At 32.3% G+C, this 229795-nt stretch overlaps 1 protein-coding gene across 6 annotated transcripts; it reads right to left on the reverse strand.

Annotated features, from left to right (window-relative positions):
* Positions 1-24330: 24330 nt before the first annotated feature.
* Positions 24331-218642, reverse strand: LOC148280905 (tensin-2-like). 6 transcript variants are annotated; one of them, XM_088227613.1, is made up of 18 exons: positions 218333-218642; positions 216103-216385; positions 149943-150122; positions 112426-112500; positions 105883-106059; positions 105018-105193; positions 101654-101797; positions 100430-100581; positions 98037-98261; positions 96265-96516; positions 67047-67719; positions 35770-35967; positions 34458-34586; positions 33363-33489; positions 31114-31298; positions 29759-29925; positions 28245-28863; positions 24331-26391 (listed from the first exon to the last, which is right to left on the reverse strand). In XM_088227613.1, exons 2-18 carry the CDS (start codon positions 216208-216210, stop codon positions 26235-26237), a joined length of 3744 nt encoding a protein of 1247 aa, XP_088083739.1. In that variant the 5' UTR covers positions 216211-216385; positions 218333-218642; the 3' UTR covers positions 24331-26234. The 6 variants fall into 6 exon arrangements, with proteins under 6 accessions (XP_088083739.1, XP_088083737.1, XP_088083738.1 ...); XM_088227611.1 differs by having other exon boundaries at positions 98031-98261; XM_088227612.1 differs by lacking the exon at positions 218333-218642 and having other exon boundaries at positions 98031-98261; positions 216103-217915.
* Positions 218643-229795: the final 11153 nt, after the last annotated feature.

Consider the following 229795-nt stretch of genomic DNA (forward strand, 5'->3'; position numbering starts at 1 on the left):
CAGATTGTACATTAGAGTGGGCCGATGATGTATGAAGTTTTTTTTTTAGATATCAAAGTGAAAGGGGTCTAAAAAGTTGCCTTTTGGATCGCATTGAACGTAAAAATTATTAAAAAAAATATTCCATACTACTTTTGGCCCTCAACAGAAGTTTGAAGTTTATAACTGTCTGAGCATTTTTTAATTATCTATATTGATATTTTTTTTTTTTGTTCGTAAAGATATAACTTAATCACATCACAAGTTCAAACAAGTTTTAAAACTACCGAAATGCAAAAAGTTTACACTCCGCGGAACTGATTCCGTTGAGCGCCTGACGAATATTGACGAAAACAATGGCACATTAAAACAATGCTACCCATTTATTACAAAACAAAGTGCAACTCACGCCCTTGGATGCTTATATAATAAGATTTAATGCAGATTATACAATTTGATTAGACTGATTTTCTTACTTAAATACGAAATGACAGCCGGTTTAGGGCAAAAAATGGACTTTTTTGAAAACTTCGAGCTCTGGTTGAGAGCCAAAAGTAATATCAAATATTTTTTTGTATATTTTTTGCATCCCGAGTAATCCAAAAGGCAACTTTTTAGACGCCTTTCATTTCGAAATTCGGAAAAAAAAATATCGGCCCACATATACATTATTATTTTTTGTGTTTTGGTTTACATAAACTATGACGACAAAGAATTTTGATAAATAGGTATTTGAACATTGTTTTCCTGTCACTGTCTCGCAGATGCCTCCCCGATACTGTGCGAAAAAGACAACTGCGTGTCAGACCTTTTGTTAGAATAGATAAAATCAACGTTTCGTTGTCCTGTTCCCGGCACCTCGAAACTAAACCGATGTTGTTATTTTATTTACACAGAGTATCAGAATAAAATTTTCTGTAACAGTACGTTTTGAGTTTTTTATAAATAGTTATATTTGTAGTACTGTGCGCCCGAAGACAGCAGATTAAACTGTGCTTTTTACGGGTTACGATGGTTCTAGTTCCTATAATAAAACATTTTTCAAAAAACAAAACAATACCGACACGCCAATGGTAAATATGTATTGTGTGTAAAAAAATCACTGCTTTAGTGTTATAATCCAGAGAGAAAATACGGGTATACGTTTGTGTGAAGAAGGGCCGGACCGCGTTTCCTCTTAAGATTAAACATTATTAAGTATACTTACAAATCTTTCCTTCATAATGCTTTTATGTAACCATAAAAAGAGGTTTGGTGTTCTTAAATAAAAGCATTGACCTGTTAGAACACATAGACTCACCCCAAGCCCTCTAAAATTATGACACTTAACGCTTGCCCAAACGCTCAGTCATCGTCAACGCATATTTAGTCATTCTTTATAGCTTGATATGTCATTTGAAACTCAAATGCCTGTTTGTGCATGAAAGTTGTAAAAACTGTTCGGATAAAAGGAAAAAATATGGTGTAACTTTTCATTTGTAAGTAGGTGCCTAGGTACTTGTTTATGATTGAATTCCAAATCTATAAACAATTAATATTAAAATATTGAATTTAACTAGGTACCTAAGTACTGTTTACGTTTGAATTCCAAAACACGAAATACTTCATTTTCAAATATATATATTTTTTTGCAAATGTCAAACTCTGCTTTCCTCACCAACAAGGGTGCACTCTAAATGGGAAAGCGATTTTCAAAAATGTATTAATGTCAGTTAATATTATTTTGGTAATACCAAAAATCCAGTAAAAAGAAATAAATGGGTGGAAATTATAAGGAATTTAAGGAAATAATCTGATTGGGATCCATAAAATAACGAATGTCGTTTGTAAACATTCATAACCATTTTTTTTTGGTCACGAAAAAGTAACATCTTTCTAATTTTTTGCATGTGCATTCTCGACGAATGCAACACTGGTGAGCGATGCAAAAAACATTTACGTTCCTAGCTTTTTTCTACTAAATAAATTGCAGATTTTAAAAGACATAAGTATGCACGTGGCAAAGATCTACATTTCGTTGAAAACCGGACGTAAATCGGTCGCATAAATCAGCCCATCGAGGACACTCACACGAACATTGCCTTTTGTATATATCGATAAGATAATCGAATTTAGAAACTAAAGACATATAAAACAAAAATACAAAGTAATTGTCCGTCAAAAGTAAACGTGGAGATTTCTTTGCAGGTTTGACGAATGCTGCGTAGTATCACGTCTGATCATGATGAAAGTCCTAATAATAAATAAAGTCACGGAAGGCAACCCAAGAAATGAAATGCCATTTTCTGTGTACTAGTAACGTGTCTATTTAATTATACGTCATTGACCTACCCACCAAATTGTTTAGTAAATAAAACGTGTATGTAATTATTCCAGCCAATACAAAGTCACCTTTTAATTTCAATATACAATGTCACGATAATTGTCGACTATTTGATCAGCTTGCAATAAAAATATTTTGCCCTAACAAGGCCAGTATTTTGTATTTATAATTTTCAGAACGCGTGTTATCAAAATAGAGCAGTGTCTACTAATATTTTCATTGCTTTTTGTTTGTGGAAATATCTTTCATAATGGAGAAATTCCAACTATTTAAACGTGTGAACATTTTTTATTTCTTTGCTTAGTTTCATAATATTTATGAATACTGCATACGTTTATATAAGCGAAAATGGTTTATTTATAACGAATAAAATTGAAATAATATGCAATCATACACAAAGCTTATAAATAGTAGGTACCTACGTAAGTAGTAAAACTTTAATTTATTTTTAATATTATTAGATTAGAATCATAAAGATTCAAATACATTCTAGTAATGGGTTACTTTTAAAACTGCGCATTTAAAAAAGTCAAAATAGTCACTTTACAGTAAGTATTTTGATGTTTGTTCGGAGATATTTGGGAAGAAAAAAAACAGTTTATTTATCGACAGAATCAAGAAAGGGGTGCTGCGTTGGTTTGGACATGTAAAGCGAATGGACAGCGAAAGAACGGCTAAAAGGATCTACAATGCGAATGTAGATGGATGCAGAAAACGAGGAAGACCGAAAAAGACATGGCACGATCAAGTCCATAAAATACTTGAAGATGGACATGTCAAAAGTAGGAATAATCGACGTGCGTGCATGAGAAGATATATGAATGTAGAGGAAGCGAGGTCTGTATGCCAAGAGTGATATTTTTTATTATTTATTTATTTCTTTTATTTATAAATCATATAACACAAAGTATTTTACAAGTATAATACGTTGAATTACATTTCTAGGAGTTACATTGAAGGTTTTGTTTAGGCTGTCCTACTGTGGTTTTACTATGTTATATATTTGGTTTTGTTAATATTTAAAGTTAAGAGATTGTTATCCAGCCAGATTTTTATTATATTGACACCGTTTTGAGCCGTAGAATAAGTTTCATCCTATTTGTCACTAGGAAAAATTCAAGCAGTGTCATCTGCAAATGCAATTATATATTTTTTTATGTGTTGACACACTATAATTTTTTATGTCTGACGACATAAATCATTAATACACAAAATAAACAAAATCGGTCCCAAAATACTACCTTGCGGTACACCAAAATCAATAGTTTTTTCTTCGCTAGTAATATTATCTATTTTTATAATAATTATAATATTTCTAGAAATTAGCGAGTGAAGGCGTATAAAAAAAAAAAAAAAATCATATGTATTTTTGTAACAATACCCAATAAGTAAATATTCATCATACTAAATACTTAAATACTCAATTTTTATTTCCGACTTACTTTTTAAAATCTTTTAATCGCGTTGAAAGTTTGACATTAAGGCTGATCACATTACGATCATGAACAGATGATCGAGGCATTTGGTGTCGCAATTTAGTGACCTATGCACCATCCGTTAGGGATAGGGGCAAGATGATGGCGCTGATATTATTTAGAAATAATGGTATTCTAAAATTTGTGGGTTTGTGATGAAATGAAACTGTAATTTTTATATGTTTTTTCATATTTGAAGCGCTAACTTTGGGGTTATTCATTAGTAAAAGATTTACTCTAATATTAAAGTTTACTTAACTTAAGATGCATAAATAATAATAACTTTTCTGAATTCGCAAACCGCCTATCAAAATATTTTTAATTTTAATAAAAACACTGGATTTAAAGTTCTTCATGCTGAAAATTATGTATTAAAATTAGACAACTTGGAAATCCTAGAAATTAAAAAGCTATTCATAATAAGAAAATAATAATAAATAACCAAATAAACAATATTTCCTTTAGTTCTCTCCCGTCTAGTTTAAAAGATCGTATCCATCTCACCTTACACTTCCCATCTTTACAAGAACAACATGAAAGCCTAGCGGCCTCCGTGGTGTAATGGTCAAGACGCTTGACTCACACTAACTTTCCTTCTTTTTCTTGTTTTCTTCGTATTTCTTTTAATTTAATTTACATGAATAATACTGTTTCAATTACTTATCATTTTATTTTTTATATGGTTTAAACTTTTAACCATCGTCGCTTTATTTTATTACAATGAGGAACTTCAGCCTTGCGGGAAATCGGATACAATATATGTTTTCTCGTGCGCGGTAAAAATTGGAGCATTAAATTGTACGGCAAAGTTTCCTGAAAATGCACGAAAAAAATCATATAAACAAACTACTTTGAACGACGTCACTGGTTCATATAAATCAACCAATGGTAATACAGTTATAGAAGATTTTCGGTTTGTTCGCCTTAAATGGACCAATGGGCAGAACCGATCAAGAATAAGCGGAAGAGAACCTCTGACGTTGCACGCGGTAAATTACGCGGTTCAGAAATACAAAACTTTAAAAAATCATAGCGCTGATAATACGATATTTAAAAATTGAAAAAAAATATTGTTTGGCTTAGTTTAAAAGTCTTTAAACAAATATATAAAAAAATACCACTGAACTTCTTCATTAAATGAATACATGTTATTGGATGGTAGGCCCTACAATTTTTATGTGTATATTTTTTATCGTCTCTATTGATAATAACTGTTTGTATTCTAAATAAATAAAATAAAATATCAATTTTATTGAAATTTCATAGCAACAGCTTTAGGACATTGCGTGTTACATTCCAGCAAATTTATAGGATGAAGGCGTACATAATATGACGTCACTCCAGAAAAAATAACGCCAGCGCATTGGACCATCTACCCACTACAACTGAATAGACGAATAATGTACTAGATGGCATGGCCAAACTAAGCGTTGTATGTTTACTAACAAAACACACGCCGTAGGGTGGTTAACTTTACCGTCATATTTACAGCCTCGAGTAGAGCCTTCTTCAAACCCCAGTTCATTTTAAACGTTGATTTAACAACAGCATGTTCTGTTAACTACGTAACAAAGTCAACACTCCATATTTTCATAAAATTTCGCTTTCAAAACGCCTAACTGTCAAACCTTTGCGTGATTTGCATAACTTCATCACCGCAGATGTGTTTTTCAATTTTAGTTTTATCTCTGACGCAGATAAACATTTTCAGTAGATTTTCGGCTTTATTGGAAGTCGTAAATAAATGTATTTAGCATATAAATACATTATCATCAATATTTTGAGTTTGTCCAAATTTTTGTAGACAAGAACTGGATTCAACTCCCTGGGGAGCTGTTTATATTAACATATTACAACAGACATGAAGAACATTTAAGAGAAGGTAATATATAAGTCTAGGCATCTACAGGGCTTATGACCTGCCAATGCCTGGTTTAAGTGGCCACTTTACACACTGTGTAACATTCACCATTCTGCCTATATTTGAACATCTATATTCCTTCAATTCTTTCATCTGTTGATGTTTGTGAAGTTAAAGAGCTGAAACCTTTATTTATGCGGGTGAGATTCATCAAATTTAATTATTTCACCTACATACTAGGCAACGCCTGAAAATATTATTTTTTCAATTGCAACCTGCGAAGATTCTTGAAAATGTACGAAAAAAATAATAAACATGATTTTTATAAAAAAACTATTTTGAACGACGTCACTACCTTTTCCAAATCAAACAACCATAGTGCTGCGATAGAATTTCGGTTTACTGGAAGCCAATTCAGCAATCAGCAGAACTCACCGAAGAGAACTTATGACGTCACACTCGGAGTAATTTCAAAATTACAAAATTATTCAAAAACCACTGAACTTCCTTATTGTGTATAACCGCTTATCGACTTTGTGTCCAGTACATGACTGCTGGTTTCGTCAGGACACTAGTTGAACTAACATGCAAATCGCCATAGCGCTTGCACAAAAATATAAAACAATGAGCTGATAGGACACATGATGTTAATAGGTAGCACCAAGTGCACTGATTATACTATAAAAAAATTTAACTACCGCTCCGACAAGATCAAACTTTAAAAAAAAAATACTTCAACAATTTTTTGAGTTTGTCCAAATTTTTGTAGACAAGGACTGGATTCAACTCCCCGGGGAGTTGTTGATATTAACATTTTAGAGAAGTATAAAAATTTAAAAACAGACCTATTTTGGAATGTAGAAATTCCCTTTTCTAAAATGTTGTAATACGTTAAAATTAACAGCTCCCCAGGGAGTTGAATCCAGTCCTTGTCTATAAAAATTTGGACAAACTGAAAACATTGTTGAAAAATTCACCTGGTCCAAGAAGAAGTATAAAAATTAAAAAGCATTTTCAGGCGTTGCCTAGTTTGTGGGTGAAATAATTCAATCATACGAATCTCCTCCGCAACAATAGAGGTTTCAGCTCTTTAACTTCACAAACGTCAACAGATGGACGAATAGAAGGAATATAGATCTTCAAATATAGGCAGAATGGTAAATGTTACCGCAATTTGATTCCAATTTTCTAATAGTGAGTTATTTACTCGTTAAATATGCCCACCAAATTGAAATATTGGGATAAATCATAAGGACGGAAATATGTTCAAATAACAAAGTACACAAACACATTGACAAAATTGGTCTGTTTTCCAATGACGACATTCGTGTATAATAATTGTGGCTCTATTTTGAACAACGAGAGAAATTCTCACGTTAGCGTTATTTAAAGAGTTTTTTAAGGACAAAAAATGCTTTTGTTAGCACACACGTTCGACGCATAGTTTGCACAATGGAACAGTTCAAAGCGACCGTAGGCCGCTTAATATTTTATTTTAGCAAACAAATAGGTATATAGCACGTGCATAAATATAATGTAAAGTATTTATTTAGATAGTTGTATAAATAAAATTTAAACACCTAGTTATACCTTAACTAACTATTTTTATATTATTTATTGAGTCATAAACATTTGTGATTAAAATAAGTCGGAACTTCCCTTACACTAGGGTTAAAAAATAAGATATTACGCTTTATAAAAAAAGTGACGAACTAGAGAATTAACTTAGAGTAGAATAAATTATTGAAACATCGTAGTTTTTTTTTATTTCAGGTTAAATTTGATCGTAAAGTTTTTTTTAAGTATTTTTATTTTATTTTTTTATGTCGGCCACTAGGCGAAGTGGTCAGCGCATTTGCCTACCATTCAAGAGGTTGACATGAAATATTCATTCAAAAAGGTATTTTTACACTAGAATATTTCATAGTCCCTTCATAATCAAAGCCCCGGACCCCGATTATAATCGGAAGTTAACATTTATCTTATATTTTATCTACAAAATAAAATTGGGTTTTTTGTATGAAAAGCAGAATATGCATAAAATTTTTCTTCTAAATATGTTCAATTATAGGTTACCGACGAAAATACTTCAAATGTTCATGCAAATATACTCATTGTCGTACACAAATATCGGTTTTTCCTTTTAGACAGTCGAAGATAACTCTGTTAGCTTCCCATTGTAATCGGGGCCCAGGGACTATGAAATATTCTAGTGTTTACCTTTCACAGTAAAATACGGTTTTAGCGGCTTGTCATTTTTTTTTAATTCACTAGTAATTGCGTTTCATTGGGACTGAAATTGTCAGCCTGATAACGATAAATGTTTTTTTTAAACTTACCATAGAATCAGTGAGCTGGCCAACGTCTGAAACATAGTTATGACTTATTGTTTATTTACCCGCTTGTGTTAATGATCGATATACGCTGCATTTGATGTTAGATCGCAGTACCTAATGCATTATTAAGTGATGTTTAAATAATACACTTTTGCTAGTTACGTCAACATCTTTTCGAGGCAAGGTCAACATACCTAAAAAGGTGCTAAGTGTCTCACCGCTCCCACCTCGTGATGGTATGATGGCATAATTAACATTGTGAATTCACAATCGATTATTTACAACAGAAAAATTACGTTTATTTATGTGCTACGAGCTAAACCCGGCAATGCTTCGCTATTTATTTACTTATTATACAGGGTGTTCATTAAACCCTGCCACATCCGAAACCACGATGATCAGTAAGAGCAAGAAGACATATTGGCACAATAAAATAAATTTTTAGAACGAATAATTTATTTTTTTTAAATATTAAAAAAAAAACAAATGGTTGCTAACTTTTGCAGGACAGAAACGAGGAGGAGGGAGGGGGGAGTCTGAACCGCATGGCCGCGCCCCCTTCGCTTCTCCCCTGCAGAAGTAAGCAACCATTTGTTCTTTTTAATATTTTATTTTTACAAATTTTCTTGGTTATAAATAAATTTTAAAATATGCCAACATGTCTTCTTGCCCATACTGATCATCGTGGTTTTGGATGTGACAGGGTTTAAAGAACCCCTGTATTTACGGCCTAAGCAAATTACAACAGTTTCACGAAGAAACATAAATACAAGAAACTGAACAAAAATAACATAAAACTAGGCAGCAAGGACAAATGAGGGCAATAAAATAATGGTATACAATATATTCATAAAAACGAAAAACATAAGACTTCGAGTTAAACCATGCCAATCCAACCTCATCCCACACTGTTTTAGTCGCGAAGAGATCTACGAAAAGCTGGAAGATCTATTCCAAAGAATTCCAAATCGTGTAATGAATTGACTAATCTACACATTCTGGACATTGGGGCATAAAAACCAAAAGTTGCTCTTAGAAGATTTAATAAATAGCAGATTTCGACTTCTGGTGACATGTTTGGGAACATGAAAAGAAATTGATTGCAACAGAGATGGGGCATCACTTAAAGCATTAAGTAAATTGAAAATGCATATAAGGTCCATCTAAGTTCTACGTCTCTCCAATGAAGACGGATTAAGAGATTGCTCTATTTCAAAATAGGAATAATTACCCCTTTATAACCCGAGCAACCATGCCACTTTTCTTATAAAACGGTGCTGGACAGACTCGATATGAGTCAATATGAGTCCTGTAGAATAGAAACCAAATAGGAGAAGCGTATTCTAGTTGGATTCGAACTAGCAATAAAGAGTTTTGATGGTATTAATATTTTTGAAGTCCGTCGTCATTCTATTGATAAAACCGAGAAGTTTGAGAGATTTGTTATGATAGGAGATCAATGTGTTCATGATAGAAGAGTTTACTATCTAAATCTAATACTTCAGCATTACTATGTCAAGATTCTTTATTCACGAAACCATTGAAAGCTATTGCTTGATTTAAGTATATATATTTCCATATAGATTAAATAAACACAATTGAAAGTTTGATATCTTTTATTATATTTAGTTCAAATTGCAAATGAACATATACATTATTATTTTTGTGCTTCGGATTTTATAAATTGTAAGGATATGCGTGACAGGGAATTTTGAAAAATATATACATATTGATTGAACATTGTTTTTCTGTCTCTGTCTAGCAGATGCCTCCCCAATACTGTGCGAAAAAGACAACTGCATGTCTGGCCTTTTATGCCTAACTAATTTATTTACACTAGTGCCATAACCCAGGGAGATAATAAGGAAATACGTTTTTATGAAGAAAAATCAGACCGTGTTTCCTCTTAAGAATAAACATTATTGAGTATATTTACAAAGCTTTACTTCATAATGCTTTTACGCAACCATAGAATCAGATTTATCATCATCATCCCCTTTCCGCACCTAATGGTGCATAGGGCACTGCATTGGCACACCAATCGCAGCATATCTTGATCATTTTTGTTAAATGAAGGTAAGATGATCAGACTTACGCTTCAGGTACTAGTCCAGAGGCTATGAAATATTGAAGTGTGAAAACACCCTTTTCAATAAATATTTCATATCAACCATGTCGGGAATCGAACCCGAGACCTCTTGCATGGTAGGCAAACGCGCTGACCATTACATCACGAGGCCGACATAGAATCAGATTCGGTGTTCTTAAATAAAACCACCGACCTATTAATACACATGGACGCACCCTGAGCCCTCTAAAATGATGATACTGTTATCTCTCCCTACTGTTATGTGCCGATGTAGTGTAGCACACAGAGATTCAATATTCGAAGTCCAACAGATCAATTGAGAAGACACGAAGATGTTGTATATTAATTTATTTACTTGAAAGACATTACATAAACCATTTTACTATTACACTTGAAAGCTCCCGTGTACATTAAAACCAAGTACTACGTCAGAGGGACGTAGTAACCTCGAGAGATCACATTTCTAATTCTTCCTCAAAGGACTGTGTAGGAACTTATATAATACAATTTTGAGTCCTTGTGGAAGGGATAAGCAAAGATAAAAATATTTATTTTTATCTTCACGGTTATTTATGTCTACATGCCCCATTTGGCGATGCATGTGGTACTTTACTAATGGATTCTGTTAGTTGCCTTTTAAAATAGCAGCTGTAGATAACAGAATTTAAAATACATGGTTTTGGGATTACAAATAACGATATGTCATTCCATAGAGGAGACCCATTATTTTAGCCGATGGCTAAAATACTATATGCATCTGAGAGCTAGGTACCAACTTAACATCTTGGGTGGTACGTTATTATCTACCCCCAGCTGATAAAATGCAACATGTGCCCTATGTGAGTGGTAAAACCATAACAATACTTACCCCATGAAATTCCATACTGTCACTACCCAATTTCGTAAACATATGTACTTATTTTCTGATATTAAAATGTTGTAACAGCGAGTGGAAACACATCACATCTGATGGCACCGCAAGCGCTCCGCTGACTGATGTAATAACTTTCGAGGGTGCTAAAATACACTAAACGAACGAGTGCGACCAAAATAAACATATATATGTAACTTGCTTTCTTCCGACTTAAAATTGCTGTACGGAATTGACCGCTGTACGGTATTACCCTCCGCTACTCTATTCAAATTAATGATGGGGCACCTTACACTCGAACAAGTTTTCTTTAAAAATCATTGTTCAGTTCACCAAATGTAAAGGGTTCTTCATGAAATCATTAATTTACTGCGAGCAAGTTTGGTGACAACATTTCTTCCAGAAATGGACCTGTTAAATAACCAATGGAAAGAATTATACCTATCATCAAGGGACCACAAATTACGAATAATAAAAACCTTTTTTTTCAGTTTTATAAAATTATCTTTTTAATTTTTACATAACCAAAACAAAACAATTTTTGCGATTTAAAGATAAGTAAAAGTAAACTTAAATTAATAAAATACAAACTATTCCCTAAAGGTAAGTATTTAAAGTTTATACAGTTATTAAATTTAAGACGTAAACTCCTACGTGTTTCCATTATTTTGCTTCGCCAAAAGTTGTCCAATGGTAGCTGTAAAAAGAGTAATATTTTTAGCTATACATACCTACATAATTTGTAACATGTATTTAAAATTTGCTTTTTAATTCTAACATTTTTCTTTTATCCATATTTTTCTCTATTTTCACTTTTGATTTTGCATTGCAGCATGCTTTTTTTGTTTCTACATGTATACCTACAAAAAAAGAAAAAAAAAAGTAGTTGTTTATTTTTAAAATTTTTACTTACTATGTTTGTACTGAACTGTATTATGTTTGTAAATGCCCCTTGGGAGTATGTAAAATTAAATAAATGAATAAAAAAATATCTACATAACTTTAGAAATTGCCGCGTGCGGCTCGCGAGCCACGGTTTGCCGACCACTGTGCTAAGCTAACATGCTTCGCAAGCTAATGAAAAAAATAGTGGTCATGTCCGTCGGTAGGTTGTGCCTGGTAGTGCTCACCCGCCATTTCGGCCGCCTGCAGCTGCGCGGCGGCCAGCTGCGCGCGCAGCTCGTGCTCCAGCGCGGCTGCGCGCGCGCCCCCCTCCGCCCGCTGGTCGCGCGCCGCCAGCTCCGCTAGCATCTCTCCCTCCAGGCGCGCCACGCCGACCTCGGCGCGCTTCTGTCTCCTGCGCACACACCACATTACTGCAACCAGCGAGGAAGATCCCTTTCCACGTGAATGTACAAAGAAAAATATTTGGAAGCAGGTAAATTTACTAAAGGTTTTCCCAACGACAGCGAGTGCTATTAGATTCGGTCGTCATTACCAAACTACAGTTGATATGACTCAAAACTTTACCAGCCTAGGAGCTATGAGAAGTTACCTACATAGGTTTTAAATGAAGAATGATAATGACTTTTGTCCATGTAATCTCCTCGCAGAGCGTTGAAAATTTGTTATGTGGGACTCACCCGAAAACCAATACCCACTGTCATCTGACCTACTATCGTCTTAAGGACAACACATAAGGTGAATCATGTATTTCTTGTATACAAACAACAATTCTCAAAACATCCGAAATGCTGATTACCTAACATGGATGTCAAACTGCTGACAGCCAGAGAAATATAATATGACCTCAATTCCCCACTCGGAAGAAGAGAGGACAAAAACGACGACTATTGCAAAAGCCCTTCGTTCAGCCAGAAACTCTCCATCTCCATTTCCGATTCTGTATTATATTATTCAACACGTAATAAATACACATCGAAGCATAACGTCGTTTTCTTCTGTCGTCTTCAACTGGGGTAGGAACTTCCCTGTATCCACAAGCGAAATTCCTACAGTTTTTTTAATGTCCATTTTTCAGCTTGCAACGTCATAATCTTGGAGTAGGAAATATGGGATAGTCATTAAAAGTAGGTAGTTGTATCATGCACCACTGATCGTGGACTTGAAACAGTGGTGATAGGACCACTTTGTTAGAGAATAAGTTTTTCTGAAGGTTAAAGTAGAATTATTAAGGACGATATAAGGGTTTCAGGTCTTCAGTAATAAATCAGTAATGCAATTGTCGAGATATCACGGTGTGTAGGATAAAAGTCGGCCTCTGTCGGCCTCGTGGTGTAATGGTCAGCGCGTTTGCCTACCATGCTAGAGGTCTCGGGTTCGATTCCCGACATAGTTGACATGAAATATTTATTCAAAAGAGTGTTTTCACACCAGAATATTTCATTCATTTCATATTGAACTATTCTGGTCCTGAAGCGTAAGACAGATCATCTTACCTTCATGTAAAAAATATGATCAAGATACGCTGTGATTAGTGTACTAATGCAGTGCCCTATGCACCATTAGGTGCGGAAAGGGAATGTCGTTGTTGTTGTTGTAGGATAAATACAAGATAGTTGTTTTTAGTCGTAGATAGTTTTTTTTTTTTGATCTATTGTTTTTTTGTCTCCAGGGTGGATATCACTTTAGGACACAATATACCTTTATCCCACTTTTAATTTCTTTCAAACATATCTTAAAAACAAATTAACAAATAGGGTGTTTTCACACAAATACGAGTAGTAACTATAAGTCCAGTTTTAGGGCGGTATTCATGTCCAGTCAAAGCACACCATCTCTGGGCTGCCTAGCAAGTGATAAACCAAAAAGTATGTGCATAAAGATTAAGAACAGTATTGATGAAAGTTCACTGACTCTACGGTGTCCAGCAATGCCTTGTTGAAGTCGTCCACTCTTGCAATGACAGAGTTCTTCCAGGCCTCGTGTGTGGCCCGCTCTGCCTGCGCTGCCTTGTCCTTCCTTTCGCTTGTTCCCAGCTGCATCGTCAGCTCACGAACGCGCGCCTTTAGGATCTGATTCTCCTCCTGCTGTAAAGGGCGGCAGGCGTTAAACTTCGCCACTTATTGCAACTCTGGATGGACTCTCAACCATAAAAGTCAATGAAACATATAGGTAGATAATACATTAGTATTGTTGGGCTCGTAATATTCATTCAACATAATATGCTGTAGATAAAGGAATGTTTTTTAAAATTTAAAACCAAGCAAAGAAGAATTAGAAAAAATAGATAAATGGAGAGAGCTTTATTTTTTTGAAGTTTTCACAGCGTCTGCGTCTGCCTTGCTTATTATATTGGCTCTTTTTATTATATCATCTTCACTATGTGAAAAGGAAGCATATTATCTTAATTTTCATCTGGTTATTTATAAAAAAATAAGAAAAAAATTAGGCGCTTAATTAATATTGGAATAAAAGCTAATATGTTTTAGAGACGGATGCATAAAAAATTTCAAGACGAATAATTGTTGCCTTTTCGTCCAAATTGATAAAGTGGATTGCATAATATTAAAGATGAATCCAGTGATGTGGTAAAGTGTTGGTAATTACCACAATTTTCAAGAGCAGCAGCCCCTCGGCCGCCCGCTGGGCCTCCCGCTCGCCCTCTGCCGCCAGCGCGCGCGCCGCCGCCGCCGCGCAGCGCGCGCCCTCCTCCGCCATGGCCGCGCGCTGCGCCGCCTGCCGCGCGGTGCTCGCCCACCCGCCCTCGAGCGCCGAGCTCGCCGAGCGGATGCTGTTCTCTCTCTGGAAATGAACGAATGTTTTTTAATTATCAAACCTTTCACGATTCTCCATTGATAAACTGCGATGCAATAAAAACCAGAGAAACTATAATACCATTTTAAAAACATACACTAAAATACTAAATCGCATTTCGGCAATACAAGAATACTCGTAAATCAACACTTAATTACGTTTTCCACAACGCATTTAATAACATTTAAAGGGTTAATATTTATAGAATTAAGCATAACCGTAGATCTTTTGTACCTACTATTTATTTACCATGGCCCAAAATAGTAAAATTCTGAGTTTTGAGAATAGGTCTGGTGTCTCAGAAGAATCTTAGGTGTGCGGTGGTTTGTCTTTGTAAGGAAGGAAGTAAGAAGAGAACGGACGCAGCAAACTCCGGTGACAACTGTCATCAAGCGGAGGCGATACGGTTGGCTTGGCCATGTGGTGCGGATGCCTCCTGAGAGCCTTAACCACGCATGCCTCTTTTACAAGGCATCAGGTTCTCGACGTCCCGGACGCCCACTGTTGACTATTCGTCGGCAGTTCGTGTCAGAACTAGGGGACGCGAACCTGACTTGGGAGGATGCACATGAGCTGGCAGCCGACAGAGATGCTTGGAGAATCTTTGTGGACACCATATGCTCCAACAAGGGAGCGGACATGGAATGATGATAATGATGATTTATTCTAATATATTCGGATAACCGATTAATTGGTACAGTAAGGTATAATTAAATAGACACTTTACAAGCACGTAGTAAATTATATTTTAATTGGTTTTACCTTCCTAGCATATGAAGTCAGGAAATGATTTCTGACGAACTTTCGTCGAGACCAGACGAGAGGGTGAAAAACTGAAAAGCCGACGTGTGGGAAAGTCAATGGTTTAACTACACCGCAACAGAGAAAAATAAAACGTAAATATCTTTTCATTCGTAAATTTAATCCAATTTATTGAATATGTATCTTATACTTATTTTTTTGTATCCCAAAGTACATAAATAATAACTAATATCATACTGACTGTAATTAATATCTAACCAATATTTAAATCTGATAGTAAATTAGGATATTTCAAGTTTTTTTATATGAGGGTTGCTTTATTATTTACCTTGCTTATAATATACAAGGTTTATATTTAAAAAAAAGTGGATTTTTCCGCAATTAAATTTCTTTAAATTTAAGTAAACTGTTGGGATCAGGAGGGATATACTTATGTGGGCCAATCAGGAACTTCTCAGCATTTGCTCATGTGGAAATCTTCAGGAGAATCCGGCCTGTTGGCAGTAGTCAACAGGCCTTCCGTTCCACTAGAGGAGTGTTCGGCATTTTGATCCCTACTTTGGTTTATTTTACCAATTGCCTGCACTCTATGATACTGACCATGTATGATGCTACCTCTCGCGTGAGTTCTTTATTAGGTACCTAATTAAAATGTATATTTCAAGTTACCGACTAATATCTATTCTAAATATAATTTCGAAGGTTAAAAAAAAAATATTAAAAAAATAATATACTTACTACCTACCTAGCTGAAGTCAAATAGTATCCCGTCGAAAGATCAATATGGTGTTGGAGACCAACTTAGTACAGAAAATGCAGTTGTGGCTAAACTAAAACGTGTAGCTGTTTTTCTAGATTTGGAGAAGGTTTTTATAGTGTATCACAAAGTACTATTAGCATTAAAATCAAATTTCCTAGATGAGAGGACCCAAAGCGTGTGTATAAATGGTATCCGTAGTAAACAAGTATGCTGAGAATTCGGTGTACCTCAAGGAAGTGTTTTGGGTCCGTTATTGTTAAACATTTATGTTAATAAATTATGCAAAATAAATAATAAAATAGGCAAATAAATAATCGCTGATGCCGCAATATTCATATTTGACTCTGAATTTTGGATAAAAGCAAAACAGAAATGTGAAAAAGGTACCCGATGAGTTAAAGGTTGGTTAGAATTATCTATTAATATTAACTTTACTGACCTTAAATATATTTTTTTTTAAATTCATCTGCTTTAGTATCACAAAAAAAACAGAACCTCAACATTTCTCGCCCAAGAAACACTTTGCGCAAAAAATGTAAAAAAAATAGCAGAAGTAAATTCCTACCCTCTTTGCCTGCAGCTCGGAGAGCAGCTGCCTGGTGAGTTCCTCTGTGCTGGAGACGAAGTGCGCTACGTTGACAATGTTCCTCGGAGTCCCCATCCCCGCCCCCACCCCCGCCTCAAAAGGGGCGCAGGCTCCTGGACCGGGCTCCGACGACTCTTCCATCGGAGTTTCTTCGAAGCATGGAGGGCTTGCCATTATCCACTTACACTCCGTGAGGTCGTTTGTGTTCTAATGACTTTCCTCTTAAAGTAGCGCTTCAAAAAACAGCTGTAGGTACCTACTAAAATAAAATTGGATTTAATGAAAATAAACGTATAAAAACATGAATCGTTTATTTATTTTAAAATAATAAATATTATGTTTAAAAATTGTATAACTCTATAATAAATTAACTAGTAGGTAGTCATGTAATTGTTTATTTTTGCATAAAAATGTCTGCCTTAAAATAGAAATCTATTACCTAAGTATGTATGTAGTAGATAAAGAAATTGAATTTTTTTGTTAATAAACCATGATTGTTATTATTATTTTTAAAAATCCGTCTAAATGTTTTTTTTTTACATATTTCAGATGTCATTCAAATATTTTATTTATTTCTTCTATCCTATTTTTTTTCAGACAACTTTTGATTTCTATTTTGGAATATTTATAATAATAATAATAATATTTGGCAAGAATATTTTGCTAAGGAGCAAGTTCTGGCTAGCAGTTAGGGGAGGCAGAGCCTGCCCTGGCGTACCCCAGGCTACGGGCCTGGCCAGAGACAGCACATTATTATTATTTTAGAAGGGAATGTATCGTCCTACTCTGATTTGAGCAATAACTCAATCATACTAAAAAGGCATCCTATCAAGGCCATAGAAAATGGATAGTGGAGCTAGGTAGAAGTCAAATAGATTGTCTCATTCACCCAAACCAATATTGAATCACTTACTCCACAAACGTATAGTTTTTGTTTTATTTATTAGTAAATGTTTTTGTTCTTTAATTGTGCATTTTATAATACAAATAATATAGGTTTAATTACATAAATTAAATATAAGCATAAATACGTAGTGTTTAAAACTGTTTGAACATTTATCTGTATATTAGGTTGGGGAAAAAGTCATATCGTATTTTTCGCTTCATTTCAATGCTTTATAAAAAGTGTAACAATCATTCGATTTATATCAAATATGCACCGTTCTGTTTGATAACTTGTTGTTAACGAGAATCCAACTTTATAATAAAGTAGAAGCCCTTGTCCCTATTGACAAAAAACTCGGACAACCAATTGTCACAGGCCTCTATTGAGGCCAAATTTGTACCCCAAATCGCGTTGGCCATAGACAGGAACAGGTGTTAGTCACTTGGTGCCAGGTCCGGGCTATAGAGTGGATGCATAAGAACTTCCCATCCGAGCTCCCGGAGCTTAAGGCGCGTCATCAAAGATGTGTGCGCCCTGGCAGGCTACACGATTCCTCTCCTATTCACCAATGCTGGCCGCTTCTGTTCGGTCGCCAGCTTCAAACTGTTGAGTTGTTCACAGTAGAGGGTAGAATTGAGCGTTTGGCCCTAGGGAACCAGCTCATAGTAGAGTCTTCCTTGCCAATCCCACCAGACACACAGCAACACCTTCCTGGCCGTCAGTCCTGGCTTGGCCACGGTCTGGGCCGCTTCGTTGGCTTTTGACCACGATTTCTGTTACTTGACATTGTTGTAAGTGACCCACTTTTCATCACCAGTCACCATCCGCTTCAGAAATGGGTAGATTTTGTTGCGATTCAGCAGTGATTCGCAGATGGAAATTCGGTCCATTAGGTTTTTTTGCGTCAGCTCGTGTGGCACCCAAACATCGAGCCTTTTTTAAAAATCCAACCTTCTACAAATGGTTCAAAACGGTTTTCTGATCGATATTCAGCTCCTGGGCGATGCTACGACTGCTAACATGATGGTCTATTTCGATATTTTCCATGATTTTATCGACATTTTCGACGACAGGCCTGCCAGATTGTGGTGCATCATTCACCTCCACTACACCAGAGCGAAATTGCTCGAACCACTGTTGTGCAGCACGAACCGAAAGAGTATCGGCCCAGTATACATCGCAATTTTTATTTATCGCTTTCGACGCGTTTTTCCCTTTCAGGTAGTAAAAATGTAAAATATGGCGAATTTCTTCCTTTGAGACCTCCATACTCGACGCACGATAGTTCATGACTGAATCGACCAAGCGTAATACTTCCTATGAAACGTTTGTAGTATACAATCACACCTTTACAACGCCGTATCGTATAATCTGATTTAACCAATAATGAATGAGATATACTAAATTGAAAAAAAAGGGCGCGAAATACGAAATGACTTTTTCCCTAACCTGATATTCTTCTTCGTATATTCTCACATGGAAAAATACAGTATGTTGTTAAGTGTCCTCGGCACGGGGGAGAAAAAAATAATGGCACCCCAGAGAGGTCACATTATTTTTATTATAATTAATGTTTATGATGTGAAAAAAAAATAATAAAGAAAATTTAAAAAAAATCTTAAGTGTACCTATTTATAAAATTACACAGTGTAAATGACAGGTCATAATTTTCGTAAACGCCAAAAATTTTATATTGATGCTTCCATTTAACATTAAGAAGTAATTTTTCGCAAATATTAAAAACTTTCCTTGAATTCATAATTCACTTACTATATACTCGTATGTGCTAAGTTGCAGAAAGACAGTAAACAATTTCGAAAAAGGGCGGATTTTTCTTTGTAATCCACGTTGAAATAAATTTTCTCGGGATAAATGAAAAATTTAAGAGAATTCCTTCCTAGTTACCATAAACGTAATGATAATACAGAAATAAAATATTGAATACACGACAGGGTAAGTAATTATTATTCACGGCTTTGTGTTTTCCCCTCCCCTCCTATCAATATTATTTAGTCTTTCAAACGGAATTTTAAAAATGTGAGTAGGTAGCTTTATCACTGTATCTCAAACGTTTCTCTGGATAAAACATCATCACCATCAGAACCTAATTGTGTATAAGGCGCTAAATGAAGAAGTTCAGTGGTTTTTTTATATTTAATTAGCGCTACGATTTTTTTGAAGTTTTGTATTTCTGAAATAACTCCGCGTGTGACGTCAGAGGTTCTTTGCTTATACTCGATCAGTTCTGCCCATTGGTCCATTCACGGTTAGCAAACCGGAAATCTTTCATAACTCGCTCATCATTGGTTTATTCATATAAACCAGTGACGTCGTTCAAATTGGTTCGTAAAAACGATAAAAATTAAAATGTTTTTTATTATTTTTTTCGTACATTTTCAGGAAACTTTTCGGTACAATTTAAGGCTGAAATTTTTACTGCGCGCAATAAAACATTTATTGTATCCAATTTCCTGTAGGGCTGAAGTTCCTCATTGGTATAACAATCGCAGCGTATTAAGATAATACGCTGCGATTGTTAAGTAATATGATAAAATTTACTATATCAACTATGTTTTTTTTCTCTTTTTACTTCATATTATGTACTACGTTTTTTTTTTAAATATGTTTTTTTGCTCTACTGAAAAATATTTCTTCAACTATTTATTTTGTTTTTACTACGTATTTTAGTGGGTTTTTAAATATGTTTTTTACTACGTGTTTCCCATGTTTTTTTAATATGTGTTTTACCACGTTTTTCATTATATTTTCACTACGTTTACTACCTTTATGTATTTTTTCTATGTATTGATTATTGTTTTCCAAGAGAGACTTCAAAGGTACTGCCGACTTTAAAGAGCGTCGTCGCACGAGTCCGGTATCTGTATGAATGACAAAGACGACGCTCTGCAAAGCCGATTAGGCACTCTGAGGTATAATTAAATAGAGACGATACTTCATAGAACGATATTTTGAAATTATGTTCCGTAAAATGAGCGTTGTCGCGCGAATATTGCCGTGCAAAACGCGTAGAGTAAAAAAGACTAACTGTCTATGTCAGTTTACTATGAACTCAAAGCTGTACGTCGTGTCTTTTTGCGCAGCTTCACATTTACTAACTAGAAGTTAAGATCGGAAACTTAGGTTTTTTTTCCGGTTGGATGGAATACAAAATGTGTGTTTAGTACAGCAATCTAGTGTACATATATTATATCAATGATACGCCGACAGTCTCTTTCTAAAGCTCGATGTCATTTATTCAATGCCGGCTACTGTAGCAGATATTCATTTAATACTGTGTTTTGCCGACCCGTAAAATAATATAAAATCGCATTTCAATCGAGTCGAAATATGGCGAAATATCAATTGAAATTACGCGTAAATGAATAAACCTACAAGTACCTACACACACCTATGATCGCTACGGAATAAAATATTATTATCTAAATAAATTATTATGAATCTGATATTCTAATAATGAATCGTCAGATAATAATAATTATATTATGTCAAACACGAAGAGAATTATATTATTGCCCATGGGCATTACATGTAATTGGGATAAGGTTTCTAAATAACATACTTACGTTATGCACAATAGTAATATTTTTTATTATTAATTAGAAAAACACAAATGAAAACTTATTTGATTTTAAAGAGGTCGTTTATAATTCAACAAGCTTTTGTTTTTTAAATCCGTTTTTGAATTTAAACAGAAAACCTTTCTCTCAGAAAAAAAAACAAAAGCTATCTAGCGATTTAAAAACAGAGTTTTGTTAATTCCGTTGTAAAAGTTGGTACCTACCTGTGAATGGCATATTTATGTTTATGTAGGTATTGCTCCTGAGGAATAAAAAATGTATTGTTTTTTTTGCGTAATACGTATTTATCTAACAATAACATATTTTACACACGTTTTGTGACTAGCTTTTATAACGATTTTACAACAAATGTTTTCTTTTAAAATTTTATATTGATGACTATTCTTACTTCTATGATGTAGAATTTGTAATATTTTATGAAATATTCAGGGTTTTGTTTTAAAAATGCAACGCGAAGAATAACAATCAGCCAGTAAAATTCTGCTCTCTTATTATTTTTCTTGGAAAATGAAGAGCCGTTGCTCTTTGTGCGAACACTAATGATAACGTTCATAATTTGAAATCTGTCATGTCTTATTATTTGCGAGGGAAAATATTCGCAGTGAATACTTAAGACCTTGGGGATTTGTTATTCCCCAAGGCGTTTGCATATAAGCAGCAAATTTTCAAGAAGAAAATCACTCGGCAGAAGATCTTTCTAGTGGAAACCAGTTCGAGAAGTAAATTTGTTATTCATTGAAAAAATAAAACTTGAATTTGATCAAAATAAGTCGAAAATATTTTTTGTATAAAATGATTTGACAGTTGTGACAAGTGTTGCTATAAATCGAAAAACAAAATTTTCCTTGCAGTATTTAAAAGTTCTTACCCGTTTGACTGTACATTATTAAAAAAATGAATTTAAAAATATTTATTAACATAATGCTGATAGTGGCATTGTTTTCCTCCATCGAAGTAAAGGCTAGAGACATACAACCATCTGGAGGAAACGGGGCAATAAACAATATTGGAACACGGGGAGCAGGGCTAGTACTGGCTCCGAGAGTGCGATACAGGGCAAGATTGTCCCCAGGACCACCGGAAAGATTTGTTATCGAAGATGACGACATTATAGAGCTGAGCAAAAAACAAATGGACGATTATGGACATTTAAGATTTGGGAAAAGAGAAGATCAATTTGACGACTATGGGCACTTACGGTTTGGACGAGGGGATGTCGATTAATGCTTTAATGTGATTTTTAATGACCTCAAGAGACCGCGGCTAAGATTTGGAACATAATATCACACACTATTTTATATGCACCTTTGTATCTATTTAGAACTAATATAAAATGCATGTATAAAATTTCCAATGCAAAGCAATTTTGAATTAAGTAATAACTTAAAAAATATTTTTACGTTGGTAGATAAGATGATTTAAAGTAAAAATAATATTTAAAACCAATTTAACCAAAAAATTATTAGTTTACGCAACATAAATTTTATTATTAGTTCAATGGCTGGAACTTATAATATTATAAAACTATGCGAAAAGTACTATATTTTATTATTTCACTAACTTTTTATGGTATAATTCAACATGACATTGGCAAAAGCATACAATTTATTATGCAACGCCATTTTATAAAAAAAAAAACTTTTTATGGTTTTTATTTATTTATTTGATTTATTCTGATTTTGGAATATGTTAATATTTTATGTTTTATGTAGGTACTGTAAAAATACTACTAAGTAAATGTTACCTTCTTGTTACATAATAAAATATGTATCCAAAAGTAATAAGCATTTTCTGAATTAAAATTAATATAGTTTTGATTTATTTATGGAGATATATTTGGTTTGGAAGTTTTAACAAAAAAGCTGTAAGCTTTCTGCGGAAGATTTGTCGAGAACAATAAAAATCAATCAAAACAGGTTCAAGTAATCCTTTAAGTGTTAACAATAACATTGATAAAATTCAATGCTGCTTATGGTTGGCCATATTATATTTTTTTATTTTAATCTATATGATTATCATCTGGAAGATTGGCTTTACTACATCAATCTGGGATTTTCATATTTCATCGCAAAATTTTGTCATTTTTGACATTTTGGGTGTCGTGCATCATTAATGGGCGATCTTTGCCCAGGAATGAGCGATTCACCCCTTTTGTTTACTAGGCTTACTTCATTTCTCTTTCATTTTAGTAAATGGTGGGCTGCAAAAATTATTGATATTTTTTTTTAGGTATACCGTGTCATAACACGACACCCGAATCTAGCCAGGTTTTTTCAGAATTTTGACACGCCGAGCTAGAAAGGTGATCCATCACTGGCCTAAGCATTACAGCATTGGACAGTTTAAACCCATGCTGTACCTGCAGGTGTTCTCCAAAACATTCGATCATTCATTGGACCCTCAAACAATAGACACTGAGGTCTCAGAAAGGTGCTAACATAAACCAGTAAAAAAAAATATTTATTGAATTACTATGTTTTTATTTTACTGGTCTACCAGTAAAATAAACAATGATTTCAGAATTATTAAAATCTAACTAATAAAAAATTTACATGGAGTTCTAACTCCCCATGTTATTTACACAAAAAACACATATATTATTCTGCTTTTTACTACCATTCTTTCGAAATCATCATTTCCCTATCCACACCCAGTGGTACATATGGCACTGTGTTGTCTGTCCGATTGCAGTGTATATAGGATACTTTTTGTTACATGGAAAGCAAGGTAAACAGTCTTACACTTCAGGTGCCAGTCTAGAAAAAATAAAATATTGCCATGCAGAATATCTTTAAAACCAATATTCCACATCCACCCTGCCAGGAATCAAACACAGGACCTCGTGAATGGTAGGCGAATGCGCCAACTCCCACTCTACGAGGCAGACTTATCCTCACTCAATTCTCATTGTCAGGATGTTTTCATGAAAGTAGCCATCTAATTGAAAACGCTTATCCCGAGTTTTGGTTTTATTTCACACAGAGAACTTCACTCGTCATCCGGCTGGACACAGACAAAAAATGTTTTTTGTTTAATAATAATAAACCAACATACTTGGGAAAAGGTATTTATAATAAAACATCAGGTTTAATATTTGTTAAATAACATATTGTGGAATTTATTGAAAAACAACAAATACATTACAATACATGTATATGGTAAGTAGAATACATACACCTTAAACTTTTATTTTGTTAAGCACTAATTATTATTTAAATGTGCTGGTTAGGCCTAATTGTGTGAGTTAATATTAAGGGCACTTTTATTTAGGCAAACCAAAATAGTACAGGTTAGAGTACGAAGATATACTTTACATTCATATCTATTCGCTAGTTTCAATTATCTAAAATTTTAGATAATATATTATGTACTTTAAATATTGGCAATTTAAAATTATGCCAATATTATATACATTATTATTTTTAATCTTAGCTGATTTTTGTTTTAAATTTAATGAATTTAGTTTGTTTTTATTGACGAAATTGCCTCGTGCTTATTTGGAGTAAGTACCTATGGTTTGTTGTATTATTTTGTGCATGAGTTAATGTTTCATATTTTAATAACATGGATGTTTTTAAAATACATAGGCACAAACTAGCCAGTGTAAAACATAATCATAATGTTAGGAGACTCATTCTCTAAATAGTATAGTTGTGTTTTGACAATTCAAGCGTAAATATATTATTTACAATTTCAATGTAAATTTATTACAAACATAGATATTTATAAATATGTAGCTTTCATCCAAATACTGTTCACTGGTGTAATAATGTCCTCCAATCCTACATAATTAATTGACTTTACACTTAACTAGGCACTGGTTAGTTTCCATAGAATTTATGATCGCAAAATGACATAATTTGACTGCACATAGAAACATTACAATCAACACCGATCATTTCATACTCTAAAAAGGAGACTAGTGTTCATTCAATACAATAATAATTTATATAGAACAAATATAAAAATTGTTATTTTCATTTTCACAAGACTAGTTATTTCATACATACAACTAAAAACCTAGCACAATTTCTTCACGAAAATAATAACATCAATTTGAACCACAATATTACCAACTATTTATCATAAAAATGTACAAAGGTTTAGAATTTATTTCTACATTTGATTAAATTCATTAGGGTAAATAATGTTGATATAATAAATAAACATTTGAAGAGAAAAGGGGTAATTTTTAATGAAAAATAATCTTTCTCCGCATTTTAAAACTTCGACACAACGCTCAATAATACTTGTAATCTTACACCTCCTTAATGAAAAAGCGGTAAAGAATTTTTCACATCAAAATCGAAAAATATTTTTAAGGAATATTAACAAGAAAAAAAGAAATATAATAATAAAGTGACAATAACATGCATTTATAAAAATATTGTGGCTAAAATCAAAAGTATTAGTTTTTTATTTATTATACTTAGTTTCAACAATTATTATGCACAGTTTAAACTCAATACAAATTGTTTTAAAAATAAATAAAAATGTCTGTTTAATTCTAATCAATATTTTATTGATATTACTGGTGAATTTTGAATCTAATTTATAATTATTTGCCCTCTTAAAAAGAGATTTATAAATACATATTGAGTTTTCACTTGCAGATGTAATTATTTTAAATTAATATTATATTAAAACATGTTATGTTACACTTAATACATTTTAACATTTATAAATTCTATTACAAAACACATAAATTAATAAAACGAACCATAATTGAAGTAGTATTTGAAGGTAATGTTTATAAAACACGCACCACCGTCTCAAGATACAGCACCAATCATCGTGCAAACGAGAAGAACCAACATTGTCATAATTATATTTAATATGTGCAATAAAGATATTCTATACTTTACATGGATACTAATTGTTTATTTACTGGAAATTCGATCTGTGTGTTTAATCAATTTAGCTTAATGGTTGGTATTTTTCTCGAATGTTTTGGTGGTTTTGGTAGCACCAGCTATGGATTCTTCTTGTGTCAGATGATGTGGTTGGCGGAAGATTGACCAAGCATGACCTTAGATACAAAGTTTACAATGGCTGTGGCAGGTTGCTCCGGCTCTAGTTCGGCAAATATGTGGCATTCATTATCCGTGGTGCTTCCAGCTTTTCGAGCTATAAAGCCAAATATTCGACTGCAAAAGAAAAATGTTTTAAATTAGAAATGAAGGTTAAAGGCACTTTCTTACTATGTATATTATATCTATGAATATACTTAGATCTAAAAGGGCCAATGTCAGATTTCATATCTATCTTGTGAACATTTTGTATACAACAAGGGTCAATGTCTTTCGAACAATACAAATGATGAACTATTTTACAAACACATGCAAATGCGGAAATATTTTTTACTAATAATCCTTATAAAAAAGTCAGAGTTCATTACAAGGTTACAAAATGGTTGAATAATATTACTCTCCTGTAATATTGTGATTTATGACATTGCCCTTTTTAGATCCAAGCCACAGATTTATGCACAAGGAAATTAGTGAAATGTACATTTTTATTGTCTTTTTTATTTATTTCATTTATTTTTTTAAAAGGAATAACCCACGAAGCTTCTATGCAGAGGCTTGTCCGCAGGTGGGAAAGAGAGGATATGGAAAGAATTTATGAAGAATACACCACAACATCTAGACCAATGCAGAAGTTTAGCCCTATGGATAATTGGATATAAAAATGTATTCTTACCCGCGGTAAAATTTGAGCAATAAATTGTACAGCGAAGTTTCTTGAAAATATATAAAGAAAAAAATAATAATGAATTTAATAAAAACGAACTACTTTGTATGACGTCACTAGTACTTCAGAATCAACCAACGATGAGAGGGTTGTTATTGGTTTCCGTTTTACTGTGAGTCAACTGAAGAATTAGCAGAACTCATTGTAAAGAAAGTGAAGACGTCACACACGAAGTACTTTCAAAAATACAAAACTTTAAAAAATCAAATTAATAAAAAATTAAAAAAAAAGTTTGGCTTAGTTCCATAGTCTATTAACAAATAAAAAAAATCCACTGAACTTCCTTATCGAGTAAAAATCTTCCTTGGTTTATTTTTGTCGCGACTGATAGGAATTTAATCCGTGACATCAGTTTTGTTATTGGCCATCTAACCGACTGCGCCATGGCACCTGAAGACTGAATCATCGGGTTGTAAATAGAGATCATAACAATGTGATAAATTAAAAGGCCTTTCAATGTAACCCCGCTGTATGCAAACAATATGCAGGGGTGTATACATTTGTATATGGATATTGGTTGGTTGGAAGAAATCGTCATTTGGCAATAAGCCTGCCAATTATCATTATTATTATGGATAACTTATATAGCGCCATTTTCGTCATAAAATACCAAAAGGGCGCTTTACATAGTTATTCTATTGTTAAATTAATTTAATTGAAGCTTTTACATTTGTAATTCAATTAAAACAATTTATTTTGTTGTCACGTGGTACGGATTTATTCAAACGAATGAGCCAATGTACGATATTTATCTGTATGCGAGAGGTAAACAATGGTAACCCCATATATTATGAAATTGAGTTATTACTACATATGTCAAAATAATTTTTTTGGCCTCCATTACATGGTAAATAGCGTTAACTCCTAATTTATTCAATAACAAAGATAATTGATTTATTTTGTATTGGAACTCTGAACCAAAGTAGAGGTGCAAGACAGTAAGAAAACATACAGTACTCCCAAAGATTTTTAAAATGTGTATTTTTGTAATGTGTATTAATATATTTTAGAAAATATATTTACTTTGGAGCCTCTCATTGAAAAATACAAGATGTTTAAAGTATGAAAAGTAACTAGTTTTTCTCTTCTGAAAAGTTGGGTTTTCGGAGATACCTACTATAGTTTATTTCTCGCATACAGATATTGTGTACAACAAACTGCATGACTAGTTTTAATACATCTCTTATTCCAGTGGGAAAATATTTAAATTATTAAATTTCTCAATAACAACAGTGAAGGTACTTACTTAGAGCTAGGAATTCCATTAGCATCAGTTGTGTGACTCCATCGCTTATCACCCGGGTCCAATCCGCAGTAGGAAACAGAAGCAGTTGGGTAATGCCTTCTGAAGAATAATCTTCTCGCTGAATCTGTTAGAGTGATTCCTTGGGCGGACACTTTAAAGTGTACCATGGCTGGTTTTAATTCTGGCCTTTGAGGGAATAATTTCATCACTGTTCTCGAAATAGCTTCCGGTCCCGTTAAAGCCTCACATCCCGTTCCTCCGATGTACAGAACTGAGCAGGCAGCTCCGGCTGCCAGGAGTTCTCGAGCGGCTCCGCCTGGAATAGGAGGGGCCGGATCGGAACCCGGAAGTTTCAGCTTGGCTGGAAGCGCGAGAGGCGTGACTGAATGTTGATATACCAATGCAGACAGTGATGAGAAGACCGGTTCATCGGCGCATCCCTTCAGTCGAACACCTTTAGATGTCGGTTCTATGAGGAAGTGTCGGACAAGATCCGATGGCTGTACGGCACCTCCGGGCGGAGCAGATACTTTCAAAGCGAGACCGAAGGCGTTCGGGAAGGAGTTAGAGTCGCGAATAATGAAGGATCCAATTTCTTGTTTTTGTAATAATGCAATTGCTAAAATAGAAAACATATCAATATTAGTCAATAAGTAGTTCAAAAATATATAAAAAAGTACAATTTTAAAAAGAAATCATAAAATTTATAAAAATAAGAAAGTTTTATTTAGTTCAAATACATTTATATAAAACACTTTACATAAACATGCTAACCTACATGCATATAAATATAATAAAAAACAATGCAGATGACCAAACAATGTCTGACTAATAACTTCTTGGTTTTCTATTGAGGATTGTCAAACAAACAAACCATCACGCCGTTTCCCCGTAAGGGTAGGCAAAGAGGATAGAACGCCATATCACTATATCTTTGCATACATACCTCGCTTCCTCTACATTCATACATCTTCTCATGCACACACGCCGATTATTTCTATTTTTGACATGTCCATTTTCAAGTATTTGATGGACTTGATCGTGCCGTGTCTTTCTCCGCCTTCCTCGTTTTCTGCATCCATCAACATTTGCATCGTAGATCCTTTTAGCCATTCTTTCGTTGTCCATTCGCTCTACATGTCCAAACCATCGCAGCACCCCTTTCTTGATTCTGTCAATAATGCATATCTCAGCCTTAAACAGTTCAGGGATCTCGACATTTGTGAACCTATCATACATCATTTTACTACACATTCGCCTGAGGGATCGCATTTCAACAGCATTTAACTTACTCGGATTGTAACTAATCTAAATAAGTTTCCAGCTAAAATGACTTAAAAACAAACATATTTTGAGTTGACTTCGTAGTAAAAAAGATTTACAAAAAATACATAGATTGAAAATATGTATTATTTCAAATAATTTTCATATGAATTGAACGCCCTAAACAAAACATCGTCTTTTTGATGTGATACTTTGCCTAATTTATTTACATTTCTAAATGAGTGTATTACCTTCATCTCTGGAGATATGAGGCTTGTACCAGAACTTGGAAGTGTCTCTCACAAACTTGACATTGTCCGGTGACACGTCGAGCAACTCAGGTGACACGGGAGTCGTGGGGGAGGGGTGTGGGAGGGGCGAAGATGGACTTCTGCCCAGAAGTGTCGAGAAGTCCTTTCTGAAATTTAAAAATTAAGTATTATGTATTAATTTCTCGGTTTTAAAATTTAACTCAGACATGTTTTGCAGTCAAAATATTATAAAGATAGTATATTTTTTATGCCTGTTTTATTTTAGATTTTGGCAAAGAATCGTAATTAAGATTAATGACTCTTGGAACTACTTCTATTCTAAATTATTGTAAATGTTGTCGTGGAAAATTATGAAAATATGTGAAGTTAGGATACCAGATTACAATGAAAACAACTGTGCATGTTGATAACGTGGGTAGGATACATCAGATTAAATCAAGTTTTAAGTTAAATCAAAATAATGGTTTTACTGGGTAACTTTAAATCGAAAGATTTTTTTAAACAGATTGACATTTTAGTAGCGGATTTAAAGCTCATTTTTCGTAGATTTCTGAATAATTAAAAAAAAACCAACCGAAATGAAAGGTACAGTGTAGAATGTACACTGTAATTTTCACTCAAATAAAAAATTTGGTTGTGATTTTATAACTAGTGTTAAATGTGTCTGGGCCGATGAAGAGTACAATTCTTTCTGTGAAATTAAACCAGAATCAGAACGGATGAGTGTTTTTGACGGGATGACTTCTCAGGTAATCCGTTCGCGTAAATGAGATACTGCTCTACAATATTTCATTGGACTGGCATATGAAGCATGAGGCTGATTGACATAACAGATAATTGAGATACGCTGCGGTTCCAATGCTGCGGCCCTACGCACCAATGAGTGTGGAAAGGGAAATGATGGTGCATGTTAAATTTTCCGATAAACAAAGTTTTACACAGAGTAGTTAAAATTTTATATTAAAAATATTTATTAAGGTGATGCGCGCAGCCTGACTTTCCTTCATACAAACGTTGTTCCTTATTATCTTCCTGAATTATGGCACTTGAGCAATGAATTTTTCATGCATTATATGTATTCACTACTGGTGTGTCTCTATAGTTTGTTTTTTTTTAATTATAAACAGATTTTTATAGGAGCTGGGAAAATCCAAACACCCTCAAAAAGGCTTAGTTTTATCTGCCGTTTTTGAACTTAAGGTATACAAATAAAACTATTTTTGAAGTTATTCTTAAGTGACGGGGAGATAGATTTCATTAGATCCAGCACTGAGTTTTTCAAATATGAGTAACAAATTAATATCCCGTGTTTTTGTTTGTAAAATAGAACTCACCGCATAGTTAAAGGACTGCGTGGTGGGAGCCGCGAGTGCAGCGGAGGCGTCGCAGAGGGCGGGTACGGGGTGCGGGGGGTTGTGGGGAAGGCGGGAGTGGCCCCTCGGGACTCCTCCCCCTCCCCATTACCCTCCCATTCACTCACAGACACGCTGCGCCAGGAAGACAGAGACTCTTCACGGGTCTGAAAAATTATCAAATTTTTAATGTGCTTTGCCATAGATGCATGAAAACAGATTAAAGAGTACACGGCTAAAACAGGCTTGAATAATAATGCCATTTTTATTTCCTGAACGAGTACAATAAAATGGAATATTAAAAAATAACAACATATGGCTCCGTCTTATAAATTGTAGGAAATAAATGTGGGATTATGGCTGGTAAAAAATATTTAAAATGCTATGATTGTGCAATAAGCTCATTTCAAGAAAGGGGTTTTTTTTTAAAATATAAAGTAGACATTTGTGTGAATTTTTTTCTGTGATTGTATAAAAATATATATTTATATGACATTAATTGAAAACCTTACATTTTTACAAAAAGGTTTACATTTTTTTTGCTCTTTAGTAAAATTAGTTATCTGCTAATGACCCTGTAATTGCTTTGTACCCATCAATGTAATTAATTGGTCGGTGCATTTTTTAATTTTTCAGAGTCATTAAACATTTATAAAAATTTGAAGCTTACAATTGAAGCTCACACTTTGAAGCTTACAATTGTTCAACTGGTTAATATGTTTAAAAATGTAAGATGTATTTAAATAATAATAAATTAAACAATTAGATTTTTCTCATTATCTGTGGGCTAAATTAATATGTATTAAAATATTTACATACACAGAAATAAATATACCTGACATGCAACATTTTAACAAGGTCAAAAACAAGTATTGGAATAATCACAAGCTAACACCTACTAGAAATTAGTCAGTTTACAATACAAATGCAATGCACAATTGGTTATTCATAAAGCATGTTATATTTTGATAATCAATTAATTTTGTTAGCAAGTATGAATATAAGTTTGCCTAATTATCACCAAAATCTATGCACACTACAACAAATTAAGTGTATCATATAACTCGGCAATAACTGATTTTACACTTTGAACAATCAATAAGTATTCATCTGCATCATGGGTGGCCTAAGTTTTAACCACTACGGGCGACATGATTTTGAAATTTTTGGCGGCAGTCTACTAACACTGAAAGCAGTAACTTAATGCCAAAAATAAATTGAATTTGAAAATAAAAATAATATAACAATGCCAATTCGAAATCAAGTTATTTCAATAACACCATGATAACCACCTTGATAACCACATGATAAATTCACAAAAACCGAAAAGTAAAACGAGATGTTCCTTTATTTTATTTTAATGAACGCAATCCGTATACTCGATATTGGCTTTACAATTCGTATTTATAACATATTTATGTAGTATGAGATGGTGCGCTGGAAATATGGCATTGCATATTTCCGCAAGCTTGTCATAATTATTTGGTTCATAGCTACTTATAGCTATTCGTAAACATGCTTCCAAATGGTAATCTGTCAAACGAGAGCGATGTTTTATTTTGATTGCATTAATTGTAGAAAATGTTGATTTGGAGAGGAAAGTGGATGGGAAAAAAGTTGTCAAATACACTGCACATCTCCAAAAACATGGATATTTTGCATTACATAGTAAATTCCTTAAAAAAAAAGACAGGCGGGTGACTAGGAAAGGATACGAGGTCAGCCATGCTCTGTATGAATGCATATCCTGACACCTTATAGACAGTGCACTAAACTTGATTGCGTTTAAAAACCAAGTGTTTGGAAGTATGTAAGGCTTTGTCAAAATTTAGACTTCATAACAAATAAAGAAACGAAATAAACATTCCATAACGAGATCAGCAATGTTGCAGTAGTGAATTTCGCTAAAAATATAATGGTCGAATGACATAGTCAAACTAATTCTTCTTTCCATCTTGAAGAGTCATAGTTTATATCATGAGTACAAGAGTCTCTTCTGCTTCTCGGTAGGAGCAGAGCTGGAATAAACAAAGGTTCAGTTGGCACAGAGAATCAGTTACTTGCCTACGATTTAGGGGAGAATAATTAACTCGTTTTAATTTACAAATATATATTAATATTTCCACCCCTTCTCAGTAAGTAACGGGGCGCTAGATCCTGTAAGTCGCAATAAGGTCTGGTGTGTTCACAAGTGTAACAAAAAGAAGTTATGATGTATTGTGAGTATTTACCATGGTTCCATTTTGCGATAACAGCGCAATATCTCTAGGAGAATCCAGCATATCTTGACCACCCGGTGAGACACTCCTTTCCCGCATCACTCTCCTTTCCATACTCATGAACTTGCGTGATGATGTCCTGGAAAATACATTTATTTGTCAGTTGTGTAGTTATAAAATATTGCATAATTTAAGAAAATTCAATGTGGTATACCAGCCAAGGCTCAGCAACTAAATGAAGTATGGTCAGCATCTTACTAAATGTAAGTGGAGAGGTTAGACATTTAAATAGTCAACAATTTAGATGTCACTTGGTGACCTCTCTTACTCAAGAAATCTGGCAAAATACGTATTTATGGTCTTAAGATTAATTTATTGAAGATTGGAATATTATAATACATATTTTGAAAAAAGATAGTTGCCTGAGACTAACATAATAAGCATAAATTGAGTAAATGTAATTTCAAATCGAAAGCCACAATTTATTAAGCCTTTGATTTTTCAATCAAAGTATTTAGACCCAACAATAAATGATTCTGAGAGAACAATGGTATTTCTATTGAAAAGACACTTATTTTATTTCTGCAACCAAATTCTCATGTTCATGCTCTAGTATCAGATGTTTCCTTCTGAAACTACTTAGTGGTAATAAATTATGAGGACATAAGTAGTGTTTTTATTTGACTTGTTTTAATGAATTTACAAACTTAAAACAACAAAACTATAAATTCAAGTACTAAGTGGTGTAAAAAGATTAATAACTTTTATAAATAGACTCATAATAATGGGTTTATTTGTTATTTGTAAAGTGCTACATAATGAATATTGAATATTTAATATTGATTTTTTAAAATTGTATACCACATACTGACCTATTGAAAATTTTCACTGAAAGTTAGTGTAAATTTTACAATGAATTTATCTCTGTCTAGAAAGAACTTCTACATTAGTACTGTTTTTTTTTTTTTTTTTTTTTTTTTTTTATACGCCTCCACTCGTTTGCGAGTGATTTTGGATTAGTACTGTTATCACTTCAAAATTCAGTGACAGACTTTTACAATAGTTTTTACTTATTGTAATATTTCTTTAAACTAATCCTAGTTTTACCTGTTCGGTAGCAGTGGCTCCGTAGGGCTGATTCGAGTACGATTATTGATGGTTTGTATATGAAGGGGAACACTGAAGTCATCATCATCATCAGCAAAGGCTGTTGTGTCACTGGTATACCCGTCAAATCTGAAAATAAACAAGCCAACTCATTAATAATGATTTCATTCTGAATCTGAATAAGGACAGCCCCTGCAGTTCAATGGACAAAACACTGTCATTCATCGTGTTTCCTGTGTCTGTTCATAGTTAGGACATGCTTATGATTATCTACATAACCTCATTTTTTATAGTTAGTCAGCAGATACAGTACCTACCTAGGTCATTCCATATTTTTAAGTGTCTGCATCTGTCCCAAATTTGCAAAATTTGCTAGTTCATGGGTGGAAAACTGAGATGCCCTTCTAGGAATCGAAGTGCGCATAGTTTTTGGTTATTACAAGATCTTCATTGGATGATTTCATGACGGCAGTGCAAAACTCATGTATTTTCCATTTCCATAAAAGGAAAGAGGGTTTGGGTACTAATACACCAACGGGTAGGGATAGGAGGCTTGTATCGTCAGGGGGTCAGGCTGGGTGCTCCTTTATGTCAGCCGTGTGTTGTTAAGAACGTTGTCTCAAAATTTTGTGGTTAACAGGTTGGTTGATAGGTCTCTACTAGGATGATGCTAGGTTTTGAATATATATTGATGCTAGGTTTTTGTCTTGCATAGGGCGATTCTGGGAATATAATGCATTTTTAAACTATGATTTCCTTTCAGGCTTGATAGATTTGAAATTTTTGATGGATGTATAAATTAGGTGTTTTTGACAGAGACAAAATAACTTGGAAAGGTTGCTTTGTACGAACTGTTGCAGATGGTTGGTGGAGGATTGGTAACGGCTCTGGTTTTCCCGATCGAACCTGTTTCTCTTAGTTTACCAACAAGCTAATAAACTAACATATCCTATCTCCGTCAGAATTGGAAGATTTAGATTGAGGGTGACAGACAAATTAACTATATGCACAGAGATATACTGACGGCGATAAAGGCATTGAAAGCTGTAAATGTGAATTCTAAATAACGTAAATCTTTAATAAACATAAATAAAAAAAATAAAAACTTTTATTAAAGCTTAAATTTGTTTTTGTAATGTGCGGATCTGAAAAGAGGCCGTAAATGGTAAAGGCCTTCAGTGCCTGTTTTAGTGGCCGGCAAAGGTCCTCGCTGGCAGCTGTCTCTTGAGCTGAAGACGGGCATAGTGCATCTTGATGTCCTCATCTGCTGTCTAGGGATGGGTCATTCCACACTGTCATATTGTGACTGTACCTGTGGCTAGCAGAAGTCCTCGCTGGCAGCGGTCTCTCGAGCTGCAGCCGGGAAGCGCGCATCCTGACGTCCTTGTGTGCGCGTAGCCTCATCTGTTGGCGCTGGAGCCACGTCAGACCATCGCTATCTCCGTTGGTGATCGCCTCCACTCTGCTGCGCGGTGTTGTCCCATACTCCCGGCTAATAGGCGTGTCAACCCTGAAAAAAAATAAAAGGTTCGTTTATTAATATTGAAAACAAAATATTTCATTCAAATTTAAATGTGTCAATGTTTATTTATACAGGCGATGCCATAGTAACTAGGTAATAACTTCAGTCATACTGAGGCCGTACAAGAATGAACTTTAATTTAAAACTTATAACGTGAAAATAATATATGTTATAACCTAATATTATAGATATTAACTCTTTTTAACTCGAATTAGCTTTGTGATTTCATAAGAGCGCTATTCTTTTTTTTTAAATTCGTTTTCGGAATTATATAAATTGGCTATTATTTTAATAACTATTATTAGTTAACAATAATAGCACTACACAAATATTTTTAATATAATTTTTTTATTATTTAAATATAGCAATGATTTATTATGAACGAAATTCAGAAAGATTTTATAAATGAGAATTCAAAAAAACGGTTTTATAAAAATAAAACTATCAACGTCAAATACTTAGGAGTTATTATTGATATGAATACAAAGTGGAAACAGCAGATTGAAAATATTACTAATAAACTTAAAAGACTAACGTTCGTCAAAACAATTAGAAATATAATTAATGTACACTAACTTTTTAGGATTTATTTTGCATTGTGCCAATCAATTTTGGAGTACGGTATAATCGGTTGGGGTGGTGCGAGTGACACAGTTTTAAATAGTGTATTTGTTGCACAAAAATCCATAATTAAAATAATACTCAGAGTCCCGATACAGACATCTACTGAAGAAATATTCCACAAATCACAACTTATGACACCAAAACAATTATACGCTAAAACAATACTCACTTACAGATTCAAAAACTACTCTTACTCAAATGAAAGACATTACCCGTACAATACATCACATAAAAATAATATAATCACTAGATCCTCAACACAAAGCCAACTTAAACAAATACAAACTAATACCACTTTCGGACAAAGGGATTTTAAGTATTATTAAATTAAAATATATAAGCTACTTCCATTATCTATTAAAACAATTAGTAATGAGAAAATGTTTAAAAAGCTAAAAATTATGTTAATTTTAAAAAATATTTTTAAAAAACCAGCCAATGACAGGTCGTAAGCTTTGTAAATGCCTAGACTTCCATTTTACATTTCCATACATCTAAGTCAATAAATTTAAGAATAATATGAATATAAGTAAATAGTAACATATTACAACAGAGATAAAGAACATTTAAGAGAAGGTAATATAGAAGTCTAGGCATCTAACCTGGCTTATGACCTGTCAATGGCTGGTTCAAGTGGCCACTTTACACACTGTGTAACATTCACCATTCTATCTATATTTGAACATCTATATTCCTTCAATTCTTTTATCTGTTGATGTTTGTGAAGTTAAAGAGCTGAAACCTTTTTTTATGCGGGTGAGATTCATCTAATTGAATTATTTCACCTACATACTAGGCAACGCCTGAAAATGTTATTTTTTCAATTTCTATACTTCTTCATGGACCAGGTGGATTTATCAACAATATTTTGAGTTTTTCCAAATTTTTGTAGACAAGGACTGGACTTAGACTTATATATTACCTTCACTTAAATGTTCTTTATCTCTGTTGTAATATGTTAATGTAAACAGCTCCCCAGGGAGTCAAATCCAGTCCTTGTCTACAAAAATTTGGACAAACTCAAAATATTGTTGATAAGTATTTAGTATAGTAAATAACATCATAAATATTAATAATATGTGTAATATAGGTATGTTTGTATGTACTCTACAATACCTACCTAGAATTTCAGATATATATAATTTATACCACTCGTAATATCCCACGCAGCCCTTGAATATAACAAGATTATAAAGTTACACAGCGCCGTGATGTAGGCAGAGTATCAGATAACTTCATTTGGTAAAAAACACAAAAATATTTTTAAATTATTTTAATATTTTTACATCAATTTATGACAAATATTTCGACGGCTATAAAAAAACTTGAGAAGGGTAAAAGGGCTTGTGTTACCCATTATGAGGAATTAATTCATACATAAACTAAACTTCCTGTCTTCGCTGTCCATTCGCTGGACATGTAGAGCGAATGGACAGCGAAAGAATGGCTAAAAGGATCTACGATGCAAATGTTGATGGATGCAGAAAACGAGGAAGACCGAAAAAGACATGGCACGATCAAGACCATCAAATACTTGAAGATGGACATGTCAAAAGTAGGAACAGTCGGCGTGCGTGCATGAGAAGATGTATGAATGTAGAGGAAGCGAGGTCTGTATGCCAAGATAAATTGTTATGGCGTTCTATCCTCTCTGCCTACTCCTACGGAGAAACGGCGTGATGGTTTGTTTGTTTGTTTGTCGCTAGAGGCAAAATTAGCAATTCACAATGGAGTCCTGGTACCGACCCTGGAGTATGGGGGCCAAGTATGGGCTTGGAAAAACAACGATGAAAGTAGGCTGAAATAAGCACTACCGACAAAATCAAGAAAGGAGCTCTGCGCTGGTTCGGACATGTAGAGCGAATGGACAGCGAAAGAACGGCTAAGAAAATTTACAATGCGAATGTTGATGGATGCGGAAATAGAGGAAGACCGAGAAAGACATGGCATGACCAAATCAAACAGATACTTGAAGATGGACTTGTCAAAAGTCGAAATAATCGGCGCGCGTGCATGAGAAGATGTATGAATGTAGAGGAAGCGAGACATGTATGCAAAGATAGAGTGATGTGGCGTTCTATCCCCTCTGCCTACCCTGATGGTTTGTTTGGTTTGTTGTTGTTAAACTAAATTTTAATAATAGAATTATTGATTATAAGTCACATTATTTTTATTATTAATTGTAGTTTGTAAGAGAAAAATATGAATAAATAAATATAAAAACTAATTTTCTGATTCTAATGCCAGAATGAGGAAGTTCAGTGGTATTTTTTTTTTAATAGGCTATCAAACTAAGCCAAAATAAAAAAAATGTGTCGTCATCATTGCTATGATTTTTTAAAGTTTTGAAATTTCTATGCCCTTGACGTCACGAGGTCATGAGTTGTTGTCGGTGAGTTGTGCTGACAGAAAAAGAACCCCGTAGCGTCAAAACACACTAAAAGTTGACAAAATGGCTACTCTGAAACCGGAAATCGGAAATCTATTACGACACAAATACGCTGTAATCGATTGGTTAATTCATAAGAATAAGTGACGTAGTTTAAAGTAGACTTATATTATTTTTTTCATACATTTTTTAGAAACTTCACCGTACAATTAAATGCTCTTATTTTTACAGCGTGTAAAAAAACCCTTTTTTCATCTAATTTTCCGTACCACTAAAACTTTCTCATCATAAATAAAACACCTTTTTTTTTTAACATAATATTTTATGCACTGCAAGTTGTACTATACTGAATATTATTTGTTATGTATTTGCTATCATCTGTTTATTTTATGTGAGTCAAGGGAAAAGTCTCGGTATTGTAAATCGAAGACAAATTTGTAGCGCGCCACTCGATGTAATATTATGCAGGTAATCAAGCGACCTTAAATGAAGCGAAAAGGTTAAGTCCACCTGGCAGAGATCTTGAAAAGTCATAAATGGTTGCCACGTGGGACACGACTAGCAACCTTAAAGGTGGAATACATTAGATCTGTTTTTATTTACAATGTGTTCACCCACGCAGCTTCATTTGCTGACCCCAGGTATCCCGACTACGCTATTCAATCCTGCCTACTCTCAGACGTGCAAAAATACAAGGAAAATGAAAACACAGCTGATGACGTCACGTATTAAAAAAAAAAAGAAAATTCTTCGTTTTTATTTTTTTTTATTTCTTCGTTCAAAAACTGTTATGTTAATATGGTGGATTTTAAGTTGACAATATAAAATATTGATTGCTAAAATTTTTACACTATTTTAAACAAAATGTATGAAAAACCAAAAGACGTAAAAAGTTATTGACTGGCAGCAACTAAAGTAGGCCCTCTTTAGACTTTCGCACAGTAGGGAAATATCACTTTTTTAAAAACATTTTTAAAGTAATAAAAGTCTATGAAATACTGTACAGTAAAAAAATATTTTTTTGATAATTATTAGCTAAAAATATTTTTTAATTTGCGATTTTGAATTCCCGCAAAAACGGTCATTCCATTGGCCACGCCCCTAATACGTCACGATTCATGTTATAGAAATGTAATCTCTCGTGGTTACTACGTCACTCTGACGTAATACTTAGTTTTAATACACACGGTATCTTTTAAGTGTAACAGTATAATGGCTTTTAGATAATAAAATTAATATACAACATCTTCGTGTCTTCTCAATTGATTTGTTTTTTATAATTGATTTATAAAATATGTAAATTTTAACTATATATCGATTGTTTAATAAAATTCTGGCGGCGTGCACTATTCCCAAAGATTGGAAGACAAGCATAACAGTACCTATCTTTAAAAAGGAACAAAAGAACAATCTTGCAAACTATAGAGGTATTTTGCTACTTAGCTCGATGCTCAGACTCCTTACAAGTGTATTAAAAATAAAACTTGAGCAAAACATTGCTAACAGAGAAGAGCAGCAAGGAGCATTCAGGAGAAAGCGTTCCACCACCGATGCCATTTTCATCATGGGACAAATTCAAGAAAAGAAAAAGAAAAGAAGAGCCCTACCCTTTACGTTATTTTAAAAATATATTGAAGAATTATAATATATATAGCAAATAAAACAAAACAAAATATGTAGATACAAGCAGCTGTAATAAATGTATATTTTAAATAACATAAAGGATAAGATGTAATAACTTATATTTACATATAAGTTATTAATTTAAAAATACTTGATACACTTACACTTATTTATTTTGACCCATTAGCGCTTTCACCCTCTAATGGGCATCTTCAGACTGGTGAATATTATACAGTGTAAGGATAATTTATATAAAACTAAATATTATCCTAAGTGTAGGTACATTTAAAAATAAGTTATTTTTTATTTTGGCTTAGTTTGATAGCCTAAAAAATAACTTATTTTGTTTGTTTTGTTTGTAGTTGTTAAACTAAACTTTAGTAATATAATTATTAATTATAAGTCACAATAATTTTATTATTAATTATAGTTTGTAAAAGAAAAATATGAATAAATAAATAAAAAGAACTAATTTTCTGATTCTAATGACAGAATGAGGAAGTTCAGTGGTTGAAATTTTTTTGAATAGGCTATCAAACTAAGCCAAAATAAAAAAACTTATTTTTAAATGTATCTACACTTAAGATATTATTTAGTTTTATATAAATTATCCTTACACTGTATCATATTCACCAGTCTGGAGATGCCCATTAGAGGGTGAAAGCGCTAATCGGTCAAAATAAATAAGTGGAAGTGTACCAAGTATTTTTAAATTAATAACTTATATGTAAATATAAGTTATTACATCACTACAATGGAATTCCATCAAGAATTGTAAATAAATAATTTATATGAAGTAAAGGATAAGGTTTCATTCACGTAAATAATATAGGTACATGTTATGTAAGCGTATTTATTTATGCATTTTTACTTATGAACTCTCATTAAATAAAATATACTCCCACATTATTATTCAAGCGTAAACATAAATAATGTAGCTATGTATCGTGAATTTTGCTCGCAAAAACTTGGTCAAAATATTTTCGGCATTTCCAGTTATGTAACAAAAGAGTGATTTTCGTTTCGCGAGGCAGATCGGACCGGAAGTTCCACGTGATGTGGGCGCGTGGGTGAGCAGGAACGCCGTTCGCCGATTTTAGGTCGGAGACTCGATCTCCTGGTCCCCATAAGGGAATACAGCTTCGCAGCAGGCCACAGGTATGTGGGACCGTTACTAGTATAATGCCCGCCACTAGCGACCTACTAGTTGGCCACTTGGGTATATGCTGACTACTGTCTGCCTCTCTCTGTTGGTGAATCTCTTAGCCCGAAAAATCGCGAAAAGATAGTTAGGTACTGCGTTTCATTTGTTTATTTTATAATAAATATTTTCAGGTTTTTTTGTAGATATAAATCCACGGGACAGACACGGTAAAATCAGGGTGGATTGATTTTTTATTTTAGATTCTTTCCGTTTGTTTATTTAGTAGTATAAATGGAATTCGAGTGGAGATTAATCGGCCTCATAGTGAACCAGTTAGTGTATTAACTGAAATTGAACATGTTAAATACTTAGGACTAACAACAAACCGACAATTGACATGGACAATTCATATCAACAATTTAATTAGCAAAGTGGCGACTTTATGGAGTCTTTTTTTTTTAAATCAAAAACTTGGTTCCAATAAAGGAAAAAAAATAATGTATGAAGCCTATGTAAAAACTAAAATATGTTATACGCAACTACTATGGGGAGCAGGATATCAAAATGACATAAACAGACTACAAAGACAACAAAATAAAATATTAAACCTATCTAACTGCAACTAGAGAACTTTTTAAACAAACTAAGCAATTAAATATAACTGAACTCTTTCAACTAGAATCATTAAAATTTATCCACAAATTAGCCACTAATGTAATTATGGACGAAGAACTAAAATTTGTAAAAAAATTGTAGTCAACATGGACTAGAGAATATCAGACAAATACCATATACAACTTTCTAAAACAAGACAAGGACAATCAAGACTAATGAACCAGGGACTGAAATTATACAATAAACTACCAGACAAAACCAAAAAAAAGACTCAGACAAACCTTTCAAAAGATGTAAACAATATTATTTTGAACAACAGAGTATGAATGAAAAATGTTTATATATTTTTTTGTAAAATGAATGTAATAATCCGCAAGGGTTTATAAATAAACTTTCAAATAAAAAAAAACGATTACTTAAAAAATTGCATTGAAATTAGCTTAAAACCTATTAGATACAAAATATCTTGAGATTATGAATATTGATAGCATAGCTACCAATTACTGGAATGTAAAATGTCGTTTTGTAATAAAGTCGTTTAAAACCAACAAGAATAATCATTAATGAACCCAAGGCGATGCCGACGATACTAAATATCGCTTGAGCGGAACAACAGTGGATTTAACCAGTACAAATAAAGATGGTTATCATTCCGCCTATCGAAGCGGAAAATTATCCGACTATTCCTCCGGAGTTAACCAGGAGAGGTGCAACCGCCCACGGTCGACGCCCACTCAGCACTGGAGACTTACACTAGCCTTGTATAGGCGCCTGTCCAGGGTACTCGGGATTTGCGGGACAAGGGAATTATATTACGGAGGTGTACGCGAATATTTAATGCGAGTGATAAATATGATGTGTGGGAGGTTCGTATCACGCCATAAACTGTCTTAAGCAAACACTCTAAATTATTGACGAGTGTTTAAAAAATATTTACACATGTAAAACAAATTAACTGCTAAAAAAAAACATTTGCGGAAACGGTGTTGTAACGTCTTGTTATATTGAACAAAAGACGACATATTTTGAAATACTTAAAAAAAAAGTTGTCTTGGTGATTAAGTTATTTTCAGTCATTTTTGTTCCATTTTCCAACCGTGATTGTGTGAACCAAATATTTTATTTTTCACATAGAATTAAGAAAATTCCAGAAACAGCATACGAGCATCAAACAGAATGCGACTAAAGTACTAATAAATGAGTAGTTTTAGGTTTTGACCCATTAGTTTCTTTGTAGACGTCGCTCAGTACGCAACTCCTGATTTGAAATCAACTATGCCGTGTTGTGTCCTTTTAAAGTGTAGAAATACTGCTAGGATCTTACAGAAAAAGAGTGGGATCACATTTCATTGTAATTAGCAAATGAATGTGTAAGTAGCAAATACATTACTTAAAAATTGAATTATTTTTCCATCTGTCAGATTATCGAAGAAACGAAAATGGACATTTCGTTAGTGTTGCCAGGGTAGTCAAATTTTTTACACAATTTTGCTCATCTAATGAGAGTACTAATGAAAATTGGACCTCGGATTAAACAACTCTGTGGTGGACATTATATTTAAAACATAAAATATTATTTGACATGATATAAAAATATCCGTTTTTTGTCAAATAAAATTTGTTTTATATTTTAATTTCAATGTTCATTTATTCAATTACTCTTATTAAATGACCCTTTACTTATCTACTCTGGTGTGTCGATCAATATTTCCGCGTGCACAATAAAATTTTAGAGAAATTAACAGATTGCTTTTTTTAACCTTACGTTTGGATTATGATTATATTTTTCCCATCGTGCAACACTACGCGGCGACATCACGAATGCGCGCGGCGAAAGTGGAGCATAGTGGGGGAATATTTATTGTTGATTTTGTGAATAAATGGCGTGATTTGTTATTAACTTCCCCTTATTTATCCCTCTTTTCCCTACTACCCCATCCAAAGATTTAGCATAAACTAGGAAATTACGCAAATTATAAAAGAGGCAATTGAAATACACGGACGCCCAAATAACATAAACAAAGACGACGGGCTTAAATTAAACTCGGCATGGTTCCCGGCACTGCACACTACAAAAATGACACGGAATGTGCCCACTGCCAACTGTGACACGGTACAAATTACTAATACACAAACACGTATTTTTTCTACCAAAACACATTGTTTATCCTGAAGATGACGCCTGCAATGGTAGCCGAAATGTCGGAACGAATCCAACTTATACGGGTTCACCCTGAAAAGATACGTATTGATTAACAGTGACCGTGAAAATCTACGCACCTATTTTAAATAATAATATTCTTAATTCTATAATAATAAAGCGTAATACCAATGTTTTTTAGGGATTAAATATAATATTTAGATCTTCATACATGTTCACACATTCACATTCAAATATACACGAATTTTAAGTTTTTTTATTCCTGAAACTATCGAAATTAAAACGATTTTTTTTTATTACTGGTATCCCTGAGTATGCCTTCAGTTTTTCTGCTTATGTTATTAATTGACATTATACAGAATAATGATTTATAAGTTTGATAGATGTTTTTTTTTCTTTTGGAGCTAATTCCAACTAATTTAATAATATTGTACCATCTGTAATTATTAATTTATGAAAGTATTTAGTGTTTTATTTGTATTTAGACGGTTTTAAAAAAAAAATGTATTAAACTCGTAATTATTTTTATTTATTTTATAATGTGTTGTTGTTGATCACGATGGCTTAACACGGGGACAGCCTAAAGAGCCACAATATTTTAGTGAATATATATACAATTTGAAATGAATAAATACAAGATAACATAAATTTGAAAATACGAAGAATTTTTATATATTATTGGTGTCTAAAATAGTTCTTATATTTACAAGAAATAATTCAGGTCTAAAAGAGTTAAGTAAATAACAATTAAGATAATGCCGCACCCAAAATACTATAATTATACATATATGTGCGTTTATTTTTGTGACTGTTATTACATACGAGTAGTACCTACTCATTAAATAACTAAATAATAAAACTGAATGAAATAATTCATTTATCACTTAATCCGTATTTGATACACCTTTAAATGTCAAAGGCAACCGAAGACCCAGCAATTTGTCAACTCTGTACCTCAGATACCTATGCTATTATTAATCGAATTAACGATTAGAGATGGCTTCACATCCACACAGACAAAAGCTATCAGCAGATAGCAATGTCTCACCTTGATCTCATTCCAATCTGTCCTAATGTCTCCTGGACCAGAATCAGGCCACATAAACATGAGGTTTAATGTCTCTTCTAATGTCCGCTGCTCTTTTGTTTCGGCAATAATCACGCACTAAGAATCCCCAGCCCGTGATAATGATGCTAAATAAATCCTCGAAAATGGAAAACTGTACTCGAGTGTTTCCAGTAACGAATTGCAACACAGTGTGTTTTTCGAAAACCTCGAAGATTTTTGACCTCGAAAACAACACAATTTGCTTTGGTAGTTGTTATTTGAAAATTTCAAGAAATAAACGAATTTTATTGAGACGACATAGAAATAAATATAACGATGCGGCGTCGTCGTCGTTAAACTCAAGCTTTGAAATAGGTATAAAAGTATTTGTATCGCATAACTATTCTTTCGTGAAATATTTGGAAAGCGTAATGGTCAGAAGTGGACAAAATCTCATACCAATAGTGGTTAAAACGTTAGCCTCACGCATGGAACGTTCCGGGTTCGGCAAGATAACAAAAATTCAATGTGGTTTTTCTCAAGCCAGGATTTCCTGCGCTTTATACATATAACTAATCACAATTGGGCCTACTATTGATTGATTGAACAGGTGGTTGTATTGTGAAACTTTAGTTTGGTAAAAGATTCAAATTTCTCCGTAGAAATTCATTATGATTCATTAAGTAACTCTTTGTCAAAAGGTCTTTTCGTAAAAGTAAAACCAAAAGTACCTGTGTGTTTTCATTTTATAAATCAAAGTCACCTCGTTGGTATTGTATGGATTTGTATTTACATTTGAGAGCTTTTAAATTAACAGCACAAGTATCCGTTATACGCTTTAGTCTTAAGATCAATTTACAAGGAATATGGAGTCATTCATTGTCCGAACGAATATATGAGTGTTACTTGTTAGCTCGTAATGTTGCATTGAGAGAGCAATCAAACCATTATACATTTCTCGGTGTTAATTCCTTAATAAATCAGTGTTCCAGTTATGTTAACAGCAAGGAGAGTCAGTCAATTATATATATTGGTATTATGCTTTTGTAAAAAAGGCAAGTGACAGTCTTGTAAAACAACATTAACAATAATAATCACGGGTTATTAACAAAAAATACAATTTCTTTACCTACTACGGGCCTTACTCATAAACTTGGCATGAAGTTACACCTAGGTATAGCGGTAGAATACGGATGGGAATACCATTTCCATCCTTATTATACCACTATGCCTAGGCGTAATTTACACCAGGTTTATAAGTAAGGCCCTGTACATGTTTTAGGTAATAGATTTCTCTAGATTATGTCTAGTCTGCCTAACAAGGTACAACCTGTTTTAGGCATACAATAAACAATAACATGACTACAGTTTTACAATATTTATACTGTTTGTTGAGAAAAATCGTAAAACTTACTCAAAAGCATTCTAAAATAATAAATTATATATTTCAACATTGTAAAATTCTATAATACATTAACTAGTAGGTAGTCATATAATTGTTTATTTTTTCATAAAAATGTCTGCCTTAAAACGGGTTGTACCTAGTTAGGCAGACTAGACATAATCTAGAGAAATCTATTACCTAAGTATGTACCTAGTAGATAAAGACGTTGTAATTTTTTGTTAATAAACCGTGATTATTATTATTATTTAAGAATGTTTTAAAGTAAATTTTTCGATTTTTTTCTACCTAAACCCAATTATCATTTTTTTACAATTTTTAAAAATTTAATCCGGGTCATGGTTTTGTAATGTTCGGGTAACATATTGAAAATTTTGAGGCCCAGAAACCTGAAATTTCTTTGCCTAAATTCAGAGTTTGTGGCAGATCCCATGACTCATCCTCTAGTCTGACTTCCGGTGGTGTGGGAGTGTTCCTTTTGGAATTTGGTAGAATAATTTGCTTTCACAAACATTTTTACTCTAAGATATATAATTTATATCTAAGCCTTATATCTAAGAAAGATCTCGAATACAACTTGATGCTGGGATACCCGAAAGGCTTTTTAAAAATTATTTTAATGATCGATTTTTGAACAGATTCGAGAGGTTTTAATATTGATTTATTGATGCCTCCCCATCCTATTATGCCATAAGTTATAATTGAGTTACATAAAATATAAAGTAGTTATTTGAGTTTGATTAGGGATAAAATGTTACGTATCGACTGTTACGTATTACAAACACATGATATTTCGCTGTTTTTTTGCAAGTTTTATAATTTATTTGTTATGGAAATCATAAAGTCTGAATGTGATAATTTAAAGAAATTGGACCAATTTCAGATTTATATTTATTATGGATGCATATCAGAATCAGACCATTAAAGTAAAAAACAAATGTGAAAATTATACGTTATTCGAAAGAAATTTTTCTGTTTTACAAGCTTTTATTTATTTAACTTTTTGTACATAGTGTAAATTATGCATCGGCAGAATTATTATCAAATGGGAATTTCTTCCAACCAACCAATAAAATAAAAGTTTTAATTATGTAACTCAAGTTACCAAACATATTCAACAGAAAATAAAATAAAAAGCTAAAGATATACAAATATAGAAATAACTGCATTTTTATATCAATGACCTTAAAACAATACTATTACTATTTGGGAAAAGGGAGTAAAGAGGAAAGAGGGAGATATTAAGGAAGAGAAATATGTTTTTTTAGACGTTTCTTTTACGTTACATATTCTATTTTATTTGATTACGAGCCTTCAAAATGAAATATCAAGTAGATGAAAGTTAGCATTTTCTAAACATTCTATTCGCGTTCAATATAGAGATGGACATATTTAAATTTATTTCAATAAAGAGGGAAAACATTTTTGAGAAGGGAATATGGAAGTCTAGGCATTTACAGGGCTTATGACCTGTCATTGGCTGAGTAACATTCACCATTCTGCCCATGTTTGAACATCCACATTTCCTCAACCCTTCCATCTGTTGACTTTTGTGAAGTAAAGGAGCTGAAACCTTTATCACGTGGGTGAGATTCATCCGGCTGAACCAAATCACCTACTAGGCAACGCTTGAAAACAATTTTCCAATTTTTATACTTCTTCTTTTACCAGGTAGTTAATTCAACAATGTTTGAGTATGTCCAAATGCTTGCAGACTGGCTGGATTTCCTTCCTAGAGGTTGTTCATATTTAAATTTATTTCAACAGAGAGGGAAATCATTTTTGAGAAGGGAAAGAGGTTTTCTATTTTTTACGTTTACGTAGTTTTTACGATTTTCCTTAGGGAGGAAATCCAGCCAGTCTGCAAGCATTTGGACATACTCAAACATTGTTGAATAGAGTTGGACATTTTGTTTTTTTTTTTAAGACTAACAGTTACTGTTTCATAAATTGAGCTGTTTCGTGAAGACGTTTAAAAAATAACAGTTTGGTACAGTGAGCAACTCATTACAACAGAGATGAGAAAAAAGATTGGTTGTCCTCACTATAATTACTATCATGTCAATAAATTGGTAACACAATACATGTCTGATGATAGATATGATGGTACAGATATCCAGTCCTCACCACAAACTCATTCCATTTGCAAAGACATAAATTGTCATCATTAATTCAATGATAACTCGTTCCCCACCAACGCAATATATTGAATAATGTCGTGTTATTATTACGGCACAGGTGTTCTGAAATTATAATTATGTAGATTAAAAAATAATTTTAAATGTAGATCGAATTATTGTAACACTGAGTTTTGTATTGTATGCTGAAAAGGTATTTTTGCCCATCCTTACTAATTTTACAAATATTTAAATCGAAATGCATAGAAATTAGATATAACAGGTGTGTAGAATCAAGTTTGCACATATCGCTCTGTGTCCAAAAATTGCCAAATACCCCCCCCCCCTGCACAACATCCCACATGCATGCGTGAAGTGGCCGCGTAATGTTGCCAAACCGCGAACAATATGATATAATAAAATGAAAGATAATTTTTTGTTATGTTATTACCACAAAAAATATTTTACTACCTGGATTAAAAAAAGATTTATTTTTACTTAAACCCCTTCCTTGTTAATTTTTGTTTTCGATAATTTTTCTTTGATTTTAGGAGGGTGGATCTATTTTTGTAGAAAACTAAACGTGATATATTAAAACATCGCAAACAGAATAAATAAACGGTTCTTTTAATTATATTTCATTTCATATTTACTTCTCTATGCTCTTCGAAGTCAGATTGTATTAGTAAGTTCGTTTACAAACATGTATTGTTTAGCTCGAGTATTTTATGTCCTACGAGTTACGAGTAACCTTTCAGCAAAACCAAGAAAAATCTAAATTGGATCTTCCCAACCGCAAGCCATAAAGGGCGAGAGTATTGGCTGAGGGCAGATGACGTTTTATGTCCAATAAAGCGGTTTCCACAATATCAACACGGTGCTGTTTCATTTAAGAGCTGTAAAAAGCAGCAACTGCCTTAGCGATTGAAACATTCTATGGTAAAGTAAAGAAAAACAATACATGTCGATAGTTGAATTATTTAAGAAAATGGTGAGGAAAGTTCTCTAGTAATCTTCATAAATGTTTATTAATAATGATTCACTAGCGGAAGTATTCAAGAAAAATTCAAACAATAATTGTATAAATAATTCACAAAACTTGGAGCCCCTAGTCTAATGGGTAAGACGAGTGCCTTACAAACAGGCTTTTCGGGTTTAAATGAGATTTTTTACAATCTTAGTTGTTCTGTTCCGTAATTCAACATTGTTTCCGACAGTAGTGGTACAAAAATATGCGCTTTACTACAATGTATTATCTACTCTAAGGCTGTAGTCTGGTAAAACGAACGCAAAATGAGTAAATCACACGATTTTGCCTTTTTAAAACGAATGTTTTTTTTTAATCGCGCAATAATAAAAAAATTTAAAAAAACACAAATTAGATAAAAACAATATTTTTTAAAGGTATTTCTGTTAAAAAATATACCTTCTTAAAAGTTTTATGTAACTACAATATAATTACTTTCAGACTGGCAGATTACGCCATTTCAAATTTAGACTAAACTTAGGTATCTGGGATCTCAATAAAAACTGAGTATTGAACTAAAATTTGTTGTATTCATTTAAAAATAATAAATTGAACATGAAAGTGGCCGTAGCCAAATTTTAATTTTTTGCTTTTGAAAAGAAATACAAGCATTTTAAATCACATACATTTTTATGACATTTTCCTTTATTTCTACTTAAAATTATGCCTTTGGTAAAACTTTAAAAAAAAATTGAAATACTTTAGTTTAAACCTTTTTTTATAGAATTGTATTTTTTTTTATTTTTAAAAAGAAGATAATTGTGGTAATTTAAAACAATATCTTATTGACTTTTTTATGGCCTTCCGACCTGCCCTAATCGTTTTCGTCATTACTCTGTTTTATTGAAGTTCAAGATATTAATAAAACAAATAATATCAAGCGACAAATGTTTTTAAAGAAACATGCTTTCTAAAATTTTGTGATAAACTTTAGAAATAACGTGCAACATTGGATTATTTTTAAAAAGACGCGGATGTGCATTTTTGTAATATTAAGGCAAATATCTTCGCAAGGTTACTTTTGTATTAAGTAAGATAAACAATATTTTTTTAAATAATCATAAACATGATAACATTTTGCTACATACTTAAAATTTTGTAATCTTGTTCAAAGTTCATATTTTAATATTTATTTTTAAATCCATAAAACGAGTTTTTTCATATTAAAATGTAAATACATAATATTATAGATATGTGAATTTGTGGAATTTTTCACAACCTTGCATATCGAACGAGCCTGGGATATAACGCATTTCGTAAATCTTTTCACACATTATAAAAACGAAATTTACTTGATAGTGTAAAAACAGTTATATGCAAGTTATTTATGAAAGACATTGGCTATATTTCCGGTTACAAATAATAATGAATTAAATTTACATAAAAATAATTAATAATTATACCACAGTGTTAGCAATACTCACTATATTAAAAATGAACTCTTTAGAATACTTGACAGGTTAATTCTAAGAACGCTAACTTATTGTAACATGGTTGACAATAAAGTTGTTCTGTATCCGAACGTAATTATTATCATACAATTTTTAAATCTTACGAATATCTTTCAACAATAATGAATTAATAACCGAGTTACAAGTGCTTAATATCAATTCTTGAAATGGCATTTAAATTGGACGGTAATTGCCTACCTTGCTTTCATTCTGTAACGAGCTTTCGTCGTGATCAAACGTGACGCTACGAAGATAACTCCACCATGTGTGATGAACAAATAATTTGCCTTAAATTATACTGAAACTGTGAAAATCAGTACCTACATATACATATATATATATATATATATATATAGTACAGTATATAAATATCGTTCAATTCGTAAATACAATCCAATTAATTGAATAGATGATGATTACTTAGATTATTAAGTTATAGGGACTTAAATAAGTTCTAGCTGTTTCCCCATAGATTTTATCTTAGCCTTTTCACATCGTGCAATACTACAGCCAACGTCATCATGAAGCTCCACCATTAGGCTTAAAATGTCAGTATATGTTATTCCGCCGAAGTGTGAACAACATATTATTTCATGGCGTTAAACATGTCGAATTTCGTGAGAAAAGTTTTAGGGAATTTTAATGCGTTACCTTTTTTTTTTAAATGACTTGGCTTTCCTGGATTTGTGGATAACCTCAAAAGATAGGTCATTCTTTTGAGATGGTATTCTCATGCTGCCAGAAAGATGAGAGAAAGTTGTCGTTGGCAATGGACAATACTTTCAATGACGCGTAATTTACCATCTTTTTTTAAATAAAACATTAATTTGAAATAAAAACAGCGAGAACTTATGCATTTTTTAAAATTTAAAGTATCTACATAAATAATAACACTAACAATTGTTAAATAATGTCGTGTCTATGGCAAGAAGTTACACTGAAAAAATATGAACTAAGGACATGAGTATGAATTATCGTGATTTGCTATCTCTCTTTTTTTCAGATTGTCGAGGGCTATGCAATATTTGCATTTTAGATGTAGCTGTATACAAATAACTTCTTTGTAATATATATCTTGATAATGTCTTGGCATTACTAACCAAATAAAATGAATCATTTAACCCAACGACCCAAATGTTGCCGCCAATATTGTATCTAATAATTAATCCCCTTTTACCAATTAAGCTAATCTAACTTAAAAATGATTGAATGATGAATGGTCCATAGTTAACGATATTACACAAGAATTCATCTCAATGATCATGTAATTGATCTGATGACCGTGAAACTATCGGTGTTGGCGTCATCTCTCTCCCACGCATTGCACCGTAGCGTCCACGTGCCGAGACAAACACCTGAAATATATGGTCGCGCTCTTCACGCGGCAATATTAATGCCCGTGGTCTTCATTTGAAGGGAAACCACAAGATTGTGCTATCTGTCACATTCGTCTAGTTTCTTAACAGCACTACCATCTTTGTACATAGTATGTATGAGCCGAGATTACGCGAGGAATTTGCATGGATGGGATGGTAAAACTGTATTTGAATCCATAATGGCTGATTTCAATTTCATAATGAAAATTAACGATTGTATTATTTTGAGTTTGTCCGAATGTTAGTAGACAAAATACTGGATTTCACCTTCACAGCGGTTCCCAATTTTTTTCATCCAACTCCAAAATTTTCAAAAAGTAAGATATTGGTGTTATCAAGGTCAATTCTTTCGGTTTCTGGATTTCGACTAAAACTAATATTAAAATGATCCAGGGTTTACAGTACTCTATAGTTAAGAGAGTTGTACTTGCAGAGATTTACAGACAAACAAGTGATAATGTTCTCCTGTACAAAACACTTGAAACTCTGCCTGTTCGAGGATTACTGTGGCTTTGCATCATTTGAGAACAATTTAATAGTGATAATTTCAAAATTCCTATCAAACATAAACATAATACACGCTTCACGTATAATGATGGTTTAGTGGTACCAAAAGTATGTAATAAGTATGGTAATACTCGTAGAAATCTTAATTATTAAGTGCCTAGCATTTTTAATTTATTGCCGAAAGAACTTTAATTTAACACACAATGTAACAATATCAAAATAAGAGCGGCTACTCGATCAAAAGTTAATATTATATGAATAGTACGAGCTTATGTGTAAATATTTAATTTTTTCATATATTTTCTTGTATTTGAAAAAGAAGTATATTTGCACATACATAATATTACTGATCTTTCCGGCTGTTAATTATACGCGTAAATTCATTTTTTTTTATAGATTTAGGTAATATTTTATGAGTTAGTATTCATATAAATCTCCTAAGTTACCGAAAGTGTCTTGGTGGGATTTTAGCTTTAGTAAAAAATAAGAAAATCGAAAATTGGGTGAACGGCGCTCTGAAATATACTTTGGCAAACAAATGTTTATCGCAGGAGGCAAAACTAGCAGTTCACAACGGAGTTCTAGTGCCAACTCTAATGTATGGGAGCGAAGTATAGAATTAGAAAAATTATGATGAAAGTAGGTTAAATGCTGCCGAAATGCGATCTCTCAGGCGAATGTGTGGTAAAACGATGTATGATAGGTGCACAAATGTCGAGATCCGTGAAGCGTGTAAGGCTGAGACATGCATTATCGACAGAATCAAGAAGGGGGTGCTGCGTTGGTTTAGACATGTAGAGCGAATGGACAGCGAAAGAACGGCTTAAAGGATCTACGATGCGAATGTTGATGGATGCAGAAAACGAGGAAGACCGAGAAATACATGGGACGATCAAGTCCATCAAATACTTGAAGATGGACATGTCAAAAGTAGGAATAATCGGAGTGCGTGCATGAGAAGATGTATGAATGTAGAGGAAGCGAGGTATGTATGCCAAGATAAAGTGATATTGCGTTCTATTATCTCTGCCTACCCCTACGGAGAAACGGCATGATGGTTTGTTTGTTTGTTTTGTTTGAAATGTTAAAAGTGTAAAAATGAATATTAATATTATATTTTTTTTCTGCCAGGCCGCTTTCATACAAAAATCAGTAAAATACCATCTGAAAATAGTGGTGGTCACAAAAACGCCATTTCTCAACTTGCAGAAACTACCAACAGAACTTGGAAAATCTTACTTTGAAGATTAATGCCCCCGGAAATCTGATTCTCTTAATTATTTAGTTAAGAGAATGTATGTATAATGTAAATATAATGTATAAATATGCATATGTAATCCTCTTTAATTTTAAAAGAGGATGCATATGCAGGTACTTTGAATTAATAAATTAATTAATTAAAAAATACATGTAATCAAAAAATATGTTTTGATACATAATTTCATTTCATACATTCGAAGTTTGAATGAGGTATCATTCAAAATTAATAGATCTGGCTGTTTTCTGCAAAATGCATATTTCAGGAGTGTAGTCAGCCATTAGAGTATATAGAGATGTATATACTCTAAGGGTCAGCCAGACTTTGAAAAATCATCAAAACTCCTTTAACACATAATTAAACTATTGAAAAAACGATTGGAACAAATGAATGAAGTGATTATTTACAATTAAGTACCGCAATATATATAATAAAATAACATGTTCAATACATAATGACTCAACGTCCATCAGAGTTTTACTAGGACTGGCTGTTTACTGCAAAATGCACATCTTAGGTTGTGCGGTCAGTCAGACTATAAAAATCATCAAAAATGGTCAATGACATAATGAAATTATTTTTCGTATAATAAAGAAAATGAACGTATGCATCAAATATAATTTATTAAAGTAAAAAACATTCTAACTGTTACGACGATTTGATTTTTCACTTTTTTAACTCCAGTGCTGTTATTTCAGTTTCACTTTTCTATGGCTGTCTGTTTTCTGCATAACTTCGTCCATTCTGCCAACCACATATGTGGTAGATAACTATACAATTTTTTTTCAATCATCTATCAAAGAAATACCGTTTTAAAAAACCCTGTTAAAATGTCCTTATTTGTTTGAAGTAAAACCATACATCCGCAGATGCAACATGAATGTTTGCTTAGTAATTACCAAATAATGTTTTGTAAATAATAAAGAAATAGAACGTGTTGTGTAAAAACGGTTCATACTCGGTCTGGTTAATATGTGAAACCGTGAAAAAAAAAAAATAAAAAACAGTATAGTAGATATTAAGCGTGTAAGTTTTGTATCAAAGTTCGGATTTTTGAACCCACGATTACAAGTTTTTTTTACTGTAAAGTAACTTGAAAAGTAAACTCAAATTTTTGAGTTAATATGTAAAAGTGTGATAAATTAAAACTTGACATTAAAAAAAAAAACAATAAAGTATATTGTATTAGATATTGTGAGTCAAAGTTTGGGTTTTCGGACCCATCATTACAAGTCTTTTTAACTATCAAATAAACTCTTGTTTTTATTCACTGAGTAAATAAAACAAAGCATCTCTAACCTAAACCAATGTCATTCTTTAAACCTTTCTTTGACTTTTAAAGTTTTGCTTCGGTCAAAAAATAAACCAGTTTTATTCGTTCGGCAAGTTTGTGAACTAAAAAACATTATATTTATACAAATAATGTACCAAGTAGCTTAATATAAGATCCTTCCTTAAATACAAATAACAAACTTCGCTAAAATGTACGAAATTTTTTTCAAAATCTTTTATTTCACTTTACTGTGTTGCCACAATTTACGAAACAATTCGCCGAGTTTACTGCGGCTAAAAATTCATAGATTTCGTAAAACAACTAGGAGATAAATGTGACGTTACGAGTAAAATGCATATCTCTTAATGGACAAAAAACATGGACTTCTCATAAATCCAACAAAACCCAAATTGTACTTGTTGGTAGTAAACAAATGTATTAAAAAGTGAATTTTTCCACACTTTCTCTTTTCAAAATAGAGGGTACAGAAATTCCATTCGTGACTTCAGTCAAAAACTTAGGTTTTATCATTCATAAGCATTTAGGGTGGCACGATCAGGTACAATTTTTGTATAAAATTGTAAGATTCAATATATCCATGTATTTATAATTTTCTCAAACTGAACGGTTTTGGTAGGTAGGAAGAAATTGCCTTAAGGCAATATATATATATATATATATATATATTGTATATGTATATAAAGTGTCAAATAAATAAATAAAATGGAAGCGGGAATTCAACAATCTTTAAGAATCAAAGTAAAGTTTTAGCTTATTAAATTTATAGTACAGTATTTCTAAAAAAAGTACGACCTCACTTCCTCATCATGACTAAATCGTTGAATTGAACATAGAATAAATGTAAATAAGTTTTTAAAATAATGGAAAACATCCGACGTCACTTATTATTGCTACATATGGTCTTAAATGCGTGTACGCCATTTTAAATTAGCTCATAATTTGATTAGTGACTAAAGTTAATAAGAAATCGTATTGAATTATTGAATGTATTTATTAGAACACGTATAAGGAAAATAAATAAAAGGCATCTGTGCAATAATTATTCATTACATCCAAGGAAATATCGACCTCACCACAGGATCTCGAAGGATCAAAGATTTTATTTCTTGAAGATTGTAGTAAATGGAGATAGTTTGAAACAGGTCGAAGAATTTGTATATCTAAGGTTCGGATATTGAAAGGAGGGTTAGTGCCGGTAACAGAGTTAATGGTGCCTTAAAGTCTGTCGTAGCAAATAAGTGTCTATCGCAAGAGGCTAAATTAGCAGTTCATAATTGAGTTCTGGTACCAACCCTAATGTATGGAAGCGAAGCATGGAGTTGGAAAAAAAGGGACGAAAGTAGACTGAATGCTGTTGAAATGCGATCCCTCAGGCGAATGTGCGGAAAAACAATGTATGATAGGTGCCCTAATGTCGAAATTAGAGCAGAATGCAAGGCTGAGTTAAGCATTATCGACAAAATTAAGAAAGGTCTTTTGCGATGGTTCGGTCATGTGGAGCGAATGAATGATGAAAGAACGGCTAAAAAGATTTATGATGCAAATGTGTCTGGTTGTAGAAGTCGAGGAAGGCCGAGAAAGACATGGCATGATCAAGTACAACAAATTCTTGAAAGTGGTCATGTGAAAAGTCGGAATAATCGACGTGCGTGCATGAGAAGATGTATGAATGTGAAGGAAGCAAAGGAAGTGTGCCAGGAAAGAGTGGTGTGGCGTTCTATCCTCTCTGCCTACCCCTCTGGGGAAATGGCGTGATGGTTAGTTAGTTAGTTAGTTAGAATTGGCTTATTGACATATTAAAAATATATAATATGTACTCGTACAGGTTTATTATAAACAATAATTTACATAATTTTAAACGTTTATGAAAGTGTGTGTAAACGATGAAATCAGTCGAGAGTACTAGCCTAGGTCAGGTATAATTAATAAAATCAAGAAAAAATCGCTGAAATAATAATGATAAAACAGATATATGTGTGTGGCGAGAATTAATGGTAACGTAGGACGAGGACAACCAAGAAAGACGTGGCACGATCAGATAATCTAATATCTCAAGTCTGGTCATGTCAAAAGCAGACACAACCATAGAACATGTATGACAAGATGTATGAATTGTCCATCCTCTCTGCCTACCCCTACGAAGAAATTGCGTGATGGTAGTAGTAATGAGAGGGTACCTATGAGTATTGAAATAAATCACTTCCCTTTAAATTAAATCAAGCTCTTTTCAGTATTTAGAAATTGAGGCATCTTTTCACACATTTTTACCAGTATAAAAAATGTAGGATAAATATAGGTATTTTTAAATAGTTTCTAATGTCGAAACTCTTAGATTGAAAAGTAAATATTTATTTATATTATTGTGTTAACTGTAACAACTTATCTAATAAACATGAAATATTATATTTAGCTAACACCATTTTGAGAAATCGCAATTTGGAAGTTTGCGGACCAAGGAAAAAGGTTTATGTGCACAAAACTATTCCTTCGTATGTTTTTAATACATTCCATTGATAATTTGTACTTTTAGATACATTTTCATATATCTGGAAGGTTTATAATGGGGCAAAAAGGCTAAATTTTGGTTTAGTGATTTTTGCTTGGAATTGGAATGAGTTGGGCAGCTTTTGGAAAACTTAGACACATACTAGAAAATAAAGAGATTCTGATTTGTCTGAAAAAAAAAACATATGAATCATGTATACTACCAGTGACTACATATGCATTAGAGACCATGGCTCTTACAAAAAGAAATATAGAAAAGCTCAAATGCACACAGCGATCCATGGAAAGATCCATGCTTGGTATAAGCCTAAGAGACAGAACAAAAAATGAGGAAATTAGGAACAGAACCAGAATAGCGGATATCATGGATCGCGTAGCAAGACTGGAGTGGCAATGGGCGGGACATGTTGCGAAACAAGACTCCACAAGATGGACCCCTAAGATTTTAAGATGGAGACCCTAGGAGAAGAAGAGAGGCTTCAGACCCTAAAAAATATGGTCCGACGACATAGCTGCTGTGGATGGTAATAATTGGCTGCAAGCAGCAACCGACCGAAAGAAATTGAAGGATATGGAAGAAGCCAGTAGTGAAGGATAGAAGGCTGAAGAAGAAGAAGAACACTTTTACTTGTTTGTAATCTGGATAATGCAGCCCTAAAAATGTTAGTGGTAGGAAGGAAATATTACAAATTGTTATTAAATTTAGTGGTTAAAAACATGTTTTATACAAATAACTATTTTTTAACATCTTTTTTGTTTTTTGTTTTTTTATACAAATATTTAGATATTGTCTGTGTTTAGACACAGACAAATAGAAGAAAGTCGTCATACTTAAAAAAATATAAAAATCTGTTTCAACTGTCAATAAATTATATCCGCCCTCGGTGATTTTTATGATGGTTGAGATTTTATTGAAAATCACACGACTGTTTTGTACTAACAACAAAGATGTTTGATTTACGCAACTTTTTTCTAACTAAATGACCTTGGTGACTTTTGCCGCTTAAAGAACATAATTTTACCTCACAAAAAAACTAAGTTTTCGGTAAACACGATCATTAAAAATATAAGTAATGAGATAGTTTGGGACAAGTTTTGTAAACATATGTAGCACTCTTTAAAAAAATATTAAGAAATAGGTCCAAGTACCGAGTATCAACTAAGTACTCGTAAATAATTATATCTCAATGGAGTGCGATTAAAAAATACCTTTCCGATGGTTTCTTTTTTAACTATTACGATCATTGATAGAAAAAAAACTATTCTCTCTTCTGGTTCTGTAAATGGTATGACATTTGAAAGTGGATAATTGCGTCTTTAATTTGCCAATCATAATCTAAGTAATCAAATTAATCAAGCACCGGTACAAGATAAAAGGTAAGGAGTGTTTATTTTCGAGTATCAAGAGGATTTTTTCTCTAATTATTACAACCAATCAATTATATTATGCAGCATCAAGAGTTTACAAATCTGTGGTAATTATAATATTTAAATATCGTAAGTAATAGTTTTTGAATATATGAAATTACAGAAGGTATAAAAAACAGATTCACTTCCAATAAAATCTATTTATAAAATATCAATGTTACTTTCGTAAATAAAATAAAATTTTCAATTTTCGGGCGGCGCATAGCGATAAGTTTTTGAAAAAAAATAGTAAAAATTAGAAATGGTGGTTTCCAAATAGAAAAATAAACACCAAAAGTAAAACAAAATGGTAAAAGTTATACGTCATTCGAAAGAAAATTGTCTGTTCTACAAAATATTGTATATGCTTTTACGTTACATATATTATTTCATTTGATTACAAGCCTTCAAAATGGAATGTCAAGTGGACGAAAGTTAACATTTTAGACACCGTCTTTTGTTCGCGTTCAGTAGAGGGAGTAACAATAATTATGACCTGTAACTGGCTGGTTTTTAAGTGGCAACTTTACACACTGTAACATTCATTATTCTGCCTATGCTTGAACATCCGTATTTCAACTGTAAGTTTTGAGAGATGCAGAATATATTCATCTTCAAAAATCGAAAGCGATAGTTAGTTCTGTGATGACTTCAGTCTTTGAAGGGGAACGTTGAGCATTATTTGTTAACGATGGGATAAATAAATTAAAATTATGTCATCCCAAAAATTCGAGCAGTGTTTATGATAACCTAAATAAAGTTACTTATTCATTAAGTGGTCGAAATTGACCGCAGAGTGGCAATAAATGAATAAAGTTCTTGTGAGAAGTGCAAATTGGTAGTGACATTGGTGACTAGTTCAAGAGCGAATGTCACTGTAGCCGTGTTATGTGATATTAAGTATACTGTAGCCCCCCACGTTCCGCCCATGGATTTTACGATCCCACTTTATATTATATTGCATTATTATAGCGAACTACGCCCATGGCCTTTATTGACCAATTACAAAGTTAAGCGATCATCGACATCTACTATAAATAAACCAATAATATTTATTACAATAATCAGATAATATTTAGATACGTCTAGATTTTTATTCTGACCTATAACCTGATGCCGTGTGTTTGGAAATCTGATAAATTAACAGCATTGGAAAAGAGAATTACGATTTTGTTGACAGACATTGAAAGTAAGGAATCAGAAAATTTATTGAGGATAGTGATCTAAATATTATGCAATTCCATTGAATCATTTAAAAATCTATTATAATTTTTTAGGGTGTTCTTTAAACCCTGTCACATCCGAAACCACGATGATCAGTATGAGCAAGAAGACATATTGGCACATTAAAATATTTTTTTAAAACAAATAAAATTTACAAAAATAAAATATTTAAAAAAAGTTTCTTGGTTTTAAAATAAGTAATGATACGTTGGAATAATTCTAATAGGTTGGGTAAGAAACAACAATCAATAAATAAATAAAATAAATCAATAATTTTAATGGCCCAAGATTTGCAAATAACATAATATTTCGATTAAAGTAGGTTTCACACAGTACATTACTACTCTTACTACCATCACGCCATTTCGCCTTAGGGGTAGGCAGAGAGAATGGACCGCCACACACGTCTATCCTGGCATATATTCCTAGCTTCTTCCACATTCGTACATCTTGTCATACATGCCCTTTGGTTCTGTCTGCTTTTGACATGACCAGACTTAAGATTTTGGTTTATCTGATCATGCCACGTCTTCCTTGGTCGTCCTCGTCTCACGATATTGTTCATTTTCGCCATATATACTTGTTTTACCATTCTTTCGTCGTCCATTTGTTCAACGTGACCAAACCATCTCAGAGACCCTTTCTTAATCTTATCTATTATACTTGACTCAGATTTACACTCTCGCCAGATTTCATCATTCGTAACCCTGTCATACATTGATTTCCCACACATTCTTCAAAGAAATCGCATTTCAACCGCGTTTACTCGGATTTCATTTTCATCTGGCCTTCCTCTGCCAGTTCCATGTTTCACTTCCATACGCAAGTGTTGAGACTAAAACTTAATTGTGCACTGCCAGTTTGGCTTCGATTGACATATTTTTTTAGCAATTACTGTGCTTAGTAGTTTATTTTGTTGCCCGCATTCACTCTCCTTTCAATATCCTTTTCTACTCTTCCATATCTTGAAAACATACTTCCCAGATACACAAATTCTTCTACCTGTTCAAGACATTCGTTATTCGTCGCCACAGTACATTACTGTATGTATATTTGTATACGTATAATATAGAAGCACAGTAAAGTTGTGTCAGTATTCCTATCTTGGTTATGGCCGCTGATATTGGTACGGTGTGTGGTTGGGCGAATAACTGGTTGTGAAATGTGACATGAGAGTGGAAAAAGACCCATACTAGGAAGCTGGACATTTATAATGTACCCAAACAGCGGTAAAAGAACGAAACGTAAATGGCACGGTGAATTTATTTATTAAAAAAGGAAAATTCCTCTCTGTCCACCTTTCATTTATGAAGCGCCCGAAGCATAAAATATATGTGTAGTTTTACGCGAAAATTAATGTTATTTGAAGATGGAAGAATGGAAGAATTGAGTGTAAAGTAACCACTTAAATCAGCCAATGACAGGTCATAAGCCCTATATTTTTTTTATTTAAGTTTATTGTTGTACACACAGTGCTATATTGATATAATTACAGTGTTATTACAAAAAAAACTAAACCTAACACTGTACACAATATACAGGGTGTTCTTTAAACCCTGTCACATCCGAAACCACGATGATCAGCATGGGCAAGAAGACATATTAGCATATTTAAAAAAATATTTAGAACAAAGAAAATTTAAAAAAATGAAATATTAAAAAAAAAATAATAGTTAGCAGGGGAGAAGTGAGGGGAGCTTGGCGCAGTATCATACTCCCCCTTTCCCCTCCTCGTTTCTTCCCTGCAGAAGTAAGCAACCATTTGCTATTTTTCAAATTTTATTTGTTCTAAAAAAATATTTTAATGTGCCAATATGTCTTCTTGGTCATGCTGGTCATCGTGGTTTCGGATGTGACAGGGTTTAATGAACACTCTGTATAATAAAATTTCTGACAGGACAACAAAATGTGAAAATAAAGAGTCGGGTTGTGGTCCCGTGGCTAGCGTTACGGACTCATCGATCAGAGGTCTGAGGTTCAAGCCCAACCCTACCCCAACTTGATTTCCACTTTCTATAGTGAGTTATTTACAACTCGTTTAAAATGGCCACCAAAATTGAAAATTTTGGATAAATTATAAGAGCGCTAATATTTATTTTTCCTTTAAAAAAAAATTATATCTGAGTTATATATAATATATAAAACTATTAAGTACATTTTGTGTCAGAAATGACTGAGAAAATGTTTTTTTTTACTTAGCATAAGATTTCCTTAGTTCTTATCAAACTACAGTAAAAATTCTTTTTTTTTTAAATTATAAGATTCTAATGAGTAATTTGTACAAAACAGTGATATTAACTTATTCTTGATTTAATTATTGAAATGGTAAAATAACGCAAGAGACTGCTAAATCGCAAGAACAGCCATTGCTCATACTATAGAAACCTGGTTGAATCTGTAATCTGTACAAATATTGTGCTGAATCCCACTTGAGATGATAGTTATAGACGGCTTTTTGTACATTCATTTATGTACATATTATTTTTCAAATAAACATTGTTTTAATTACATATAATATATTTTTTATTTTGTTTAAAGCATCCCTTTATTTTATTAAAATTAAGTACATATAATTGGATGGCTGGCCCTACCATGTTTTCTGTTTTATTTATAAGTCTCTAAGTATCAGCATGATAACCTGTACATCTATTTGTATTCGAAATAAATAAAATAAAATATCAATTATTAATTAGTCCTAAAATATTCGTTCGTTATTTTTATTCCAAAATATTTAAGTAAAATTATGTATTTCACCATTTACCAAAATTAAAGAGCAAAGTTCAAGGAAGTATATTATTTATTTATTATTCTATGGATTTACAAATCCGCATCATTAGTTTTTTTTCCATATAACATACTTTCAAGCTCTTAAAATTACATTCATAAGGCAATAAAAATAGTTTCTCATAGCCATTAACAAAATAATAATAATTTATTGAACTTTTCTCACAAATGAACTTTGATAATAGTAAATATGTTTAGTAGACTCAAATCAGTGTTTGATTTCGTAAATTATAAGTTTTAATATGGAGTTCTACAAAATAAACACTAAATCAATATCATGATCATGAAAATAGTCCTGAAATCAAAATCTTTTAAATACGAGTATGCACGGACAAAACGATTTTTAAATAAATATTTGCGTTCGTATATTACCGTATGTATGTACCGACCAGTGGCGAGCCGTGATTTATTTTATAGGTAATCTATTAAAAATGTTCATTAATTTGTACTACATATAAGTACTTACATGACATGTAAGTAATGTAATTATAAATGACAATTTTTTTTGTGGTTCTGTGAAAATCAACTCAAACAACAATTATTATTAACCACGCAATAAACGTAGCTTTATTCTACAATATTTTAATACAATACGTGTACAAAAGTTTATTAACAAATACCACAATGACATTTCACAGATATTTTCATTGTGATCTGTCATCGACAGTACTGTCGAGACTTGAGCACTGGCCGATTTCTTTTAAAATTAATAATGCCTAAAACGGCCACTGCAAACGCCACCTGTCCTATGTGATACATAATATGTCAACGGTATCCCATCAAAGAAAAATAGTCCTTCGGAAATAATGTTCGAAATACTAGTTTCCAAATAGAGAATCTTCTAAAAATATTTGTAATCTGCAAGTTTGTTTTAGTACTAAAAAAGCCGACTTGGGTTAAAGACGAAAAATACAGTGTACTTTTTTGTATGGAAGAATAAGCTGAGGTAATCGGCTAGTTTCATCGTTTAGTAAGAATGGGCTGGGCGCACTTCATAGATATTTTTTATAGAAAGATATAAACGGTGATTTATAATAAATACCAATTACTTTATTTATTTTACCAATAAACATGGTTAATATAAATTATTATTATTAAAAGTCAAATATAATGGTAAGCTGTGCATAATCGCTTACTTTGACGATTCGCCTCTGGTACCGACCGTCTTGTATGTACTGACAAAACGATTTTTCCCAAATATTTCAATTTTGGCGGCCATTTTCAACGAGTTGTAAATAACTCACTATTAGAAAATGAAAATCAAGTTGGGGTAGAGTGGAGCTCAAACCCTGGACCTGATCCGAGAGTCCGCAACACTAGCCACGGGACCACAACCCGATTAAAAAATATTTTATTTATAAAATTTATATTTACAGCACTAACCTTCAGAATATTATTTAACTAATGCTCGAATATTTCGACACTCAACTTAAACCCCAGGGATGTGTTAAGTTTAAACTTCAAACAATACAAATAATACCACTAATAAATTATTTTTTTTATGCACTAACTTATTTACATAACACGGATTGTCTAGAATCTTCACTGTTTTATTGCATTACTTCGTATTCATTACTATAAAAGTATTGAATCTGAAAAAAAAAACTAAATAAACACACCTATAAGAGTTTCGACGCGAATGAAATAAAAATGTAAATATTAGGTGGTTGGAAACTTAAGAATTTTGCGTCCTAAAACATACTTTTATTTTAAACCAATCTACAGGTTTAGTTAATTAACCCTTATAGATTGATTAATAAATAGTAATGAAATAAGAAATACAAAATGTGTTTAAAAGAACACTAAACAATGAACAACACAAGATTCAAAATGCCTTAATATATTAAATTATTTTCCCAGAAAGACAAGGCATTTCATTGTATTAAAAAACAAAAAAAACTCAAATCAAATGCAATTTAACGCTCCTACTTTCCTTCACTCATCCTCTACTGTTTGTTGTTATTTATTTTCATTTAATTTTTATCAACAACCTTATTTTTTATAATTTATTATAGATTTTTTCCAATTGTTTGAACGATCGCTTTATTTTATTAAACTTAAGTGAATACATGCGAGTATAGATACATATATAGTATATATATTCGCGTGACAAGAAATAACTATTTATTCCACCTGCCAGTCTGTAGCTCTAACTTTGCACAACACTCTTTCCTCTATCGTTCTTGATCTAACCATAATGCTTTTTTTTCACCTGTTCATATATTTTACATGCCCCTTAATTTATTGAAAAATAAATTAAAATTCATTCTTTCTGGCTGCGATACGATCCCACTTGCTATTTAATGATGCTTACACTTACACACCTGAACACTTACTCGCACTCAAATACACACAAACACACCTCTACATTTACTCTCATACAAATACACATAAACACACCCTTTTGTTGTACCACAATTTAATGTATATGATTCTTATTTAGAAACTTCGCTGGTCTGTCTTTATACCGTATTTTTTTTAATGTTATTATATCATTGTCGACTGTTTGTTTCTTCAAAATAAATAAATAAATAGTTGGTTGGCAGGTTCCACTATGCGTTTTCTTTTCGGTTTTATTTATTTAAGTATAAGCATTAAAATCTGTGCATCTGTTTGTATTCTCAATCAAATAAAAAAGTTTTTTTAGTAACAAAGTATTGATTTAAAAAAAAAAACAATTAAAAACGCTTGTATAAGAGTTCCGACCCGAAAGAATGAAAAAAAAACGTTAGAATTCCGCTTTCTAAAATACAAATGAAAACAAACATCAAAATACACAAATATACAAATGCAATTTTCCACTCTCACTTTCCTTCAATCATCCTTTACCACTCCTTATCAATTTCCTTCTTTTCCTTCCCACTATCTCCTTGTTTTGTCCATATTTATCTTATTTTAATATACAGTATATTTATTATTTAAAAGTTTAAACTTTAAGCCGTCGTCGCTTTATTACAGTATTATTTAGTGAATACATATTAATTGGATGGCAGGCCCTACTATTTATTGTTTACACATTTTATATAATTTTTAAAAATATTAATTTAACCCGTACATCTGTTTGAATTCGAAATAAATAAAATAAAATAAAAATACACGTATTGCACTTACCCCGAGTAGTGGTTTTCGTAGGGCGGAATGGTTTTGGTGGTGACGGTGGTGATCTGCTCCTCCCGCTTCAGGCGCTGCTCCTTGCGCGGGACGACGGGGGACAGGGCGGGCGGCGCGGGCCCGCCGCCCCCGGGGCTGGCGGCGCGCGCGCGGGGGCCCGGGCTGCCGGCCCTGGCCAGCGCCTCGCGCCGCTCCCGCCGGCGGAAGGCCTCGTTGGCCTCGGGCGTGAAGAGGGTGTCGATGGGGTCGACGGGGTCGGCGGGGTCGAGCGGCCGGCCGGGGTCGGCGGCGGCGGGCGCGGGCCGGCCCAGCGCGCGGCGCACGAGGCTCGGGCTCGACAGGTGCGGCTGGCAGCGCAGCATGGCGGCGTCTGGCGCGGTGTAGGCGAACGGGCGCGAGTCGGGCCGCGCGTGGTACGGGATGTCGTCCGGCGCGGGGGGCAGGCGCTCCACGGTGCGCAGCATGTCGCGCAGCAGCGCGTCCAGCTCGCGCCGCCGCGCGCCCGGCGACGGCGAGCCCTGGCGGCGCCCGGCCGAGCTGATGCCCGAGTCCATGGAGGCGCTCAGCGGGCTGCCCGCGCCCCCGCCCGCGCCCGCGCCCCCGCTCTGCTCCTGCGTGGCCCCTCGCCGGGCCACCGTGGCGTAGATGGGGCCCTCGCCACTGCTACGTCCGGCTGCGAAACGAATGGTATTTTTAATAAAAATAAAATTACAGGTAAATTTGAATAATCAATTTTAATGTTTTCAAAAATGCAATGAACCCACGCGATGAAAATAATAGTAACGTATGTTCATTTTTCAAATTCTTCATTTGATAAATAGTGGTCTCATATTAGCAAAACTGCCCGATCGTGAGACGCTGTAAAGGTTTTAATTTTTTTATACGATATAAGAGAACAATAAAAAATTATGCATCATTTGTATTTCACTGCAAATCAATTTTTATTATTCTTTAATATTTTATTTACTTGTATTTCTTGGTGCCGTCTACTTACATTTTTTAACACTATTGTTTCTCTTTTGCATTGTTGTATTATTTAATACATTTAATTATTTATTTATATTATTTTGCCACTGTCAAATGTATGAACAGGATGTATTTGTTAAGTCAAAAATGAAAAAAAAAAATACCCGGCAAGATCAAACGTATACTAAGAGATATATATTATAACGTATTAAATCATGTATTATGTATTATACACATTTTTGTTAAATCTTGTTGTCCTGTTCAGAAAATTGTATTATACACGTTTTTCAGGGCCAGACCACTAAACTTCAGAGGAACATTCCCCATGGTAGGCTTTAAAAAAATCCTAATATTTTTTTTTCTAAAATGTCATTTAATTAATTAATTTATTTTTTGATCTCAAAATGGAGTAAATCTTGGACTAGCAACACTTTTCGCATACCCCTACCTCTCCCTGACAAAAATGCGACAAAAACGTATTTGACCAACGAAGCGATGCGCTCCAGACGTGGACGAGGGAAGCGGCTGGGTAGGAGAGGGGAAGGGGTTTGTAGAGGGACTGCTAGTCCAAGAAATTAAAGATTTTTTTCCGTTTTGAGGTCACATTTTTTTTTAAATGACTTGGAAAAAAATATTAGGATTTTTTTAAAGCTTACCATGGGGAACGTTCCTCTTAAGTTTTGCGGTCTGGGCCTGAAAAACCGTGTATATTGTGATGTGTACGTAATTGGTACTGTGTTAAGTTTATGTTTTTTTTAAATAATTTCATTGTGTTTTAGTAACATAGCGCTGTCTGCACAATGATAAAAAATAAACTCAAAAGTTACACAAGTTCTTAGTAGTATTGTCAAGATTTCATTATTTGTGAAGATTAATAAAAAGAAAGGCGAGCAGTGTACGCAGCACGTATGTATGCAAAAAAATAAATAAATTCATTTCCCTTTTCAATTTACGAAAATAAATCAATAAAATTCTTCATTTACAACATTAAAAACGACATCATAACTCAAGTACATTTAAATAATAAGTTTTTGTTTTAAAAATGATACCTTATAATATTAGGAAGGTTTTCTCTTGTTTTTGTACTTGCAAAGGTTGAATAAAAAATCTATGATAAATATAGATAAAGATATCAGTTGGTGGAATAGGTATACATCGTTACCTTGTTAGTAATGTATTAAAATGGGTAAGATCGAACATTCTGTGTCACAGTTCTCTGAATTTTTCGGATCACCGCGAAACGATTCTCAACTTCCGGCGGAAAGCTGAACAAGTACACAGCGGACAGATAATATAAGGTGCAGAAGACAATACTGGAGCCGTGGCGGCCTTGAACTATTACTAAATCCCCAAATACATCACTACTCCGAGCGTGAGTTCTGCGTTCTGTCCGATCCCCCCTAGCCCCGTGATCGCAGCCACCTGTCACGATGACAATTAATTGCCCCCAAACGTGACAAGTTTCGGGGAATCTGAAGCGTCCCACGTGTCGCAGACAGTGGGAAGTTCATTGTATAATTTTTCAGGGATTTAAAATTCCAAAATAAGAGCTGGGGCACGGGTTTTGCAAACAGATCGCCCCCCCTCCGGTGTTTCGCAAAGAGATCAGACAGCTACTTACTCTCTAGCGAAGTAAGTTTACGGAAGTTTGCCAAGGAATGAAGGAATTGAGCGCTCAGCTGCTTAGCTGTTTTGATCAAACTGCGTGTGATACTTTATCCCATATCTCGTATATCAACATCACGCGTACGTGAATTGTAAATACTGTATAATATACACGATTTGCGAATTCTCCGTGCATGTTTTGCATCGCGCAACTATACGTAATTTGTGGATAGCCGAAACAATTGGCATTCTATCGATGATTCCGATGATTTGTCGGGTAGCGGGTACATCGGTGAGATAGTCATCGCGCAGGAAAATAATATAAACGTATTTCTGTCTGCGATTTAATTTATTCCCGGGCCTAAAATGTTTGTGCAATAATGTATACGTGTTTCAACTACATACTGCTATAAATTTAAGATTTGAATTATTGTTTATTGTCTTGTCGAAGGATGCAAAACACGTAGAGAAAATATAGGTACGACTAGAAATTCAAATTCAATGTTGATAATGAAATTAATAAAGTCATTAAAGGAATAGTTCCGAGATATTTCCAAAACACTCACCCTGTCCATAAACCCACCCTCACACCCATATACACTCACACAGATATTCACATACCTACCAAAACCACACTCCACTCACTTACCCACGCATCCTCACACACAAAAACTCGCACACATGCACTTCTATGTATTAATATCTAACTGAACTGGATTTTTATAACTGTATTTATGTGGAAAACTGATTTGGCTTTATTTTATGTTTTTTTTTTTTATCTTGTGTGTATTTTTTTGTATCACTGTTGTTTTTCTGAATAAACAAAAATAAAATAAAAATACGTTTTTTTTTTAATGAGTTCTTTCATAACAATGCAACAAGAGGACCTTAAAATCATATAAGCCAAGCACTTACAGCCAATCTGCTAAACAAAATTGATTTTTTACCCTTGAAAATAGACGCACTATATCTGAAATATGTTATTTATATAAATTATTAAATAAAAAATAGAATCTTTTAACCAACTCTCCAAAATTAATATTTATGTCCCCTTTCGCGTGACAAGAAATAAGTATTTATTCCATCTGCCAGTCTGTAGCACTAACTTTGCACAACACTCTTTCCTCTATCGTTCTTGCTCTAACTATTATGCTTTTTTTCCATCTGTTGATATATTTTACATGCCCCTTAATTTATTTAAAAATAGATAAAGACTTATTCTTTCTGGCTGCAATACGATCCCACTTGCTATTTAATGATGCTCACACTTACACACACCTGAACACTTACTCCCACACAAATACACCTCTACACTTACTCTCATACAAATGCATATAAACACACCCTTCTGCTTTTTACTTAGAAACTTCGCTAGCCTGTCTTTAAACCGTATATTTTTATGTTATTATATCATTGTCGACTGTTTGCTTCTGTAAAATTAATAAATAAGACTGGAAAAGAAATCAAAAGCAATGTCCCAGAACTGCCTTATGTACAAGGGAAAACAGTTGTTTGTGAAAATGCCAAAAAAAAATGAATAAAGTATTAATATATTTCAAGTGAAATGTAAAGAGTATGTACTATGTGAAAAATACTAGGTTAAGTATATAATAAAAAGTGAATATATATAATTTAATAAACTATGTGTCGATTATGTCTAGATGTTTGCAGACAAGCTGGATTTCCTCCCTGGGCAGTTATTTAGATCTAAGTCAACAGATGGAAGAGTTGAGGAAATGTGGATGTTTAAACACAGACAGAATGGTAAATGTTACACAGTGTGTAAGTAAAGTGGCCACTTAAACCAGCCAATGATAGGTCATAGGCCCTGTAAATACCCAGACTTCCATATTCCCTTCTCATAATGTTTTTCCTCTCATTGAAACAAATTTAGTTATAAAATAAAGTTTGAATATTATTTACGTTTAAAGCATTAGCTTTGTAGTCAAACATTTTAATTAATGTTAGTAAATATTAGTAAATAACCACTTAGCGACATTTTAAGTCTACCGGTTTTGAGACGTACCCGTCTCTTCGTCAGTGGTAGTGAGTGTCCTGACGAAGAATGTCGCTAAGTGGTTATATACTAATATTTACTATCATTAGTTAACATAAAATAATAATCAATATAAAGTTTTGTTCCATATTAGCCATTTAATATTTTTTTATTATTGTTAACAGTTTTGTCAACATTTTTTTTTGAGATCAGCTTAGGAATCGTATTGAAAATTTTATTCATTGTATAATGTAGTGTTCTTTGTATAATAAAGTTAGAATAAGTAAAATAATACAAGTTAAGTTAATAGTTGTAAATTCCATACAAGTCATTGTCAAAATAGCTTTGTCTTCAAAGGTGTAAAAAATTATACTAATCTTCCTAATGAACTAAAAAGTATTAAAAATAATATATCAATAAATAAATTTAAAGTTAATCTAAAGAAATTTTTTGAACTCGTGTAAAAACAACATTAAATTTTAATTAGTATGAACGTATTATTGTTTGATGTTTTTTTCTTTATATATCCTATGTTTTCATTTTTCTTTTCATGTACTCGTATTTAAAATTAAATAAACTCTTATAAATAAACAACTAAAATAGTGTAAGTCACTCTCCAAGCACAAGAGTTAGTCTCTTTTTTGGCGAGTTACAGTGATAACATTTACTAGATGTGTAAAAGTAGTAACATATGTTTAGAATTTTACAAAAACTTGTACTCTTTATGAATAAAAAAAAGAAAAAAAAAGATGAAAATATTTTCTTGTAAATATTTTATTAGAATATGATTATCGTAGAACTAAATAAAATAGAATAAAAAATAATACATTTTAAAAATATTTATGTGAAAAGAAAAAGATTTTTCAAAAAACTGAACGGCAAGGTTATATTAGTAATAATAAATATCACGACTTTGATAGACATCACCTACGTTAGAAAACGATTAATTCTCATTAAAAATAGAGGTATTAAACAGCTGACATTTTCCCCAAAAATATGTGGAATAACCACGAAGCTCAAGAGTGTGACATCAACGCATTTTTCTTCAATAAGATCCTTAAGAATTATATCAAATGATATATATTGCGCCCGCCGCAGTCATGGTGAAATGATTTTAAATAATTAATTTATTTATTTTAATTCCCATAAAAAATAACAATGTGTTTTCATTGGGGGAAACCGTGGCGAGGACAATTAACTTTGACATATTTTTTACAAACAAGTATGCACATAGAAAACTTTACGAAAAAAAACTAAATTAACCACGCCGGTTTTCGGCCAAATAAATATAGTGTATGAAGTAGTATATAAATATGTAAGACAGGGTGATACAATATCCCCAAAATTATTTACACTAGCTCTGGAAGATGTCTTCAAAACTCTTGACTGGAACGACAAGGGTATTAACATCAACGGCGAACTCATTAGCAATCTCAGATTCACTGATGATATAGTCCTATTTGCTAAAGATGAAAAAGAACTGGTAAACATGATAAACGAAGTTAATACAGTATCCCTGAAAATAGGGTTGAAAATGAATGCTTCAAAAACTAAAGTTATGAGTGATGCAAACCAATCATGTAACATCTTAGTAAATGGACAAATCATTGAAAAGGTTGACAGTTATATATAGCTAGGACACGAAATAAAACTCGGGAAAGATAATCAAGAGGTAAATAGAAACAAGGCGAGGTTTAGCCTGGGCTGCCTTTGGTAAGCTCTCATATATCCTAAAATCTCCGAAATATTCACATTACTTAAAGAATTAACTTTTTGATGCTTGTGTTCTCCCTGTACTGACATATGGCTGCGAAACTTTTGTGTTCACGAAAATAAATTACACATACTATCAGTGACCTCTATGGAAAGGAGAATGCTGGGTATTTCGTTGAGAAACAGAAAAACCAATACATGGATTAGAGCGAGAACAAAGGTCACCGATGTGATTCATTGCCCTGCCAACCAGAAATGGAGCTGGGCTGGTCATATAGCCAGAATTGCAGACTCTAGATGGACCAAAAAAGTCCTGGAATGGCGACCCAGAACGGGTAGAAGAAGTGTCGGCAGGCCTCAGACAAGGTGGTCTGATGGCATAAGAGTTGCAGGAAGTGGTTGGTGCGGTTGGCTCAGGATAGGGAGATATGGAGACTAAAGCGGCAGGCCTATGTTCACCATTGGACAAGAGACGGCTGATGATGATGATAAATATATATACATATATCACTCTGTCTTTGGATATACATTTACCTCGTTTACTTCACATTTATACCTTTTCTCAACCACGCACGCCGATTATTCTGACTTTTGACATGTCCATTTTCAAGTATATGTTAAATTTGTCCCTGCCATGTTTTTTTGGTCTTCCTCGTTTTCTGCATCCATGCACATTTATATCGTAAATCCGTTTAGCCATTTTTGTGCCGTCCATTTGCGCTACATGTCAAAACCAACGCATGACTACTTTCTTGATTTTGTTTGGATTGACTGTTTTTACAATTTTAGTTTCAATATATTATTATTTTCTGGATGCAGTATAAGTAAAAACTGCCATTTTTTCCCAAATTAATAAATAAACACCATTACAACAATAAATAACGAGAAAATGTTTAAAAAGGCTATAAAAAAATATTGGTGAAGGTGAGAAGACGTAAAATGAAATGTGTCATTCGTTGAAATCTATTAAAAAAAACATCTGCTCCTTTGCAATATCAAAGTAAATGTATAGTTTTTAAAATATAGTCGGTCTCGCGGTGTAGTGGTCATCGCATTCACCTACAATAAGAGGTCTCAGGCTCGATTCCCGACATGGTTGACATGAAATATTTATTCAAAAATGTGTTTTTACACTAGAATATTTTATAGTCTTTGGACTAGCACCTGAAGCGTTAGACTTGTCATCTTACCTTCATGTAACAAAAATGATCAAGATACGCTGCGATCGGTGTAACAATGCAGTGCCCTATGCACCCTCAGGTGCGGAAAGGGAATGATGATGATGATATTGTTTTAGTGGAGAGTGGAAATATGTCAAAGATTTTAAATGCACAGTAAATTAAGTCCCTTTGACCGAAAGTTTTTTAAGTTTGTATTTGTTATGGTACTGATGATTTTTATAGTCTTATATCGACTCATGACTAAAATTACCTTTATACCGTTGCAGTTATTAAAAGATTAGGTGGATAAATGTGAAATTTACGAGAATAATCAAACATTACATATACATATGTATATATCTGTACCTCAGAGGCAGACGGATGCAAATCCAAAAGTCAAATGTTCAACAATAGCCTAAAGAATCTACTTTCTCTAAAGTGATTTCTGATCATTCAGAACATTAATTTGTATGTCCAGTAACTCAATACATTGGTTCTTTCATTATAAGACTTACATTTCTTCAAAATCAATTGACATGATCATAAACTGGATACGAAAATTAAAATGTCATTTCCTCAAATTCTGGATTTGCATCCGTCTGCCTCTGAGGTACAAATATTTCTACCGACATATTAAACCCATTGTATAAATTTTGTGTGTTTTGTTTTTATGAGAAAAATAAAAAATACTTATTTTGATTGAGCGATAAACAGAAAGTTCAGTGCAACGGGAAATCAGATACAAAAAAGGTTTTCTTTCGCGCGGTAAAAATAAGGGCTTTAATTTGTACGGCGAAGTTTTCCGAAAACGTATAAAAATGAACTACTTTGAACTACGTGACTAGTTCTCCGAAATCTATTAATAACGAAGTATTACGTTACGATACATTTTTGGTTACCGGGACGCCAACCCGCCAATCAGGACAACTCAGCGTAGAGAACATGAGGCGTCACAGGCGGAGTGATTTCGAAATCACAAAACTTTAAAGAATCATAGCGCTGATAATTCGGTACAAAAAAATATTTTTAAAAAAATATTGGCGTAGTTTGATAGTCTATCAACAAATATATAAAAAAACAATGTTTTGCTCGTTGATAAATATATTTTTTTCAATGACTTAATCACATTTCTGTATACCGAACATAACAATGTTTATATTGGCAATGGAACCAAACCAGTGTACTTGAACTAAAATATTACACAACACAACAGAACAAAACACATTTATTTATTGGTGTACTAAAAACATATGCCTTGAATAGTTTAATATATAAGTAGTTTAAAAAAAGCTCAAAATCAAGGCTACTATAATATTTAAAAACAATGTTCTTTGAAATACAAAACATGAAATCGTAATAACTAAAGTAACAGAAAAAACATTAATTTACCAAAACCTCGTCCAAAAAAGTTAGGTTTGAGTCTGCATAAAACACGCATATATTTATTATGTTATATGAAATATCTACTTTATGCCATCACTTATTAAAAATAATGGTTGTACGAGTACCTCATGTTTTTTTTTGCACTACAACAGGCCAGTAGGCCCAATTACAGTGGTGAATTACTCGTACATCACAGAACACCCAGGCTTGAGTAAAATTATATTTAATTTTTGTATTCTCACCGGGAATCAAACCCGGAACCTTCCGTGTGTGAGTCAAGCGTCTTGACCACCACACCACGGAGGCCACCTTTTTTTTCGTATGTTTTGATTATAATTTATTTATAATTTAATTGGCATGTTTTTAAAACCAATTATTTTTAATGTACCAAAAAGGACATCTCGGCAAACCCACCAATACTGTGGCAACAATACTTCGACTTCATATGGTAAAAATGCAGTCAACAATAGACTTCACACTCTAGGCAAAAAGTACCAAGACGTTGGTGACTCATTGCATGTTAAGTTTAGTACTAACAGGACGGCCATTCTCATTTCATGGGTAGGATAAGCTAGTACAGAATAGTTCTAGATAATTTTTTTTATCATTTAGTGTCGCTAAAAATTGTTGAAATTTCTTTATTAAGTACACCAAATTTCTCTTTATCATTTTTTTATATCAGTATGTATTTTTATGTATTTTTATGTATATTTATACTAGATGTGGTAAAAAAATGTAGCTGCTGTTTAATTGTAACTGTGTGAACAGTAATCCTTCCGAAACACCTAAAACAGTTTCACAAAAATAAATTAAATCGTTCAAAAAAAACAAACACTAAATTACCAAGCGCAGAAGAAAATAAAAAATACATGTATGTATTTTAATCCCGTATATTTCAATAAAATAAAATACCGAAGTTCCACTTATGGAAAAGAGTAATCAAAATATTTTATTAAGTTTTTTAATTTGAAACGTTAAATATATTAATAAACATACGTTTTTACAACATAATAATAAAAGAAGACGTAAAATGATTTTTTACAAGGGCTAATGGAGTTGTATGCTATTTTAAGATGATCATCAATTAAAAAATCGAGGCCAGTCTTCGCTTAATCTCTTGTTTTTTTTCTTCTAATATTCCATCTAAATCTCTCAACTTAATATAATCTAGCAAGATAGCGAAAACCTATGTATTTTCTCATCTCTGTGATAATATCATGTAACTTTTTAATAACAGGTGGAATACACAATAAAAAACAAGTCATATTTCGCTATTTTTAAAGTATGTTATGCTAATGTTGTAGAATAAATGTATTTAAAAAATCGGCTTAAAGGTGCTTAAAAAAAACCAAATTAATTGAAAATAACAGCTTCTTTTAACTGGGTGATAAGGCATGCACATTATTACTTTTTTTAAAAGTACATTATGTTATACGTATGAAATGATAAGGAATGTGGAATCAGATAATGAGTTTACAAAGAGAAAGAAAAAGGAACCACGGAAAGTAACAGGGATAAAAATATGTTTTTTAATTTAATCTTTAAACTACTTTCAGTTTTGTTTTTTTCCCCCTTATAATATTATTGTACTTGAAATAATCAAAATAGTTACTTGATAACCTTAAAAAGTAATTTAATATGGAAACTTCACCAGTCCATTAGAATGAAGTCTAATTTTGTATAATGATACAGAAAAAAATAAATTATCAATAAAACTTCTTGGTTTAGTTTCACTTTTGTTTATTTTTTTACCCACGTGCGCTTTCGCCTAAGAAGGCATCTTCAGGACTGATTTATAATTGACTTATTTATTACTGATTTATTTATATTTGAATCGGGTTGTGGTCCCGTGGCTAGTGTCTCGGACTCACGGCTCAAAGTCTGTGGTTAAAATCCCTCGGTGCCTCAACTTAATTCCCATTTTCTAATAGTGAGTTATTTACATCTCGTCGAAAATGGCCATCAAAAATAAATATTTGGGTAAATCATAAGAACGCAAATATTTCTTAAAAAAAAAAAAACTAAATCATAAACTATGGAGTTTTATCAAGATATATTTACAAAAAAACACAATTTTGGATTGTTTAAAACATTGTAATTGTACTGTGTGTATTTTTCCTGAACAAACGAAAATAATTTTAAAAAAATAGCGAATATGAACTTATAAAAACGATCAAATCATTCGTTAGTAATTGAGCAATTGAATTGCTTTAGTTCTGTTAGTAGGCTTTCTTGTATAATAGTTAAGATTATAGGCCAGTTTCACATAGTTAAAGGTAAGTTTTAAAAAATAAATTATTTCATTGTCACCTGTATTTTCGTAAAAAAGGTTGCTTCGTATTACCTTTTTCACACAACCTATATTGTGCATAAACAAACAATACAAATACGTAACAATTTACCATTTAATTTTATTTTAACCAAACTTTTTTTGGTGCAACTGACTGGCTGTTATTAATGAAATGAAATTAGATTTTCTGAAATCGGCTTTGTTCACCGAAATATATCGTAAGTAATTTCCCGTGTTGTTATTTGAACAAGTATAACACTGCCTTATAAATCCAAATTGGTCTTGAAGATCTCGTGACGAATAAATAAATACTCGAGGCCTAGAATAAATCTAGCTTTTACCATATATGTCACCAGTCCACAAACAATTTCTATTCTGTTCTTCTCGATATTTCACACGGTTCTTGTTATTTGAGTAATTATTAGTAATTTTGAACATACTTAAACAGATGTAATTTGCATAATATATCACGGTCGTGTGAAGGAAAACGTGACAGACTTGACTACGTATATTTCTGTTAATATAAAACTATACCTCTCATCACGAATAAAAAATTATCTATTGTATCATATTTGGTATCTTGATTTATTAATTCTTGATAGAAATTTGCCACGTGTAGGAGATAAATATAATGTGTTTAATACAGTTTTCGAAGATCTTCTAGGATCATTATTGCTTAAAAATACCCACCTCGTAACGAGTGCGAATCCTGGCACCTCACCAAAACTTAAAACACCAAACTTCTGAGTTTTGAGCTGAAATGCTTGAGAAGAATATTCGGTAAAAGGAGGTTCGATTTTAAAACTAACTCCTACAATGATTCAATAGACTTCATAACGAATGTTTTGAAGGTGCTGTGCCAGCGGTGGGTCTGGCTTGGACACGTGCTGTGGATGCGTCAGGGGAGCCTTAACCCAATTTATCTATATTCCACAACTGTGGCTTCCGCTGTTCTGGAAGGCAGTCGATGACGATTTTCCGGCTATATTTGTCTAAATCTTTAGACGCGGACTTGACATGAGAGGAGGCGAGAGTTCTGGCTGGCGATAGGGTCTCCTAAAAGCGTCTGGTGTGTCCAGATCCTCCACTTTGGAACGGACGTAGAAAAGAAGGAGAAGAAAAATACCCACGTGATTCATCATATAGTGCAATATTTTTTAAAGATTTGAATAATTTAATCATCAAAATAGCAACATTATTGAGTTTACTTTTTTAATATTAGACAACTTGGAAATCATGGAAATTAAAAAAGCGATTCATAAATAGGAAAAAAAAACAATATTTCTTTTATTCCGCTTCTGTCTAGTTTTGAAGATCGTTTCCATCTCACTCACTTCATATCTTTACAAAAACAACGTGAAAAAAACACTGGACTTCTTAGCTCCATATGTTTTGACATATTCGATTATATTTAGCAATCACTGTTAAAAATTAAATAAAATAAGATTCATTAGTTAATTATACCGTGATAAAGAAGCTGAATAACTGTTTAAAACAAAGTTGTTTATGTTTATTTTATTATAAAAAAAACGTTATTCCTATCTAATGTACGAAGCCTAGGTAAAATGTTAAATATGCTATTTACTATGAGGAGCAGGAAATCAAAATGACACAAACAGACTACAAAGACAGCAAAATAAACTCTTAAAGTTAGTTTGTGTTCTCCCTTATCTAACACTAACCAAAGAACTCTTTAAACAAACTAAACAATAACCATTGAGGTATAATATGTAGAGATACAACTCCATACAAATCTGAGCTAAAGGGTCGTCCCCCAAGGACAGGGATTGACCAGCGGAGATAGCAAATATCGTCACGTCGACTTTGACAAGCAAAACAAGTAGTACAGTAGAAAGCACAGACTGTTTAATTCGGCCTACTGTAAGTTCTATTCAGTATATCGCTCCCTTCCGCGTCATCTTTGTTTGTCGTTTTGCTTTACGCTCGACTAACTGAGCAGGACAGAGACAGGAGGTAATTCGCGAATAGTAACGTATTAATAAGACGTTTTTTGACATTAAAATAGTTATTTTAAACACATATTGATTAAGATAAGAACATTACTAGTCGGTGAAAGGTTATACCGTCGCGTTTTCAGATCAATTTGTGCAGTATCTTAGCGTATATTAAGGCATTTTAATAATTTTGAGGAGAAAAGTAGCTGGCAAACGCTCGCAACAGTCGCAACAGACTTAAATCCGTTCTATCAAACATAGACCGCAGGTTGAGGGAACATATTTCGCTTACGTTTACTCTAGTTTAATACCTCAATGACAATAACCTGTAATTGAAATTTTTAATAATAAGTAGTAAATAACTTTTTAATAATTGAATAAATTAGCCACTCATGTAATTGTACCCAAAGAACTAAAACTTCAAAACACGGTCACAATACGAGAACATCAGATCAATATCACAAACAAAATTCTTAAACGAAACAAGGACAGTCGAGACTTATAAAACCAGAGATTTAAATTATACATTGACGTATAATACACGACATGCCCTGAGCTCTAAAAATGATGACACTTAACTCATGCTCAAACGCTCAGTCATGCCCAACGAGTGTTCAGTCGTTATTCGACCACAAGCAAGGCGTGATGTTTAGAATTGAAAGAAAAATGCCAACTTGTGTCATGAAAATGTGTAAAAAAATTTTTCGGATAAACACGGTTGAAAAGATTGTCTAACTTTTCATTGGTAAATATTTGTTCACGAGTGATTAACAAAGCTTAAAACATTAATATTCAACTATAAATATTATTTTTTGGAAACGTCAAACTACGGTCGAAATTATAAGAAATTTGAGAAAATAATCTGATTGGGATCCAACAAAAACGAATGTTGATTGTTAGCGTTAAAATACAAACTTTTTTATCTACCTTAATGGGTATCCTTCAATTTTTGGTAGCATATGCATGCTCGTTGAATGCAGCCCTAGTATACAGTACTTACTAACTATGGATACGTCCTATTACTGCTTTTTAAAATATTTTACTCTAAAGGGGATATCCATGTCAATGAAATTATACAATAAACTATCAGACAAAACTAAACAGAAGATTCAGACAACCATTACAAAATATGTTAAATAAATAACAATAGAACATAAATAAAAAAGGAAAATTATTTTTGTTAAATGAATGCAATAATCCGCAAGGATTTTATTTCAAATAACAAAATTGAAAAAATAATATAAATATTTGAAAGACTAAATTTATGATTTTCCAAATTAAATAATTAAACCATCAATTTATTTTGCGTAAAAGCACTTTAATTAACAATTTGATATGATTTATACCGATTTTTCCAAAGCTTTTGACAAGATCGATCATCAAATACTGCTGACCAAACTGTCTTCGTTTGGAAGTCATAATCCATTTTAATCGTTATTTATGTCATATCTCAGTGAAAGGAAACGGTTTGTAAGGGTAAATAATTCCACTTCAAACACCATTAATATATTTTCAGGTGTACCTCAGGGTGCTCACCTTGCTCCTTTGCTATTCAATTTATTCATCAATGATCTGAAAAATATTTTTCTTCCTTCATCAATTTGGCTGTTCGCCGACGACACCTAAGATTCTCAAACTAATTGATAACCCTTCAAATTGTTCACTATTACAATTTGATTTACTGTCTTTTTACCACCTGGTGCTCATTCAATAATCTACATCTTAACTTAAGTAAGTGCAAGGTTATGAGGTTCTTTCGTCTGGAAAATCCAATCATATACGACTACTCCCTGAACGATGAAATATTATCATCTGTGTCTAGTGTATGATACTTGACACTAAACTTTCTTCTACAATTCATATCGAACATGTTATCAATAAATCAAGCAAGACTAACTTCAAAAATATTAATTCCTTCAAAACTCTCTTCTATTTCCTAGTTCGCCCGCACCTAGAGTATTCCTCTGTTATCGGGTCTCCATATTATGATGTTCAAGACCGTCGAAATAAAACCAACCTTCCAGTCCTATAAAAATTTAAAATTCTTAACTTACTCTTTGATGCGACTGAACTACTTGAGCTCAATAAAATTAAATATCCCAACTAGAAACCTCAGATAAAACTAACTCTATCATACCGATAACCATAGAACTAACCATGGCTTTCATTCCCCCATGCCCAGAATTTTTAGTTCTGCCAATAAATATATCAGTCTTTATTTCTTTGATAACAGCTTGCCCACCACATACCGCACACCGCATCTGAGGACATAAGTCTCCTCGACGGTGCCCACATTCACGGAAAATTTGCTCGTTGTCAAACGAGAAAAGCGGCCCGAAGGAGCTATCAGTAATCTGGTAACCTTAGCATCTTTGTGCTGAAAGAAAGTAATCCAGAAGTACATAATATGTACTTCATTGGATTAAGAAAAGAGGGAGGTGAATTCTCCACTGACTGGGATTAAATTGATTGGACATGATCAATTCGCCAAAATGATTACAAAACTTTTGAAAGGCTTGAAATTATTTTTGGAAGCCACCAAATAAAAAATATTTGAAAACAAGTTGTCTTCTTTCGTACGATTATTGAATCAAATCAAATTATAAACACCTCTCTCTACTTTACTCTGTGTCTTTCTTCTATATTTTATAATAATTTTCAATGTTTAAATATGTCCTTAAAAATGCCCGTTGGGCGTATATATAAATAACTAAAATTAAACATCAACCAGTTTCAAAACACGACGAACATAATTTGCATACGCCGATTGGCATATTAATAGTACCTCAGTGGTTTTACTCAAATTAAAGGGTATTTGCGTCGGTTCGATACTTTTAATTATAATTAGAAAAAACGTGAGAAATCTCACAAAAAAACTTATGACATGTCATCTCAATGCCTTAAAGTACATTTCTATATTTTTTTAAATAAAAAAAACACCACGAAACAGGCCCAAAAAGCGACTTTTTAAACTGGGTCTGAAAAGACCCACTCAGCCACTTGATTTTTTTTTCGAGCATCGGGCTTTACGTGTTAAATACGTTCATAGTTGAATTGTTTATCTGGAATTATTTTTAGGACAAAAAAATATGGCGAAGAGGGCGTTGTATCTATCTTAGTTTGGCAGGCTGTCAATGTAACAAAGTTAGAAATATGACACGAGTGAGATAGGAAGCCAAGTCTCTCTTTTAATTAACTCTGATACGAAACACCCCGCCAACATTACAAAATGTAGACTTAGCAGAGATAAGTAGTTTGTAAATCGACGTAAAAAGAAATAAATACTATAATTTATAAAAACATAAATTATAATGGAATCAATTTACAATTTTTAACAAACACTATCTCTTGATTTAAAATAATGAATTTTTAATTTTTTTTTTGCATACGAAATATTTGCGTTCTTATGACACCGCCTCATGGTATAGTGGGCAGTGCGTTTGTTTACCACGCAAGAGGTCAACGGTTCGATTCTCGTCATGGTTGACATGAAATGTCTATTTTAAAAGTGTTTTTACACTAGAATATTTCATAGTCCCTGCCTCTATGTAACAAATATGATCAAGAAATGCTGCGATTGGTGTACAGATGCAGTGCCCTATGAACCATTAGGTGCGTAAAAGGAATAATGATTTACAAAAAAAAATAATTTTTGGGGGGCATTTTCAACGAGTTGTAAATAACTGACTGTTGGAAAATGGGAATCAAGTTGTGGTTCAGTGGGGTTTGAACCTCAGATCTCTGATAGTTATGAGTGTGAAATAGCACCAGAACCCTGTAAGAGCATTTTCGACTCGATGGATACTCTCAGATAAAAATCATGAAAAAGGCAATCGAGCGAAGATAAGTCCCCCTCGTGGTTTAGTGTTTGGCGCGTTCGCCAACCAAGCTCGAGGTCCCGGGTTCGATTCTTGGATGGGTCAATGTGAAATATTTTAATGCAGTATATCATTGTCCCTGGACTGGGACGTAAAGCGATTGTCTTACCTAAATCTAGCAGATGATCGAAATACCTACGATGCATTTGGTGTACTAATACAGTGCGCTATGCACCATTGGGTTCAGATAGGGAAACGGTGATTACAACGATACGAAATTTTATTATTGTGTGTACTTATTTTGCAACATATTTAAAAAAATGCATTTAGTATTTATACGTTCATATTCTAATGTGATTGAATAATATTTTTAAATAATAAATTTATTAAGATTTTTTTTATTTTAGAGATATATTTTGACAAAAAACACTCCTTTCATTTTTAAGATGGAATCAAAATATTACATTCAAATAATAAAACTAAATAATTTGAAAATTCTTTAAAAAAAAAAACCGTCAAACAAAATTTGAACATTATAAATAATCAATTAAACTTAAGTCATAGCCCTGTTTTCAATATTGACACCATAGAATCTAACCCTACCTTAAACACAATAAGGGAATATCACATACTACGAATACCGATAAAAATATATGAAATGAATTTAGAATAATTTGTAGAACTTCTATTTTCAAAATCAGTATGGATATTGTGGAGAAATGTTTTCAAACATATTTTTTTTTAAAATACGTCACTAGAAAAACGCGACCTGTTTGACCTTGATAGTTGTGACATCAAGATTCGAGACAATGTTCCAAACAAATTTGAATGGTCAGGAACGAATAAATATGAATCGTGACGTTTAGGGGCGTGGCCAATGGAATTACCGTTTTTGGGGGAATTCAAAATTACAAATTTAAAAATATATTTTATGCTACTAATGAGCAGTAAAATTATTTTTTGCAGGACAGTATTTTATAGAATTTATTATTCAAAAAATGTAAACAAAAGTGATATTTCCCTATTACCCCCTCTTCTACCTCTACCCTACCATAAGCATAATTACCCCCACCTTTATCCTTATCGACACCCATTAATTTGTCCACTGTTTCTTTTACATATGTATGTTTAGTTATTATAATATAATAACTACACGTTGCCGAAACTAGTCGGTTGTGTCAATAAAAAGTGGTTTAAAAAAAAAACAATTTTATGTATCTCTAAAATATAACAATGATCCACAAAGTTAGTGCTACAAATATCCAAAATATGATTTAGTTTTTTTTGTATGTATTGTATATAAATAATTTACAATGCAGAATATTTAAATTTGAAAAAAAAAATCGTGTTAACGAGTATGTTTTATCTAGCAAATGGATAGTAATATTTAAGTTTGTAAGTGAAAATTCTTGATGGAAGTTCATTGTAATTTATTATATAAATAAAACACGAGTGATACTTTAATCCACAAATTTGGAATATCCAGTGACCGGTTTCATCGCTTTCGCGACATCTTCGAGACTGGTATTTTTATTAAAGAGTTAAATGTATTTGTACAAAACAGAGGTAAGGATAGATAATTCAAAGTTATATGTAAGTAAATTAAATAAACTAATTTTTATTTAAAGGATCATTGTCATAAAATTTTCTTTGGGTTAACTTCTGTTAATTTTCTTTAAAGTTAATTTCTGGATATTCCAAATTTGTGGATTAAAGTATCACTCGTGTTTTATTTATATAATAAAAAGATAGTAATATTGATGTTTTTATTAATTTTGATATAAGTAAAACACAAATTACAATTTATATCAAGAACTATTTAAAACTCAATAAAAATTTATACGTATTACAACAAGTTTATAATGCTCGCAGAATGTATCGATATTGAAAAATATTTATTATTATTAAACTTAGGTAACACTAAATTAATTCAAAGTAAATTTAAAAAAAAAATTGTACCTGAGTAAAAACGGCACACTATTTTAATTAGTATTACCGCAATATTATTTCCTTTTTTTTATTTTTATTTTGTATAATTTTTTATTTTTTCTCATGTATATTCGAAATTATACAACTTAAAATTGCTTAAAAACTATAACAGTGTAAGTCACTCTCCAAGCATAAGAGCTAGTCTCTTTTTGGAAAGTTAGTTATAACAATTGATAAATATTTGAAAGTAGATTTCAAAAATAAAAATCACCTGTGTCATTTAATGTAATTAATTAATTATATTAATTAATGAATAATAAAAAAAAATAGACAAAACGAGCTCATAGCGCTTTTAAATAATACACATTTATTATCAAAATGATAAAACAAAATAATTAATGAATGTTTCCATTCCGTTTCCGCATCTAACGGAGCATAAGGCACTGCAATCGCAGCGTATCTTGACCATTTTTTTATAACATGAATGCAAGATGATCAGTCTGGGCCAGTTCAGGGACTATGAAATATTCCCGTGTAAAAATACCCTTTTAAACCAATATTTCTCGTCAACCATTGTCCACCCCTCATGTAGTAGTCGACGCGTTTGCCTACCATGCGAGAGGTTTCGGGTTCGACAAAAAAACATAGTGGGCCTTACTTATGAACCCGGTATAAAGGTATGCCTAGGCATAGTGGTAAAATAAGGATGGGAATACGATCCATATTCTACTACTATAATAAAGATGGTTTTCCCATCTGTATTGTAGCACTATGTCTAGGCGTAACTTTAAACTAAGTTTTTAAGCAGGGCACATTGTATAGAATTGCCATTTTTATGATTTAGCTGTTTAAAAAATAATTCGATTAACAGGTGAAATATAGACCCTAAATTTACACAAAACTTTCAATGAAATACTATTGGATTTTCTTTACTTACTGTAGTAGTTAGTTAAGAAATATTTTCGTTATTATTGTGATTATGTATTTTAATATGTAGTATATAAATATTACGGATTGTACAAAATTCCATTTACAATAAACCATTTACGCAAGTACTAAACGAATATATATATTTTTGATAAAAACCTTTATTAGCATAAAAAAACAATAGATAAATTTAAAAAATGTAACACTTCAGGTTGAACTTGCCAAAAAAGAGTCTGGCTCTTGTGTTTGGCAAGTTTACAAAATATTATTTAAAAAAAAATAAAAAATGCAAAACAAAATAATACAATAAATAAGAAATTAAATAATTGTAAAAATTTAACACTTAAAAAAAAAAAAATAAAAAAAAACAGAAAATTTATAAATTCATATACACATATATATTTTTATATATTTTTTAACCAGGCTTATGAGCCTATTGAATGGCATTAATAATATATAATACAATGAACTTATATGCTTAACCTAAATTATATGATCTTGGTTGACATGGCGATTGTGTCATTTCAAGACAGGAGTGATAACACCGCTTGCTTCTTGAATGCTTGCCCTTGCTATAGAAACACATCGACAGTACTGTTTAGCGAGATTTTGTTATCTGTTATAAATTAGTTATGCACATTTAATGACAGAAGCACTGATGAAACATAGATTTTTTTTAAAATTTAGATTAAAATTGAATACAAAAACTCACCCAAAAGAGATATTCAACAGAGCAAATAATCCACAGTTTTTTCACAGCTGTTTTATGTCAGTCCAGACTCCATAAAACTATTTACTTGAGAGTTTTAGTAGTACATACAAGAAAATTGTACGATTTGTGGTGTTCACAGACAAAAAGTTTTAAGTTGACCCCGAAAATCGATTTGGATACAAAATTAAAACTGAAATTCAGATCATAGCAATACAAGTCATACCAGATCGAATATCTTTGATGAATACGCGTATAATTAGAAGGTGTAATAAATATTGTATGTTAACACTATAACCGTTCGGTTAATAACACCACTGTCCAGTTGCTCGGTGTTTGGTCACAGTTGGAATACACGGTTTTTTTTACACGATTACTGTTTGATTTAACTTTGCTTCAAAGAGCTTTTCTGGCGAGTCGATTAGCCGCCCGGAGCCACGGAGCACGTTGCCGCCGTTCGGTCGGGCGCCCACTGGTTCGGCGATAGGCCGCGATGGGCGGCGGCCGCCCGCGGGATGGGCGGGCGGTCGGAAGGTGCCCGAAATAGCACCCTCAGGTGGAGACCGACAAACAGGCCGGCCATGGTGCAGAGTGAATGAGCATACACCTGTATTCTTCAGGCTGGTCAATGGGAGTAGGAGAAACAGAGGATAGTTGTGAAGCGTCAGAGTGTAGTGCCGTCGTATTAATTTATTGCCATCTATAAGTCACGTCAACAAACCCATGTATCATAAACCTCGCACAGATTTATTCATTAAATAGGGTTTTATCAAGAAACGGCGTATACAATTCGGTAAAGTATCCGAAATAAAATACTTTTATTGGACAATATTTAGAGTATGTCCAAATGCTTGCAGACTGGCTGGATTTTCTCCGCCGGATGAATCTCACCCACATGATAAAGGTTTCATCTCTTTTACTTCACAAAGTCAACATACGGAATATTTGAGGAAATGTGGATGTTCAAACATAGACAGAATGGTGAATGTTACACGGTGTGTTAAGTAAAACGACAGGTCATAAGTCCTGTAAATGCCTAGACCTCCATATTCCCTTATCAGAAATGTTTTCTCTCTCCCTAGAAAGAAAATCTAGCCAGTCTGCAAGCATTTGGACATACTAAAAACACTGTTGAATTAACTACCCGGTAAAAGAAGAAGTATAAAAAATTGGAAAATTGTTTTCAGGCGTTGCCTAGTAGGTGAATTGGTTCGGCCGGATGAATCTCACCCACATGATAAAGGTTTCAGCTCTTTTATTTCACAAAAGTCAACAGATGAAAGAGTTGAGAAAATGTGGATGTTCAAACATAGGCAGAATGGTGAATGTTACGCGGTAGTAAAGTGGCCGCTTAAACCAGCCAATGACAGGTCATAAGACCTGTAAATGCCTAGACTCCCATATTCCCTTCTCAAAAATGTTGTCCCTCTCTGTTGCAACAAATTTAAATACTGAATTGGATTTGATTATACTTTTATTTATTAAATGTACAAGAGTGTATAATGTGACGCGTTTCGTCTTGTTAGGACACTATCAAACTAACTTAAATATTTTCAAAATTTCCTTATAAACTAACAATAATTGCCGTTTAATGATATGACCCAGTTGCACTATAGTTTATGGGGGGGGGGGGGGGTATTTATTCTCTGAATGACGGCAGAGTGACGATTCCATCACTTTCCTCTAATATTGATATTTATTTATTTATTTATTTATTTAATATTAGTACTGATTACGTACTAGAACAATAATCATCGGATGTAAATGTGAAAAGTTGAAATAGCATATTACTATTTACCGCTATCGGAGTTTAGGAGGCGGGAGATGTCTTTGAAGATATTTTAAGACGATTGTGTGTTTGCCGCTTTAAGAACTAAACATAGTAAAAATAACAAAACGTACACAGCATGTTAGGAGAATACAATGTATTGGGTGTGAAATGTAATATTATACATTTTGAATCTAGAAAAAAAGGCTATGAAATAGATGCTTATATAAACGAGAAACGCCTTATAAGGAAGTTACGTGGACTTTTCCAAATATATTTTTTGTTAACAAACTATTAAACTAAGCCAAAAATGTATTATTATTTTTTTTATGTATCGTATTATCAGCGCTATGATTTTTTAAGGCTTTGTATTTCTGAAATTACTCCGCGTGCGACGTCTCAAGTTCTCCTTCTCGGTCAGTTCTGCCGATTGAACCGTTGACGGTAAGTAAACCGGAAAACTTTCTCAACTCTCTTATAATTAAATGATTTCAAAGTTTGTTCGTATTTATTAAAATATATTTTTTTTTTTCGTCCATTTTCATGAAACTAATGCTATAATTTTTACCGCGCGTAAGAAAACATTTTTTGTATCCAATTTCCCGAAGGACTGAAGTTCCTCTTTAAAATTGAAATTTTTCAATACTTAGGACTTGCAATAGACATACAATTGAACGTAGTTATGCAGAAAGCAGCCAGTCCACAATTTAGGAAAAATGAGATATTGATGTTATCGGGTGCAGTAAGGTCGATTCTTTGTTCTGCTAAAAACAGCCAGACCGCTTTCATATTAAAAAAACTGTATTAATCACCTCCGGAAAAAGGTGTCGATCACAAAAACGGCATTTCTCAATTTGCAGAAAACACCCACAAAACTAGAAAAATCTTATAGTACTTTAAAAATCTTTTAAACTGGTTAAATACACAATATAATTCTTGTTTGTAATATATAACAAAACTTATGTATTCATTGTTTATCGTTTGTTAAAGTCAAAAACATTCAAACTTTTGTGTAGATTTTATAATTCACTATTTTCACAAAATGGCTATTATCTCAGTTTCACTTTTCTATGGCTGGCTGCTTTCTGTATAACTACGTTCAATCGACATGGGAAATTCATTTCAATAATTTTATTAGCAAAATAGCAACACTATCGAGCCTTTTTTATTGAATTAAAAACTTTAATATAAAAACGGAAAAAATATAATGAATGAAGCTTTTGTAAAATCTGTATTAAATATTACGTGTATGCATTAACTAAAGGGGTCATAAAACCAAAATGACATAAAGAGACTACAAAGACAGCAACATAAATTCTTAAAGTTAGTAAATGACCTCTTTAATCTAACACCAACTAAAGAACATTTCAAACAAACTAAACAATAAAATGTAATTGAACTTTTTCAACTAAAATCCTTTAAATTTATTTATAAACTGATGTAATCGTAGCTGAAGAACTAAAACTTGAAAAGAATTGCAGTAAACATGGACATAATACGAGAATATCAGAACAATATCACATACAACATTCTAAAACGAGACAAGGACAGTCGAGACTAATAAATCAGGGACTGAAATTATACAGTAAATTACCAGACAAAACTAAACAAAAGACTCAGATAACCTCTACAAAAGATGTTAAAAATATTATCACATAAACAGAGACGACGCGACGGGCTGAAATTAAACTCAACACGGTTCCCGGCTCTACACACCACAAAAATGACACGGAATGTGCCGACTGCCGACTGCTACCGTTACAAATTAATACTACACAAACACATTTTTTTTCTACAAAAGACACAGTTTACCCTGAAGATGGCTCCTGCAATGGTAGTCGAAACGTTGGAGCGAATATAACTTACACGGGATTACCAAAAAAGATACATATTCATCTTTATTATTTATATTTGAAATCAAGACCAAAAAAGCTTTTTGTCATATACATACTCGTAAAATCATTTTCAAGATTCTTTTGAGCTTAGCGTTAAGAGTTTTGAGTAGGCGGTATTATAGTACAAATCTATTTTAAATCATAAGATGATAAGAACTTTCGGTCGGAAAATCCTGATAAAAAAAACTAAGTCGTTTAAAAATAATAGAGACAGACAATTTTGTAACACCGCGAACTAATTAGGTTACGAAACAGCAGGCCAAAGATATGGTGACCAAAAGCGATAAAGAGTAAATTAAATACTGGATATATTATTTAAAATAAATAAACTGGTGAATTTTTGAATCACGCCACGCCGTTGCATTGCAATTTATTCACTGCTGTGATTTTATCTGTATTACATTTTTTGTAAAAGGTTCTTTTGACAGATACATAAATACGTACTGAAAAAGATAGCGTATGTAAGAATAGGGTCTGGACCCTAGAACCGCTCTACACTGGGAAGTCAACAGAGTTGTCTGCAATTGTTTATGAATCGGTTTGTGGTGCCGTGGCTAGTGTTGCGGACCCACGCATCAGAGGTCCGAGGTTCGAACCCCACTTTACCCCAACTTGCTTTCCATACAGATCTCGCGTCCTCTACATTCATACATCTTATCATGCACGCGCACCAATTATTACGACTTTGGGCATGTCTATCTTTAAGTATTTGTTGGATTTGGTGATGCCATGTCGTTCTCGGTCTTCCTCTATTTCTGCACCCATCAACATTTGCGTCGTAAATATTTTTAGCCGTTCTTTCGCTGTCCATTCGCTCTACATGTCCAAACCAACGCAGGGCTGCTTTCTTGATTTTGTCGATAATGCTTATCTCAGCTTTTTTCCATTTCCGTTTTTTTCCGTTTTCATTTTCTAACAACTCGTCTAAAAGCTCCAAAATTAAAATGTTTGACTAAATCACAAAAACGCAAATATTTATTTTTAATAAAAAAATATAAAAAAATAATGCAAAACTAAACTTTCCGTTTGAAAAATCTAATATTTACTTAAAATTGTTTGAGTAAATCACAAGAATGCAAATATTTAATTTTAATAAAAAAGAAATAAATAAAGCAAGACTGAACTTTCTGTATGAAAAATGTAATATTAGCATCAAATTGTTTTTTAAACACGTTATCAACAAAGACCTACATAATTATAATGGACTCAGTATTGATGTAGACATTTTAAACTGCACGTTGAATGCAACAAATGTGTATAGAAAATTTCTTCATGGGGTCGATTATTTGGGATAGTTGCTGAATGTGCATCTTGAGTGGTTTATGCTATGTATATGTGCCGCATGTAATGTATATGTTTGTGTATGTTTTATATGTGCGTTCATGCGTGTGCGTGGATGGCTCTGAGTATACATGTTGTATTTTTATTTATTTTAATTTATTATATCCATGGAAAACGCAAATGTTAACAATTATTGTTTTCTTACTTGAAATTCTTATTTATTTTTATTTTTTTGTCACATTTAATGTTTATATCTTTTGCATAATTTATGAAAACTTAATTGGTCTTTTTATGTTATTTTTTTTTTAATATGACTGTATGTTTTCCGAATAAAATAAAATAAATAAAAAAAATGAATATGTACATTTTTTAACAGAAAATTCGATTTTACATGATAGACAATAGTTGAATATTGAACATCCTACTGTAATCGGGGTCCTGATTTTATTTTACGGGAATGCACTCTTTGTTCCGCTAGGGCACGGAAAATATGTACAAACTGAATATTCCGTGAAATTGAGACAGCAACTCAATCGTGGTCACCCAGCCAGTAATTAACACTCCAAGACATTTATTTTCAAGTCTATGGTTCTGAGGCGCCGTCGCCAGGGGCGGGGGGACATATAAATATAAATATCACCGGACGTCCCCTCTCCCTCCTATTCTTGACCAGACTACCACGCGGCTCTAGCCTAGTAGGATTCTCATAAATCTAGTGTAAAGGAAGCAACAAACGCAATATATTTAGAACTATCCAGGATAGTCCAAATCCACTTAGATAGAATGTACTAATTTCTGTCTCAGAACTTGATTGATTGTATCGAGAAATAGAAAAGAGATTAGAGAAAAATGCTTCTGAAGAAAATGTAGCAGCTTGTTTCTTGTGGTTTTTATGTCTCGAGAAAGCTCGGCTTTTATGAATTGATATGTTAAACAGCCACAGATGACAACAAATAAAAAAGTGAGACAAATAATTTATGAGATGAGATTAGACAGTCATAAAAAATAACGTATTCTAAGAAATTTACTAGATATTTAATATCTAAATATTCTATTTATTTTAAAGAAACGTGGATAAAGATTTAAAACAAAAAAGCATTTATCATATTTAAAAATATAAGGTTAAGACAGTAGTTAGTCATGTCAGGGAAATGATGATTTGGTGATATTTTAAGTTCTTACATCAAAAATTTCATGATTTCTCTAGAATCAAAACCTATTTCATTTATTTCTTTACATGGAAGCTATGGTATTATAAACTTTGATTTATTTATTTTTTTATTTTATTTATTTAATGCACAAAATACACAATTTTACATAGACACAATTATATGTTTTTTATGTCTCGACTTGTTAGAAAATTCCGTGTTAAGTCGGGACTCTTGGATATATAAATCAAAAATATTTATTTACATATTAAAACAGTATACAGGTAATCAAAACAATATGCAAAATAATCAAAACAATATACAAAATAATAATAGAAAAATAAAAATAATAAAAATTTATAATACATGTCGAAAATAGAATCAAAAGTTATATAATAATACGTATGACAGTGATGACACACATATACGATATACGTATATGGATAATAATGAAAACAGCAGCGATGTTATGCATTTATTCCCGAAGCAATCTCATACAGTGGTCTCTACCCCTCGATACAATCCAGTTATGGATCTTCATCTTAAATATAGACGTTGTTTTGGAGAACTTAATATGTTCATCCAAGACGTTGTACACTCTTGGAGCTATATATGAAAAGTGTCTCCGAGCAAACATCGTACGCGTTCTCGGTATTAAGTAGTTTAGGTTACGCGAAAACCTCGTACGGGCATTCTGTTAGGACCTCCTTCCGTAGTCGCCTGGCCAGAAAACTGTCAATACATTTTTGATATAGATTTGACGAATATCAAGAACTTTTAACAATTGAAATAATGGTTCAGATGGGTAGGTCGGAGGGCACCGAAACATAACTCTACAAATAAGTTTTTGCGTCTTGATTAGGGGGTTCATGACAACTGTCGAGCAACATCCCCAGCCAATTATGTCATAAACAGCCATCGATTGAAAAATCGCAAAGTAGACATTTTTAAGAGTGCTAACGTCCGGGATGTTTCTGACTGAGCTAAAGACATGGCACAGTTTTCTTAATCTAGATACAAGGGACTGAACCTGTGTCTCTGTGATTGGAATAAAGTTTTGATATTCCGCAAGTGGATATTTATGTCAGGTTATCTATACATAATAGTTACAACTCAGTGCTGGGAACAGGAGAGAATTTCTACTTTTGATCTTTTTAGGATCTTTTCCGCATTCGCTTTTTGAAGAGAACCCCGTAGAAACCACATAAAACTGATTCAAGAGGAACCAAACTTTTGATGTCAATAAATCTGCTCCGATTCAAAAGCTGAGGGTATTTTCAGCCTTTTTAACGTTCCGTATTTCTTGTATTATTCTCATCGTGCAGTAGATAAATCAGATATCAAAAATGTTTAAAATACGCTGCATTTGGTATTTCAATACAGGATAATATGAGGGGGTTAAAAGCTGAATAGTCACTGCCCGTGATCGCTGTTTTTGGAAGAACCAACAAAACCAGCAGCAAAAATACTATTTTTTTAAAGTTAAATGTATAACTTGTGTGTGGTAGATCGTGAAAGGACTATTCGTTTTAAGTTGAATGTGCACATTGAACTTTAAAAAAATATTCATTGAGCTATTGGTTTTGTTGGTCTTCCCAAAAACAGTGATCATGGAAAGTGGCGGTTTTGCATTTAACCCATATGTACTATCGGGTGTCAATAAAAATAACTAGAAGAATTAATATAATTTTTAATCGTCTGCTCGCATCCGCACACCTTTTCATTTCTGACCGCCGCGCGCCGCCGCATTCTTAGAGATTCATTCCCGCACCGATTTAATGAAAGTGTTTAGTTCTATGATCGCCGACAAAAACTAAGCTCTACATGGAAGAAAGGACTTGGAGATTTTGCATCCGGATTCCTGTCCCTGCTTCCCTTCCTGACTTTCTTCGGGAAAATCGTACCTTCGGGTAGGATTTTTGTTTGCTGTAGTTCGTCTCTACCATCTTCGTGCATAGCATTCTTTCTTACCCCGCAAAATCAACACAGATTAACAATTCAATAAAATAATCCCACGCAAATCGTTAATCACCACCCCACAGAGTATTTAAATTGTCTCTAGTTTCTTATCGTAAAACCAGTTTCTGTCATATCTACACTGTGTTTTTGCTTGTGAATTTCTAAAGTCTAGGTTATTGTTTAAAAAATTAAAAAACTTTAAAAAAACAGTATACTGTTTTTCGTACTGAAATATTTGTTTTACTGCTTTACATCAAATGATTCGAATTTTTTTGTATAACATTACCTCATGTTTACCTAATTTTGGTATTTTTGTGGAAAAGCCACCTTTTTGCTTATGAGGGCGATAATCACAAATCTGGATTTAAATTGATTGAGCACCCTTTATGTTCACCTGATCTAGCCCCCAGTAGGCAATTCTTAAACCTCAAGGAACACTCGCATGGAAATAATTTTTTGACGACAACGAGGTAATATGCTATGTAGACGAGTGGTTTGCAGGGGTCAAACAAATACAATTCGACCAGTAATCTATAGAAATACTGTAGGATCGCTGGAAGAAGTACATACAAGTCTAGTGGAACTATAATATAACGAAAAATAAGGCATAAAAACTCTTAGTCATTTACTTTAAAAAAGCAATTCAACTCTCAAATATATTTTTTAAAAACATTTTGGAGATCTTGCATTACATTCATAGTTAAATATGTTCCTACCTGCAGCATCCTCTTCATCCTCCGAGTGAAGGTTGTGGTTTCCGTTCTTGGTGGTGTTGTTGTTGTTCACTACTGACACGTGATTGTTGTTGATGTGGTTATTGTTGACGGCCTGGGGCAGGTGTTGCAGGCTGTCCCAGCGAGACAGGACATCGTCTGCAGGCCTCACCCTCACGGCGGGCGTGGGCGCCGGGGCGGGCCGGCCCCCGGCTATCTGGACCTCCACAGACCCGTCCACTGGAAAGTCATCATCTGCGAAAGAAACATAACGGATCAAAACATCAGCTGATACAACCGAGTCGTCGACCATTAGAACGATTCCTGAGGAGAAAAAGTGTGGAGCTAAAAGTAATTCCAAAATTTTATGGAGACAGGTGACTTGTGTGTTTAGTGTTTCGAAATATTATCAAAGTTTGATTAAATTATAGTGAAAATGGTTTTAATACATTTAGAGTAAACTCATTTTATCTGGGATTGTGAAAAGCCTCCGAGGTGTAGTGGTCAAGATGCTTGACTCACGCACGAAAGGTTCCGGGTTCGATTACCAGTCAGAACACATTTTTTTTTTAAAAACGTGATTTTTATCAAGCCTGGGTGCTCTGTGATGTAATTCACCACTGAAATTAGGCCTCCTGGCTTGTTGTGGTGCAAAAAAATGTAAAATGTAATGTAAAGATTTTTTAGATAAAATGTCTGTAATAGGCATAGGAAGCGTAACATAAAATGTCAACTAGGTAAGAAGTATATTTTGTGATAGAAGGAAGTCTAACGACTTATTACATTAGTTAAAAAAAATAATATTCTTCATGTCATCTCCCCAGTTAAAGCAAGGAGCCTCCATGCCTCTTTGTCGGCTGCCAACTCCTGTGCTAAGTCAGGTTCACGTCCTGTGGTTCTGATGTGGATTCCCTACGAATAGTTATCAGTGGACTCCCATGACGTAGAGATCCTAAAACATATCTTAACTCTAACCCCTTTTTACACCATGTATAGTAGTAGGCAAACTCGGTGAAGGCTCTCAGGAGGCAACCGCAGTATATGGTCAAGCCAACCGTATTGTCTTCGTTTAATAACAGTTTTCACCGGATTTTGTTGCGTCCATTCCAGATAGCCGTGGCTATGCATAAATAAGCAACTCGGAAGAAAGAACTCACACGAGAGGCAGTATCATATGTACATGGTCAATAGAGAGCAGGCAATTGATAAAATAAACAAAGTAGGGAAGAAAATGCCGAACACTCCTCTAGTGGAACGGCAGGCCTGTTGACTGCTGTCAACAGGCCGGCTTTTCCTGAAGAGTTTTAAGTGGTTTCCTCTCCACATGAGCAAATGCTGAGAAGTTCCCGATTGGTTCACATAAGTATATCCCTCCTGATCCTAACAGTTTAGATACATTTAATGAAATTTAATTGCAGAAAAATCCACCTTTTTATATATAAATCTTGTATATTATAAGCAAAGTAAATAATAAAGCAACTCCCATATTTAAAAAAATATATATATAAAAAAAAGCAACTCGGAAAATATGCAATACCCAATTTGGAAATAAATTTTTCAGACACTAGTTTTTGCCGGAAGTTGCTGCGTTCGTCCCCTCATTTATTCATTTACTTCATTTTACACTTATCTATAAAACTGTTTGTATTTCTTATGTTTTTTTTTCCAAATAAAATTTCCGTTTTGTCTCAAAACCCCAAAATTGCATGCAAATATTTTTTTACATTCCACGGAAAAAAAACATATTATGCTATGTATGTAATAATTACCATTACAAGCATAGTCGAGGTGTTGTTTAGTGAACACGAGGGTATAGTCGGTGACGGCGCACGTGTGGAACTGCACGGAGAAGATGAGCCCCCTGGTGTGGTGGGGGGCGGCCGGCGGTGGGGGGCGGCGGTAGCAGCGCAGCAGGACATCCCCGCGCACCGCCACGCCCCCCGGCCCGGAGCCCAGCGCGGCTGTGAACTGGCGAGCCCCAGCGCCCAGGGAGTACACGTCTAAGAAATAAGAAAATTGAGGTTAAAAGAAAATTCTACGATGAAACATTAAGACCCTTAATGATGAAACATTAAGACCATGGGTGATGAAACATTAAAACTATCATCATCATCACCAATCCCCTGTTTGAACCCGATGGTGCACAGGGCAGTGCATTGGTACACTAAGTGCAGTATACTTCGATCATCTATTACATGAAGGTAAGGTGATCAGCCTTACGATTTAAGTATTAGTCCAGGAACATGTTGTAGTGTAAAACCATCAAATTTATGTTTACGTCGGCCTTCCCGATAATCGAAACCGGGACATCAGGCGTGGTAGGCGTATGCCCCAAACACTTTACTATTAGGCGGTCTTATCTCCACTCAGTTTCGTTGTAAGGGATTTTAACCTGAGAGTAGCAATCAAGTCGAAACCGCTCGTCCAGGATTCTAAATGTATATCGCTCACAGAACTGTATTCCTTATCCGCTCGGACACATAGATTATTAGATTAAGATGCCAAATACACAAAGATTCATATTATTTATTATATTAAGACTATGGGCAATTGAACATGTGTGGGGTAGTGAAATATTGATTAAAGGTGATAAATCAAACAGATCATAAGTGATGAAACACTAAGCTAATAAAATATTCAGATCATGGTAAAGCTCATTATCATCAGTTCTGTACTAGGTTTTAAGTTATTTCTGTCAACTTAATATTAATTACAGTTAATATTAAGTTTGAGGAAATTTGGAATGGTATAAAAGACACATGCCTGGACCAATTTTATACAAACTGTTGTAGTCAGAATCAATGTATTATGGGTAAATAATTTATTTTATAAAAGAAATATGATACAACATAACAAACATATCAAAACAACAAGTAGGACGAATAATTCTTGGGTATAAAAATGACATTTTAGTAATATTCCGATGAGGAATTCCAGCCCACCCCGGAATTAAAATTTAAAAATGTTTTCGTGTACACGTGAATATTCTAAAAATTTGGAGTAGGATGAAATATCTCAAAAACGCACGCAAAAATAAATAAAAAATGTTAAAAACAGTATTCATTTTAAAATCGTAAATAATGACGTCACTCCTTATATCTACGTGTAGTATTTCCGGTTTCCGCTTAAAGCCCCCGCAACGTTTTGACCATAGAAAAAAAAGAGTATAATTTGACATTTCAACCGGAGATTATGTCAACTTTCTATGTTTTTCTAAATCGAAACGTTTGTGAAAACAACCATAACATAGAAATAAGCCAATTACGATCAACTAAATGAAGTAATCAAAGCAATATTCCATAGATTCTTGTCAGGTTAGTGAAAGTAAGAACGCCAACCGTTTCATGACGTCACTACTGAAAAGTGACACACTGATTACAGTCATTTGGTGCGGTATTTGACAAATGTAACTTTAAAAAATCATATCTTTGTAAATACGCACAAAAAAAATATTTTTTTTGCTTAGTTAAATAGTACGCAAATAGAAAAAAAATATTAGAAAACAGTGGAATTCCTCATTTGAGCCAAAATTTATTTACTATGTATATCAAAACCGTCAAAACAGTGTTAGAATTTCGTCAGAATATTATTTTTAAAAGGTGTTGCAGAGTCCAGTAAGATATTGATGTCTAGAGTATCTATTTGATTCTATAAGGGCAGGGAACGATTGGTGGGTGAATTCGTTGCTGCATTGACAGATGCACAGGTAAAATGATTTTAAAAAGACTATAAAAAACATACACGTATAAATAGTACGGCCCGCCATCCAACAACATGAATTTACTTAATTGCATAAAAAATAAAATGATAAGTAATTGAAACAGTGTTATTCAGATAAATTAAAATAACACAAATAGGTACAAAACAAGGAGATAGTGGGAAGAAAATTGGTGTGGAGCGGTGGACAATGAATTAAGGAAAGTAGGAGAGAAAAATTACATTAGATTTGATGTCGAGAAATAAAGAGCAAAAAAAGATAAAACTTATATTCTGAATCAAGGTTGTCAGTTCTCTGAAATTGATGAGGAGTTGTGGAGGAAAGTAGGAGTGGAAAATTGCATTTGATTCGATAATGAGAAATAAAGAGTAAAAAAAGACAAATCGTCTATTCTCTGTTATTCTGAATCAAGCTTGTTAGTTATCTTCTGTACCTATGGAATATACTCACTCGAGGTGTAAATCGGGACCATTCCTTCATAAAGCTTCAGGAATACGTGTGATAGCGGTGGAGCACCAACGACCGTGATATGAGTCAGCCATAGTGGAGAGGCATTGACTCTGATCCCCCCAGCTAGCAGACCAGCGAAGTATTCCACATACCTGACAAAAAATAAATAAATATTACAATTCGTTGCGTGCTTTTTACCTAAAATAGAAAATGCAGGTACTTTATGAGGACGATCATCAGCTCAGATCAAGATGGTTGAAAATAGAACACATGCTGCATAGAGTTCATTCCTCAATATACATAATTTAGTGTACCACGTAGTGCACGTTGGTGTTAGCTTCTAATGTCATGTGTCCTATCAGGGAGATGGTTTTTGTGTAACTACTATGGTGAAGGTGTATAGTGCGATGTACCTGTTAGTGGAATTAATGCTCTGATGAAGAGATGGGTACGCCTCGAAACCGATAGACATAGAAACGTCGGTAAGTGGTTACCGTATTTGCAAGCATTTATTGATACATTGTATCTATTAAGGATAGCTATGAACATCGGGTTGTGGTCCCGTGATAGTATTGTAGACTCATGGGCCAAAGATCCGATGTTCAAATTCCACTCTACCATAACTCGATTTCCATTTTTTCAGCACAAGTTTTGTACGCCTTTTAGGAAATGGTCTGAAAATTTTAATATTTGAGTAAATAATAAAAACTCAAGTACTTCTTATTTAAAAAAAAAAAACCTTTTTTTTAAAAACAATAATATTAACATGTCTTTTCTGTTTATGATAGCTTTTTGAATTGTGAAGTACATTAAAAATTTATCAATTTGGTTTTTTTTTAAAACGAATTGAATGACATGATTTAAGTGTCAATTCCCTTTTATTTTTATTTCGAAAAAAAAATATTTGCGTCTTTCTGATTTACTAAAATATTTCAATTTTGGGACTATTTTCTTTTAAGCTTAAATAACTATGTTGAAAAATAGGAAATAAGTTGTGTTAGAGCGGTATTTGATTTATTTCGAGCGGTACCTAGGACCTCCAGCGGTGCTTTTCTGAAACGCTCTCGTGGCCGTAGAATACACTTTTATCTCGTGTATTTTGAATATAAACACGCGAGAGCGTTTGGAATATCACCCCTGATCGAGAGTCCTCGACACTACCGACGAGACCACAACCCGTATTAAAGATATTTTTAGGATGATAGTCATACAATTCGAGGATACCTTCTATCTGAGGGATTAAGTGTTGGCGACCCATCGAGGAACCTTCTCATGGAACACCTATCCAGAGCATGTTCTTGTTTCCCACAGATGGAGCTGTATTGAAGGTATGCTGATACAGCCACTGCCAAACGTTCTCGGCTTCCACTAAAATAAAACAATTTACATTTTGAATAAAGACATACAGAAAACAAGATACTTATGATTTAGTGTTTTATTAAACGAGATCAGATAATAATGATTAAATGTTATCAAATATGTAAAAAAAGGTTTACAAGATTGCCTTCGTGTAATAAATTATTAAGAAAAGCTGCATTCTATGTATTTTTAGGTATATATCTTCTTTATATTTATAATTCTTTTGCACGTGTGATGTCACTGAACTCCTCCTAAACGGCGTAACCGATTTACGTGCGGTTTTCAGCGAAATGTAGATTATTGCGCTGCGCGTGTTCGTAGATATTAAAAATTTCAACCAATCAATATAAAAAAGTTACTAGTATGAATCTTTTTTACATCGACCTACCAGGGTTGCATTTAACTATAATACATGTGCAAATCAATGGAAAGATGTTAATTTTTGTGTTAAAAAAAGTTTGTTTTTGAATGTTTACAAACAAAATTCGCTTCTTATGGATCCCAATCAGTTTATCCTTTAATTAATTATCATTTCTAACCATTTATTTTTTTTACTGGATTTTTGGTGATACTCAAATAGACGTGCATAGACGCTCAATAGAAATTGCACAGAAAAATATAATTAATATAATGTACAAAAAACATTGACTATTTCCTAGTAATTAATTATACGTAGAGAGTGGACTCCTTAGTTTTAGAAAATTAAATTTATTTCAGTGTCTGAAAAATGTTCACTTAAATAGGGAATTATTTAGTAATAATTTAAATCGTATTAGCAATAGATCCGATAGGGTACTGTCAGTTCCAGGATACAGAACTAAGTTCGCACAGAGGCACTCCTTACATGTTGGTCCAAGATCCTTCAATATTCTACCTAAGGAATTACTATATATTCTACCGATGGTTATGCCTGTTGGAAGGGCTACCGCTATACTGAACAACACAACATCGCTCTGGATGTTGATCTGTTCCTTGATCTTCTAACTAAGGAACTATAAAACATTAAATCGCTGGTACAGTTTAAAGTAGGTTTGAGGTCTTGGAAGGAACAGATAGATAGAACAGACACCTAAAAAAAAAAAAATGTATACTGCAAATAAATCCTGTTTTCATAATATCAGCAAATGTTAATTTTCTTTTTCTTTCCTTTTTTCTTTTCTTTTCTTTTCATGGTCATGTCATACCATATTTATATGTTATAAACTTATTAATAATTAAAAAAGGAATGGCCCACGCTCAGACGCTGAAGTCTTTGTGGACATTTTTTCTTATTTATGTTATAGCTTAATTTTAAGTTTTTTTTTTAAGTGTATTTTTTTATTTAAATTCTATGTATGGAAAAAAACAAATAAAAAACAAAAATGTCAACTGAAATTCAATACATTTTTAATGAGTGCATCCATGAATAAAGTGCACCCCCGTTGGTGAGAAGAGCAGAGTTTGACATTTGAAAAAAGAATTCTATATTTGAAGCCAGCAGAAGCAAGCTAACGTTCGGGCAGGATAACGTCTGTCGGGTCCACTAGTATATATATATATATATATATATATATATGGTAATGATAATGATAAACCAAATTAGGTAATTAATACGCAGGTTGACGATTTCGAAGAATAGCTAAAGATAATAAAATAATACCTTGCATTATTTAATAAAACAATCTAAGATAAATTAATAAGTTCCTTGTATAAAACTTTATAGCTTCTAATTTGACTGACATAGTGTGAGGACATGTATAGATATTAAATGAGTGCAAAAATGATTTTTTTCAATCAACAATATTAAAAAAAAAGAAAATCAATAAAAAATATCGAATCGGTATTTATTTTACCTAAAAACAAGAAACGGTGAGATTTATAAACATTTATGTCATTTTTAATCAAGAAATTTTCCTGTATGGAAACGCCAACATGAATTTTCCATCCACTTATTTCAATGCCCGGCTAAAGTAGAATATATTTCGTACAACTATACAGAGATGGCGCTAGCATTCGTAATTTTCCCCCAAATTACATAAATTGATTTATCGTCTAACATTTTTAAGGTTTAATAATGCATGGATTTTCTTAGTTATTTTTAACGTAAGTAAAAAATATATTCTTTTGAATACTTTTTTAAATTTATTATGTGTGTTAACATAGAAAGCATGCCAAGTTATCTTCTTAACCTTGGTATAAAATAAATAATCAATATTGCTGTTTTTGTTAGCTTGTCAGTTATTTAAAAAAATATTTTACTCTTGTAAAATAAATGTAAGCTATATATTATGAGGACATTATAAAATTAGTATATTTCTTTTTAACGTACCTTCATACTCGGACAACCAAATATTTAATTTGGAGAGCATAGAGTTGTTTTTTTTATATTTAATTTTTCGCTTAAGAATGATATTTATCTACTCTTAATTCTTGCAATAATTATGTCTTTAAAAAAAATTGCAAGAAAGAAAAAGTGTGATTTTTAATGTTGGACTAAGTTTGAACGAATCATAGAAATTATTTTGTGATAAATTTAAAATTAAAGCATTGGAAGAGCTTTCACTCTTGTGTGGCTGTGATGTCATAATAGTCTACATACAATACACGACTTTTTTTTTGTAATTATCAAATGTACATTTTCACACCGGATTCTGAAAGTAAAAATTTTATAAATATGTAGGATTTTAAAACAAAAAATATTTATCCTTGCTATGCCAATACAGCAATAAATCTAAATAAGACAGAGCTTGAAGATAGAACTCTGAACAGGGAAAACAGAGACGCTGTTCTGTGGTCAGTGTTTGTATATTAAAATTGGGTATTGGCAGTGAGCAGGGGTGCACGCATGTAAGATGACCGGCGTATTTATGATTTTTAATTTATTTTCCTATAACATGGCCAAAGTATATTTTTATTGTTATAAATGATGGAAAAATACTTATTAAATAGTATGTTTCTATGTTTATTTTCAAATGTCTGAACTTCAGAATATTCTATCTTTTGCTTAAAATAACACAATGTTACATCACCGCGCGCAAAGGATTTTTTACCACAACCTTTTAAGAGTTAAATCTGGAGACTAGAAATATAACCATAGGACCGAAACCTAACTCTTATTATAAAGGCAATTAAAAAACAACACATTCACAACAAATTAAAATTATGTAGCTAGTAAAGAGAACAAAAAACTGATGTTCAAAATTAAAATGAAATTGGCTGAACAGAATGATTTCATTTATAAGGTAGTTACCAGGAGCGCAGGACGGCCACGTTGGCAGGGTGAGCGGCAAGCCAACTGTCCAGATGTTTGCAGAGGGCACAAAGCCTCTCCAAGGGCGGTGCGAGTCCACGTGCCCAGCCCAGTTCACACACTTTCCCGGCATGCTCCATAACCGCACGTGCTGGCTGCTCGCTCACGTCAAATACCTGGTGCAAAACACAATTTATTTTAGATTTGAAGGAAAAAAGGTTTTTCCTCTAATACATCATTATTCAGATACTCAACAGTCACTACCGCTACCCAAATTTGGATCCCATGTTCAAACTCAAACAAGATGCTCGTCTTCGACACTAACATCCCAGGCTGGAGAAAATGAGATTCAATTCTAATCCACCGAAGCATTTCCTGAACAATAGGGTTGTTGATGGTTGGAATTAGCTGCCACAAGAGCTGATCTCAATGTGTAGTCTCAATGGGTTTAAAAATGGACTAGGTTTGTTTTCAAAAAGTTAAAGTGCGCCAACAATCAACTTTCATCAAAATAGATTTAAACATAACAGCCTTAAGCTGATCAGTTAAAGTATTAAATAAAAATAAAATACACTTGATTTACCTATACCTGTTTGACCAATCTTTCAGGGTTCATTAATCCTACCTTATCAAACAATCTTATTTGCATTTCTACAGTTTTTTTTATCATGTCTGTCCCGAGTTGCATAATTTGCAAATCAATTTTCAGGCTTCAATTTTCTCCATATTTATCTAAAATAGCATTTAAACCATTTGTTCTAAGCTAGTTCCATGTTTAACATCCAATTTCAATACACAAGTATTTGGACAGCGTGTAATAGCTCTGTTAATGAAGTTAAGAGTTTAAATAGCATTGTTTACGTACCATGTAATGCTGTCCATGTTTCGTGTTTAACATATTGGAAACATCTCTCTCAGGTCCTGGAGACATGGAGTACCTTGGCGGTTCCCCTTTATGTGCTGGAAGCCACAAAGCCATGAGCCTTTCAGCAGCATAACTCAGCTCCAGTTGCTTAGATTTTCCAGATGATGAGTCCGTTTCCTGGAACATTCCAATAAAGAAGAGTTTATATATTTATTTTAAAGAAACAAACAGTCGACAGTGATATAATAACGTTAAAAAAATATAGTTTAAAGAAAGACCAGCAAAGTTTCTAAATAAAAATCATAAATATTATTAAATTGTAATACAACAAAAGGATGTGTTTTTGTGTATTTGTATGAGAGTAAATGTAGATGTGTGTTTATGTGTATTAGTGTGGGAGTAAGTGTTCAGGAGTGTGCATCATTAAATAGTAAGTGGGATCGTATCGCAGCCAGAAATAATAAGTCTTAATATATTTTTTAATAAATTAAAGGGCATGTAAAATATTATATCAATACATGAAAAAAAAACATTATAGTTAGAGCAAGAACGATAGAGGAAAGAGTGTTGTGCATAGTTAGTGCTACAGACGGGCAGATAGAATAAATGCTTATTTCTTGTCACGCGAAAGGGGACATTAAGATTAATTTTGGAGAGTAGGTTAAAAGAGTCTAATTTATTATCTAATATTTGATGTAAATAGCATAATGCAGATACAGTGCGTATATTTTCAAGGGTAAAAATCCATTTCGTTTGGCAGATTGGCTGTAAGTAAAAAGGATTTTATTGTTTTTATAATTATAATAACATTTTCAATCCTTTTTATGTTTGTTATTTATTGTGGGCTCTACACAACGGATGCAAACTTCAAATTACTGCAATTAATCAATTAGTTGAAAGACTTACCACAATTGAAAGGGAAAACAATTCGAAGACTGGAAGAAAAACATGTTTAATGATATATAGACGATCCAACGTCATAACGCTTTACTAATTCAATTTCTAATTTTCGTTATACGCATAAATAAGGTTAGTCAATTGCATAATTTTAAACTGAGCAATAGAAGTCTTAATATTCCTTATTAAATTCAGACGATTTAGTAAACTACTCATCTAAAAGCCTTTTTTCGTTAAATTAATGTATGGTGTGAGCCATTCATGTATTTTTATCTGCTGTAAAATACTGTTATATGTAAATATACATTTACATGTAATATAAAGGCGTTATTAGGTAAAATCGTGGATATTTGCATTATTATCATAAGCAACAAAACCCAGTTGTGAATCCAGACCCCTCAAACGGGTGCATGGATTAAGCTAATACATTTCTCGAACTGTTCATTTGGTAAATAAATATTTCAAGCTTAATAAAATTAAAATCTTGCCGTACTTAAGTGTTTGAATGAGCGATAAATATATTTTTATTGATATGGGTATACACATTCTAACGCCATAATTTTATTGATATCGTTTGATTCCCCTCTTTAATAGAACACGAAATTAGCTAAAGGTGTGGTTGTCAATAAATAAGATAAGGCTATTTCATTTCGCAGTAATTTTTTTTCCGTACTTAATATTATCAGGTAATAGAATCTTCATTAGAGTGTACATTTTATATATATATCGTGGGCATACAAGAGAAATTGACCAAGTGACAAAATCAATAATGTTCACGGGGGCCATTTTAGTGTTTTTCTAGAGTTCAATTGAACGTAGTTATGCAGAAAGCAGCCAGTCCACAATTTTGAAAAAAATAGATATTGATGTTATCGGGTGCAGTAAGGTCAATTCTATGTCCTGCTAAAAACAGCAAGACCGCTTTCATACAAAAAATTGTTTAAATCCCCCTTTGAAAATGGTGTCCATCACAAAAACGGCATTTTTCAATTTGCAGAAAACACCTACAGAACTAAAAAAATATTAACGAATTTAAAAAATTATTAAAACTGGTCAAACAAACAATTAAATTCTGGTTTGAAATATAAAAAAAACTAATATGTTCATTGTTTATCATTTTTTAAAGTCAAAAACAATCGAACTGTTGTGTAGATTTGTTTATTTACTCATTTCACAAAGGTGCTATTATCTCAGTTTCACATTTCTATGGCTGGCTGCTTTCTGCCTAACTACGTTCAATTGCGTCTTAAAGATTAGATTTTTCAAATAGGTGGTTGGTAATTTTACATTATATGCACGATACTTTTAACTTTAATGTAAAGTATAAACGTATTTAAAAACAATATTACTTTTATATAAAAACAAAATTGAAAAACTTTTTTATGTCAATTTTACCTGTAAAATTTGACATAAAATTTTGCAGATTATCATTTTTGTTTCGTTCATTGAGGGAAGTAGTATTTTATTTTATAACTAAAAAATAAGGTTTTTGGGATTTTTTATTTCAATAATCCATTTTTTATATTTATGAAGGTTAAATAAACACAGAAGTACAAAATAAATAAAAAATAACAAATAATAAGGAAATGAACTTTTTATAAAAAAACCGTATCTGTCAAATACAAAATGTATACCAACTTACTAACTACTAACTATTTACTGGTGACATCACCTACAAGTCAAATTGACTAACTGTTACTTAGTCAATTCTTTGGATCTTAAATTTACTAATAAAAGTGACATTGTGTGTTAATCAGTTTTACTGTGAAAATCTGTGAGATGGTGTGAAATGGTCACATATTTTACAAATAATTTTTTTTTTGGAGTGTCGGATCGACTTGGCATTTTTACCAGTCAAGCATGATAATGTGATGTCAAAAAGTCAATAATCTCAATTTCGTCATTTTTGCAAATGGCCACTTTTACATGTATGACCACGATATGTAAAAATAAAAATTACAAAATTATTCATAATTATGTTCAATAGTCGTAACGTACCTACGTGCATAGGTATCACGTGGTTCGTTTTGTTTGTGTGAAGCTTCTCTTTACCCAGAATAAAGCCCTCCGGGAGATCGGATACAAAAAATGTTTTCTTACGCGCGGTAAAAATTATAATGATAATAACAATGACAACAACAACATAATAATCATAACAGAATAACAATAACTTTATCTACTATTTATTTATTTATTTATTCATATTTTTCGCTTACAAACTATAAATTAATAATAAAAATAATGTGACCTCACTGGGGTTTCCCGTGCCGAGGACACCTAACAATTTAGTTTTTTTTTATTACATTTGAGAATAAACAAAGAAGACTCACTTAAAAAACAAACATAATTAACAAATATTCAGACAGTTTTAAAAACAAGGTTTATATATACATCTATATTATTTATATTACAAAACACACAATGAAAACAACAAAAACCTAACATAAGCCATACAGTTGTGGAGCAGTTGATTCAGCATTGGTATGGGCGAATGAGACAATCCATTTTACTTCTACCTAGCTCCACTATCCATTTTTTTATAGCCTTTTTAAACATTTTCTCATTACTAATTGCTTTAATAGATAGTGGAAGTAGGTTATAGATTTTAATTGAATAATACTCAAAATCCCTTTGTCTGAAAGTGGTATTAGTTTGTATTTGTTTAAGTTGTTTATGTGTTGAACCACTACATTTTTGAACCACACACTACATTTTTTTTTTTTGCACCACAACAGGCCAGGAGGCCTAATTACAGTGGTGAATTCAATCACAGAGCACCCAGGCTTGAGAAAATTCACATTTTAATTTTTGTGTTCTCACCGGGAATCGAACCCGGAACCTTCCGTGCGTGAATCAAGCGTCTTGACCACTACACCACGGAGGCCGCCGTGTTGAGGATCTAGTGATTATATTATTTGTATGTGATGTATTGTGGGGGTTATGTCTTTCATTTGAGTAAGAGTAGTGTTTGAATCTATAAGTGAGTATTGTTTTAGCGTATAATTGTTTTGGTGTCATAAGTTGTGATTTATGGAATATTTCTTCAGTAGATGTCTGTATCGGGACTCTGAGTATTATTTTAATGATGGATTTTTGTGCAACCAATACACTATTTAAAACTGTGTCACTCGCACCACCCCAACCGATTATACCGTACTCCAAAATTGATTGGCACAATGCAAAATAAATCTTTAAAAGTTCCTCTACATTAATTATATTTCGAATGGTTTTGAATAAATACGTTAATTTCTTAAGTTTATTAGTAACATTTTCAATCTGCTGTTTCCACTTTAAATTTATATCAATAATAACTCCTAAGTATTTGACATTGTCTGTCCTATCCAGTATTGGGCAATTACAATGAGCACTTTGAAGACAATTATTATTATGTAGTTTGATGTTAAAATAAGCATTTTGTGAATAGGTTCTAGAACTGATTTGAAATGGAATGAAGTTAGTTTTAGATTTATTAAGAGTTAAGTAATTAGTATCTAGCCATGCCTTTACTATATTCAGATATCTTTCGGATTTTTCATATGTTTCCTTCCATGTCTTATCTTTGAATAATAGAACGGTGTCATCAGCAAAACTTATAACAGAACCATCAATGTTTAAATGGCACAGATCATTTATGTATATTAAGAATAAGATTGGTCCTAGAATACTACCTTGAGGTACTCCGTAGGTAATATTGGTTTGGTCACTTATTTTTTTATTTATTTTGACAACTTGTTTTCTGTCGTCCATATAACTTTAAAATAATTTTAGTTCTTTATTGTCGATGCCTAATCCTCTATTCCTATATACATACTTAGTTAATAGATTTCTCTAGATCATGTCTAGCCGACCTAACTAGGTACAACCTGTTTTAAGGCAGACATTTTTATGCAAAAATAAACATTTACATTATCCACCTACTAGTTAATAAAATATACTATATTAAATTATACAATTTATTATTTAAGAATGTATTTTGAGTAAATTTTCAGATTTTTCTCGACCAGGTTTACCCAGTAACCAATTTTTTACATTTTTTAAAAATTGAATCCGGGTCATGGTTTTACAATGTTCGGTTACCATATTAAATATTTTGGGGCCTAAAAACCTGAAATTTCTTTGTCCGAATTCAGAGTTTGTGATAGACCCCATGACCCCACCTCTAGTTTGACTTCTAGTAGTGTGGGAGTGTTCCTTTTGGGATTTGGAAGAATAATTTGCTTTTTTTTTTTTTTTTAATTACAAAATTAAATATTTATGAACTTATTAAGGCTTTTTAGGCTATGCTCGTGTCAAGCCACAATAAATAACAATAAAAATACATAGTAAAATTAATAAGATCAAATTATAATGACATAGAATCACAATCTAGAAAAAAAGGTAAATGCAATAAATAATGAAATTCCAAAGAATACAATGCAAAAAAGATAATCAGAAATAATTTTTAAAATATAAATTATACAAATTAAGAATCACACATAATCAAATATACAAAATAGTGGTATCATTAAAATCAACAAAATAATAGTAAAATATAGTAGTATTAAAAAAAAATAACACAAAATAAGAGCATGATTTAAATCAACAGAAAAATAATATATATATATAAAAGCATAATTGAAATGATAATTGAGTTATGTTTTCTAGAAGCATTATAATTCTAAAAACATATAATTGCCTTATATCTAAGATCACAAATTTCTCAAATAACTTGATGCTGGGGTACCTGAAGGGCTTTTTTAATTAAAGCATAGTATCTTGAAAATGTACTAAAAAACATTAAAAAATATTTTTATTAAAACAATCTTCTTTGAACGATGTCACTAGTTCATATGAATCAACCAATGATAAGAGCGTTGTGAAAGATTTCCGGTTTACTTACCGTCGACGGATTAATCGACAGAACTAACTGAGAAGAAGCAGAAGAGAACTTACGGTCGCCGATTAATTTTAGAAATACAAAGCCTTAAAAAATCATAGCGCTGATAAAACGATATTTAAAAATTAGAAAAAAAATGTTTTTTGGCCAAGTTTAATAGTCTATTAACAAATGAGAAAAAACCCAATGATCTTTCTCATTGGGTAAAGGAAGGCAAAATACGTACATATTTAATTTAGTACTCGTTATTTGGCATATTATTTATTACTCCTATTTCTTACTATAGTATAGACGAAAAGATGAGTTTCTAGAAACCATATCTCAATCGTCATTTCAATTGTGTTTTTATATATTTTTTTCAATTGATTTCAATCACACTATTATTTTATATGATTGATTATGTATGAATCTAAATCTGTATAATTTGTATTTTAATATTTATATCTGTTTTTTTCTAACTTTTTACTAAGCTCTTTCTTGTGTCATTATATTTACAGTGGATTGGCATGATAATGTGATGTTAATATTTTTCTACTTATTTTGTTTATGTAATAGCTGTTAAAATCCCAAATAAAATAAAATAAAATAAAATAAAATAAAATAAATAAAACACTGTCTTCTTTGGAATTTTATTATTTATTATTTTTATTTTGTTTTTCTGGATTGTTATTCTATTGCTACACATGTCAATGTAATTTAATTTAATTGATTTTATTATGTATTTTGAATTGTTAATTATCTACTTAAAAGTAAATGCTTTATTTATTTACCTCATTCATATGTCGTATGTGCGTCATAGAAGGAGGAACTGGGGTCATCATAGCGGAAGATGTTTCTCTTGGAGGCTGGAAAAAAGAAAACCATCCTATTAATTAGGTATTAAATATTTTAAAGAAATAAATGAATTTACTTTGTTTTATGAACCATTTTTTTAAATTGTCACAACCGACTAGTTTCGGCAACTCACGTTACCCTCTTCAGGGTTATATAATAACTTTAAAATATAACAATGAACTACAAAGTTAGTGCTACAAACATCCATAAAAAAATATTTAAAAAAAAAACCCATTTACATTAAATATGTTTAGTCTAAAAAAACAATTATTTTTCACATTCCTTAATATTAAGAAGATACAAATTTTGACTTAGTTTTATAACATAAAAATATTTTTAGATAGGTAGAGAATAATATTTTTTCAAATCGGTACTTATATTATGATTAATGTCGGCTAAATATACAACATATAAGAACCTGTTTACGAATTGCATGCTTGCAATGAGAAAGTTTAGATTTTTTCAATATAACCCAAAATAAGATAAAAATATTTTTGAGTATCGTGTTATCTTCGCCATGATTTTTAGTTCTGTTATTTCGAAATTACTCCGCCTGTGACGTCACAAGTTCTCGTCGATGAGTTCTGCTGATATTTAAAAGTGGAGCCCCGTAGCGTAAAAATATACTAAACGCTTAAAAAAATGACTATCGGAAACCGGAAATCTATCACAACACATAACAACGCTGTAATGAGGAAGTTCAGCCCTACGGGAAATTGGATGTAAAAAATGTATTCTTACTCGCGGAAAAATTACAGCATTAAATTGTACCGCGAAGTTTCATGAAAACGTATGAAAACAATTTTAAAGGCGAACTACTTTGAACGACGTCACTAGTTCTTCCGAATTAACCATGATAAGATGCCCTATGGCATGGAATGCTCTCACAGCAGAGGTTCAAGACTGTTAGAGTGAAGTGATGTTTCGGAAAAAGCTTAAAACTCACTTTTCTTTAAATCATTTGAAAAAATCCGTAGCATGAAAATAAATTGTTTTAGTTAAATTACAAATTTCAAAGCTTCAATCAAATTTATTTATCTATAGAATCACTATGTAAAGCGCCCTTGAGGTATTTTAATACGAAAATAGCGCTATATAAGTAATCCATAATAATAAAAAAGAGAGTTGTGATTGATTTCCGGTTTATAAGAAGTCACAAAGGAGAAGAAGAAGATAACTTGAGACGTCACACGCGGAGTAATTTAAAGAATACAAAACTTTGAAAAATCGTAGCTCTGATAATACGATACATACATAAAAAAATGAGTTAGCTGAATAGTCTATCAACAAATTAAAAAACAGAACTTCCTAATTGATTGGCTGATTCAAAAGAACTTGTGACGTATTTAAAAGTAAATTAAAACCATTTATGTTATTATGTTAATACATTTTCGCGAAACTTTGCTGTACAATTAAATGTTCTAATTTTTACCGTGCAAGAAAACATTTTTAACTATACATCCCAGTTTCCGTAGCACTGAACTTCCTCTTCCAGCAGGACTTAAGTTTTAAGATTGTTTTCAGTATACCTATATACATTAAAAAATATATAGAATTAATGAGATATCTACATCTACATACGAGTAAGTACATAGGTAGGAGTGGCTGAAAAGTACATGAGAGATATTTTATTTTTCATTATTTCATTTTTAAAACAATAAATCATAAAATTATTTAAGTCTCTTATAATGTCAACTCTTTTATTTTGTTCTAGTATAAATGTATTATATTTATGTTTGTGTACATATTGTTATCCATTGTCATTTTTCATTTTGTTGTCCTTATGTTTTTTCATTGTTATTTGTAATTTGTTTTCGGCCGTTACTATTAAACCCCTGAAATTATTTACAGGTCATAAACCTTGTAAATGCTTACATACTAATAATCCCCTATTTCTGTTGAAATATCTATAAACCTTGATAAACTCCCTAAAGGGTTAATATATTCAAATAGAGATGTAGGACATTAAAAAAGGTAATAATATAAAAGTCTAGGCATTTACACTATATTAATAGTAATTGGCTGCTTTAACTTTACACACTTTGCAACATTCTCTAAAGGGTTGTAAAATTCTGTATTTATCCATAAAGATATGGATTCCCATAATATTGTTGAACGAATTTATTTTTAATTGTAGTTTTACAATATTTTTTTTTTGTGAAAAATATTGTTTGTTATGTCGCGTTGTTATTGATTGGGTTACCTTAAACGCCGATTCCAAAAGCTGTGCAGTTCTCCAAACTGCGAAGGCCAAGCCAAATAAGACCCTCCCTGTGTCTGGAGGGGCAGAAGTCGAGCGGGGGGCCATGGGGCAGCGTTGGCCTCCGCCCCCTTCGCCCCGAGACAGGCAATGAATGCACATGGCGACTCCTGCCTACCGCATTGCTACCACGAATTTAACTCACTTTACTGAGGATATCTTGGCTCAAGTATGTTTTATTTTTCTTTTTTTCCATCACGCTTGCACTTGTGTAATCTAATTAATGTACCGATAGTTTTAAAATGTGTTAATTTATTTATTAATAAATTATGCAAATCCCAAGGGTCCATTTTTTATAATTACATTAGGTGAACAAAGTTACCGATTTTAGTGCCGAAAAATCGGATTTTACTGTTTTACAAAGGTTCTAAGCCTTGTGAAAGTGTCGCTTAATCCCATATCAGAGGTCCAAGGTTCAAATACCTTCTACCATTAAATGATTCCAATTTTTTAGGACATTTATTTACGACTTAGTAAAATTGTGTATTCTAAAATTTTGTAATAATAAAGTTTTGATAAAAATAATATGCTGCTACAGTAGTGAATGTGTGGTTTAATATTTGTGGTATAAATAATTTGGATGAATACTGATCAACAAATCTTCTAACTCTTCCCAAAATTGAATTTTTGTTTACAATATTTTTCGTTACCGTCACAGTATTTTTATGAAATGTAATTATTGTTGACCATAATATTTAGTGTCCGATTACTATAGCATGTTCAATTACTACAGCACCCACCCTGCTTTAAATTTTCATACAAACATACACATTTTCGTTCAAATAATTCGATTTTACTTCATTGAAATAAAAAGATAAATCTCTTAAAGTCCCATTGAAATCCAGGTCCAAAAAAAAACATCTTAAACATTTGAGTAAAATAAAATTGAGCCTAAATCTTCTAAAAAATAATATCAGTATAGTATAGTTTCTAGAGGTTGGGCTTATACAGAGACTTATATACGTATAATGAGTTAGAAACTACCTTGAATATATCTTCTCTTCAAGACCGTCGAAATAAATCTGACCTTAAAGTCCTATTTAAAATTCTCAACTCACTCTTTGATGCGCCTGAACTACTGAGCTCAATAAAATTAAATATCTCAACTAGAAACCTCAGACAAAACTTACTCTTTCGTACCGATAACCATAGAACTAACTATGGTTTTTATTCCCCTATGCCCAGAGTTCTTAGGTCTGCCAACAAACATACCAGTCTTGATTTCTTTGATAACAAGTTGTCTTCTTTCAAACGATCACTGAATCAAATTCAATTATAAGCACCTCTTTCCCGCTTCCACTCCCACAAAGTCTACTATAAACCATTGAGACTTTCTATTTTTTTAATAATAATTTTCTATGTTTAAATGTGTGCATAAAAATACCCACTGGGCGTTTATATAAATAAATAAATAGTAAAAATGAAGCTGAATTTTATCCAAAATAAATAATTTTATGTTTATATTAATTAGGTCCATTTCTTATGGTTTCGAGACTGAAAAATTCTAATCCGTTACCGACGAAAATATATTTATTATTTATTTAAGACCTAGTGACTCCCTTATATTGAAAAGGGGGTTCGAGTTTCTCTGTCATCGACTGCAAAATATTATTTTACATGGGCATAAGGGTGAATTTATAATCATTATATACACATGTATAATCCATGTAGCTTTTTAATTGGAACATGATAGTCTGTTATGTAAATAGTCAAAAAATTAGAGCACGCAGGACAGTGTGAAAAATTGTTCCCAGAAGCAAAACTTTATTTTTAGTATTTCAACCCATAAACTCCCGAGTTTTGAAAAATAAAATCATTTTTCAAGAAAAAAAAATTGTTCTTTTCAAATATCTTATTCTATAAGTTCCTACATTGCTGGGACTTATCCTGAAAGTAACTTTAAAACAAAGAGCACCATTTTACAATGTACTGGTCCGATCCTACGATCTACGATACTACGATCGCCGACAAAACTAATATAAAATCCTTTTTTTTCTTTTTTCAGCTTTATTATTTAATTTCATAGCTTGACACATAAAAAATATGTGGTTCTATTTTCCTTTTCTAATTTAATTTTCATGTTTCAAAAAAAAATAATAATACAATTTGCAATTGGATGAAGGTACTTGACTTAAATTAAGCTATTAATCGAAAAAATAAAACTACTGTATTTGTAAAAGGTAAACTTAACAAAAATATTTATGGAAAGATAACTTATCGTTAGAAAAACAGCCAAAAGCTTTTTTTTTAAATGAATATTTAATTAATTATGATTTACCTAAAAAAAAATATTTCGGGTAAATCATAAGTAATTGTTTGTAAATACTATCACTTTAAAATCGCTATTAAGAAATGGATAATGGAGGTGGGATGCACACGGATTGATGAGTCGATCAGGCCAAATAGGTAGAAATATTTATTTGAGTTTTTATTTAGTTCTATGTGTACTTATGATTATGATTTGATTATGTTTCATAAGGTATATTTCAAAATTATATAGAATGTCTCCCTCGAAATGAGACACTCTAGTGAGGAAACATTATCTTTAATGGAAAAAAGTAATACGTAAATTGCAAAATAATAAATAAATAAAAAAACAAAATACTGCGATACAACAGATTTTACATTTGTTTGCATCCTGACCTGAATACAATTCTGTGAGTGAAATAAAACCAGAATTCTAAACAAGTATTTTTAACTCGACGGCTCCTCTCCGATAATAATCCTGAAATGGAAATTAAGAGGAGAAAAGTCCACCTCGAGGAGTAGTGGCCTGTGCTTTCGTCTACCACACTTGAGGTTAGATTCCTGGAAAGTTCTACATAAAATATAGGCTTTCCAATAAAATATTTGATTGTTAAACTGAAAAGTTTAACCAATCACAACTTTAAAAAATAGTCTTAAAAGCAGGTCACGGAAAGAGATTTCTTTAAAAAACCTATGTTGCTTTTTGGTTTATTGTTTTTTGTTCTAAAATACAAACATTGTGTATTTTTTATCTATATATATATATGGGTATATATGTATATGGATATATGTGTGTGTATATATGTATCAGTGTGTATGTGTGATTTTGTTCGTAAATTCATCCTGTCACGTTAAACTGATTAAACCAGTATACCCTTTACTGTACTTTACTGAATGCTCTATAAACTATAAGGTCCACTATATTTCATTAATCATAAATATTATTGTAACCGGTTGATATAAAAAATCAAGTGGCGTAAACAAAAATACGTGTTAAATCAATTACTTAAATCTGATTTGATAAACGCATATACGAAATGAAGGTGTTAGGTCACTTGGCTTCAAACCTCAAATGAGTAAGAGTCTACATTATGTTTGACACTGTGCCACTAGTACAATCTACATATAAAATAATTTTATAGTACGTAATCCAGACAGCGAAAGAACGGCTAATAAGATTTACATAATGCATGACCACATCCAAAGTATACTTAAATATGGACACGTCAAAATTCGAAATAATCAGCGTGCATGAATGAGAAAATGATTCAATGTAGAAGAATTGCGAAGTCTTTGTGCAAGGACAGAATGATGAAGCGTTCTATCCTCTCTGACTATCACTAAGGAAACAGCGTGATGATTTTTTTGTTTGTATACAATTTAGCTGTATATAAATATGTAGGTTGTAGAAGCTTGCATTTTTGTTACCCGCGTTTTTCAGATTCTAAAAACTTAATCAATACATATTTTTATCCATATTATTATATATTTGTTGTAACTTTACGACATTTCAAAATGAATTTAATCATTGTATTTACATTTCCAGCCTCGTGGTGTAATGGTCAGTGCGTTTGCCTACCATGAATTTATCACCTTCTTCACGTTATAACCACCACGATTTTTTGTGACTATTTACTAAAGGTATTATTCATTTCTGTCGGCCTCGTAGTGTAATGATCAGTGCGTTTGCCTACCATGCAAGAGGTCTCGGGTTCGATTCCTGACATGGTTGATGTGAAATATTTATTTAAAAGTGTGTTTTCAAACCAGAATATTTTATGCTCCCTGGACTGGAACCTGAAGCGTAAGACTGATCATCTTACATTAATGTAACACAAAATGATCAAGATACACTGCGATTGGTGTACCGATGCAGTACCCTATGCACAATTGGGTGCAGAAGGGGAATGATGATGATTTATAAAGCGAATTTCTTAAAAAAATATTTCTTAAACAAGTCTCTTTCTTCAAAAACATTCGAGCAGTTATTTTATTTTGGTTTATTGAATTTAGTATAAAATACTTGGTTTATTTATTATGTACCTAAACCTATCTTAATAAATAAATAATCAGTAGTTGTCATAACCACCTACACATCTTCGGTGATTGTAATAAAAATATACTTGATTATTTGATCACCAGACGCCTCCAGGAGACGAGGAGACCCTATCGTCAGTTAACTGTCTTGCCTCCTCCCACGCCAATTCCGTGTGTCTATGCTCCACCGAATAAAGCCGAAAAATCGTCATGGATGGACTTCCAGGATGGAGGGAGCACTCAGATATGAAGCAGAGACAACATGAGTTAAGGCTGTCTTCAGGCATCCCCATCACGCGTCCAAGCCTGGTACACCACCGCACCCTCAAGACCCTAGTTATAGAAACCAGCTCCATTCGTTTTTACACTGATATTTTATTGTATTATAATTCAATATTCTTTTGTGATATATTAAGGGAGAGTTACAAAAGAAATAATTCTATAAAATTTTTAACTGTTTACACGTGGATTTTTTTCTCTACTTATCTCTCTTTTTCTATAATATAAAATGATTTTTCTCTACATTTAAAGGTGAAGAATATGAAGATAATGAATTTATTCTCGGCTGTATTTTTTCAGATGAAATTAGACATAAAACATAGACACAAATTATATTTCCCGCTAAAAAAGGCTTGATTTAAAGAAAAAAACAATTTACTGTGTATTTTGACCACAGAAAAAAGATTAATAAATACGATTAGATAAAAATGGATTATTCGGTTTAAGAAGTATTATTTTGCACTAAAAAATTGCACTTTGCACCACGATAACACTATTTGAACCACATTTTATTAAAAATATATCAACTCTGTAAAAAATGTAAAATATTAAAACAGCTATGATTTCAGATTTCGCATTGAGAACTTTGATTTGCTTTAAAAGTACTACTTGACTGAAATAAAGCTGCGTAAGAGGCAACAGACTACTGCGGCGTTAAAGAAATGCGACTGAGATGAATCCCTAAAAAGCGTCCCGGCGCGCGGTCAAAGGGGCGTCGTTGCTATAGCGACGGCGCTGTGGGCGTCTGCCAGAACTACCGTTTAGGGCTGCGCAATTCCAATCAATATATTATATTACTATTTTACTCGTTTTAAAACATTTTAAACTAGTCCACCTTACAGAGTAGTTAATTAACCGAAATAAATAAACAATTAATTTAGTATCTCACGAAATATTTCGTAAATTTAAAAGGGCATAATATTTTTAAAAAACTTTGAACATTATTGGTATTGTAACTTTAACAGGTATTGTAACTTTTGGGGATTATTTTAGAAATGATAAAAGATAAGCCAATGCAGTTTCAAAACAAATAATAAGGTACATAAACGATTAGTTACTGATTTGATTATTGTGTGGCGGGTCGACAACGACGGCACGAGCCGAACATTGCCGAACGCCGACGTAGAGCGTACGAACGGGCCAAACCGGCGGAGAGAAAACTACCGGATTCCGACCTCACCGCACGCGTCTTCGAGGCACAAAATTACCGCCAATTTAGATTTACCAACTTCATTTTATTTTGCCTAATATAGTTATTAGAATCCTTCTTTCAATGTGTTAGCTTCAGTAGTTTAGTTTCGTGAATAAATCTTTGTGTAAAACGTAAGTACCCTGTTTTACTTGCTCTCATTCTGTGCACCCACATAACTCTGTACATCACAAAATTAGGCCACTCACTAGGTGCCTACATAAAAGTGGTATACCCCGACGTTTGAACACGAAAACACAACATTAAACAATCAATCACGGTGACCCCATTCAAATTCCATAAAAATTGCGCAAAATTTCAGACAGAAATATCTTCGCTTGACAAAATTGTACAACAATTATTTTTTTTCGGTCGGTACATGAAAAATTTAAAATTTCATTTTTAATTTGATTGCACTTTTAATTTATTTGTAATTAATCAAGGTTAATCTATTTCAAGGTTAACTTATTGTAAGGTTAATTAATTTAGTATAATAGAATTATATTATAATAATTATAATATATAATAGAATTAGATTTTTCAAAGACCGAGCGAATCGAGTGAATTTTTCTGTCGGTAACAATCTTCAATGTAAATGTAACTAATGTAAATGTAATTAATGTAACTAGTGAATTGATTAAACTGTGATTAATTTCTTAACAATATTACTCGGCCGGGATTAATTCAAACAGGTGATTCATAATTTAACTAAAATTATTATAAACAAACATAATATAATACGTTCGAGCGACTCGCTCACCAAAAATCGCACGCCGAGTAATACATTCCTACAACACATATAAATTTTATTTTTTTTATTTTTCTTGAGTCGAACACACAAACAATTCACACGAACATTTACATAGGGTGCCAGATTGAGTAGAGGTACTTACAGGGTACCGGAAAATAATTGTTATTTATAGTTCTTAAATTTTGTTTTTTTTTTTTTTTTTTTTCAAAAATCCGGTACATAATTATTTTTGACAAATATTATATGGCGAGACAAGCGTGACGTAGGCATCCGAAAGTTTTCTCCTTGTGAACGCACTGCGGGAGTAAGTTTTTTTTTACCAGCGAAATCTATCGGAAATATTTTTCAGCTGGCGCAGTCGTTCACAATACTTGCAATTTGTAAAATATTATTTTTGTAAACAACTTGAAACTATCAAACAAACAGATATTCGGGCGGCTAAGCCGACGAATGTTTAACTTAGTACGTGGACATTAGTATCCATACTTTTTTTCTATATACATTATATTGTGTGACTGTACTATATATGTTTATATTTTTAACCTAGGCTATGCATGTTATTATGTGTTACAGATTTGAAGTTTTTACCATAAACATTTTTAAACTTGATATATTGTACAACGGACAATCAAAAGGAATATTAATATTGAGGGGACCACTCAGGCTTGGAGAATACAAATACCTAATAGTTGGAAAATGTGTTCCGCCGTATGGTAAAATAATTATTTAAATTTTCTGTTTTTAATTTTCTTTTCTATAACTTGCACAGTACATACATAACAAATAGTGACTCTGACATTTAAAAAATAAATATTTTTGTTTGAAATTTAAATTTAAATTTAAATTTAAATCTAATAATTTAAACTTAACTTTTTAATACAACTACACTCATTATTGAATACTTTTATTTCAATATTTTAACTTATACTGTAATCATTATTACATACATTTTTCTGAATTTTTTTTTTTAAAAACGAATATTTTTAAACTGTAAACAATGGCTAACAAGGACAACACTGACTTGACAAATATCAACACAGCAAACAACATGTTCCACACGGATAGGATTAGCGTTAAACTACCACAGCTATGGGTGAACAACATCGAACTTTGGTTTAAACAGATAGAAGCACAATTCGAGTTGGCAAACATAGTTTCAGAAGACGCACGTTATAGTCACTTAGTGTCAAAACTTGAACAAACGCACATAGAACAAGTTTCAGATATTTTACTCATGGAACCGAACCGAGCAAAATATACGAGGCTGAAGGAAGCTATAATCCAACGCATGGGCTGTCCACAGGACAGAAGGAGAGAAAAACTGTTTTCTTCCTTACAGCTTGGGGATCGAAACCCATCCAGCCTACTTAGAGAGATGCGGACGCTAGCAATAGGTTTACAAATAGACGAAACGACGTTGCAATACTTGTGGATACAACAACTGCCCAAGACGATCCAAGCGCATTTAGCCATAAGCGAAGATGACTGGGATAGGCAAGCGACGATAGCAGATCGCCTAATACAGGTGTACACACAGGATAATGTAGCGGTAGTAGGTACCAACAATAAAAATAACATTTGTAGTTTAGAACAGTCCGTACAAGCTCTAACCCATAAGGTAGAGAGTTTATTTCACACAATCAACAAACAGCATAGTCACAACAACAATAACAATAGATTCAAACACACAACAAGTAACAGCAGTAACAATTTCAATAACAACAAATACAACAACAATTTCAACAAAACAAGCTATAGGGCCAACGGAAATAACAAGAAAACTATTCTTTGTTACTTCCACACAAAATTTGGCGATCAAGCTAAGAAATGCGTCACACCATGTGAATTTAAACCGCATCTAGCTTCAAAAAACTAGATGGTCGAATCATAGCGGAGGCGGCTGATTCAACCAACACAACACGTCTCTTTGTTAAAGATCGTGATACCGGTGTGTCATACCTCGTTGACTCCGGATCGGAAATATCATTAATTCCTAGATCTTTACACAAACGCCATGGAGAAAAGTCTAAGCTAATTCTCTATGCAGCGAACGGGACTACGATCCAGAATTTCGGAGTTACCACGGTAACACTGAATCTGGGATGTAAACAAATGTTTACATGGAAGTTTATAATAGCGGATACGACACGCCCTATTATAGGAGCAGATTTTCTCCACAACTTCCACCTGTTAGTAGATGTTAGGAACAAACGGTTAGTAGACAATACAAACGGCAAGATAATCAGAGCATTTGACATCTCCACAAACAACAACATAACATGTTCCATATCATTAACAGACAAAACCAACATTTACCACTCACTCATATTGAAGTATCCACAACTAGTAGATATCAATAAACCATACGCAGGGCTGGATAAACACAACACAATCCACCATATAGATACCCGTGGCAAACCCGTTATGTGTAAGACGCGTCGGCTGTCCCCAGAACTACTGAGGCAGGCGAAGCAAGAGTTCGATCACATGGTGGCTCAAGGTATTTGTAGACCCTCCAAGAGTGAGTGGGCCTCTCCATTGCATATGGTGAAGAAGAGCGATGGTACTTATCGCCCTTGTGGCGATTACCGTAGCTTAAACGCACAGACGGTACCTGATCGTTATTCCTTGCCACATATCCACGATATATGCAATGACTTATTTAACTGTAAAATTTTTTCCAAAATTGACTTACAACGAGCATATCACCAAATTCCAATTAATGAAACTGACATTAAAAAGACAGCTATAACCACACCATTCGGGTTATTTGAATTTGTAAGAATGCCATTCGGACTATCATGCGCTGCACAAACATTCCAACGTCACATCAACGAAGTCACAAGAGGTCTAGAAGGAGTACACGCATATATCGACGATATATTGATCGCTTCACCAGACGAACGACTACATTGACCCGGACTCCTACACTAGGCAACTGGTAAATTTCATGCAAAACGTCAAACCAAGGCCAGTCGAGCACCACAATAAAGGTAACGTTTTCATCCACCCGGAACTAAAGAGAGCCACACACTTGTTTCTGAGGGACGACAGAGTGTACAAACCCCTGATGCCGAACTACAAGGGGCCCTACAAGGTCATCACCAGGGCGGAAAAGACGGTAACACTAGACGTGGATGGCGAACATAAAAAGGTTTCGCTGGACAGGTGCAAGCCGGCGTTCCAGACAGCGGAAGAACGAGCCAGTCCAGCAGAAACGGAAACACCAACAGAACAACCGGCATACACAACGCGTAGCGGCAGGAGGGTGATACAGCGTCAGTTTTGAAAAACAGATTTCAAAACTTGGAAGGGGGCTGTGTGGCGGGTCGACAACGACGGCACGAGCCGAACATTGCCGAACGCCGACGTAGAGCGTACGAACGGGCCAAACCGGCGGAGAGAAAACTACCGGATTCCGACCTCACCGCACGCGTCTTCGAGGCACAAAATTACCGCCAATTTAGATTTACCAACTTCATTTTATTTTGCCTAATATAGTTATTAGAATCCTTCTTTCAATGTGTTAGCTTCAGTAGTTTAGTTTCGTGAATAAATCTTTGTGTAAAACGTAAGTACCCTGTTTTACTTGCTCTCATTCTGTGCACCCACATAACTCTGTACATCACAAAATTAGGCCACTCACTAGGTGCCTACATAAAGGTGGTAACAACACAACTAAAATTGTACAATACATACGGTATTATTTTATGCTAAAAGTATCTCATCTTTAGAGATATTCATATTCATATATCATATCTATCATATTCATATACAAAATTAAAATAAGTACGAGTAGATATAATTGAAGGCATTGGAAGCAAAGATAGCAAACTCCCATTTTTGGTGTTTTCGAAAAAAATAACAAAAACTGCCACACTTATACCAAAGATAGTCTTCATGTTAGAAATGTTATTTTCAATGGACTTAAATTTTAAGATACTAATAAATAAGCTTCAAAAGAACCACGAATTCAAAAAAAATTATTAATATTTGTATTTGTAGCACGGCCATTTTGAAAATTTAAACATCAAGCCTTTTATTGGTCGGACAAAATGGCTGATGGATATTGCTATATTTGCTTAACACTATTTTCAAACCATCAGAATATGATTTTAAACTACATTTGCAACTCAACTCATGATTTTTATAAAAATAAAGTTGATAAACTACAGAATGACATCATAACCAAAAAAAATTTTTTTGGAGGTTGCTATCTTTGCTTCCAATGCCCTCAATTGAAATATCAGTACTAGGTAGTATGTTTTTGTTTTTAAATTCAGAAAACTGAACTGAAAGTAAATTAACGCAAAAATCTTAAACTGCCAGTTTAGCAATGACGGTAAAAAGTATTTATCAGATAATCAAAAATTACTTTTTAATTGGGGCAACATTTATAGTTTTAAATATGCAATGGTTACTAATATACAATTATGCGTAAAAACTTATACATGCTCTTTAAATTCCGCTTTGATGCAATAAATCAATATTAATACGGTTGAATAAATTTAATAATTGCATATTCATGCAGTTATATCAAATACAAACATTAATAAAGTACAATCTAACCGGTCAATTATTAGTCGTCCGTTTATGAGTAATTGAACTTTTTAGTATGATCAACTATGTGGATAAATATTTAGATTTTTATTTACAGTATGTAATTATGTAATGATACGTCTATGCCATACACACTCAATTTATTACCTAGTTGTTAAGCGGGTATTGATAATTATTGTGTGTTTTATAGGTGCACGAATTTCAATTGATTTGGCAAAACAAGCTGACGCGAGATTTATTCGTCCGGAGTCGAAACATATTGTTGTTAGATGTATTGCAATATTGTACAGTTTACAGACAATTAAATTATACTTGTTAAAATACTATCAAATTAAGAATATTTTATATGTTTTTGTTTATCGTATTATCATCGCTAACCGTTATTTACGAAACTCTCCGAACTAAGACCATTATTTGCAAAACTCTCCTCAGACCGGTCATTACATATGGTGTCAAATGCTAGGTTATGACCAAAAGAGATGAAAATATGGTATTAGTATTCGAAAGAAAAATATTATAGAAGATATTTGGTGCTGTCAGCCAAAATGGATAGTGGAGGAGACGGTTTAATCGTGAATTAGAGGCACTGTATGGCGAACCCAACATTGCACAATTCATCAAAATAAGAAGATTACAATGGTTGGGCCATGTGCACAGAATGAATGAAAACCGTACCCCAAAAAAGATTCTTTATACCACATCTGGAAGGCAGACGAAGCAGAGGCAGACCAAAATTAAGATGGCTGGATTATGTGGAAAGTGACATTAGAGCGATTGGCCTGACGAACTGGAGAAGAGCCGCGGGGTGCAGGGACGAGTGGAGACAGATTCTGGAGGAGGCCAGGGCCCACGACGGGCTGTAGCGCCACTGATGATGATGGTTATCATTGCTACAATTTTTGTCGGCCTCGTGGTGTAATGGTCAGCGCGTTAGCCTGCCATGCGAGAGTTCTCGGGTTCGATTCCCGACATGGTTGATATTTCATATTGATTTAAAAGGGTGTTTTCACACTAGAATATTTCATGGTCCCTGGACTGGTACCTGAAGCGTAAGACTGATCATCTTACCTTCATGTCACAAAAATGATCGAGATACGCTGCGATTGGTGTACCAATGCAGTACCAGTGGAAAGAGAATGATGACGATGTTTTGAAGTTGTGTAATTTTTTCATTACTCCGCGTTTGACGTCACTAGTTCTCATCGGTGAGGTTTCCTGATTAGTGGGTTGGCATTACGAAAACCGGAAATCTATCACAACACTAGCGTTGGTAGATTTAGGAGAACTTGTGATGTCATTAATTTAAAGTTAGTACATTTTTATTAATGTTTTCATAAATTTTAGAGAAACTTAAACTTTAAAAATTAAATGCTCTAATTTTGCTGCGAGTAAGAAAACATTTTTTTGTATCCAATTTCCCGTAGCACTAAACTTCTTAATTTCACCTACACATAAAATTGTTATCAAAAGTTTAAAAAATTAAATATATTATACATTTTACTAAAGCTTATCGTTTAGGTCTCCGGCGAAAGAAAAAAAGCTTATAAAGTAAAAGAAATGTTAAAAAGCTTATTTTTCACACAAATAATATTTGGGTCAAATTTTTGCGTCGAATTATTAAAACCACCTTTACCTTTTCAGTCCTTTTTATTTAAATATACACGAAATTAATTTACTCAGGGTATCTGCAGAAATTAAAAAGCGGCGAGTTTATTTGTTAATAACTGGTATCCCTATGTACGTCTTTTTTTTTAGCTCATGTTGCTAGTCGGCATTACAAAGAAAAGTTAGTTTTTTAGTTTGACAGCTGGTTTCTGACTGATAATAAACATTTATTGTATGATAATAACACACGTTTCATGAATTTTGTCGATTTATTAACAACCTGGTAGTATATGAATGTATAATATAATTTATTTTTTTAAATACCAAAAACGTTTTAATAAATCTTTTAGTACATATAAAATAGAAAATATTTTTTATGTTCAAAGGAAATAATTAAGGTATGAAAGGGTTAATTCAAATTTTATGGGTGATGTAGCGAATATATAAGTTTCTGTTTTTTTCTATTTATTATGCTGCTATAAAAATACACAGTATTTATTTGCATTTATTGATAAATTTGAAATAAATATTTAAATACCCATGGATTATGTTGTACGAGTATTTTATAGTTTGTAGTTAATTTGTAGTTTCTTTGATATTTTGAAATGTTAAAGAAAAATTTTTAAAACAATTTTAAACTAAATCAATAGTGCTACTTAATCGTTAGTGTTAGCTACTAAAAGCACGTGTCGTATCAGCACTTTGGTTTCATATTTTTGTGCAACTACTATGGTGAATATACATAGTGGGATTTGCATGTTAGTGTGATTAGTTTTCTAACGAAGAGACGGGTACGTCTCGGAGCTGGTAGACATGAAAAGTCAGAAAGTGGTTTACTAACATTAACTTAAATGTTTGACCGCAAAGTTAATCCATTAAATATAAATATTAAATTGGTAGTATTCAAAAGTAAAACAGACTCTGAAATACTGTTTTATAAACAAAATTTGCTGCTTATTAGTAGCATAAAAAATACTAAATTTAAATTTGTAATTTTGAATTCCCGCAAGAACGGTCATTTCATTGGCCACGCCCCTTATACGTCACGATTCATGTTTATTTGTTCCTGATCATTCAAATTGTTTAGAACATTGTCACGAATCTTGACGTCACAACAATCAAGATCAAACATATCGCGTTTTTCTAGTGACGAATTAAAAACAAAAAAAAAATATACATGAAAACAATTCACCACAATATCCATATTGATTTTGAAAATAAAATTAATTATTCTTAATCCATTTCATATATTTTTATCGGTATTCGAAGTATGCGATATTTCCTTATTATGTTTTTGTAAATGTTTACATAGTTTATTATATGTACACAATATGTGCAAAATAGTGTCCTTGTCACAAAATGAAGACATTTTTTTCAAAATACAAAATCAAATGATTTAAACACAGACGTTATCTGAAAATAAAATACTTTTTAAATCAAATAAATATAAGACGTTCTCATAAATTAAAAAATATAATATTTTAGAAATAAAATGAATGATTCTGACAACCCTTGATCTTATATTCTCGGCGCAATTTCTCGGGTGTCGTTCCTCCCTCCCGTGCAGAGTTACGAACCAAGCATATTATGTATATTATTATACCCAATCTTTATACCTTATATTATCGTAGCCTATATGTATATTATTTTACACGTATATATTGTTTTATACTCTATAATTTAGACGTGATATTTTATTGTCACAAAACTCTTTCATACTGATTTTACACATCTCACATTATATTATATTTTTTCGTGGGTATGTTATTTTTTTGTCGTTCACTGAAGCGTATATGCTTTAAATTTCTTATTCTTGTTTCTAAGAGCCAAAATCACTCGCAAACGAGTGGAGCGTATAAAAAAATCTTAATCTACTACATTTTTTATGGTAATAGATATCTCTGGATTATGTGTAGTCTGCCTAACTAGGTACAACCTGTTTTGTGGAGCTAAATAAACAACCATTACTACCTAGAAGTTAATTTGGTATCCAATTTTACAATATTGAATATTCTTTTTTTTTTTTTAATGAAATATATTGTAAACTTATAATTAGAAATCAAACAGTGATTTGGGTCTACTGAACACTTTATTTTATTTTTACAAATATAAACATATAAAAATAAAAACTTCGTGACAATTGTTTCGCCTTATTAGGGCATTTTCATAGAAGATTATTTGGATTGAATGTCCTTATGTAGTTATATAATTCAAGGTACTTAAGTAGAAAATAAAAATAATCTTATGAACTATAGCATGCACATTAATCATAATTGAGGGGAAAACCAATGGTTAAGGGTGAGGCTAAGTGTTTAATAGGTAATGGGGAATTTAGGTATTTATATTTGAATTTCAAGGAAAATATAACAAAGTAAGTATTTATTGACGTACAAGTATGTATTGTGAGATAATTAATGAAGCTTTATAGTTTTGTAAATTTAGATAATTGTTGTCGAAAAATATCAATAATATTATAACAGGTTGCTGTTCATTTTAATTTCAATTATTATCATACGTGTAACATTGATTTTTTTAAATTAAATCAAATTTAGGAATACACATTCCTTTGCTAATAATAAGTTTTTTGTCCATAAAGGATAACCGAGAAAACACGTTTTTCTTAAAACGGTTAAACACACATTACCGTCAATATCATAAGTTTCACAAAACTCCATTTCAATTTAAACGTGACTATATTCAAGGTTGTATGAATGAATCGATTTGAAGCGTTTGAAGTTATTTATTTGACATTTGATATTTGACTATCTTTCATTAAATAATAACTGAAAAAAACGTTAGATGTCAGTTCATATTCGTTTTTTTCTTTCTAAAACAAAGCACCAAAGTTTGTGGAAAGCACAGCCTACAAAGTTATCTATATACGCGCAATTACAACCGAAAAAAAAACCTACACATACACGTTATGTTCATGTAAACCACAGCTGCAATATGAACAAAATAAGAATTTGTAGTTCGTGCCTTAGCCGACCCTGGCCGATGGTAGCGCGCCGATCGGAACGATGCAGTACTTAACCGAATTATGTCTGGCGGATTTTTTAAATTTTACAAACATTTACTCGCATACTTTATATTATTCTAGTAGGGTAGGTATGATTGATAAGATTAAGAAAGGGTCTCTGAGATGGTTTGGTCCCGTAGAACAAATGGACGACGAAAGAATGGTTGAACAAGTATATATGGCAAAAATTAACGGTATCGTTAGACGAGGACGACCAAGAAAGACGTGACATGATCAGATAAACCAAAATCTTAAGTCTGGTCATGCCAAAAGCAGACAGAACCAAAGGACATTTATGACAAGATGTATGAATTTGGAAGAAGCTAGGAATGTGTGCCAGAATAGACGTGTGTGGCGGTCTATTCTCTCTGCCTACCCCTACAGGGAAATGACGTGATGGTAATAATAGTAGTAGAAGGGTAGGCACTGCTTACGTGCCTATATGGAACGCACGCCACTGTGTGCAATGACTATGGTGAAGGTGTATAGTGGGTTTAGCATGTTGGTTTAATTGGTGTCCTGACGAAGAGACGAGTACGTCTTGAAACTAGTAGACAAAGAATAGTCACTAAGTGGTTATTTATAAATATTTAATAACATTGAGTAAAAGTAAAAGTAAAATTAAAAGTAAAAGTTAAACTGAAAAATAATATATCAAAATCTGTACTCATTGTTTCCAGTTTTTCTAGAACGATAATATTATTATGATGTAAAAAAGGTAACCCTTTTTCTGTATGCCATCTTAAGTGACATCAGAAGGCTTTAAGTTTATTTGTGTTTCCTAAACCGTATGTGCTTATATTAGCTTAGCAAATACAGATAATAATTATGATCGAGTAAACAAACGTTTCCACTCATCAGCTAGTAGGTAACGAGGTGTTTACAAATGAACACCGCAAAATGGGCGTTTTTTTATATTTTCGCGATATTAACACCATTTCTGAGTCACTCCAGATTCGCAGATGATATAGTGGTCATAAGAAAAGACTTGGATGAACTAGGCGAAATGATTATAGAACTACATGAGGCTTTAAAAGGGATTGGTTTGGAAATGAACATTCATAAAACAAAGATTATGAGTTCAACAGGACGAGACATTTTCATTAACGATAAAAAAAATCGAAGTGGTTGATAAATATATTTATCTAGGACACAAAATCAAACTTGGTAAAGATAACCAGATAGCGGAGTTACCAAGAAGAATAGGGCTAAGTTGGGCTGCTTTCGGCAAACTTAAATATATTTTTGAAAATAAAGAAGATAGACCTTAAAAATTGTGAACAAAATAACACTGGGAAACATACAAGACGACGACATAATATTAGTCAAAAATGCTGACATATACAAATATAACACCAGACAACAACAACACTATCATATTGAAAAAGCAAAGACAAACACAGGACAGTCAAAAATACTACATAATGGACTTAAACACTACAACGACCTACCTTACTACTTGAAAACTTTTACTGGAGACAAATTTAAAATCAATTTGAAAAAGCACATGATGACTGAACTAACTAGACTAGACGAGACATAAAATGACTAGACAATATTAAATTTATAATGTAACCCTAACGGTTTTTTTTTTAAATTGTAAATAAATAAAAAAGTCTCTATATGCTTGAAAAGACAAGTATATGAATCGTGCATATTGCCGGTGACAACATACGGACTAGAAACCATGTCTATAATACAAAAAAGTAGCCAGAAATTAAAATGCACGCAACGATCCATGAAAAGACAGATGCACGGTGTATGTCTGCGAGACAAAATAAGAAATTAGAAATAAGGCGCCGAACCGGAGTCGTGAATATCATGGATCGTGCAGCGAAATTGAAATGGTAGTAGGCAGGACACTCGGCGAGGCAAAATGATGGCAGGTGGACACCCAGAATAATAAAGTGGAGACCGTGGGTGAACAAAAGAAGCGTTGGAAGGCCACTGAAAAGATGGGTCGACGACATTGCCTCTATTGCCGGTAAAACGTGGATGATGAAAGCGGGTGATAGGAAGGAATGGAGACGTTTGGAAGAGACCTTTATCCAGCAGCGGAGAAAATAAGGCTGCAGAAGAAGAAGAAGACACACCATTCCGTTTTTTCCCAAATTCAAAAATGAACACCAAAAGTAAAAAAAAAAATATAAAGGTTATACGCTATTCGAAAGAAAATTATTAGCTCCACATTACGTTGTTTTGGTTTTACGTTACATATATTATTTTATTTGATTTCAAGCCTTTAAAATATAATGTCAAGTAGATAAAAGCGAGAATTTTATACACCTTCCTTTGTACGCGTTCAGACGAGGGAATAAAGCTACTCAAACTGCTAGCGATATTTGCACAGTGAAAACGTTAAGAGTTATTGACTAATTAATGTTATTAAATATTTGTATATAACCACTTACCGACTTTTCTATGTCTACCGGTTTCGAGACGTACCCGTCTCTTCGTCAGGACACCAATTAAACCAACATGCAAAACCCACTATACACCTTCACCATAGTTGTTGCACAAAAATATAAAACCAACACGACTTGCATTTTAATAAGCACATGGACAAACATGCACTGATTAAATTATGAAAATATTCTATGTTGTTCGAGAAATAGTTGAAAAAGGAAGAGGGGGTGGAGGGAAGGGGTGAGCTTAATTGGTTAAATAGGGTGTCCATTACAGTGGAACATCGGATAAAGGACTATATTGAAAGGTTGTTTGATTATTGATCAAAGGAACATTATCTTTGAAATATTCCTAATGTAACAATATTTCCATATTATTTACATTTAACCCTTTATTATTTGTATGTAAGATGTACTCGAAACCGGTAGATATACAAAAGTCGGTAAGTGGTTATATACATTTAGTTAAATGTTTGACACAAAGTTAATGCTCTAAATATTAATAATAATTATTGACTAATTTGTAATAAAGTAATGGAAGAGAATACATTTTTTTAATCTTTTTATTTATTCATTCATATAAAGAAACATATTACAAAAAAAAGAACGTATCCTTAAATCGATGGATACAACAAAATAGAAAGTGGAAGCATGCATATTATTAAGAAATACTCCAAATAAAAATTATTAGATAAACATAAATTTTAATTAACGTCTGAACAACATGCTTAACAGTACTGTGTATAAATCTATGCAATGTCTCCCAGCAGTCTCCTGCAATGGTCTCTTCCCTTGGACAAAACGTCGCTTCAGTTCGTTTTTGTCCAACGGAGCAAAACACAAATCTGCAGAAATAGAGGTTTAAAGTTCTTTTTACGAATTAGCCATAAATAATGACCACAACTCAAGACAATATTCGTTAAAAAAACCCTTAAATAATTTCTTAAGAAAATTTTATAAATAAAGGCTTTCTCAGAACTCTTGTACATTTCACTCTATTTCATTTCATTCTTTGGAAATAAAACGGACTAAACTTATGTTAACGCCTAATATATCGTAAGCTGTTTTATGTTGTAATCTGTGCTCCGCAGTGATAATAATTTTTGTAATGATTATATTTTTTTAAAAAGGTTTTGAACCGTAGGTGTGTTTTTATACTGCGCATTTTCATAGTCCCTGCCCTGGTAATTGAAAGGTAAGAATGATCGCCTTGCCTTCGTGTGCCTAACAATTTATATACGCTACGATTGTTGTAATAATTAAATGCCATATGCATCATTGAATGTGTATAGGAATGTTGATGGTGACATGTCATTTTACAAATATTTCAATTTCCCGATGAAAATTCGAATTGACATACAATATCATTACATATCGGTAAATTTCATACCGTTTTACTGTATTACAGGTTCCAAAAACGTGTTCGATAAAACGAATTTTGAATATGCTAATTCGATAACTTTATTTACGTTCAAATAGACCGCTATTTCTTTATTTATGCGATATTTAAATTGTCTGGAAAACGAGTTCTAAAGGTCAAAACAAATATAAAAATAAAAATTCAAACAATAAAAAAGCATTAAAAAACAATGATGCTTGTTTTATTTTCTTCGTAAACATGTCCAATTGGACATTTATTGGTAAACATTATGGAGAAATAACTATTACCAACCAAATAACATACCTATATTTTCCAGTCCAAATATTTCTGCTTTTAAAGTGGTACAACATTTTATTTCTTTTGAGTATGTACATACTACAAAATATTTTATACTTTATATCTTTAAAAAATGATAATATGATAATGTAAAACATATTTCGAATAAACAATTTAAATACGTTTTTTTCCAAATTTTTCATTTCTTTCTTTCTAAACCTTTATAGGACACCTACAACAAATTGGAACATAAATATTACTAATATTTCGTTTTAATAAGAAGTCTTATGTCACAATAATAAAACATTTTTTAACATTTTTTGGTTCGTGTACCTGCACACAAATCTGGATTTTCTCCCAAGACGGGAGTAGGTATATATTTTTATTTATATCCCTACAGATATGAGGTAGAATTTTTTCAAGTTCAAGATTCAGGATTATGGATATTCGAGCGTTTACAGGGCTTATGACCTGTCATTGGCTGGGTTAAGTGATCACTTTATGTAGGTACTACTTTATTTAACTCGGCTGATGAGTCTTAACTACATAAAATAAAGTTATCTGCTAATTAAATACTTAACTATATATATATAATAATTGGGTTGTGGTCCTGTGGCTAGTGTCTCGGACTCACGGACCAAAGGTCTGTGGTTCGAATCCCACTTTACCCCAACTTGATTCCATTTTCTAATAGTGAGTTATTTACAACTCGTTGAAAATGGCCCTCAAAATTAAATATTTGGGTAAATCATAAGAACGCAAATATTTCTTTTATAAAAAAAAAAAAAAAAAACTTCAATATCAATGCATAGATGGCGCTTCCAACTCGCTTGTGGATGGGTTCTTGATTCGTAGCATATATACAAAAAACCAAAAATGTTACCTGGTGTGGATATTTGCTAAAAAAAAGCGTAATGGGGAATGTTGTAGTACCTACATAAAGTGGCCACTTAACCCAGCCAATGACAGGTCATAAGCCCTGTAAACGCTCGAATATCCATAATCCTGAATCTTGAATTTGAAAAAAAATTACCTCATCTCTGTAGGGATATAAATAATAATAAAAAATAAAAAAAAACACAACAATAAACATTGTAATAACGTTCACTGGTAGATCAGTCTTCCGCTCAGCTTTTTCGAATGCAATAAGTTTATTTTCTTAAAAAATAATATATTTTATTAGATATGCAAGATTAAATCAACACGGATTGACAAGAAAAAATTACACTTAAAATATTATTTTTTTTCAATATTAAAACTAAACAATTTAATGAAAATAACAATAAAAACGACAAAAAAGTATACCGGTTTGTAAGAATACCCTATTTACCTACAACTAAAAAACTATATTAAATTTACGTATTGTCTCGATCAACTTAAAAATATTTTCTGGAATAAAAAAATAAATTTACAAGTTCTATGCCTGTATTTAAAAATTGGCGTTCTTAAGTTATTTTTTATTATATAAATGAAAGACGAGTGATACGTACATCCGAAAATTTGGAATAAGCAGTGATCGTTTTAATCACTATCGCGACATCTTCGAGATTGGTTCAGTCTTGTTTTAAATCGTAGAATCATAGAATTAAGAATAGTCCAGAAGGAAAGTGGATTCATTTTTGAATACATCGGACTGTGTCCAATAATTCCCTCACTATGCTTCACTTTCACCGCGTGCATTCGTGATGTCGCCGCGTAATGTTGCACGATGGGAAAAAATATAATTATAACACAAATGTAAGGTAAAAAAAAGCAATCTGTTAATTTCTCTAAAATTTTATTGTGCGCGTGGAAATATTGATTGACACAACAGAGTAGATACCTAAAGGGTCATTTAATAAGAGTAATTTAATTAATTAATTTTAAACTTAAAATTTAAAACATTTTATTTTACATAAAACGGATTTTTATATCATATTAAATAATATTTGATGTTTTAAAGATAATGTCGGTGAAATGTCTACCACAGAGTTGTTTAATCCGAGGTCGAATTTTTATTAGATCTCTTATTAGATGAGCAAAGAAGGGTAAAAGAATTTACTACCCTGGCAATACAATCTAAAAAAGAATTCAATTTTTATGTAATTTATTTGTTAAGCACACATGAAATGTGATCCTATCCTGTTTCTTTAAGATCCTAGCAGTATTTTTACACTTTAAAAGGACGCAACACGGCATAGTTGAATTCAAATCAGGAGTTGCGTACTGCGCGACGTCAACAATGAAACTAATGTGTCAAAACGTAAACCTACTCATTTATGAGTAGTTTAGTCGCCTTCTGTTTGATGTGCATATGCGGTTTCTGGACTATTTTTAATTCTATGGATAGAATATATAATTATTACTTATTATGTATGAAGTTGAAATGAATAGCTGATTTATGTGTTATCGTGTATCGTAAGCTGTGACTCCAGCCGATTTATTTAGTAGCAGTAAAATTAATGAAGGATCAAAACGATAAATTTCTATTCCGATTGGTTAAAATGGGCTTATAATTTTGCGTCTAGTGATTTGCAGACATGCACACATTTACTTCTATAAATAAAACCGCAAATAAATAATGAAACAAAACATCTGGAACTTAAATTTTCATTTCCATATCCAAACACAATTTACATAATTTAAACAGACGGGAGATTTAAAATACGATTTTGAAATTTTTTCAGAAACGTAAATATCACATTTTAAAAATTTGTATTAAATTGAGCAAACAGTAGGTACGTATTTTGTATATATTATGGTACTTTAATAAGTTATTACACATCGCTGAGTAGTATGTTTGCTTTTGCTTGACTTCCTCATTGGGATTGACTGCTGCGATACCGTATAGCAGAATGACTGGGGAAAAACTTAAGAGGTAACGCGGTCTCACTTTTCTTGAGACAAACTTATTTCCGTATGTTCTCACTGGACTATGGCACGAAAGCAATATTTCTTTCATTCAGTGAAACCACAAATTGCAAGCCAGTGATTAATTAGTATAATAATTCAACTATTTAGGCATCAGCAAAATTTCATTATAACACTAAACATACGTAAATTTAAAAAAACAATCTGGTTTCATGAGTAAATTTACTGGAAGGGTCTCGTATATTTTTTTCTGAAAAGGACCCGCGAGTCAATTATGTTTAGGAACTTACGGTAGCCTAATTGGAGCACCAAATTATTATTGACATTTGGGGTTTGCAGCCAAAATTAAAATTATCATGGTGTCACCAAACCTTTACAGTCAGTTTTCACCATACGGGGAAAAAGAAAATACCAAGATGAAAATGTATTTTAAAATGACCCATTTAATAGAAGATTATCATATTTAAAATAACAAGACTAATACATAAAAGCGATTCATAATTGCTTGGTTAAATCAAATAAAATACGGCACGAAATAATGCAAGATTAATTAGCCAAATTATTTTTCCATTCCTCGTATTACTAATGTGCGGCGAAGGTGGGGCAGTCAGCTCTTTGTGGTAGTTTGATTATTGTAGTATGATGAAGTGGATCTATAAATTACTTCCATGTCTCCACTTGACAGCAGAAGATGAAGATGAGGTCATGTCTGATTTCAGAACTAAACCGGTAGCCACATTTATAGAGGAATCAATTTGTACTTTAAATACACATCTATTTCATTAATGCTGTTTTAATTTTAACGAATCTATCGGACATTAATTTAAGCGTATCTACACATTGTAGGCTGAAACTCGTTCCGTGTGAACCCACACTAAATGCTCATTTGAAATAAATTTTTGTGTGTTTTTTTAGTTGCAAATAGATTAACACGGCGAATGTTTTACTTGTGATATAAGATATCGGGAACTTGGGGGAGTATTAGTAATATGTATATGTATTTTGATTGGATAAAAAAAACACTGAGGCATAGTTAAAACTCTTAAAAACCGAGTTGTGGTCCCGTGGCTAGCGTCGCAGACTGGCGGATCAGAAGTCCGAAATTCAAATCTCGCTCTACCACAACCTGATTCACATTTTCTAATAGTACGATATAATACATTTGCAACTCATTGTAAATGCCACCTTAAATGGAAATATTTGGGTAAATCATAGGAACGCGAATATTTCTCTTTTTAATAAAAAAAGAGCCAAAAAATAATTAAAGAGTGATTTTTCAAAGTGGCGTAAGCCGAAAATGATCGTTTTGAGAATATGTGATTTTTTTTTATATGACATGTCAAAATGATTTTAGACTTGAGTCATACAATCAGGTCATTTAAATACAAGTTGGTGATTTGCCATCATCAATATTCTTTTATAAAAATAAGGATTTTAGAGGGCATTTTGCGGAAATGTGTTAAATTTTAAAGCCTTGTAGTATCGGATTTAATGACAGGGAATGAACAAATTTTCTTGGTGGTCGTGCAGCTTTTAATTTTGATAACATTACATTCAAATTATGAAATTCACAAATTTTTACTGAGTGCGTTTTGAAAAATTACGCTTATATTACACATTTCTTCATCGTTTCTTAAAAAAAGAATTAAATTGATTGATAAATGTCAGTTTGTTTGAATACATTTTTTTCCCTATGGTCCGCTAAATATGAAGTATGGTGAACATATTTCTGCTTTTGTTACTAAATTTGATTCAAATAGGTTTGATATTCTTAAAAATACGTACAGGTATTTATTAAATTAAAACGAAGATTTATTTTTTTTAAATATTGGGTGTTGTAATAAGTTGTGTCAAACCAAAATGGTAAAGTATACGTCATACGTGAGAAAAAATTTTACTCTTCAAGACATTGTGTTTTCGTTCAGTTCAGTTCAGTGCCGAATAAATCAGCGTTTATTGTAAAGCAAAGTATTATATTATTATGATCTGTTTGCAAAACAGTAAAGGAGGTAAAAAATATACAAATAAGCAAAATTGTAGAAAAATCAAGAAAAAATTAAGTAAAATTAAAGTAAGCAAATATATTGGGCACTGTCTGTTCCTACTATGTATATTCAATACCTGTTCTGAGGTAGACAGTTGCTTGTAGTTTATGTTACATTTATTATTTTATTTGATGACAAGCCTTTAAAGTGATATGTCGTAAAGCTGCTCGCGATATGTGCGCAGTGTAGGATGAAGATGTTATTAATTATTAACTAACTTGTATAACAATGAAGGAGAATACATTATTAAATGATTTTTGTATTTTTTTTTGTTGTGACCTCTTGTTCTCTTCATTTGGAAAAAAACAGACACAATTGAACGTAGTTATGCAGAAAACAGCCAGTCCACAATTTTGAAAAAATGAGATATTGATGTTATCGGATGCAGTAAAGTCAATTCTGTGTTCTGCTAAAAACAGCCAGACCCCTTTTCTACAAAAAACTGTATTAATCACCTTCTGAAAATGGTGTCGATTACAAAAACGGCACTTTTTAATTTGCAGTAAACACCCAATGCACTAGAAAAATCTTGCGGCATTTTAAAAATCATTAACACTGGTGAAATACGCGATTAGATTCTTGTTTGTAATATATTTAAAAAAAAACATTTATTCATTGTTTATTATTTTTTCTAGGTCAAAAACATTCTAACTGTTGAGTAGATTTGATGACTCACACTTTTCACAATAATGCCAACATCTTAGTTTCACTTTTATATGGCTGGCCGCTTTCTGCATAACTTCGTTCAATTTATGTTAACAGTTTGGAGGCTTGCAATACAAAAAAAATATGTGTAACGTAAAAGAAAACTCAATATATCGTAGAACAGTAAATTTTCTCTCGAAAGACGTATCACCTTTGACATTTTGTTTTACTGTTAGCGCTCATTTTTAAATTTGGAACAAAATGAACAAAACTTACGTTAACATGCAAGACATTATATTTACACAATCAAATTTAACAAATTTCTAAAAACTCAAAATATTTTTAACAGGATTATTTTATCAAAATATACGAGTATGACCACTGCGGTCGCCCGCGTTAAGAAATCGCCAAGATTTTTTAAATGTATTTTCGGAAAGCATTAGCGTAATTTCTAGTATTTTAACGACAACCTTACGCAAATGGATGAATATTTACCGGCAGAATACGCCATTAACCACTACGCATACCAGAAATAGTCGGAAGTGAACCCGGCGTATACCGATACCAACACACCCCCGTCGGAAGCTATTAGCTCGCGTCAAGCTAACACCGAATCTGCTAAATATAAATATAATACGATAGTCCCTCTTTGTATATTTATTAAACGCGTATATCTGGTACCCCGACTAAATATTACACATCTCATAGAGCAGGGGTGGGCACACATGAGGTCAATGAGAGCCACATTCGGGATTTTCTTGCATGCAAAGAGCCACACCATCGCATCGTCACGATCTCACGTAATATTATACTGCTCTAATGAGGAAGTTCAGTGGTTTTTAAAAAAAAATATTTGTTAATAGACTTAAACTAAGTCAAAATTTTTTTGTTTTTAATTTTTATATATCGTATTATCGGCGCTACAATTTTTCAAAGTTTTGTATTTCTGAAATAACTCCGCGTGCAACGTCAGAGGTTCATTTCCACTTATTCTCATTCAGTTCTTTTCATTGGTCCAGAAGCGACAAGCAGACCGGAAATCTTCCATAGCTCTTAGATTATAGGTTGATTCACGTGAACCAGTGACGTCATTTAAAGTAGTGCGGTTTTATCAAAATATATTTATTATTATTTTTTCTGTACATTTTCAAGAAACTTTTCATACAATTTAATGCTCTAATTTTTACTCCGCGTAAGAAAACATTTTTTGTATCCAATTTCCCGTAGGGCTGAAGTTCCTAATTAGCAAAAAGGCAGCTTAACAAATGTCATACTTTAAGATATTACACTTTTTAGTAGGTATTTATTAATTTTACGCCGATTTAATAATAATTATTATTATTATCATGGATAACTTATATAGCGCCATTTTTGTAATCAAGAGCCTTTTCAAAGTGATTATATAAAGATATAAATTTAATTTTAACTTTTTAATTTAAGAAAAATAATGTACTTTGTCGCCACATTATTATTATAGATTTAAAAAAAAAACTAACTAAAATAATCATAAGTTAAAACACAGTACATCAACAATGTTTTGAGTTTGTCAAAATTTTTGTAGAGAAGGACTGGATTCAACCCCCTAGGGAGCCGTTAATATTAACATATTTATTTTTAATTTATTTCATTGGAAAGCCAACAGACATTTATAAATTTATAAGATACAATTATACCATAAATACATATCATAAAGTCCAATTAGAGGCTTCCACATAATATTGTTATTATAAATGTTGTCACATAAAAATTATACATAACATAAAATAACTAATCATACAAAACTTATAATATTACTAGATATGTAAATGTGATATATATTATTCAAAATATATCTACTTTTGAATATTGGTCACCCAGTTGCACATTATAATATATAATACAACTATAGTTGACCATACAGTGTACATTTATAATGTGCCGACATACAGAACTGCACATAACCTGCATAATATAGGATGCGGATTCAAGGCGCAACATCATAACTTGAATTATTTTTGGAAATTTCACTTTTAAAGTAAGTCAGACGGAAATTAAGAATATTTAACAGAAAGAAAAAAGAAGCCTAAGAATCCACTGACCTGTCATTAGCTGGTTTAAGTGCCCACTTTACATACTTTACATTCCTCATTCAGACTTTATTTAAACATTTATATTTATTATTGTTATCAAAAACATTTTTCACTTTGTGGTATGACATTTTACACTTATTTGTTTATAAATTTGTATAAACCACTTTAATTTCTTTAATTATTTTTTTTAATTACACTTTGACCGGTTTCGAAGTTTAGTTCAATTCCTGACGATGAGGCAGTAACCTCGAAACCGGTCGAAGTGTAATTAAAAAAAATAAAAATATTAAAGTGGTTTATACAAATTTAGATTTTATGATTTAGAGATTCATCTGATTGAATTATTTTACCAACATACTAAGCATACTGAAATAATTCAATCAGATGAATCTAACCCGCATCAATAAATGTTTCAGCTCATTGACTTCACAAACGTCAACAGATGGATGAGTCGTAAGAATATTGATGTTCAAATATTGGCATAATGGTAAATGTTAGACAGTGTGTAAAGTGGCCACTTAAACCAGCCAATGGAAGGTCATAAGCCCTGTGGATGCCTAGACTTATAAATTTTCTTTTGTAAAATATTTTTCAATTCTGTTGCAATATTATCTTAAGAGTGCGTCAATTGTTAGCAAGCATTTAATTTGTATGTGACATTTCTAGACTGTTTTTTTGCTTATGAATCTCTAGAAACTAGGCTATTGCCTAGAAAACATTATATTGGTACTGAAGTTTTTTTTTTTACTTCTTTTTGTTTTATATCAAATGGTTTTAAGTTTCTTTTAAAACATTACCTTATATTTCATTAATTTGGTGATTTTTGTCGAAAAGCTGCCGTTTGGCTTATGAAGGCAGTATACACAAATTATAATTAATTTACATACGAATCTTAATTGCAGTATAAGGTATGAAAAATACACATAAACGAAAAAATAAGAACTGGAAAGAAATTTAGGGAAAACAAAATAGAATAAAAAGTGTATTTATTTATAGACTTTGATGTAAAATTTATTACAGCCGTTCGCAGCCATTCTGTCAAATGTTGCGTAGCTGCGAACACTATTTTGGAGTACGAAATCACGACTATAATGTTTTACCGAAAACGAAAAATAATCGGCAAACAGGTTTCTTAAAATTAAAAAGAAATATTGCGAAAATTCAAGTTGGTATAATTTTAGAGTTCCAGAAACGCAGATCTTTATTTAAAATTTCTAGAAAATGTTTCACAAAATCTTGTCAAAACTCTTTTTAAATTAAACCCTCAATATTTGTTATCACATCAGTGAAACTATGTTTAAAGCACATGATGACTGAACTAACTAGACTAGACGAGACATAAAATGACTAGACAATATTAAATTTCTAATGTAACCCTAACGGGTTTTTTAAAATTGTAAATAAATTTAAAAAAAAGGCAAAACTATTTTTATTTGATAATGTCGAACCATTGCTATTTAGAAATTTTACGATCTTACCCTGAAACACCGTGTATACTTATTACTTGAAATAAATCTATCGAAGGGCCACATGCGGCTCTCGGAGCCGCAATTGCCCACGTCTGTTATAGCGTAGAAATGTTTAAAGAAAAGTCGACGCTTACATAAGGTACGCCTGTGGCCGTGTTTACTGTTTACTGACGCAGGCGGAGCAATATGCATAATGCGAGACATTTAATTATTTAATTACGGTTGAGGAAACACTATCCCAAACATATCCCTTAAAAATCTGAATATTTAAATCAAACACTGTTTTCAGTCTAATTTTAAAAATATTTGTTTTTAAGACGTAAAGTTAATCGGACAATAAGGAAATGTCTCGTTTTTTTTCCATTTTAAATTAACAAGGGTCTATTTAATACTGTAGAGTAAAAAATATTTTTATACTAACTGTCATCATGTTGGAACTTAAATATAAAATAAAAAAGTGATATCTAAAGCCTTCAAAAACCGGTAATTAATTTAATTAGTGGAAAGATAAATCATATTTAATTTCTTATTACAGGGTGGTATAGCTATATAAACTGAATACCATTTCAATTATTATATTTTGCCCAAAAGAGACTTTTAGAAACATTAATTATCAATGTATAATGTATATTTACTAAAGAAGACGTCGGCAACCCACGGCCCGCGAGTCACCAAGTTACATATTTGAAGTGACACACTTGAGTTCCGTAAATAAAGTAATACCATGATAATTTTTTAAAAATTATTTATAGCACCACAGTAAGCCGAAAAAAATACGATTATAATATTTTCATAATATAAATTTGTTGGACGTCACTTCCTATGAAGTATTCGTTAAAAAAAAGTTTTACCTGCGTTTGGTTCAACTTAGGTAGATAAATGTGAGCAACTATTTTCAGCAATAAATATCATGATATTAACAACAGTTACACATACATATCTTTCAAACTTTGATTTTAAGTAAAAACATGAGTAACTTAACAACTGATAATTCATACGCGTGTATTCGTCTAACCATACTTGGTGTCACAGACATAATTGATATCACTAATCCAGCATCTGAAAAAAAGTGTTCGACGCATGCTTACTGCTTGCTTACTCCTTGTGCTCACTTATGGGTTCCAAACATCACCCATTAATATAATAATCCCACAAAAGCTTTACGTGACACAAAGAGCGATGGAAAGAAGAATGATAAACGTCTCACTCAGGGATCGTAAGACGAATCAGTGGATCAGGGAAAGTACCAAAATTACCAAACGGATGTGGAAAAAAAATAACAGAACTGAAGTGGAATTCAGCGGTATATGTTTTACGGATATCAGACGGCAGATGGACAAAAAAGTGGTGAACTGGAGGCCAAGAACAAGACGCAGAAGCGTAAGGAGGCCCCAGACCAGATGGTTCGACGACAGCAGAAGAGTTGCAGATCCAAAGCGGCCAAGGGTGCCAACCGACAGGGAATTGTAGAGGTCCAAACAGGAGGTCTTTGTTTAACACTGGACTCAAGAAGAAGGCTGAGTAAGTAATTTAGCAACAAGGGAACCACTCATATCTTAGTTTTAAAAACTAATTAACACAACTGTTCTCTCAATAAAACGTTTATATTATTCAATAAAACGCTGTTTTTAAATGAAAATACCACCAACTTGACACGTCAAATTTTGGTTGATTTCGATCCGCTGCTAAAAAAAGGTTGCTGACGACTATACTAGAGTAAATTTGTGTTGAAAAAACGTGTTCATACAATGCGAAGAATTTGAATATTTAGCTGTATGATCAACTGTTTTGAGCATCTGCATTTGGTATATGTATAAACGAACGTAGCCAAAACCTTCAAATTTATCAAAGCAAACTTAACATATTGATACTATATATGTAGGTATGTCAAGCGTTCTTGAATGACTATCGTTTTCATAATTTTTCGAAATAAACAAAAGAAGGCGCGAGTTTGGGCACCACGCACCACATGATACTGAAATAAATTATTCAAGTGTTTGTGATTTTGAAAATTTTTCATTGGCAGATTTAGAAGGGTTGAATGGGCCAGTTGCACCAAAAAATTCTTTAAAAAGAAGACAATAGGTTGAATGATACAAATATGATTTCTAGCCGCTGTCTATAATGGAAATCAAATAGATGTCACTAATTCTTCTCTAAAGTTAATCGACAAGCATGAAAATGTAGTATTTAAAATAAGCATAATATTTAGATAATCAAAAAATGCCATTCGCGAATATAATAGTAAAAAATATTCTCACATTTCACAACATCTTCGAGATTTGAATTCGCTGGTTAAAAAGCCCAGAAATAAAACAAGCTTTGCTGGACAGTATTCAAATCCCTTCATGAAAGGCTCTAAGATACCTTATCGGACCTTTGTATTAGGGAAAATACATGTCAAAAAAATCTACTCTTAGGTCAGCGTTTGATTCAGGCAGAGGAAAACTTGTCGAAATCCGGCGCTCCCCAAACACTGGATTCGGAGATCGTGCTTTTGACGTTGCCGGCCTCTCTGCCTGGAACTAATTGCCTTCAAACTAACAAACTATCGACAGTCTCAGTCAGTTCAGATCCCAACTAAAATCTCACTTCTTTAGTAAACTAATTTAAAATTGAGGGTATGATAAATCATACCCTCAATTTTAAATTAGAAAATATAATATGTCAGCTTAGCTTAGTTAGAATGTATGTTGTATACAATTGTAAAGCGCCCTTGAAGTGATTTTTACAAAAATGGCGCCATATAAATCAGCCGAATATTATTATTACTAGGCAATGATTGAAAACAATTTTCTATTTTTTTTACTTCTTCTTGGACCAGTTGGTTTAAATTCAATATTTTGAGTGTATCCAAATGTTTTTTTTGTGTTGTGTGTTCATATTTTGAGTGTGTCCAAATGTTTTTTTTGTAGTGTGCGTCCATATTTGAGCGTGTCTAAACACAAAGACGTCCACACTACCATCATTGTTGTAATTTGAAAACATATTTAAACTTTTTATAATCTAACTTTTGCTGGGGCAAACAGAGAATTTTCACTTTTTTCAATTATAAATCAATAGAAGTCTATGAAATACTTTTAATTCAATAAAATAAAATTTTGTACTAATTAGTAGAACACTAAAAAAAAAAAAAATAATTCCCGCGAAAACGGTTCATTGCTTTAGCCACCCCCTCATACATCGAGATTCGGTTAAATTTTGACTTGTGTTTGCGACCGTTTAAATTTAAATAAATCTTAAATAAATAAATAAATCGTCATAAATCTTGACATCACAACTATCAAGGCCAAACATGTCTTGTTTTTGTTGAGACATGTTTTTTAACAACTTTATTTTTAAAATTATGAACGAAAACATGTTTCCACAATATCCATATTAATTTTAAAAATACTTTTTACTTATTTTCATCAGTATTTGCAGTGTGTGATATTTTCGTATCGGCCCTAAGTTGTTATGGAATTAAAATTATAAACGCCGATTTCATAATTAGATGCGCATCGCGTATGTAAAGAAGTCTCTTTACCGCGATCAATTTAATATTAGATCCAGTATTCAGTACTGATATGTTTATTCAGATTTTTTTACAATCTCTGAAAACACATGCTAATATGCTGGATAATTATGTAAAGAAAAACTAATTGGGTGACATATACCTGACCTTAGATCACTTCATCAATGCCTCAGATAGTTATAATTGAAATGCAAAACATACCTTACAAAATTGTACTGTAATCCGTTAAAGTTCTGTTTTGCTAGATATTTTTCAGCAATCAAATACATGTCAGTATTTGAGAAGTTTATTTTAATTACGTTTATATAATAAATAAGTATTTTTTTATAATTTTTAATTGTTAACTTTTTAAAATCATTCTTATGTTGTTTAAATTCCATTCGTCGGTGCGTTTTGTAGCTGCAAGACTTTTTGTGATGTTAACTATCATATTATTTTTATCATATTATGTAAATGTTATCAACTATCAAATATCTAAATTTAGTAAATGGGGTCTAGAATTTGAACCGTCCATGCGCTCAGTAGCTGCAAGATTTGTTGTTATCTAATTTATAATTTTATAAATTTGCTTTTTATTTCGTTTTTTAAAATGTCAATTAAACTCTAAACTTCATTGTCAAATAAAAAATTTAAAAGTAAAAATGTAAATAGGGGCTAGATTTCTTATTGTCCATGCGCTCTGTAGCTGCAAGACGTGCTGTTATCTAGCTTCTATATATCAAAACTGTTAATTGTTAAAACGATCCTCAGCATTGAGGGACCGACTTGGAAGAAGAAGAACTTTTTAATGAAACCGGGTTGTGATCCCATGGTAGTATTGTGGACTCATGGGCCAAAAGTCCGAGGTTCAAATCCCACTCTACCACAACTCAATTTTCATTTTTTCAGCACAAGCGATTTACAGCATTTAGAAAATAGTCCGAAAATTCAAATATTTTCGTTTTTTTTTATCTTTAAAAAAAAAGACTTTTTTAATGCGAAATACCTCCATGCTGTTTAATTAAAGTCCTTTTTTATTACTTGAATGTAAAAAATTTACTTTAATATTTTTTTAAACTTTTTTATGATTTTAAAAACCCGTTAAGAATATATAAACACACTAGCTGACCCGACAGATGTTGTCCTGCCCGACGTTGGCTTGCCTCGGAAAAATACTTTTTATTGATAAGTAGGTACTTGTGATTGAATTCCAAAACAAAAAAAGTATTGAATTTAATATTATTTTAGTATTACCAAAAATCCAGTAAGGAGAAATAAACGGATAGAAATTATAAGAAATTTAAGGATAGAATCTGATTGAGATCCACAAATAACAAATGCTGTTTGTAAAAATTAAAAAACAAACTTTTTTTTTCACAAAAAAAAAAACTTTCAATTTTTTTGTCAATGCATTCTCCTCGAATGCAACCCTGGTAGATCGATGAATAAAACATTTATAGCCCTTTCCTTCTTTTTACACATTAGATTGAAGATTTTAATATCTACGAACACGCACAGCGTAAAGATCTATATTTCTCTGAAAACCGCACGTAAATCGTTTAAGCCGTTCAGAAGGAGTTCAGTGACATCACACGTACAGAGGAATTTAATATATATAAAGATTATAATGTCAAGCGCTGTTTCTTCATGTGCTTTTAATGTTGATTTTAATTTTGTCTACAATATAATTTTTAAGTAGCCAGGTAAGTCAATGTGGTGTTTTAGTTAATTGTATAGTATTTTTGACAGTCCTGTATTTGTTTTTGTTTTAAGTGTGGTAGTGTTGTGGTTTACTGATGTCATATTGGTGCATGTCAGAATTTTTGGATATTGTTATGTCATCGACTTGGAAGCATTTCTCAATGCAATTTTGTGTACAATTTTACCGTCTCAGTTTTTGTCAAGTATTTTATGTCAAACTGGCGTACTTTTTGTATAGTTTAGCCATAAGAGTCAAGTAGAGTAAGTTGTGTATTAAATTAATAATTTTATTTTGTTGTTTTTTTTAACCATGTTATATCTGTCTTGTTCTTGGTTTCACAGAAGGAGATCACGTAACTCTGTTTGCTTTTAATAGGTATAAGCTTCGCGCATCATGATTTTATTCTTTAAAATTAAAAAATCATTTGACCTTATTCATCGAGAATGATATTTTTCCGTATGAGCAATGCCTATTAGCCGCGCCGGGCCATTCTCGTGTGATGTGACCAGCGTTAGCGTTAACATCCGCCGTACTAATTGGCGTACTTATGAGAGCCGCTGTTTTCCAATTTAGTTCCCAGTTGTAAAACTATCATGATCGTAAAAAAAAACTCGTGGGCATGTAATATCATTCGGCGAAAATTATCTCACCATGTAAGGTATGCCCCAGAAAACACAATCATTTTGAAATTTACGAAATGCCTGTAAATGTTACCAATAAATAATATGGATACTTTTGTTTCCCGAATCTGGGGTCTTAATTACAATTTTGGAACAGGATTTTGTATTTTGCACTTAACAAACATTGCATCTTAGAAGTCTCCTTGGTGGTGCCCATATACTCGTACATACAAAAAATTGCTAGCTGCCGAACAAGAAAAACTGCTTGAATGAGCTCTTTATAATTTGGTAGTGGTGGCATCATTGTGGAGAAAAAATGTAATCTAGAAGAACATGAAATGTACTTCAGATCAAAGAAAATAGGGAGGTGAAGTCTTCATAGACAGGGATTAAATTTACTGAACACGGTCAGTTGGCCGAAGATAACAAAACCTTTAAAAAACCCACCGAATTTGTCTATGGATAGACAAAAGCATCATAATCATCTTATTTCCTCAAAATACGATTTTTTCCTGTTTCTTAAGGCATCATCTATATTTGCGATGACTTACCGTGACTCTTTGGTGCGGCTGCGGAGTCTCCGACCTCCAGGAGTTCTGCGTCCAGGAGACGGCGGGAGCTGCCGCGGGTGGAGCCTGCGCTCCCTCGAGGGCGGGCCAAAGTGTGCCCCCGTCCCCGGACCGCCACTGTTGATGGATCTGCCAACTGGTGTCTGAGAAACGCTCGGCATCCTAAAAAAATATAAAAATATAAAAATGGCGCAATGCAAGTTTCAAAAACAACGTTCATATTTTTGATCGACATATATAAACATTTTAACTTGGCTTAAATAATATCACTGAATGATGGGACTATTACTAACTATTATCGTATGGTCACATCTTTATTTTCATATTAACTTCGTAAAGCCCAGTGGGCATTTAAATACTGAAAAATAAAAATAATAATATCAATAATTCTGTTAAAAGATGGATAAAATAGAATGTCCCTATTCGTAGTCACAATATGTGGTATAACGTATCATCCTGAAAAGTATGAGTCTTGTTTGTATATTGAAAATTTAACCATGTATTTAGTTGTAAAATCACTAAAATACATTATCTATGTCGACAGGTTTCAGAACACGACTGTTTTCTTGTCAAGGTTTAAAAATTAACCTAAAATATTATTTATATGCATTGAAATAAATTGAATTTAATAGGTAACTGTTAAAGCAATAATCAAAGATACTTTCAATAGAAAGAAAATTATTCAATACGAAATGTGCATTTAAGTATAATTATATTTCCATGTAAAGTGAATGAATGAATATTTTTGTAGTCAACACTTTTTGGGAAAAAGTTAGTAGTAAAGTTATTAGCTGGAAATAATAAGCGCATGGCAAACACAAATTTTGTAGAGAATTAAAAGATTTATTATTATTAAGATACTGAGTAAAGCCGACTATTTGAATTCAGGCACGCGTGTATGTATGAAGCAGCATATTTTTTGCCAAGAGAAGGTATTTAAAACTGTTATAAAACGAAGCAATAATGATTCCATTGATACAAAAAATAGATACGTAGACAAAATTTAAAGGAACTAGGTAGAAATAAAACTTGTGAATTTAAATAAAGATTTTATACCAAGAAAGGAAAAAAATATGATGTACGAAGCCTATGTCAAAAGTAAATTGAGTTACATGATCGCCTTCTGGGGAACTGGTAACAAGACAGACATAACGAGAATACAAAGACAACAAAATAAAATTCTTAAACTAACATACAACCTACCCCACCTGACCTCTGCGACTGAACTGTACAAAAAAACACACCAGTTTGACATAAACTACTTGACTAAAATTGAGACCTTAAAAATTGTGCACAAAATAACACCGGGAAACATACAAGACGACGACATAATATTAGTCAAAAATGCTGACATACACAAATATAACACCCGACAACAACAACACAAAGACAAAAGCAAAGACAAACACAGGACAGTCAAAAATACTACATAATGGACTTAAACACTACAATGACCTACCTTACTACTTGAAAACGTTTACTGGGGACAAATTTAAAATCAATCTGAAAAAGCACATGATGACTGAACTAACTAAAATGACTAGACAATATTAAATTTCTAATGTAACCCTAACGGGTTTTTTAAAATTGTACATAATTTATTTTTTTTAAATGTTTATATATAAGACATCGCACATCATTTTTCAGCAATTTATTTTCTGTTAAAGACTTTGGAATGAGCTACCTCTTTATGTGAAAAATGCGCCTTCTCTGGCCACTTTCAAGAAACGCCCGAAACGCTACTATACAACCATAGAATTAAGAATAGACCCGAAACCGCATACGCGTATCAAACAGGAGGCGACTAAACAACTATGAAAGGAGTAGTTTTATGTTTTGACCCATTAGTTTCATTGTAGACGTCGCTCAGTAAGCAACTCCTGATTTGAATTCAACTATGCCGTGTTGTGTTCTTTTAAAGTGTAGAAATACTGCTAGGATCTTAAAAAAACAGGACGGTATCACATTCCATGTGTAATTAGCAAACGAATGTTTAAGTAGCAAATGCATTACTTAAAAATTGAATTATTTTTCCATCTGTCAGTTTGTCGAAGAAACAAAATGGACATTTCGTTAGTGTTGCCAGGGTAGTAAATTTTTTTACCCTACTTTGCTCATCTTATGAAAGAACTAATGAAAATTAGACCTCGGATTAAACAACGCCGTGGGGGACATTTGAACGACATTATCTTCAAAACATCAAATATTATTTTACATGTTATAAAAATATCCGTTTTATGTAAAATAAAATTTGTTTTATATTTTCAGTTCGAAATTCATTAATTCAATTACTCTTATTAAATGATCCTTTACTTATCTATTCTGTTGTGTCAATCAATGTTTCCGCGTACACAATAAAATTTTAGAGAAACTAACAGATTGCTTTTTTTTTACCTTACATTGTGTTATGATTTTTTTTCCCCATCCAGCAACATTACGCGGCGACATCACGAATGCGCACGGTGAAAATAGGGCACAGTAGGGGGATTATTGGACAAGTCCGATGTATTTAAATATGATTCTACGCTCCTTCTGGACTATTCCCTAACTTCCCATCATTTCATTGTTTTTTTCAATTAAATATTTTTTGTCCCTTTTCTTTCCTGGTTCCTCTTTCCCTCTCCTTTCAAAATCATTACCTGATTTCACATTCCTTATAATTTAATATGTAAAACATAATGTTATTTTAAGGTTATATGTGCAAGCCTTATCTCCCCATTAAAAAACAGATGTTATTTTTGATTAATTACATTTTTTTCACGTATGTATCTTTTGATTTTTTAATAAAAATTTTTGACCAACTTTTCTTTTGACCAGTCTGATTTTTTGCTGGCCAGAAGATATTGTTTTCAGCAAAAAGTCCGCCAAAGTACTTATTCGAAGATTTAAATAAATAAAGAAATAAAAAAGAAGTTAAATTTGCAATTTATATAACTGAGTGTAATTTTCGTAATAACCTAACTGTAGTAATTTTCTAACGGATGATATATGAATGAATACAGGTGAAGTTTTCAAAGAAATATTGAAATATAAGAGTATTTAGTTAAGGGAGAGATGATTAATGGTACATTTTGTTTACATAAAACTAGGCCAGGTTGCGATAACTAGAAAAAATAATAGAGTTCACACAAGCACGTAAAAGTACGCATAAGAAGTAACATCGTGGTAATTTATAATAAGGATAATTAATCTTTTACGAAAGAATGTGTCGAAACTGCTATAATCAATACTACAAGTAGATGGCATTTTTTATTTCTCTTCGTGACAACCTCTCATGAAAGGACATATCTCCAACAGTTGCTCCTTCTGCCATTTTTCGTTCTAAAAACGTAGAAAGCTAGCAGAAATACCCATTACTGTATTTCCTTTCTTTGTAAATAGTCGCTTTATCATCTTTGGGGTATCCATCTTGGTGCACTGCTTCGAGCTATCAAACAGTGTATTTATTCAAAACATATTATGCCTATATTTTGCGCATTAAATTATAATTTGCTACCGTCTTAAGAGGACATCGCCCGAGCGTGGGAAAATATTTTTTATCAAAATGGTTCCAGATTACTAAAGCATACAATGCAATATTTGAACATACACAGTTTCACGTTGCACCAAGAGTCGCATAGATATTTACCTGGCAAATTATTTTTTTCTAACTCAGAATTAAATTGGATTACCCTAATAGTTTAAATACTTGTACCTCCGAAATTTAAATTCCATGCTCGTTCTTTATCTTGCTTCACATTGGAATGTTTTGTTTATTAAATTATTTTTGTACATATATTGTTTATTATTTAAGGAATAACTAAGTATATTGAGTTTTTCTACTGACATTTCTTGGTGGAACTGCATTTTAATTATAATAATAAAAATACTTTATAGTTTTATTCCACTTTTATTTATAATTATTTTATAAATTTTTTTACCAGTGACCGGGTTTCGTCGTGACCGACATCGTCAGACTGGTGATGTTGGACCAGTCACTGGTAAAAAATTTATAAAATAATTATAAATAAAAGTGGAATAAAACTATAAAGTATTTTTATTATTATGAATAACTAAGTGCTCAAATTTTATTTGTACGACTATCTAACATAAATACATTACACATTACAAGAGTAACTAACTAATTGTATTGATGTATGTAAGTAAAAACAATATTTTTAATATAAGTATTAGAGTAGGTACGTGTCAGACTGTCAATATTCCTAATTGGGCATCGAACAAACTGAGACAGAGAAGAACTCATAATTTGCCAAGACGCGTTTGATTAATTTCAACGTGTAGCAAAGAGTTCGGATTTGTTCTGTTAAGATTTAAATGATTGAGAAATCAATTAATTTACCGCGAGTACTTTTTGGACAGCCTCTGCACGAGTGAGAACGAGGAACAAAAAAACTTTCATGACTCCATACTCGCTATAGTAATAACTCATATGCAGGTATCCAACTCATCATTACTGGGAGCTCGCCGTAGTCTGTGGAGTAGAAGAGTATGGCGGAAGTGTTTACTCTTGAATGGGCCCAACCCAGATCCCAATCAATCAATTTTCTTAACTCCGAATAGTAATTATGGAGATTACTCGCTCTATGACGGCTCTATCAGTCAGTTTGATCCATGTTTGATCATTAGTTTATGACTGAAATTATTTTATGCCGCATTGATGAAAACAAATTATGTCTCGGCGATGGCGCTAGGAACAAATGGACCCGTGTTTATATACCTCGAAAATGGTTAATAACGAGACATTATTTTAATGGTACGATATTTTTTATACTGCTCCATACTGTAGTAAGGCAACTACATTTTAAGTCAGATTGTGGATCTACCTATGTGTGTAATATGTAGGTTATCTAATGATTTTACAGAAATTCTCTCCTATCTTTTTGAGTAAACAGATGGAAACTAACAAGTAAGCAAAAATAAAGATAAAAAGCAAACGATATCTCATTTGATATTGGGCAATCAGAAATTAGATTCATGGTATATTTAATGCCATATGCTTATTAAGGAACCTTAACATAAAAAAATTGATGAATTAAGTTTCAAAAATCACCTTTGTTAGTGATGCTGATCGTTTTTTTCTACCCCACCAGCCCATTGGGGATTTGCACTTAACAAACAGACGAGACTGTTTAATCTCTAACATTCATTTGGAGACAGATGAAGTGAGATTTTAAGCCTTCTCTTGCATCCATAAATTTTACGTATTTCTTAAAAATACGCAAATTATGGATTTCAAAATAATCTATATCACTTTGAACTTGGCACTTATTTTTAACACCACAAGATGAACAAAACATGATTAGATCTCGCGAATCATTAGTATAACTACTTCGCAATCTCCTTTGTAGATACAAAGTCGCTGCAATGACACTCGACCATCATCTTATGTATGGGGAACAATTTAAATTTCCGATGCAGAGAAATACGGACGGTGGAATGATAGGCACTTCGCCTATTGAGACAACAGCGAGTCACTGAATTAAAACTTATTTTTAGCGCTGACGCAATCCAATTGACTTTAAATTCTTTTCACGTGTCCGCATTGGAAAAAAAACACTATTGTCTATCGCATCAAAGAGTGTTCGGAGGAATAATTCGACATTTTAGGTGAAAATGTACGTCTCGTTCGAGTCTGACAGTTTGTTTTCCCGCCCTCGCGCCTGCGCGCGCTTATCAAAATGGCGGTCATTATTTTGAATAGCGCGCCGATAATCGGGAGGTTGAGTGCTGTTTGTTTACACCGAGCGGATGTAGGCGTTAGGTTTGAATGAAATAGCGATCGGAATATAGAAAATACACGCGTGGAGGAAAGAGGTAATCGCCGGTGACAGTCCGCCGATGTGCGCGAGCGGTGACTCGGCCGAGAGCTGCACTAATACTACTAATACTCGCGACTAGCGACATGCCAAATAAATTAGTAAACAAACCAGGGACGGTGCGTGTTTTATTATTGTTAACGGTCGCAGCTGACATAATCGTGATTATTTCATACAGAGCAGAATGCTAATTATGCACATGGCTCGACTATCGCGCCATTACCTCATCAACAAAAGTGCCAATAGCGATATATTATTATATGTCAAATCTACCTTTGTGTATATATATACCTCGCCATTGTTCCTTACAGAATAAAGAACGATTGTAAATCTCGGATAAGTCCCATTCATTAACGCCGGCTCGTGAAATGACTCGTTTATCCTTGAAAAAAACCTGAATTTACGCATACGTGTTTATAATTTATGCAAATACATCGCATAATAATATATAATATTACTCTTTAAAGCCAATGTATAGTTCGGTAAATTTATTGAAATAAATTCTTCCGCAATAAAAAATAAGATATTGCCGATAGTAAATTATGAGTTTCAACTTTTTTATTGACTGCACAGACAGCAAATATTTGAGGTTGAGGATACGCCATAAACGATTGTTAATTGTATAGTTAGCGTGGCGAGTAAGTTGGTGGGCCATGTGCGACGTTCATGCCTAAAATCACGTGTTGATGTATGTTCAGTTTTACACGGACACAATACGAGAATATCAGAACAATTTCACACAGAATACTCTTAAACAAGACGAAGTTGATCTAACTAACTAACTAACCATCTCGCCATTTCCCCAGAGGGGTAGGCAGAGAGGATAGAACGCCACACCACTCTGTCCTGGCACACTTCCTTTGCTTCCTTCACATTCATACATCTTCTCATGCACGCACGTCGATTATTCCGACTTTTCACATGACCACTTTCAAGAATTTGTTGTACTTGATCATGCCATGTCTTTCTCGGCCTTCCTCGACTTCTACAACCAGACACATTCGCATCATAAATCTTTTTAGCCGTTCTTTCATCATTCATTCGCTCCACATGACCGAACCATCGCAAAAGACCTTTCTTAATTTTGTCGATAATGCTTAACTCAGCCTTGCATTCTGCTCTAATTTCGACATTAGGGCACCTATCATACATTGTTTTTCCGCACATTCGCCTGAGGGATCGCATTTCAACAGCATTCAGTCTACTTTCGTCCCTTTTTTTCCAACTCCATGCTTCGCTTCCATACATTAGGGTTGGTACCAGAACTCCATTATGAACTGCTAATTTAGCCTCTTGCGATAGACACTTATTTGCTACGACAGACTTTAAGGCACCATTAACTCTGTTACCGGCACTAACCCTCCTTTCAATATCCTTGTCCATATTTCCATCTCTAGTAAACATACTACCCAGATATACAAATTCTTCGACCTGTTTCAAACTATCTCCATTTACTACAATCTTACATTCAGTCATAGTTACATTTCTTTTGTTCATTCAGACATAGTTACATTTTCATAGTTACAAGTTGATCGAGACTAATAAATCAGGAACAGAAATTCTACAATAAAACTAAACAAATTACTCTGACCACCTTCACAAAAAATACTTAAAGTACGAATTAAAAGAAAACAATTATTTTGAAAAATGAATGTAATAATCCGCAAGGGGTTTTTTAATTGATTTCAAATAAAAATAAATTTAAAAAACAGATACTCGTGAATATGTAGACGCTTATAACGTCGTAACGTTGCCGAAAGAAAAGAGTGGGTACTTGGATACTTGATCGAAACAAAATTGTGTCATCTTGTTCCCTTCATTTGGAAAAAAACGGATACATAAAGAAAAAAAGAATAAAATAACTTAAAAATGCAGGAATCTTCTTTGATTTCTCATATGTCTTAAATAAAATAAAAAACGAGGAAATATTTATGGAGACGTGCTAAATTGATATGTCTTTTCAGTTTTAAATTTTAGGGTGATATTCTCTTATCAGTTGTTATCACTCTGCCGATAATGTCATAAAACTATAGTAGGTTCAGCGCCGTGGCGCAGTTAGTTAGACGGCTAACTTTCAAACTGGCGTCATGGGTTCAATTCACGCCAGTTGCTAGAAAAAATCCTAGAATTAAAAAAAATATATGTTAGGGTTCTTATTATTTACTTAAACTCAATTTTCATAATCATTTTAAAAAATAACTTCTTATGATAAAATGAAAATAAAGTTGCGATGGAGTGAGGTTCGAACTTCGGACATATAATCCGTGAGTAACCACAACCCGGTTACCCGGTTAACTTTCTTCCATATCCTCTATTTTCCACCTGCTGACAAGCCTCCAAAATAGCTTGGCGGGTTATTGCTTTTTAAATTTTTTAATGGCCTTTTCTTCGTTTTTTAATGGTGAAAAAGCCATTAAAAAACGGAGAAGAATTAAGATTTATTTATTCATATAAAGATACATATTATTAAAAAAAAACGTATCCTTAACTCTATGAGGCCAAGAACCCTGTGTTGAGTTGGGATACAACAAAGTAGAAAGTGGAAGCGTGCATATTTTTAAAGAATACCTACTACATTTTTTTTTTATATTCCTAAACATAAATTTCAATAAACATCTCTAGACAAGACGCTCTTATTCTTATTTTCAGTGGTGGGGGTCAGTGCTATGCAAGCTCCTGACGTCACTGCGACCTGTGAAGATCTATTGTGACGGGTCCCCGTGAATAGTCCTCCCCCTCCAAGCCCAGGTCTATAAAGAACCTGGCTACTGTGTGATAGGCGAGAGTTTAAATTTTGCAAAATCTCCCCCTCCAAGCCCAGATCCGTGAAGTATCGGGCTATTAGGTAGGGGGCAAGCTTTTTAATATTCTCAGGTTTAACCAGTGGTCCCCCGAGGATGAAGCTCCTTTTATGATATAAAGCATCACATTCACATATAATGTGAATAGGTGTTTCCTCACCGCACTGCAGAACCTACATCTAGAAAGGATTATTCTAGCAAGGTGTTTGTTTAATCTGCAGTGTTATCTTGCAGGTTATCAGTAGAGCCCTTACCCCGGTAAGGGCTCTACTGATAACCCTCACTTGATAGATATAGTGAAGGCAATAAAAGGTATCAATGATAGCAGGACACCAAATGCCGAACACTGTTCAGGTGGATCGGAAGATCTGTTGACGAATAACAACGGTCCGCCTTCTTCTGACGAGTTTTCTGTGGTTTCCTCTTGAAACAGGTCACAGCCGAAACATCTTACTGATCCTTACATAAAATAACGAAATAAAGTTTTTCATTAAAGTAAACATTTTTAAGTAAACAAATTAATAACTATCGCTTTGAAGTATATATTAACCTTGTACATTACAAGCAAGGTATTGAACAATGCAACTACATATAAAAAAAACCCTCTCTTGATTCCGGCTGAGCTTCATTAGGTCAAAAGCAAAACTTTGCGAGTACCTTTCCATCAGTTCCTTCGTATGGTGCCGACCAGGTACTTTTTGCCAGAGCATTACTCGCTGCTTCCTGGCCCACGACCTGAGCCCATTACGAGGAGCACATTAGGCAACCCACGGTAGGGTTCAGGGCCTATTGGAGCTGACTCAGCTCCCAGCCTTGCCAGTTCATCAGCTGCCTCGTTGCCGTCGATGTTTGAGTGTCCAGGTACCAGGCCAAGAACCCTTTGTGTTGAGTAAGGATACAAAAAAATAGAAAGGTGGAAGAATGCATATTTTTAAAGAATACGTACTGCAAATTAATGTATACCTTAACATAAATATCAATAAATATCTGGACAAGATGTTCAAAAGTACTATATATAAATATATGCAATGTCTCGCAGCAGTCTCCTGCAGTGGCCCTTTATTTATTTATTTATTTAGTTCTATGTAACATAGTCTAATATATATTTACAACACAATATTTACATCTATACTTATTCTAACATTATTTATCACTATTATACACTTAGTATCCTAATTTATAATATTAACTGTTTCATATGTACATTTTCATTAATTATATTCACTATTTACACTATATACTACCTAATATTTTTCACATATATACTTTTCACATTTAATTTTAAATATATTTACATTAATTTATTTTTTCATGCTTTCTGGCATTTCTTCAAATAGTTTTATTCCCTTGTACATGCGGCAGTTCTGGGACATTGCTTTTGATTTCTTTTCCAGTCTTATATTTTTAGATCCTCTTGTTGCATAGTTATGAAAGAACTCATTATTTTTTAGTTTATTTTGAAAATATCTCGGAACTATTCCTTCAATAATTTTGTTTATTTCATTGGCAACATTGAATTTGATTCGTTGATCAATTGTCATGATATCTAGAAGTTGAATCATTTTCTTAACATTTGTTCGTCTCCCACATCTTAATATTATCCTCATCGCTTTGTTTTGTATTATTTGGAGTCTCTTTAGATCTCCTTCATTACTTAAATATAAAATACTGGAGCAATAATCAATGTGGGGAACGATAATACTTAAACAGATAATATTAAAAAACGCATTTATAAAAATGCGTTTTTATAATTTGCATATCGATATTATTTTGTATACGAGTAAGTAAATAAACAAGTATCAACGCGAGATCATACAAAATATTCCAGACATTATGTACATATTATACATATTATAGTATGCAGTACCATGGAATAAACTCTCTTAAAAGTCGAAGAATAATGTTAGACCAGTTATTTTTATTCAAATTAATAAATAATAAAATTGATTCTCCAAACCTACTTGAAAGACTTCCATTCCGTGTATCATCTAGACCGACAAGACAAATCTTCTGTTTTACACTGAAAACGCGTCAACAAACTATTTTACTACAATACCTAGAATATGCGACAATATAACAATATATTTACTGAGGCTGATATTTTTTGTGACGATGTATGAAAATTTAGGTCAAAAATTATAGAAATTTTGAGAGAAGCAGATATTTAACTTTATTATTATTATATACATATTTTTTCATTTCGTTTTTTTTACATTTATTATATTGAGCATAATTTAAATTATTGAATTAAGTGTAAACAATTTTTTTGGTGTGTGCATGAGTTTCTTACACTAATGTACATACTGTTTGTTTACCTAATAAAATAAAAAAAATATTTTGTCTCCGCGATAGTTTTAAACGACTCATTAATTTTGACACACAATCTTAGAACTCGTTACGAAGCGATGCTGCGATGATATTGTGTATCCAACAATGATTTATTAACTGCGGTTTTCTTTCAATTTGCATGCGGAAACATTTTAAATGTCAAAATACACCGCGAGCCACAAAATGGCGGAGGCTGCGATTCGCGTTGCCGTTGCCATCATCACAATATCATAATGCACACGTTCAAATGTCAAGAAGTTTAATACGTCTGCCAGTATTGAACACACAAATAACGGAGACCACGAACGTTTCACGCAATCAAATGTTATATTATCCGCTAAACAAACTACCAACTTAATTGCATATCGGATAACACATTTCTCATTATAATTGGTCCCCGGGGTGTTAAACGTATATTTTTACGAGATGAAAGTAACTATTTTCGATAGATGTCTTAATTGTTTTTAATGTTCAAATAAAATTATGTTACGTGCATGCATTCTTAGAGATTAATGTACTCAACTCTTTATCGTATTATTCAATAATGAATCGTTTATTTGAAACATAATGATACTTTTTATTGAGATAGGCTCTCCATCCTACCCAAGTACCTTACTAAGATACTTAGTCTTGAACATAATGCTATATTTCGGGGGCTCAGGGTCATAAGGGCGAAACTACAAAAAATGCTGTTTTGTGTTAAGTACTAATCTGATATCCAAACAAAATATCCTGTTAGTGACAAAAAGATGAAACTCATCCGATAAGTAGTTACCTAGATAAATTTGTGTGAAACTACATATGAAGCGTTTTGTTTAAAGTCAGAAGAATAAAACACCTTTTACATCATTTTGTTAATTTACTAATGTAAGCGCAAGTTAGGGTCATATAGACGAAAGCGTAGTTTCATATTTTTGTCTCTAAAAGATTTTATGCTCTATTAACTGTATTTTTTATTTTCTTTATTTGTTACCCTTAAAAGACAGTATTATTTTTTGAAATTTGTTTTATCATTTATCTCAAAACTGTGTTTTTGTAGTTTCGCCCTTATGACCCTTAACCCTCGATTTATAGTTATCAAAATAATGCATTTTAAAAATCCAAATTTTTCAACCAATTCAGTTTTTTCTTAAATGTTGTTCTGAAAGTAAATTTGTATTGATATAAGGAAATATCATGTTTTTTTTACCTTTTTAAAGTAAAAGGGGTCCATGAAATACTGTCCAGTAAAAAAAAATTTTTGCTACTTAGTATAAAAAACAGCATAAAAAATATTTTTAAATTTACAATTTTAAATTCCCACAAAAACGGTCATTGCATTAGCCACGCCCCTAAATGCGTCACGATTCATGTTAATTTTCAACATTGTTCCAAACCATTCAAGTTTTTTTAGAACATCGTCACGAATCTTGACGTCACAACTATCAATGCCAAACATGTTGCGTTTTTCTAGAGTTATATGAAAACATTCATCTACAATATCCATATTGATTTTTAAAATACAATTAATTATTCGAAATCCATTTCATATATATTTATCGGTATTTGTAGTACGTGATATTTCCCTTATTCTAATAATATAACTACTCGTAAATATTTCCTTTCTGTGAAATCGTTAAAAAAATTTAATCTGTCAACCAGTTACTTTGTCAATGCATAAAAATAAACTAGCACTATATGTTTTAATTCTCACCAAACAACGAATATAAATCTAAGCTAAAAATACATAATTTTTTTACAATAATTGGTATGAATCCACTTTTATAACTTAAGTTATACTTAATTTTTTATGTGTGTATATCATTTTTCAGTTTCGAAATATTTGTTTCATGATACTAAAAAGAAAAAGAGTAATTTCCAGAATGAAATGAAACTTTATTATGTTTCAACGTCCACCAATGGACACGTTAGTGTTTGTTTAAACACAAGTTTTTACTTTTTATAAATCCGTATTAAGGCGGATTAGCTTATAGTAAACACTTACAGCTTTACTATTATTTTTAGTATTTAAACAATAGTCATGTTTATTCATGAAGTATGGTTTCAATATAACAAGCTTGTGTTATTAAGGTGATTTTTATATAAATTGCGCTGTATAAGTTATAAAATAAAAAAATATAATCACATAATAATATCATGTTTTTTTTGTAAAATAAAATTAAATGCTCTCTGTGTCTAGAATTTTGTTATATTTTTTTAATATCAAATAATAAAAGTTTGTTTTTTATTATTTTATATAAAGCTACTTTTTGCACCAAAAAGGTACGAAAATATGGTGTTTTTAATAACTCTATCTAAAAATCGGTATGACTTTTCCTCTTGTCCCGTAACCCGTGGTAAGAGTATCATAGCAGGTTATTCCATAATATAGTCATAATATAAATATTATTTCTTTCAATACAAATAACTAGAGAAACCGCTAATGAAATTTGTACCTTTAATTATCTAAAGGAGCGAGAAAGAGGGCTTTCGTTCTAATTCAGGGCAATAGTGTCAAACAAAATCATTGTCAAAAATGATTCCTCTTAAAAAAAGTTGGAATACAATAGCTACATCTTTGTTTCGATTCTGTAGCTCAATCACAAGTAACTATCGACGTGCTAATAAGCGACGTGATAACAATTTCTCACCAAGGATGTAGATCGTATTCGCGATCACAATGGAACATCCGTGAACACCTAATATTAAATGTCAAAATATTTACGTTTCGCGACCTATAATCCTGCTGCGCGATCACATATTTTAATTTCACCGGTGCAAATATGAAAAATATTTCAAAACTGCTATTTTTTATATTTTTTTTAGTTTATTATTTATAATGCTATTTATCGCATTTAGCCAGCTGTTGGCAAGCCAAATGACAAGAAAAGCAGTCACCGTAGTAAATATAATTTAATTTTCACTTTTTTGTATTAAGACTGCGATAACTTAAGAATGTTCATTATTTTTATTTATTTTATTTTATTTTATTGTTTGGGATTTTTACAGCTGTTACATAAAAAAATAAGTAGAAATATATTAACAATACTAGAGCCAATTAAAAAAATCCTCTGTAAATCTAATAATACATAATATATAAGAAAAGAGTTTACGTAAATGTATGTGTGTAACGTTTGTATTCATGTGTGTGTATGTGAATATGGTTCATTCTGATCGCTCAAATGCTTAGCATGTTTTTAAACCATTTTATTTGGTTTTGTTGAGTTTTTTTCTTTCTTTCTTCTTAATGCTATTTTTTATTTCTTCAAAGCATCAAAAACCAAATATATATATATGTTTATCATTTTATATGTGTACAATATTATGTTTGTACTTTTGAAAAAACTTTTGTCTGATCACCTAATGACAAACTATTATTTCATAGTTTACCGAGACAAATATGTTTTAATATTTTATGTCTTTCTTATTTTTATAATGTATTAATATTGTAATAACATGTGTATTTTATTAAATAGATCTTAAATATATATATTTTTAATAAATTGTAAAACCTATTTTAATCAATTGTACTGACCATGTGTTTCCCTTTCACCTTATAACTAATAGGTAGGCAATATTGAATTATTATTTTTATTTATTTATTATATTTTTAGATCCTTTTGATGCATTCTTTTGAAAATAATAATGATTTTTTTATTTATCTTGAAAATATCTTGATATTATTCCGATGGTCATTTGTTTTTTTTTGTAATAATAAATATTTTCGTTCTGATGATTTACCCAAACACGCGTGTATGGAAGTGAAACTGGCAGATAAAGGAAGAAAGCAAGGTTAATTCGGTTGAAAATGTACCTCTTATACGATTGTGTGGAAAACTCATTTATGACAGGGTTAGATAAGCGTAGTTGATAAGATAAGGAAAGGGTCACTAAGATGGTTCGGTCATTTAATAAGTCACAGCACAACTCTGCTCCGGAATACCTAAGAGAACTTTGCATTCCAGGGCTGGTATTCTGTACGGAATTGCGCGTGAAGAGATCGTTTTGTTAACGTATGTTTGGTATGTAAATAGTAAATACACGTTAAAAATGCGAATACCAGCCCAGATGAACAAGCTGACGGACGTCTTACGCTTAGGCCAGCTACATCTACGTCGAGAGGAAAAGTTATTATACCTCTACGCAAACAGCGAACTAAATACGCGCATTTGCGATCGCAGGCCCTATGGCATGGAATGCTCTCCCAGCAGCAAAAAATAAATAAATCCTATTTCCGTAGGACTGAATTTCCTCACTAAGGAAAAACATTTAAGACGCACGCCTTTGGGAATAGTAGTGAAACAATTTTTGTATTTCTTTGGAAAGGGTATTCTTAGGAAACGTATCGATTTATTGAGTGGTGTTAAAATGTTACCGGTTTCGGAGTATTTACATTCGAAGTGTTGACAACTTGATTGATGATAATAAAATGGCTTCGTTTCCCGCGCAAATATCTAACAATCTTTTATCCAAATAAAATCAAGCAGCCACAAAATGAAATAAAAACGATCTCAACGTTTTTTACTATCAGAAGTTGGAGAAAATTGTAACGGTAAATACATTTAGTATGTAGATAAAATTTTATCTAAAATTACTAGTTTTATGATCTTTAGACATAAATAATATTATGTGGGTCATAAAGGTTATTTTTATCTGTTTTTAAATGAGTGTATTTATTTTTATTATGTAAAAAAATTAATATATGCAACCATTTAATGTAATTTTAAAATAAATGAGTTTTCCAAAAACTCATTGGGAATATAATATGAAATCATATATAATATAAAATGTTTCCTAAATTAAATATGTTTTTTTTTATGTGTCGAATTTAACTTCACAAAAGTCTTCTTAACTTCACATAGGCAGAATGGTGAATGTTACACAATGTGTAAAGTGGCCACTTAAACCAGCCAATGACAGGTCATAAGCCCTGTAAATGCCTAGACTTCCATATTCCCTTCTTAAAAATGTTTTACTTCTCTGTTGAAATAAATTTAAATATGAATAACTCTCTAGGGAGGAAATCTAGCCAGTCCGCAAGCATTTGGACATACTCAAACATTGTTAAAAAAATATTTCTTTTAGTCCTCTCCTGTCTAGTTTTAAAGATCGTATCCATCTTACTTCACACTTCTCGTCTTTAAAAGTACAACATGACAAAAATACTTGACTTATCCTCTCCAACGTATCGATGTAAGAAAGGTGTCAGGCAAGGGGACACAATATCGCCAAAGCTCTTTACGCTAGCCTTAGAGGATGTATTTAAAACCCCCAATTAAGAAAAAAAGGGTGTAAAGATCGATGGGATGTACTTGAGTCACCTCAGATTCGCAGATGATATAGTGGTCATAAGTAAAGACATGGATGAACTAGGTGAAATGATTATAGAACTACATGAGGCTTCAAAAAGGATTGGTTTGGAAATGAATATTCATAAAACTAAGAGTATGAGTCCAACAGGATGAAACATTTACATTAACAATAAAAAAATCAAAGTGGTTGATGAATATTTATATATAAGACACAAAGTCAAACTTGGTAAAGATAACCAGATAGCGGAGTTACCAAGAAGAATAGGGCTGCTTTCGGCAAACTTAAATATATTTTTGAAAATAAAGAAGTCCCTATATGCTTGAAAAGACAAGTATATGAATCGTCCATATTACCGGTGATAACATATGAACTAGAAACTATGTCTATAACAATATTTGAGTTTGTCCAAATGTTCGTAGACAAAAGACTGGATTTCACCCCCTCGGAAGTCTTAACACAAACACAAATAACACAAAAAAGTAGCCTGAAATTAAAATGCACGCAACGATTAATGGAAAGACAGATGCTCGGTGTACGTCTAAGAGACAGAGTAAGAAATGAAGAAATAAGGCGTTGAACCGGAGTCGAGGATATCATGGATCGTGCAGCGAAATTGAAATGGCAGTGGGCAGGACACTCGGCGAGACAAAATGATGGCAAGTGGACACCCAGAATAATAAAGTGTAGACTATGGGCAAACAAAAGAAGTGTTGGAAGGCCACAGAAAAGATGGGTCGACGACATTGCCTCTATTACCGGTAAAACATGGATGATGAAAGCGGAAGGATAGGAAGGAATGGAGACGTTTGGAAGAGGCCTTTATCCAGCAGTGGAGAGAATAAGGCCGAAGAAGAAGAAGAAGAAGAAGAAGAAGATCGATGTAATATTTATTAATCACTGTAAAAATAAAATAGGATAGAATTCATTAGTCAATGTTTTATAAATGTTTTATTATAATGAATAACCACAAAGTTAGATCTTCAGATATAAATTTTATTTATATTCTGTTTAAATTAGTTACAATTAAATAACAAATTTCAACATTTGACTATATTTCACGGTCTATTTAGTATTTAGTATGCAAATTACACCATCTTAGATGCATTCTTCTTCACCGGTCATCACTTCATCACTAGATCACCCGCTCAACATAATCTGATGATGTAATAAGCCTCTTACATCTTTTCCGATGCATATCATTCTGTATCTAGTAATACTGCGAGAGAGATAATAACTTCACGGACTAGGTACATAATAATAATGGTCACAAGAATGTCGCGGTGACCAATATAATGGCGTAAGTCATAAACTAATAATTTTATAAGTAATTTGTCACCCTCGAGGTGTAACGATCAACGCGTTTCCCTACCATTCAAAAAGGTCTCGGGTTCGATTCCCGACATGGTTGATACAAAATAATTATTTGAAAGGGTGTTTTTACATTTCATAGTCCCTGGACTGGTACCTGGAGTAAAAATTTTAACACTCTCGTAGAAAATCTTTTTTCTCGCGTATTTACGTACAAAATATGCGAGACAATAATGTTTTCTACGGCCACAAGAGCGGTTCAGAATAGCTTATTAATTAGGAATCGCCTTTTAAAATATTTCTAAGATTTCCAAGTTGTCTTATTTTAATTTCGAATATTAGCTCCACATGCAGTATTTAGTAAACATGGATAAAATAAAATGAGAAAGAATTCATTAGGTACATAAACCTTGAGAAAGAAGCTTGCTTGCTTTGAAACCGGTCAGTGGACAAAAAAAAGTTGTTTTTATTTATTTTATCATTATATTGGCGGCCTCCGTGGTGTAGTGGTCAAGACGCTTGACTCACAGACGGAAGGTTCCGGGTTCGATTCCCGGTGAGAACACAAAAATTAAATGTGATTTTTCTCAAGCCTGGGTGTTCTGTGATGTAATTCACCGCTGTAATTGGGCCTCCTGGCCTGTTGTGGTGCAAACAAAAAATATATAAAAAAAATATATATATTAAAGTAAAAATAATCTAATCCGACGAAGAGGCAGTGAAAGTAGTAGAGTTAAATTCCATAAAAAAATTAATATACGAAATTGTTAATTTTAAAAGATGAACTAGTTTATTCAAATTGCTTTTATGTAGTGTAAAACCGACAGGAAGACCCACGTCTTTTAAAACGTTTTCAGGTATGTAGAGGAATGTGCTTTCAGTTCACAACTCCGATAAAGATAGCCAGAAAACGAAATCCACCTGAGAAATATAATCTTTGTACATTATAAGCAAGATAATAAATGATCTCCTCACCGTCCATGTAACAAAAATGAGCGAGATATACTGCAATTGGAGTACTAATGCAGTGCCCTATACATCACTAAGTGAGTGTAGGGAAATGGCTATAAATACACCATATGATTTCAGCATAGTTTAAAAAAATATAGTTTTACGAAATAAGTGTTAGCTTTCATATGATTTTGACCCCTTTGGAGGCCATTAGAAAACAGTAATCAAATTGTGATAAAATGGGGTCCGAACCTCGGAAAAAATGTCTTCGTTATCTGTATCTCAGCGAGTATGGATATCACCCGTGGTTTTTCCCGACTGACTTCTTACTAGGAATGCTGGGCTACCATTGTTGGGGAGAGGGGATATTCATTTGGGTATTCACTTTTTTCAACTCATTGGTTGTGGCACACATTATTCCGATATTCTGAAAAAAATTGTCCCTGATAATTATCTTCGACAAAAGCAACACATGCTGTTCTACCTACCACGATGCAGAACCAACCTGCCAATGGTTATGCCGATAGGTGGAGCAATCGTGTTATTTAATCATATCGCTTCAGATGTCGATATATTTCATGACAGTGGGATTTCTCTTAGGAGGGCAATTTCCAAATAGTAATACGTATGTCCATTTTAAATTACTTTTTTTTCTCTTTTCTATTTAATAAATCTGATATGTATATTTTTTAATGTGCTGAGAATAAATAGGATACTCTGCAATTCTCTCAATGTAACTAATAAATAAAACTAAATAAATGATCTCTGATCCGCGAGTCCGCGATACTAGCCACAATAACACACAACCCGGTTCGCTTTTTTGTTTTGTTGTTGGTGTTTAAGTTTTGCCTTTTAGAAATCCTTTTTTATCCTTGCACCTTTATTATTTTGAGCCAAAAACTAAACATGGCGCATAGCGGCCATTTCTTGTGTGGTTTATTAGAGAATCATTGAATTAGTAATCAATATTAATTATAGAGAATATGTAATCACTAATAATAGATAAAATTCAATCACTAATATAATTCTGTCGATTTTTGAGAAGTAAAAGAGTTAAAAGCTTTATTAATTTAGGTATAATTTTAGACTCATCAGTATTATTTTACCTAGGCCCTGATTACAATGGGAAGTTGACAGAGTTATCTTCGAATGTCTATAAAGTAAAATCAAAATAAATTTTCAAAATTGTGTGTATTTGTACGAACATTTTTAATATCTTCATCGGTAACATGTAATTGACATGTTAAGAAAAAAAAAATTTACTAATACAAAAAATAAGATAAGTTGTTTTTAGTTTTGTACACCATTTTGTTAAAAGGACCTTAATTATATTATTATGCTATTTGTTACAATAAATATAAAGTAAAGTTTCCGAAAACCAAATTTCGTTAAATTTCTATTGAAAATAAACGTAAAAATGGCATTTTTCAAGAAAACAATATAAAAGCGCCATCAATAAATAATAGTTTCACATTTTCGTTTAGAATAACCTTAAATAACAAGTTCGTGATACCTAAAAATACATAATTTGCTAACACGTGATCAAAGTTTAGTGATTTTCGTCATTTTCTTAAGGAACTATTGTACGTAGTTATGCAGAAAGCAGCCAATCCATAATTTTAAGAAAATGGAATATTAGTGTTATCGGGTGCAGTACGTTTAATTTTCTGTTCTGCTAAAAATAGCCAGACCGCTTTCATACCAAAAACCTAAACCTTACCTTCTAAAACAATTGTTTCAATAACAAAAGCGGCATTTCTCAATTTGCAGAAAAGACCCACAGCATTAGAAAAATCTGACGGTACTTTAAAACCATTTAAACTGGTCAAATACCTAATTAGATGATTGTTTGTCATATAAAAAAAACTAATGAACTCATTGTTAAAATAATTCTAAAGTCAAAATAATTCAAACTGTCGTTTAGATTTGATTGTTCACTCTTTTCACAAATAATTTTAGACTCCAATGCCTGCGAATGTGGAGGCATTGGAGATCTTAATCACATTTTTTTTACATGTCCTTTAATGACTAGGAGGAAAAAAATATTTTATATTTTACTGATGTTTTTTATAACCTTTCCAATTTATTTAGCTCAATTTTTTTCTTGTACAAATTGTTTATTAATCAATTCTGTTTATATTTTTTTTAAGTTCAAACTGTTCCCTATTATGATTTGTAATAATTGTGTCATTGAAATAATTATGTTTAAATTAATTCTTTTTTTTTTTACAATAAATTTATCTTTCATTTTTAGGTTTATTACTTTTTACTTATTTATTACTTCCGACGTTTAATTTTTAATTTTAATTTTAAAAGTTATAATTTATTATTAATATAAGATTAAGTTTGTTAATATTTTGATTATTTTGTTGTAATTTTTCTAGTTATTAAGTTCTATCTTCCTTCTAATTTTACTGTAAGTTTCTATTTTCTGTTAAATAGGCACTATCGCGTTTTGGTGGGTTATTCTGTTAGTGCCTATTTCAATTTATGTTGAAATTTTTATTGGTTTGTATATGTTTTTATTACTACAATTGATATTTTGATGTTATTCTTGTACTTATATTTTTCTTGTCTTTTGTTTGTATGTATATTGTTATTCCTGTCTGTTTATGTTTTTCTTATGTTTATAAATGTAACTTGTTTTGGCTGATGTTATCAAGTTTTGGTAGTAGGCCCTAATAAAGAAAAAAAAAAAAAAGGTGCTATTATCTCGGTTTCACTTTTCTATGGCTGGCTGCTATCTCCGTAACTACGTTCAATTGTGTTCTGATACCGGTCAGTAGAATTTATATGCTTAGTGGTTTTTACACAAAGTAAATTCGTAGTTGTATTATTTTATATGTCAGTGTGCTTAAATGCATTGGAGGTGTACATTCTTTTCTTTACTACCGGTATTTTAAGCACGCGATAAATTAGTTTTTTTATTGAAAGTTGTTTGTTTAAGTGCATACTATTTTGGGTGTGTATGCAATTTGACATTAGTGAGAAAGCTCCGGTGGAATGGCTATAAAAATGTCCTAAGTGAAATAAATCGCAAACATAAATTTCATTATATGTGGGTCACACGTCATTATAAAAGGGACACTGTACTGCCTACAAGAAGTCTACCTTACGTACCTATTAGAGGTACCTTTGTTTGTACAATCCCACGCACCTAAGTTTAATGGACGAATTATAATTTAAAGAAAATCGACGGTATTTACAGTTTTTTTTTATTTAAATACAAAAATTAAATAAGTTCTAAAAATACAACTAATAATGTAAAAGAGTATATAGTTATAAAAAGTACATTAGTAATGAAAAATACAAAAATAAACTCAAGAAAGTCTACACGAGTGATAAACAAAAAAATAGTAAAAAAAAATATGTGCAACGGTTCTTAACGAAAAATAAATATTACAAATGTCAAACAAACAAAATATCAATAAAATTTTTAGTAAATACTTGAGAAATCTGACATTACAAAATTAAATTAAATAAAGTTAGTGATATTGGCCCCAATTATCCACTGCATACTCGTTACCGTTGTTTTTAATTCTATGTATAGGAGAATAAAATTGTGTCACCACCGCACCGGCATCGTGCGGCTATTGTTTCCATGGTACATTTGGGAACTTCTTGTACTTCTAGCTGGTACATAATCGGGTTGTGGTCTCGTGGCTAGTGTTGCGGACTCACGGATCAGAGATCCTAAGTTCGAACCCCACGCTTCCCCAACTTAAAATCCTTTTTTGATATTGAGTTAGTTACAACCCGTCGAACATGCCACAGAAATTGAAATATTTGGGTAAATTAAATGAACGCTAAGAGTCATTAACAAAAATATTATATTAATTAATTAATAATTTAATTAAAATAATTTATTTTGTTGTCACGTGCTACGGATTTATTCAAATGATTTAGAGAACAAGTGGGTTTTAAGTTTTTTCCGAAACATCACTTCACTTTCACAGCCTCGCACCTCTGCTGGGAGAGCATTCCATGCCATAGGGCCTGCGACCGCAAATGCGCGTTCACCAAATTTAGTTCGCTGTTTGCGTAGAGGTATAATAACTTTTCCTCTCGCCGTAGACGTAGCTGATCTAAGCGTGAGACGCCTGTCAGCTAGTTCACCTGGAATATCTAGTTCTTTTAGGTATTTCGGAGCAGAGGTCAGCATTGGCTTATACATAAACCAACAGAATTCGTATTCCGCCCTCTATGGGAAACGTAGTCAGTGTTATTCCCAAAGTAACGAAATGATATTACTGAACTTACAGATTCTAAAAATAAGTGTTGCTTGAAATTTTTTACTGTTTTATATTTTTTGTTTTGCACATTTTATCAAGTTCAGCAACGATCTGTGAATTTACTTAAAAATAATGCGTTCCTCTGTGATTGGTGGCGTCCGTCTGCACCCAACTGAAGGAATGTCTCAATCGGACATAAATAAATTGTCTTCAAATGCTCTTCTTGATGCATGGCAATCGCGATAGGATTCTTCCCCTTCAGGGAGAGTAATGTTTATTTTATCTCCACAGTACGTCAGCGCTTTAAGTCTCCTTTTGTGATCCCTGATCAAAAAAACAGCAAAAATGATAAAAAATATTTGTTTTTAATATTGTCGATTCCCTTTCGTGCAGCTGTAGATATCCTAATCAACATGTTATATACATTCTTTGATTTTACACATTTTCCTCTCTCTTTAAATACCAAATGGAGCTTCTCGCTACTATCCGTGGTGCTTCTTTAGGTTTTGTGGGATATACCGATCTGGTGGTTTCCAAAAAAAATTTCTAGGCTTTTAAATTTTTTTTAATCACTTTAGTAGATCATTTCCAATTAATTCAATCCTCGTCAGAGAAGAATTCACATCCCCCTTTTCTTGAATCCAATGAAGTACATATTACACATCTACATCTTGATTGCCTTCTTTCTGGGCAAATCTGCCAGATTACAAAGAGCTGCATCAGGCAGCTTTTCTCGTTCAGCAATGAATTTTGTTTTCCTTGCATGTGACTTAAACGCGTTGTCCAGTACGTGGCGGGCAAGCTTTTTTATAATTAGTTATTAGGTTAGATCAAGTTCAAGAATTTTTCTTTATCCTAATAATTATTTGACTATCACGCCGTTCCACTTATATTCACTGTACTCCATAGTCTTAACGCCTTACACCTTTGTGAAAAATTTCAACGTCCATGGCTTACCTCTTCATTTATATTCTCACAATCCCATCCACAATTCTTGCTTCTTGCCAAACTCATAAACACAGGTAATCTCCGCACGGCTCGAATGTAAAACCGTCTTCCTTTCATCCCTCTTTGAACTTGAAACTTCGTTCAAATTACATTTGAAGAAAAATTTCCTGTCTCTTCTTCAAATACTCCTCCATTTCTTTCCATTAATGTCCTTTTTCTATTGAATACTATTATCATTTATCTAGGTTCTCTCATCAGCAATGGCGGTGGGTGTGAAGGTGAAATACGGCGACGTGTTGGTATTGCAAAAAGTGCTATGAGTCGGCTGGTGAAGATCTGGAATAATCGCAGTATAACCATTGACACCAAAAAAAGACTGGTGAAGGCCATGGATTTCTCAGTGTTCATGTACGGTGTAGAGTGTTGGACACTGAGGGAATCTGAAAAGAGAAAAAACGAAGCTTTCGAGATGTGGTGTTGGCGGCTAGTGCTGCGGATTCCGTGGACGGCCAGACGTACGAATGCATCTATTCTCCAGGAAATGGACATAGGAGAGAGACTGATATCCATGTGCGAGAAAAGAATCCTGCAGTTCTTTGGGCATATTTCCAGGGGAGATTCTGATAGTTTGGAAAAAATTATTCTCCTGGGAAGTGTCAAAGAGACAAGGTCACGTGGTCACGTGGAGCGGCACAGTCACTAAGTTATCAGAATCATCACTGACGAATGCCTGTAGAAGAGCACAAGACCGTTCCAGATGGAGGGAGACTGTCCACAGACGAGCCGTGCCTGGAGTCAGGCGTAATCACCATCCTCAGACATGAGGCCCGGATTGAAGAAAAAACTATTATTGAATAATATTATTAATATTTGAAGCATTAACTATGTGTCTTAGCATTTTATAAATAGTAAATAATTTTATGCAACATTTATTGACTTTTCTATTATTTATTTATTTGACACTTTATATACATATACAATAAATATACATATAAGGGCGGGCGTATTGCCTTAAGGCAATTTCTTCCTACCTACCCAAACCGTTCAGTTTGAGAAAATTATAAATACATGGTCATATTGAATCATACAATTTTATACAAAAATTAAAAGCAAAGATTAACAAAAATAAATATTAAAAAAAATAACACTATACTATGAAGAGAGGAGAGGGGATGGGAAGGAAAGAAGAAGGATAAAGGAACAATTTAAATATTTAGATAGTGACATTTCAATCTTGACTTAAATGTAAATAAAGAAGGGGCGTCTCTAACATTAGAGGGTAGATTATTCCACAATCGAGCGGCTACTACTGTGAAAGAGGAGGCAAAAAAATAGAGCAATGACAGGGTATTAAAAGGGTTCTCTCGTTACTAGAACGAAGAGATAGTCCGTGTTGTGAAAGAGGTTGGATGAGCTCTCTCAGATAAACAGGCGAAGTGGGATTATTTAAAATATTGTGAAGAAGTGATAGAATGTGAATGTTTCTTCTATGCCTGATACTGAGCCAGTGTAGTTGCGTGCGATACTCGGTTATGTGGTCAAATTTGTTATTACAATAGTTACCTAGTATTTTTTTAATGCTACTCTCTTTCTCCCGAATATAATTGTAAAAAATACAAATAAATGTATCTGTAAAGGGTTTTCAAAACCGTTAATTGGCGAATAAAACAAAACAAAAAATAAAGTTAAAGACAAGAGCTTAAATTTATTGATGGCGGTTGTTGTCTGTTTACAGTTAGCGAAGCATCGCGGATTGGTCACACCTTCATCCGGCACTCATAATCCGAAGGCGGGCTGCGTTCGCGGATCAATAAAATAATATAATCGATGATCGATTGTTGTGTAAGTTATATAATATGTGTTGAAAATGGGTGGAACATGACGCGAGTCGTTACTTCTTGTGAGAACCTCCACGTCATTATTGAAGATTTATAATTAAATGCTTTAGTTACATTTATCATTGACCCAAAATGTATAATTTGTTTCGATCGACATATTACAACAGAGATGGAGTACATTATTGAGAAGGATAAGGAAGCCTAGGCACATACATAAAAATAACTGCACATTTAAATAGTGTAGCGAGAGATTTTTTGAAAAATATATGTAAATCAATAAACGTAGTACGTATTGATTGATTTGGTGTTTATTTTGTAGAACTCCATATTTAAACTTATAATTAGAAATCAAACACTGATTTGAGTCTACTGAAAACTTTATTTTATTTTTACAAATATAAACATATAAAAATAAAAACTTCGTGACAATTGTTTCGCCTTATTAGGGCATTTTCAAACGAATGTGAAGATTATTTGGATTGAATGTCTTTATATAGTTATAATAATAAAAATATAATCATAACATAAATGTAAGGTTAAAATAAGCAATCTGTTAATTTCTCTCAAATTTTATTGTGCACGCTGAAATATTGATTGACATAACAGAGTAGATAAGTAAAGGGTCATTAAAAAAGAGTAATTGAAATTATGAACTTTGAACTTGAAATTAAAAACAAATTTTATTTTACATAAAACGGAAAATTTCATATCATGTTAAATAATATTTGATGTTTTAAAGATAATGTCGGACAAATGTCCACCACAGAGTTGTTTAATCCGAGGTCCAATTTTCATTAGTTCTCTCATTAGATGAGCAAAGTAGGGTAAAAAAAATTACTACCCTGGCAACACTAACGAAATGTCCTTTTTAATTTCTTTGACAATCTGACAGATGGAAAAATAAACCAATTTTTAAGTAATATAGTTGCTACCTACACATTAATTTGCTAATTACACATGAAATGTGATCCCATCCTGTTTCTTTAAGATTCTAACAGTATTTCTATACTTTAAAAGGACACAACACGGCATAGTTGAATTCAAATCAGGAGTTGTGTTCTGAGCGACGTCTACAAAGAAACTAATGGGTCCAAACGTAAAACTACTTATTTATGAGTAGTTAAGTCGCCTTCTGTTTGATGCTCGTATGCGGTTTCTGGACTATTCTTAATTCTAAGTCAGCAGCAATGAAACTGATAATATTGTAAATTGGGTATTTTAGAACCTAAAACGGGCATAATTTCAAGCCTAAATATCGGTGTGGCGGCTAAAATATTAGACTTACACGCGGAAGGTTCCAGGTTTCATACCGCCGAGAACGCAAGAATCAAAAGTGATTTTTCTCAATCCTGGGTGTTCGGTGTTGTAATGCAGCTCTGTTATTATGCTTCCTGGCTTGTTGTGGTGAAAATACAATTAACTGATTTAAACTTTTTCACTCAAACGCATTTTAATCATTAATCTATCAAACAAAGACCCAAGTATTTAAACTAATGAAGTAGAACGTGTTCGACTTCTTCGTAAGCCAGCTAAAAGCAGCATGAAGGTTTTTCTTTTTAAGAACTTCTTAACTAATACTTAACTCCAACTTAAAGTTTCCCTTAGAAGACTTAAGTTTGTGGAAAAGTTAACTCGCTGTTACACAGCCTTTTCCAAACTCATATTATGTGTACAAGAAACGACGTGTTTAAAAGTTATCAGGTACTAGGTTATATTAAAAGGATTATCTCTAATAACATTACATTAACAAGGACTCGTCATTTAATATTTTTGAGAGGCATAATAATTAAAAATGATTTTTTAAATAAGGGAATTAAGATTTTTAAATGCGAATTTCGATTTTGGGGCCAACGACTTGCCCATCACAGTCACAAAAGCGGTCTGTCTTTTCTTTATACAATCGTATAGGACCAGCCTTTATCTGCCGTCTTCGGATGTAAGATATACAAATATGATGTATATCATCATTATTTTATTTTTTTTATATTTGAAGCTCTAACTTTGTGGTTATTCATTCTAATAAAATAAATAAATTAATATAATAAAATAAAAAAAGGAACATTGTTAAAAAATCACAAAAGGAAAGTCCATAAATATAATAAATCTAGCAAATACCAATGAAATTGTAATGATAGCGATTCAATCAACATTGGAAAATCTAAAAGAAACTTTAATATGAATAAGATTAAGAAAGGGTCTCTTAGATGGTTTGGTCACGTAGAACGAATGAACGACAAAAAAATGGTAAAACAAGTATATATGGTGAAAATGAACGGCAGCGTGAGACGAGGACAACCAAGGAAGACGTGGCATGATAGATAAACCAAAATCTTAAGTCTGGTCATGTCAAAAGCAGACAGAACCGAAGGGCATGTATGACAAGATGTATGAATGTGGGAGAAGCTAGGAATGTATGCCAGGATTGACGTGTATGGCGGTCCATTCTCTCTGCCTACCCCTACAGAGAAATAGCGTGATGGTAGTAGTAGTAATAAGAAAAAAAAAATAACCAAATAAACAATATTTATTTTAGTTCACTCCTGTCTAGCTTCGAAAATATTCATGTCAAATTACCACCCTTTTAAGAATAAAATACTTGATTTATTTTCTCTACGTGAAGTATTTAGTAAACATAATAAAAATACAATAGGAAAGAATTCATTAGTTACTTAAACCTTGACGTAGAAGCTTGTTTGCTTTAAAACCGGTCGGTGAAAAAAAAATAGTGGTTAAAGACAAAGTTGTTTTATTAATTTTATTATGATAAATATTTTTTTAAAAATGGAAAACTTACCGAGAGAGAAAATTTCACGTTTTTTCTTTAAACACCCAAATCGGCTCAGTTTTGGGGTGCTGAAGACCGGACAGCAAAATGCATATTTTGGCCATTTTAGTAAGGCAAAATCAGGGAAGCATTTGCGGGAGAGTGACAGAAAGATAATGTTCAAATACCTATTCATGAAACTATCAGAAAACAAAAGATAGCGTTTTCTGGGTTGTATTTTTATGTAGCAATATAACTTTTTGCCGACTTTTTGAGAAAAATTGCGGCAATTACTGGATCCTTCGTTTAGGCTTTTATATAATTTAGAAGTTGCGGAAGTTTTTATGTAATGAAAAAAATCAGTGGTATTAAAAAAAAAAAATTGAAGACTATTAAACTATACCAAAAAGGTATTGTATTTCTGAAATAACTCCACGTGTGACGTCAGAGGTTGTCTTCCGTTTATTTTCGATCAGTGCTTCCATAACTCTCTTCTCATAGGTTGATTCATATGAACCAGCGACGTCGTTCAATGTAGTAGTTTTTTTCGTATATTTTCAGGAAATTTTGCCTCCAATTTTTACTGCGCGCAAGAAAACATTTATTGTATCCAATTTCCCGTAGGCCTGAAGTTCCTCATTGTATAATATGTATCTTCTCTTCAAGAACGTCAAAATAAATCCGACTTTTTAGTCCTATTTAAAATTCTACACTTACTGCATCAAAGCGCCTGAACTACTGAGCTCAATAAAATTAAATATCCCATCTAGGAACCTCAGACAAAACTTACTCTTTTATACAGATAACCATAAAGCTATTATATTTATAGTTGTTTATGGTTTTCATTCCCCTTTTCTCATGTCTGCCAACAAATATAATAGTCTTGATTTCTTTGATGGCAAGTTGTCTTCTTTCAAACGATCACTGAATCAAATTCAATTATAAACACCTCTCTCCCGCTTCCACTCCCACCTAGTCTACTATTTACCATTGTGACTTTCTACTTACTTTATAATATTTTTTCTGTATAAATATGTCCTTAAAAATGCCCATTGGGCGTATGTTTAAATAAATAAATATTATGTTTACACACGATGTTAAACATAACATAAAAATGTAAACCACGGGAACGGACCGCATGTCTGCGTGTAATTTCAATAAATCACTTTAGAAGGAAAAATTGAGAAATTAATTCACTCTAAACCTAATTTAGTGGTTCTTTACATGGATGTATCAGGTGGCCTTGATTTCATAAAAAAATACATTTTAAAATTGATAAAAACTGGACTGATTATGCAAATGAGATTTGAATTAATTTCGATCAAATGAGCACCCAATACAATACAGTAAACATGTTATTTCTGAGTTACGACATTCCATAAATGAAACACAATACTTATGGAAACTAGGTACGTATATCGATTGAATCCAGTTTTTTTGCAAAAAATAATTGTTATAATTAAACTTCAAAAGTTACGCCGATGCGCGAAGGAGTATATCATTTTATTATAGGCTAGTTCTTTTTTGCAAAATGTATATACTTATTTGAGCAGAGTGCATGAACGAAATATAAATAGGAACAAAACTTACGAAACGAGCATGTCGTGCCTTCGTTTTGTAATTTCGTTCTTATCCCGGAATCAATTTTACTCTAACGCAATAAAATTCGAATTTCGCTGTCGTTTTCGTTGCATACAAAAAAAATATTCATGAGAAGATTTAAAAAAAGTGATACATATAAATATACAGTAGTGTTTTTGTATACATGTCCCTAGAATTCAACGATAAGCGGGCACTAGCAAGTGGACCTGCTCATGACTACTTGAGAAAAAAAAAAGAAAAAAAAAACACATTTTTTTTTACTTACAAAAAAATATATAAAACCCGTCGAAAATTAATATCCCCTAAGGTATTTTGAACTACCCTGACCACAATTTTTAAAATATTTCTGATTTTTTGTATCGGCAACCTAAGTAGTACTGCTATCCACCACACCTTGGAAATCCTTAAATGCCTGTTGTTTTTACACAATCAGAAGCATGGTCGATGAGCAGGTCAACTCGCTGGTGCCCGCTTATCGTTGAATTTTGGGACAGGTTGTATAAAACAACAACATACCCTCTCGTAATTTGCTGATCATCAAAACTTTCTTTATGTAATGTAGGGGAAATTAAAAACATTTGAATTCTACAGAAACAGGCAATATGGGTTATACTCGTACTTAAAAGAAATATACATATTGTAAACGAATGTATTAGGTGTTAACACGAGTTGTGTCTGTTTTTTTCTCCAAATTGATAAATGAGCACCAAAAGTTTAAAAAAATGCAAAAGTTTACACGTCATTCGAAAGAAAAATTTCGTTTGCTTTAAGATACATTTATTATTTTATTTGATTGAGAATAAAAAAAATGTTCGCCAAAAGGCAATAACTTTGGGTGTATTTGTATTTTGAAATCGGTTATTTTTCAAACAGAAACTATTGCAAAATTATGTTTCCACAAAACTGACTATTTTCAGGAATAATTCAGTTTCCGAAAAAATTTAAAACGAAATTTAAAAAAAAAAATTATTTGGTGTATTTGAGACCGACCCAATTTTTTCGGAAAAAAAAATGTCGTTTTTTCTGAAATGTATTTTAAAAATCATTTTCTAACGTCAAAAATCATCATCACCGTTCCCTTTCCGCACCTAGTGGTGCATAGGGCACTGCGTTGGTACACCAATCGCAGCGTATCTTGATCATTTTTTTGTTGCATGAAGGTAAGCTACGCTTCAGATACCAGTTCAGGAACTATGAAGTATTCTGGTGTGGAAACACTCTTTAAAATAAATATTTCATTTCAACTATGTCGGGAAGCGAACCTGAGACCACTTGCATGGTAAGGAAACGCGCTGACCATTACAACACGAGGCCGACAGTTTTTAGTTATTTTCTGTTTCAAATTCTGTATAAAATTATAAGATTCTGTATAATTACCTAGAATATGTCCATTTACCTGTAATCTTGATCTGAATGGTTTGGGTAGGTAGGAAGAAATCTCTGAAATATGCCCGCCCTTATATTAACGAGTATATAAAGTATTATATAAATAAAAAATTAGGTCTATAAATTATGGCATCATCGCGAATTTTGACATTATTTTAGCGACTAAAAACAAGCTTAAGAGTCACTGCTATTTTTGGTAGTGAGCCAACCGGACCGCAATAATATGGTATTTGGAATTTAGAGACTACACACTTCTTTCTTTGGTCATTTTCAGGAATTCCTGACAAAGCAACATTCCTGTTCAAGTATTCCCAAGTTCTGGTATAGGTGCAACATATTTACAGTTTACAGGATATTTATAACTCTAGTCTGAGGACGAGACGGTTCTCGGTTCAAGTTTGGTGTTTACATTTCGTCTGCACGTGGCAGCCGCTTTCATGCTTATTTATTCAGGTATGAAATTAAGTTTATTGAGTCGTGAATGTGCTATAACTTTATTATTTAAAATGAACTATATCGCCATTTTGATGTGCTGTCTTTGAACAGTTCGTACAGGAGCGTTCTCATGCATGAATGTATCAATTTTATTAATAAAGTGTCATTTTTTTTAATCAATGAGATATTAACATTTTATAACAGAGATGAAGAACATTTAAGAGAAGGTAATATAGACCAATTGTTGATAAATTACCTGGTCCATGAAGAAGTATAGAAATTGAAAAAATAATATTTTCAGGCGTTGCCTAGTATGTAGGTGAAATAATTCAATTAGATGAATCTCACCCGCATAAATAAAGGTTTCTGCTCTTTAACTTCACAAACATAAACAGATGAAAGAATTGAAGGAATATAGATGTTCCAATATAGGCAGAATGGTGAATGTTACACAGTGTGTAAAGTGGCCACTTAAACCAGCCATTGACAGGTCATAAGCCCTGTAGATGTCTAGACTTCTATATTACCTTCTCTTAAATGTTCTTCATCTCTGTTATAAAATGTTAATATAAACAGCTCCCCAGGGAGTTGAATCCAGTGCTTGTCTACAAAAATTTGGACAAACTCAAAATATTGTCAATGAGATATTTATAAAATAAAAAGGCATGGCCAATTTTTGTAAATTTAAAAATGACAAATTCTTTTTTTTAAAAATATATTTAAACATACGAGTATAACCCAAAAACAAAAAAGTTTTAAATAAAAAAACCGCTTTTTTAGTAAATTCAGACTATTGTAGATATGATTGTTAAATAATACCAATAATGGAAGTAAACATTTGTGTGTTTTCTATTATAATAGAACTGTAAATAATAATATTTATAATAATCACGGTTTATTAACAAAAAATACAATTTCTTTATCTACAAATGATTTCTCTGGATTATGTTTAGTCTGCCTAACTGTTAATAATAATAATAATAATAATCAAAATTATCAACAAAAATAACAATAACTATCTACTACATAAACACTTAGGTGATAGATTTCTCAGGATCATGTCATAATGCATGTTACTTTTGAGTTTAACGCTCACAACAAAGAAATCAAAGTGGTCGCTGGTCAAAAAAAGGTTTTGAACCACTATACTACGAGTAAAAAAAATTCCGAGGAATATTATGTATTATATGAAATATGGCTTAGTGAAAAAATGAAATCTTTATTTCCCCGTAAAACCATTTTATAAGTTACGATGACACATTAAATTAATTGCGTAATTTCTATTTAAATGGATGCGTTTGAATGTATGTTAAAAACGCACAATCTTAAATTAATATGGGTATGTAATATGTTATGCCGATATCAAATAAGACAATTTATATTTGACACGATTCTAATTTATTTTGTATTTTCTTCGTGATATGCACGATCTTTGACCCGAGTATTTCCCAAATGTTTCATGAAAGTATGTCAAATACTCTAAAAAGAATAATATTAATAACCACAGAAGCATTTTTATCAGAAAAAAGTTGAGCATGTGTAGCTTAATGACGATATTTACATGCCTAATCGTGAATTTCTAAATTAATTCGACGATAACCTTGTGAAATTTGGTAATAAAAATGCTAATCTTGTCTGAACAAAATGTCTCGAGTTATTTCAGGAAAAAACTTCGTTAAAATCAACGCTCGGTATCGGAACACGAATCCTCGATCATTATAAATTGCTGTCAAATGAAATAAAACTGTTTGTTTGCGTTCTTAATTCACAGGCTTTGCATAAATATTTAGGACGCGCTGATCGGAAAAAGATGTCGAAATTGCTATTATTGAAGAGTCGTTAGTCGTAACAAATATCTCGATTTGATTGGATTCGAAAACTCTTTTATCAATATTATTTTTGGAGTCTTTCAAAATTGAAAAAAAACTCCATTTCAAAATGAGAATACTCGTTCTTTTCTAAATGCAACCATCAAGAAAATATTTTCAATGAAACTATGCTGAACAGATTTGTGACGATTAATATTATGAACAACACACGATGGCCTTATTAAAGGGTCAAATACAAGATTTGGGTGAATCAAAGAACGACAAAGAATTCTAAAAAAAAAAGACTATAAATATTTTCTATACAAAAATGTTACATGGTTATTTTTAGTTCTTCTTAGCTAACAATAGGGAAATATAACTTTTTTTGTTTTACATTTTAAAGTAATAAAGGTCTAAAAGTCCAGAAAAAAAAAACATTTTTTTGCTAATTATTAGTACCATAAATAAAACTTTTAAAGTTGTAATTTTGCATTCCCGCAAAAACGGCAATTCCATTGGCCACGCCGTTAATACGTCACGATTCATGTTTATTTGTACCTGGCCATAATTTTTTTTCAGAACAATATCACGAATCTCGACTTTACTAAAACCAAGACCAAAGAAGTCGCATTTTTCTAGCAACGTATTCATTAAATAAAAACATTTCTCCACAATATACATATTGCTTTTGAAAATATAATGAATTATTCAAAATCCATTTCATATATTTTTATCGGTATTCGTAGTATGTGATATTTCCCTATTCAAATGACGAATAAAAAAATAAATCGTTAACGAGCAAATATAAGTAAAAAATAATACAATATAGAAACCTGTAAGCGAAATTATAAAAATAGGAATCCTGTCGTGCAACTAGGAAGTTGAGCAGTTTTTAATTATTATTTTTTTATTAAGAGACAAAGAAATAGATAATATAAAAACAAAGTTAACTAAGCTAAAAAAATTATGCATTGTATTTTTATCGCTATGATTTTTTAAAGTTTTGCATTTTTTTATTACTCCGCGTGTGACGTCACCAGTTATCTTCGGCGAGTTGTCCTGATTAATGAGTTGGCTTCCCGGAAACCGGAAAATTTATCTCGACACTCTATCATTGCTTGATTTAGAAGAACTCGTGACGTCATTAAAAATAACTCGATTTTATTTCAATATTGATTTAGTTTTCACACATTTTAAGAATATTTCGCCGCACAAGTAATGCTCTAATTTTTACCGCGTTCAAGAAAAAAAATTCTCAATCCAATTTTTCGTTGCACTGTTTTTTTATAAGAAAGCTGAAATAAATAAATAAAATCGATTAAATCATAAATAAACTTTCGCAACATTTTTATATTTATTACAGGTAATATATTTTATTAGGTTTTTATTCATTTGTTTAATTTATGGTTTATTAAGTTAGTTCGTAACATCTTAACTAATATCAACTTTTAATAACGTAACTTGTTATTATTATTATGGATAACCTTATAAAGAACTATTTTCATAATATAATACATAAAGAGCGCTTTACAAAGTTATTATTTCAATAAATAAGTTTAATTTTAACTTATTGAATTTGTAATTCGATCAAAACAAATTATTTTGTTATACATTGCTACGGATTTATTCAAATGATTAAGAGAAAAAGTGGGTTTAAAGATGTTTCCGTAACATCACTTCACTTTTACAGCCTCGCACTTCTGCTGGGAGAGCATTCCATGCCGTAGGGCCTGCGATCGCAAATGCGCGGTCACCGAATTTAGTGCGCTGTTTGCGGAGAGGTATAATAACTTTTCCTCTCGACGTTGACGTAGCTGATCTAAGCGTTAGACGTCTGTCACCTTGTTCATCTGGAATGCAAAGTTTCCTTTGATATTCTGGAGCAGAGTTGTGCAGTGACTTATACATAAGCTAATAGAGTTGTATTTCACCCTCTGTGGAAAACGCAGCCAGTTTTAATTTCCGAAGTAGTGGAGTGATATGACTGAACTTAATAATAAATCTCGCTGCGGCATTTAATACAGATTGAGGCGAGTCATTTTATTTTATTTCATTGGGAGACCTGCGTGCTTAGATAACATTAAAATAATCGACTATAGGAACTACAAACGCATTTATTTATTGACGGGCGGCATCAAGCGGCAAATTTTTGCGTACTTTTTATTATTACATTTTCATATCAAAATTTCTCAATAACATATTTTTCAAGCTAATTTCAAACATGACATAATTAAAATATAATTATGTATTTGACATAAATAAAATACAAAATGATAAATAAACATTCCGAAAGAAACATTTATCTCAATTATATTTTTAGTGACAGAGTAACATTACTGTGTGAACATTTTTTTGTTCAAATAAACGCGTTTTTTCGTAATTATCTGCAGAAGAACAATGACCTATTATTACAAAAACGCATTAAAAATGTCTTTGTACAAAAAACTGTAAAAAATCTCAGAATCAGTGACCAAAAAATAAGAGCCTGCCATAAAACTAATGCTTGATATTATTGTAATGATATCCTTAATTTTAAAGTCTGTCAAAGTCAACACTATACACGGCGGCCTCCGTGGTGTAGTGGTCAAGACGCTTGACTCACGCACGGAAGGTTCCGGGTTCGATTCCCGGTGAGAACACAAAAATTAAAAATGTGATTTTTCTCAAGCCTGGTTGTTCTGTAATGTAATTCACCACTGTAATTAGGCCTCCTGGCCTGTTGTGGTGCAAAAAAAAATGAAATGAAATGAAAATGAAATAATCTTTTAGTATCTATCAAATGTTTAAAATTGAGGACGTCGTTTAAAAAACCTAAAATGTCCAAAAATCCTATTTGTTTAGGAGAGTGTAAAACTGAACACCGTGGTTTTAATATTGTTAATATGTCTTTTAATGAAATAAAATCATAGGTATACTTTTTGAAAGTGCGTAGAAATTAACTTTTTTATAAATATTGTACGTATATTTAAATATTAAATCAAATGTGAGTATTACATTTGCTGTTTTCAAACGACCGACAAATTACAACAGGGATGGGGAACATTTTAGAAAAGGGAAAATGGATGTCTAGGCATTTACAGGGCTGCCATTAGCTGTTTTAAGTACTTAAACTTTATACTTGAATCATAAGCCCTGTAAATGCCTAGACTTTCATATTCTCTTCTCTAAATTTGTTAATCTTAATGACTCCCTAGGGGTGAATGCGAGTATTTTGTCTACAAACATTTGGACAAACTCAAAATATTGTAATAAAACCAACTGGTCCAAGACGACGTTTCGAAATTGGAAAATTGATTCCAGGCGTTGCCTAGTATGTGAAATTATTTAATGAGATGAATCTCTTCACGGCAATAAAGGTTTCAGCTATTTTACTTCACTAAAATCAACAGATGGAAGAATAAAAGAAATATGAATGTTCAAACATAGGCAAAACGGTTAATGTTACAGTGTTAAAAGTGGGCGATTAAACCAGCCAATGACAGGTCATAGCTCCTGTAAATGTCTAGACTTTTATATTTCTATCTCTAAAGTGTTCTCCATACCTGTTGTAATTTTTTGATATTAGGACCTTTGTGGTTTTCAGTTCAAACTAAACAAAAAATAGTTTGAACGGTTGAAAAAAAAAGCGGTTTTTCAAAAGAAATGCATAGTAGTTGAACTCTTCATATTTAAAATTGTAAAAATAATCAGAAAACACTGCTTAAAACCTATATAAAAGAATATCCAAAACTGTCAAACAATGACGCTACGCTGTAGAAATTCTAATTTAAGATTTTTTTGTTCAGTCATCCAAATTAATGTGGACAATGATTGTTTTCACGTAGACAGTATTTTTATTAGTGAATTCGAGGAACCTTAGGAAGGAGAATTTTTTAGAAATATATGGATAGAACGGTTGAAATATATGGATAGAAGCGTCTATACGCTTAGACGGAGAATAATAAAATCCAGTAATATCATTTAGGACAATTTTGGACATTTGATGTTTTTAGAACGAGATCTTCAATTCCTATCTCGCTGATAACATCAGTAGAATGAGAGTAATAACCTTTTTAACTATCTGAGTATAAAGCAAATAAAAAGACACTATATTATTTCATAATTAGATCAAGTAAAAAAAAAGTTATATTCAAAATGACACAATTTCTAATATGCAATAAATGTAAGTAAATAACCACTTAACAACATTTCTAGGCCTACTGGTTTCGAGACATACCCGTCTCTTCATCAGGACACTAATTACACTGACATACTAACCTCACGATAGTAGTTGCACAAACATAATAAATTTGTATATTTCTTTCCTGAAACTTGTATTACTGCTAACATTGCTTTAGGTAAACTGAATAAACTACATTTGGTTTAAAATCTTCTCTTAATATTGCTTTTTCAAATTTAAAAAATTACTTGAAATACTTTATTTACTATATTTTTTTTTCTCAGCTACGTTTGACTTGTTTTTATACTTTTAAACTACTTTTAATTACTTTTAGAATTGCTTCTAAAAATTATATATTGCTTTTCTTACTATAAAGTGTATTTTTGAAGATGGTTTAAAAATTTATTGTAGTTTATTTATTTGAAAGTTTCTTCTCATTGTTCTTTTTTGAATCCCTTAAAATATGTTTATCTTTTTGAAAATGTTTTTTTTTGCATTTAGGCATGTTTTTTTTATTCCTATTTATTTCGACTTTTACCTTTTATTTACTTTTATATTATTTCCATTTCTGTAAAAACGTTAGTAGTAGATATACAAACTTTTTAAAAATATCTTTTTTACTTTGATTAAAAATTTTCAACTATTTAAATATATGTTTTTTTTCCTTCTTTTTTGCACTAAAAAAAAATAATTGATAACTTTAGATCATATAATAAAGATAAGATATAATGATAATATACCTAATATGAAAACTTCACTGGTCCATTAGAATTAAGTCTAACTGTTTATACTATAAAACTATATAATTGTTTTGTATGTTTCCTCAATAAAAGAAAATAATAATAATAATCAAACCGACCTGCTGCTATTTTCCGTCCTATGACACAGTGCACGTTGGTGTTAGCTTTTTATTATATGGAGAAGGTGAATAGTGGGAGTTGCATGTTAGTGTAATTAGTATCCCGACGAAGAGAAGGGCATTTCAGAAATATGCCATAAAGCCGATAGACATAGAAAACTCGGTAAGTGATTATATAAATATTCACTCACATTTATTGAATTGTTTGACCACAAAGTTAAAAAAAATGATATTATAGAATCAGGTTGTGGTCCTGTGACTAGTGTCTCGGACTCACGGACCAAAGGTCCGTGGTTCGAATCCAACTCTACCCCAACTTGATTCCCATTTTCTAATAGTGAGTTATTTACAACTCGTTGAAAATGGCCCTCAAAATGAAATATTTGGGTGAATCAAAGAACGCAAATATTTCTTTAAAAAAAAAAAAAATACGGTGGCAATACGTTTTTACAGATTTCATTTCATATTTATTTGGGATTTAAAATACTGATATTATTATACATCAGTACCTACAAATCAAATATAGAAATTACGTAATGCAATTTTAAGTAATGTCAGTTGTTAACAGTTAATGTAATGACATAATAATGTGCATTTAACTTATGAATCATTGATATTATGCGTGCACGAGTTTCTGGTTAGCGTCAACAAGCAGAACTCCACATGGCTGTGGTTAATTTTATTTTATAAAATCATCATGTGAGAGAATTCCTTTGATATCATTCCAAATATTAATACAGAATTTATAATCAACATCTGGGTTTATGTAGGTTAAAGGAAGTTGCTTCTTCTTTTTTGAAATGCAACGGATAAAAAATGCATAACTTGGTATTCATTCACATTAAAGCACTCCGTTACTGTTTTTTTTTTCTTTCTTCTTTTATCTTTAATATACAACTATACATAAAGAAGTCAGTTTGTCTTTAGCAGGCTTATTCTGTAACAATTTCGTTTCGTATGTTAGTTTGTTCGTCATATATCCATCTCAATCTAACGCATTCAAAATCATATTTCGCTCTCGTTCTCTCTTACACGATACGAACGAATTTACGAAACGAATTAGTTACAGAATAAGACCACAGTTATGTGTTAGCTTAACTCGAATTTCATTTTCAGTCAATTGTTGACAAAGTGCAGGAAAACTCTACTCGTCTGGGTCTTAATATTAATACGAAAAATACTCAGATTATGTGCAACAAATCCTGTCCTGACCCTGATCAGCATCTCTATAATGATGGACAGAGGATCGAGAAGGTGACAACTTTAAATACTTGGAAGTTCACATAACTGAGGATGGGAGCATGCACAAAGAGCTCACCACCCGCCTAGGAATTGCTGGAGCAACTTTTGACATGATGTCTGGAACTCTAGTCTATACTCGGTCAAAAAATTCTGATTATTCAATTCTTGTATAATGCCAGTGCTCCTATATGGGTGCGAATCTTGGCAGCTTACCAAAGCTCAGAACACCAAACTTCTGAGTTTTGAGAGTAAGTGCTTAAGGATAATATTAGGCATAACATGGTTCGACTTTATAACAAACATTGAAGTCCGAGAACGGATGCAGCAGCCTCCTTTAACGAGCGCCTCGAGGATGCGGCAGTAGACCTGGCTTGGACACGTGGTGCGCATGCCTCGGGAGAACCTAAAACCAAGTTGCCTCTTCTTTAAACCTGCGGGCTCGCGCCCTCCTTGAAGCCGTCGAAGACGATCATTCAACTTTATTCGGAAGAACTAAGGGGCGCTAGATTGACGTGGGAGGAGGCGAGAGTGCTGGCTGGCGATAGGGTCTCCTGCAGGCAACTCGTAATGTTCACATTCTCCAATTAGGAGCGGATGTGGAAAAGAAGAACAAGTATTCAAATTTCAAACTTTAATTTTAATGAAAAGCTAAAACCCAAGTATTTTAATGTATAATAGAAATAAAATTCTGATATGTTCAAAAATCTTAATGTTGTCTTTTATGTCAGACCATAATTGTTTCAAGTAAAATAATATATTTTGCCTACGACTGCTTTGTTTGTACTGTATAAGAATATTATTTTACTACATTATTTGGAATCACTTTCAAAACAAGGTGATTACAATTTTCTGCAACTTTTGAAAAATACGAACATTTTTTAATGCAGAATTTTAGACAGTTTTTTATTTTGCCTTTAACTTAACATAAATATTTTGACATAAATAATTCATTAACTGAAATAAACACATAATTTAAAATGCATATTACGAGTAATATGTTAATAATATTTTTCATATAAACACGACTTTATTTTTTATTGCTTAAGTTTTTTTTATGAAACGCTTGTTTTTTACGATAGTTTGACTGTGTGATCAACCAGGCATCAAACTCACGACCTTTATCATTATATCGTAAAATGATATCTACGTTTTACTGCACAGATGAAAAATATGTGTAGATAAGAAATAATATAATGTTTTCTTAAAGATTTATGAGACGTAAAATATCCTCTGAGTTATAACACTTTATTTCAATGTTTAGCGATTTGCACAGATCAGTATTTATTACGAGTTGTGATTAAAATTTACAATATGACATTAAATGCAGCGTTGAATCGTGAAAATACTGGTAAGTTAAAAAATCATAAAGTAGTCGGTTAAACTTTAAGGGGAATTTATTTGAGTTAACTCGCGTGTATACCATTTCAGTTTGTGATAGTGTCATTTTTATTGCCACCCGATTACGTTTCTCAGCAGTTTACCATCTTGTCTATGTCTGAATGTTTAACAGTATTTATATTTCATGTGCATCGTAAAAGTCAGCTATAAGTATAGCTTTTTCAAACTACAAATTTCTCTCAAATAAAATGATAATTTTATCATTTGAAGAGTGAGACACAAGTATATTTAACACTTTTCTGTTTACGTACATTTAATTTACATAGTTGGCTGTGTTGGTACATCAATAGCGATAAAATATTTGAAAAAAAACACCATCTTCATCTGGCTCTTTTGACGAACACACAGTTTGCATGTAAACGGTTCGTGAATGTTGACTAAAATGAATGGCACAAAGTGGAAGCTTTTGCACGACCGGGTGCATATATAAATGAACCGTAACCAAACTGTTTACGTGGAAACCGCGTGTAAAAAATCCCACGAAACGAGTGAATTTTCAAAAAGTTTTGCTGTACGTTAAAAATATGCTAGCTTAAGAGGATACGCGGCGATTTAGCGGTTTAATCAATAGGAATTTAAATACAGTTTTCTCTCACAGATGCATCCCCAAATACTGTGAGAAAAAGACAACTGCGCGTCGAACCGATTATGCCTAATTAATCGACAAAATCGAGGTTTCGTATTACCGTTTACCCCTTTCCCATAGACAAATCGATTTTGTTTTTTTTTAAAGAGTAAAAATACCAAGACAAAAAGTTAAAAACTGCAAGGCGACTTGACCTTCCTTTGGGAGGGTCCGATGTCTTGCACGGTACCCGCTGGCACAGCGCGGGTTTAAACTGTGTAACTCGGTTATAAGCTTAGACTATACCCTGTCTGCGTAATCTATAAGTGTGAAAGCACTACAATTAATGATATGAATCATACACGTATAAAACATGAGAGTCGAGGTCCTGTTAAAATACCTAGAGTATCACAAATAATTTTTTTGGACGGCACGTTTTATTTTTTTCGAAAATAGTTTTCATATTAATTTGGATACTATACGTCCAAAAACGGCAGATAAAATTAGACGCTTTTGAGGGTTTTTAAATGGTCGTAGAAATAACAATTTAACAACAAAAGAAAACAAACGATAGAGATACGCTAATGGTGTGTAAAAAATCATGCCCCTGGGACCATAATCCAGGAAGAAAATACGAAAATACGTTGTTTTTTTAAGAAAAGTCAGACAGCGCATCATCTAAAGGATAGATTTTCTTTGATTTTTATTTTATGTAATACAGATAGATCTCTAAATTAATTACTTAGTACGGATATAATAAAATATAAATGATTTAAAGTTCTTAATTTCTCTCTTGATATTATGTTAATTCAAGGTCAAACTGCTTAGTTCTCGTGGCTTCTGATGTGTCTCATGATAAACATCTCTCCGTCCGGTTTCAGTCAGTGACAGGATCATCTCCTTCTCCGTCCATTCGTCCTTCTGTCGATTGAATCAATTTGCATAAATAAAACCACCGAACGAATTTGTCCCCGAAGACGTGACGGATGTTAGCCGCGACGTTTCACATCTTGCCATCAATGTAATCCGCTGTCAGTGGTCACATTATCATATTATTTATCAAACTTGATTTTAATATAACTTCGGAGTATCAGGCGGGTACATGACACGTGACAGGTGTCACTGACTGAAAATCTGACACTGGTTATCGTCAAATCGAGTTCTTCCAATCAGAGGAAAGAAGATACTATATTAATTATTATTCTTAAGTTATATAAACTCAATATGGATATGTTGATGTGTTTCTAAAATGCAAATAATTTCATAAATAACGCAAATTGGTACCAATTGGTTTTTGAAATATTTATAATTGAAATAGTAAAATAATGTATAGGGGAGTAATGTATTATATAGTATTTCTGATACAAGAGGATTTAATTCACTAACTTTATATGTATCTTCTAACGAGAACATACCCCGTATTACAATCAAATGGTAACAGAGTTGTTTTCAATTATCTTTGAAATAAAATCAAATTTTATAAATGGAAAATTGAATATTCATACACATTTTAAACATCTTCAATTGCAAGTTACCGATGAAGATTATTTTCCTACAAATATACTCATTTTCATACAGCAAATTCGTCTTGACTTTATAGACAATAGAATGATTACTACCTATTGTAATCAGGGTGGAATTTTAGCTACGGATTAAGTTTACAAGGGGCCAGTCGCGCAACACAAAAAATATTAAAATAAATTAAAAACCGGATTAAGGTCACGTGGTTAGTGTCGCCAACCCACGGATTAGAGGTCTGAGGTTCGAACCGTAGTCTGCCACAACTTAATTCACATTTTGAATACTGATTAATTACAACTTGTTAAATTTTCAAAGATTTTTTTTTAACTAACGTAAATTTAAAAATTTATGTTCGGGTAAATCTAATAAATCTGTTAGATTTTATTATCGTAAAAATTTCCGAAATTGGTGGTTTTGTCTTACTTTTTCCACGCAACTTGATAGTCCATTTGGATAAATACGAAAAAAAACATATTTTCACATTACTTTCATATTTTTTTATACAAGTTTTTTTTGCTGCAACTGACCTAAAATATGACGTTGTTTTGAATATCACGTGTGTTAGAAACGATTTTGTTTTGTTAAAAACGCTTAAGATGCCTCAAAAAAATAAGTGTCTTGCTTAATATTAACATGCACCAACATTAAATTTGTTTTCTTATACTCATGTGTACCTACAAAGGTATTTTAAATAACTGTTTTAAATAACACACATAATTCAGTTTTGTTAATGCCCGTCGAACCTGAATAATCGCAGGATGTATTCAAGAGCCAGGATATTAGCAGTTACATGGAAACTCCCTGAAGGGTAAAAAAATTAAATAATAAAAGGTTTCCAGTACAAACCGAGTCATTAACCAAACACTTTATCTTGTACCAGCAGCAATCTCTGAACCCTGGAGATGTTCAATACTTCAGATTGTCGGATGCTTAAGCCATAATAATTATTCACTGCCTCACGACTATGGAACCAGAGGAAACATTGTCTGGAAACAGTTAGAGGTGAAATACTAACAATCTCTTTGTCTTTTGAAACAACAAGTGGAAAGGTTTTTTTTAGTTTATTCAGAAAAAAATGTAAGAATGTAACATTACAACTAAACACAAATTTAATAGATATATTTACATTAACGTTTCCCATCGAGTAAAAAAAAAACAATTCTTCTGCTGCAATTGTTTTTAATTTCGGAATTAAGATTTTACCAATTATTCTGGTCGTTTTGTGACGTTTTGTGACGTAGAAACACTACTATTTATGTTGTTTTTATGCCGTATTCCAGGTATTTTTACTAACTTCTTTTAAATTTTTACCATCTCTATAATATGTTAATTATAATAACTCCTTTGGGATTAAAATCCAATCACTGTCCACAAATATTTGGACAAAATCAGATTGTTCAAAGTTTAAACCAACTGATGCAAGAAGAAACATAAAAAATATGTGTTTTTAAGCGTTTGCGCGTTGATTGCCTGATTGACTGATGAGGTTTCATCTCTTAAACTTCACAAAAATCAACAAACAGAAGAAATGAAGAAGTATTCATGTTCAGACGTAGGCAAAATGGTTAATGTTACAAAGTGTGTAAAGTGGCCACTCAAACCAGCAATTTCGGATCATAAGCCCTGCCTAGACTTCCACATTTCATTCTCTAAAATGTTATCCATAACATTTCTGTTAAAAGAATATCATTTTTTTTTAAAGTTGATTGTTAAAGCTATCAGAAGTATCAGATACCGGATAGTTCGTGTTGTTTGTTTGGAATACATTTAATAAATTATGGCTGTTTTTATGACTTGAATTCGGATTAAAAGAGGTGTTCCTTGATAAAAGACAAAAGCATGCGGACTTTATGTTCCTGCACTTAAAGCTCGCGTAACCTTGGCTAAAAACAACTTCTAAAACAGGATTCTAACCGTGTTGTGTTAGGCTCGTAGTGGTCGCGCATACATTTAACTACTTGCCTTTCTAGGGAATTTAAACCTAAACAAACCTAAAAGAAATACCCCGATATTATACCTATCGTCGTAGTGTGGGGTATTTTTACTCATTTACTCACTTTACGAATCAATTTTTTTCATGATGTCCTAACTGTGCACCATTAAAGTCCTGATCTGCGTTGGAAATATTATTTATGTATCTAAATAGAAAGAATAGAAATTACACCATCAATTGTAATGGAAAATGAAAAACTTAATGAAGTCACTGAAATTAAATATTTAGGTGTAATGTTGGATTCAAAACTTACATTTCACCAAAACGCTAAGATGGTAATAAATAAGATTGTAAAAAAAATATCAATTTTGGGAAGGATCAGAAGATTTATTGATAAGGACTCTTGCAAAACTATTTACAAAGCAATTATTGAACCACACGTTAACTACTGTAGTAGCATTTTATTTTTATCAAACAAAGAAAACATAGATAAACTAACTGTATTACAAAATAAAGCCTTTAGAATCATTTTGAAAAAAACCAGATACACGAGGGTAAAGTCGATGGTAAATGAAATGAAATTATTAACATATAAACAAATAATATTTTACAATACAATGATATTTGTTCATAAAATTATAAACTCTAATAAAAAAACAGAATTTTGGAAAAAATTGATCGGAACCAGCATGAACACGATCACAATACTAGAGAAAAGAACAAAATTAGACTTCCATTTAGGAAAAAGGCAAAGTCACAAAATTCAATTTTATTTAAAGCAATTAAAAAGTATTACGAAATGGAAAAAAATATTTATGAAGAAAAAAACATATCAAAATTTAAAATAATGGTCAAGACATATGTGATAAACAACTTATAAATTAAATATATTTGCAATGTTATTATTAGAACACACATAACAATATGTATGATATGTGTGCCCTACTTTAAGATTTAAATAAATAAAAAGATTTAAATAAAAAAAATATAAAAAAATAAGGAAGCTACTACTATAATTTTAAAGCAGAAAATGTACCGGCTTTCAATTTTATCAAAGAAACAATAAATTATTTCTATAAATAAAATTATGGCTCTGTTGAACAATATCACTTCAAATCTTTTTCACATTACAAGGTTCTCCTGCACTTTTTAAGGTGCAAGTTTCAAACGTAGGCAGAATGAGCATAGTGGGAGAAACGACGCTTAACCTAGCCAAAATGACAAAACCTGACTTTCATATTTCCTTTCCTTTGTTTCTATATAAATAATATTAATTTATTTTTCATAGTGTCGTTTTTATGAAAAATTACAATAATAGCGCTTAAAAATTACGATATTTTAAAATTACAAATAAGAAATAGATCACAACAACACGGCTTGCGAAAATTTATGGATAGGAATAAATTATTAGATTACGGCGCGTCTTACAGCTAATAAAGCACATTGTCATCATAATTCCCTTCTCCGCGCCTAATGGTGCATAGAGCACCAAATTTGTGCACCAACCGCAGCGTATTTTATACATAGGTACGTATATATATTTATATATTAAAGAAATATTTTCGTCGTTATGATTTACCAAAATATTTCAATTTTAGGGCCATTTTCAACGAGTTTTAAACAACTCACCATTAGAAAATGAGAATCAAATTGAGGTAGAGTGGTGTTCGAACCCGGAGTATCCAGTTGGACGACAGAAGACAACATGCTCACACAACTACGCCGATTACGCTCTCCTACATATCTAGAGGTTAAAATGCAAATATTTTCATAAATTGATCATTGCACACGATATCATTTTGGTGACTATGATCGATCGGTTATGCAGTTTTTGGTTTACCGTGACTCGGGGCGAATCGGCTGTTATTTCTTTTTGCTTTTAAGAGGCAGCTAATGAAAATTGAGAAGGGTAAAAAATATAATTGATGGTTTCCTTCTGCCGAACTGGAGTCACGCCACCGCCATTCCAGCGCCAGTAAAAATAATGATTTATTTTATTTCATTAGCATGCGAAATTAATTAGCTTAGCTCGTGAAATGTTATTGCTAAATATATGTTCGACGCTGAGAATAAAAGTGGCACTTTTTAAAGGATAGCATTTACACACACACACACACACACAAACACCCGCTAACTTACATTTTTTTTGCGAAAACAAAGGCATAATTTAAAATGTTTTGAGTATGTCCAAATGTTTGCAGAATATTCAAAACATTGTTGAATCAACTAACTGGTAAAAGAAGAAGTATACAAATTGGAAAATTGTTTTCAGGCGTTGCCTAGTAAGTGAATTGGTTCAGCCGGATAAAGGTTTCAGCTCTTTTACTTCTCAAAAGTCAACTGATAGAAGAGTTGGGGAAATGTGGATGTTTAAACATAGGCAGAATGGTGAATGTTGCACAGTGTGTTAAGTGGTTACATAAACTAGCAAATGGCAAGTCATAAGGTCTGTAAATGCTTAAACTTCCATATTCTTTCCTCAAAAGTGTTGCAACAAAATTAGAGCATAATCTAAAGATCACTCACTTGTAGGTACTATCTAGTTTGAAGTGTTTTCAGAAATAACAATGGCACAGTGATCATTGTTGCACTTTATTTAGATTTTTTGTATGATCAATTTCTTATAAATAAGAAACCACGAATCTACTGCCAAGCCGTATTGTCCTGCAAATACGCTACGACTCAATAATAACCTCCTTTAAAAAGCCTGTGATTTATTTTATTAGGTAATTCAACAAAGATACATACTAGAAAACATACAATTTAAAATTATTCGTCGAAATAATTTAACATGCATATATATCTTCAATTATAGAATTACACAAAATAGATTTATACGTTAAGTTATAATACATATTTTTTAATATTTTTGTTTATACAGGATACAATGCAATAAAAAATAAGTTGTACGTGTGTACTTATTGAATAAGATTTATTCCTAAGAGATTATTCGCAAACGCTGAGAGAGTATCATGAAAAATGTCAATTTTATTGTTTCGGCAGTTTATATTATATTCCCGACACATGCGGGCCATAGGTGTGTGGTATGTAGCATTATTTGAAAAAAATTTTTTTGCTTGACAACATCTTTAAATATCTTTATTGACAAGACCTGAATATCGAAAGGCAATTTACCATTAAACCACGTGCACTTTGAGACAAACAAATTGCTTATTTTGTTATGTTTTTTAGTGAGCAAAACTGGCTTATCTTTATGTTTCGTTCATTATCAGCCTATGTTTAAACATGGACATTTCCTTAACTCTTCCACCCTAAGGAAACCAAAAAAAAAAGAATGATTGTTTCGAGATAATGCATCCTTTTTTTATCCAGTTTCAAGAATTTGCAGATTGTATAACTGTGTTGAAAACATAGAGATTGACATTTTTGACACTGGATTGTTTAGGTTTAAAAAGTGTATACAAAATGCGTTTTTGTATTGATAAATTAATGGAGTTTTACATTAATTTAATGTTGACCATTTACATTACATCCAAAACAGGTTAAACATTGATGAAGAAAGCAAGTGATGGGAAGGAATGGATACGTTTGGAAAAGACGTATATCCAGAAGTGGGGAAAATAAGGCTGAAAAAGAAGAAGAATAAGAAGGCATTGAGAGTTTGATTTAAATACGTATTTTATTAGTGTTTACATGTGTACTTCATCTGCGATAAATTGGTTTTCAACGTATTTCCACACTTCCTCTTTTCAAAATAGATGGTAAAGAAATTCCATTTATGACTTCAGTCAGAAACTTAGGTATTATCATTCATAAGCATTTATGGTGACACGGCCAGGTTAACGAAGTAAGTCGTAAACTTTATAGCATTTTGCACTCACTTAAAAGATTACAGAATTTCTTGCCAGTTAATGTTAAGCAAACATTAGTCCAGACCTTACTTCTTTCACTCCTTGACTACGCGGATGTATGTTATCCAGATGCTAACTCTGAATTGCTTCATAAATTAGAACGATTGCAGAATATTTGTATTCGTTATATCTTTAATCTTCGCAAATTTGACCACATAACCGAGTATCACACGCAACTACACTGGCTCAGTATCAGGCATAGAATAAACATTTACATTCTATCACTTCTTCACAATATTTTAAATAATACCACTTCGCCTGTTTATCTGAGAGAGCTCATCCAACCTCTTTCACAACACGGACTATCTCTTCGATCTAGTAACGAGAGAACCCTTTTAATACCCTGTCATCGCTCTAATTTTCTTGCCTCCTCTTTCACAGTAGTAGCCGCTCGATTGTGGAATAATGTACCCACTAATGTTAGAGACATTTATTTACACTGTATTTACATTTAAGTCAAGATTGAAATGTCACTATCTAAATATTTAAATTGTTCCTTTGTCCTTCTTCTTTCCTTTCCATCCCCCCTCCTCTCTTCATAGTGTGGTGTTAATTTTATTTTTTTATATATCGATTTTTGTTAATCTTTGCTTTTAATTTTTGTATAAAATTGTATGATTCAATATGTCCATGTATTTATAATTTTCTCAAACTGAACGGTTTGGGTAGGTAGAAAGAAATTGCCTTAAGGTAATATGCCCGCCCTTATACGCATATTTATTGTATATGTATATAAAGTGTCAAATAAATAAATAAATACATAAGATGTGTTTAATTTTTACGAAAATTTCATTTAAATTTACATTGCTTATTTTATTTAAATGTGTATTTTAGTGTTGACATGTAATTTATGTAAATAAGTAGTGCCTTTTCTAATTTTTTGAATGTTTTTGGATTTTAATATTATTTTTCATTGTTTGTAAACCAAATAAATAAATCTGTTCAATTACTAAAACAAACTAACTCAGAATTCTTTATTCCACACAGATACAGCTTGCCCCCCACATACCGCACACCGCATTTGAGAACATAAGTCTCCTTGGCGGTCAAACGACAAAAGCTGCCCGAAGGCCCGTGACCTATAACAGGGCCACGGATAGTAGCAAGAAGCTCCAATTGGTAATCATAGATAAGGGGAAAGGGACAAGACCACAGGATGTGTTCAGAAGATTGGTTAGGATATCCGCAGCAGCGCGAAGGGGAGTCAACAATATTAAAAAGAAATAATTTTTGATTAAATTTACCATGACCTAATAAAAACTGCGTAGTCCAGTGATCATGGATAACCCAAGAAGATTCTAAGCGCTGACGAATAGCTGAAGGACTGTACTTCACAGAATCATTTCTAAAGTACTTCCTCCCTCGTCATATTAACTCTTTACCCACTCATATACAGGAAAAAATAATTTTTAGGTGCTATTGCTTTTTGAAATTCGTTATAAATTTTCGATGCTAATGCTAATGATAAATAATCATTTCACCACTACCTGCAAGACGCGGCATGATATGGGTCACTCAGGAACATCTTACCTGCAAACTGGTTCTGATTTTCAGAATATTTAGTGTTTTTACTGATTTATTTTTGTTTGAGTTGGCTCTTAGCACGCCGGCGTTATTGAGAAGCGGCAATAAGAAAGACCGCAGCTTACAAATAGTCCTAATGTCTAAATAAATCAACTTTGTCGTCCACATGTCGATGCGAGGGTGATGGTCAACGATGTTGTGACTTTAAAAGCACTTTATTACGTTAAATTATTTTTGTTTATACATTAAACACCCAGAGGGCTTTTACAATACAAATTTGCTTATACAGGTTGTTCTTTAAACCCTGTCACATCCGAAACCACGACGATCAGTATGCGCAAGAAGACATATTGGCAAATTAAAATATTTTTTAGAACGAATAAAATTTAAAAAAATAAAATACCAAAAAAAACAAATGGTTGCTTACTTCTGCAGGGGTGAAACGAGAAGGGGGAAGGGGGGGAGTCTGATACTGCGCCGGGCTCCCCTCACTTCTCCTCTGCAGAAGTAAGCAAGCATGTGTTTTTTTTAAATATTTTATTTCCAAATATTTTCTTTATTCTAAATATTTTTTTTAATTTGCTAATATGTCTTCTTGCCCATACTGATCATCGTGGTTTCGGATATGACAGGGCTTAAAGAACACTCTGTATAATACATAATAAATTTTACAAACAATAATAGGTAGTAGTGCCGTCTATATACAAAGGTAAAAAAAATAAGTTAGTGAAAATATGTTTAAAAAGCTACATCGAAGTAATTCAAAAAATTAAACTGTAAATTAATAACTGAATAAATAATACCAAAATGCAAAAAAAAAAAAAAATACACACAGTATTTAATTTTAGTAAATATTTGTATTTGAACACATACCGACTTTTTACGTCTACCAGTTTTGAGACGTACCCGTCTCTTCGTCGGGACACTCACTAGTAAAAATAGTATTTACAAAAAAACATATAAATTACAAGCACACTTAAAGGGGATGCAAACACCACCATGTCCGAACATGCACTAAAATTAGGCTAGTAACATTTAGTGATATGTCGTAGAATGTGTGTGTAAGGTGTGTAATCATAAAAGTGTAAATATAAATTTTAAATACAATAAATAATAATAAAATTTTATTTTAAAAAAATAATCTAAAATAGGAAATTGATGTTACAAAATTTCAGCTGTATGCCAACCGTACATGCTTTCTGTAGCTGCAGGACGTGTAATAATCTAGCTTAGATATTTTTCGATATTACTGACGCCTATTTGTTCTAAATTGACACATGCAATGTGCAAACTATTATTATTGTATAACATTAGTAAAAATGTGTGACAACAAAGTTAATGCTTTAAACATAAATAATTATTATAAAATTACAAAGTTTTTATTAAAATTATTGGTATAAAAAAATGTTTTCATTAGTTATACCTCATTCGATTTTCAGATTTGTGTAAAATTATTATTGATATTTAAATATCTTTTCATTTAGTATGATAATAAGCTTTATCGATTAATTGTACAATAAAATTAAATTAATAATTAATTTAAACAACTTTTTTTTTGTAATTGTAGCTACTTAATATATTTTAATATGTATATTTTCGATACTTTTTTTAAAAATGGACATTTTGGATAAACACGTTTAGTCTAATGATAGAAGCGGCAATTAAAAACTGTTCTGTTTTAAAAATACCCCAATGACAGATCAGATGGAAGTCTTTTTATCGTATCACTTTTGCGCATGACTGAAATATGCCGGTACAGCCAGTTAGCAAGGGCGAACCGTGTATAGAAGCAATTATTAAATTAATTAATTAATTAATTATGGATAACTTATATAGCGCCATGTTCGTAATAAAATACCTCAAGGGCGCTTTACATGGTGATTCTATTGTTAAGTTAATTTAATTGAAGCTTTTAAATTTGTAATTTAATTAAAATAATTTATTTTGTTGTCACGTGCTACGGATTTATTCAAATGATTTAGAGAACAAGTGGGTTTTAAGTTTTTTCCGAAACATCACTTCACTTTCACAGACTCGCACCTCTGCTGGGAGAGCATTCCATGCCATAGGGCCTGCGACCGCAAATGCGCGTTCACCAAATTATGCACAGCTTACCATTATATATGCCTAACCATAATAATGTTTTATTGTAACTTTATTTACAGAAAACAAATAAATAATTACTAATTTATTATTTATTAATAATTTATTATATTATTTTAAATGATTTCCACCGTTCGTATTTTTATCCTAATATAAATATAAGTATTAATAAAGCGCGCCTAGAGCCTGCGGTGAGCCAAGAAACTCGCTGATTATTCCAGCTTATTTTTCATTATTCAAGATTATTGATTTGGAAAATAGTATTTCAAACATTGTTTCTTAAGGACTATTTTTCTTTAGATGGTACTTTTGACGAAAGACCATAATTACTTTCATGCGTCATATTGCAGGACATATGGCACTCCACGCGGCCTTTTTTAGCACTAGTAATTACTAGAACAATGCGGCCAGTTGACATTTCAATTGAATACCTAATATCGACTGAATTTATAGTGGTATTTTTTATTTATTTTTTAATGAATTATATAATGGATAATATATATATATATATATATTTGGATAATTTATAAAGCGCCGTTTTTGTGAAAATCACCTCAAGGGCGCTGTACAATAAATAAATATCCCACCACGTCTTGCAGCTACAGAGCGCATGGACGGTTGGGATTCTTGTTCCTCGTCTCCAATTGTGATATACAGGAGCTAGATGACAGCACGTCTTGCAGCTGCAGACAATAAGAAATCTAGCCCCTATTTACATTTTTTTTAGTTTTTATTTGACATATAATATAATATGTCACGAAGTTACATCGTTTAAGTTGATTTCATGGATGAGAGTTGTTGTATCACACAGAACCACAGATATACTATAAATTGATATTATGAACCTCCTATGTAGGTACAAATGTAAGATTTTTTTTATAGCTTACATGTAAATAAAATCACCCTTCGCCACTGGCAGTTAGATGCCTTTTCAGGTTTTTGATGCGTACGTATTTTTATTGTATTAAATTAATTTAGTAGCTTGATAGTGTTGATAATCTTGTTTTTTTTAATCCAGAACGTTATTTTGTTATGATATAAGTATTTCCGCTCCTTCCGAATAATGACACAAGTGGTTGAATTAATTGACTATTCGATAACTGTGACGTGGACCATTTACAATTCGACTGCAATATTAATTATCTGTATATTGTAATGGTGATGGGGTTTTAACCAGCCCTGGCTATGATTTATGGGAGCAATATATCACGAAGCAAAGAAAATATTTACTATTACCTAAAATTAATAATATAACTAACAAGGCACTTGGCACACCGCACCGGTGAATATTTTATCAAATGTTGAAGAAAAAACTTTTTAATAACCTTCGTCAAGTGTTTAATGGTTTGACTAACGTGTTTGACGTCGGCTGTGGGATTAACATGTATTTGAATGCATACAAAATGACAGATGAATTTAACCTACATTTGTAACTATTGAAAGTAGATTAAGAGCCGTAAAAATCAGTTTAAATATTTCTTAAACAATACTGAGCGTGATATAATAGTTCAAATAATATTATTCGTGTACCTATGTTTGTAAATTCATACATATTATCTTTGGTCAGTAAATTTCGCACTATTTTCATATGTAGCCACGTGTGGGATCATTGGATGAGAGGTTGTGCGGAGTCAATTTTGGGATGATTTGTGCGTAAGATACCCGTCTGCGTATTGCCAAACTGGACAAGACCAGGCACTTCTAGCTTGTGCTGGATTGCTTTGAGCACTTTTCAATGCATCAAGCGCTGAAGCAAACTATGTACGAGTGCAGAACAATCTGTATTGATATGTGATATTCACGCATGCAAACCGTGGCTATAATATATTGGTAATAGCATTATATTGCAAAAAAAAAATCTAATTTATTTAAAAAATTCTTCGCATACTGTATGTAAAGCAAACCCTGGGATGATATTCCAAACGCTATCGCGGCCGTAGAAAACACTTTTATTTTGTATGTAAATACGCGAGATAATAGTGTTTTCTACGGCCGCGAGAGCGGTTCAGAATAGTACCGGTGGTGTTGCTAATATTTTTTTTGTAAAAATTGTTTAATTCAAAATAAATAATTTCAAATATTTTCGTAAACTAGTTTTTTTAAGCCGTAAATAAATTCGTTATACTTGCAGGTAAACAATATAATAATATGGTAACCAATTTAACTAAACGACCAAACAAAAACCTAAGCTTACCTAACCAGTGCAGAGCAGAGAGTTATTATGACAGTCTGTACTCGTATATCTTTGGCTTAAATGTTATGAATGTGTGTGCTCATACAGTGTGCTTTTTACTTAGAGTATATACATATACTCTATGGCTTTTTATATGCAGAGCTATGTACGATAGAACAACTTTGTTTCGTGTCAGTATACAGTTTGACATCCGATGATTTTTATTTATTTTTATTTTGGATCTTATGGACTGGTATATAAACAAGTACTTAAATGTTAATTAAATTTACATATAAAAAATATAATTAAATTATTATTTTATCTCTCTCTGAATCAATTATACGATATGCTATAACTTCCTGGAGGTTATCAAGTGAAACTAATATTAATTTTATTTAAACTTTGCAAAATTCTATGATCAAATTGCTACTACATGAAGATGTATACCGCCAGAGACACAATATTTCTATATCATTGATGTATAAATCTGAAAAAAAAAAATATCAGTTAGGGCTCTACTTTGGTAAAACTTAATTTGTCAGCATGCGTCGCACTCCGAGTATAAACACAAGTTGGTACATAATTACAAAACCGGGTTTACTAGTATGGAAGGGCTAGCTGTTCCTAGATATTGCAATAAATATGGCAAAAGGACACTGCAGTACAGTATACATAAAATATTTAACATGTTACCAAACAATATTAAAAATACTAAGTTGAATACAAAAGTGAGACTTTTACTTAAATTATGGTTTTTAGTTTTTAATAATGTAATAAAATATAATATTAAATAAAATGTTTTTCAAGTAAAATTATTATTATTGTGGGTTAAGTATGAATAATCGAAGCAATTTATAAGAACCTGCTGACGAGTTGTATGTATACAACTCGGCAGGACTTTAATTTAAGACTATTATGTAAATATTCAAAAAAAAAACATATGTTACATATATTATAAACAACATGATGTAAGGAAAAAATGTATCCAAAAGCAAGAAACACGACATTACTTCCCTGCCGGTAAGTTTCATCTTTTGAAAAGTGAGTTTGTAATTTCTCTTTTGAATAATTCTCTTTGCTGTAGGAATACAGCAACCGAGCTGTCTTTGGACACTTCATAGTAAAGCCTAAGCATTCTTGGCATCGTTGAAATGTTGGCCAGTGTTGGTTCTGTAATTTCCCACAGTAAATAAAGTGTAAGTACAAGTGGCGCGATTTAGAAAATTGATGTTGATTTGAGATAAAATATCTTGAGCGTCCATCTTACCAGATAAAATTTATGTAAAACTGTCAATAAAGCTAAAGTTCTTCTGAATTCCAAGCTAAAACCATGAAAATATTCCAATCTATCAAAGTAATTATCTAAAGTAATGATTAAATTGTTTCGATAGGTAATTGTTCTACAAATTTGCGTTGCACGGATTTAATTAGCTTTTTATGGATATTGCAGATCGAAGACCATATTATAGAATTAAACTCTAATAAACTCCTGATTTATTAAGAATAATTGCAACAAGTGGGCTTTTGAATGGTTTTAATATTCGTAGAATGAATCCGAAAGTTTTGGAAGACTTTTTTGTTGCATCGTCTATAGATGTATTTGATTTGGAAAAAAATCTGAAGAGGTAGCTTTATTTTACTGCAGTTCTTCCAAAATTTTAGTCCTCGTTAAAATTTTTGAACACAGCGACTTATATTTGTTGGCGTCCTCGTCTGAAGAATAACCTTTCTACAACGGCTTTTTATTATCCTAAGAACAAATATTATTTTCAATAAGATGACCCTGGCATTATACTTGATCCACTGCAATTCCTTATGCATGATCTTGCATGAATGCCATAATAAGCAATAGCAGATGTTACGACGATAATATTATAAGTTAGTGTAAATGAAATATTGTCCACTTTCTTACGTCCATTAGTATTTTCTTGAAGGAATATTTTTAGAACGAAATCGATAACCGAAGAACAACGTTAGGCAGTATCTCCAGGTGTTCGCATTTCTGGAGCAGGCCAAACAATCGATTGTTTGCTACAGCTTTGCGATAAAAATACTCGTAAAATGTTAGAAGGCGATAGTAAAACGCGTAAAATTAGATTAGTTAAAGAAAATGTGCACCAGCCTGCATGCAACTTGCAAATTAAGATGACTGGACTTAAAAACATAAATCATCAACATCATCATAACCTTTCCGCACCTAATGCATAAGGCACTGCATTAACACACTAATTGCAGCGTATCTTGATTATTTTTGTTACATGAAGGTAAAATAATCAGTCTTACGCTTCAGGTGCCAGTCCAGGGACTACGAAATATTCTCCTGTGAAAACTCAATTTCAAATAAATATTAACATACATTTCAAATGAATAAAAAATATTTTGAATATGTCCAATTGTTTTTAGATAAGGCTGGAGTGATACTCCTTAAGAAGTTATTAAGATTGAGATTTATCGCAACAGAGACGAAAATACTTTTGTGAAGAGAATACGGAAGACTAGGCATTTACATGGCCTATGAGCTGTCATTGGCAGATTTGTGTGGCCACATTACACACTGTTACATTCAACATTCTGCCTGTGTTGAAACATCCACATTCTCTCAACTCTTGCATCTTTTGACTTTTGTTAAGTTAATGAGCTGTAACTTTTATTGATGTGGGCGAGATTTATCTGGCAGAATTATTTTACCTACTAGGCAACCCCTGAAAATACTTTACAAGGGTCGGGTACAGAATTAAAGAAATATCGATGTTCAAACATTGTCAAAATGGTGAATGTTACGCAGTGGCCATTTAAACTAGCCAATTACAGATCACAAGTCCTGCAAATGCCTAAACTTCCATATTCCCTTCCCTAAAATGTTCCTCATCTAGGTTCTATGGCATGGATCTTTAAGTCCAACGTCAGATTTCTTTTTTTTTTTAACAACATTTTGTAGAGGGTCAAAGTCGATTGAAAATCATTGAAGTATTTTGTATCCACATACATAAATTGTAACGTTTTTTTATTGATATTCGTTATCAAATAGTTTAATATAGCCACAAAATTGTCTAAAAAATTACTCCCCAATGTTATTGCGATTTACGACATTAGCCCTTATAGATCCAAGTCACAGATATGTTAAGTAAATTATTATTTAATCTAAAATTTACATTTGAAGCACTAACCTTGTGGTTATTCATTATAAAAAAATAAATAAAGAAAAGAAAACTTGAGTACTTTGGGCATGTGATGAGAAGCGAAAAATATAAAATTTTACAAGTCATTCTACAGGGAAGGATTGAAGGGAGACGCAGTGCAGGTAGAAGGCGCATCTCTTGGCTTAAGAACTTGCGCGACTGGTTCCATTGCAGCACTCAGTCCTTGTTCAGGGCAGCTGCCAATAAAGTAAGAATCGCTATGATGATTTCCAACCTCCATCGGGGAGAGGAACCATAAGAAGAAGAAGAAATAAAACAGCTTTGTTTTTAAACACTTATTTTGTTTTACACCTTACCGACCGGTTTTAAAGCTATACACGCTTCTTTATTGTATAAACAATTATCTAATTTCTTACCATCAAACATTAAACCTGAATTCTACAAAACTAATAATATAAAAACATTCTCAAAGTTTTTTAATATAATAAATCTGGCATAAACAAATTAAATTGTATTTATTTTGATTCAATCTACAACATTGGAAAAACTAAAAGAAACTTCAATATTAGAGTAAAAGAACACTTAAGGTGCCTAAATAATAATATTTTTTTATGAATTTGCAAACCATCTGATAGTAAGTAGTAGTATAAAAATCATAACTTAAATAAAGACACTGGATTAGAAGTTCTTAATTTTCAAAATAAAATATTAAAATTAAACAAATTTGAAAATCTTCGACATTAAAAAAGCGATTCATCAGTAGAAAAAAAAACCCAAATAAACAAAACAATTTTGTTTTTAACCACTAATTTTTATTTTTCACCGACCGGTTTCAAAGCAAACAAGCTTCTTTGTCAAGTTTACGTAACTAATGAATTAATTCCTTTTTATTTTATTTCTATCATGTTCACTAAATACTACACGTGGACCCAATAAATCAAGTGGTTTTTTCTTACACGGGTGGTAATTTGATATCCTTATTTTCGAAGTAAGCCAGGAGAGGACTAAAAGAAATATTGTTTATTTGGTTATTAATTATTGTTTTCTTATTATGAATCGATTTTTAATCCACTAGTTTAGTTTTAAAGATCGGATCCATTTAAAATTACGCTTTATATCCTTACAAGACAAATACTTGATTTATTAGTTCCATATGTCGGTAGTCAGATGGCAGAAGGGACCATCTGTAATTTTCAAAAATACATAAGTGAGCTGAAATAAGACTCAATTTTATGACTTTAATCCACAAACAAAAATATTTTAGAGTTGCTTTTTAATGATAAATTACCACTCTAAATTATGCACAGAAAAAATACAAATGGTCCCTTGTGCCTACCGATGTTATATTTAGTAAACGTTGATAAAATAAAATAGGATAAAATTGATTGGTTAAATATACCTTGATAAAGAAGCTTGTATAGCTTTGAAACCGGTTGGTTGGACAAATAAATAAAAAGTGGTTAAAACGTTTATTTATTTTATTATTATTTATTCATTTAGTCATCATCATCATCATTCCCTTTCCGCACCATCATCACCATCATCATCATAGGGTACTGAATTGTTACACCAATCGCAGCGCATCGTGATAATTTTATGGCTACATGAAGGTAAGGTGATCAGTCTTACGCTTCAGGTACCAGTCCAGGGACTATGAAATATACTAGTGTGAAATCACCCTTTAAAATAAATATTTCATATCAACCATGTCAGGAATCGAACCCGAGACCTCTCGAATGGTAGGCAAACGCACTAAACATTACACCACGAGGCCGATTTAGTAGCTTCGGCATTTATCAAAGTTTAAACGTAAGTTTTTCTAATGTAAAAAAATCACTAATTACGATGTTTTACAAATTAATATCTACAAAAAATATTTAAAGTTACGTTGTTTATACTATAAAAAAAATAATGTTTAAAATTATATCGTTTACCACTAGCGTAGACAAACTTGAAATAATAATTATCAAAATTTCAAAATTTTATTATATAAGGTATAATTTTATTTTTTATTCCCTTTTCGCTCTCAAAATAATCAGTCTACGTTATAGGTGCAAATAAAAATAATAACACAATAATATTTTTTTGGGCACTAAGAAAAAAAATTACATTTACTTATTAAAAATAATATTAATACAATGCGTACTTACATTAAAAAAGCATTTATATATATTCCTATGATTACAATATTGTCTATATATTTCCAATGTTTTTTTTGTTGCATCTATCTATGTAGGTAAACCCATACCAAGATATATGCAATGCAGGGTCTGTGAAATATTATAATGTAGAAACCATAGAATTAAGAATAGTCCAGAAACCGCATACGCACATCAATCAGAAGGCGACTCAACTACTCATAAATAGTAGGTTTACGTTTTGATCCATAAGTTTCTTTGTAGACGTCGCTCAGTACGCAATTCTTGATTCGAATTTAACCATGCCGTGTTGTGTCTTTTTATAGTGCATAAATACTGCTAGGATCTTAAAGAAACAGGAGGCAATCACATTTCATGTGTAATTATCAAATGAATGTGTTTGTCACAAATGCATTACTTAAAAATTGAATTATTTTTGAACTGTTAGATTGACGAAGAAACAAAATGGAAATTTCGTTAGTGTTGCCAGAGTAGTAAATTTTTTACCCTACTACGCTCATATAATAAGAGAAATAATGGAAATTGTACCTCGGATTAAACAACGCCATGGTGGACATTTGGCCGACATTATCTTTAAAACATAAAATATTATTTAACATGATATAAAAATATCCGTTTTATGTAAAATAAAATTTGTTTTATATCTTAAGTTCAAAGTTCAGTAATTCAATTACTCTTATTAAAAGACCCTTTACTTATCTACTCTATTGTGTCAATCAATGTTTCCGAGTGCACAATAAATTTTTAAAAATTAACAAATTGTTTTTTTTTTACCTTACATTTGTGTTATGGTTGTATTCTTCGCGATCTGGCAATTTTACTCGTTGACTTCAAGTATGCGCGCGGCGAAAGTGTGCCTAAGTGGGGGAATTATTGGACACAGTCCGATATATTCAAATATGATTCTACGCTCCTTCTGGACTATTCTTAATTCTATAGTAGAAACAGTTTTTTATATCCATATTTCACGGGAATCGAACCCGAGACCTTTTACATGATAGACAAACGCGCTGACTTGATAAAATAATGAGAATTCGATAAAAATATATGTAATTCTATCGTGGCGAGTGGATTGGTAGGCAGACTAATCAATATACATAATAAAATATTTTCTTCATACAGGAAGCGAAAAAGTAATTAAACATTAAAAATAACTACAACGAAGCGAAAATTAAAATGGTTTAAAAATCATCGTAAAACGGTTTATGTGATTTCGTAGTTAATTAATTTTTCTAATATCCGCTGGGTTGTTAGAAGTTAGAACATAACACTCGACATTTTGCGGTAGTAAAAACAAAATGCTGCTGTATTTTAAAAGGTCAAAACATATCATTGTAACTCAAATGGGAGTAAAAAAATAAACGAGGCAAGACCACCCAGAAAAACTAGTCATATTTCTATGGTATTTGAACGTATTCATTCACAATTCAATATTACACAGAACTATTGTACTTATTTATTATTTGTAATGTGTGGTTTACCTCAAAATGTCATGCTAAATCATTATTAGCCATGTTTCGAGGAAGTTGATATATATTTTTTAACTTTGAAATCGTATGTCATTTTTTAATCCCTCTACTAACCATAAATTAGTCCAAATATAGACCATGACGAACTATCTTCAATTTTAGGAATTATAAATATGACCTTGCGTGTTAATATTTTTTTAAAACTCCATAGAAACTATAACCCAATTAATTTTATTAATAAAACAGGTCGATAAAACATTTCTTCTATGTTCCTTTAGCTCTTTTACTTCACAAAAGTCGACAGATGGAAGAGTTGAGGACAATTGGTTGTTTGTAAATAGACAGAATGGTAAATGGTACAAAGTGAATGTCAAGTAGCCTCTTAAACCTGCCAATGACAGGTAATAAGCACTGTAAATACCTAGACTGGTACTAGTTCCACTGGTATTCTTCAAAAATTTAGCCCCCGATATCTCTGCCTTTTGTTTTTGTCACGTAACACCTCTATCCACCCATGTCTTCGATGCTTATCCTAAAGAATGGCAATTTAATTTCACGGAAGTGTGATAAATGGATTTTTGATCTTGGTTTGCTAAAACCTAATTATAATTTTTCATGATATTTATATGTGAACAGCGTCATTCAAAAACACATTACGATTGTATCTCCACTCCTTTCGACTGTAAAAAGAAAAGATGGCCAAAAGGGTGACACGTGTGTCACGTTTAGCAAATGCTAAAACGAGTGGACCATATAATATATTTTATCAGTTCTCAGAACGGCAGCGAAAAACAACAAACACATTCTTTAGTATCTGTAATACGATCCAACGTGCGTCGAATTAAACCAAGAATTTCTAATGATAAAATCATTCATACTATTAACAATAAAAGAGTTTATAAGAGTAGTCTAAAACAGTGTGTTTCATTATTAAGGTATGTATTTAAAAAAAAAACATTTTATATCTTTATTTGTGTTCAACCAATGTAATTTTCTGTTCCGTTTAAAGTTATTAATATGTTATTTTTTATGTTTGAAGCACTTACTTTGTGGAACATTATTATTTAATATATTAAAATAAAATCACTTTGTTTTCACGTACTACTTATATTTTTATAATTTGACAACCAACTAGTTTCGCCAAAACTATGCATTCTTCGAGGTTAATTTCAAACTAAAATAACATACATAAAAAAAAATTGTAATAGAGAAAAATTTTATACATAAACAATTATTCAAATAAAATTTTAAAAGATTTACCGGATGACATAAAACCAGCATTTTACACAACCAATAATATAGGAAGTATACTAAAAAACACTAAACAAAGAACTGATAAATTAGATCGATCAGGCATTTACAAGTTGATGTGCCATGACTGTAAGTCATTTTATACAGGAAAAACATCACGTACTTTTAAAACTAGACTTAAGGAACATATGAGATGTCTTAAAAACAATAATTTTTTGGAGTTTGCTGAACATATCCTAGCTAAGTCACTCAAACTTTGAAGATGGCATCGAAATTTTACATACCAACAAAAAAGGATATGCACTTGATTATTTTGAAATATTGGAGATTAGAAAGGCTGTAAATAAAAATTTAAATATTATTAATACTCAAATAAATCTTAGTAATAGTCCAATTTGAATTATGTCCCCTCCCCCTAAATCCACACACAAACTCCTTTTCCTCTCTACTCACGTAGCAACGCCCACTCTATTCTCACTGTGAAAATTTTATAAATATACATATTATAAATTAATCCTGAAGAAAGCATAGTGTTTCCGAAACTAGTTGGTTGTCAAATTATAAAAATATAAGTGGTACATAAAAACAAAGTGATTTTATTTGAATATAATAGGTTTTTAAACGTGCCGAGCCATCCTTAGGTATTATACTGTTCGTTAAGATTAGTGCCGTGAGAGTCAAGGATAACATTTAGGTGACATAATCTGTAATAATAATAAAAATAATGATGGTTTATTAACAAAAATTACAAATTCTTTATCTATACATACATACCTATGTAATAGATTTCTCTGGATTATGTCTAGTCTGCCTAACTAGGTACAACCTGTTTTAAGGCAGACATTTTTATGCAAAAATAAACAATAACATAACTACCCACTACTTAATTTATAATAAAGTTGTACAATATATATACCATTTATTATTTTAGAATGTTTTTAGTAAGTTTTCCGATTTTTCTCTACCTAAATCTAGTAACCATTTTATTACAAATTTATTCAATTGAATTCGGGTCGTGATTTTGTAATGTTCGGGTAACATATATAATATTTTGGGGTCCAGAAACCTGAAATTTCTTTACCCAAATTCAGAGTTCGTGGTAGACCCCATGACCCATCCCTTGAAACGATATTTCTTAATATGTGTATTTCAATAAATAATAAAAGTGTTTTTGATGGACGTTTCTCGTGTATTTATACCGCTACATCAAACAGAAACATTCTTTCGGGACATTTTGTATATGTAAATTATACGGTTTTATGCATAAGGTAGAGCAGGCCCGTGTTTGGAAATAACTGCATAGTAGAAAGAGCTATGGAGATATTCTCTATTCTTTCCGGATGCAGAATTCGCTAAGGAGAAACTCGCAAGGTCGAGATCGGAACGCTGCGAGATGAGGTACGGACTGTGGACTGTTATTGCGAAAGCCAAACGGAACTAGGTACGACTTTTCTCTACAACTGGTCCGGAGCAAGGAGTTCCTTATGAGGAACTGTATGGAGGACAAGAGCATTCTTGGCTCGAGAAAACGGCACTTCCAATGCGATGCGCTGACGTCTCTATTTCCAATACTGACCGCCACCAACACTGATTAATAATGTGGAATTTATATACAACGCTCACTAGCAGATAAATAGATTTTCTGGGTCCTAGTTTAGTTTAGTTTACTAAATGTTATTAAATATTTGTATATAACCACTTACCAACTTCTCTATGTCTACCGGTTTCAAAACGTACCCGTCTCTTCGTCAGAACACCAATTAAACCAAAATGCAAAACCCAATATACACCTTCACCATAGTTTTACCTCAAAAATATAAAACCAACGCGACATGCATTTTAATAAGCACATGCACTGATGAGTACAAACTTGCACTGATTAAATTACTGACAAAGAGACGGGTACGTCTCGAAACCGGTAGACATAGAAAATTCGTTAATGGTTATATACAAATATTAAATAACATAATCATTTTCCAATTTCCTATTAGTTTAGATACATATTTTTTTTTAAACGACGCATTCAGTATAAATTGGTTTATTATGTCGTGATCGTGTTATTGTTATACAGATTTATTGGTGATTATTTAGAGCTTTAAAGTTGTAGAGTAAAAAATACCTCAGATCAGATTATTACCACCTGGCACATTTATTACTATTATTTGCCAAAATCATTGCCGCCAGTTGGCTGTCCTGAGTTATAGAACACCTTTATGTATTTAATGTGCATATTATTACTATTTATTATGGAAATAAAGGGCAAGTGATACTTAGATCCATAAGTTTGGAATACTCAGAGACAGGAATTCACGACATCTTCGAGTCTGGTCTCAATCTCAAAGTTCCATTCTCGACGATGTCACGAAAGCGATGAAACCGGTCACTGGTTATTCCAATTTGTGGATCTAAGCATCACTCGTCTTTTATTTTCATAATAAATCACAATGAACTACCACCGATTCCCTAACAGACAGAATGTTTTAAATAATATTGTGACATTATTATTTGTTACTACTCGTACTTCCAAATTTACACAACACTTAAGAAAAACACATTATTTCTATTCCTTTTTATCGTAATTAAATGAGTATGATGGTGTGGCGGCCTCCGTTGTGTAGTGGTCAAGACGCCTGACTCACGCACGGAAGGTTCCGGGTTCGATTCCCGGTGAAAACACAAAAAATAATATGTGGTTTTTCTCAAGCCTGGGTGTTCTGTGTTGTAATTCACCACTGTAATTGGGCCTCCTGGTCTGTTGTGGTGCAAAAAAAAATAAAAAATTAGTAATTTCATATGTGTACATATATTTCATTACCTTTTTTTATAATGTAGACTTGTACACGCTTATTTTTAAGAAAAAAATATAAAGAAGCAATAACAATGTGAATATGTAATAGCCCAAAATTCCCAACCGTCCATGCGCATTGTAGCTGCAAGACGTGTTAGTTTTTTTATTTATTGCACTAAAATGGCTCAATATAAATTATCCAACTATACATAAAAATATACAATTACATAATATGATACCAATGTTCTTTTAGCTCGACTATTTTTATCATAGAAATGTAAGATAGGCACGTTGATATTGATTTTAATAAGGCGTCAGATAAACACGGGTACTGAATCCACAGATAAGTGGTTTCAAAGTTTCCTTCGCGTGTAGATACATAAAAAATTTAAGCAAACAGCTTTACAACTAATACGCTAGTTTTTAGTTGCATTTGAATTACTTGTTACAGATATAATGAAAGAAAATATCACAAACCTCTCCATTCTCTGAAGAGCTAGCTCGCTGCCGTATGATAGTTCCGTTCCCGATAGTCACCTTCTTGCGAACTCCCGCTCGGGACTTTCTACCTTCCTCGGGAAACATCACTAGCACAGTTCACTCGAGCCACAAATCACTCCGACAGATTTCCCGGATCCATTCTCGTATTATCACTTCGGGACACGTTAGCCGCTGAGAACGTTCGCACTTTATCTTATCGCGGAGCCACTCGACACTGACAATACGGCCGCAGTCGAATCACAAACAGGTCGCGTAAAAACTGTAAAGAATATGCAAATGAGCGACTCGATCTCTTGCAAATACTGTCGCGCAGATTCGCGAGATGTTGTCCTATCTAAATGTTCGATTGTCCGACGGACATGGAGCGCCGGTATTTAATAGGACGCGATCGGAGATCCGAGATCTGGCCGCAGTTGCGCGAGGCGGGTGCGGGTAATCCACTTTGCAGAAGTACGATTTAATGCAGGTTCCGTGACCGGAATGGTGTATGATTGCGGAAGATTCATATCGGCCTTTTAAGGTGGCTCGGGTCAGACAAATCTGTTCGCGATTTATCCTTTGAAGTTCGCGATCTCGGAAACTCGACAACGCGCCCGTAGACCGTTCGATCCGAAGCACTAATACTGGAGTAACGTAAAACGCGAAAGGCATTAAACGTCGTGATCGTTTTTCGTTCGGTAAGATATCGCGTATTTAGACATTATCTAGGCGCTGATTAATATATTGGCTTTTGTAAATTATAGATTCATTTGCATATCGAGCGAGCATTAATTCAAATTGCACGATATCCGCTTCTTGCAACCGATGGCCGGTGGCTGCGGCTGTCGGCGCGCGCGACGATCACACAGGCCTGACTACCGACTGCCGTATTAAACAACCTCCGTATAAAACTTGGGTTTATCGCCTTTGGCGAATTCGATTAATTTATCGCGTGATACCGCGGAGATGGTCAGATGTAGTAGCGGGTTAGGTGACAAATATTCACGATAATAAACAATAACTTCAGCTAGTTAACATGTAGAAGTTGAATAATAGATTAACACATATAAATAGTGACTATATGTTCTATGCACATAAATCATTATAGTAATAATATGGACGCAATAAGGCACAGAGTTAATAATCGGAGCGGATATTTCAAACAACGATCGGTCACCGATCGCGGGTGACATCGGAGTATTTATTTATCAGGTATTCAGCGCGAATCAAATGTGTCTAATCGAATAAGAACAAATGCATTTTAAATTAAAAGATCTTGCAGCAAAAGGAGGTGGATAATTCGATTAGTAGAAAACAGGACTAAAAGATTATATATGTAGCATGTAAATCCGAGAGGAAGTTTGGTTCGTACTGAATAGCTGACAAGGTAAAATCTTTAATCTCATCGCTGTTCCACTCCTCTTGCTGGGTATGAGATCAGCCAAAGGCAGATAAAGCCGGTCGCTGGAGATTGTGGAAGGTGGTAGGCGGTATGGCCGAGGGTAGCGGATACAGAACTACGCAATTTTCCAAGAAACTGAGCGAACTTCGGAGCATAACTGGTCCGAGAACATATCGTGTAAATCCTGTGTCGCTGATGTATTCAACGTTATATTACATTATCAGATTCAAAACAAAACGTTCTGGGCTCCAATGGATATCAATTGAGTCAGACGAGACTAGTGAATTCAAAGAAATAGCCTGATTGAGTCAAAAATATTGTGAACAATTCCGTATCTACCAATATTTTATTACTGTATCGACAGGTCGTGGAAGCCCTGTAACCAATATCTATATATCTAAATTCTTCAATATTAAAAAAAATATTTTTCTTCATTGGAATATCGACAAAATTATAAATCTCATTAATTTTTCTTATCAATATACCATTTATTTAAATTCTATGTATTAATCATCCGCAGCGAGCTATTTAAATTACAACCTTGAGCGAAGTCGAAATAAGGATCAATTAAACGCATTTGTCAATAGATAAAAATTATCGACAACCAAAACCGAGACCTTGAACGTTTATTATAATCGAATTTGACACTCGACGTTCGCAGTAAAAATGTTATAAAACGAGGCATTATAAACAGCCTCTATAACAACTCAATCAAAAACCAAATTAAAAGATTGAAGTTGTTTACCTACTTAATACTGAAAACTTTTATTTAGAAATATTTTAGTGAACGGGGACATTGACACTCAGAAAAACAGTAGAACTTACACTTAGAACAGAATCCTGAATAGAGCAAATTTTTTTCGTGAATATTTAAGTTTTCATATTCATTAGGTTAGGAATAGTATTTTATAGTAATAGAACCACAAGCTCGATGTAACTTGACCGCAGAAACTGGATTGGAAATCTTTTCGCGATTTTTTCGCCCGAGAACGGTACAAGTGGAAGCCTCCGCGGAGACCGTTTGGCTACAGATTAGGTATGACGGCTCTGACAGGTAGCGAAACCGTAAAGTAACTTCGCGAGCGACAGCATTCAGCCCGCGACAGGACTCGACCGGTCGGACGCCAGGAGAACACTGCTTCAGCATGAATAACTGAGGACTGATTCTAGTTGATCTTACCGGGAGGCTTATCGCTACTTCCTCCCTTCCTCTCCGCCCCCCCGTCCCGCCCACGTCTCCGGGAAACTAGAGCTTAAAGCTTACAGGTGTAAAACTAGACATAATAATAATGCAAGATATCGTAATATATTAATTTTGCATATGAAACAAGTGCATATATTTGCAACTGCTTGCACAATGTTTAGATAAAAGGTTCAATAGGTAGTAAATTAAATAAATTAGATAAATTTGAATTTGAATAAAGTGTGTAAAAAGAGCTATGTTTATATTACTTAATTAAATGAGTACGGTGAGTTTAATACGAGATAAAAGAGTTTGGTAATACATATTCGATCAACACGATGTTGCATGTGGAAATTCTTTTTTTTTACCTGTTTATCTATCAATCTTTAAAATAGAAAAAAAAAATTAAACAATGTTTCTCGGCATGTTGTTTTTGTTTTTTAAACAAAACCAATATAGTTTTACAAAAAATTATGCAACACGGGGTTTTGCAAAAAACAGTTAAAAATAAATCATACTTTAAAAAATACCAGAAAATAATTGGTGATAAATCGGGAGAAGAGAGATTGGAAAAAACGGTAAGTCATAATTCAAATTGATTAAATTTTTCCGTTATCTTTTGTAAAAAACTTTTTTCTAGTAATAAAAAATATTCGATAAATTAAATAAATATTTTAACAGAGCGTAAATTATTATAATCTGAATTAAATGAATTTAAAAAAAAATAATGATATAAACAACATAATCCCATCTTCTTCTTAACTTATCCCAATCCTAATATCTCCCTTTCCTTTGCATCCCTTTTAACACCTTGAGATTCTTGGGAACGTAATTATTTTTTTTAACTCGTTCATATTATTTTTTGTTCATTAGTATGTTTACAAAAAGTGTTTTAGAATTGCAAAAAATTGACTCATACTCGTACATTACTATTATTACGAGTATGTGGATGATTTAGAAATCTTCTGTTGTTTTTTTCAAATAAATAAATAAAAAAGGTAAAGTATAAAGAATCGGGCTGTGGTCCCGTGGCTAGTGACTCGGACTCACGGCTCAAAGGTCCGTGGTTCGGATCCCACTCTACTCCAACTTGATTCCCGTTTTCTATATTGAGTTATTTAACACTCGTTGAAAGCGGCCATTAAAAATGAAATATTTTGGTAAATCATAAAAACGCAAATATTTCTTTTTTTGATTAAAGAAAAAAAAACGCCTTAAACGGTATTAGGGTATTTATAGTAATTTCAAACAAAATATTAATCATATTATGGTTACTATTTGATTACTTGGTGATCCAAATGTTCAAGCTCATGACTAATAGTATAGTGTGTAGTCGTGTTGAATGTATCAACAAACATCACGTCAAGCTCCCGTGACTCACTGTTATGCCCGTGGACTAAAAATTACTCATAAAATAACAACGGTTTGAGTGAGTAAAGGGTGGGTTTTACTCGAGTCCACCCATTCTTTCTATTCTCGGGAAGTAGCCCTTTGGGTTGAGTGACACTTCATGCACTCTCGTTACTGCCCGAGCCTCCGAGCCTTGGTGAAAGAATTACGAGAAAATTGAGAACTCTCGGAGAAATTTTCCATTGAGATTCAAAAGAAAAAGTGTAAAAAAAAAATTTTGGTCGTTTTTTATCCTATTTTATGTAAATAAATCTTCGCTAAACCCTAAAAAATATATAATCCTTCGTAAGACTCGTAAGAAACAATCAAACACCATCAATTGTAATAGAAAATGAAAAACTTAATGAAGTCACTGAAATTAAATATTTAGGTGTAATGTTGGATTCAAAACTTACATTTCACCAAAACGCTAAGATGGTAATAAATAAGATTGCAAAAAAAATATCAATTTTGGGAAGGATCAGAAGATTTATTGATAAGGACTCCTGCAAAACTATTTACAAAGCAATTATTGAACCACACGTTAACTACTGTAGTAGCATTTTATTTTTATCAAACAAAGAAAACATAGATAAACTAACTGTATTACAAAATAAAGCCTTTAGAATCATTTTGAAAAAAAACAGATATACGAGGGTAAAGTCGATGGTAAATGAAATGAAATTATTAACATATAAACAAAGAATATTTTACAATACAATGATATTTGTTCATAAAATTATAAACTCTAATAAAAAAAAGGGAATTTTGGAAAAAAATTGATCGGAACCAGCTTGAACACAATCACAATACTAGAGAAAAGAACAAAATTAGACTTCCATTTAGGAAAAAGGCAAAGTCAAAAAATTCAATTTTATTTAAAGCAATTAAAAAGTATTACGAAATGAAAAAAAATATTTATGAAGAAAAAAACATATCAAAATTTAAAATAATGGTCAAGACATATGTGATAAACAATTTATAAATTAAATATATTTGTAATGTTATTATTAGAACACACATAACAATATGTATGATATGTGTGCCCTATTTTAAGATTTAAATAAAAAAAAAAAAATAAAAAAAAAAACATTTTTTTTCCCAACACAATAGACGACTTACCTGCGTAATTACAGTATAAAACATCTATTATTATAAAAACTCTCATTATTACTTTGATCTTATTGGTGATTAAACGCCAGCGTTTTGGCCTTTATGTACGGCAAAATTAATTGATTTCTCGATCAATTCTATTAAACCTATTTTGTAATACAATAAGTTGTTTTTAAGAATACTACAAAGATAATAAACCATTAGACTATTTCTTTATTTGATAATATATTTATGTAATAGTAATAGCTATTTTGCAATTTTAAAGTAGTCAAGCTATACAAATCTCAATCATTACATTAACATTTAAATTAAGTTAATTTAAACATTTGAACAATTTACTTGAGTTACGTTTAATAATTTAATTAGTTCATATAGTAATTTCTTTCTTGATTGATTTATTGATTTGGTGTTTATTTTGTAGAACTCCATATTTAAACTTATAATATTAGAAACCAAACACCGATTTTAGTCTACTGAACACTTTATTTTATTTTTACAAATATAAAAAATATAAAAACAAAAATTCGTGACAATTTTTTATTTTTATTTATTAAATCATGCAAAAAAAAATTGTTTGTACTCCCAGGAGTTACAACAAACTCATTTTGAGACAGAATAATATTTACATAAAGCTATGGTAATAATAATAATAATATAGTAATAATATGTACATAAAAACTGAAAAAACATAAATAATAAACAAATATATAATACAAAGAAATTTAAACAATCCATAATAAAAATAAAAATAAAAATGATATATTTACATATTGTAAGAAAGATATATCTGGGGAAAAAGACGATCTTAAAACAATTGTTTCGCCTTGTTAAAGCATTTTCAAACGAATGTGTTAGGGCATTTTCAACGAAGGCGAAACAATTGTCACGAAATTTTTAGTTATATTTTTTTATATTTGTAAAAATAAAATAAAGTGTTCAGTAGACTCAAATCAGTGTTTGATTTCTAATATTATAAGTAATTTCTTTCAACCAACCAAATACAGAAGATTTTGAACACTTTACTAAGTAATAAAAATAATTTACCGTTAGAAACTCTGATTTTGATTATGAAAGAACTATAGTTTAAATCATATTTTATACGATACGGATTCTTTATTTATAATTCCACGCTTTGTGACGGTATTCACGTCTTTGACAAAAATAGGCTCGTAAAACATGGCGTCAATGTTTGTAGCTATTCTCCGCTTTTCTTTGGGTGTCTGTCGTTAGATACAGCGCCATAAATAAGTTTATAATGTACTTAATAACGTACGATACAATTCTCTTGATGCGCCAAAGATGGTTTCCGGCGACCAGCGACCATGTGTTAAGTCTCTGACGAAATGGCATCGGGTAGGTCGTATTGTGAGAACAGGAACTGGAAACTCGATCTACAATAACAGAATAAAAGAAGAACGCAACACATTAGAGCTTAGAGAAAGGTAGGCGATTAATAATATCATTTATAAAATGATCGTGAAATTAATTGGGAATGAGCATCAAAGGGAAATCAAGATGGGCTGTATCGCGAACTCCCGGATCAGAGGTCCAAAGTTCGAACTACTTCTAATACATACGATATATAAGATTCGTTCAATAATAATGTATAATTTTTTAATCCGATATTAAGAATGTGCATCTATCTATATATTTATTTTTACTTTCACATTGTTTGTATTCTTTTTTTATACAGAATAATGTGGTGTCCCGTGCCGAGGGAAACATTTTACAAAATGTGAAACATGCCTAAGATGAGCTATTTAACAAAGCTAACATAATAAAAACAGTAGTAACAAAGCTTTTACATAAAGTTGTTTTATAGATTTTACATTAAGATTTTCAAATATACCGAGGGAGCTAGTTTTGATTGGGACTCTTAAGATAATTTATACGAGTATAAAAGGCAATGTTCGTATGTGTGTCCTCTATAGACTGCATAACCACTAGACCGATTTACGGGCGATTTTCAGCGGAATGTAGATTTTTGTCACGACCATATTTATAGTTCTTAAAATCTTCAATTTATTAAGTAAAAAAAAGTTAGAAACGTAAATGTTTTTTTTTATCCTACACCAGGGCTACATTTACCTAGAATACATTTACAAAAAATTGGAAGGACGTTTGTGCATAAAAAAAGTTTGATTTTAATGTTTGCAAACAACATTAGTTTTTTTTATGGATTTCTACCCATTTATATCTTTTTACTGGATATTTTTTTATATTTAATAATATTAACTAATATTCAATACATTTTTGAAATTCGCATTCTTGTATAAAATGCACCCCTGTTGATAAGCAGAGCAGAGTTTGACATTTGCAAAAAGTGTTCTATATTAGAAAATGAATTATTTTATGTTTTGAAATTCAAACATAAACAAGTACTTAGGTTAATTATAGAAATAAAAGACGAGTGATACTTTAATCCACAAATTTTTAATATCCAGTGACCGGTTTCATCGCTTTCGCGACGTCTTTGAGACTGGTATCTTTATTAAGAAATTCAATGTATGCACCTAGAAAGACATGGTACGATCGAGTCCATCAAATACTTGAAGATGGACATGTTAAGAGTAGGAACAATCGGCGTGCGTGCATGAGAAGATGTAAGAATGTAGAGGATGCAAGGTCTGTATGCAAATACAGAGTCATATGGCGTTCCATCCTCTCTGTCTGATAAGTTGATGTAATGATATTTCTTATGAGTTTAAGTATTGTTTATATATTATTTTTAATTGTCCCATCCTTCGTGAGTTTTATTTCTGTCAATTATGATTTCTGAAAAACAAAGGGTAAATAAAAACACATTTTAAAATAATTTTGTCGATTTATTATCAGTTTGGGACCCATCGTTTTTTTATTTATCAACAGTGTTTTGAGTTTGTTCAAATTTTTGTAGACAAGGACTGGACTCAACCCCCTAGGGCGCTATTAATATTAACAAATTACAACTGACATGAAGAACATTTCGCAGACGGGAAAGTGGCCACTTAAACCAGCCAATGACAGGTCATAAACCTTGTGGATGCCTAGACTTCAATATTCCACGCATATTATTTCTGTAAAATGTTATTAATGTCCGTTGTAATATGTTAATATTAACAGCTTCCTAGGGGGTTGAATCCAGTCCTTGTCTACAAAAATTTGACAAACTCAAAACATTGTTCATGAATCTACCTGGTCAAAGAAGTACAAAAATTTAAAAATATTTTTATGCGTTGCCTAGTATGTAGATGAAATAATTCAATTAGATGAATCTCATCCGCAACAACGAAGGTTTCAGCTCTTTATCCTTATAAACGTCAACAGTTGGAAGAGTTGAAGGAATATAGATGATCAAATTTAGGCAGAATGGTAAATGTCACGCAGTGTGTATAGTGGCCACTCAAACCAGCCAATGACAGGTCATAAGCTCTGTAGATACCTAGATTTCTATATTACCCTCATTGCACGCACCTGCTTTTTTTAAAACTTTATCAATGCAGTGCCCTATGCACCGTTAGGTGTCGATAAGATTTTGATGATAGTTATTAAAAATCACAAGTTCTAAATATTGATAGGCAACATCCTGTTTAAGTATTGAACATGTAAAATTTAGGTGTCAAAATGTAGCGGTGTCTTTGTGCCTTTACTGAGTATAATATAAATGAACTGTCTCATTATTTGTAACCCGTAAAAACATGGTTGTTAGACACTTATCCAGATAGACAAGTTTTATTGATGTAATGTACAAAAAAGATTTAAATAAAAAAATATTTCGCAGCTCTTTATTAAAATAATGAGCCACGAAAAGAAGAGCCTCAGAGCGCTGATAGATCAAGAAGTATTTTTTTACTGACTAAAGTTCCATCTCATTTTTACGCTGGTCCAGCCGTGAGATTAGATCGGAATGACTTTGTATCGCCATATTGATAAATGAAATAAGTGAGAATATTTTGATAGGCATTATTTAGGCGGCTGCTTGAGGCTTGATATGGCTCGGTGTTTGATTTGCAAAACAGGATTGGTAGAGGTAAATTTGTTTAGTAAAAAAACATGGCGCGTCAATGTTTTTATAATTTTATTTGGTAGAAAATAAAGGAAACGTAATTGAATTATAATTAATTTAATAATTCACCCAGATGATTCTCATGATCAGCTGATTTCAGCTCTTTCGCTTCACAAAAGTTAACAGGTAGAAACTACTACTACTACTACTACCATCACGCCATTTTCCCAGGCAGAGAGAATGGACCGCCACACACGTCTATCCTGGCATACATTCCTAGCTTCTTCCTCATTCATACATGTTGTCATACATGCCCTTCGGTTCTGTCTGCTTTTGACATGACCAGACTTCAGATTTTGGTTTATCTGATCATGCCACGTCTTCCTTGGTCGTCTTCGTCTCACGTTACCGTTCATTTTCGCCATACATACTTTTTTTACCATTTTTTCGTTGTCCATTCGTTCTACGTGACCAAACCATCTCAGAGACCTTTCTTAATCTTATAAATTATACTTGACTCAGATTTACACTCTCGCCTGATTTCGTCATTCGTAACCCTGTCATACGTTGATTTCCCACACATTCGTCTAAGAGATAACATTTCTACCGCGTTTACTCGGTTTTTGTCCTTCCTCTGCCAGTTCCATGTTTTTTATTCCATACATAAGTGTTGAGACTAAATATCCGTTGTGCACTGCTAGTTTAGCTTCGATTGACATATTTTTATTAACAATTATTGTGCTTAGTGCGAAGAGTAGAGGAAATATGCATATTAAAACATGGGCAGAATGATTAATGTTATACAGTGTGTAGAGTTATTACGTAAACCAGCTAATGACAAGTCTAAGCCTTGAAATAACAAGACTTTCCATCTTAAAAATAATTTCCCTTTATTGGAATTCATTATACATGATTTTTTTCTATTTATTTTTATTTAAGAAGGTAAACATGAACAGAAAATAAAAAAATAATGTAACCCACTAAACCGCGAAACCGGCTTGTCAGCAAGTTTCTTATTTTTCCTTTATTTGATTACTTTCTTTGGAAAAACGTTAGAGAAATTAGAAAAATTTAAAAAGTAATATAAACATTATTAAGAGTCAAAAGCATGCGTATTTTTTACACAAAATTATTTACAAAAATTTAAATAGATGACTGTTAACATAAAATAATAATCAATATAAAGCCTTTTTACATATTAGCCATTGAATTATTTTTTTCTTAAAAGTTTTGTCAACATTTTCAAACATTTTTTTTTTTCTTATTTTCAAAAACATTACTTATTTAATGTTTCACCAGAATGCATTATATCGTTGAATTTACAATGGATTCCTTACTGGGAGCTTTTAAAAAATAGTTTTATAACATATTTTTTTCATGTACAATACATATTTGATTTTACAAATGTACTGTTGATTATGAATATTTTCACAGATTTTATTTTTCTATTGATTTAAAATATAAATATATTGTTAAAAATCTTAAAATGCAAATAGGTAGCTTGGATTATGGGGTATAATTATTTTTTAGGATTGCTTTTTTATTATAAAATTCATAGAAAATGAAAAGCGAAAAATAAATAAAAATATAAATAATAAAAGAAATATTCCATAAAAATATTTTTTTGATCTTAATTTTTTTATCACATTTTTTTTTTTATTTAACTAATTCTTTTCGTAAATTCATTCATATCGTATGAGAGAGAACGGGAGCGAAATACGGTTTTTATTGCGTTAGAGTTAGATTAGTACTTACAAATCGAAAAAAGCCAGCTGGGTGTCATGTGTAAACAGTATACTTTTAAAGGAAAATGGTCCTTAGGAGATAATGTTTTAATTGCTATTCTCCGAATAGAGAAGCTTTAAATAATATCAATAATCTGCGAGCTTACTCAAGGAGGAAAAAAAACACCAACTAGGATTTAAGATGCTAAAATACAGTATACATTTTGTATGAAGAAATACGCTGAAGTAATCAGCCAGTGTGCACTTATTGATGTTTATATTTATTTTTGAGGGAGTTATAAACAGTGAATTTAATTTATAATATTTTCCCATAATTAAAACTTCTATAAAACATTATTATTGATAGTCAATTATAATGGTGAACTGCACATAATCGATTATATGGACGATTAGCCCCTATATACGTACTTACGTCGAGAATTGCAAGCGCAACGACGAACCATCCATTACACGTTTGTTGTTAAACTAAAAACCAAACCAAAATGTTGATGATATGTTTTGTAATTTGTCATTTAAAGCATCTGCATCTTCCCGTTCCTAAATGACAATAATAATTTTAGTATTCTCACCACATGTCACGCCTCCCTGTTGTCTGACCCAAGCTCATCCCAATGTCACCAGTCACCAGTCACCAGACAAGCGACGAATAATGTCATGTGACGAATTTAACAATCTCACATAACTTTGCCGAAAGGACATCAAAGAAGTCACACGACTTATGTCTCGTCTTACAGACATTTAAACAGTACAATAGCCATTGAAAATACGGACAAAATACTGCCGATTGAGCTTTGTCAAAACCTGAATAATTACCAAAAAACTATGGAGAAACCCCACAGCGTCAACCTATAAAAGCTTTAATATATATTTTTACAAATAGTTTATGAAATGCCGTTAATGGTTCTGTATTTATGGTGTTCATGTAATAAAGGAACTCTCCTGATTTTAATTATAGTCGTTAAAGTAAAACATCAATACATCGAAGAAAACTGAATTGGCTTTGATAAAAAAATACATTACCTATTAAAATAACTAGCTGTAAATATATGCATACTAGATGTTAAGTAAATAACAGCATTTATCGATACTATTCCTGGCCGATTACCTTTCGTTCCCATCCTTCCTTTGACCCATCCTTATGGTACCTACCTCAATGTATGTATGTAGAATATAATATAAAAATAATGTAAATGAATACCTCGACACTAGTTATGGGGGGACAGTGAGGTGTTCAAATAGAAAAGAAAAAAATATATGTGAAATAAATAAATAATTAATAATATTTTTTTAAAAATATGTATTAATAAAAATTCTCAGCCATGGTTCAATTGGTAAATACAGATTTATTTAAATCACGATGAATTTCGTTAAAATGAATTAATATCTGCATATAGAACGTTCAACTTATCTAAACTCCGACTATCGCTGATTTTCCGAATCGAATTCCCGAGTGTGACCACATGCAACTTCTCACTGTCAAGCGGATGCGATAACTTGGGTGCCCGAAAACGAATGATGACAGTCAAACAGCTTACGACCGAGATGTTCAGCAAGCAATGACTTTCATTTGCAGTACGGTACGTACATACTGTACAGCACTTGTAACTACACTAAACATGTAAAACTGTTGCGTTTTCATTTAGTTCACTAAAAGCTCTTTTTCTTTAAATATAGTTTTTTCTCCCATTTTCAAAAAACATACAGTAGTTAATTAAAAGAGACCCCTTTTTCGGAAATAATCCAACTATCCGAATGGGATCCGATGTCAATTGATTCGGATGATTGGAGTTCTACTGTACTGTTTTAGGAATCTTTCAACAGTTTACTTATATTAACTACGAGGCTTGCACAGAGACATGCATATTTTATAGGCCCAAAAATTTTTAATGATTTTTTTACTGATAATATTTTATTAATTCCAAACATTTAAAATTTTCCTTCTTTTAAAAAACACGCACTATCCTGGATTTAAACTAAAGATATGAACTCTTTTTTTCTATGATATATTTTGTTGCCCTTTATAAAAAGGAATATTTTTATGTTTTTTTTTAAATATTTTTTTATTTCCTTTTTTGATTACTATAAAAAAATACCATATAATCTTTTAGAGAATATTTTATTTTTTCTTTCTTATGTTACACAAAAATATTATAACTGTCCATTATTTATTATAGGAGCAAAAATTCATTATCATTTTCTTGTATACCCACGAACAGGCCATGCCTTTGTGGGATTTTTGTTAACTATTTTTAATATTAATATGTATTTCAATGCTATGTAATTATGCTTTATTTTTTTAATACTCTGTTTTACCTCTTATGTATATTGTAAAAAACAAATAAAAAAATGCAATAAAACTAAATTAATAAGCATTAGAATGCCATTTCCTTTGAAATCAGTTAAGCATCGTATCTATATATATAAACATTTAGGTTCTGTATGTTTGTGGCCGCAAATCTCGGAAAGTAATGGATGAATTGATTAAATTTTTTTACAGAACATTGCACTTTAGCAAGAAAGTGTTTCTATATACTTTTTATTGGGAAGTTCTAACGTAAACGTAACATTCTATGCGTTTTAAAATGACTTATAATTTGTCATAGTTATCAAGTTCTGAATAACAGTTCTACACAGAGGTGCCATTTTATGAATTTTAGCCAAAGTAACTATTTTCTTTCCTTACTACAACATAGTCCCAGCAACGACAATTAAGATATTAAATTAAGCAATGTGCTTTCTCGGTAAATGTACAGTTGCTAGACTATTTTTAATTTACTTTCCTAATAATTAATATCACACAAAGCTACAGCGAAGCGTGGCCGGGTTCCGCTAGTTAATTTTAATTATTCCAGAATTTTTTTTTCTCTTATTAA

This window comes from Micrasema longulum, unplaced genomic scaffold (assembly GCF_059751315.1).
Source record: "Micrasema longulum isolate JH-2025_06_02 unplaced genomic scaffold, ASM5975131v1 h1tg000513l, whole genome shotgun sequence".
NCBI classification, from domain to species: Eukaryota; Metazoa; Arthropoda; class Insecta; order Trichoptera; family Brachycentridae; genus Micrasema; species Micrasema longulum.

Excerpts from the sequence above, each read along its gene's own strand:
- LOC148280905 (XM_088227611.1), bottom strand. The coding sequence starts at position 216,210 with ATGTTTCCCGAGGAAGGTAGAAAGTCCCGAGCGGGAGTTCGCAAGAAG. Across the intron at positions 29,926-31,113 it reads CGCAGTCCTTTAACTATGCG|AAAGGACTTCTCGACACTTC; the intron begins GTGAGTTCTATT and ends TTTAAATTTCAG. Across the intron at positions 28,864-29,758 it reads TCATATCTCCAGAGATGAAG|CAATTGCATTATTACAAAAA; the intron begins GTAATACACTCA and ends TTTCTATTTTAG.